The sequence below is a fragment of the Leucoraja erinacea genome, chromosome 8 (assembly GCF_028641065.1).
Source record: "Leucoraja erinacea ecotype New England chromosome 8, Leri_hhj_1, whole genome shotgun sequence".
Lineage (NCBI taxonomy): Eukaryota > Metazoa > Chordata > Chondrichthyes > Rajiformes > Rajidae > Leucoraja > Leucoraja erinaceus.
Genome location: NC_073384.1, coordinates 50,233,326 through 50,521,683, shown reverse-complemented (window position 1 = coordinate 50,521,683; position 288,358 = coordinate 50,233,326). Strand labels below are relative to the sequence as shown.

General features: G+C 39.8%; 1 protein-coding gene across 5 annotated transcripts; it reads left to right on the top strand.

The window, feature by feature from the left end:
• Positions 1-53,310: 53,310 nt before the first annotated feature.
• LOC129699681 (echinoderm microtubule-associated protein-like 4) lies at positions 53,311-248,454 on the top strand. 5 transcript variants are annotated; one of them, XM_055639672.1, is made up of 25 exons: positions 53,312-53,691; positions 147,684-147,866; positions 158,389-158,518; positions 163,586-163,609; positions 165,060-165,212; positions 170,271-170,399; positions 174,354-174,379; positions 177,425-177,457; positions 187,943-188,066; positions 188,208-188,357; positions 189,128-189,197; positions 191,271-191,381; positions 195,072-195,167; positions 196,402-196,536; positions 205,177-205,312; positions 206,602-206,753; positions 208,128-208,253; positions 209,146-209,277; positions 210,962-211,029; positions 220,392-220,480; positions 228,034-228,131; positions 240,537-240,624; positions 242,144-242,242; positions 245,160-245,290; positions 246,611-248,454. In XM_055639672.1, the coding sequence occupies exons 1-25, from the start codon at positions 53,667-53,669 to the stop codon at positions 246,836-246,838; spliced, it is 2,736 nt and encodes a 911-aa protein (XP_055495647.1). In that variant the 5' UTR covers positions 53,312-53,666; the 3' UTR covers positions 246,839-248,454. The 5 variants fall into 5 exon arrangements, with proteins under 5 accessions (XP_055495648.1, XP_055495647.1, XP_055495649.1 ...); XM_055639673.1 differs by lacking the exon at positions 177,425-177,457 and having other exon boundaries at positions 53,311-53,691; XM_055639674.1 differs by lacking the exon at positions 165,060-165,212 and having other exon boundaries at positions 53,313-53,691.
• Positions 248,455-288,358: the final 39,904 nt, after the last annotated feature.

Genomic DNA, 288,358 nt, shown 5'->3' with positions numbered 1-288,358 from the left:
TGTGTTTTGCTCATGACACCAGCATCTGCAGTTCCTTGTGTCTACCTATTATTTGTAATATCTCTACCAGAGGAAAATGATTCTGATCAACTACCCCATCAATGCCTCATATTTTCATATCCTTGTATCAACTCAGCACACCCCCCCCCCCCCCCCCCCCCCCCCCCCCCGAGATCTAAGTTTAGTAAAATTGCAATGTAACATCTCAACTTTTATATTCGATGTCCTGTCCAATTAAGGCAAACACACCATGTGGCTTTTTCGCCACCCTGAAACCTGCGTTGGATCTTTCTGTATTAAGAACTTCTCAGTAAATTGGTAAAATGTTTGTAAGAATTGGTTCACTTCAAAAGATTTGACTGCTTTTTATAAAGTAGTGGACATAGAACAGAGAATTGTACTGCACAGGAATAGACCTACTGGCCCACAGTGGCAAGTTAAACTAATCTCTTCTACACAGGATCCATATGCCTCCTTACATATCTATGTGCCTATCCAACAGCATCTTGAATGCCTCTATCATATCTGCCTCCACCAGCATCCCTGGCAGCGAGATGCAGACACCCAACACCCTCTGTGTAAAAAACATGCTCTGCATCTCCCTTGAACTTTGCCCCTCTCACCTTAAGCAATGCTCTCTAGCCTTTAACATTTCCACTCCTGGAAATTCTGATTGTCTACCCCATCTGTGCCTCTCATAATTTTACATCCTACAACCAGGTCTCCCCTTAGTTTCCCACGCTCCAGAGAAAACAATCCAAGTTTGTCCAACCTCTCCTTGCAGCTAATAATAGCTGCAAATTCTCCGACTGCATATTCCATCTAACCTTAGAACTCATTTAACACAACCTCAAATAAATTAAGAGAATAGATATTTTAGTGCTGAAGTAACATGGCAGGTCAGGCAGCATTTTTTGAGAACATGGTCGAGACTCTTCTTCAGACTCTGACACTCTCAGTCTGAGGATGGGTCTCGACACAAAACATACCGATCCATGTTCTCCAGAGATGCTGCCTGACCCACTGAGTTACTCCAGCATTCTGTGTCCTTTTGTATCTGCAGTTCTTTGTTTCTGCAGCATAGATATTTTCCCTTCCTTACAATGCTGTCATCCATAAAGACGGATGTTCCAAAATTGCTGGTGGTTTACACATATAAATCTCATTGAAATTAGCTTCAGAAAATTCAGATGTTTTCCAGAGTTTATCTCTGCTCCACCAGAAATAACAATGCCTGGCTTGAGAAGGAGGAAAGATGAACGGAGCATGTGCATATTTAAATGTAATGCTACGTGCCTGGCACATATGCAACAATGCCTATGCTGAAATAGAATTGTTATCAATGGTGGGCAGGCTGTGTTGGCATGCTGCCCCTACATGGAGTCTGGTTTCAGCAAAGTGATACTGCTTCAAATTGATCCGTGTGTGAAAGAAGTGCACTCTCTGACTGCAACATTTGACTGGCAGCCTGCTATGACCCTGATCACCCCTTAGTCCCACTGGGCTATCAATGGCAAGTGGCATAATAGCAAAACATTTATATCCACTGGTGGCAGATTAATATTCACTACCTTTCGCCTACTCTTCTAAGCTTGCTATTCACAATATAGTCTTGAGATTAGGGAAGCAGGGTAGGAGATAGAGAGGGATTGGTAAATATTGTTACCGAGCACTGACTCCTAGAGAGTTTAGTAACATGGTTTTGAGACAACCATGCTAGTTATGAGTTCAGGAAATGGGCGGTGTGTATATATCAGTCAGCGTCAATGGTGGAGAAAGTTGAAAGCTTTAAGTTTCTAGACTTAAATATTATCAACAATCTGTTCCAGTCAAACCAACAAAATTTGGCATGTCCCAATGACTCTCACCAATTTCTACAGATGGACTGTAGAAGGCATCCTATCTGTAGCGTCTCAACTTATTTTGGCAACTGGTCTGCTCAAAAACATAATAAATCAATCACAGCCTAGTCCAGTACACAAAACATCCTCTTCCCCCCACCCCCCATTGACTCCATCTACACTTCACGGTGCCTCGGGGAAGCAACCAATAAAGGACTACTCACGCCCCAGTCATTTCCTCCTCTCCCATTGGACAGAAGATTGAAAGCACTTACCTCTTGATTCAGTAACTACAGATGCTGGTTTATACCGAAGATAGACACAAAATGCTGGAATAACTCAGTGGGACAGGCAGCATCTCTGGAGAGAAGGAATGGGAGACTTTTCAGGTCGAGACCTTTCTTCAGACTCTTGTCCGACCGACTCTTGTCAGTAATAGTTTGTTTCCCACTGTTATCAGACCACTAAACTAAGTTATGGGTGTGGTCCTAACCTCCCAACCCACCCTCTTGCAGCGTTCCCATTTTTATTTTTCACTGCATCTCATTACACCTGCCAATAACAAACCAATACAAATGCCAATCTCTTTGAATCTTTGAGTGGATCTTGCAATAGCAGAATCTGTTTAATCTGACCAAACACAAAATATTGCAGATGATTGAAAGCTGAAAAAAACGAAACCTGCTGGGAGTATCAGCAGGCCATGCGGCATCAATAGAGAGAAACAGCTCATTCTGATGAAAGGTCACTGCCCTAAAATGTAAACTATTTTTCTTTCCAGTCACTTCCTGACCTGCTCAGCAATTCAAACATTGACTTAATCTTGCATGACCAATTCTGTGACAATTTTTTCAGATAATATATCTAATTTTCCCTTTCTGTAGATTTTAAGCAGTTAGTTTGATAGCAGTTGTCAAAAATAAATAGTTATTTTTTATCTGTAGCAGATTCCTGATTAGCAAGGGTGTTAAAGTGTGGGGTGGTGGAGGGGAATAGGGGGAAACCATTTTCAGGCACCTACCTCGACGGGGAGGCGACTTTCTTCCTTGTCGCTTCTTCGCCCCCCCTCCTCGCAGCCTTGCAGCTGGTTTAGTGCGGCCTTTCCCGGAGTCGGGGACCAGAGCTTCAGTGGCGGAGAAGCGGGGACTTTAACATCGCGGGCCTCCTTGCTGGGTGTCGCTGGAGAAGCGCTCCGACCGCTGGCCTGCAGCCTACAACATCCTGGAGCCTCGGCCTGTGGAGTTTCTGGCGGCAGGCGTGGTGCGGATCTTCCATCATGGAGCGGGTGATCCCTCGCCAGTGGGTCACTGGAGAAGAGCTCCGACTGCCGGCCTGCGGCCTACAACATCTGGAAGCCAACGTCTCCGGTAAGAAGGTGGCCGATTTGGGAGCTCCGGGCCGTGGGATGTGCTCGACTTATCCCAACGCCGGCGTTCTGTCCATCCTGACCAGAGGGCCTGAACATCGGGCCGTCACTAGCGGTGACTACTGAGGGTCAAGGCCCCGACCATGGGCGAACAAGGGAGGAGGAGGAGGACGGTCTGAACTGTATTGCCTTCCATCACAGTGAAGAATGCTGTGGTGGGTGTCTGTGTTGAATTATGTTGTATATTATGTCCTTTTTTAATTGTAATGCTGCATGGTAAATTCATTTGCTGCACCTTATGGTGCATGTGACAAATAAATTTGAATTTTAACTTGAATCATCTCACCGATCCCTAAATTAGCCTTCAGTTTAAGTTGTACATTGGTGAAAGAACATAGTAGCATGAAAAGAAGATTTGAAGAAAATGTTCTTATTGGCTATATTTAAAAGGAAATTAGATGTGGCCCTTGTGGCTAAAGGGATCAGGGGGTATAGATAGAAGGCAGGTACAGGATACTGAGTTGGATGATCAGCCATGATCATATTGAATGGCGGTGCAGTCTCAGAGGGCCGAATGGCCTACTCCTGCACCTATTTTCTATGTTTCTATGTTTCTATGTTTCTTTGTGAATTAAGCAAATTGATGTTCATGGAGTTCTTATGTATACATTTTAGCTTTTGGAAATTGTATTACTTTGTGGGGGTGGGGTTGGGAGAGGGAGGTGATGGTGGGGGATAGCCAAAGTCTTTGATAAGGGCTTTATAGAAGAACAGTAAAATATGAAATATACTATTTGTTGAGTCATTCTTTCTTTACTGGAATCAATTGTCTACCCGTGCCATTACTGGTCCTCTTTGTTAGTGAATGTTTTATTGGATGCATCTGTCTAACTGTTGTGGATAAACCACTGAGTCATGGGACTGTATGGGGGAATTGTTTTATTCTCTAAGCATTATGAAAGCTTCTTGGGTATCTGCCAAAGACAGGGTGAAGTGATTGACATCATACACTAACTGCACTTTAGCAGAATGAATGCTTTTCCTATTCATAAGATTAAGGGGGATTTTCAATTGAGACTTTAAATGCCATGTCCATTCTGTCAACTAGTCTTTACATCTGTAAGGGGCCTGAAGCAATAACTCACTCTTTGTTTGGTGAGATTGATTTGCTCAGTTCTCCTTGTTAGGGCTACTTGTCCTATTAGGTTTGTCTGCAGCCTTTGACTTGGTCGATTGTGCCACCCTCCTCCAGCACCTTTCCACACCTCTCCACACCTCTCCCACCATCCAGACTCAGCTCAGCTCTACTCCCATTCAACTACCGGCAACTCAATGCATTACATTTATTAATGTTGCCGACATGCCTCTTTCCTCAAGTATGTTCCAGATTTTCAATAGTGCCCTCATATATAAAAATAGTAAATCTGCCCACAGAAGGCAGGGCACAGCAATGGAGTTGGTGTCTTACAGCACCAGAGACCTGGTTTCCATCGTGTCTACGGGTGCTGTAGTTTGTACGTTCTCCCTGTGACTGCATGGGTGTTCCCCGGGTGCTCCGGTTTCCTCCCATACTACAAAGACTAATGGTTTGTAAGTTTAATTGGCTTCTGTAAATTGTAAGTTGTCCCTAGTGTGTAGGATAATGCTAGTGTATGAGGTGATCGCTGGTCGACATGCTTGGTATGCAGTGGCGGACTGGCCAGGGTGTCAGCTTGCCCGATGGCAAGTGGGCCCCTGATGAAGTGGGCCCCCTATACCGTGGGCCCCTGATGAAGTGGGGCCCCTTTGTCTCCTGGCAACCAATATTTTTAGACCCAGTCCGCCACTGTTGATGGGCCGAAACGCCTGTTTCCATGTTGTATCACTAAAGTCTAAAGTCCTTCTTTGAAACTTGGCCTTGTTTAGCTCCCCCTTCCCCCATCCTCTCCTTTAAGCGCTGTTGTGCTATTGTGCCAGGGTTAGTTCAGTTTAGATTATTGTCAGGTGAAAAGCTTTTTGTTGCTTGTTAACCATGATTACAATCAGACCATTTACAGTGTATAGATACATGATAAGGGAATAACGTTTAGTGCAAGGTAAAGCCAGCAAAGTCCGGTCAAGGATAGTCCGAGGGACATCAAAGAGGTAGATAGTAGTTCAGCACTGCTCTCTGGTTGTGATAGGATGATGCAGTTGCCTGATAACAGCTGTTTCCCCACTGTTTTAATGCACTGTTTATCTGGTCATTTAATATTCTGCTGTTTGTGTAGCCAGGATACCATCCTTCAATACTGTAACAAAAGAGGCATATTTTGAGTGTCTGAGTTCTGGCGTCAGAAGCTTCTTTGACCATCAGTAGGAATTAACTTGTCGCAGCAAAGGTGTTTTACTGCCAGCTAATATGTAGTTCTGTAAAGTCAATTGTCTACACTTTTTATAAATGTTAAAACTAGGTATTCACTGAAACTGTACTTAATCATTCATTGTTGTTTTTGTGTATCAAGAATGTAAATATGTGATGTACTTTGTGTTTGGGGAATCCTACCGAGAGGGTTTCCAAGAGAATATCTGTTTCTCTTGATCAATGAAGAATTTTATATCGGGCTTCAGCCTCCGAGTGGCTTAGTTCAAAAGTCACGACAAATGACATTCTTCCTGTAGTAGTGTGACTGGAACTGTACACAGTACTCCAAACGTGGTCTTACCGAAGTATTGACTGAATGTAATGTGACATCCCAATTCCTGTACTCAGCTGCCTGAACAATGAATGCAAGTGTGCCAAATGCCTTCTTCACTGCCTTTTCAATGAATTATGTACCTGTGCTCCTGCACCTCTGGGTCTCCCTTTCAACCCAGCACAGCCTTTGACGGTCTGAGGAAAAGATCAAGTGCTCAAATTCAGCATCAGTTCCATGGTGCACGGAACAGCAGTGATTCACCATCTCCTTTATTCAGCAGAATCACAAACAACCTATCGTGCAAAGCCCTGGAAAAATACTTCCAATCCTGATTCTCAAAGATGATCTAAATCATGGCAGGATAGGTTTAGGCTTATTATTATCACATGAACCGCAGTACAGAGAAAAGTTTTGTTTTGCATGCTATCCAATCGTTAAATAATACTATATATAACTACAATCAAGCAAACTCAAGGTCAATAGGTAGAGAGAAGAGAAAGATACAAAGTGCAGCATACAGTTCTCAGCATTATAGCACAACAGTATCAGAGGCAGGGCCCAACATCCATAATGAGGTACAGGAGAACTGAACTGTACCCGAGCTTATGGATAAGGGAACAAATGTTGATGCCCTCTCCCTGACCAACAGCCCCAGCATCCACACTCAATAGGCTCTGGTTAGTGGGCTACCTCGTCTGCACGTGTGGCACCAGATTCATGAAGCGAGCATCCCACCCAAAGCTCCACCAGGGTAAAAGATTTTCGGGAGGACAAAGAAATGGTTTCAAGTGTGTTCTCAGAATTTCCTTGAATAAATATATCATCATCAGCCATTCTTGGGAATACCTGACCTCTGAGCAATCTAAGTAGGGAAGGACCATTCAGGAAGGAACTGGTCATTATGGCTCTCTGTGACTGATGCACATGGAGGCCACCAGCAATGAGTGGAAAGAACATACAACACTCCAATCAAGCCACCCATCAGGCCCCACATGGCCAGCCAGTCAGTGGATCCCATATGAGACTTCTTACTCACCTCAGAATGCACATAACTGGTGGAAGAAAGTTACCTTCAAGTCCAAGGTTTAGTTTAGAGATTACAGTATGGAAACCAACACACCGAGTCCAGTAACTAGCTCCAATTCCCACTCACCCAATACCTGTTTTCTTGCTTTGGTACTTGATAAAGTAATAAAAACTCTCAGCCTTAATTTAAAATTCTTCCCAGCAACTTGCCATACCCTCTCTCTGTAATTTCCCTCCAGCCTTACACCCTATGAGATTATGTGCTGTTTTATTTTTGAACTCCTCATCATCCTTGAGTTTAATGCCAAATGTGCACTCAGATCCCAGAGTTCCTAACTTCTCCAACTTCTACCACTCTGTCTACAGATCAGGTGCTGTGTAAAGCCAACCTGATTGATGAAGCTCTTGGTCATCTCCCCTCAAATCTCCTTCTTGACCTTTGTTTGATAAGGAAAGACACAAAATGTTGGAGTAACGCGGTGGGTCAGGCATCATCTCTAGAGAACATGGACAGGTGACGTTTCGGGTTGGGACCCTTCTTCAGACTCTAGGTCAGAACATGGTCATAGAACCAGAGAAAAGCAGGTATCACAGAGGGGGGACAATAAGAGAGGGTCTCTCAGAACTCCCGTTGGAATGAGGAGGAGAACTTCTTCAAAGTACGAATACCTTGAGGAGATTTCACAGAGGAGCAGTCAAACTGTAAAAAGGAGGAACTGCAAATGCTTGTTTACCAAAGAAAGACACAGACTGCTGGAGTAATTTAACAGGGCAGACAGCATCCCTGGAGAACATGGATAGGTGACATTTCAGGTCTGAAGAATGTCCCAACTCAAAACATCACCTATCCATGTTCTCCAGGGATGTTGTCTGCCACTGAATTACTCCAGCACTTTGTGTCTTTCCTTGGTAAGATAGCATTTGCAATTCCTCGTTTCTACATTTGTTTGATGAGATTCCCTTAAGGCCTACTCGAATATTTGACTTTATTAAAGTCCCTATATAAATACAACTTGTGTTCCTAACATCCAGAAAATAAAGACACCAGATTACATCAGCATGTTATATGCAAATGACAAAATTAGGAGCATAATATTCTTACCAGTGTAGGGACAAATCTTACTTTCCATGTCTCATTTTCAGAAACACAGTAAATAATTCATCATCCTTTTTCTTCCTCAGAAACTACCACCCCCACATTCAGAATTTCAGAGCACATAGTACTGAATTAGTTCATTATGGGATTAAGTGAATGTTTCGTCAGATCATTTTTCAACTATTGGCAGTTAATCAACTCCCCAATTAGAGTTTTCGGTCTGTTGGAAAATGAATGAGGCTTGTCCCTCCAGTTTTGGATCTTTGTAGCACTACTAACATTTGATAAAAGTTCAATGTCAGCAATCTGAAGGCAATGTGACAAACTTGCATTCTTAGCACTCAATTATCAGAACTGGCTCGTCCACTGCTCAGCAATTTGCTGCTGACACCAGCTTCATTAACTTCAGAAATTGGGAAAACGCCAATAAGCCGTAAAATATTTCATTCCGTACTTTCAAAAACTCTCTTGCATGTCTGATCATGGAGTCTCAATTGGATCCAGTGAGTTCTGTGAATAAGTTTGCGACAAATTTTTTCTTCTTATATAACAATTACATATTTACAAATTGCCTTTCTTTGCTGTATTAAAATCTTACACTTTTTCAGGACCTGATCAATAAAAAGGTTCAAGGTTTACACCTCCCATACAATTCTAAGGAAGTACAGGACGCACACAGCCGGTTTCATTTGAATGAAACATTATACCAACACTGGATCTGTCCTCTGAGTGTGCCATGTAAAGTCCCATGACTTATTTCAAAGAAGGGCAGTGGAAATATCCCAGTGGCCTGGCCAATATTTCCCCCTCATTCAACATTACTGCAACACATGATCGGGTCATTGTTACATTGTTGTTTGTGAAAGCCTGCTGTGTGCAATTTGGCTGCTCTATTTCCTACAACACAACAGTAATTATCTTTAAATAGACCCTAATGCTCTTTGGGATATCCTGAAATGGATGTCAAATGCACATTATAAATACATGCCATTCTTTTCTTTCCTTTGATAGTTAAATCTTACACCTCGAGACAGTTTAATATCAATTAACTTTTAGAAAATTGCTATTTTTGAAAACTATATATATATATATATATATGTGTGTACTGAACTTCTTTTCATTTATTAGATTGTTTACAGAATATTAAGTTTATATTTTCTGTTGTGCTGCTGCAAGTAAGAATTTCATTGTTCTGTTTGGGACATATGATGATAAAACACTCTTGATTCTTGAATTGTCAATAAAGCAAATATGACATTCATTAATATATTGGCATTACAGAACTGAAATTTGTAATGTACTTTACGTGATAAACATTAGGGCAGGATTAACTGTAGCCGGCAAATAAATGTCATCTATCACACATTGGCTTTAACTTGCCGAGTTATTTGCCATGGTCTTTTGTACTAGATTTTGCTGAACGATAGAGAACAAAATTGCATGACATCCACTACAGTAAAAAAAAACAAGACTTGCGTAGCCTGGGTGAGACTGTCTTCCTTCGAGCAGTCAAATTAAAGTATTAATTGCTAGTATAGTGTCACAACTGAGACTTCTTAGGTAGAATAGTGAATTAAATATTAAATCGGGGACATGAAGTGAATTAAAAAATATGAAACTGGACACGAATAAAACAGAGGTATAAATAGACTGAACAAAGAAGTCAAATAAATGCATAATTACTTTTTTTGATCTCCAACTGTAATTAAAATTTGACGGAATGCGACTACGCCCTTCTAATACAGGTAGTTAATTTTCAATGCCAGATAGTAAGCAGGATTTATCATGTCTGCTTTAAGTTGGTGGACTGGTTCATATTCAAGGACTCTGTGACTAATCTAAATGACTGTGCCATTGCCCTCAAACTTCATCAGAGGAATGCATGTCAAAGAAGACAATACAAGTATTGTCCATTTTCGAATAGGGAGATGAATATTTCCAGGTGCAGTCCAAGTCTGCAGCGTTCAAGTCAAACAATGCTGAGCAGCAGAAAAAATCTACTTGTGTCCTTCGCAAAGGTATCAAGGATGCCAAGAGCGAAATCCGGACTCCAGAGTCCTGAGTTGACCACACGGACACCCAGCAAATGTGGCAAGGCTTACACTCTATAATGGGCCACTAAGAGCAGCATCGTTGGCAACAAGGTGTATCTTCTGACAAGCTCAATGCATCCCCCATGCTCGCTTTGAGCAGAGTCAGTGGAATTACATCATCCACCCTAACAACCTCCCCATAGTCATTGTCATAGATATAAAACCAGCCTTCCTAAGAGGGAACCCACTGGAAGCAATTGTCCTCGATGGAGCCCATGGCTGCATCCTCAGGACCCACGCGAACCAGCTGGCAGGAATATTCAGCCATTATTAACCCTTCTCAATCCTTTTAGAAGTCACTAGCTTCAAGAGGCTGGTCATGGTTCATATTAACTCCCAGCCTCCCAGGCAGCTTTGACCTACTTACATTTCCAGCTACTGAAATTTACCTACTGTCACAACAGGTCGATGGAAGATACCATGTTCCTGGAAAAACCCTGCACTTTCAACAAGGACTTGAAAATGGTGCCAAACTGATGACTCTATATACTGTCTCAGTGTACTATACAGCAATACACGTGTACTGCATCTGAGATTAATACAAAAAACTGGAGTAACTCAGCGGGACAGGCAGCATCTCTGGAGAGATGAAATGGGTGACGTTTTGGGTCGAGACCCTTCTTCAATAGGGGAAAGTGAAATGAGAGATATAGACGATGATGTAGAGAGATATAGAAGAATTAATGAAAGATATGCAAAAACGTAACAATGATAAAGGAAACAGGCCATTGTTATGTTTGTAGGGTGAAAACGAGAAGCGGGTGCAACTTGGGTGGTGGAGGGATGGAGAGGAAATGCCGGGGTTACTTGGTTAGAGAAATCAATACTCATGCCACTGGGCTGGCAGCTGCCCAAGCTAAATATGGGATGCTGTTCCTCCAATTTGCATTTAGCTTAGTCTGACAATGGAGGAGACATAGGACAGAAAGGTCCATGTGGGAATGGGAAGGAGAATTAAAGTGTTTAGCTACCGGGAGTTCAGATAAGTCCAGGCGGACTGAGCGATGGTGTTCAGCGAAACAATCACCCAGTCTACATTTGGTCTCACTGATGTATATTGTCTCAGATGCTTACCTAAGATGAATCTCAATGCTTATGTACAGTAATATTTGTACTGAACTATATGCAAAAATGAATTCCATTGTACTTCAGTACGTGTAACAAACAAAGTGCATTGAATTGGACCATTGAACCATCTCTGGAACACGTAGATAAGAAGGATTTAGATAACAACCTGGACCCCTATTTATTGACAAAAGGACAGAACATTCTGGAGTAACTCAGCGGGTCAGTCAGAATTTCTGCAGAACGTGGATAGGTGATGCGTTGGGTTGGGACCCTGCTTCAGACTCATTGTGGTGGGGGGGAGGGGGGGGGGGGTGAAGAAAGCTGGAAGAGAGGAGGAGCAAGACATAGCCTGGCAAGTGATAGGTGGATATGGGTGAGGAGGGATTGGGATTGGCAGATGGTTGGACAAAGGCCAAAGATGAAAAGATTAAAGATAAGGATAGTCGAGTTGCAAATTGTGAATCCAGAAGAAGGATTGCAGGTGAAAGGGGAGGGGGTAGAGAGAAACGAGTGCAAGTCCAGGTGGGACAGGGTAAAGATGAAGATAACAAGGAGGGAAAAGAGGCATAAGAGGGGTTTGCAAAATTGGAGAATTCAATGTTCACACCGTCAGCTTGTAGGCTACCCAAACGGAATATGAGGTGCTGTTCTTCTCGTTTGCATGTGGCCTCACTCTGGCAATGAAGGAAGTTCAGGACAGAAAGGTCAGTATGACATTGGGAAGTGAAGTTAAAATGGTTAGCAACCGGGAGATCCAGTCGGCCTCGGCTCGGCAAAATGGTCACTGAGTCTACGCTTAGTGTCGCTGATGTAAAGGAGGCCACATCAGGAAGACTGGATGCAGTAGATAAAGTTAGAGGAGGTGCATGTGAACCTCTGTATCAACTTGATAGGCTGCTGGGGTCCCTGGATGGACGCGATGGAGAAAACTGAAGGGTCCCGACCTGAAACGTTGCCTGTCCATGGCTTCCAGGAGTTACTGAGTTACTCCAGCACTCTGTGTCTTTTCTTGTGCACCAGTATCTGCAGTTCCTTGTGTCGATCAATAAACGGGTATTTAACTTGATGTGGTAAGTTTGTATCAATCATCCAAGTACAGGCGTTTTACACCACTCAACACAATGGAGCCAAGCTATAGGTTAACATTTTTGTGCAGTTTTGGCATCAATTAGAGAAACATAGTAATGTAAGAAGTATGAAGTACACTGTTCAACCCCTTACGCATGCTCTGCATCTTAATATCATGACTGATCTTTTACCTCAGTACCACCTTCCTGCATTAAGCAAGTATTCCTTGTCAATCAATTGCCTTCATGAATACAATCCAGTTAAAAGAGAAGACGAGGAGAAATAGTAATAGGTTCACAAGTTATCAGGTAACTGAAATATCCTGATCTCCCATCTACCTCACTGGAGACCTTCGAACTATCATTAATTGGACTTTATTAGACTTTATCTAGTACTAAACATTATACCCTTTATACTGCATCTGTACACTGTAGGCAGCTTGATTGTAATCATGGATAGTCTTTCCGCTGACTGAATAGCAGGCAACAAAATGCTTTTTACTGTACCTTGGTACATGTGACAATAATAACCTGAACTAATTTTAAAAAGTGGAAAAGAGCTTTAAAAGAGTGGGACAATTGTATTGGGTGATCGTAGATTCTCCTCTGAGACCAGCATGCAAATAGACAGCATGTTCTGGCACCATCCTGTTTGGGGTATGTGCCTATTAGGCAGGATTGCACTTACCTCAGCAAACACCTCATAGAATCCACCATTGCTAGACCCACGACTGCACTAAAGATTTTGCTGGGTGCAGCTACCCAAGGTTTTCCTTCACTCATTCTGTGAAGTCCGCTTGGGTCAAGAGTGACAGCTCAGCTGCAAAATGGTGCAAGGTGTAGGTCTACCGACAGTCTGCCCGAGGACCCTCTGACATTCATGCCATCAACAGGCATATTAGGGTGCAACAGTGATGCAGTGGTAGAGTTGCTGCCTTGCAGCACCAGAGACCTGGATTTGATCCTGACTACAGGTGCTGTCTGTATAGAGTTAGTACATTTTCCCTGTGAACACGTGGGGTTTCTCTGGGTACTCCTGTTTCCTCCCACAGTCCAAAAATGTACAGGTTTGTAGTTTAATTGGCTTTGGTACAATTGTAAACTGTGTGTAGGATAGTGCTATTGTATGGGGTGATTGCTGGTCGGCGCGGACTTGGCGGGTCGAAGGGCCTGTTTCTGCACTGTATCTCATGTCTAATGTCTAAACAGGCCTTTTCCACTGTTTCCATGTATTTCTGATGATCAACATCATTCTTAAAACATTAGGAAAATTGCAATGAATATAAAAACGTTATTTACTGACATGAAGCTGCAGCTAATTAATTGAGACCATAAATATAATTTTACACAAAGAAAATTAAATGCAAACTTTATCTTTTTAAATGGATGCCAATGACCCTTTGAATGAATGGGGCCATGCTAATTGTATCAGTCGCCGTCGGCATTAAACTGGCACAATGCTCAGGTGCAAGTCTTGAAGTTGGGCAAGACGTCAGACATGTACAGTATGTACCAGACCACCAGTGTATTCCTAACTTTTGCATTGCGGTGTGCAATACAACTAGTCAGTGTTTCTCTACAAACCCCTAAAGTGAAATCACAGTTAATTTTCATTCATTTTTTCATAAATGGGTTTTATGACAGATTTGGGAGGGTAAGTGCTGTAATGTGGCTGTGGATGTCAGTAAAGTAGTACACTCAGATAAGATGTCAGTAAAGTAGTACACTCAGCAAACAGGAAAGAGCAGGCGTTTAAAAGAGGGTGTTTGTTGGATGAAGAATAATTATAGTGCTTGTGAGTAGTAAATGATAATGATTCATAATTGGATTCTCTGACAGCTGTTAGCTCTGAGCACTAATTCAGTTTGTCAATTTAATTAATCATAATTAGTAGTACACTTTCACATGCTGTATTTATAGTGAAAACATGATAACACTGGACATCCAAATGGACCACCATAATCATTATCTGTTTTCTAATTTGTCTGTGAAAATAGAAGAAATTAATCCAAATGTCCATCTTTTGGAATTATATCAGAATAAACGATAGCAAACATTTAACTCATGGGTGCCTAGTATGTCGAACAAATCAGTATTATGACATTCCCAATAAAACTGCCCCCTAGCATGTTAAATCATCCTCAAATCTGTATGTTCTTTTGAAGCAGAAACATTATAGTCTGCTCAGGATTAGATTACTCCTAAGTAATCTGATCATTTTGAGGAAATATCACTGAACAGCACTGCATTTCCTGCGATTGTTCCTCCAAATTGATTAATCCAAATAATGCTAAAAGATGCATTAAGCTTTTTACCTACTCCATTATCCTTCGACAAATAATTCCCTTTTTGATTTTGCTACATGTTTCAAAAGAGAAATCCAATATTATCAAGTTCAGTGCAAGGTGGTTGCTGCGGATTCTTGGTATGTAAGTGCTACATGTCTGCTCTTGTGCTGCATAGTGCAATGAACAGAAGAACAGACAAGCAAATATCGTGAGAGTGTGTCTTTCTTCAGATCAACCGCAAATCATTTCTGAGTCGTCTTCAGCCAATAATTTTATTGCACAATATCTGCAGTTTTCTTATACATTTTAGTGTTATGTTTCTGTCATGTTAACCCCCTGAAGTCCAAACCAGTCTATTCTCTCAGTCTCTCCAAGGGAAAACACTGCTAGTACCTGATTGCATGACCCAGCACTCGGCACATCATGATGATTATACAGGAGGGTATATAAATGTGTGAATGAGGCAATCTTGTCATTTGAAGCCCTATGCATGCAACGGCTGTGAATAAGTAGAGTCACTATCTCATTATTCTCCATTCCTGAACATCAAATGATAGTTCCATCGAAGGGAACATCAGAGACACCATGTGTTGGAAGGACCATCAGATGCTGGTTTACACTGAAGATAGATACAAAATGTTGAAGTAACACAGTCTGAAGAAGGCCCTTGACCCGAAACATCACCCACCCCATTCCTTCTCTCCAGAGACGCTGCCTATCCAGCTGAGTTACTCCAGCATTTTGTGTCTATCGTCAGAGATAACATGATCCTTTTTGCCCATTGTCTTTATATATTAATTTTCCAATAAGCGTCATTGGATAGTAAATAGAAATAGAAAATTTAGATATATGTTACATGCTATCTCTAATCCAGGAACAATTGGAGTTATTGTAAGTTTAGTTAATGTTGTCAAATGCATGATAGTGCATTGGTCTCTTGTTATGATTTTATGAGTGATTTTCTTTTGCCTTTCATAGATTAAAAAAAAGGGCAGCATGCATCGTTAATGGAAAACAAATATCATCCATTTAATTTAATTAATGACTTAAGTGGGGCTTCTCAAATTCTGCTGTCAGGAATTCTGGTGTCAGGGGTAATGGGGAGAAGACAGGAGAATGGTGTTGAGAGGGAAAGATAGATCAGCCGTGATTGATTAGACTTGATGGGTCGAATAGCCTAGTTCTGCTCCTATAACATATGTCCATATGAAATTAATTGGTCAAATGAATAAGTTGCGTTAATATTTACAAATACTAAAGCAATATAGTAATTTGTGAAAAATGGCATGAAAAATAAAAACAAATTCTTAATAACTGAAATGCCACAAATGGAAACAAAAATTCTACACTGGAATGTCAAAACAGAGTAAAAAATAGTTTTATTCACCTCAAAGTCAAGGTCAGTGGGTTCCCATAAAAAGGAATTCTGACCTGGAAAGGAGAATGACGATGAAAACTTTGTCAGACAATCCACTCATTTCCTGTCCCCTGTAGTGTGAGGCACTGGGGGATTAATCTTTGTTGGAAGAACAATGAACAATTCAAACCAAAGAATGCAGAGTATTAAAAAAAACTACTAATTAACTGCAAAAGAATGTCAAATTTTGTATTTAAAAAAATGTCACAACAGGAATGTGGGGTCAAAATTCCAGGTGTGGTGTTAAATTCCTTTGGACTAGTTGATAGCATGTCCTGAAAAGAAACAGGCCAATAAACATTTTAAGGGCTTTCACAATGAGACATGCAGTCAGACAGGAGAGCAGAAATCTGACGTAAGTGGGGATGGCCCTTGCTTGCACTGTATTTGTTTGTGGATTTCTAGAAAATATAACATGTAAAATTGTACACTATTAATTGGTTTCTATTATTCTCTGTGGCATATTAGTCCAAAGTCTGTTTTAGGGGGAAACTTTTACTTTTCTATGTGGGGGAGGGGGGCAGGGTAAGGGGGAAACCGTTTTCCAGTCTCTTCCTGGCGGGGACGTGACTATTTCTCCGAGTCGCGTCCTCGCCCCCCACCTCGCGGCCTACCAGCTGGATCGGAGCGGCCTTTCCTGCTGGGGACCGGGATCCGGACCAGGGCTGCTACAACGGCGGCGCAGCGCTGGAGTCAACGCGGAGCGGGCGATACCTACCTGGGTCGCCGTTTGGACCTCCGGAGCGCTGGGCCGTTGCTCCAACATCGAGGAGCTCTGGTGCGGAGAGCTTCCAACGCGGGCGGCGCTGAACAACACCGAGGAGTCCTGGGGCGCCTTGCAGAGGGCCTACAGCAGCAGTCTCCACCCGGCGCGGCCTGCGGACTTTGGAAGCCGCCGACTCCGGTAGGAGGGGGCCGACTCTGGTGTCCACGCCGCTGAGGACGTCCCGCAGCCCCGACGTCGGACTTGTATCATCCCGGCGAGCGGTCCTGGACATCAGGCCGCCTGTAGCTGCAACTGTGGAAGGCTTGGGGAGGCCCTGACCACGGGGAACAGTGGGAAGAGACTGACTTTGGTGCCTTCCCACACAGTGGGAAACTTTGGTTCTGCTGTGTGGGGATGTTTTGTGTGAATTCTATAGTGTGTTGAGTCCTGTTTATTTTTATTGTATGGCTGTATGGGAATTCATTTCACTGTGCCATCTGGCACACGTGACAATTAAATTCATCTTGTATCATCTTGTATCTTGTATCTTGTATATTAACCATTGAGGGATATATTTTAAATGCCAGCAGCAGGTTCATTAGCATGTTTGTTTAAAGATACAGTGTGGAAACAAGCCCTTTTGCCCACCGAGTCCATGCCAACACATCAATCACGCCAACCATAGATCATCCCTACAATAGTTCTGTGCTATCCCACTTTTGCATCCTACATATTAGAGGCAATTTACAGAAGCCAATTAACCTACAAACCTACACATCTTTGGAAGTAAAATTTTCAGGGACAAAAAAAATAAATGGCGATGTTGAAGATAGTCAGGAAGGATGTTCAAGAATCAGTTCGAAATGAGGGCAAAGAAATGGCTGGTGGAGTTTAATCCAGGCAAGTATGAGGTGTTGCATTTTGGTAGGTCAAATGTAAAAAGAAGATATAGAGTAAATGGCAGGAATCCTGGGAGCACTGATGTACAGAGGGAACTTTGGGTGAAAATCAGCAGCTCCCTGTAAGTGGCAACACCAGTAGATAGGGTGCTAAAGAAGGGGCACAACATATGCATAGATAGGTTAGATAGTGAAGGCTGCAAGGAATGAAAGAGTGAGAAGAGAGAAAGGGAAAGGGCTTGACCCATCATCCTGTCAATGGATGCAACTCCTCAGAATTGTTTCATGCCATTTTTTATTGCTCACTCGTGCAAGTGGGACTTAAACTTGGAATCTTCTAACTTAGAAGCAAGGCCACCATCCAGTGAGTTACAGTTGATACTAAATATGCCTTGTAAAGACATACGTGTGCAAAGCATCCCAATTAAGCATCAAATTTGTTTACAATGGGTTTTTTTGCCGAAGGGCAAATGGCTCATCAAGAACCAGGGACAATATAAACTCAGCAGCAAAGAATATTTCCATAATAGAACCTCCTGAATTTTTCAGCTCAATAATAGCTTTTTATATTTAACCTTTATGAGTCCAGTAGCTACATATGCAAGAGCATGGAGAGCTCATACATAATTTGTATCACTTTAAGAATAAATAGATTGCTTCTTATGCTAATGTGATTGATCATCTTAACTGGTGCTTTCTGTTGGAAAATATGGATCTATCATTTTGACAAGATGAGACTTTTTTTCCTACCTGTGTCTGCATTCAAAAAAGCACAAGGCGTGTTTAGAGGAGTAACGGCAAGAGATAAGTAAAGGGATATTCCTTAGGGTCGGAAATATAGCCACTGTTGTTTACATCCTGCATTAAGAACTCAATTTCAGAAATACATGTTTAAACTTACTAGCAAAATCAATCCAGTAAGGGCAAAAGAACTGAATGAACCAGTTCAGAAATGTGAATAGTAGAAACACTTTAGCTATATTTAACATTAGAGCAATTCTGGATTTGTAGTCAGCTGGTAATGGTGGTGAAAGCAATTTGAGGGATGGTAATTTTGCATTCATAACTTATTGCAGGAAGTATATCAGATTAAGAATGCAGTCTTCAAACATACAAGTAAAAATTATGAAATTATCAGGGAGAATGAATGGCAGAAATTATGATTTTAGTGCATATAGTATTTTTCCCAATATTGGGGAATCAAGAACTAAAAGACGGTTTAAGGTGAGAGAGAAAATAATTAAGATCCTGAGGGAAAACATTTTCATACAGAGGGTGGTGGGTATAAAGGAATAAATAGCCAGAGGAAGTAATTGAGGCAGGTACACCAACAATATTTAAAAGACATTTAGACAAGGACATGGATAGGAAATGTTTAAAGGGATATGGACCAAACATGAGCAAATGGGACTAGCTTAGATGGAGCATCTTGATTGGCATGGATGAATTCGGCCAAAGGACCTGTTTCTGTGCTGTTTGATTCAAAGACTAAGTATACTTTTTATTGGAACTGAGACATTAACTATGTTTTTGATTAAGGATGCTTAAGGATACAAAGGTAGTGCAGGAAGGAGATGGTGAGGGAAAATATCAGTTCTGATCATATTGTATCTGATCATATCTGTCCATATTGAATGTTAAAGCATAAACATGGCTGACGGCTGCTTCTGTTCACAGATACTGTCCTGATCTGCTGAGTATTTCCACGAATCTCTGGTTTATTTCAGATACCATCTCTTCCATGGGTCAATTTTGAACAGCTCCCTGGTGTCTCCCTCCAATCGCCCCCCTTTTCCAAAACACACCCATTTATCATCCATGAAGTAGCTTCAGAAATTCTGGATGTCATGATCTTTATTTACTTCCTTTGCAAATAGAAATTGAGAATAAGATCAGGTCAGAAACTCAGCACCTTCCGTAATTAAATGTTTGAAGTCTATTATGATTGTTTTCATACTAATTAAAACCAATCATCTTTTTTTCTTTTAACTTCTTTAAACTGTAGACAAATCAAATATATTTATACATTTTCCCCTCAGATTAGTTCACTTAACATGGTTTAAAAGAAATAACAGATATTAAAGTGCAGGAGATAAGGAAGGGAATTGAAATGTAGGCAACAAATGCTCTGAATGTAAAGTAATATTAAGAAGGAACACAGGTTACAAAGCAAAGGTTTCAGAGAACTTTAATTAGAAGTCTAAAATATTACTTCCAATTCATAACGATTTGGGGAATAGGTTTGTGTTCTAGCCAAAATCATTTTCAAAACCAGGGTATATTATCCAATCTGTAATATACAAATATCCATCTACAATCTCTTAGAAACGCACTGTCTTATAATCTCATCATTACCTCAAGTGATTAATCAGTGTGATTGTGGCAGAAAATTGTCAGAAAGGCCAACATAATTATGACTACTGCCAATGTTATGCCAATCACTCAAGAGAATGTTCAATTATCTTGTGAAATAAATACACCCTTTTACACAATGTCCTGGGAATTGCCTCAGCCGAGAAAAGAACAAAGGCCCGGAAATTGATTTTATATTGCTTTAATCATACAAAAAGAGGTGGGTGGCGGATGTAAATGTGTGCACTACTAGACATTTACCTCCCATTGTATTTATAATGGTAGAAAAAGAAAAGTCCAATGGGGAAAAAAAGGTCCAAGGCCAACATCTGAAAGAGGTGTTAAGAAATGAGGAGAAATTATCTAAGATAGTAAATAATTGCACTGTGCCATTATGCGTGTCAGAAGCTGATTCAGTTGCAGCTTTCGGCAGAGAATGGTGTGATACCTGAAAAGCAGGCATTGAGGGGCTAAAGGTAGGACTAATTGAGCAGGTTTGGCCAGGAAAGAGCAGAGTTACGATGTGCTGAACGGTATGTCTCAATGCTGCAAGATTCAAAGCCATGAACTGGTAGTTACAGGAGAAGTTGATTTCTAAGCTGCCGACAAAGCACTCTTTGAAGGAATCATTGGAGGTGGGCAGGTGGGACTAGTGTCAATGGGGCATCTTGGTCAGCATGGGCAAGTTGGGCCAAAGGGCCTATTTCCATGCTGCATGACTCTATAAGATATAAAGCAAGTAAGTTTACAAAATTTAATTGTTTCAATGTGGAATAAAAAACGAAAATGCTGAAAGCACACAGCTGTTTAGGTGGTATCTATAGAAAGAGAAATAGGGTCAATTTATCACATTGAAAACTCTTTGCTGTGAAACATTAATTCTATTTTTTTCCACATGTGCTGTCTGACTTGCTGAGTGTTTCCAGCATTTTTCTGTTTTTGCTTCAGATTTTTGGCATTGGCAGTTCTTTGCTTTTTGTGATCTGGTTGTGGAGTGGGGGATCAGTTGCTCTTTCCTGACCACCCACTTATGACGACCTATTCTAGCAAATTATCTTTCGCTATTTGGATAGCTCTGTGCACCTGACATGTCTTGACATATTTCTTTCAAGGGAATGATTTAGGAATGACATATTTAAATGGTTTGCGTTATTGTAAAGTAATTTTCCACAGGCCATGAGTGACAGGTGTTTATTGGAGCCAGGTGAACCAGTTTGTGGATGATTACAGTTCCCATCTACTTCAAATACAGAAAATGACTTGCTTTTTCATCATACACTTGTGATCCAAGTATCATCTTCTTTATTTGTTGAATAGCAGGAAATTACATAGAGCCATCAGGCTATTAAACACTACAATCTCGAACGAAGCTCTGAACTACATAGTCTTAGGTGGTACACAAAAAAGCTGGAGAAACTCAGCGGGTGCAGTAGTCTTAGGAGGCATTGTTTTTGGTTTGCACTATTACTGGGTTTTTTAATATACTGAATTTTTGATTGTTTATTATGGTGTTTACAGAGGACTATGTTTACATTTCTGTTGTGCTGCTGCTAGTAAGAATTTCATTGTTCATTTTGCAACATATTGTATGCCACAAAAACATTTCTTCTCTTGAGTTCCACAACTCAAGATAGGGGCACAGAGAGCAAGATATATTCACAACCCCATTGGTAATCCTAAAAAATATGCAGGATTTGTTAATCAACAAAATTATCTAGATTGAAGATAGACACAAAATGCTGGAGTAACTCAGCAGGTCAGGCAGCATTGCTGGAAAAAAGAATAGCTATTCTCTTTCTCCAGAGCTGCCAGACCCACTGAGTTACACCAGCATTTTGTGTCTATCTTCGGTATAAATCAGCATCTGCATTTCCTTCCTACACAAGAATGTCTAAGTGTTGGTCTTCACAGATGCACAGTCAGACATCTCTAATATTGTTCTCTGAAAATAAAGGCCATTCAGCCCCTCAGGTCCATGCCAGCTCCTACTGGAGGAATGCATTCTCTTACTCTTTTTATGCAGCTCTGCAGGTTAATTTTCTACTTGATTGCCTATCTGTTTACATTTAGATTGCCCTGTTTGATACTTTTTTCCTTAGAGGTGAATTTCATATCATAAACACATTCTGTGTGCAGGTATTTTTCCCTAACATGCCTCTCCCCTTTATCTTTTGTTCACATTCTGTAAAAAATGAGGCAAATAAATTTATGCTAGATTCTATTCTAGATTTCTTTAAGAAAGAGGTATGATGGACTAAATAATTTTTGACCATACAATAGTTCTAAGAGCATTCCGCCAATCCGAATGATAATCAAGGGATAACATTTAAATGTTTATCCTTTCCCAAATCTTCACTGTTAAACTTAATATTAAAGGAGGCATTTTTAGTTGTCTCCAGATGTTTAACTCATCAGTAGCTGTGTGGTTGATTTTTGAACAGCCAAATTCATTTCATAGAGTAACTATTCCAGTCCCACCTGATCTTAAGTACAGGAACTAAGTAATAAAGTTAGTGCTGCTGGAAGGTCAACTATCTGTCAATTTCCATTATCTTCTGGAGGGAGAAGTGGGAAGGAAATTTCCTTCATGATCGTGACTGAACCTGGGTTTCAATAAAACCAGCCTTTTATTCCCATTTTCTGAATAAACTAGAGAAATGGCATAATCTTATTCATCATCTCTGAAAATCAATTTATAGATCTACAAAGTTAATGATCGCCTCATGAATGTGGAGACATTTTGCGTTATATTTTCTGAAGTTATTCATCAACTTGACAAAGTGTGAACATTACATGGTGACAGATGAAAAATAGTTTATTGTGTGCCGAATCTCAACAGGAATGAATCAAAACACTCCATTGCTAATAATGCAACATGTTATTGGATGTTTTTTGTCAAACACAGTTTCAAGTGCAAGTGTGAAATCTGGCACTACGTGCAGATCTGGGTGTAGATTTCACCTATACTTGGCAGTACACAAATAAGATACTGAACTTGTTTATTTTACAGATTTCTTTCAAAATGTTACATTGAACAATCATAGGTATAAAAATGTTATGTCCTGTTTCATGTCACCAACCATCAGAGAGGTGATTGGTTATCAATGTTGTTTTCTGTTTCATTTCATTTCATGCGCAGTATTGATGCTGTGGCGTTGCTTCACAGCTTGGTTTGGGAGCAATTATGCCCAAGACCAGGACAATTACCGAGAGTTGATTGCAGATGCAGCCCAGTCAAACACACAGACCAGACTTTCCACCATTTACTCCATCTACGCTTCATGCTGCCATGGAAAAGCAGTCAACATAATCACAGACTTGAGATAGACACAAAGTGTAACTCAGCAGATCAGACAGCATCTTTGGATAAAAAAAGTCCTAACCGAAATGTCCCACATCCATTTTTCTCCAGAGATGCTGCCTAACCCGCTGGATTACTCCAGCACTTTGTGTCTATCTCTGGTATAAATCAGCGTCAGCAGTTCTTTGTTTCTCTATAATCATAGACTTGTCCCACCCCAGACATTCCTTCTTCTCCCCGTTCCCTTCAGGCAAGAGACATAGAAACTAGAAAGTACGCATTGCTAGACTTAGGGATAGCTCCTTTTCCTCTGTTATCAGGCTTATGAACGGCCCTTCCATATCCTGGGATGCTGTCTCATTTACCTCCATCCCATTGCGGACATTGGATCTTGTCTATGGAAGTAATGCTGAGAACAATATTTTGCACTCTGTATCTTCCCCCTTTGCTCTAGCTACTGCACTTGAGTTTGATTACAACATAATTGTATTCATATGTGATGTTATCGGATCTGTTTGGATAGCATGCAAAACAAACCTTTTCACTCTACTTCGATGGCGTGACAATAAAAACCATATACCTGATGAAAATAATGTGGTTATGGTTAAAACAGGTAATACTAGTTGTTCAGTAGTTGGTTTATTATTATCATGATTTACTTATTGTGACAGAGAAGAAAACCATTAGGCGCACAGAGCCCATGCCAGCAAAGCCCAGTCCCACCAGTTGCTTTCTCCCTTTTCATATTTCCCTGTGGCCCTGTAAATATGTCCTCGCTCAACTGCTCTTATTTTTATTCATTTGCCTCTTATTTAGGGATATTTACAGTAGTAATTAACATACCATCTTTGGGATGTACAGGCTGTTTCATTGATTCGCTGCAGGCAGCACCTGAAGCCAGAAATGAATCCGATCCTTGAAGCTGTTCCACTGTGCCCTCCACTGAAAGCACCAAAACATGTTAATTTGAAAATTCTAAATGACATAAACATCAGAATTTTCATCTTACTGGTTTTCATTTCTTATTCTCTCTTTCCTAGTGGCGCAGCGATAGAGTTACTGGCTTGCAGCGCAGGTGTCCCAGGATTCGATCCTTACTACGGATGCTATCCCTGTGGAGTTTCAACATTCTTTCTGTGACAGCGTGGGTTTCCTCCGAGTACTCCGGTTTCCTCCCACATTCCAAAGATGTGAGGGTTTGTAGGTTAATTGGTTTCTGTAAGTTTCCGGAGCGTGTAGGATGGAAAACTGGTGTAAAATCAAACTGGCGTACATGTGAACTTTGGTCGACTTGGACTCAGTGGGCCAAAGGGCCTGTTTCCATGCTGTATCTCTAAACTAAACTAAACTAAACTAAACTAAACATGCTCATCTATCCTGTGTTGTTGGCCTCCCAACTATGATCTGTTCATTCATTGGCTCTGAGGGCTGCTTCCTCAGCCAATTGCAAGCTGAGATTTTGAAATTTGGCAACTTGCAGGCTAATTGTTGTCGTGAATGATAGTAAACTAGGAAGAGGGTTGTCAAACCTATTTGATTTTCCTTCGGCAGCCCCTGGATCCTGATAGACCCAGGAAAACTGGAAAACAGGAAAGCTTATTGCATTCTAACCAGATTTTCAGGCAATACTATGCAAAGTAGGGCAACTGAGCCCCAGAGGCACAGCTTGAGAATTAGACTGAATAAGCAGAACAGGAAAATCTGAAATTCATTTTGAAGGTGTATAAAGTTGCCCACACGGGAATAAAAAATGAGCAAAATGTTGACCGCCAATTGTACTGAATTAGATGACATTGAAGATGAAAGGATTTTTAGAGATTTTAGTATTTGCAGTCAAATTTCTTTCCTTTTCCCTATGAGATTTAACCCGGCCTGAACCCATCTGTATTTCCAAGTTTACATCAAATCATGGCCACAATATCCCGTGGTACAGGAAGCCTTTTGTGTTTAGAAACAAGAGCAGCAGGGAAATTATCACTGTGGGTCTCTTAGTTCTGCAGTTTTGTTTTGATTGACAACTATATGAAACAGTTTGGTAAAATTTTATAGTCTATGATAAAGTTATTAGATATGTTGCCTGAGCTGCTTTAAATTAAGTACTCCATTTTACCAGATGTTGCCATTTCAGTATGGCTGGGAATATTCAGATACCTCCTCAAGAATTCAGTCAATATTCACCACTTTTGAGGAAACTAAAAATATTTTTTTTCTGTTACTCATCTCTGGTGATTACTTCCTTTTAGAATGTGACTCGAAGCATTTTCCATTTTAGTTGATAATAGTTGTAATGTTTCTGGATAACAAACCTCAATAACAAAAACTTCAGACTGTGAAACCAACAGCTCCGATGATTAATTTACTACTGAGCCAAGAATTGAAAGTTTTCATCCCTGTCCTGTGCTTGGTTAGCGATTCTCAGTGATACCAGGACTTCAATATCTTCAGGCTAGGGAGCGCCAAGAAATTATCCAGGACTGTAACTCCTGTTTACTGCGCTGTGACACAGGCGTAAAGTGTTTGAATATAGATGTTGTAAGTGGAAAGTATTTAACTGACTACAAAGCTGTGTCTGTAAATATTTGTAACTTGGTTTAAAAGTGAAAGAGAAGTACTGGATGGCCAGTGGTAGCTTATACCAAAGCAACACTAAAAGTATTAAGTTTAAAGTTTAAATTCATTAAACACGAAACCTTAGACGAGACGTTTGCAAATATTAAGCATTTAACACAGGTGTGACATACTGGAGCATCAGTCTTGACTCCATGACTTGGGTCATATTAAAATACTCTCCAACTGATCAACAATCAGATTTGGAACACGAACCCTTATCATTTGCAAGTTAAAGCTACCAGAGCTCAAGAGATATAAAAGCTTCTTTCTTCAAGGCCTTCCTCATGTTTCTGAGGCTTTAAAAAAAAAGTAGCTTCTGTACCTTCTGGCATTTTCGGTCTGCTTCTAATCTTTGCTGTGTTTAGTTTCACACTGACAGAGTTTCCTAGGCATGAAAAAAAAAATTCCATCTCCTTTTCCTTCCCCCATTGCGATTTGTGTTTTTTCCAGTTTGGCTGATGTAAATCGGGTAGGATCTGTTTCCTGTACCATTTGTTCAAGTCGTTCTTGCTCAGATTTACTGCTGTAGAATGGATTATAGTGCAGCGACTCTGGGAATATGAGAACACATGCAACTGCATATGAGCTGAAGCTTTAAAGACTCTTTCATTCCTATTGCAGCCATTGCTAAACATAAATTATATCGTTGAAATATATGTCATCAGTTTTAAAACTCATGATTTATTGCAGCTCAGGAACATTTATTGTGAATTAAAACTATAATGTTTGAAACTGAGATGAGATTGGATTTCAAACTAAAAGGTCAACATTATTGATATAAATCCCTTAAAAAATACTATGTGTTTTTGCGTTACTAAAATCCTCACTTTTATGGCTGAGCATATCAGTCATACAAACTTACAGTCTTCATTTGTGGTATGCCCAATTTTTCAATGTTATATTAAATTAATAAAGGTGCTGCGCTAAACTTTTCTCACTTCAATGAATTGGCTATTTTTAAATTGAGAACCAAATAAATGTCATAGAGGCTTCATATTTTGCAAGTTATATTTGTTGTTACAGCTGCTGTTTTCTTTCCTTTGTCGGCCTTGATTGCTATTCAACTTCTGTAATGCATATCTTGCACATTTTTATTTTCTTCGATATTTCTGTCATATTTTTAAAATCACATTTCAAAGCAGCAGGGTCTTCTCAGTCAGCAACGGGGTACATGCGCCAGTTAGGTCAGTGTGTTTTATTCATTTTATCTGTAGCAAACATATAAGCAGAATCATAGGAAATAATTCCTACGAATGAAATTATTACTTTGAAGCATAAAGAAGTAGACACGGTTGCCAAAACATCAAGTAATCTACTCAAAACCATCTTGAATACAGACAAAGAAAGTAGAAACATCGCACAAAATTTTCCAGTAATTTTTTACAACAGGAATCTGGTTCATAAATCAACTCACATTTCCTTTCGGCAGATGAAAAAAAAACCTATTAAAATGAAACACCCCACAGTTCCTCCATTATTTGAAGTCTTTAGAGAATAAATAATTAGATTATCAGGAGAACAAGATAACATTTTACAGCTGTGCTGATGAGACCAATGCCATTGCCTGAAGAAATATGTATCACAACATGGATTTAGATACATTGTTTGGGACACTCAAGTAATGCTTTCTTCTATTGACAAGGAAGAACATCCAAAAACATTTTTAGTTCCTCCAAAGAAGATTAGGCCATTAGAACAGTTTTTAGCCTATTTCCTTATTTATCACATGTCTTCAATCTGAGAAGAAAGAGATAAATGAAGTGAGAAGCATGTGGAACTGTATATGAACTTCCGAACCACATGACTGACAACCATGCCGAATTATAGAACACCTTCTGAAACATGGCTATCCCCAAAATTTGCTGCCATTCTACATCGGTAATGAGATGGCAAGCAAACCATGATCCGCAATAAACAGTTCACCACGTACCCAGTCCCAGTGCAGATTGGCAAAGCAAGTCTGTGCACCAGTCCTCTTCTCAATTCTTCCTCTCTGTAATGCTTCTTTTAGCCTCCAAGAAACTTTCTGCCAGACTGTCCAACCTATGGGATGAAAGGAAAACTGCCCAATCTTTGTCATCTCATTTCCGCACTAAAATTATACCAATCGTGGTCTTCAATTTACATTATGCAGATGATTTTTGCATGTCTGCACATGTGAAGGTCAGGATTACTTTTGATTCCTTCACTGAAGCATATGTGAGGATGGGTCTAGGACTAAGCCAACCAGGCCCACTACATGATGCAAAGCATAAATCATTTCACATACATTGGAGGTCTTCTCCAGTGGTGGTAGATACTGGCAGCACAACTCACCAGTGACTCCAGTGCACCAACTGGCTAACTAAGGAAAACTATTTTTGATGACTACAACAGAAAAGCCATGGCTTACCAACCTGCAATGGTTCCTTCCCCTCTTTGAGCTCTGAAGACAATCTACCAAACATACCACAAAGCATTGGAGGAGTACCCCCAGTATTACTTCAGAACAAGATTCTAAATTAGGATAGGGAAACCTCTGTCAATGTCATCTTCTAGGTCTACATTTCTAGTACTGCAGTCTGATCACTCCCAGCTGGCTCACAAATGTACTCATGCATGGCATGAGTTGCCGAGATAGCATGCAAAACATTGTTTTTCTCCATACCTTGGTACATGTAACAAAAGTAAAGCAATACCAATACCAAAACAAGAGTGAAATAAAATCACATATGTTCTCAAATTCTCCTTGAGAAATTGTGATATCCTCACTGGTCACGACACAATGGCTCACTCACTGCATGTTACTGCAGGTTATTGTGAAAGAAATTTTTACAGGTTTAAATCTGATTGGCATTGCTGTATCTAACATTCTCTCTTTTGAATCAGACAAGATAGAGGAACATCCTAAGAGATTCAACAGGTATAGTAGAAGCAAATGGGAAACTAAGGAAAGAATTGGCACCTTTAATGGTAAATGGTAGGGAACTGAAGAATACAGTTGAACAGAGGGATCTGGGTATAACCGTGCATAGTTCCCTGAAGGTGGAATCTCATATAGATAGGGTGGTAAAGGAAGCTTTAGGTATGCTAGCCTTTATAAATCAGAGCATTGAGTATAGAAGCTGGGATGTAATGTTAAAATTGTACAAGGCATTGGTGAGACCAAATCTGGAGTATGGTGTACAATTTTGGTCGCCCAATTATAGGAAGGATGTCAACAAAATAGAGAGAGTACAGAGGAGATTTAATAGAATGTTGCCTGGGTTTCAACAATTAAGTTACAGAGATAGGTTGAATAAGTTAGGTCTTTATTCTCTGGAGCGCAGAAGGTTGAGGGGGGACTTGATAGAGGTCTTTAAAATGATGAGAGGGATAGACAGAGTTGATGTGGACAAGCTTTTCCCTTTGAGAATAAGGAGGATTCAAACAAGAGGACATGACTTCAGAATTAAGGGACAGAAGTTTAGGGGTAATATGAGGGGGAACTTATTTACTCAGAGAGTGGTAGCGGTGTGGAATGAGCTTCCAGTGGAAGTGGTGGAGGCAGGTTCATTGGTATCATTTAAAAATAAATTGGATAGGCATATGGATGAGAAGGGAATGGAGGGTTATGGTATGAGTGCAGGCAGGTGGGACTAAGGGGAAAAAAAATTGTTCGGCACGGACTTGTAGGGCCGAGATGGCCTGTTTCCGTGCTGTAATTGTTATATGGTTATATGGTTATATGGTTAATGATCGACATGGTTGTCTGTGTCGAACCACAAGGGACGGGCCAAGAGTTAAAGGAACACTTCTCATCTGTATTTGTGAAGAGAGAGTGAAGAGAAGATTCTGGAAGCAAAGTATTTGGAAGAAGTTATGGATTTTTTTTGATCAAGGCAACCATCGGTCAACAATGATTGCCTGAAATAAAGCAGCAACTTTGAAAGTTTGAAATTAAAATGCTTTCATCTTGATTTAACATCTTTCATCGTACTCTGCTGCAACGGCAATTCCCTCACATTTGTAATTGATCCCAATCCCAAGGTACAGCCAAGGACAGGCACACAAACATTGGAAGTGCTCTTTTATGGAGACACATGGCACTATCGCTGATGAATAAAATTGGCTCTTGAATGCATTTTGAAGCTACTTAGTAATTTTGGCCCCAGTGGTATAAATTAAGGAAGCAAGCTTGGAAGAGTACTAACAAGTGGGAAGCAAATGCTCAGAGCAATCGTGTTCAGTCAGTTGGGAAATTAACCAAGTTATTGACTTTAATTATTGCAAATGTGCAGTTCCCTTGTGAGAAGAAGAATTTTTACCATTAAAAATAGAGTATGTAGGAAGTGAATCAATCCGGTTAGATTGTAGAAAATAATACAGTGGATTTTTACAAATTTGCAGTTCCACAATCTCCAAGGATACACTTGGTCAGGCCCTGGGGGTTTGCCCACCTTAACATTCTTTAAGACTTCCTTTTTAATAATTCAGATATGATCAAACACATTGTTACTCATTTCTCTCAACTCCTTCGCTTCCATGATCTTCTCTTCTGTAGATACAGATGAGAAGTGTTCACCTGGTCCTTCTCCTGTGGCTCAACACAGATGGCCATATTGATCCTTATCAGATTCAAACCAATAAAGCTTTAATCAGACTTTATCTTGTATTATCAATCAAATGTTATTGTACCCTTTATCCTTTACCTGTGTACGGTTTGTAAAATTGTAAAATTAACAGATCTCATCCCATAAGGAACATGGTAAAGTTATACAAGTTGATTAAAAGTTCAACTGAAGAAATAAAGAGTTCAGGGACATTTTTTACCAGCTGTTATCAGGCAACAGAATGGTCCTCTCATCAGCTTGAGTGTGGTCCTGACCTCCCATCTACTTCATGGGACAGCTTTGAACTATTTTTAATCAAATTTTATCTTGCACTCATTGTTGTACTCTTTATCCTTTATCTGTGCACTGTGGACGGCTTGATTGTAATCATGTATAGTCTTCTTGGACTGGATAGCACACAAACAAAAGCTTTTCACTGTACCTCGGTATATATGACAATAATAGACTAAACTAAATTACTTATGAAACTCCATCTAAAATGTGACTTTTCAGTCATGAAATGTTTGTAGAAAACTACTGCAAAGTAAGAACAAATGCCAACAGTGCATTTTAATAAGGATATTAGCATCTTGATGGCTTCAAAACAAATATCAATAAAAACCAGCATGATCACAACCTTAGCAGATCTCAAACTTGCTCAATTATTAACAGGAACACATTTCTAATTGACAACATTTATTGATGTTGCTTTCCAAAGCTCATGAATTTTGCTTGCAGTTTGAAATCACATTAAATGCCTCGACTAACTGCATCAGCAACATTAAGATTTGGATATGAGCCATTGAATAATGTTGATCTGAGAAAAAAAGAGGAAGAGAAAAGGGCAGACAATGGACTGAAAGGTGGAATTTGGTGTTGGTGTGAGATGGGGCGGCAGAGTGGTGTGTGAAGAAAGGAACTGCAGGCACTGTTAAATATCAAAGATAGGCACAAAATGCTGGAGTAACTCAATGGGTCAGACAGCATCTCTGGAGAAAAAGGGTGGGTGAAGGTCTGAAGAAGGATCCTGACCAGAAATGTCACCCATCATTTTTCTCCAGAGATGCTGCCTGACCCGCTGAGCTACTCCAGCACTTTGTGTCTCCATTAGCAGAATAGACTCCCTGTATCGGAGTTGTTAGCTAGTAGTTAGTACCAGCTACCAATGTTAGAGGTGAGAAAAACATGCATCTATACATATAGTATATTTCGGGTTGAAAGAGAAGAGAAATCAAGACGATTTCTTTCTATCGCAAGAAACCAGAAAAGTGTGACACAGAGCGGCACAGTGACACAACTGGTAGATCTGCAGTCTCACAGCACCAGAGACCAAGGTTCGATTCTGACCTCAGGTGCTGCTTTTCTGCAGTTGACACTTTCCTACTGTGACTACATGGGTTTCCTCTGGGTGCTCCGATTGCCTCCCATATCCCCAAAACGTGTGCGTTTTCTAAGTTAGTTGGCCTCTGCAAATGGGTCTTAGTGTGTAGGGAATGGATGTAATAGTGAGGTAACATAGAACTAGTATGAACAGGAGATATATGGGCGGTGTGGACTCAGTGGATCGAAAGGTCTGTTTCCATACTGCATCTCTAAAAATCTAAAAAAAGACGGTAGTAGAATGGAATGGACTGGTGGAAAGGAGAGTATTAGTGTATATGGGAGAAAGGAAAAAGAGAATGTTTCCATAAACTGGGAATAGAGAAAGATTCCATCACCGAGGTGCATCATTGGCCCAGGAAGGATTGCCAAAAAAAACGAGTATTTTTACACATCTTTCTTGTCTGACTCAGGATTTCCTTTCTATTCAGTGAAATGTAGTTACTGTTGTAAAGTAGAGAATAATTTGACGAATGCAGCCTCCAATGACCAAACAATGTGACCATATAATCTGATTTTCTTTCAGTTATATTAGTTCACTCCTGTGCTCTCTTCCAGAATAGCATCATGGGATTTTTCAACTTCACCTGAGAAAGCAGAGTGCTGGTCCAACATCACTTCATGAAGTTAACCAAATTGTTATTGTATATTTGTCAGCCATGTTCTTTAGGTTGCTCTCTAACCCTAATTCACAGTTTATAGATTTATAGAGAGTAGCTCTTCAAGCACTGGGGTACCAAATTAAAACCCAATCTGAATTGTGCCCCCATGACCTATCTTGAAATTGACTATTTCAAACACTTCCCAAATTGAAGCCAATCGTCACTTCAATATAACAACAATATTCTTATGGACTTTGCCAGGACCCTACAAGCTAATGATCGATCAACCTCCCCATGGTGCAACTCCTGACGAGCTGCAAATGTCCCCAACTGCTACTTGATAATGGATTGAATCAATCAAATTGCCAGGCTTATCATTTTAAGGAAAGGATGGAAAACCCTCAGTCATTTGCGGATAGGCCAGAAACGACGAGGCCCCCCTGCTCCACAAATGAAACATGAGGAAAAACTGAAAATTGTGTCTTTGGCCATTCATAACCAGACCATTGCCCATATACTGAAGTCTTGCCCTTAGAGATCCATTTCTGGTGGAATCACAATCATTCACTCTCCTTCACATGAAGCTGTTGAATAGGTTGTAAACCTTTGCAACAAACTTTAATATGTATACATCTCCAAATAGCTGCTTCCAGCCCACTTATGCTTAATTATATCAAAAGCTTAGTCCATCATAGGCTTGTCATTTATTTCCATCGTTCATCTGCATGGTCTGTTGCACCAGGAAGACTGGAAATATCATGACCAGAAGATCAAAGGTCAAAAGTGCGGAATTAGGCCACTTGGCCCATCGTCTGCTCCACCGTTCAATCATGGCTGATCTATTTTTCCCTCTCAACCCCATTGTCACTACGAGCACTTTGTCATATCATTTTGTTAACCAGTACCTATGGTTCCTTGTATTGCCTCTCTTTATCAATATTACCTCATGTTGAACATCTCAGAAGAAGCCCTGAAGGCAGCACTTCATGGAATTTACCCTGTGTGGAGGATTTCATGGCCATCATCAAATGTAACTTGACAGCCCCAAAGTCCCATTGCAGGAAAAAAAGGAAACCAAAAGATGAGAGAATCCTATTTTTTCATCAATCTGATAGATTATTTTGTTACAGATGCATTTGTCCATGTCATGATAGGTGGGACTAATTATCATATACTTATGGAAACAAAATATCATTGTGTTGTGAAGTATTGCCACAATAATAAATAAGATATAGAAAATAGAAGCTATGGAATATAGACCAGTACAGCACAATAACAAGCCCTTCAGCCCACAATGTCTGTGCTAGACATGTCAAGGCCAATTCTTATCTGACTGCATGTAATCCATATTCCTCTGTTCCTTGTATATTCATATGCCTATCCAATAGTCTCCTAAATACTACCATTATATCTGCCTCAATCACAAACCATGGCAACACATTGAAGCATCCACCATTGTGTGCAAAATAAAATTGCCCTGTACATCTCCTTTAAACTTTACCCCTCTCACCTTAAAATTATGCCCTCTAATATTTGATATTTTATATAATATTTGGAACTCTCTGCCACAGAAGGTAGTTGAGGCCAGTTCATTGGCTATATTTAAGAGGGAGTTAGATGTGGCCCTTGTGGCTAAAGGGATCAGGGGGTATGGAGAGAAGGCAGGTACAGGATACTGAGTTGGATGATCAGCCATGATCATATTGAATGGCGGTGCATGCTCGAAGGGCCGAATGGCCTACTCCTGCACCTATTTTCTATGTTTCTATGTTTTCTATATTTTCTATAAAGGGGGAAAAAAGGTTCTGACTGTTTTTCCTATCTATGCCTCGCTTCTTCGGAACAAATCTGGCAGATCAATAATGTTGTAGCACCTGTCAAAAAATAAAATAAAATTGAAGTCAATGGAAATTATAGGAAAACTCTCTATTGGCCTGAGTCAAACCTGGCACAAAGGAAGATATGTTTTTTTAAGGAATCATCCTATTCACAGGACACCTCTGCAGAAGAAAAATGTTCTTGATCTAACCATCTCCAGCCATTTCTTCAAAATATTCGCTTTGTCATGGTAAAAATAACTTCATTGTTCAATTCCTCAAGCATCATATCATTCTCTTGACCAGATTTGTTGCAAGTAATTTGATGTGGCAGAAGTTACAAGTCGATGACTATCACCAACAGAAGAGAGTGTAACCCTCTCCCCATCACACCCAGTGATATTACTGTCAGCAAATTCCCCTGCCATCAGCACCTCAAGACATACCTGGTCCAGCTACAATTGAATATGATTTGATATATTTTTGTTTAGTTTAGCTTATTACAAATATCATGTGTACCGGGGTACAGTGAAAAGCTTTTGTTTGCCTACTATCCAGTCAAAGAAAAGACTCAGTCTGAAGAAGGGTCTCAACCCAAACATCCACCTATTCCTTTACTCCAGAGTTGCTGCCTGACCCAATGATTTACTCCAGCTTTTTGTGCTATCTTCAAAGAAAAGACTGTACATGATTACAATTAAGCCATCCATGGTGCACAGATAAAGGATAAAGAGTCCAGCATTTAGTGCAAGATAAAGTCCGATTAAAGATGGTTCAAACAGGTAGCCTCAATGAGGTAGATGGGAGGTCAGATCCAGACGTTAGCTGTTGAGAGGACTATTCAGCTGCCCTGACCGATTTATTTCTTCAGTTGAACATTTCTACTTGTACAACTTTATCAGGTTCCTTTTGGGGTAAGTTTGTCAATTTGGCAAAAAAGAACATTCTGCCATAATTTACCTCTATTAAACATAAAACGGCAATCAACTGAAACATAATTTACTTCTATTGAACAAGTAATGCCAATCAACTGAAACATAAACTATTTATTGCAGAAATACATTTATCTAACAATCAACAATTTCACATGTCACCTCAATTGTCCTAGTAAGAGATGACTGAAAGAAAACAAAAATCACAAGGCAAAAAATGCTGCTGTTAGCCATCCAAACCACCTCAATCTCATTGAGTGAGTATTCCTTTTCTTTCAAGAGAAATAATTAAAATCTACAGATATTTACCTGTAAAGATCAGTTTATTTTCTGATTATTTATAACGTTTTATATTTGAAAGAAGGAGCAATAATGCCAATAGAATGATTTCCATGTAAAATATTCTCCCAGATGTTTTTTTTTCTTTTGGCAGGAGAATTATGAAATATTTTCCCTACCTGTTTGGAAAAATCTTTTCTCCCTCATCAGCAGCCTGCTGGAAACGGGCCACGGCAGATTTTTCCATGTTTTTGCCAAGTATTAGCTAATAGTCAGCAAAGAGTAGGAAAAAAATGCAAGGTTCATTCCCCATTGGTCTTTATCAGAAATCAAGCCCTCCTTTCTATGAAACAGGCATACTGAAGGGAATCCCCCGTATGATGTCATCTGAACAGAATTGCACCCGGAATACGGCCTGACACAAGTGTTTATGAGGCTCCAAAGATTACTACTAATTTGAAAAAATTAGGTCAATGGACGGGTCCTATAGTACAATACAATCTCAGTGTAGGAAGGAACTGCAGATGTGTATTTACACCAAAGATTGGCACAAAATTCTGGAGTAACTCAGAGGGTCAGGCAGCATTTCTGGAGAAAAGGAATAGTTGACATTTCGCGTTGAGACTCTTCTTCAGACGAAGAAGGGTCTCGACCCGAAACATCAACTATTCCTTTTCTCCAGAGATGCTGCCTGACCCCTTTGAGTTACTCCAGAATTATGTGTCTGGTTTCAATACAATATAATTGTTGGCGGCGCGACTCACCCGTTACAGCGGCCCCTACAGCCTGTCTGTCTTTTTTTATTTTTTGTCTAGTTAAATGTAGTGCTTGGTGTTTTTTACAGTGTAAATGTGGGGGGGGGGGGGGGGGAGATTTTAAATCTCTTCCCTGTAACTATTGAGTGCCTTCTCTAGCTGCTCAGCCTGAAGTCAGTCCACTGCGGACCGGAGCAGCTGCGGATCACCATCGTGGGGCTCAATTATGAGCGGCGGTGACTCGCTTCCCGACTCCCTCACCAGGTCAACGCAGCCGCAGCCGCATTTAGTTGTCTCCAATGGTCAGAGTTTGGATTACGGCTTTCAGGAGGCGGGGTTGGAACAACCATTAAGCAATCCCCCGGCACGGCTTCATGGCCGTGAACCGCCCGACCAACCTTGGACTTTCATAAATCGGCCGGCAGGAGGGCCTGGGGCTTGGACAGCCACCGTGCCCGCCTTCCAACAGACACTGTGAGGAGACTAGACAGAGGCTGTGGAAACAACATTTCGTTTGAGCCAAATGATAATAAATTTGTGTATTGTTGCAAGAACAATGGATGCGATGGTAGGAGAGTAATGTCAGAGGGAACTGGGATCTGGCTCATCTGACACCATGCCCCACCGAGCTCCAAAGACAAAGGTGGAGCCAGGGCAATGGATGCGATGGTAGGAGAGTAAAGGGAACTGGGATCTGGTCTACAACTCCCTGAGAACAAAGGTGGGCGGGCGAGGAGAGGGAAATGGCGTCCTAGGACGGAGATGTCTGGAGGCCCATAACAGCCTTGGTCTTGCCAGAAACAGGTACCGCTCATAAGAACTAGAGCATGCACTTTGAAAATAGCGCCAAGATATGGCGCCTCTTGCACGCGGGTTCATTTCTATATAGACTATTTCTGTACACTTGCTAATCAAGGATTTAGGTGATGGCAATACTCTACTGGACTGTTTATACGAAAAATAATTTCACTGCATTAGCACTTTGCACGTGTGACAATAAAGCCACCATTGAACCATTGTGTGAAGTACTTTTCCAATATAATTTCCTGCCTTGGTAAGCTATCTAAAACAGAAGATAGAAACAGTGGTGGAGCTGGTAGAACTGCTGCCTCGTAGCACAAGAGATTCGGGTTCAATCCTGATCTTGGGTGCTGTCTGAGTGGGATTGCATGTCTCCTCGTGCAAACGTCAGAGACGTTTCACCCCAGAGAATTCAAAAGTTCGATGACACTCGCTTCTCTCTCATAGGTGTTAGTAACAAATCGAGCTGTCTGTCTTTGGACATGTTCGATGGAAGAAACGTTTTTATTTGTGTATTGGGTCCCATGTTGCAACTGCGAAGTTCCAAATGAGGTCTAACGAGAGTGAAGTATAGCTTCTCCATGAAGTTGAACAATGATGAAAGTTGCGCCTCAGAAAATTTAGGACATCTGTTGCTTTCACCATTGCATGATGAGTCTGACCATTCCAACGCAGATCATTCTGCGATTTGATGCCAAGATACTTGGTTTGTTTGGATCATTGCTTTCAGAAAGGGATAGTTAGGAGACTATGGGCCAGTTTACATTGGTGGTTTGGGGGTGGAGAAAGTAAGCAGTTACAAATGTCTGGACTTTGACATCTCAGTTGGGCCCAGCACATAGATGCAATCACATAGAAACTTAAAGAGACTCAGCATGTCTCCGAATACTCTAACAAACTTCGACAGAACTTCTTCTTCTTCTTGCATTTGAGGCAGCAGAAGTTATGTAACGCCCTCCAGGCGCTGTAGCCAGTTAGGCCTTCCGCATTCAGCTGCAGCAGGGTGATGCCATCCGGTTCCACATCCATAGGTACTTGCCCTAAAAAGGGCACATGCTCCGGGTTGGCGCCAAGCCTCAGCGACTGAGGTTGCATTAGGGCTGCTAGCTGCGACGACTGAGGTTGCATTATTTCTGCTGCTGTCTCTGGTTGTTGTCGTTCGCCTGACTGAAGTCAGTTGACAGGGCTCACCACAGGGAGGTCGACAACATGAGCCCTCCAGATGAACTATAGAAAGTATCCTGACTGGTTGCATCATGGCTAAGGAGAACAAATCCAACACACAGGAGGCTGCAGACAATGGTGGACTCAGCCATCCATCATGGCCGCATGCCACTCTCTGGAATAGGGGATGTTAGCTACAAGGTTGGACAAATTTGGATTCTTTTCTCTGGAACGCCAGAGATTGAACGAAGGTGTGATATGTATAAAATAATGATAGGGTAGACAACCAGAACCTTTATCCCAGGGTGGAAATTTTAAAGACCAGGGGGCATAGCTTTAGGGTGAGAGGGATTTTTTTTTAATACAGTGTATGGTAGGTGCCTGCAATGTGCTGCCAAGGTGTGGTGACAGAGGTGGATACGAAAGTGGTGTTTAAGACGCTTTTAAATAGGCCCATTGATATGAAGGGAATGGAGGGATATGGATCGCATGCATGTAGGTGAGATTAGTTTATTTTGGCATCATGTTGGGCACAGACATTGTGGGCTGAAGACCCTGATCCTGTGGTGTACTGTAAAATGTTCTTCAAAACGCAGGTACTGTATATCCAATAAAATAGGTGTATTGACCTGGATATGTAGTGTATGTAGTTCCCAACATTAAGGCATGTTTTAATCATAATCCAGGCATTTAGTGTACTATTTAGCATATTACAAAGAGCAACAGAGTATTGCAGTAAACCTTTACGACAAGGCAGACTGTTCCTTTGGATGTGTAGCTGTTAATATCACTCCCCATTTCAAAAACATAATCGGTAGGTGTTGAAGATGCAAACGTGCTGGCAGGGAGGTTTACCAAGATTATTAAAATTCCAGAACCTATCCCTGTAAACACATACCTTCGCACCCATATCAGTGCACTGATCTCAAGATATTCCCCATGGCTTTTCAGAGACTCTGTAATTTCAAATTTCTTATCAGTCCTCTCCAGTATTCTTTTACTTTACTAATCTGCCAGCAATCAGCAATAGCGAGAGTTTGGACTTTGATCTTTCTCCAGTTTTACAGAATGCTGTCTGGATTGGAGCATATCAGCTATAAGGAAAGTTTAGAAAAGTGTTTCGTTTTCTCTGGAATGTCAGGTTGAGGAGAGACCAAATAGAAGTATATAAAATTATGAGAGGCATAGCTAGAGTGAACAGTCAGAACCTTTTCCCCCAGGGTGGAAATATCATAAACTAGAGGCCATAGCTTTAAGAAGAGAGGAGCAAAGTTTAAAGGAAATGTGCACAGCCAGTTTTTTAAACAGAGGGTGGTGGATGCCTGGGTGGTTGTCAGGGGTGGTTGTGGAGGCAGGTATGATATGGGCATTTAAGAGGCTTTTACATAAGCATATAGATATGTAGGAATAGAGGGATATGAACCATGTACAAGCAGAGAAGATTAGTTTAATTTGTCATCATGTTCGACATGAACATTGTGTTCCTGTACTTTATTGGTCTATGCTTTCTCATCTACCTGTTCCTAATATCCAAAGCCATCGCAGTTATCTCCAGCCATAGGTGATTATGGACAGTCCTACTTCACAATCACTATCCTGGATACTAACTACCCTGTCGCTACACTGCAAGTTTACACAAAGGACATTCAATATTGAGTAACCAGAAATTTCCTTCAGATACATTTTTGGAAAAACAAAGCTAATGCCTTTCTTTCTCTAAAAACTCCAACCCTTAGGTTTGAATTGTCGGAATCATTTTGGATCCTGGGCATAAAGCTTGTTTAAGAGGATCATGTCTTCTTTAGCCAAAGACTAGACACCAAGTGCTGGAGTATCTCCTCAGGTTAGGCAGCATCTCTGGAGAAAAAGGATGGGTGATGTTTCGGGTCAGGTCCCTTCTTCAGACTGAAAGTAGAGGGAAGGAATCTGGACGTAAAAAAATGCCAGAACAAAGCAGGGCCGGAAACAGAGGACCAAGGAACGGTGAAGTCCAGAATGACCCATTGTTGGCTGGGAAAGTGATTATAACAAAGGGATACAAGAATGCAAACAGTGGAACTAGTCGGATGACTAGGCTGGGGGAGGGGAAGAATGGGAATGCAGGGGTTGCTTGAAATTCAATAAATCAATGTTTATACCACAACATTCAAACTGTTGGGCTGTGAGCTGCCCAAGCAAAATATGAGGTGCTGTTCCTCCAATTGCTAGCCAAAACCTTGCTATTTCCACTGCAACAATACTTGATTTCTGAATTGTGCCTCAGATCAACAACATCCTGATTATCATTAGACTTTATTCAAATGTATTCTTGGGCAATCTCCCTCAACCTATATTCTACGAACATGAGACTATCTAAAGTTTTGTTGCCCATGTCTTAACTTCCACCCTGCTCCTATCAGTCATCATCCCTGTGCATACAGATTTGCATTGCCAACCTTTCAGCACCCATTTACACTAATTCTATGTTATCCCATTTTCTCATCCACTCCCTACACATTAGGGGCAATTTTCACCGAGGCTAATTAACCCACAAATCTGCATGTCTTTGGGATGTTGGAGGAAAGTGGTGCATCCAGAAAAGTCATTTTATTTTGTTACAATTTGATTACAGTTCATTGTTTCGCCTCCAATACATCTTCAGGCAGTTTGTTCTGGATATTCAACACTCTCTTCTTTAAATTTCTTCAGAGTGTTGAATATCCAGAACAAACTGCCTGAAGATGTATTGGAGGCAAAACAATGAACTGTAATAAAATTGTAACAAAATAAAATGACTTTTCTGGGTGCAGAAACCCTCAGCCTCCTAATTTGCAATAAGAATAAACCCGGTCTATCCAATCTAGTCTTAGAACTGCATCATTTCATTCCTGGTAACGTTCTGGCAAATCTCTTTTCCTTTAGTGTGTTTACAAGTGTTCACTATACTCTGAATTATTTGATTTTAGTTATGATATTACTGTTGCTGAAAATGAAATTTTCATTCATTTGTTTTCAAAACTCTTTCATTGAGCTCATCCCACCAATTTCCTCAAGTCCTGTAATTCCCTCCATTGCAACAACCTTCCCAGAATCTCCACAAACCTTCAGTTCTAGTCTTGATCATCTACAAAACAAATTACTCTATCATTTGCAGCTGTACTTTCCTTTGCCAAAGCCACTACTGAAATTTCTCCCAAACTGGTCTGTCTATCTTTTTTTCTTTTAAAACTCTCTTTAAATTACAACTATCTAGCCAGTTTTTGGTCCTATGAAAATAATGTTTGCTTACATGGCTCAGTGCCAAATATTGTTTGCCAATGGTCTCAAGAAATGCATTGGGACTTTTTGCGACGTTAGTTACCACATCAATTCGTCTGAAGAAGGGTTCCATCCCAAAATATCACCTATTTTTTCTCCAGAAATGCTGCCTTTGCCCGCTGAGTTACTCCAACATTTTGTGTCTATTTTCTGTATAAACCAGCAACTGCAGTTCCTTCATACTCAATTCAAGTTGTTCTTGCCACTATCATTTACACATGCCCAGATTACCTACTCACAGAGTTACAAATTGAACATGAATTATGAAATCTGTTGAAAAAAGTTTTATAATATAAATCCCCCACCCCCACCAGCAACACTGTCTACTTTTCCCGGCTCCTGCTCCTCAAGGCATCATTTGTTCTTCATTAAATATTGTCTAAAACCTGAGCTGCTGCCTGATAAGAAGCAAAGTGCCCTGCCAGATGACAACAATTACAAACGTCCATCAAGCATATATTGAGGCACTTGGGTGCCACTCCCAATACCTTTAGCAAGCTTTGACTCATTATCCTCTAGTGCCAATGCAGCAGGTCCCACTGGGCTATGCAAGTTTTCAATGTAGGGATTTCCATTTTGAGCTCTGATCCTACACATTAGAAATTAATTGTTGGGAAAAGGTATACATTTTGTTTCCACCAGGCCACATGGATCATTGGATCAGACATGTTAGATCAATGGGCTATCTTAGAGTCAAAACCTTGACCGAACTTGTCTATACTGACCAAGTTGCTTAAGCTAGTCCCACTCGCCTGTGCCTAGTCCATGCCCCTCCATATCTTTTTTTCAATGTACCTGACTAAGTCTCTTTAAAATGTTGTAATTGCATCCAACACTTCCTCTGGTAGCTAATTCCATATATGCACCATCCTCTGTATAAAAAAAGTTGTCCCTCAGGTTCCTATTAAACCTTTCCCCTCGCACCTTAAACCAAAGCAATCTAATTTTTTATAGAAACTAGGAACTATAGATGCTGGTTTGCTAACTCCTCTTCCTATTCCCCTATTGATCGTTCTGTCCTTGGCCTCCTCCATTGCAAGAATAAGGCCACATGCAAACTGGAGGAACAGCACTTCATATTCTACTTCGGTAGCATACTACCCAACGGTATGCTCATTGAATTTTCCAATTTTAGGAAACTACCCCCTACACACACACACACCACACACACACCTTCTTTGCCTACTACCCTGTGTCCCAATTTGACTTGGATGTACTTCTCACCAGTTTCAGAATTTGCAGCTCTTCAATCCCTTTGTCTCAAACCTGTCTTTTCAGCTCTAGGTTTTGTTCAACCTATAAAAATGCCTATAAAAATCCCCCCTCACTAGTGTCCACCTATTACCTGCCAGGTATTCTCCTGCTTTCTTCCCCCTGACAATCAGTCTGAAGAGTCCTGACCCAAAATGTCACAGATCCAAATGTTCCAGAGATGCTGACTGACCCATTGACTCAAGCACTTTATGTCTTTTTTTCCGCTCTAATTTTTGACTCCACTACCCTGATGAAAAGACTATGGCTGTTCACCTTATTTATGGTCCTCATGATTTGATATACTTCTGTAAAGTCACACCTCAGCCTCTTGTGCTCGAGGGAAAAAAGATGACCAGTCTCTCCTTATTGCTCAAATCATCCAAACCTAGTAAGATTCTTGTAAATCCTTCAGCACCTTTGCTAGTTTAATGACATTCTTCTTACAGCAGGGCAACCAGAATTGTTTAAAGTACATTTTGTGGCTTTACCAACTTCTTGTAGAGCTCTAACATGATGTACCCTCTCATGCACTCAGTACCTGAGCGTTGAGGGCAACTGTGCTAAACATCTTCATCACCTTTCTATCTGTGTTGCAACTTTCATGGAACTATGTGCCTGCACCCCTTGGTCTCTCTGTTTTACAACACTCTCCAATACCTTACTATTTACTGTGTAAAATCCACCCTGACGTGTCCTATAGAAATGCAACACCTCATATTTATCCGGATTAAACTTCATCTTCTATTCCTCAGCCCATTTGATCAAAATTTTGTAATAATCTTAGATTACCTTTTTCACTGCCCACCAGTTAATTTTAGTGTCATCTGCAAACTTACTAACCCCATGTAATCTACACTCAAAACCATATCTTATAAATAACAAACAACCGTGGACCCACCACCAATGCCTGTGGTACACTACTTGTTACAGACTTCCAGTCTGAAAACCCTCCACTCCCATCCTCTGTTTCCTCCCTTCAAACCAATTTTGTATCCAATTGGTTAGCTCACCCTGAATCCCATGTGATCTATTCTTCTAGATCAGCCGACCATGTGGTACTTTGTCAAAGGCCTTGTTAATCATGTAAAAAACTTCTATGGCATTGCTCTCATCAATCCTCTTGGTCACCTCTTCAAAAAACTTGAATAGGTGAGAATGTTTCCCATGCCATACTGACTCTCACTAAATAGTCTTTGCATTTCTAAATATAGGTAGATCCTATCTCACAGAATCCTCTCCAGTCTGACCCATCACATATAAAGCTCACAATCTGTGGTTCCCAGGGTTTTCCAAGCCCATTTCCTTGACCTCTCCCAATTCCTAACAGACAGTTTTATTGATCTTTAAGGGGCCCTTTTCTCTCTCAAGTTACTATTTTACCCATGATATACTTGGAGAATCTCCTTCAAAGAAGGCTTGCATCAAAAAGGCAGCCAGTTTCATCAAAGACCCATACTACCCTGGCCACACTCTCATTTCATTCCTACCATCGGGAAGAAGGTATAAGAGTTTGCAAACCATGATCACCAGGTTCAATAGCTTTTTCCCAACAACCATCAAGCTCTTCAACAACACACAACACTAACCTCAAATTTGAACTAGGGACTGCCTTTGATTGCACTAAGGACTTTAGGTTTTTTTGCATGTATTGGGGTTATTAATTTATTGTTTTTTTTTTGTTTATTATATATTATTTATGTGTATGGTGCTTACAGGTCTGTTATGCTGCAAAGTAAAAATTTCATTGTTCCATTTTTCAGTACATATGACAATCAAACACTCTTGACTACCTTATCTGTCAAAGCTATCTCACATCCCCTATTTACCCTCCTAATTTCCTTTTTAAGTTTACTCCCAACCCCTATACTCCTCAAAGGATTCATTTGATTCCAGCTCATGCCTCCTTCTTTATCTTAACTAGAACCTTGTCATCCAGGGTTCCTTATTTCTCAAAGTCGTGCCCTCCAATCTAACAGGAACATGCAGGTTCTGAACTGTCACTGATTCATATTAAAAGTCTGCCACTTACCAGATGTCCCATTACTTGCAAACAATCTCTTCGAATCAATTTCTGTTTGTCCCTGTCTAATACCATAAAAAAACATTGGCCTTGCCCATTCAAAATTTGGATCATTTTCCACGACTACTTAAAAATCAATAGAGTGGTCCCAAAGTGCTCCCCACTTACAGTTCAGTCACCAACTGGCCTTATTTCCTAAGAGGAATTCAGGTTTTGCCTCTTCTCTAGTAGGGACATCTGCATATTGATAGAAAAAAAATTATTGAATACACTTAACAAATTTCATCCCATCCAAGCTCTTAGCACTACAGTATGACCGTCCCAGTTGATATTTGGAATGTTAAAACTCCCACGATTACAAACTTATTAATCTTGCAGCTTTATGTGATCTCCCTACATATTTCCTCCTCTAACTCTGTTTGCGTCATTCCAAAAGTGACAACACTTTCCAAAGGAACTGGCCTTTTGAGAACTATTTAAAAAAATATTTGCTGTTTTTTTGAAGATCCAGTGAACAGTTCCAGTCCCAATTAATTTCTCAGCTGTTCCCTTATTCCTTTGAAGTTAGGCATTTTACCATACTGCACTAAATTGTATACCATGCTCTTAATTGGTAACAACGATACCCCTGTATTTAATAAGATATGGCACTCGTCATCTAGTCATCAGTTCAGAAGTTAAACCACGATCACAATTATTAGGTAGTGAATGAAGCGTACAGTAATACATGAAAAGTGAAAAGTGACAGAATAGGCAAATGTTATTTATTAATCAGGATTTTTTTGTAAGATGCAGATGTTAAGATATGAACTTGTTTACTTAAACCTTTAAAATGACAAAAAAAAAATTAGGTGGAAGTTTTCAAGACAGTTTAGACAAATCTTGCTTTTTATGTTTAGCACATAGTATAAACCTGTGATAATTTTACCCATGCAACAATTCCTTTTTGTATAAAACCCCCCACTTCCTCACTCAAAATCCATATTAATCTGTCTTGGATCCAATACCTTAGTACCTCAAATTAAATTGGTGATTCTTTATGTGTAAATTTCGTCAGAGCTTCAGTGATCTTGGACTCCATCTATTCCTACAATATATTAATTCCAAATAATAGTCTTTATCTCTGGTCTCTCCCCTTTCTTTCACCCCTCTCTTAACACCTGTGTTATGGCAGTTTGTATTTTTCCCCTTTGTCTGCCTGTCTCCTTCAGGCCCTCTTTGAAATTGGCCAGTTTATCCTTACTAAACGGAACTATTGAGCTCAGGAATCATTGTGCAACCCAGCTTTTGGTTGATTTTTCTTCTAAATATGCCACTGAGTTCTGGTGCATTCAATTCTTTCATTCTCCATGTCATTCTTAACCATCTCCACCATGCACAATAACAATAGAATTCCAAACAGCAAACAAAGTTCTTTTTAACTACGGACAGATCATAATGTTTCAACATTCATTCCTTTATTTGCTCCTCTCCTACAGCTTCTGAATATTGTAATTGATTTTTCAGGTTAATTATTGTGGCAGACACCTTCCTCTGTATCCCCTTTAACCTTAAAATCACTTCTTATTCGCAGCGCCTCATAGGTTCAGCATCATCACATTGAATGAATTTCAGCCCAGATGTTATTCCATTTCTGTCTCACTTTTCACCCTCTGTTTTGATTCCTGATTTTGGGTGCCAGACTGACTGGTCCCAGCACATTATAAGATCCAGGAGTGGATAAAAGCTCATGGAACACTTGTTTCTTTTTTATCTTCATTTAGTGGATGTCAGTGTCATAGCAAAATCACTGGAGGGAATCATAACAGTCACTTTAAGAGCAGAATTTCTATGAAAGGCAAGCCATTGTTTAACTAATTCTGAAGACACATTTAACCACAAAGGCTCTCATTTTGTTTTCATCCGCCACACCTTTAATGAAGGAAATCTGGGATTAAAAAACTAATACGTACAAAAATAAAAGTAAACAGTCTTATCAACATTAAGATAAGGAATGTTAAATATATCTGTTACAATAGTCTCCCTATGCTGTTTCTTTATACAAGAACTCTCAATAATAAAGATCATTTGTTCATTTGACATGCCTTTTATTAGCAGGAAATGCTAGGGAAAAGAAATGTTATAAAGTGCAGTGTAACCCTTACTTTATCTAGATTAAATATTTCATTAAGGTTTCTTTGGTTGCACACGCATTGTGTGGATTTTCCCTTTGTTGATGATTGATAAGTCTGCCAATAGGTGGGGCAGATGAACTGTGCTTTTATGCACCTATGGAAATATGCTAATTCTTTCAACACATGTTGAAACTGGAGTTATTGTATAACCAGTTGTCATCAAATTTCAGTTTCAGATTTTGAAAGAAAGAAGCACAGAATTCTCACTGAAGCATTTTCTGCCAGGTGTCAGCTTCCTTGTTGTTCAGAGGATGATGATTCAAAATAAGAAGCTTGGGTAATTAACCTCTCACTCAGCATATACACCAATAATGCCCACTGATCTAAAGGTTATTGTAGCCTATTTCTCTGCATTTTAAATACATTAGAATATAGAACAGTAGAGTCTAAAGGGTCTCGACCCAAAACATCACCAATCCCTTCTATCCAGAGATGTTGCCTATCCTGCTGAGTTTCTCCAGCATTTTGTGTATTCCCTGTAAACCTGCATCTGCAGTTCCCTCCTTCACATTTCAGCACCGAGGTACTTTGATCCACAATGTCAAATTGCATGCTTATTGCATGATCAGTTTCGTGAACTTAAGTAAAAGTAAAATCTGTTGGAAGTAATATTAGGACATCATGTCAGAAATCAGCAGAATTACAGTATATTGGACTTGTTGTGGTAAGTTCCAGCTCTTGAATTCTAATACATTCTTGGCAGGATTTGAGCCTTAAGGGCCTGTCCCATTGTACGAGGTAATTCAAGAGTTCTCCTGAGTTCTCCCCTGATTCGAGCTCGTGTAATGTACGTAGCGGATACGTAGGGGCTCGTATGAGTCAAAAGTAAAACATTTTTTTTCTCATGGACATTTTCAGTGTTGAAAAAACGTCACGAATTTACCGGATTTCCCGAGTACCTACCGTTACTCATACGAACCACTACGTGACATCCACGAGCTCCTACATACCTGCTACGTACATTACACGAGCTCGAATCAGGGGAAAACTCTTGAATTACCTCGTACAGTGGGACAGGCCCTTAAGCCAGGGAATAAGTGCAAAACTCTGAAGAATATCTCAATTGCATTGCTTCATAATAACTTTTTTGTCCAAATTAAAGTTTGTGTCTACTTCAATGTAAATATCCATGTAAGTTATCCACTTATAAAGTCTTGTAGCTTTTTCTGTAATCACAGAATACAAAACTAGATGAGGCTATTTTGTCTATCATGCCCCTGATACTTTAATCATTGCTCCACGAGCATTGAAGAACAGCAAATCCAATGCAGAGATAAGAAACTCGCCTGTGGCCAAGTATGGAGCAGTGCTGTTCAGTTTCGAAGATGCTCTGTAATGCACTTGCAAGATGGTTGCTCTGTCTAGAACCTCAAGGACTTTCCTTTGAGGATGTCTTGAAGCCATACCCAATTCAAAGCTAATACCATATCTCAATTTGGCATAGGACCAGCTCTCTATGGTAAACCACACCAACCTCATGTATAAATGGGGTCTGTGACAAAAGACATGGCTGACAAAATCTAAAGTAATGGTACAGAGAAAGAAAACCTGATTGTTCAGCCAGTTGTTGAAGCATTGGAGAATCACATGTCTTCTCTTTGGTGGCAGGAAAGAGGATATGCAGCACCTGATGTAGATTTGCAAAAGATTGTCCTGTTTGGCATTGTCCCAGGGAATTAAGAAATGCAATTAAACTGAGAGAAGTAGAAAGAAGATTGGACCGGTGCCTGAGAACACATGCAGAGGAAGACAGGAAGCAGACGTATCAAAGCCAGGTGACTAAGTAAAGTCTCTTCTACCCATATTTATCATTGCAGATAGAATTTAATTTAGAAAATGTATGGAAATATATTTTGGGAGGTAAAGATGAAAAATAATTCAAAGGAAACAGTAAATAAGTGGAGAGAGTGACACAAGGGTTTAAATATACAAACATAGAAAATGAAATTGCTTAGAAATAAAGGTATATAAAGTCAATAATATTTATAATAGTTTTGATTAGCATACAGTGTAATTCCCAGACCAAATCCTGGCATCACATCCCTATAGTCCTCAAACAACTTCACTGGCTTCCCATCTCCCACCAGGTCACCTACAAAATCCTGATCCTCACCTACAAAGCCCTCCACCATCTGCCCCCCCCCCCCATATCTCACTGACCTCCTCTCTCCCTACCAACCCTCACGGTCCCTCAGATCCACATCAGCTGGTCTCCTCTCCATCCACAAGTCCAACCTCCGCAGTTTTGGGGACAGAGCCTTCCCCAGGGCAGCTCCCAGGCTCTGAAATCCCTCCCCCAACTGATCCGCAATTCCGTGTCCCTCACCATCTTCCAGTCCCGCCTCAAGACCCATCTCTTCACCTCTGCCTATCCTTAGCCCCACGTCCCCCTCCCTTTTCATCTGTGCATTAATTGCCTCATATTGTGTTTTGAATTGAATTCTGTCTTTACTTTGTGTACTAGTCATGTCTCTACTATTTGTTTCATTCCCCTTACATGTTTTTCCTCTACCTGCTAATTTTTTGTAAGGTGTTCTTGAGAATTCTTGAAAGGCGCCATAAATAAAAAAAATTATTATTATTATTAATGAAAATCATAAAAGTGGCTCTGTGGCACTATGTGGAAGAGATATGTTGCAGAGAAAAGAAGTATTTTACTGCTCCATATTTTCTGAGCTCGTACCAACATGCATTTAAGATGTTATTGATAGTTATGAGTTGATTTTCAGAACATTCATGATCCCATTTCTAATACCACATTGCCTAATCTCATTCATGTAAAAAATAATTAAAATGAATGATTTATAATTGGAATTTGTTTATTAATTATCATTGTTTCATTGGATATATGTGATCATTTTTTTAAACAATGTAGTCAGAGAAGTACCCGCAGGTTATTATGCACTTTTGGGGTCTGTTCAGAGTGTGGGTATTCTGCAGTGGGCGACACAGCTCCTGATTTCTCAAGGACTTACCAACATCTTAGATTTAGGTTTATTGTCACGTGTTTCAAGGCAAAGTGAAAAGCTTTGTTTTCCATGCTATCCAAACAGATCAGATATGCCATACATAAATACAATCACATCAAACTCAGGTACAAACAAGCAAGAGTATTACAGATTACTCTCTACTTGCCTGGTAAGTCTAACATCAATGATCTCAATAAACTCATTAATACCCAGGATAAAGCAGCCCCTTGATTACCGCCCCATTCACCACGTGTACATTCATCCCACCACCACTGCATTGACATCTTTGTAGGTATCAGCCACAAAATGCATTGCATTCACTGAATCCAATTGCATTGCATTCACTGCAACTCCAACAGCGCCTCTCACAAATCTGCAACCTCTACCATCAACAAGTCAAGGGCTGCAAGCTCATGCATATTCCTATGAAATATACACAGGATCTTGACTTGGATATACTTGTTCATCCTTGATCGTCACTGGGTCGAATTCCTGGAGCTTCCTCCCTAACAGTTCAGTGTGGGTACCTAGATCAGAAGGACAATAGTGATTGAAGAAGATGGCTCCTTATCACGTTTTCAGGGGAAATTAGAGATGGGCAATAAATGCTGATCTTGCCAGTGATTATGCCCAGATCCCAAAAAAGATTAAAACAAACCAATCAGCTCCTCGTGTTTGCTCCACCATTCTAAAAGATCATGGTTACATGGCATTATCATAGCCATGCCTATCCAGGACATTCAGTGTCATCCATACATTGAACATTTCAAACAATAAATAAACGTGAGATTGCTTAGCTAACTTTGTGGTGCCGAGATAGCAATGGAGTAGAGGGGTTGGTGCGGACATTGCAGTTGAGTAGAGGGTTGGTGAGGAGATTGTAGTGGAGTAGGATATGTTGGTGCCGAGGTTACAGTGGAATTAGATTTCATCAACTCCAGCTCCCTGCCCTCCAAGCCTCCAAACTCATCGTTCCCCAGCCCCGCACGGTCTGATTTTACTTTCTCCCCAAAATCCACAAACCTGACTGTCCTGGCAGACCGATTGTTTCTGCCTGTTCGTGTCCTACCAAACTTATTTCCACATACCTCGACTCCATCCTATCTCCCCCCCCCTGAGTAATTCCCTCCCTACCTATGTTCAAGACACCTCACACGCTCTTCGTCGACTCCAGGAATTCCATTTTCTAGGCCCCCATTCTGTCATCTTCACCATGGATGTCCAGTCACTCTACACCTCCATCCCCCACCAGGAGGGTCTCAAAGCCCTCCGTTTCTTCCTCGACCGCGGAACCAACCAATCCCCGTCTACTGATACTTTCCTCCGCCTAGCGGAGCTGGTCCTTACCCTTAATAACTTTTCCTTTGACTCCTCCCATTTCCTCCAATACAAGGCGCAGCTATGAGCATGCGCATGGGCCCTAGCTATGCCTGCCTCTTTGTAGGGTACGTCGAACAATCCTCGTTTGAGACGTACCCTGGCCCTATCCCCAAACCCTACCTCCGCTACATCCACGACTGCATTGGTGCTACCGCCTGCACCCACACACAACTCACTGTCTTCATCCATTTCACCACTAACTTCCATCCGGCACTCAAATACACCTGGACCATTTCCGACATTTCCCTACCATTTCTTGACCTATCTCCATCGCAGGTGATAGACTCCTGACCGACATCCACCATAAACCCCCTGACTCCCATGGCTATCTGGACTACACTTCTTCCCACCCTGCTTCCTGTAAGGACTCCATCCTCTACTCCCAATTCCTCTGTCTATGCCGCATCTGCACCCAGGATGAGGTGTTCCACACCAGGGCATCAGAGATGTTCATCATTCTTCAGGGAACGGGGCTCTCCTCTTCTACCATAGATGAGGCTCTCACCAGGGTCTCTTCTACACCCCGTGACTCTACTCTCACTCCCCATCCCCCCCACTCATAACAAGGGCAGAGTCCCCCTTGTCCTCACCTTCCACCCTACCAGCCGTCACGTACAACAAATAATCCTCCGTCATTTTCGCCACCTCCAACGTGACCCCACCACTTGCCACATATTCCCATCTCCTCCCCTGTTGGCTTTCCGCAGAGACCGCTCCCTCCGTAACTCCCTGGTCAATTTGTCCCTTCCCACCCAAACCACCCCCTTTTTCCTTTGCAACCGCAGGAAATGCTACACTTGTCGCTTTACCTCCCATTCCGAATCCAATTTTTCGGTCCTGGGTCTCCTCCATGGCCAGAGTGAGGACCACCATAAATTGGAGGAGCAGCACCTCATATTTCTCTTGGGCAGTTTGCACCCAGCGGTATGAACATTTACCTCTAATTTTAGGTAGTCCTTACTTTCTCCTCCCCTTCTCAGCTCTCCCTCACCCCACTGGCTCTACCTCTTCCTTTCTCTTCCCCCCCCCCCCCCCCCCCCCCTCCCTCCTCCCTCCCACCCTCACATCAGTCTGAAGAAGGGTTTCGGCCCAAAACCTTGCCTATTTCCTTTGCTCCATAGATGCTGCCTCACCCGCTGAGTTTCTCCAGCATTTTTGTCTACAGTGGAATAGGGAGGATGTTGTAGAGATTGCAGTTTAGGGAGGTTGGTATGAAGATTGCAGTAGCGTAGGGGGGTTGGTGCTGAGTTTGCAGTGGAGGAGTGTCGACGCGGAAATTGTAGGGCAGTAGAAATATTGAACATAGAAAATAGGAGCAGGAGTAGGCCATTCGACATTTCGAACTAGCACCACCATTCAATATGATCATAGCTGATCATCCAAAATCAGTACCCCATTCCGGCTTTTCCCCCATATCCCTTGTTTCCCTCGGCCCTCAACTCTCTCGGGAGTAGTTGGGCTAGTGGCGAGACTGCAGTGGAGCAATAGAGTGGGTGCCGAGACTGCAGTGGAGCTGGCGTGCTGATGCCGAGACTGCAGTGGAGCTGGCGTGCTGATGCCGAGACTGCAGTGGAGCTGGCGTGCTGATGCCGAGACTGCAGTGGAGCTGGCGGGCTGATGCCGAGACTGCAGTGGAGCTGGCGGGCTGATGCCGAGACTGCAGTGGAGCTGGCGGGCTGATGCCGAGACTGCAGTGGAGTAAGAGGGTTAATGCCGAGACTGCAGTGGAGCTGGCGGGCTGATGCCGAGACCAAAGATCATAGAGCTCTACAATTTTTGGTCGAGACTGCAGGGGAGCTGGCGTGCTGATGCCGAGACTGCAGTGGAGTAAGAGGGTTAATGCCAAGACTGCAGTGGAGCTGGCGGGCTGATGCCGAGATTGCAGTGGAGCTGGCGGGCTGATGCCGAGACTGCAGTGGAGCTGGCGGGCTGATGCCGAGACCAAAGATCATAGAGCTCTACAATCTTTGGTCGAGACTGCAGGGGAGCTGGCGGGCTGATGCCGAGACCAAAGATCATAGAGCTCTACAATCTTTGGTCGAGACTGCAGGGGAGCTGGCGGGCGGTGAGAGTGATGTGAGACTACAATTCCCAGAAGGCACTGGGTTAAGCCGGCTTCCCCGCTGCGCCTGCGCAGTAGGGGCGGGGTGAACGGTGGCCGCCGGGGCGAAGGCGGAGCGCGAGCGTGATTTTCTTTCAGCTCGAGTTTCGAAAGGGGAGGGAGAGAAAAAAATAATCGTGCGGCTGATTGACGAAGCTCTCTCTCTCTGGCAGCAAAGGGAGCTGAGGCGGCGCGGGTTCCCCCGAGCGTGAAGCGGAGCGCCGTGTGTCCCATGGACAGGACAGCTGGAGGAATTTAAACTGAAAGAGACGGCAGCAGCAGAGGCAGCGGGCAGAGCGGCGGCAGGAGGCAGGCGGACTGGAGCCGGAGCCGGAGCCGGAGCCGGAGCGGACGCGGACCGACGGTTCCCTGCCACTCGCGCGATGGACGGTTTCGCCGGCAGTTTGGGTGAGTTGTTTGAAAAGCAGAGCGAGGCGCCGCTCGCGGAGGAATGGCCGAGAGCGGGGAGGCGGCGGCGCTGAGACAACCACCCGAACACCGCCTCCCGGGACCGGCTGGCTAACTTTGTGGGCTGTGTGTGTGTGTGTGTGGGAGAGAGAGAGATACGGTTAAATCCACGGTGTCTGCCACCGACCCGGCTCTGAGCAGGGCTGACAGCTGGCGCTCCGGGTGAAGGGATGTGGGTTGCATGTGCTCCGCGTCCCCCCCCCCCCCGGCCGCTGGTGTCCGGGCGGCCGCTCGACGTCCGCGGCAGCGAGCGACCCCAGGTCCTAGCGCCGGACAGGAGCTGCCGTCCGCCCCCAACCCGCCCTTGCTGCCAAAGATCACAGAGCGGAGCTAAGATCTTTGCTGCTGCTATCTCTGCTGCAGCTCCGCAGGTTCATACATTCGCAGGCACCTTCCTAAACCGCCTCCTCATTCCCTTGCACGGCGCAATGGTGGATTCAGATTCAGACTGATCCACCCCTGCCTGTCCGTGTGAAGTTGCACTCGCAATCAGAGTTGGGGAACGACCTGTAGCGAAGCACTAGCCGATGCCCCTCGCCAAATGCAAATGAAATGCCGCGGTTCCCAGTTGCACAGCCACCGCTGTCATCCCGGCTGATGGTTTAACGTGGATCCTAACGTGGATCTCTACGTGGCTGAAACGTTCGTTAGATAAACTACACGAGCTGTGGAGGGAAGTACAAAGTTAGATTAGATGATTCAATTGATGTTCTCTAGTATCTTTGAGTACAACAGCCGTGCCAGCCAGAGACATAATTCAGCTCTCTTCGTGGGTGGCAGAAGGTTTCCACACAAGGGGACGAGCAAACCTAGCGACCCGCCACCACCAGATTACATTAGTCACTAGGTAATATGGAGACTTGAAACTTCCGCACCCATTGAATGGATGGTGAAACTTGCTGCCGTAGAGAGTAGTTGAGGTAGAGAGCCTAAACATTTTAGGCGGAAAGGAACATCTGATTATTGTTATAATTGGATGAGGAACAACAGTAGCAGTATAGATTGGGTGGACCAAATGGGTTATTTCTGTGAAATGTTTTCTCATGTTTACAAATGGTGTGTAAGCGGACCATAATGAGTTTATTTAAGAGTAACACACCAGCATTACTTTAAAAATCCAATAACAATAATACATCTGGCAATCAATTAATATTGAGTGTAATATCGGGTATGAGAGGAAGGGATAAACTAACTTTAAAGTAAGGTAAATTTTGCTGATGTCAAATAAGTATTATGTATGAAACAAAACTGCCATATAGCCCTTAACGACAATATTTAATCTCAAGGTTCAGACAGTATTGAACAAAAAGGAAAGGCTTTCAAGTATGTAAATACTGGTATATCCAGCATATTGAAGTGAACAAAATAGGAAACAAAGTATGTGCATATTTTGTAATAAAAAAATCTTAAGGATATAAAAAACTAATAATATCAAAGACATTTAAAAGAAATAGAAGAAAAGAATTGTAATGAAAATATGGAATTATTGATGATAGATGGTCGTGAGATAGTAAATGGAAGAGTTGTTAAATGAGTACCATGTATTTTTGCATGAGGAAAGGACTAGGAAAAAAAGCTGCATAAGAGTTTTATAAAAATGATAATAGGGGAATTTAAGAAATAAATCTCTAGGACCAGTTGTAATCCATGCTGTAAGAAAATTATAGATGCGCTGATTGTAATTTTTGGAAATGCGCAACAGTCAGTTCAGAATGGAAAATTGCAAATATCCAAATCGGGGAGAGAGGCTACACATTGATATAGATGTGCTAACAGCAAGACTGAGTGAGCAGTCGGAACGTTGTCAGTTAGAGCAATATTTGTGAAAGGAAGTTTGTTTTTGACTTCTCTGGTATGCATTTGGATCTTGAAAGGCAAATAGGAATATTAATTGTGAGGTGCTAGGAGATGCTGAAGAGCAAGGAAACGTAGGTGTTCATCGACAGGAATTTTTTTATCATACGCACAACAAAAAATGCTAATTAAATGTTTTGCCTTTTATCGCAAGAGGACTGGATTGCAAAGGTGAGAAAGTAAATGTTCAGTCATATAGAATTTTTTTGTCAGAAAGTATAGAGGTACTCCATTCCATTATGAGAACTGAGACCTTTGAGATATGTACTGGTGTAGAAAGTGGAGCAATGTAGATTTGGTATGATGTTTTGAAAAGAGAATTTATGAGGAGTGGTTCCACAATTTGTTATCTCTGACTCGAGGTTGATGAGTGATCTAATTGAATTTTTTGATTAGGGTAAAAACAAAGAAACAATTCCTCTGCTATGGGAATCCAGAACAAGAGGAGGTGGCAGAAATAAGTAAATGAGATAATAACAGACAACATTGTTTTAAAGTAATTTCATTTGGAATTGACGTCTTCCTAATGTAGATTTTGCCTTTGTGCCTCCATTCTTCCAATTATTTATTTACGAGTAAAATATTATAGCAGCTTTAGTTTTAAAATCTTCAGTTTTTATCATGTCTCCATAGGTTTTAGTTACATTTTTAGTTCTGGTAATGTCTTATGTGTGTAGTGATAGTGGACAGAATGGAGTAATGCTTCTGAGTATTTGGGCAAATGTAAACAATATTTCTGATGAAGTAATTGTAATTGTTGAATACTTATGACCATAATTTAGTTGTAATTGAAATGTGCTCTTGCTCAAGTTATTGCTTGTCCTTGTCTTCTCCCAATATAAACCAATATTGGAACAGTGATAGCAATCAATCATACATTTTTTTTAGTTGTCATTAGGTTGCTGCCAATCCAGTCATTTGGTGCAATTTAATAGGATAATGCAGATATACTACCCACAGCTGTTTGTTTACCCACCTACCAACGTGCATTTCTAATTAAAGGAATATTATAATAGCCAATAGACAAGAGGTGCAGGAGTAGGCTATTCGGCCCTTCGAGCCAGCACTGCCGTTCAAAGTGATAATGGCTGATCATCCCCAATCAGTACCACATTCCTGCCTTCTCCCCATATCCCCTGACTGCTATTTTTAAGAACCCTATCTAGCTCTCTCTTGAAAGTATCCAAAAAACCAGCCTCCACTGCCCTCTGAGGCAGAGAATTCCACAAACTCACAACTCCCTGGTTCTGGACTCCCCCAACATTGGGAACATGTTTCTGCCTCTAGCATGTCCAAACCCTTAATAATCTTATGTGTTTCAATAAGATCCCCTCTCATTTTTCTAAACTCCAGAGTATACAAGCCCATCTGCTCCATTCTCTCAGCATATGACAGTCCTGCTATCCCGGGAATTAACCTTGTAAACCTACGCTGCACTCCCTCAATAGAAAGAATGTCCTTCCTCAAATTAGGGGACCAAAACTGCACACAATACTCCAGGTGTGGTCTCGCTAGGGCTATACAACTGCAGAAGGACCTATTTGCTCCTATACTCAACTCCTCTTGTTATAGAGGCCAACATGCCATTCACTTTCTTCACTGCCTGCTGCACCTGCATGCTTACTTTCATAGACTGATGAACAAGGACCCCCAGATCCCGTTGTACTTCCCCTTTTCCCAACTTGACAGTATTTAGATAGTAATTTGCCTTCCTGTTTTTGCTACCAAAGTGGATAACCTCACATCTATTCACATTAAACTGCATCTGCCATGCATCTGCCCATTCCGTCACCCTGCATTCTCATAGCATCTTCCTCACAGTTCGCACTGCCACCCAGCTTTATGTCATCTGCAAATTTGCTCATGTTACTTTGAATCCCTTCATCTAAATCATTGATGTATATTGTAAATAGCTGCGGTCCCAGCACCGAGCTTAGCCCACTGCCTGCCATTCTGAAAGGGACCCGTTAATCCCTACTCTTCGTTTCCTGTCTGCCAACCAATGTTCTATCCATGTCAGCACTCTCCCCAACACTTGCCCAAATTTTGCCCACTAATCTGCTATGTTGGACCTTATCAAATGCATTATGAAAGTCCAGGTGCACTACATCCACTGGCTCTCCCTTGTTCATTTTCCTAGTTACATCCTCAAAAAATTCCAGAAGATTAGTCGAGCATGATTTCCCCTTTGTAAATCCATGCTGACTCGGACCGATCCTGTTACTGCTATCCAAATGTGCCGCTATTTCATCTTTTATAATTAACTCCAGCATCTTCCCCACCACCAATGTCGGGCTAACTGATCTATAATTCTCTGTTTTCTCTCTCCTGCCTTTCTTAAAAAGTGGGATAACATTAGCTACCCTCCAATCCACTGGAACTGATCCTGAATCTATAGAATCTATGATAGCAACAGTAATATTTGTTTATAATCCTTGTTATTTAAAATATATTGTGCATTAATTTCAATGCGGAAATTGCTGCAATATTCTCCGAAATGGCATGTTGCCACATGGTTGGATGATCTTCTCGCTCAATAAACCATTGCCTTGTATTTTTAATGACATTGTAATAGTGCTGTGGACATTTAAATATACTTTCTTCAACTTCTATGTAACATTTTTAAATACTATGAATGGATTGTTTGACATTGTTGTATGCTTGCATATCCTTGCTGTGAGGAAAAGAGCTCCATGTATCAAATGCTCACTGGTCTCTTATTGGCAAAATTTTAAATCAAAGCTGATGGAAATGTCTCTGCAATTATTGAAAATCTTTCTTACTTTAGGGAAGGTCTGGCGTTACAAGTTTCAAACAAAATGGCCTTTCTTGAACTCGTACAGCAAGTTTCAAAACGCATACTTCCAGTTTCAAGGACAGTTTCTTCCCAGCTGTTATCAGGCAACTGAACTGCCCACTCACTAGCTATAATGCGGTCCTGACCTCTCATCTACACCTCTCATCTACCTCATTGGAGACCTGGGAACTGTCATTAATCGGACTTTATCTTGCAGTAAATGTTGTACAGTACCCTTTTTCATATTGATTGTAATTATGTATAGACTTTTCTTTGACTGGAGAGCATGCAACAAAAAGCTTTTCACTGTAGCTCTGTGCAAGTGACAATAATAAACTAAGCCTCTGATGTAAAATTTAAATTTGGCTGTGTTTTGATTTATGTTTTGCCACAGAATGACATCTGTGAAAAATTGTTAAATTGCGCACACTAATTGGTTCCCGAGTGGTAAGGCACGATATTGCAAAATACTTCCACGTTGAAACTATTGAAAACTTCATTCTCAATTATTATCCAGCACAATGTATAATTTATTTGAAAGTTAATGTTCAACAGTCATTGGAGGAAGTGGGTTTCTCAATGTAATAGCTGCGCTGGTTTTGACTGTCACTGGGGTTGTTTTAACTTTATTACGGGTGTGGTATGCATTATGGATGGTCGTAAGAAGCAATGATGTTACAAATTTTAATGTCAGAGTTCACATGACCTCGATGTTGCACTTGCAGAGTTTTGGTTGTTTGATTTATGATGTCACTTGAAACCAGGGAGTAAATTACCAAGCCGATAAATGGTGTCTAGGAGTATGCCACAAAGCAATAACCCAGCTTGCTTGCAGTAGTTGCATAAAAGTAATTCTACCATTTAAATGTTGGCAAAGCCTTTTAAGTCTGAAAATATTTTGAATTTCCTCTTTAAAGAAATCCTATGATTAAGTTTTTTGAGTTTTGGATCTGTTGCTTCAATTTTGTATGTCTCAACATTTATAGCTTTAATTTGACATGACTCCAGTTTTCATTTCTTTGTCTAATCTAAAGCTGCAGTCTCGTATATTTCTGATAACGATGTACTTAGTTATTTGTGTCGTTAAATTCTTGGCTTCAGCATAGGCCTATGCTCACATAAAACGTACATGGTTTCTTTTGCTAAATTTGCACCAAGAAAATACATGATACTGGAGTTTACAAATTACTCTAAACATAATGGACAGGAACTTATTCAGATTATCATCAATTAAAGAATGGATTTTGACCAAGCTGTAACAAGACACGACTCAAGGCTTTGTCTAAATCTAAGTTTAAAGTTACTTTGTGAAGGAGGGAAAGGTTGAGGGATTTGAACCTTGGATCCAAAATGCATGCATGGATGGAACTTAAAAGGAGAATAAGGATTTATAATTGTGATGCATAATCTTATGTAGAGTTGAATATGGGTGACAAGCTACGAATGAAATACTTTGGAATAGTTTAAAAGTACTAAAATCATGTTGTGAATAAATATTAAATAGCCAGTGAGACATGGGAAGGTGGGTAACGTATTGTAGGTGGGTAGTTATAAAAATGGAGCGGATATGTGGACAAATACTTTGCCCTTTTGTTGATCACATCTCTCAAAGTTGCAAATGGTCTGGCTTGTCTTCATGGGATAAACTATGATATGAATACTGAGCACAGATTTGAGTTTCTAACAGTGATGATATTTACTCTTATTTGTAGGACATCTTATATTAATCAAATATAAGATGTAATGTACAACATAAATACACAGTCTACAGAGTAGATCCTTATTCCGGCCAACTGTCAATATCTTGCTTTCATTAACCATGTCACCCTAAACCATTTTATTACAGTATGCCGTCTATCAAAATCTGTGTCATTTGTTGCTCCTTTGATATATCTATTTTTCTCTTATTTGTGATTTTTGTGGAGTCCGAGTTAATGTGACTTAGCCCTGCACCTTGACTTGTACGCGTGTCATCGGCTCCAATGAAGTAATGGTCCTTGTTAAAATATTTTACATTTTTTCCTTGAGGTTAAGTTTTTGCAGAAAAAATGTTTGTGTACATTAAAGTAAGACTTATCTATACTTTTTTGCTTCAAATACTGAAATCCACTGCTGGTGAGCATGGAGTGATGGGGGTTACAAATCTCAAGATCTTTAACAGGACATAGTTTGTGCTTAAGCTTGTCATAATTTCTGCCTTAATGTGAAATAGCATGTGGTTGCTCCACAAATGGTGTTGGGTATCAAGTTGGTCATATGGTGTTTTTAGTTGCAATTGCACAGCTTGAGCAGGAGACCAAAGTGCTTGTGAAACCTTGTTTTAAAAAAAAAAGTGTTTGTGTTAGAGGTTAATGTGTCAGACTTTAGAAGCTAAGCTTTAATCATAGGTAAAATCTGAAAAACAATGTTGTTGTTGAGTTTATTGTCGAGAATATACTCTGTAATCCATAACAAAAGATTATCAACTGAACCTTCAATAACCAGATTTCATCAGCCAAATGAAAACATGCTTAGATATGTTATTGTTATCTAAGAAAGGCAGCAGAGACAAGCCAGGCTGGTAAGGCTGACGTCAGCAGTAGGAACCTTGTTTAGTTTCTTTTCATGTGTACCGAGGTACAGTGAAAAGCCTTTTGTTGTGTGTTAGCCAGTTAAAAGAAAGATTATACGTGATTACAATCGAACCGTCCATAGTGTACAGATACATGATAAAGGATATGACGTTTAGCGCAAAATAGTCCGATTAAAGACTTTACCAGCATTTGATTAGGCATGGTCTGATTAGGGATAGCACATGGGAAATCGAGTTCTACAAATCAGATAGATTTTTATTTTTGAAGAGGTCATCAAGAGAATTAATGAGGGCAGGGATGTGGTCATTATCTTTGGACCTTTGACAGGGTCCTGCATGGTATACTCGACTGGAAGTTTAGATCACATGAAATCCAAGGAGAGCAAGCTAATGGGCCTGTAGGAAGGAGTCAAAGAGTAGTTGTAGAGGGGTAGTTTTTTTTAATTTGGAGGCCTGTGAAATGTCAAAGAGATTGGTATTGCATCCATTGCTGTTAAGTGCAATAATCATTTGCATGACATCATCGTTAGCTTTGTCGGTAAATTTGCAGATGACTTGATTGGTCGTATAGTGGTGAGTGAGGAAGAATATCTAAATTTACAACAAAATCGAGATCAGTTAAGAAGGTGGGGCAAGGAATGGCAAGTGGAATTTTGGTTTGGTAAGTGTGAGATGTTGCATTTTAGAATGTCAAACCAGGGCCGGACATATGTAGTGAATGATAGAGCACTGGAGAATGATCAGCCAGAGGAAGCTTTTGAAGCGGATTCAATAGATAGGAAAGCTTTAGAGGGCTCTGGACCGAATGTAGGCAAGTCGGACTAGCCCAATATGCCATATTGGTTAACATGCACAAGATGGGTCGAAGGGCCTGATTCTATACTGGATAACTCTGATTCAATGTTAATGCATTTATAAAGAAATGGGGAACCAGAGATAAGAGCAATGGCAACGTTTAAAAACATTGGGGAAATTAGTCTTCCTTTTTAAAATTTAAAACCGTATTTAAACACATTGGGAAATGAAACTTTAGAATTTGTGGTTTTATTACACATTTATAATTCAATATTTCTTACACAACCACAATACATTAAAATATCAATTAAAGAGAATAGCTATTGACCATTAAATGGGGGAGGAGAGATACAATCCTGGTATCTCGTGACTTCTGGTAACGCTCAGCTGTGGTTATACATAAACTGTCAACCATTATGTGTTCTATTTATAATAACATCCCATGCCCATATGAATACATTTTAACGTACATTCTGGCCAGTTTAAATCTTGCATGTAATTTGTGGATAGCTTGTTGATTATAGGAGCAGATTATGGAAATGCTTTGTGCCTAAATGGAATAAAAGTAGCTTGGAAATTGTTGCATCTTACTCCTATTGCAATGCAAATAATCTCGATAGACTATCTGACCGTGTCCTTTTAAATGTCTAATTATTATTGGTGAACACCACGGAAAAACAATTGGTCCTTTATGACAATACCTGTAATCCAGTGAAACTTGAATTATTTTGGGCTCTTTCTTTGTAACTGCGATATTATTGAAAATGTGTTTTTATTCTTGTATTGTTCCAAAATGCTGAGTAAAAATGTATTGCATTGTATGTTACCTTATCGATAACAACTGAAGTGTTGTTGGGATCAAATATTAAGACTTCATACATTGTTAGAGTTGAGAGATGTTTGCTGAGAAGAGTTTATGCTCTATTGTCTCATAGGTGAACTTGTGATAGTAAAAATCAAAATCAACAAAGAAAACATGAACCAGTAAATTAAACTTAACTTTGAGAATAAAAAAAAAAGATTAATATGATGAAATGTTAAATAAAAAGAGGAATTGGAATAGATTTTTGGATTAATGATACAGCGCATGAACAGGCCCTCTGGCCCACAGAGTGCGAGCCAACTAGAGATGCCCACGCACTAACACTATCCTACATGCACAAGGGACAATTTACAATTATACCAAGCCAATTAACCTACAGATGATAGACACAAAATGCTGGAGTAACTCAGCGGGACTGGCAGCATCTCTGAAGAGAAGGAATGGGTGACATTTCGGGTTGAGACCCATCCGAAGAAGAAGGGTCTCTAACACTATCCTACAAAAACGTCACCAATTCCTTCTCTGCAGAAATGCTGTCTACTCCGCTGAGTTACTCCAGCATCCTTCCCACAAAATTAACCTAAAAACCTGCATGTTATGGAGTATGTGAGGAAACTGGAGATCCCAGAGAAAAGCCCACAGAATTATGGGGAGAACGAACAAACTATGTACAGACGGCACCCATAGTTAGGATTGAACCTGGGTCTCTGGTGCTGTAAGGCAGCAACTCTACCGCTGTGCCACCAGGCTGCCCTTTACACAATTAATTATAAATGACCTTGGAGCTTAGCCATTAAAATCAGGCTGACTAGGCAAAGAGCATGGAAACAGGCCCTTCAAGCCAACGAGTCCACACAGACTAGATCTACAGTGCAATCAAGTATTCAGACCACTTTTTCCACATTTTGTTACATTACATCCTTATTCTAAAAAGGATTAAATTCATATTTTTATCATCAATACCCCATAATAAAAAAGAGAAAACGGGTTAGAAATTTTTGCAAAGTAATTAAAAAGAAATAACTGAAATATCACATTTGCATAAGTATTCAGACCCTTTACTCGGTACTTTGTTGAGGCAGCTTTGGCAGCAATTACATCCTCAATCTTCTTGGGTATGACGCTACAAGCTTGGCACACCTGTATTTGGGGAATTTCTCCCATTCTTCACTGCAGATCCTCTCAAGCTCTGTCAGGTTGGATGGGGAATGTTGATGCACAGCTATTTTCAGGTCCTCCCTATGATGTTTGATCCGGTTCAAGTCCGGGGTCTGCCTGGGACATTCACAGACTCGTCACAAAGCCTCTCCAGCATTGTCTTGGCTGTGTGCTTAGGGTCGTTGTCCTGTTGGCAGGCGAACCTCCGCCCTAGTCTGAGGTCCAAAATGCTCTGGAGCAGGTTTTCATCAAGGATCTCTCTGTACGTTGTTCTGTTCATCTTTCCCTCGGTCCTGACTTGACTCCAGTTCCTGCCTCTGAAACACATCCCCACAGTATGATGCTGCCACTACCATGCTTCACCATAGGTATGGTATTGGCCAGGTGATGAGCAATGCTTGGTTTCATCCAAGAGAGTCAAGAGTCAAGAGTCAATTTAATTGTCATTTGGACCCCCAGAGGTCCAAACGAAATGCCGTTTCTGCAGCCACACATCACACACAAATAGACCCAGACACAACATAATTACATCTCACATAAACATCCATCACATAGCCGTGATGGAAGGCCAAAAAAAACTTATCTCTCCACTGCACTCTCTCCCCCCCGATGTCAGAGTCAAAGTCAAAGCCCCCGGCTGGCGATGGCGATTGTCCCGCGGCCATTAAAGCCACGCCGGGTGGTGCGAGGTCGCACACCGGGTCTTGGTGTTGGAGCCTCCGGTGTGCGCTCGTAAAGTCCCGCGGCCGTTCCAGCCGCGCGGGGCAATGGTGTCAGGCCCCGCTCCAGGAGCTCTTCGACCCCGCAACTCGGGCGGGAGAATTCGCCGTTGCAGGAGCCCCGAAAAGCGGTCTCTCTCTAGGGATCCGCGGGCTCCCGGCATCGCCGTCCGCAGACCCGCAGCAGCAGCCTCCGACGCAGCAGCAGCCTCCGACTCAGCAGAAGCAGCAGCGGCAGCAGCAGCAGCAGCGCTCCTCCACCCGCTCCAACCGCTCCGGACTCGGCCAGCCCCGCGACGGTGAGATGAGTCGGCACCTGAGTCCCCGGCTTCCCCCTGTTGGAGGCCGCTCCTCGTTGCGGCCTCAACGACAAGGGAAACCCGACGAGAGAAGGTCGGGTCTCCAGTGCAGGGAGAGATTTAAAAAGTTTCCCCCCACCTCCCACCCTACCCCCACCCCCCCACACACACACCCCAACAAAAAAAAACAAAAACTACATTAAAACACAGACAGAAAATAATAAAAACGCGGACAGACTGCAGAGGCCGCTGCTGGGATGCTCCAGACGTGATGCTTGGGATTCAGGCCAAAGAGTTCAATCTTGCTTTCATCAGACCAGAGAATCTTGTTTCTCATGGTCTGAGAGTCCTTTGCGTGTCTTTTGGCAAACTCCAAGCGAGCTGTCATGTGCCTTTTACTGAGGAGTGGCTTCCGTCTGGCCACTCTTACCATAAAAGCGTGACGGGTGGAGTGCTGCAGATATAGTTGTCCTTCTGGAAGGTTCTCCCATCTCCACAGAGCAACTCTGGAGCTCTGTCAGGGTGACCATTGGGTTCTTGGTCATCTCCCTGGTCAAGGCCCTTCTCCCCTGGTTGCACAGTTTGGCCGGGCGGCCAGCTCTACGAAGAGTCCTGGTGGTTCCAAAGTTCTTCCATTTAAGAATGACGGAGGCCACTGTGCTCTTCGGGACCTGCAATGCTGCAGAAATTATTTTGTTCCCTTCCCCAGATCTGTGTCTCGACACAATAATGTCTCGGAGGTCTATGGACAAGTCCTTCGTTTTCATGGCTTGGTTTTTGCTCTGACATGCACTGTCAACTGTGGGACCTTATATAGACAGGTGTGTGTCTTTCCAAATCATGTCCAAACAATTTAACTTACCACTGGTGGACTCCAAGTTGTAGAAACATCTTATGGATAATCAATGGAAACGGGATGAACCGAAGCTCAATTTTGAGTGTCATAGCAAAGGGTCCGAGTACTTATGTAAATGTGATATTTCAGTTATTTCTTTTGAATTGCTTTGCAAAAATTTCACAACACCTGTTTTCGCTTCTTCATTCTGGGGTATTGTGTGTAGATTGATGAGTTAAACATTTTTTTAAATCAATTTTAGAATAAGGCTGTAACGTAACAAAATGTGGAAAAAGTGAAGGGGTCTGAATACTTTCTGAATGCACTTTATGTCCTTCACACGAGGGGCAATTTACATAAGCCAATTAACCTACAAGCCTGCATGTCTTTGGAATGTAGGAGGAAATTGGAGTTGCCTGAGAAATACCACACGGTCACAGGGAGTATGTACAGACAGCAGCCACAGTCGGGATCGAACCCGTGTCTGACGCTGTGAGACAGGCACACTATTGTGCCACCCTTATGGAATGGCTTCAGGATGCTCCAGGGAAAATCCTAACTTGGCTTCATATGGCTCTTTCTGGATGATTTGATAACTATTGTCACTGCCACTTTATGAAACATAGTAACTTAATTTCAATTAACATAATTTACAGATATTCAAAAATATTGTGAAACGATGCTGTCTTTTCTGTAAAATTCTGTTTCAGTTAAACCTAAAGCTGAATAAAAATAGCAAAAAGCTGGAAATAGATTAGGCAGCTTCTGTGCACAGTGAGATAATTAATGTTTTATTTTGCAGATGCTATGCAGAACTGGGAAAAGGGGAAGTGAAGTTGTCTAAGTTAACATTTTCTCTTTTGCCCAGTTCTGACAAAAGATCTTTGACTTGAAATGCCAATTCTGTCTCTCTTTTCACACATGCCACCAGACCTAGAATCATAGAAATGTATAGCATAGTTCTTTGCCCCACCACATCTAGGCCAACCTTTGTGCCCATCTACGCTAATCCCCTTTTCCTACATTTAAGTCAGTGTTCCCTTACTATCCATTTATGCATTGTCTGTCTAAATGGCTCTTGAACATACTGATTGCATCTGATAGCACCACTACCTCCTCTGGCAGTGAGTTCCAAATATCACCCACAAAGAATTTGTAAAGAAACAAATTTTTCCCAAATCCCTTTTAAAACTCCCTCTTCTTATCATAAACCAATGCCTCGTTGTTTTGATGTGCCTAACTTAGAATGCCTTTTGATTGTCATTAAATTTCATTCCTACGGTCATGACAATACAAAAAAAAACCAAGACGCACACTTAACACAATTTACACAAGTCCATCACAGTGAATCTCAAACACCTCCTCACTGTGATGGAAGGCAAAAGTCTTATCTCTTCCCTTTGTTCTTCTCTCGCGGTCCAGCAGTCCAGCAGTCGAGGTGACTGGGGCTCACGATGTTAAAGCCCCCGGCGGGCGCTGGTAAGTCCCGCGGCCGTTTAAGCCGTGCCGGGCGAGGTTAGGCCCCGCTCCGAGTCATTTAAACCCCGCGATTCCGGCGGGAGAAGTTGCCGTTGCGGGAGCTCTGAAAAGCGGTCTCCCACCAGGGACCTGCGAGCTCCAGATGTTCCTGTCCACCGGGCCTGCGGCCGGAGCCTCCGAAGCTCCGGTCGGGTTGCAGCAGGTCGCCACCACAGCTCTCCCTGCTCCTAAGTTGGCCAGCTCCGCAATGACGAGTCCGCAGGCTCTGCGACTTGATCACTACCTTGAGAGAATTTATTGTGATATTTTGAATCTCTTTGTTAAAGTGATGGAGACCGTCCCAGTAAGCCTCTCCCTTCTGCAAGGTTAATCTAATGACATTATTTATAGGAAGGAACTTAGAGCTTGACATTATAGCGATGCAACAGAATGATTGATATGTGACGTGCTTCTGAGCAGCCTGAGCCCCAAGACCGATTATAGACAGATTTAGAATATAGATGACCTTGCTTACTGCATTTCTACTCCTGCATAGTGTTTTGATTTGTAGTAGCATCTTATTACTCCATGTAGTAAAGCTGCTTTGGATTACATAGGACATTTCCTATTGCATTTGGAAAACTAACTGAGAGATTCTACTTGAGTTCCCATGGCAGCGATATTGCAAATTTATTTTTAAAAGCAGGGATTTTTGATCTGAATATTGTACTGTTACATCTTACACCGAGCCAAATGTATCATTTGATTTTTTATAATGTGATGCATAGGAATCGGGTTAGTCGACTCTACCCTCTATATCTAACCTTGCAACCAATGAGATCATGGCTGGGTTCACCTCTGCTGTTATGTTCTAGGCTTTTGGGAGATAAAGTTCAAGGCGTCTAAACTAAAGGGAAATTTAAATTAAGTTTAGAAGTTTCTGTCTTTAATTTTGTTCTGTGATGCAAACACATACCTTTTCAAAAATGGGAATAGCACAGGGAATAAATAGCACAGCATAGGTGTGCTTTGATCAAAGCATATTTAATTAAAGCATTGCTTCCTGACTTTCATATGCCAGTCTGCAGAAATAAATGTCAGAATTCTTCTTTTTTTTTTAACTGATTTTTATGCCTGTGAACTAGGTTTCCCAAATGCTTTTTATTAAATTCTGAAATGTTGTGGAATAATTATAAAGTGTTGATTTAAAACTTTTGAGTAAAAAAAAAAAATGAATTCACATTTCCCTCCCCCCCCCATTATGCTTAATTTTTCATACACTACTCATTTAACCAATATATAACTTCCAGCTCCCATTTACACAGAGTTATTGTCCCAGTTACAATATCTTGAAATCTCTTCTTTATTAATTAAATATTTGAAAGGTTTATGGCCAGAACATGACATCCCATCAAAGTATACTTTCATTTTCACACTAGAGCAACATCAATACTTTCCGGGTGCCCAGGTAAGTAATATTAAAGAACACTATCTCCCTTTCTTTTAAGTGTCTTCAGAAATGTAATGGGTTGGTCAGAGAAATGTTAATTTCAACCAAAGTATGTCATGGGTCTTTCTGATTGGGTTATTTGAGTCCTCTGGACTTCCTGTTCATTTTTCATTACAAAATCAGTTTTAATTAAATTCTAAATTTATCTAAATTTGAGGATATCAAATTTTACATGGGCAAATAGTATTAAATCATTTCATTCCTGGTAATAACATTTCCGATAGGCTTCCAGCAACTGGTCAAGAAAAAATAACTATGCTGGCATTACTTGCAATATTTGGAGCAGTCTGAGTACAGTAATGCTACTGATTAGACAGCTGCAGGAAGTGGAAGGTGGGAGCACATAAAATTTGCGGCATCCCTAGTCAGTTTGGTTTTAATGGCTAAAGGCCAATGGCTGGAAGGGGCCTTCAAAATAGCAGTTAAGCAGGCATGCAATGTTGGAATGAGGAATGAAACTTAATAAAAGATGTCCTTAAAATTATTCCTTTCTTTTCACCGTTGAACACCCATGGCAAGTATAAATAGATGGTGCCTCGGTCAATCATGTGATCTGATAAATCTGTCTGCAAGTTGACCAGTCAGCTTCACTTGTGGACATATTTATCATATCACGTGTGATCGGCGAAAGGCTATTTATACACCTGGTAGTGTTTTATCAATTTGGGTAGGTGGGAATGGGATGGGTAGGAAATTCAGTATATATTTTTTTTTTAAAGCAAAAATATGAGGTAAAATCTTTCTCTCTTTGTTCTTATGGAGCTAGGTTTTTTATTTCTGTTTTTTAGTGTAAGATTTTAAAGATGCAGCGTCTTTGTGGAGAAATAGTGATTGGTTGGATTCCGGCCGTTCATTCTTCATTTTGTAATTGATTTTAGTTGAATTATGTAATGCCTAAAATGTTGATATCCAATTTTGCAGAAGGGCAAGTTGTGTTTCATATTGAGAAGGATCCAGAGAAACTTGGCATTAAGGCAGCTGATTGACAAATGACCTTTAGTGCTGGTAAATACTAAGGTAATATACTTTGGCATGAAGCTCAACTAGCAGCAGGCAATTTGATTTGAGAGTACTGCAACATTAAATATGTCTACATGAGGAGATCACATCTCTATTAAACAAGGGGTTTAAGGGTACATTTACACTGTTGTGTTGACCATTAAATTGTCACTGATACCAAGGTTCCAGTTAGGAAATTTCAATCTAGTTAGGACTGAATATACTATTGTGCTTTGAGAAGAGTTAATCATCTTGTGTTACATGGTTCTGTATTCCCTGTCAATCTGGTATATTTTTATTATTGTATTGTAGACTAATAACCATTTCTAAAATCAGTTTTTCCCAACAAGCATTTTCTACAGGAAATCTTTAAAATATGTACTGAAATTCCACAAAAGCTATTTTTTCCTTTTGTAATAATTAAATGGAGAATATCAGTCCAGAAAATGTCATCGTTTTCTGCTTGGAATGGTGACAATATCTGGCATGAAATAAAGATGTGTTTTGATTTTTGTTGTATTCAGCAATGAAATGATAAACCAACCCATTTAGAACTTTTTCTAATGTAAAATAAAACAAGGAGGCACATCAACAGGTCAGGCAGCATCTGTGGAGAGGGAGGACAGTGTTAATGATTCAGGTTGATGACCTTTCATAAGAACTAGAAAAAAATCTCTGAGCATGTTTCAAGTTGCAGAGAAGAAAGACCAATTATATTGATAGTTGACTTTGTTTTCCCTGTAAATTCCCTTTCCATCGCATGTATTCTTCCAAAATCCTCTTGTGTCATATGAGACACAAAAAGCTGGAGTAACTCAGCGGGGCAGGCAGCATCGCTGGAGAAAAGGAGGAATGGGTGACGTTTCGGGTCCAGACCCATCTTCAGACTGGTTAGGGATAAGGGAAACGAGAGATATAGATGGTGATGTGGAGAGATAAAAAACAATGAATGAAAGTAACGATGATAAAGGGAACAGTTCATTATTAGCTGTTTGTATGGTGAAAACAAGAAGCTAGTGCGACTTGGGTGAGGGAGAGAGGGAATGCCGGGGTTATCTGAAGTGAGAGAAATCAATATTCATATGAGGTCTGGTCTCCAACCAAACCATCACATCTGTCACACTGACCACTGCCTATTACAAGCAAATCTTTAAATCCATTTCATCACATCTCCTCCAGACTTTGACACCTTTGAGTTGAGTCTTTGCATTTGGGGACATTGTCTAAAATTTCCATCTTAAAAAGATTTACACACATTTAACTGTGATCCTCTTGCCACTAACAACTATACAGTGCAATTGAGAATAAAATGTTTGTGTATAAAATCATGAAGGGAATATCCATTGCCCTCCATAATGTTTGGGACAAAGACCCATCATTTATTTTTTTCTCTCTGCAGTCCACAATTTTAGATTTGTAATAGAAAAAATCACATCTGGTTAAAGTGTACATTGTCAGATTTTATTAAAGGCCATTTTTATACATTTTGGTTTCACCATGTAGAAATTACAGCTGTGTTTATACATAGTCCCTCCATTTCAGGGTGTCGTAATGTTTGGGACACATGGCTTCACAGACGTTTGTAATTGCTCAGGTGTGTTTAATTGGCTCCTTGATGCAGGTATAAGAGAGCTCTCAGCACCTAGTTTTTCCTCCAGTCTTTCCATCACATTTGGAACATTTTATTGCTGTTTATCAACATGACGACCAAAGTTGTGCCAATGAAAGTCAAAGAAGCCAGAGACTGAGAAACGAGAATAAAACTGTTAGAGACACCAGCCAAACCTTAAGCTTACCAAAATCAACTGTTTGGAACATCATTAAGAAGAAAGAGAGCACTGGTGAGCTTACTAATTGCAAAGGGACTAGCAGGGCAAGGAAGACCTCCACAGCTGATGACAGAAGAATTCTCTCTATAATAAAGAAAAATCCCCAAACAGGAATCTGCGGATTTGTCAATGACCACTGTCCGCAGAAGACTTCATGAACAGAAATACAAGATGCAAACCACTGGTTAGCCGCAAAAATAGGATGGCCAGGTTATAGTTTGCCAAGAAGTATGTATAAGAGCAACCACAGTTCTGGAAAAAGGTCCTGTGGACAGATGAGACAAAGATTAACTTATATCAGAGTGATGGCAAGAGCAAAGTATGGAGGAGAGAAGGAACTGCCCAAGACCCAAAGCATACCACCTCATCTGTGAAACAGTGTTATGGCGTGGGCATGTATGGCTGCTGAAGGTACTGGCTCACTTATCTTCATTGATGATACAACTGCTGATGGTAGTAGCGTAATGAATTCTGAAGGGTACAGACACATCCTATCTGCTCAAGTTCAAACAAATAGCTCAACATTGGCTGGTTCATTCTACAGCAAGACAATGATCCCAAACATACTGCTAAAGCAACAAAGGAGTTTTTCAAAGCTAAAAAATGGTAATTTCTTCACCAGATCTGAACCCAATTGAGCATGCCTTTTATATGCTGAAGAGAAAACTGAAGGGGACTAGCCCCCCAAACAAGCGTAAGCTAAAGATGGCTGCAATACAGGCCTGGCAGAGCATCACCAGAGAAGACGCCCAGCAACTGGTGATGTCCATGAATCACAGACTTAAGCAGTCATTGCATGCAAAGGATATGCAACAAAATACTAAACATGACTACTTTCATTTACATGACCCATGTGTTTGTACAATTGGGTTATAAATCCATCAGTTCAAACAATATTTTTACCGAAAGCTATTTACTTGTCCTTCTTCAGAAAATGTATTTTTCAGTTTGTTAGTGTTTTTTTTCAAATGTAGGCATGTCCTCAAAAACACAGATATTAATCAAATAATAATCAGAATTTGCAGTATGGGATGAGCTGCCCACTATTACTGCTGACCTGCATGCCGAATCTCCATTTATATCGATTTCCATTGGGGATTTCCTACTTTAAGTCATCCAATATTCAAGATTCTGTACTGCGACAAGATTTTCAGCAAAATATCCAACGTCGGGAAAGTGGTAGAGAACAAGCCAAGCTGGAAAAGATTTTTGACCCTATGGTAAACCATGTCTTCGGCTTTATCGGTGTCAAAGCAGTCAACATTTTTGAATCTATTCAAGGATATTTTAAAACAGTTAAAAAAAAAAAAAAAAAGTTTTAAAAATTAAATAATTATATAAACAAACGAGTTAAAAGTAGTTGCAGCTGGGAAATGCAAGTGCGGGCATTTTCAATGGAATAGGTAGTAATTTTCTGCAAAATCAAAGCCATAATCTTGGTTAACACTAGGTGGCATTACCAAAACACATTTTTAGTTTTATGCTGTAATTTATAAACTCAAAAATGATATTTTGAAACAACTTATATTTTGCAAATCATAATGATGTTTAGATGCTGAACCAAAAAATACTTGCTGATCTGCTTTCATTGGGAAGATAGATCTAGTTAAATTGTTTTTTTAAAGTGGACGTGAAATTCTATTTACTGAATAATGCTAGCTAGTTCCGTATTAGTATATAATAGGATATAATATTATATAATATATAATGAATTAATTCATCATCTTATTTTGCTTCATAGATAGACACAGAGTGCTGGAGTAAGAGTTACTCTGGTTCAGTCGTCCCTTCTCACCCATGCTACGACCTGCCCAGATACTTTCCCCTGCAATGCAGGAGATGCAACACCTGTTATAGTAGCCATCATCCTACCCAAGGTCATTTGTGGCTGCTAATCATCAAAATCAAAGGAAAATGGTTCATTCTATAGTGATTACAGCCCAGAACCAAGGTCAACCTAACTTCAGTGGTCAAGTTTCAGCAACAAGCTTGCATACTTGACAATATTTGCCTACCAAGTGCATGATTGGCTCATTCACTGAAGGATATGTGAGAAGTGTAATCATCATCTGTAAGGCAAATGTCCTCTCCCAAACTTTTCCCACTTAAAATTGGCCGATAATAAGATATCCTAGAAATCGTAGACCACTCCTCATATCTCAATCATATAAGGCTAACGCATCTTACCATTAGAGGTATTAGATGTTATATTCAATGATCTTGTAGAGGTATGTAAAATCATGAGGGGTATAGATAGGATGAATGCACATAGTCTTTTTCCCAGGCTAGGGCATGGCCCTACATTCAAAAACCAGAAGGTGTGGGTTTAAGGTGAAGGTAGACAAAAGTGCTGGAGAAACTCAGCGGGTGTAGCAGCATCTATGGAGCGAAGGAAATAGGCAACGTTTCGGGCCGAAACCCTTCTTCAGATTGATGTAGGGTGGGGGACGGGGAGAAGAAAGGAAAAAGGATGAGGAAGAGCCCGAGAGCTGAGGGAGTACTGAGAAGGGGAGGAGATGGGTTTAAGATTTATTGTGAATCTGAGGGGCAACATTTTTAAACAGAGGGTGTTGGGGTTATGGAACAAGTTGCCAGAGGAAGTACTTGAGGTATTTAAAATGCATTTGGACAGGTACATGGATTGGAATGATTTAGAGGGACATGGGCCAAACTGGCCAAATGGGACCAACATAGATTGGGCATCTTAGTATGGGCGAGTTGGACCAAAGAGCCCGTTTCCATACTGTGTTGCAGTATAGTGTGGTGACTAGAACTGGTTGTCATTTAGGTCTTGATGTAGAGACATTCCAAATGCTTAGGAGCACACTCTGAATATTGCAAATAAATTACGCTCATAAATTTAATTAGGTCCACCACTTGATTGAAGGAATCCCATCCCTTCATATTTAATGACAGGAGTTGCTTGCTGTGAGAAAATATAAGCCATGGACTCAAATAGTCGCAATATATTTACAGCTGCCATTGTTTATTTTTTCAGCATGTAGGGCCATGACTGCATACATTTTATGGCATTTCAGAAATTCTGGTATTTTTAGAGTTGCTTAGCTGTCGTGCTTGGGCTTGTAATTTCATGAGTTGTTGAAAATGTACCTGTTAGTTGTAATGGAAGTGGAGTTTGATTGGGGTAGAGTCCCATTTAGTTGTTTTAAAATCTCTCAATTGTTGTGAAATTTTAACAGAGCCTCATTTCTCAAGCTGTGTACCTCATGGACTTGACCACATTTTGGTTGTATACCTTTTTGGTTGCATGTTCCAGACGAGGAAAGAAAACTAAAAGTTAACAACTCAATTCTTGCATATTTTTCAGTATGAAACTAGTTCATCATCATCGTTGAAAACAATAGCGACAAAGTGGTGCTGGTTTCCGATGGTGACAGACGCACCACGGACTTCCGCCGCTGGAACTATAGGATTTTGGTGTGTGTGCTTTATCATCATTCCTTACAATGCTATGTACGACAGTGATTGCAACTTCTACTGAAGTGTGGATGGCCGTTAGCTCGCTAGAAGCTCATCCGCCCTTTGACAGGTCTTGTTTTTGGTCCTGCTGGGGGTCCACAGCCCCCTCCTTACCTGGCAAATCAGGTGGGGGAGATGGATTAGTTGCCGACTATCCGACCATGGAGCAGGTAGCACGGGATTACATGGTACCCGTGGCGGGAGGGAACTCTTCCCCCCCCCCCCCGACCTGACCTGAGTTACTGACGTTTTGGGGAAAATTAGTGAAATGCCCTTAACTTGTTCAGTTCCATCCCTGAGTATACTCGGGTCAGGGCCAATAGTGGAAAAAGAAACTTGGCAATGAATTGGTTAATCTTGTATAGTCTGGCATAATTTGGTAAGAAGCTGAGTTACATTCAGAGCATTTATGTATGAGCAAAAAATGCTAGCACTTTATTTTAGCTACGTCCAGATCCTGGACGTGAATATTTAAAAAAGAATTGGGAAATTGCCATTGAAAAGAATGAGCCATGCATTAAGCTCTAAACATCACACAGTAGATATAGGAAGTTCATAGAAAATGCAAATTAAATCCTAGACAGTTCCTGATAAGCATCTATCATCCTTATCTTTTCTGGGGCCCTTTGTTCAGTACAACTAGACCATTCAATAAAACAAATATTCTATTTTATAGGGGAAATTTTGACTTGTTCTTTTTGAATTTACTGTGGGAGGCGCTTCGAACAAGAGAGAGGCTGATAAATATTTTTTTTAGCCAGCAGGAAGTTGGCTGGAGTCATCTCTGGAATAAAGAAAGGTGTTCATACTGATTAGCCAATCATCTCTTCCAAGGATATTTCTGGAGCAGTTCTTTGGTTCAGTGTCCTCTTATAACCTTATAATCCATATAATGCTTATAATGCTATTTAATAATAGCTTGTCATAAATAATGTTACTTCCATGATGAAGTCAGCTCTGAGGATGCCCATGCACAAATGTATTATTTTTCAATTCCATTTGCAACTCAGATAATGAAGTAGTGCAGGCCTCATGCTGTTCGAGATGGATGGCATTCACGCTTGAGATGGTAGGTGTCAATTAATGGTGCCACACTAGAAACATAATGCACCCATTGCCAGTAAGATGATGGCCTTTATCTTGATATAACATTCTATTACTGCAAAATCTACGAAAATTAGCATTGCTGTAGTCATTGCTGATCAGACACTGAACTAAACCAGTCACAAACATTATGGCTTCAAGAGCAGGGTGAGGGTATTTGTGGCAACTGTCCATCTTCCTGACTCTCAAAGCTTTTCCACCAATGTGACACTGCCTGCATGAATGCTGTGATGACAGCACTCAGCAGACTTGAAACCAACCAGGGCAAAGCAGCCAATCTGGATAGCACCCCATTGATCATCGTGCATTTATTTACTTTCTCTGCATAGGCATTATGTTATGTACTACTTCAAGATGAACATTAAATACAATCCTCCAAAAAATATAAAATGATGTCACATAGAATAATAAAGCCAGAAGGCAGCTGATATGCTACTGATTTAATGTTAAATATTTGTCATCTGGTCAAAACCACTGGCTGCCAGCTGAGCATAAATAGTGTTTTATGAAGGTTCAATGTATCTTCCCAGTTTTCTTTTTGTATTCTGTATCTCTATTTCTGAAGCTCAGACTCCCATATTTGTGTAGGAAGGAACTGCAAATGCTGGTATTAATCGAAGGTAGATACAACCTTCTATACACGTGTACTGCATCGGAGATAGATACAAAAAGCTGGGGTAACTCAGTGGGACAGGCAGCATCTCTGGAGAGAAGGAATGAGTGATGTTTTGGGTTGAGTCTGAAGAAGGATCTCGACCCGAAACATCACCCATTCCTTCTCCCCAGAGATGCTGTCTGTCCCGCTGAGTGCCTCCAGCATTTTGTGTCTAACTCCCATATACATTCCCTGTTTTTTCTAAATATGTCCCATTATTTTCAATGTTAAGCTTCAGTACGGTCATGTCCCTCTGTTATTGGTGTTGGTTTATTATTGTAACATGTACCAGGATACAGTGAAAAACTTTTGCTTGCTCGCTATCCAATCTAATTAGAAAATACTACACATGAATACTATCAAGCCGTGCACAAGAAAAACAGGTAATGCAAAGAGAAAAATACCAGTGTACATAATATAATTTCTCAGCTTGTAGCACACGAGTTCAAGAGAAAAATTCCAATGTTTGCAATGAGGTAGGTTGGAAACTCGGGACTGTAACTCATGAAGAAGTGGAAGTGTTGGTGTGCTGTTTTAGTCATAGCTTCAATGTGGTTGGCCCAGGACAGGTTGATGGTGATGTTTACACTTTGGAATTTGAAGCTCTCAACCATCTCTACCAATGATGTTGATACTCCACCACGCTTCCTGAAGTCAATAACTAGCCTTTCATCTTGCTGACATTGGGAGGAAGGTTGTTGTCCTGACACCCCCTAACTAAGCTATCTATCCCCTTCCCGTGTTTGAGATCTGGCCCACCACCTTGCTGTCTGCAAACTTGTAGATGTAGTTAGAGCATAATTTGGTTGCACAGTCATGAGTGTATGGGGAGTATAGTAGGGGGCGGCAAAGGCATCCTTACGGGACACCAATGTTATTCTATTGCTATTCTCTTGCAGTCCATTGCCATCGTACACAGCTGTTTACTTTGCATTCATGTTTTGTTATCTACGTATATTTATTTTTAATTTTCACCTAGCTGTAGGTCACTCATTCATATGACGAAAAAATAACTATTAATAGACCCATTAATGACTCATGGGAATAGTGCTGTCTATCATCCTGCAGTCGGAATGGTAGTCATTTATTTACCTTGAGTCTCTGTCATCTCTCTTTATGCCAGTGTTTATTCATGCAGTCACTAACTCTTTCATTCTATGGATCTCAACTGGAGCATAATTTCACCGTATCGCCAATATCGGCTTACTACACTTAACGTTTATTTCTTGCGTGGTATTTGCCCCAAATTGAATTATTCTTGGCTAACAGATTTGTTTCTCATGATATCTTCTGGAAGATATTGCAATTATGTTAAAAAAAAACTTGCTTGCATAATGCAGCATGTGATAATACATTAATTTGTGGTAAAAGCATTTGATGAAGATACATGTTTAAGAAGGAACTGCAGATGCTGGAAAATCGAAGGTAGACAAAAATGTTGGAGAAACTCAGTGGGTGAGGCAGCATCTATGGAGCGAAGGAAATAGGCAACGTTTCGGGTCTAGACGCACACCCCCATCCATATTAACGGGACGGAGGTGGAACGTGTTTCCAGCTTCAGGTTTCTGGGGGTCAACATCTCCAATGACCTCTCTTGGACCCACAATACCTCAACTCTGGTAAAGAAGGCTCACCAGCGTCTCTTCTTCCTGAGGAGACTAAAGAAGGTCCATCTGTCTCCTCAGATTCTGGTGAACTTCTACCGTTGCAACATCGAGAGCATCCTTACCAACTGTATCACAGTATGGTATGGCAACTGCTCTGTCTCCGACCGGAAAGCACTGCAGAGGGTGGTGAAAATTGCCCAACGCATCACTGGTTCTTCACTCCCCTCCATTGAGTGTGTCCAAAGCAAGCGTTGTCTGCGAAGGGGGCTCAGCATCGCCAAGGACTGCTCTCACCCCAGCCACCGTCCGGGAGGCGATACAGGTCTCTCCGTTGCCGGACCAGCAGGTCCAGGAACAGCTTATTCCCTGCTGCTGTTACATTACTTAACTCTGTACCTCGGTGATTGCCAGTCACCCCCCCCGGACACTCCTTCCCCCGGAATAAATTGCACTACGACGACTGTATGTACGTGTATATATATTTATTGCCCATATTCTATGTTCGCTCTTCTGGGGAGATGCTAACTGCATTTTGTTGTCTCTGTACTGTACACTGCACAATGACAATAAAGTTTGAATCTGAATCTGACCCGAAATGTTACCTATTTCCTTCGCACCATAGATGATGAAGATACATGTTTGTAACTGCCATTGTAGTCATTGCTTGGATAAGCCTTTCGTGCAGTCTTTGTTGTTTTGATGAAAAAGATGTGGGACAATGACAATTTGGTGCTTACTACTTTGATGTAGTAATTCTGCTGTAGTTAGAGGCTAGGAAAGTTTGAGTCCTGAATTGGCTAAGTTGTCTTCTAAGCAATTATAGTTGTAAGGAATCTGTCTGACTATTTGCAGATATCAAATAATGGTGATAATTATCCCCCCTTAAAGGACAGGAACTCTCTTTATATTGTTTTTATGCCCTGCCAAGTAGTGCTCTAGGGAGTGTTATAGAGGGATCTAGATGTGCAGGTAAATAGATCCTTGAAAATGGCGTCACAAGTTGGTGTCACAATTAGCAGCCCTGCCAACAATGTCTGTTTTTTCGTCTTTTAAAAAAAAAAAATTCTAGTGGTTGTTAAAAGTTTGTGTAAATATTCTCCGATTTGTTTTATGTGGGGGGATGGGGAACCTTTTTTTCAGTTTCTTACCTTGCCGGAGATGCGATTATTATCCGGATCACATCTCCAGTCACTCTATGGCCTAACATCGATGGTGCTGGAGGTCTCCTCGGACTGACTTTGAGCCCCACCGCGAGGCGTGGACTTAATATCGGAGCCGATCCCCTGCCTGGGATCTCTCCAACTTGCGGACTTCACCATCGAGAGCTCGCAGTCTCGGGAGAGGCCGAGTCGGGAAGCTCCAACGACGCAGAGGCTCGACCTGCCCCGACGCGGGGTCGGATCGCTGGCGCGGGGGAGCTGACATCCCCCCCCGATGCAGGAGCTGATCACCCCGACGTGGAGGGCCCAAACGCCGCCGTCTACGGGAGTCAAGATTGTCCGGAGTCAACGGAGGGCTCGAGGTCCCCGACTGCCGGAGAGTAAAGAAGGGAAGAGATTTGAACTTTTTTTCGCCTTCCATCACAGTGAGGAATGTGGAGGAGTCACTGTGGTGGATGGTTACCTGTTAAAATGTATTTTGTATGTTCCGTTGCTTTTTATTTTCTGTTGCTTTTTATTTATTTGACGGACTTGGCAGATGAAATACCTCGTATGTTGTTAAACATACTTGGCTAATAAAGTATTATTGTGATTGTGATATTGTGATTGTGATAGGGCAGTCAAAAAGGCTTTTGGCACATTGGCCTTCATCAGTCAGAGTATTGAGTATAGAAGTTCGGAGGTCATGTTGCAGTTATGTAACATGTTGGTGAGGCCACATTTAGAGCATTGTGTTCAGTTTTGGTCACCATGTTAAAGGAAAGATAATGTCAAGCTGGAAAGAGTGCAGAGAAGATTTACAAAGATGTTGCCAGGACTCCAGGGCCTGAGCTATATGGCGAAGTTGAGCAGGCTAGGACTATATTCAATAGACAATAGGTGAAGGAGTAGGCCATTCGGCCCTTCGAGCCAGCACTGCCATTCAATGTGATCATGGCTGATCATCCCCAATCAGTACCCCGTTCCTGCCTTCTACCCATATTCCCTGACTCTGCTATCTTTAAGAGTCCTTGGAGAACAGGAGGATGAGGGGTGATCTTATAGAGGTATACTAAATCTTGAGGGGAATAGATCGGGTAAACACATGCAGTCTTGCCAAGCGTACGCAAATTGAGAACCAAAAGACATAGGTTTAAGGTGAGGGGGGAAAGATTTAATATGAGCCTGAGGGGTAACTTTTTCTTACACAAAGGGTGTTGGGTGCGTGGAACGGGCTGCTAGAGGAGGTAGCTAAGGCAGGTACTATTGCAGCGTTTAAGAAATATTTAGACGGGTGCATGGATAAGATAGGTTTTGAGGGATATGGGCCAATTGCAGGCAGGTGGGACTCATCTAGGTGGGACATGTTGGTCGGCGTGGGCAAGCTGGACTAAACGTTTCCTCGCTGTATGACTACTACCACTTGTTAATACTGTTGTTATACTTGACCTATTTAAAGAGCTTGCAGGTATTAAACATGTTTGCAAATGTTGACATTATTGATTTTATGCAGTTAATAAGAAGTTACCCTTGAAGTAGAAATATTTACTGGATATCTCCAAGATGGACATCATTATTAACCTGCGTCTCAGCATCTCTGTGCGCACAAAATAAGTGAATACAAGGCTCGAAATTAATGGTTGCCTGGTTGCCAATGGCCACCTAAAGTCCCGCCGGGCAAGGTAATTTTGCCCGGCTTGGCAAGCATCCGGGACACCTGTCATTCAACTCTGAGTGGGCCCCCCTCTCTAGTTCTCTGTGTGTATGTATATATATCTATCTATCTATCTATCTATCTAGATAGATAGATAGATAGATAGATAGATATATATATATATCTATATCTATATCTATATCTATATATATATATATATATCTATATATATATCTATATCTCTAAAAGTCTCATCTTGACCACTTCCTGTTGCACTGTATATTAATTTTAGAAAAAACGCCACTTACGGCTGTGATTTTTGGCCATCTTATTCGGAGTCCCCCTCCGCTTCAGGACGAGGATTTTTCCCATTAATTAAAAATAAAAGACTTATTAATGCTTAAAAAATGTTGAGATTCTCTCCCCTGAAGGCCACGCCCCTTCCGGAGGGACTATAAAGCCGGGAAGTGCGGAGTTGCCTCAGTTCTCTGCAAAAAGGGGGAGCGAGAGGTCGCAATTCTCAGTCTGAGCTGTGAATAACACTGAACACATGTTTACTAAACTGTGAGTGGTTTTACTGACCTGTCAGTGCCCTTAATGTGGTTTGAAAATATAGTTAGAAAATGCAAAAGTGTTTTTTGGTTTGAAGATGGAAAAGTGTTTTTTGGTTGGAGAATGCAAAAGTTGCCTTGCCTATCTGAAAAGTTGGTTTGAGAACGCTAAAGTTGCCTTGCCTAATCGAAAAGTTGGTTTGAGAATGCAAAAATTGCCTTGCCAAATTGAAAAGTTGGTTTGAAAATGCAAAAGTTGCCTTGCCGTCTTTATAATTAAAAGTCTAATCTTGACCACTTCCTGTTTGTGCTGTACATTGATTTTAGGAAAAACGCTAGCACGTACGGCTGTGATTTTTGCCCATCTTACTCGGAGTGCCCCTCCGCTCATCAGGTGCCGGGGATTTTTCCCATCGATGAAAAATAAAAGAGTTATTAGTGTTTAAAATAATGTTGAGATTCTCTCTCCTGTCAATCACACCATGAACGCCACACCCCTTCTGGTGGGAGGAACAATAAAACATGGAAGTGTGGGTGTGGCTCAGTCTTTGTAAGAAGGGGGTGGGAGGGGTAACGGCGCTCTGTCTTCAGTGGCCTTGCACCCTGCTTGCTATGGTAGGAAACTGCACTCGAATTTGGTGGCCTTGCACCCTGCTTGAAGTGGTAGGGAACTGCATTCGAATTTGGTGGCCTTGCACCCAGCTTGAAGTGGCATTTCAAGGAATACCGCGAGTCAAGCCCACCAGCCTTGAGTGAGTGAGCTGCCAGCACACCAGGCTTGAGTGACTAAGCCGCCAGCCAAAGCCCTCTGGAATGTAGTCCCTTCAGCACACAAAGCCCATACTAGCGCTCCAGAAAGCCCCCCCCCCCCACTGGCCACCAATATTGGAATTGGGAGAGAGGTGGAATATTGCGTTGGGGGACCAGCCCTCCTGTGTGAAGCTGGGTCCCAATTAGTCTAGTATAATATATGTGTGTGTGAATGTTTATAATATATATATCCACACACACAATTTCCATCCTGGGATTAATAAAGTTATTTTGTATAGTATCGAGTGTGTAGGAAGGAAATGCAGGTGCTGGTTTAAACTGAAGATAAACACATAAAGCTGGAGTAACTCAACAGGCCAGACAGAATTTCTGGACAAAAGGAAAATATTAAGTTTTGGTTGGGTCTGAAAAATGTTCTTGCATACCTTTGAAATGTGGAAGGAAACAAGAGCACCCGGATAAAACCCATGTGATCAAAGGGAATAGGAGCAAACTCCATACAGACAGCACCCATATTCAGGATCAATCCCGGGTCTCTGGCACTTTTAGGCAGCAACTTTATGGCCAATGTACTGCCTCATTGTCTTGAACTGAATTAAAACATACAGTAGCTGTAAAGGGGAACATAGCGTGACTTAGAGATTTAAGAATGAAATGGATATTTTATTTTTTTAGTAACCAAAGTTACTAACCAAGTTTAGTAACCAAAGAAGCTAATGTTCATACTGCTGGGGTATAAACTACCCAAGCAAAATAGGAGGTGCTGTTCGTCCAATTTGCAATGGGTTTCACTCTGGCCATGGAGGAGGCCCAGGACAAAGGTCGGATTCGGAATGGAAGGTCGATCAGGTGGGTTATTGCAAACTGAGTGGAGGTGTTGTGCGAAGTGATCGCCAAGCCTGCGCTTGGTCTCACTGAGGTTGATCATACACTGAATAATCCAACCAGAATTTTGTTTGGAAGTGGAAAGAAATAATAGAAATTGCATTCATTGCAACTTGTAAAAAGAGTTGAGGTACTGTATAAATATTATTTTGCTTTTTGCTGCTTGTCATTTGTGGTATATATCATGTCTGAATTGGTATTTTTTTTGTGACTTTATTTGAAGCAGAAATAATATTGTGAATGCTTCATTGAGCATAATTCCGGACTGGTAAAGGATTTGACTACGTCCAAGCAAGGATTGCACGATGATGAGTAGATATTTTAATATGTTAATTGAGCACATTCAATATTTTATAATATTTTATAATTTTTATTATTGATTGTTATTATGGTAAATACGACTTACTAGTCCGAAATTAGAAATATTATGCTAAAAATGGTCGTGATCACATCCTAGTAATTAGTGTTTATTTTTGTGATGAAAATATTTTTAATTATATGGTCAGTGTATGTATTAATTTAATATTTGCTAATTTATTTATTTATGATTAAATTTTATTTTTTTTTTTTCATTTCCATAATTTATATATGAAAAGGGTTTTTTGGTTTTTTTTTGGTTATTAATTATTTTTATTATTTTATATTTTTTATTTTTATGTAATTTATTTTCTCTAAAGAAGTTTTTTTTTTTTATTATAGATATTGAATTATTTTATATATTCCATTTTGAAAGGTGCATTTTTTTTTTTATTACATCTTATTTTATTTTTTATTTTTCTTTATTACTGTATTATATTTATTTTTGTTAATATTAGAATAATTTTTATATTTTTATTATTAAATTATTTATTTTTATTTTATTTTATATTTTTATTTGCATTGAAAGCAATTAATTAATTTTATTTTTAGTTTTTTATTATTCTAAACCTTTTTTTTTTAATTGATCTTTAAAATTTAACTGGATTTTTTTTTGAGGATTGTATTAAGCTTTTCACTTATTTATGAATATTATTTAATTTTTTATTTATATTTTATTATATTTTTATATTTTTTTTATAATTTATATTTATTTAAAAATATTTAATTTTTTTTATTATTTTATTTTAAACTAATTTTTACTTTTAATATATATTTTAAAATAAGCAGTGATGAATTAATTATTTTTTTTTTACCTATTTTTTTAATATATTATTTATTTTTTATTAATTTACTATTATTTTTTTCTTTAGCTATTTTTTTTTATTTATAAAATATTTGATATATAATTATTTTTTTTACATTTTTTAATTTTCATTTGTTTTGCAAGTAATTATATTATAAATTATTAATTGATTATTTTAAATTAGTTAATTATAAATTTTTTAATTTTACTTTTATAATATTTTATTTTTATTTTTTAATTATTATATATTTTATATTTTTTTATTTAATCATTACTATGAATTTTATATTATATTTTTTTTTTTTTTTTTATTTTTAAAAAATGCATTTTATTTTGTGATTTATTTTGATTTTGAAAAAATAAGCTGCCCAAGGGGGGTTAGGGGGGGGGGGGTAGGGTTATTTTTATTTTTATTATTTTTTTTATTTTTATTATTATTTTTATTATTTTTTTATATTCTATATTTTATACCATTTATTATTTTATTTTTATATTATTTTTTGATATTAATTATATCTTTTTACATTTATATTTTGGTTTTTATTTATCTTCTTTTTTATGAAAATTTATATATTTTTTATTAACTTTATTTTAAGTTAATTAATATTTATTATAAATTTTTATTTTTAATAATTTTTTTATTTTTTTATTATATGTTTTTAATTTATGATTTTTTTTTAATTTTAATATAATTTTTATTTCTTATTATATTATTTTTATTTTTTTTTTATATTTTTTTTTTATATTAATTCTATAATTTTTATATATTAATTAATTTTATTATATATTATTTTAATATTTTTTAATATATTATCCCTTTTTTATTTATTATATATATTTATTTTTTTTTATTTTATTTTTTTTTTATATTTATTTATAAATTTTTTATATTTTTTTTTATTTGTACTTATATTATTATTTAATGGCCATTTAAATTTATTTTTAATAATTATTATTTTTTTTTATAATATTTTATTTTTAAATTTTTATTTTATTATTTATTATTTATTTTATTATTTTTTTTTTTTATTAATTTTTTTTATATTTTTTTTTTTATATTATATTTTTTATATATTATTTTGATTTTATTTTTATTTTTATTTTTTTTTTTAATTTTTTTTTTATTTTTATAATATATTTTATTTTTTATATTATTATAATTAATAATATTTTAAATTATTTAATTATAAACGATTTTTTATTATTTTTATTTTATTAATTTTTATTGCTCTATTATAATTTTTTATATTTTATTTATAATTGTATTATTTAGATTTTATTTATTAATTATAATTTATTTTATGGTTTTTAATATTTATTATTAAATTATAAATAACCTAGCATTTTATATTTTAAATGTATTTTTTTATTTTTATCTATTTTAATTTTTATATTATAATAATTTTTAATTTTTTGTTATTATTTTATATTATTTATTATTAATTATTTTAAACATTATTATATTAATTTTTTTTTATTATTTAATTCATTTATTAATTTTTTATTTTATATATAATTTTATATTTACTTTATTTAATTTCGTTTTATAATTTTATTATAATTTATTATTATGTAATTTAATGTAATTTAAGGTATTATTATTATTTTATTTTATAATTATTATTAAATTTTATTAATTTATCAATTTTTTATTTTAATTTTTATAGATTTTTATTTTTTTATTTATATTATATTATAGAAGTATTAAAAAATGAGGGGCTTTATATTATATTCTTTTATTTTTTATTTTAATTTATTTAAAATATATTTTTTGTATAAATTAAATTTGTTTTTATATTTTTTTTTTTTTTATTCATATTATTTTTATACATTTTATAATATGTTAGCGCGGTTATTTTTTAGCCTTTGAGCTTATAATTGAATAGGTTTTTTTTATATATTTCTTAATATTTATTATAATTTTTTTTTTTATTTTTATAATTTTATTTTTTTTATTTTTTTATTATTATTTATTGATTTGGAATTATTATATTTATAATATTTTTTTATTTATTATTATATTTTTTTTTATAATAATTAAGTTATTAAAGTTTTTTTTTTAATTTTTTATTATATTTTATATGGGATTTGGCCCATAATGTTGTATTATTTTTTATTTTATTTTTAATTTAATTATATTATTTATTTTAATATTCAGTTATTTTTATTAACCTTATTTTATACGGGTTATATTATCAATATTTTTATTTTATATTTTTTTAGTTTAATTTTTGGACCAAATTTTTTATTGATTTTATTGGGGTATATTATTTTATTTTTATTAAATTTTTTTATTTTTATGGATTTTATTTTATTATATTGATAAATATTTTAATTTTTTATTTATTTTAATTTTAATTTATTTTTTTATTTTTTTAATTATTTTATAATTATTTATTTTAATTTTATTTTTTATATTTTTCTTTTTTTAATTTTTTATTTGTATTTTTAATTTTTTTTTTTAATTTATATTATTTATTATTATATTATTTTAGATTAATTTTTTATTTATTTATTTGCATTATATTTTTTTTTATTTTTTTAATTTATCTATTAGATTTGATATTTATATTTTTTTTAAGGGTTTATTGTTTTTATTTTTATTTTATATAATTTTCGGGTAAATTATATTTTTTTTTTTTATTTTTAATTTTTTATTTGGTTTTTTTTTAATTATTATATTATTATTATTTTAATTCTTTTATTATTTTATATATAATATTTTTTAATTAATTTTAATAATAAATAAGATTTTAATTTATTTTTTTTAAATTAAATTTTATATTTTAATATTTATTTTTTTATATTATTTATTAATTTATATTTTTTTTTTGAGTAAGCTAGAATATTTTATTAATTTTATTTTTTAATTTTAAGGCCTTTATTTATTTATTTTTAATGTTATTTATGTAATTTTTTTTTATTAATATTTAAGTTTTTTTTATTATTTTTTATTATTAGATATTTTATTTATTTATTTTTTTTATTTTATATTATGGGTATATGATTTTTTTTTATTATAATATCTTTTTTATTTTATTATATTTATATTTTTATTATATTTTTTTAGATTCAATATTGTTATAATTTTTAATTTTTTTAATTAAATTATATATTATATATTATTTTTTTATATTATTTTGATTATTATATATTCTAATTTACATGATATTTTATTTTATTTTGATTATTTTTATTAATATTTTTTTTTATTATGAAACAATTTATTTTTGAGAATGGACTATATTATTTAAATTTATTTATTTTACTTTAAATATTTTTAATTTTATTTTTTTAATTTTTTTTAATTTATGGGTAATTTTTCTATTATTTACCAATTTTTTAGTGTTTTTTTTTTAATTTTATATTATTTTGAATTTATATTTTTATTTATATTATTTTTTTTTGTATTTTATATATTTTATTTTATTGTTTTAATATTGTGTTTTTTTCTTTATTTTTTTATACTATTATACATTGGATTATGATTTTAGAAATTTTAAATTGATTTTATTGTTTTTTTTATTTTTATTTAATGGGATTATTTTTTATTTTTTATTGTATTATATTTATTTATTTTTTTTTATTTTTATTGATTATTATTTTATTTGGTATTTTTTTTATTAATTATATGTTTATTTATGGATAATTAATACTTTTATATTTGACTTTAATATGATTTATTTTTATAATTATTTTAAAATTATATATTTATTTTTTATTTTATTATATATTACTATTTTATATTTTATTATTTTATATTATTTATAATATTTATTATATTATATTTTTTTATTATATATTTTTATTTTATGTTTTATTTTTTATCTTAGGATCAATTTTAAATTTTATAATTTTATATATATTTATATATTATGTTATTTATATAATTTTATATTTATTTTTTGTGTATTTTTTTTATTATGGGATTTTTATTATTTAATTTAAATTTATTAGCATTATATTATTTTTATATTTATTGTTTTTTATATATATAAATGATTTTTTATTTTATATTATTAAAATATGAATATATTTAATTTATATATTTATTATTTTTTATGTTTAATTTTATTTATATAATTTTTATATTTTATTATATTATTTTTATTTTATATTATTTTATTTTTATATGTTTTTTTATATTTATTATTTATTTTATTATATATTATTTTTATTATTATTTATTTTATTTATTTTTATGATTTTAGATTTTTTTTAATTTAGGATTTTCTCTATTATTATTTTTTATACGAATTTATTATTATATTATATTTAATATTATTAATTATTTTATTTTTTATATTTTAATTTTAATTATCAGGATTATTTATATTTTATATTTATTTATCCATTTATTATTTAAATTTAGTTTTATTTTACATTTAATTTATTTTTTTATATTTATATCTATATAATATATATATATAGCTATCATATATTATATATATATATATATTTAATATTATATTTTCTATATATATTTTATTTAAATATTAGTTGTTTTTAATATTATATATAGTACATTTATATATTTAAATTATTATTTTAATAATATGAGTTAGACAAAGAATTGCAATTTTTTATTCTTATTATAAAATTATTGCCATAGATTATTATATTTATTAAAATATTGTAATTATGTTTCTTATTTATTTTTTTTTTATTAACATTTTAAATTTATTTAATATAATAATTATATTTTATTTCAGAAATGCATTTTAGTTTATGATTTTTATATTATTTTATATTATGTTATAGTATATATTTTTTTTATATTAATTTTAATTTTTAATTATTTTAGTAGATTTATAATATGTATATTTTCCTTATTATCATTTGGTTGAGCCGAAACGTTAACATTAGTTCTCTAAGGATAGATGCCTTATACCGCTGTTATCTAAGCATTTGTGTCTATCGCGGAATCTTTGGTCAGCAAACTCTTATAGTTCAGGATCAGGGACCTGGCACTTTAGGCAGCAACTTTATGGCCAATGTACTGCCTCATTGTCTTGAACTGAATTAAAACATACAGTAGCTGTAAAGGGGAACATAGCGTGACTTAGAGATTTAAGAATGAAATGGATATTTTATTTTTTTAGTAACCAAAGTTACTAACCAAGTTTAGTAACCAAAGAAGCTAATGTTCATACTGCTGGGGTATAAACTACCCAAGCAAAATAGGAGGTGCTGTTCGTCCAATTTGCAATGGGTTTCACTCTGGCCATGGAGGAGGCCCAGGACAAAGGTCGGATTCGGAATGGGAGGGGGAGTTGAAGTGCTGAGCCACCGAGAGATCAGGTTGGTTATTGCAAACTGAGTGGAGGTGTTGTGCGAAGCGATCATCAAGCCTGCGCTTGGTCTCACCGAGGTTGATCATACACTGAATAATCCAACCACATTTTTGTTTGGAAATGGAAAGAAATAATAGAAATTGCATTCATTGCAACTTGTAAAAAGAGTTGAGGTACTGTATTATAATTTTGCTGCTTGTCATTGTGGTATATATCATGCCTTGATTGGTGAATATATTTTGTTTGTGACTTTATTTGAAGCAGAAATAATATGTGAATGCTTCATTGAGCATAATTCCGACTGGTAACTACGCACTACGTCCAAGCACATTATCGCAACCTAAAAAACTGCCTAGGTTGCCCGACTGTAAACAGAAAAAAAGTTAAGTGAGAGCCCTGGAATAGTGACTATTCTGGGTCACGAGTGACATTCCTAGCACATAGTCTCGTAAATTAGAAAATATATGCTAAAAATGGTCGTGATCACACCGTTAATGGTGCAGTCAGTATTGTCATTCTTGCTGGTACATATTTTGTGATGGTGAGAAACCTGATCGTCAGTGATGATCAATTTTAGAATAGGTGCCTAGGTTGTGTTTAAAACTTAATTCATTTCCATACAGATAACTGCTTCAGAAAATGTACCATTTAATTTGCAAGTGAAATTAATTAAATTAAAAGTCATACTCCATGAATTCTGAAAAAGGTCTTGGTTTTGTTGGTTTTGTGCATATCAGCTATATGTTTCCAATTTTCTCTAAAGAAGGCTTAAAAAGCCATTGAATATATTCCAAAATGCTAAGCATTTTTTTGGACACTCGGGAGCTCTTCTACTGTTACGTTATTGTGGGGCAATGTGACCTCTGACGAAGACTTATTCAGTTCTACTGTTCCAGAATTTAACTAATGGATTGGGTTTTGAGGAAAGTTCACTTGACTGAATATTTAAATGATTACAACTATGTCTGCTATTTTTTTCGTTTTGTGTAGCTTGTAGCTAGAGAAAATAAGCAGTGAGAAAATGTGGCGTTACCTATTGAAATTTCTGCTGATGGGTTACAACTTTTAGTTTCTTCAGCTATTGTGGATAAGTAAATCATCCCAATAATTTTCATTTGTTTTGCAAAGTCAGTTCCAATATGAAAGCAAAAGCTTGGAACAGACTTCTCCTTATGCACATTTAATTCACTTCTAATCTGATGAAGCATCTTGGATGGTTTTGAACATGTTACATAAATATAAGCTGCGATGCTTGATGGCATGAGACATCACAATCAAATCATCCTAATCTAAAGTGCTCTGGGCTTCCTAATTTTCATACCATGGACCAAAGTAATAACTAAATATCTTTCCCTGTATAATTGTGGTTTTATGTGGTTTCCCTGTATAATTGCGTCTAACTATGTAAAAGCAGTATAAATAATGAAAACGATAGACACATTCATAATGTATTAATTGTATTACATGTGTAGATTTTAATTCTATAAATTAATCAACTTTCCTTATTTTGAAGCAAATACACTTCTTTTAATGTGGATGTAAAATTAAACCTCAGTCTGATTTGACCTTGGCCATGAGTCTGGTTCAAGCCCATGAACCTAGCACTCACTTGCTTAAAGCAGCACTGGGCCTCCTAATCCATGTGTTTATTTGTCCAGCCTTTAAAACTTGCTCTCTGATTCCAACATGAGTTTAAGTCAAGTCAAGTCAAGTCAATTTCATTTCTATAGCACATTTAAAAACAACTCTCGTTGACCAAAGTGCTTTACATCAGTGCAAGTACTAACGTGCTACATACAGTGGTACATAGATCTAACAATACATACATAAATACAAACACACAGCACTCCCTCAGAGGACCTCAAGAAACACTTGTGAGTAGAAAGGAGTCGATGGAGGGGGCAGTTCAGATGAGAAGTGGGATGCTGTTCCACAGTCTAGGTTCTGCAACCACAAAAGCGCGGTCGCCTCTGAGCTTAAACCTGGACCGCGGGATAGTCAGTAGCCCCAAGTCGGTGGGTTAGGAGATTTTTGATATAGGTGGGGGCAAGCCCCGTTAAGGGCTTTGTATACATAAAGGAGGAGCTTGAAATTGACTCTGTACCTTACTGGGAGCCAGTGGAGAGAGGCCAGAATCGGGGTGAAGTGGTCACTTTTACGGGTACCCGTCAGAAGTCTCGCTGCGGCGTTTTGGACCAATTGCAGGCGGAACGGGGATGATTGGCTGATGCCAGTGCAAAGGGAGTTGCAGTAATCAAGGCGGGAGGAGATAAATGTGTGGATGATCTTTTCAAGGTCGTCGAATTGGAGGAATGGTTTGATTTTAGCTATCGTGCGAAGCTGGAAGAAGCTAGCTTTTACAACAGCATTGACTTGTTTGTCAAACTTCAATGCGGAGTCAAATATCACGCCAAGGTTTTTGATGTGTGGTTTGAGTAAGGAGGTTAGGCTTAATAAGAACCTGAGGGGTATCTTTTTCACACAAAGGGTGGTGGGTCTATGGAACAAGCAACAGGAGGTGGTAGTTGAGGCAGGCACTATTGCAATGTTTAAGAAACATTTAGACAAGTACATGGATGGGACAAGTTTAGAGGGTTATGGGCCAAACGCAGACAGGTGGGGCTAATTGAGATAGGACTAGTGGAGATGGGACATGTTGGGCTGAAGGGCCTGTATCCATGCTTTATGACTCTGAGCACATTTATTTATTGAGAAGGCTGCCAGTTCAGCCCGGGAATGTACAATTTTGTTTGAATGGCGTTTTAACTCAAATTCTATACATGTTTGCACTTGGGTAGGGTAGTCGGGCACAAGTTTAAAACACCCAAATTATTTTGAATTTCCTCCATTTTTGGATGTACCCTTGGATTTATTTTTTGTTAGGTTTGTTAGGTTTTTAAGGATGTACTTGGACAAGATAAGACTGAAGGGATGCCGACTTAATGTGGATAAATGGGATTAGCACGGATTGACATCACTCAGCATGGGTGAGATTGGCTATAAGGATCTGTTTATGTGCCATACTTGTTTTGACTATGATTTAAAAGTCCACACACTGACTGATTTCAGGATAGACTACGAAAATGGATGTGATATGGCAAATTGTTGGTTGAAAGTTGTCACATTGTTTTGTGAAAACATCCTTTGCAATGTCCTTAAGGGTTTCAAATTTATTTTCCTGTGGCAGCATTTCCGTTGTTGTTCCAGAAAATATGTTGTTGGAGTTGGCCGATCGAATTAAGGCGTGTGTAGGAAGGAATTGCAGTTGCTGATTTAAACCAGATAGACACAAAATGCTGGAGTAACTGAAGAAGGGTCTCAATCCGAAAATGCATTCCGAAGAAGAGTCTCTATCCGAAACGTCATCCATTCCTTCTCTCCGGAGATGCTGCCTGTACCGCTGACTTACCTCAGCATTTTGTGTCTATCTTCGAATTAGGGGGTGTTTGGTTCAGTCATTTGCACGTATCATGACACAAATAATATGAGTGCCATTGCAGAGTCTCTCTTTTGGTTGGTTTACCCAACAAACCAATGCCGTTGCTTTGATCAAGAGTTTTGCCATTAGGCATTGTAAATGTTTCTCACCTAGAAACATTCTAGCCATCAGACAAAATGTCCACAGTTTTTGAGTTCAATTAAGAAATTGCATGTGGGTTTACTAAGGCATTTGAGAAGGTGTTGAATTAAAGTAAAAGCTCATGGTGTAAGGAGTAACTTATTTTTTGATGTGAATAGATAGGAATAGATAGTGACAGGAAACATAAACTAAATATTAACAAATCTTTTTCTTATTGACAAGGTGCAACAGGTAGTGAGCCATAAGGATTGATGTTGGAATCTAATTTACTTTATATAAATGTCAGGTGAAGGCTACGAAGATCGGTTATGTATTTTGTCAGAAGGTGTTCACTTGGAGTTGACTTTTCTTACACCTTCCTTGGAATGATATTCATCTAAATGTATTGACTGTAAATAGTAATTAGGAAGTTTGATTAGTCAGGTTTAATTTGGTTCATGGTTGTCATGGGTCACAGCACAAAATGTATGATAGATTCTCAAAAATTCTCATATTTCTAAGATTCTCAGGAATAATTTCTTCCTGATTTCTGAACTATCCTTTCATAAGCTAGGGTATTGTCTGATTCACTTTTACCCCATTGCGGACATTGGACTTTGTCTCTAGATCCTGTGCGCTGCAATGCTGAGAACTATATTCTGCACTCTCTATCATGCCCTTTGCCCTCCTATAGTCCTTAAGTTTGGTTTGATTGTATTTAAATAGAGTATTGAGTAAGTATTATAGAGCATTATCTGATTTGATTGAATAGCATGCCAAAACAAATCTTTTCATTGTACCTGAATGTGAGGATTCGAGGTTTGCTTGGATATAAACTTTTTAATACCTGACCCAACCTTGGTGAATTCAATCCTAGCCCATGCTTGAATACTTATTGTTTTCCATACCTGATTTACCCTGACATGGAAACATTTGCAGGCAGGCTGAATAAAACGGCTTACGTTTTTGCACATCTGTTGCTGCAGATTAAGACTAGAGGATTTGCGTGCTAATACTAAACAAATCTGGATTATCGTGGCTGCAGTGGCAATGTGTAGCATGAGCCAATCTGAATACCAATGCTTTGTCTAAATATACTCCTTGGTCTATCCTGAAAAACATGGCTCATGCATTTAGCAATTATGCACTCACTCTGGTATCAACAGTGCCAGGTATCATCTTCAAGAACAGGAGGGCCTGTCAAATGCAGTATTTAATTGTAATTTGAAGTGTTTGACAACTACTTTATAAATACCTTACAGATGTCTGAAATCATTACTCAGAACTAACACATCTGTATGTTTGAATTTGAGAATGATAATCAGAAAAAGGAAGTGGGAATGCGTTTTTTTTCTTGTCTGTCCTACAGACTGAGGGGCGGGTGTAGAATTTACACTGATTTCCTGTTTGGGATCACTAATTCTTATTTGTGAAGTTTTCTATACATGGGTCTTCTGTTCAAGTCACATGGTCTGTGGAATATTTTACACTTTGCAGATCCAGAGGATCATCTGAGTTGTGATTTTCTATTTTTGAAGTTCAGTGTGAAAACCTCCCTCTTCACCAAATATCACATTGCAGACGCAGGCCAGAGATCTTAAATCTTCATGGAGGCGATCAAATTCCATAACCACGCCTTGAACACTGTGGTGTTGACCTCTACCCCATGCTGCTTGGTTTGTATTTTAATTAGAGCAAGAAGGTACCCGGACTGCAGTAAAATGCCACAACATATGTGGTACTCGCACATGTGCACGGATGTGGGTACGGGTTGGGGGTTTAAAATGCAATTCTTTGAATTGGGTAATGTGTTTTATTGGTTCATTACCAATAACTAATTTTCAATTTCTGGTATGTACTGATTTGAATTGTACTTAAACCAGAAGTGCTTGCTGACCAACTGCAAAATTAGTTATTCCAGTGCCAATTGACCTTACTCTTGTGGGACCACTCTTTGTTGGAATACAGACCACGTTGCTCTCCATCTTGCTGGCAACAACATACAAGATTTGCTGATGTTGCAGCAGATGGACTTTTACTATTTTAACCAGTTGATTATGTTCCTGGTGACAGCGTCGGGCCTTACTTTTACCCGATGGGCACCGGGCCTCGTTTCATGGCCTTTAAGGTGCTTCATGGTGTCTGGAAAAGAGCAACATCAAAAGCCACTAAAGAGGAATTCTATGAAAGCTACGTCCAGTATGTGGATCCTTCTGATGCTTTAAATAATATGGAAAAAACAGTTCCTTTTTATTTATCACCATGATGACTATGTTCTAAGCACGAGGCACCACGTTGTACTTAAATTGGCAGGTTTCAGTTAAAACTTGTCTGGAGGTGAAATAACACCCTTAACCTTTTTTTTGCAGAAGCCATTTAAGCAAAAAAAAACCCTGACCTTTTTATCTGAATGTAGAGCCAAACGTGGAATGCAAATATGTAACCACTGGTTAATGTGGCTTTAAAAATACAGTTTTCTCTGCCAGTAGAGATGGTGACTACTCGTCTCTGGGATGGGTGCCGCAGAAGTAATTTAAATGAAACCTTGAAAAGGATAATTTTAGGTTTGTGACCTGCAATTTGAACAAGGTAAAATTAACAATTTCAAGCTTTGCTTCATGTCTTAAACCTGAACTGTGATCATGTTTGCAGCTTATTTTAATGCATAGACAGTAATGATTAAAATATTGTTACAAACCTATGCCTAATGGGGAATAGAGCCGTTAAAACAATCTTTATTTAATAAGCAATTTGAGGCAAGTAAGTCTGGGTATGATATTTCAAAATCTAAATGATGATCTTCTGAGGATATCGCACACCAGTGTATTGTTAGTAGATTAACTGCACAAATCAGTGAACTTCTTGATTCACAAGCTGATTACAATGCCCCTACTATTTTCCCAGACAGTGCATTTTTCGTGAGACTGCGATCTGTGATGGATCTTGATATTTAGTTAGGAATCGGATCAACTGGCTCATTATTAGGAGAACTTTGAATTGGATTAGAATTAAAGTATCACAAACTTGTGGGAATCGGAACTCCCTTTTTAAATGAGTTAGTTTGCTAGACTTAGTACTACATTAAAATACTTTATCCTGTTACCCAGTTAATATTGGTAAATTGTGTTTATAATGAAAATAATCAGTAACAAGGACAATTCCAGCTCTGTGTTTTAAGGAATGGATCTTAGAAATCTGAAATTAAAGGGGATTGAAAAAGGAAGGACAATGATACGAATTTAAAACGAGGATGAACGTTTTAAGAGCAAATGCATTGTACGCCGACGAGAACAGTGGGCTTTGACTGCAGCTTTTTGATACAAACATCCAAGTTATCCTATATTAATGCATCTCTTCCATTTTCTATCTTAGAGAGATTGAAACACTTGCAATTTCCCTTTGCAGTGCAAGCAATGTTTGCAATTGAATCTAGCTTGCTTTGTTCAAAATGTAATTGTTTGCTACCACAGCCTTAAGGGCCTGTCCAACTTGCGCATCATTTGCGCGTCATGCAGGTGGCGCGCAAAGATTTTGTGAATCCCAAAATCCTGGGGTGCCGCACGCGACCGCGCGTCTCTGCCTACGCCACCACGCCTCGTCATGCTCGCGTAATGCATGCCATGCGCGCGCATGACGCATAAATGATGTTGTATTGTGCGTCGTGACGTGTAAATGATGTCACGTAAATGACACGCAAATAACGCCCAAATGGGACAGCCCTTTAGGCTATCTGCTGCTCCTATAGTGGGGGATTCAAGATCCCTGGGTGGTGGAATCAAGAACTGGAGGGAATAGGTTTTAAATGAGAGAGGAGACATTTAACAGGAATTTGAGGGGCAACTTTTTCCAGATAGACTGGAATGGGTATATGGATATATGGAACAAACTGCCAGAGGAAGTATGTGTAGGAAAGAACTGCAGATGCTGGTTTAAATTGAAGGTAAACACAAAATGCTGGAGTAACTCAGCAGGACAGGCAGTATCTTTGGAGAGAAGGAATGGGTGACGAATGGGCGACGCCATTCCCATTCCTTCTCTCCTGAGATGCTGCCTGTCCCGCTGAGTTACTCCAGCATTTTGTGTCTGCCAGAGGAAGTAGTTAAGGCAGATACAATAACAATATTTAAAATATTTGGACAGGTATATGGACAGGAACCGTTTGGAGGGATATGGATCAAACACTGGCAAATGGGACCACTTTACATGCAGGCACGTGCCGTCAGGGTAGGCGAGGTAGGCACTGCCTACCCAGACTAAAATTATAAAATGGAAATTATTAAATATAAATAGCAAAGGCATGGGAGGATAATGCCTACCTAAGAGATCGATCTCTAAGGTAGGCATAATTCTCCATGCCTTTCATCCACAGTACATGTAACACGTGAAGGTCTGTGCAGCCCACGTGCCGTCGACGATGCTTCAAGCCGTCAATTTCCAGGGGACTGAAGGCAGCTGGAATTCTGCATTTGCAGTACTGCACATGCGCAGCAGCATCCTGCGCAGCGCAGGTTTCTTGGTGGGTTTTTCAAACACGGATTGGCATTATCTTAAGAAACAAAGAGAGAAGAATGGAGTTCGTGTACAAATGATGTGGTAAGTAGATTTCTTGGTGCTATATGTTTTTAAATACCGTATTTCCCGGCAATGAAGACGCTATTTTTTACCCAAAAATAAAGCATGAAAATTTACATGCGTCTTGGAAGCTGAAGTTGGAAGGTTGTTAGCCAACAAAGATAGACTTGGCTATCCCTCAGTACAGCAACATCAAGAACGATATTGTTGTACTGAGGGATAGCCAAGTCTACCCCTCATTGCTGGCAGCTGATGGGAAGCGGCTGTAAACAGACAGCGCCGCTGGTGAGGGTAGAAGGAGGGTGTCGGGGATCATGCCAGCAACTCACTTGCCGCGAAGCTCCGGGTGCGGAGCCACCGCATTGTGGCCGGGGGGGGAGAAGTAGCTCAGGTGGCTGCGAGCGACTGCCAGGACCTGACAGCTCGGGTGGCTGCGAGCGGCCGCCACCTCGGCTCCTTCAGCGCGATCAAGGGACCAATTGCTTGAGGTTACTCGGCTGGCGGAATTTAAGGATTTGCGGGAAGCGGCTGACATGAGCAAAGCCGGCGAGGAGCAGGTGAGAGATGTTCAGATGGAGAGCACTGCCAGAGGTGAGCGGGCTGGCAGAAGGCGCTGGGGCAGCGGCAGCAGCGACCCGGCCTCGGAGCTGGGGCAGCGGCAGCGGCGACCCAGCCTTGGAGCTGGGGCAGTGGACGACATTGCCGGGAGTTTGCAGGTCACAGGTTGGTGACCTGTTCTCCAGAGCTCCCACAACAGCAGCTGCGTCCACTGGACTGGAGGGCCGCAACTTCGACCAGCCCGGGCCGCGGAGTTAAACCGGCCCGTTCTCGGAGCTCGGATTCAGCCGTGGGACTGACATTACTTACCATCGCCCGGCGGGGTCACAACATCTGAAGCCTGGATCGCCTCGGCGGAGAGGGAGAATAAAAGGGAAGAGACAAAGACTTAACACTTTTGCCTTCCATCACAGTGAGGAGGTACCTGGTGAACTCACTGTGGTGGATGTTAATTTGTGTTTATTGTGTGTTTTTGTCATTTTTACTATATTTAGGACTGCAAGGCAACAAAATTTTGTTCAGACCGCAAGGTCTGAATGACAAAAAAGGCTACTTTGACTTTGACTTTGAGGTGGCGTCTGCTGTGTGGTCCCAGCAGTCGCTCGCAGCCACCCGAGCTATTTCCCTCCCCGGCCATAATGCGGTGGCTCCGCGCCCGGAGCGCCGCGGCAGCGGTGAGTGAGTGAGTTACTGGCATGATCCCCGACCCCCTCCTTCTCAATGCTCCTGCCCTCCCCGCAACTTTACCACTGACCAGACTCCCCACACGCTGTGAAAGGAACTCTCCACCCCCCCCAATTGGTCCCTTGAACAAGTATTGTCATTCAATAAGATCCCAACTTATTCAACTTGTCCTGGTGTGCTCTTGTTTTTCCCACCATCTCTCCACCTGTCGTCACCCTCCCACCCCTCACCGATTCAGTAATTCAGAATGAAGGAGATTTGGAAGCCTTGGGCAAATTGCCTTCTTTATTATTATTTTTTTGACCGTGAGAAAATCTATCTCCCACCAGCCTTCTTTCAAAATTTAGCAACTCAAAATGGGGATGCGTTTTCATTGTCGGGAAATACGGTACTTTATTAAGAGATTTGGCTTTTGAAGACTTTATAAAAGTCGACTGACAGCTGACGGAGAGAACAATCTGCGCATGTGCGGTTTAAGATTATTTTGAAGCTGACTGACTGCCTACCCTGAATAATTACTCACGGCACGTGCCTGCTTAGATGGGATAACTTTGTCAGCATGGATGAGTAATGTTTGAAGGGCCTGTGATGTGTGATTCTATGACATTCCTATCAACACATTATTAAATTCAACAGTCATCATAGTAACAATCAAGTCATTCTAAATTCTGCTTCAATTCCTTGGCTGCAACTTTATAGAATTCCATTGTCATTTTTGTATTTACTGATCTATGTGGATGCTAGTTCCCAATGTAGCCAGCTTGAAATGTGCATCTTTGTTAAATCTTTCCAACGTGAGTCCTCCCCCTGACCTCCAGTGAGTTCCCCTTGACTTTGCACTCCTTCTGTTATTGTAGTTTAGCCATTCTCTGAAATTGCTTTCCTTTCCTCCTCTAAAATGTCGCTTAAAAAAAATTTGCTTAAGCATACTTTTCATTATTCCTTCCATACCACTTTTAACTTGTGCACGTCCAAATAAATATTTGAATATTTTTTGCATAAATGTAACTGCTTGAAAGAGGAGATATGAAGTAGTTTCTTTTTAAATTGCCAAAGCAGGGAAACATGCTTAGTTTGGAAATGTTGTGGCTACACAAACACTGAAAGCCCAGTGATGCTATTTTGGGCATATTTCCACGCCTGGGTGAACATTATTAATCACAGTAGTTTATTTTAATCTCAATGGTTCATAGCAAAACCAAATCTTTAAATCTTACAAGTGTCCAAAGAAAATTATTTTTCTCTTTTTAACTGAATTTGTGAAGGAATTAGTTTGTAAATTAAATTATTTAATAGGTTGCTTCTTCACCCCTATCTGCTACGAACTTTTTAACCACTAAATTATGGGACTAGAATTAGTAATTTACGGGACTTCAGGAGATAGTTTATCAGATAGTTGTGTAATCTGCTACAGCCTGGTTTTCTCATGGTAATGCTATCCTTTGCTTCTTATGCATGAAAAATGGGTTAGAGCCATAACTAATCCTTCAGCAACTTTGTTTCAAAATGCAGAAATAAACCATAATCAGTAAATTCTGTTTTCTCAGAGTTATCATAAATTATATGATAACCCTGTAAGAAGTGCAAATATCTGGGCATGTGTATGAATTGGAAATATTTATTTATGTGCAACATGTTTCTCTGAGGATCCTTCAGTGCTAGGGCTGTAGAAAGCATCTTGTCCGGCAACATCTCAATCTTGTTTGGGAACAGCTCTGCCCAGGACAGGAAGGCTCTGCAGGGAGTAGTGCATTTGGCCGAAAGCACTATGGGAATAACACTCACCCCCCTGCAGGACCTATGCACCAGGAGGTGCAGATCCAGAGCCAGCAACATAATGAGGGACCCCTACCACCCCAGCAACAGACTTTTCCAGCTGCTACGGTCAGGCAAACGCCTCTGCTGTCACGCTTTGAAAACAGAGAGGATGAGATGGAGTTTCTTCCCACAGCCCATCAGGACTGCAAACTCTTATCTGACCTGGGACTAATTGACTGTTGTGTTGTGTCTTTTTTTTCTAAAATGTAAATACTGGTTCTGTTCTATTTTGTTCTGTTTTTGCACAATCCGCAGGCATTGTCACTTTTATCTCACTGCACATCTTGTATGTATATGTGACAAATAGACTTGACTTGACAACACGTTTGTAGTGCATGTGAATGGCAATTCACTAGTAAAAAAGTTATTTAGTCAACTTACAATAAATTTCAGCTCGATGCTTTAGGCAGATATATGATACCAACACAAAAGGTTGTTCCTCCTGATTTTGTTTGGAGGATGTAAAATGAGGAAAACATTTGGTAGAATTTTTTTCTTTTAAAATGCACATGGTGACTCTGTATAGAGAACCACCTATTCTCGCGAAGCATGCAGAAATCCAAGTTTAAGGAGAAAGTAGTGGTGTTTTTAGGTAACATGAATGCATAGTTACGTAATTAATCTATTCCCGAGAATGAGTTTCTTCTGGGTGCTCCAGTTTCTTACCACATCCTAAAGATATGTGGATTTGTAAGTTAATTGGCCTCTATAAACAGTCCTTGGTGTGTAGGAAATGCTTGATAATGTGGGATAACATTGAACGTTCAAACGCGTGATCAATGGTTGATGTGGTTACGTCAACAATGGTAGAGAATCAGATAGTTCGATAAATAAATCGTCTTAAAACATCAATTGATGTTGCATTATTTGATAAAATAATTTACGTGTCATTAGAAGAAATTACCGAGTGATATATTTGATATATTTACAAAGATTTTCAAGTCAAGAATAGAACCCAAAACGGAATGGATTATATTTGGAATAAAGGAGAAGTTTTAAATAAAGATTTTCATTTGGGTTAATAATTAAAAAATTTAGTTATTTTGTCTTCCCCCAACTGTGTGGCTACAATGGAATAGAGGACATAGCAGATAGTTCGACAATATACATATGACGTTCTTAAAGAGTTGGTCTCCTTTCAACTTTTTGATCATGTGATGCATTATTGCTGATAAATATAATTTATACAGTGTTCTCTTTTAAGAAGAATTTTTTTATATACCTTGTCGGTTTCCAACTCTCAACCATCTAGTTTTCAGAGGCCCCTTTCTATTGTTTTCTTTTTCTGTGAAAATAACATAAAACAGAAAGAAATTACGTACATCGCCCTGTACTGTTTGGTGCGTATTAACTTCTAAAAAATCCAAAAAAAAAAAAAAAGGAAATTACCTTGTCGGTTTCCAAAGCAAATCTAGTCAGAGGCCTCCCACTGTGAAAAGTACAAAAGAAACCGTACATCGCCCGGCGCGGCCTAAAATGTCCGTGGGAATTACCATCGTCCGCCTGCGGCTTCAACATCGGACGTCATCATTGGGAGAAAAATGGAGAGCAGGGGAGAGAAAAGACTTTGCCTTCCATCACAGTGAGGTGGAGGTTCACTGTGATGGATGTTTGTGTGTCTAGTAAGAATCGTTTTTTGTTTGTGTGGCTGTAGAGTTTTGTTTGAGCCTCACTGAGGTTCAAATGACAATTAAATATTGTATTGTATTGTAAAAGGTAGTATGCACATTTGAGGATAATGGTGTCTGCTTGATTACGGGAAGTTCACATGTAAATAGTTTTCTTGTTTGAAGTGCATTTACATATAATATATACATTTTGTAAATATTTTCATAAGGCCATTTGAAAATTAAGAAATCTTTATATGCTGGAATCCTGAAATTAAAAATGGAAAATGCTGGCATTTGTGGAAAGAGAAACAATTAATCCTTCATCAGAACTGTAAAAATAAATGTTAGTTTTGAGTACAGAAAAGTTAGGGGAGGGATGGAAGGTCAAAGAGAATATCTCTAATAGGATGAGCCCAGTGTTATGTGGTAATTACGGGAAGAACAGAGCTGTTCTTCTATTTTGTTCTGGACATGGGCAGCACTTCATTCTGTGGGAATCTAACTTTACTCCAGTGAAGTTTCCCTTTTGCATTAGGTAAATATGTCTGATCACTCCGATTCAAGAAGTCAACAACTTGAGCATCTGCATGGCTTGTTTTTTTTTGGTGATAGGGACATGTCGTTGAGGGGGAAAATGACAGAATGCTGAATTACAATAGATAATCTTGTATACACGTCTACGTGTCTAACTTCACATTTTGGCTATTAAAAATGCTGAATGGAATGAGTGAATAGCAGTCTTTTGATTGACTGTTCTCCTTGACTGATGAGTTATTGCTTGCTTGTTGCGCGAATAAAGTTAATTGTCACTCATGTCTTGTATAAATTATTCTGGCAGTTATTGTGGAAATTAGCTGCAGGTGGAGTCGTTGATAGAGAAGTTGTTAAAAAGAGAACATTATCTAAGGAACATAAAAGCTATGAAATGTAGAGCTGTTTCAACTGCACGGCACTGGTGGCGTTACGGGGATGTGAGAAAAATTAGCCAACATTACAGTGGATGATCTACAGCAGAACTGCCCCGTTCCAATGTAAACAGATAAATTCAAAGAATCATCGAGATTTACTGCACAGCAATGGGCCCTTGCAACCATCTCGTCCATGCTAACAGTGACCAACTATGATGCCTAATTATCCCATGATACCATTTGCCTGCATCCTACCATTCATAACTAGGTTCTGCTCTAATGCCTTCTGAATGTAATAACATCTGCCTCCACTATCTCTGGCACTTTGTTCCAAATATTTACCACCGCTATGTGGGCAAAAAGATACCCCTCTGATTTCCTTTAAATTTCTCTCACTTTAAATCTGAGAGCTCTAGTGCCGGTCATCGCAGCTTGGGGAAAAAGATGCTGAATATCTGTCCTATCTATGCCCCTCGTAAATTTATCATCTTCAAACCTAACCTTGTAGGGCGGCACAGTGGCGCAACTAGTGGAATTACTGCCTTACAATGCAAGAGGCCTGGGTTTGATACAGCTGCTGTCTGTGCGGAGTTTGCGCGTTGTCCTTGTGGCAACAGGTTTTTTCAGGGTGCTCCAGTTTCCTCCCACATCCCAAAGACGTGCAGGTTTGTAGTTTAATTGGCCTCTGTAAATGGCCCTTAGTGTGTAGGGAGTGGATGCAAAAATGGGATAGCATAGAACTAGTGTGAATAGGTGATCGATGATCAACGTGGACTTGGTGGGCCGAACGGCCTATTCCCTTGCTGTATAATTCCATCATTCAAACCTCACCAAGTTGCAGAATTTGTTATTGAGTCCAAAAGACTCTAATTGGCCCTGACAAGAAGGGATGGTATTTTGCAAACTTCTATTGGGATTTATTAGAGCAGTGCAGGAAGCTTTGACAATGTAAGATTGGAAGTAGGGTGGAGAATTACAATGGTGAGTAACTTGAGGCTGTTCATGTGGAATGAGTACAAATGTTTCACAATCTTTGTTTGGTTGCTGCAACATAGGGTACACCACATTGTGAGCACTGAAGTGTACACTAGATCAGACAAAGTTCAAGTGAATGAATCACTGCTTCATTTGAAATAACTTTTTTTTGAGTCCTTAGAGTCTTTGCATGGAAAGTGTAGAGGTTCAAGGATAGATGTTGCATCTCCTGGGTTTGCATTGGAAACTGCTGAAAGATGTAAAACCATTGATGGCGACAGAAGAGCAGACCATGGAGTCACAAAGGTGGTGGAGGCAGGTTCGATTTTATTATTTAAAAATAAATTGGATAGTTATATGGACGCGAAAGGAATGGAGGGTTATAGTCTGAGTGCAGGTAGATGGGACTAGGGGAGAATAAGTGTTCGGCACGGACTAGAAGGGCCGAGATGGCCTGTTTCCGTGCTGTAATTGTTATATGGTTATATGGTTATAAAGGAAATAATCCCTTTGAAATGCTGAGAGGAATGGAGGCATAGGTATGTATGAATAAGTCTCTTTGATGACTGTATTGTTACTACTTTTTGCAATCAGACAAAAATGAAAAATGAAACGGTTTTCTGCCAATTTCCTACCGGCTCTCACTTTGATACAGTCTATCTCAAACTCTTCCCTTCCTTTTCTGCATCCTTGTTGCCTGCCACTTTAATTCCCCACCACATTTCCACTCTATTGGCTTATGGATTTCTTAACAATCGAATAAGGGCCATCATAAGCTTGAAGAGCAGTACCTCATCTTCCACCCAGCCACATTGCAGCCTTTTGGTCTCAACATTGAATTCTGTAATTTCTGGTAACACTTTTTCTGTATCAGAAATGTCCATATTTGATGTAGAATTATACATTTGTGATATGGGCTGTTTTTTCTCAATGAGCAGCTGGCATGCTGGGTGCTCCCTATAGTTCTGCATTTGCAGCCTTCACTTTTTCCACAAACTTCCCTCTTTAACCTATTAATTAGATGACTACATCCACCGCTTATCCCCACAGCAACACTTGCCTCATCCCATTAGAGAGATTCTATTGTCCTTTCGATCCATCCCATAGCTTTTCTACAGCATAACTGACTTGTTTTCTCTCTCCCATTCTGCAAAAGGCCTTTGGAAAAAAAAAGAAAACTTTGTTTTTCTATCCACAGATCCTGCTCAGTTTCCAGCATTTCTGGGTTTTTTTTTATTTCCTAGATCATTCAGTTCACTTAGTGATTTAAAAAAAAAGTTCATTTGGAGGTGGAAAGAGATGTAGAATTCAGTTAAAGAATTGATGACTGGTTTAGTTATAGTTTAGAGAGTTACAGTGTGGAAAAAGGCCCTTTGGCCCTCCCCCTCTGTGCCGACCAGCAATCCCCGTACACGAGTGCCATCCTACAAACAAGGGAGAACTTACAAATTTCAGGACAAAAACTGGGTCTCTGGTGCTGTAAGGCAGCAACTCTACTGCTGCAACTGTACCGCTGAAATATGAGAAGGAATATTCTGAAAGAGGACTTGCTTTCATTGTACTTTTTTGTACAGAGGCTGATACCATGCAGATGATCAGTCACTTGAAACTCTGGGGAAAATTCTTGCCATTTTCTAATTGGAGACATGAGACTGCAGTTGCTGGAAACTTGAACGAAAAAAACCCAAAACATTGTTGGAATTCAGCAGGTCAGGCAGTCACCGTGGGGGGGGAAATCAGACATTTTGGGTCAGTGTAAAGGATGGTCCCGACGTCTATATCCACCTGCTGCCGAACTCACTGAGTTCTTGCAAAATGTTTGTTATTTTGCTTTTTTCTAAAATATTTTCTATGTACAACCTAGATTAGCACATTTCACTTGAATATAGTGCACAACTAATGAACTGGCTCTGAAGTGCATAGTAGTTTATGAATGCAATATCTATTTTCCTTTTGTATATGTTATGCACGATAGCCAAGAACTAGTTACTTGCAATCAATTAGAATCTAAGTATTTTTTTGTGATTTAAAGGCCCCAGACAAGTCTATTTATTTTTCAGTTTTCAGTTTCACTAATGTATATTGTCATTCATTTTTCTGCAATTAAAATGATGGATCTTATCTCATACTAATAAAATTAAGCATAGAGGAAGTGAGAAGAAAATACAATGCATTTTATAAATCAACCATTTCCTATTCCAGACATGCATCATAAAATAAAACACTAATTGTATTTCAAAAATACATTTGGCTGTAAAAACTTTGGTTATCCTGATATCATGAAAAGCGATTTAGAAATGCATTTTATACATTTCATCAGTTCAAAATACGATGTCATATAGCTTGACAATACATTTTGTAATCTGCCATGTACATGAAATTATTTTTGGCTCTTGTAGAAAAACATTAGCTCAGGGATCCAGAATCGGTCTTTCTAGTGCACCAGTACAATGTTAAATCTTTAAGTGAAATTGACAAGGAATTTTGTGTTGGAGGTATTAAGTCATAGTCAAAGATATCATTGGATATTTAAGAATACCAAGTAGAATGCAGCCATGCAATTTTCAGGATTACGTTAGTCTTAAACTATTTAAAATAGCTGAACAAAATTTAATTGAAAATATAACTGAAGTAAAAAAGTGTAGTTGTAACATTTAATGGTCTCTTTATTTTAATAAATCAACAGTTTAATCAACATCTTTTCACAATCTTCAACTGTTTCCGGATGTCCACTTTAACTGTGTTTTATCCTTTCATATTAAAATGTAAGTAAATATACACTTTCTGCAGCCTGTCCTAATGAGCTTCACAATCTATATTTCTGCACGTCTGTTGATAAAATCTTCAATGGAAATGGGCAATAAATTACTATGTTCTTACTGGTATTTGAAAAATGAGGTTTGTTTAATCTGAATGAAATATGACTAATAGTTAACTGCTCATTGTTAATTCTTACAATCTCTTTTGCACACTTCTCGCATTACAGGGTGAGATCGTGCTGCAGCTGATGCAGCTGCTGCCTCACAGCGCTGGAGACCTGGGTTTAATCCTGATCTCGGGTGCTGTCTGTGTGGAGTATGCATATTCACCCTGTGATCACATGGGGTTCCTCTGGGTGCTCCAGTTTCCTCCCACATTTCAGACGTGTGGGTTTGTAGGTTAATCTTGTTCAATACTGAAGTTGTGTAAAATTACTGAAAAAGAAAATGAGCGCTTTGCAAAGATGTTAATTCTAAGGATTTCTTGCCAAGGGCTTTGTTATCAGGCAGAATTTGTTGTCATTCTCCTCCCAAGTGCATAACCAAACAGTTGCAATAATCACCCTTATTGCTAAGGTAGACACAAATGCTGGAGAAACTCAGGGTGTGAGGCAGCGTCTATGGAGCGAAGGAAATAGGCAACGTTTCGGGTCGAGACCCTTCTTCAGACGTGTCACCTATTACTAAACTCATTTTATGGCAGATTGCAAAGGTGGTTCACGTCAGCCTCTAGATTTGACAACGCAACAACAATGTCAAAATCTACTACCCATTAAAAGTATAGTTAAGGTCAGTCTTCAGCTTTGTCAGAAAGGCAGAATCCACTACATCTTTTAAAAGTTCTTAATGCAAGCGCATTGTATTTCTATCAATTCGAAGGGATCTTGTATGTGTAGTGCTGTAAAACCCGACCAAGTAGATTTCAAGTGTGTAAGAAGGAACTGCAGATGCTGGTTTAATGCAATGAGAGACTCAAAATGCTAGAGTAACTCAGCGGGACAAGCAGCATCTCTGTTGAGAAGGAATGGGGATCACCCATTCCATCTTTCCTGAAATGCTGCCTGTCCTGCTGAGTTACTCCAGCATTTTGTGCTTCTCTTAAGTAGATTTCAAGTAGCTTTACCTATATCAGTAATAACTTTATTATTTTGACATATTTTCATGTAAAGATTAAAAACCTAGGCATTCAATTAATTTGATTAAAATGAGTGCAGGTGACCCTTACTTTATGGAGAGGATGCAGTCCTAGCAAAACAGTCTGTTTCATGATTCCAGTCCTGATGCAGGACCTCTACCTGAAATATCAACAGTTCCTCACCCCCCCCGCCCAGAAGCAGCCTGACCCACTGAGTTCCTCCAGCGGTTGTTTTTATTTTGCTCCAGATCCCAGCACCTGCAGTCTCTTGTCTCTATAATCTCAGTTTTCCATAAAACGAGGCTGCATCGTCTGCACACATGTCCAGAAATGAGAGATGGAAATAAAAATTAATTTCATCGATTTTCCTTTTCCACAGATATTGACAGCGCAAATTTTTGGGTAGTTTTTTATGAATTCTGTTAGGACGAATTACCGTAACCAATAATACTAACACGAAGGCTGCCTGTGTAGATGTTTTTGTGCAATTTCCCCAGAACGTGGCTGCCATTATTGCACAAAATGGAGCATATTAATACACAATTAGCTACAATATTTTACATAAACCTAACTGATAGCCTTAAGCTGTTGCAGTAAAAAAAACTGTCAAATTTTGAGCACATGAAAACTTTGTTTGCCAAAGCTCTAATTACATGATGAGGGCGAGTCAGGTTTGAGTTGCCACACCTGTTGGCCTAGTTTTCACTTTAACCTTTCAGGGCTGCCAATATTCAGTGAGTTGAGAGTGAGAAATTGCGAGGAAGCACAGCGACCAAGCCCGAGGGAGCATAGCGACTGAGGGGGTATAGGGGTGTGGTAGGGGGAATGTCCCCCCCCCCTCCCCACGGTAGGGAGCTTTTGCATTTTTCAGCTTGAAATTGTGCAATTGATGCATACTGGAACAAGTCTTTTAACTTGTACTTGAATGCAACATTTATGCTTTAAATTGGATTAGGTACGAATAAGTTTAGGCTAAATTACATTACTAATTACATTCTACAGTAGAGCCAGGCTCTAATAGGTGCAGCACATGAATGATCTTTGGATATTCATGTATGGAAATTGAGGAAATATTATATAATAGAACCGTTCGGATAGTGACTTTTATATAAGCTAGGTAATTTGCAAAAGAAAAGCTTAAGGTTTTCAGAAGCACATGTGTCCTAGAGAAATAAAGTACAAAGAGACACATACAGTGAATGGATGAATCAAAGCATAGAGGCACTGATCTGAACCTGCATAGCTTGGTTTGTTGCTTTGGGGGAAATTATATCGCTGGAGGAAATTGTATTTGATATTATTGTGTTGAAGAATGGATTACTGAATGAGGCCTCTCCTTGGACAAGAGGTCATCTGCTCTTTCTCTATGGCACATTCTTGAGCTGTGAGGGTTATGCTGAGTTTGAGACAGAATTCAAGGCTGAGAGTTAATAGACTCTGTAATTTAGGTTTGGCTAAGTTAAATTATAATGAGGTTGTGATAAGGGGTGGATGCTTGGAGAGGAAAAGAATTAGATTGACAAACAAAACCTTGACAAATTCACCGATTGGGAAGATTTATAGTGTATTGGATTTACTTTCCCAGCAATTTATTTTTTCTGGCAAACCTTAAATTATTGAAAAGATGCTTTGTACACAGCTTGGCTAATCTTCTTTTAATCATCTTTGAAATCTCAGATATTTCACCAAAGGAAGTAAAAAGCTGGAATTCTCAGAAGTGGTCAGCAAATTCTGTAAATAATGAATAGATCAAGCTGCAGACTGGAAAGAGGTTTCATGGTTGCTGCCTGATCTGCTGAGTATTTCCAACATTTTATGTTTACAGTCCACTGACTTGCATGTTTCCAATTAAATATATTTGTCAAGCAGCATGGAGTTACCAATTCCACATTTTCCTTTGTTCTGAATATAGACGTAATAAAACCCAATTTTATTACTTTTTCCTCACATGCTCATTTAATAATTTGAACTACTGCAAAAGAGAAACTTGGTTATCGTGAAAAGCCCTCATTATTGAAATGGTGATCTGGTTATCAAAACATAACATGATAGCTGCGGAATGTTTAACTAACCAAAAGTAGTTGGCAAAAGTCAAGAGTTTTATTGCCATATGTCTTGAAACAGAACAATTAAATTCTGCATGCAACATGAACTGCTCTATTAAAATACCCAAAATGCTGGAGAACCTCAGAGGGTCAGGTAGCATCTCTGGAGAATATCTCCATGGATAGGCAACATTTCAGGTTGGGAAGATAGACACAAGGTGGTGTAACTCAGCGGGTCAGACAGCATCTCTGGAGAAAATCAATAGATGCCATTTTGGGTCAAGACCCTTCTTAAGTCTGAAGAACAGTCTTGACCCGAAACATATCCTATTCCTTTTCTCCAGAGTGTCTGATCTGCTGAGTTACTCTAGCTTTTTGTGTCTATCTTCGGTTTAAACCAGCATCTGCAGTACCTTCCCACATTTCATGTTGGGACCTTTCTTCAGACTATTAAGCCTACAGATGCTTCCCAAACGACATCAGGGTAACGCCTCACAGACCCTTGCGTAAGTTGGATGTCATGTAAGTAGGAAAATCATGTAGAGCTCCCACATGAAGGTCATAGGGAAGCAATCGTGAGAACAACTGCTGTCTTGACTACCGAGATGCGCCATTCAGAAAATAAAGCAGTGGGCTGAAGGAATTGCTTACGTATGGGCGAGCTTATGCTTAAGTCGAGGAGTGTCTGTATTTCTACATTTAGAAGCTATATTGTGTTGGGTATAGCTACTGTATTTCACAAATTATTATATTAAAAAAATTTGGACAGTTGTCTAAATTTCATGTTCATTAATACTTAAGAGTTTTTCATGTGCTTTTCACTAATGCCAAAGTTATGTCAGTTTGTAAATTTTATATTTTACTTTATTGTTGTTTTAGATTTGTGATAATTGGTTACAAAAATATTAGGACTTGCAGAATTAGTATGAAGAAGCTTCTTGATGAGTTGCCTAGTTGTAAAATATTTTGTTTCTAAAAGAAGAAAATTGAATGGATGTATTGAAAGCAATATTTTCCATTTGAGTCTGAGTACTTGTTGAAAAACGTTGTAAACTAAGTCGAATTATATAAAACAAAATGTACCAAGTGTTCTTTTAATAAATTGGGAAAAATAAAACAGAAGTTGTGATCTTTCACAAGACCTGGATTAAAGGATTGCTAGCTGGGACGTATTTAAAACAGTGAATTATTGAAGTGAAACTTAAAGTGTTGTTTCATTATTTGGCAAATTATATTTATTTTATCTGATGTAAAATTGTTCTTGTTATTTCTACTTTGGGGAGTTCTGTCAGGGAGCATGGTTGTATGAGATGCTTAATTTCATAATATCACCATGTAGGATTTTATCTGAGTACCCTGAGTACCCTTTCATTCTTGTTGACTTGCCTGGATAGAATGAACTAAAAACACAGCATGGTGGACCTATTAATTAACTATTTATTACACAGACAATTGAAACGCAGTAGTTACATTTTTTAAATGGTCCTACTGTAATTGCCTGTTGGATGAAAACATGAATCAAAGACAATAATCTTATCCTTCCTGCTTCATTTAACAATACAAAGCCCAAACCCACTGGTTAGCCCTTTAATGCTGGATGTAGGCACCGTTTGGTCTTCTTCCTCCTGTGACTTCCTTTGCCTTGGGATTATTTCATTAACATTCAGAACACTCTTGCGATCCCTAAAATTTGTGCTATTGACTAATAAATTTTGGCCTCTGGTTTATCAGGCTGTGATTTTTGCATTCCCTTTCAGTTCCTGTGCTCCATCTCGGTTTACTGGGTTTATTGAAAAATGTAATATAATACTGTATAATATATTTTTTTAAATCAATTGAAAGTGTTTTGAATTACTAATAGTAATGCAATCATAGTTCAAATCATATTGATTTCTTTAATTTCATGTAACTGTTGCATTCCCTCTCTCTCCTTCCCTCCCCCACCCCAGTCGTCCTGTTCATATCCTTTCATTATCACCACCTCCACAGCCAACCATGGACTATAGTGGGGTCCTTGGACATCAGTCTGCTGGGTCTGAATTATTCTGTACCTTTTTATACTAGTTTCCCTCTCCCCGACTCTCAGTTTGAAGATGACCCAAAATGTCATTTTTTGCTCCAGAGATGCTGCCTGACCTGCTGAGTTACTCCAGCGTTTTCTGTTTATCTTTGGTGTAAACTTCGATCATAAAGCTATTCTTAATGTTTCCTTATTCTTGTTGGTTCAAGGACTTAAACAGCCAACATACGTTTCAATTTTGGAACCTATCAGGTTGTTTAATACGTGAATTAATTATCGGATAAGCAAGCGCAGGTAGTACTGCTTTGAAGCAATATTTGCATTCCTAAGATACATCTGATTATAGACGGTCACATTATTAAAACAATTATAACAATGGGGAAACGGGGGAGACACGAGAGTTTCAGACGTGCGATGCCAAAGCTTTTTTTCCCTGCAGTATTTTCAAAACCGTAGGTCCATTTGTTACTGTAAGCTGAAAATACGTGAGACTGTTTGTTATATTGTTTAATAGGGTATAATTGCACAAGAGTCAATAGAGCAATTGCTTGTCAGTTTCTATGGCTGCCTATGAAACTGACAGACTGTGTTCTTTAAAGGGTCTGTCCCACTTGGGCGTCATATATGCAACATCATTGACGCGCACATGGTGTGCATTAAGCGCGCATGGTGCGTGGCGACGTAGGCAGTGATGCGCGCTCGCGCGAGGCTCCCCAGGATTTTGGGATGTACAAAATCTTTGCTCGCTATCTGCGTGACGTGCAAATGACGCCCAAGTGGGACATGCCCTTTAGAGATAATGGTGTCTGATTACTACGAGAAGGTTAAATGGAAATTACTTTGTTCCACCTAGACATTTTTTTGCATGACAGCTTTTTTTCTGCTTGTCAATTTCCAAAGTAACTAAAGTTCTCTAGTTCCAACTCAAAATATACCAAGGTTACAGTGAAGAGCTTTGTTGTGCTTGCTATCCAATCAAATTAGATAATACTATACATAAATACAATAATGCCAAACTCAAGTACAATAAGTAGTGCAGAATATAGTTTTCAGCATTGTAGTGCAGTTGTTCCAGAGACAAAGTGCATTGTCTGTAATTGAGTAGAGGTGAATCGGATAGTGCCATAGCTCATGAAAGGACCGTTTAGAAGCCTGACAACTAAGAGAAATAAACTGATCCTGTCTTGTGGTGCATACTTTCAAGCTTCTGCGGGGAGAAGGGATGACCTGTGGGGTTAGTCTTTGATTACGTTGGGAAGGGCAGCATGAAGTGTAGATGGAGTCGATGGTGAGGAGTCTAGTTTGCGTGATGGACTGGGCGGTATTGGTCAAAGTCTTCCCAAATCAGTGGGAAGGCTTTGACCAATCAGTATCCCGACAGTATGCTACAAATATTGTTCCCCAACTTGTCAATCGTGTTATATCCAATTTGCAGTGTGAAAGGGCACATTATAGCAGAACAAGCTGTAGTTTTTTTTTGTTTTGTTTATTTTATTAGAAGTTAATACAGCACAAAACAGTACAGTGGCACCTAATTTTAGGTGCCAACTATGTAATACCGTAATCCATTCTATGTACAACCTCTAGTTTTATGTTATAAGAAGGAAGTAAGCAGAACAAGAAAAAGAAAACAATAGAAAGGGGAAAAAGTGGAAAAATAGATGGTAGAGAGTAGAAAAACGTGAAGTGTGTATATAAAAAATAAAAAAAGGAAGAGAGAAAGTGGAAAGTAGAAATAGAAGAGAAGGCCCCTTAAAAGAGAATTTTTCAAATCTGTATTCGGAGATGTAACTCTATCCGCGTCATGAACTGAAATCAGCAATCCTTACGGCACCGCTGCATCACATGATTCCAAAAAGTCGATGAAAGGAGACCAACTCTTTAAGAATTGGTCATATTTATCTATTAGTCGGAGTCTCATTTCTTCAAGGCGTGCTATGTCCATCATATTCCTAATCCACATTTTAACAGTTGGTGTGGTTGTATTTTTTCCAAAATTTAAGTATCAATTTCTTTCCAATTATTAACCCATAATTAAAAAAAACATTTTGATCTTTATTTAAATTGGTATCTTCTCCTATTATTCCAAATATAATCCATTCCGTTTTGGGTTCTATTCTTGACTTGAAAATCTTTGTAAATATATCAAATATATCACTCCAAAATTTATTCAACTTTGTACATCCAACAAATGAGTGTGTTATATTAGCGTTTTGAAACAAACATTTATCGCATCTGGGAGAGACGTTTGGATAAAATTTATTCAACCTCGTTTTTGAATAATATAGTCTATGTAATAATTTGAATTGAATTAAATTATGTCTTGCATTAATAGAACAGTTATGTGTATTCATCAAATACTTTTCCCATCTATCCTTCGAGATCTTTATCATTAGCTCTTGTTCCCAATCTTCCCTTAATGCTTCTGTTGAGGGTGATTCTCTATTTAATATATTATTATAAAAGTATGATATTAATTTTTGTGAATCAGCCTTAATATTCATTGCTTCTTCTAAAGGATCTAAAAATATAGTTTGAAATCTATGTGTATATTTCTTCATAAAGTCACATACCTGTATATATTTAAAATATTGATTATCCTTCAATTTAAATTTTAATTTAATTGTTGAAATGATAACAGTTTGCCCACTTCATACATGTCCCCTACTTTCCTAATCCCCAGTCTATCCCATTGTTGATATGTGTTGTCGATGAGAGAAGGTTTGAATGCGGGGTTGTTCAATAGTGGGGTTAGTACTGATAAATTATTTAATTTCAAGGATACTTTTATTTGTTTCCAAATTCTTATTATATTGTGAATAATTGGGTTCTTCTTATATATTATACTATTCAATTTTATCGGTGAGAGCAGGATCGTTCCTATATCGTGCGGATAGCACTCCTCTTTCTCCATTCTTATCCACTCCAACTGCTGAGTGGAACTATCCAGCCAGTATATTATGTTCTTAATATGCACTGCCCAGTAGTAATATATAAAGTTAGGTAATGATAAACCCCCAACTTCTTTAGATTTGCACAAATGCTTTCGTTGAATTCTATGTGTTCTGTAGTCCCATATAAAATTAGTGATAGTGGAATCTAATTTTTTGAAAAAATATTTTGGAATATATATTGGGATCGCTTGAAACAAATATATTAATTGTGGTAAGAAAGTCATTTTTATAGCGTTAATTCTACCTATCAATGAGAGTGGAAGCGTTTTCCAAAATTTAATCGTATCATTCAGTTTATTTAATAGTGGTATAAAATTGGCACTAAATAATGATTTGTGTCTTCTCGTAATTTGAATACCCAGGTACTTGAATTTTTCTGTTGCAATTTTGAAGGGGAATTTTAGTAAGTGTCTCGAATCCTGTGGTTTTAAAGACATAATTTCGCTTTTATTCCAATTTATTCTATATCCTGAAAAAGAGCCGAATTCCTCAATTAGTGTTAATAAGGTGGGTATACTCGTTTGTGTATTAGTAATATATAAAAGGATATCATCAGCGTATAATGAAATTTTATTCTTTGAGTCCTTGCTGTTATATCCGTGAATATTCGGGTGATTTCTAATCCTTTCGGCCAGCGGTTCTATCATAAGGGCAAATAGCAATGGTGATAAGGCACACCCTTGCCTATTACCCCTTGATAAGTAAAATTTTGGAGATAGCGTATTGTTAGTTAATATTCTCTTGCCGTAGGTCTATCATAAAGTAGTTTAATCCATCTAATAAAATTCTCTCCCATATTAAATTTTTGGAGTACCTTGTATAAATACTGCCATTCTACTTGATCAAATGCCTTCTCTGCATCCAACGTGACCACTGAGATATCTTCATTGTCCTTCTTATGAGAGTACATTATATTAAAAAGCCTTCTCAAATTATTAAATGATTGTCTTTTGGGTATAAATCCCGTTTGATCCGTATTTATTAAATTGTTAATATAATTATTTAGCCTTCTAGCTAGAATCTTTGCTAAAATTTTCTGATCCGTATTTAGAAGTGATATAGCTCTATAAGAACCAGGCTCATCTAAATCTTTATCTTTTTTTGGTATAAGCGTTATTGTTGCTTCTGCTAGGGTTTCTGGTAGTTTATTTTCAGTATAAGCCTGCGTGTATAAATTAAATAATCTTGGTACAATTGACTCCTGAAATCTTTTATAAAATTCATTACTAAAGCCATCTGGTCCTGGGGTCTTCCCATTTTTCAATGAGTTTATTATTTGTTTTATTTCTTCACTAGTAATCCGTGCTCCTAATTGCTCTTGTTCTAAAAACTATCCAATTTTGGGAGCTTGCAATTATCTAAAAAATTTGTAATTTTACTTACATCTGTCTTTATTTTGGATGTGTATAAATTATGATAAAATTGGGCAAACCTCTTATTAATATCCTTAGGCAATGTTAGAAACTCACCATTGTCCGATTTAATTTTTGTAATAGTTTTTTTTTTTTTTTTTCTCGTTGCTTCAGTTGCCTCGCAAGCAGTTTATGTGGCTTATCCCCAAATTCGAAGTGTGCTTGTTTTGTAATTTGGAATAATCTTATTACTCTAGCCGATAATATTCTATTGACTTTATATTTCAGTAAAGTTATCTTATTATGTTTATTTATGGTTGGGTCAGTTGCATTGTCCAGTTCTAGTAATTTTATCTTCTGTTCTATCCGCTGAAGTTCTCTTTTATTTTCCTTATTTTGAAAACTTTGGTAAGAGATTATGACACCGCGAATATATGCCTTGAAGGTTTCCCATAATAGCGGTGCAGAAATACCCGGTGTGTCATTTATTTCGAAAAAAAGGTTTTATTTGTTCTTTTATATACTCATAACCCTGCGGGTTATTTAATATGTGTGCATTGAACCTCTAAAAAGGCTTTATACTCGGCATTCCCTCAATTTTAAGTATAAAAGTCAATGGTGAGTGATCAGAAATAATACTATTATGATATGATGGTTTATTCGTATACGGGATCAATTTTGTGTCCAGTAAGAAATAGTCAATTCGCGAATAAGTTTTGTGAACTGATGAATAAAATGAGTATTCCCTACCACTTGGATTTGCTATTCTCCAAACATCAGCTATGTTATTATTTTTTATATAAGTATTTAAAAATTCACAGGTCTTGGTTTTAACAAGACGCTTCCCTAGCTTTATTGATTTATCTAAATATGGATCTATAACACAATTGAAATCTCCCCCCATTATTATATTTTGAAAATTCTGCTCTGCGATTAAATCTATTATTTTCCTAAAAAATTGTGGGTTATCAAAATTAGGCGCGTAAATATTTATCATAGTTAATGGTGTATTGTAAATTTCTCCTGTGACTATAACATATCTTCCCTCTTTATCAGATATGGAATTCTTTAATTTAAAAGGTATGCCCTTCCGAATTATAATGGCCGTGCCTCTTGCTTTAGAGGTGAATGAGGAGTAATAGGTTTGACCTATCCAATTTGCCCTTAATCTGATCTGAGTTTGTTGTTTCAAATGTGTCTCTTGTAGGAACGCAATATCCATATTTAATGATTTTAATTGTGCCAGAATTTTACCTCTTTTAATTGGCTCATTCGCACCTCTGATGTTCCAACTACAGAAGGTGAGACCTCCGGTATTTATTCGACTATTATCTTGCATTGGCTATTATTATCAGACTGTATGCTTCCTGTGATGCAGCCAAGTACCTCAGAATCCCGAATCCAGAGTTGTCCTTCATAATTTCTACAGTAGTTCTACATCTCCTGACATTATTAAACATAATTGAGGGGAAGAGAAAAACATAAAATAAAGTGTACATAAAAATGATTAAGTCATGCAACACATAATTGTGAATAAACAAAAAAAGTGAATGTAATTTATCAAAAAAGCGATAAATTACAAAAAAGCCACCTAAGGTAGCTAGATTTGTTTTAAATTTGACCTCCGTCGATGAAATTATGCACTGGGCCCTATCCCCCTGTTAGAATTTGACCCAACGTTAGTCGGTTCCCTCTAATTGTTACCAAAATTATCATATCAGGTCATCGCTGAACAGTTTAAAATAGAATAAAATAAAAGGGAAGGTAGAAGATTTGGATTAAAATAAAAATAATTATGGGTTAAAATACCTCATCAAAAATTACACTTTTCATTTACCTGTATGTTAGTTAATTCATTATTAGTATTTAAAATATATGTCTAACCTCCCCCACCCTTCCTGCTATATAGTTAATCGTGTTAGTATAGGACATTACGCCTTTAACGTTGGTTGAGTATATTGTGCGTAATTGGTTAATTAGTTAGTTAGTTATATGTGTAAATAATAGGTCATATAGTGTGAAACAGATGCCTCTTATCATGGCCATTTCAAAAGGCGACAATCTCATAGTTCTCCGTGCTTCAGAGTTTGGTGACGTGCTTGCAACCTTGAGCTTTCATATGTGCTTTCAGTTCAGAAGATTAGTTCGGCCTATGTTATTAAATAGCACATTCTTGGCAGATAAGACTGTCTGGTAACTGTCTGAAGCGTTCAAGTGTTTTAATTTGAACAGAAAAAACAGTTTCCAGACAAAATGTCAATTAATCTGATCCTGGTTGAGTTTTGTTTAAAATCTCCTCGGCGTATTTGCAAGCAGCGTCCGGGTCGGTAAATGAGCGTTGCTTGCCCTTAAACGTAATTAGCATTTTTGCTGGATAGATCACGCCATAACGAACTTCAGAATGTCCATATAAAACACTGCTTGCCCTTTTAAACTCGCGTCTTTTTGCCAGAATTTCCCGAGGGTAATCCCTGTAGAATCTTACGATATTATCAGCGAATGTAAGATTTTCTCCATAGTTTATCTTCTTTAATAGAGTTTCCACAGTTGAAATATCTAGAAACTTTACAATAATTTGCCTTGGTTTAGCATTATCGTGTTTTTGGAGGCGACCCACTCGATGAGCCAGATCTATCTTTGGTTTTTCAGGAAGTTTGAAAACATCTTTAAGTAGATTAGTAATAAAATCACGCATTTGAAGGCCGTGTTCCGCACCCTCTTTAACTCCTACTAATCTCAGATTTTGTCTCCTAGACCTGGCCTCTAAATCTTGACATTTCTCATTCAGTTTATTCGTTAACTCCCAATTCGTATCGTGTTGTTTTTTCAGACCTGTTATCTCTTGGCTCATCTGTTCCATCTCACCCTCCATTTCTTCCATCAATTTTTCCGTGTCTGTTAATTGCTTCAGCAGGATGTCATGTTTGTTGTTATAATCTCTCCGCATACTTTCCATTTCCTTCGCTGTGCTGGACTCCAAATCTTTAAACTGCTGATTCAGGGCTACATAAAGCTCTTTTACTTCGCCACAGCTATTATCAATTTTCTTAGAAAGATTGCCCTCCATAGTGGAGAAGTTATTCTGAATTGTAGAATTCATTTTGGCAAGTTGCTTCTGAAGATCTTTACTAATGTCTTTAAGAATATTAGCTCTTACCGTTTCTTCCCAGCTTTTCATTTCTTTCTCCTTTGTATCACTTCTCGCAGCCATATCGCTTGTAGGTTGTTGAGGTTCCAGCTCCTCTTCCAAACTTTCAAACGTGAGTTCAGGGGTAGTTTCAAGCTCATCCAGAGCTTTTTGGAGCTGGAGACTGATTGTAGTTTTCTTGGGTCCTCTCTGACCTCTTCCCTTTCTCATCCAGTTTTTACGATAAGATCGTTTTAAATCCCAAAACCACCAGTACCGTTTGATGGAGTCAGTACCCTTGACGTTCAGCAAACCTGATAAGAATTTTTAACTCGATCCTGGCATGGGAGTCGACTTTAAACGCGATTTGTCTGGAGGAGAGCTCAGTGCAGCTGCCTTCACTGCTTCATAGCAGCCACTGGAAGTCAGAACAAGCTGTAGTTGAAAGCTAGTTGTCTTCATGTTAAGTGCTCAATATAGTTGCTGTTGGCCGTCTCTCAGTATATTCAGCTATAACCTTCATATAAATGTTTAAACAAGTAAATCTGAAGAGACACACCAATATTGTTTTTTGTACCAGAAAAATGGAAATGTGTGTAGAGTGTTTTATAAAGAAGTTAAAGGTGAATAATTTTAGGAATTTGAAAAATTGTTTGAGATAAGATATAAAACCAAAAGTTTAAACAACAATGCAGGGTATTGATGGCTCATCAGTTAGTATCTGTAAAACAGAGAAGTATTTGATAATTGGATAAGTAACTTCCCATTGACTTCAACAGAAATAGAAGGGACTGCCATTTTAACTTGGTGCGATGAGCTCCAAGGGCTGGGTTTCTCAACCATCCAGCAACATAAACATGAATGATTTGATCAAAGTTTCTTTAAAATACGAGAAGGCATTGTGGATATCTGGATTGGTTATAGATTAGAAGTTAGGCAGTTCTGTTTATAACATTGTACACTTGTATGACACATTGCCACTTTGTGTAATGGATTTTGATTTAGAGTATTCCTTTGAGAGAGTGGGGGACCTAAGGATTACTTTATGCAAAAGATAGATATCATTTAACATGGATCTTTGTAAAATATTGAGCTGGATTTGGTTATAAGTGTAGGACAATTATTTCATCATATGTCTGGAGTTGATATCTCCTGGAGTCTGGAGTTGTTTTCACCTCTCCTGCGAGATTATGGCACAAGATGGATATGTGATTATAGCATGATGGATGTGGCATCGCCACCAGATCAGGCAATCTGGGTGGCTCAGCGATTTGGACTTTTAACCAATTTGTTATTTTTATGCATAGACATTTTAATAATAGTCTTGCAGAACAAAAATAAAAATCTCTAAATCACTCATCTCAGATGCGTTTTAAATTATCCTTCTGAAGTGCCTTAGGACATTTCACTGTCTTAAATATACTTTGTACCATTCATTATTCTGCACCTTGGAAGAGAGCTGGCATTGGTCTGAGGCATGTGATTTTATCACTGTACTGATGTTTTATTGGAGGATTCCTGTAGATCCTGCTTGAGAAGTTTGTGGAATTGTTTAAATATTGTAAACATTCACAATGGATAAAATGTGCATTTTTTTGTATATTTTGAACACTTAAGTGCAGACAATCCTTCTCATCTCTGCTCCCTATTCTCAAAGTGGGGATGCCCCAATCTGTAAGTTCAAGAGGGAAGAATAATTTTCAAACTGCCATTTGATGCATATTAATTGTACAAAATGGAGCATATTCATGCACAATCAGCTACACTATTTTGCATAAATCTAACTGATAGCTTTAAACTGTTCGAGTAAAAAAACGGTCTAATTTTGAGCACAAGAAAACTTTGTTTGCCAAAGCTCTAATGACATGATGAGAGCGAGTCAGGTTCGAGTTGCCACACCTGTTGGAACTGCAGATGCTGGTTTGCCAAGGAAAGGCACAAAATGCTGGAGTAACTCAGTGGGTCAGGCAGCTGAACACCTTTGCTCAGTCCGCCTGGGCCTATGTGATCTCCCTGTTGCCAAACACTAAAGCCCCTGTCCCACTTACGTGTCCTTGGCACACTAATTACACGACCTCGTGGTCGAGTTGAGGCGCGATGGTCCCGCGCGACAGTCGTCTGGAGCGCGTAACATCATTTGAAGATGGACACAAAATGCAGGAGTAACTCAGCGGGACCGGCAGCATCTCTGGAGAGAAGCAATGGGTGATGTTTCGGGTCGAGACCCTTCAGTCTGAAAGAAGGGTCTCTACCCGAAAGGACACCCATTGCTTCTCTCCAGAGATGCTGCCTGTTCCGCTGAGTTACTCCAGCATTTTGTGTCTATCTTCAACTTTCTTGGCCCCGCTCTGGGAGTAGAAGTGGGGGCGGACTGGATCCGCAACGGCCGTGAGCCCCAGGCTGAGTTCGACGATCGTTTGCCTGCTTCTGCTGCTGTTGGAGGTGAGACGTTGCGTTGCGCCAGGGTCTTGGGCCTGTCCCACTTTGGCCGTCAGTTACGCGACAGGTCGGTGGCGCACTAAGATTTTGTTCACTACAAAATTTCGGAACGCCGCGTGATTCCGCGCACAACTCCATACCCCTCTGCGCTTCTCAGTGGGACCGGCCCCGCGCGGCCTCATGATGCCCGTGCGCCTCAACGCAATGACAAGGTCGCGTAATTTGCATGCCAATGACACACAAGTGGGACAGGCCCTTAACTCCCTCTCCCATTCCCATGCTGACCTTTCTGTCCTGGACCTCCTCCATTTTCAGAGTGAGGCTAAACACAGTGGGAGAGACTGCACCTCGTTGTTTGGGCATCTTACAACCCAACGGTATATTAATTTTTCTAACCTAGTAACCCTTGAAGCATCCCCTCTCTCTTCCTCCTTCCCCCACCCAAGTCATCGCGCTAGTTTCACTGGCTTCCTGCTGAGTTTCATGGTCTGTATAACTCGTTTTCACCTAGCTCACAGCTAACAGTGGATTGCTTCCTTGATCAACGTCACTATTTTGCATATCTTTCATTTCTTTGTTCTATATCTCTCTATATTGCTGTATATATCTCTAATTTCCCTTTCACCTGATTCAGACAGAAGAAGGGTTTCAACCTGAAGCATCACCCATTCCTTCTCTTCAGAGATGCTGCCCGTCCTGCTGAGTTACCCCAGCATTTTGTGTCTATCTATGGCGATTGGGTAGGTGACGTTTCAGGTTGGGACGCTCCTTTAGATTAATCACCCTTCTTTGCCCCGCAACCAGTCTGAAGAAGGGTCCAAAACGTTACTTATCCATGTTCGACAGGGATGCTGTCTGTTCCACTGAGTTACTCCAGCATTTTGTGCAAATAATTTTGTCCTCATTATATACAAGAGATAAATAGTTACGTTTTCATGCAAATAAGATTTTTTTAAATTAATCGGGTAAAGTACTAAATAAATCAACCAAACAAAATAAATCAGGCTGCTTAATCCGGCTGCTTTGCGAAACTGACCAGATCACCCTGATTGTGAGGTACATTTTCACTCTTCCCCAGTTCTTAACTGACGGTCTCTTGCACACGGCTCCTCCATTTAAGAATATATTTTGCTTTACAGCATTTGATCGATGTTCAGATGAGCATTTAAAATTCCTTGTTAATTAACTATTATAGTATGTAGAATTTCTTTTGGGAGATCTTGGAGTGAAAGTCCATAACTCCCTGAAAATGGCAACACAAGTACGAAGAGAGGTTTAAAAAAAAAAGGGCGTACTGTATTCTTAGCTTTATTAGTTGTGGTGTTGAGTATAACAGTCATGTTGTAGCTGTATGACGCTTTGGTTATAAGTTCATAAGTTATAGGAGCAGAATTAGCTGCATTAAGCATTGATAATTCTAGAGGTTTTACAATTTAAAAAAAGATTTAAGTGGCCAGATCTCTGCAGAGTGAAAGGAAAACAGCAGAGGGTGCTACAATATTTTAATGATGATTTAGCTGAGGGAAAATAAAAATGTATATCATTGATTTAAATTAGTGAAATAAATTCACATTTTTTGTGAGAATTCTTGGTTTGGAATAAATTATTGTTTAACTCGTGGAAGCATGTGAGCGCACACATTCTTTTTCAGCTGGCGTGCATACCAGTTGCAATGCAGTTGTATCAGGTTTTTTTCATTCTTATAGCCAACGCCAAGACTGTTTGATCTGTAAATTTGTCAAAAACTAAAGAAGCAACCCTGGTATATAATTAATTGACCACTAGTAAATGAGGGCAAGAATTAATACTTACCCTTACTATTCTGGATAGCACCCAATGCCCCCTTGTATGTTCCTTGTCAAGCTGTGTTTCTTCCTTTACAATGAGCTTTCATTTTTCATGAGTTAATACCCCACTGATGTGATTCCTAGCATCTATGCTGCACTTTATAGTGCAAACTTGTTTTATGTGCTTGGAAGCAAAGCTAAGGAGGCTGCAGACTTCTTTCTGGTCTCCTACAGAGCCAATTCAATGCTTATCTCATTTCCTGTGCCACGAACAGATAATGGACATCCTGTTTGGCAATTTATTTAATAAAATATTTATCTTCTGATACTATAAAGGAACATGGCAGGAAGTTAAAACAATCCTGTTTTGTTTGGTGCAGGTTTGGGTGCCTCTATAATATTTGGCAATCTAAGGATAACACCTTGTACAATATTGTTGCCCGTGTCTGCCTGCTCTGGATTCCACAAAAAAATTGGTCAAAAAATATAGATATTTTTTGCCCCACGTGCCCAATATTCTAAGTCATTTTATCAATTTCTCGAAGATAGACATAAAATGCCGCAGTAACTCAGCGGGTCAGGAAGCATCTCTGGAGAGAAGGAATGGGTGACGTTTTGGGTTGCCGTTCCTTCTCTCCAGAGCTGCTGCCTGTCCCGCTGAGTTACTCCAGCATTTTTTGTTCTTTCCTACACAATCAATTTCTTGTTATTTATATTGCCTATGACAACTTAACTGACTTGCAATCCTCCAAAAACAACATCCATGTGTTCATGTGCACATAGGATTTGACATGGTACTATGGAAAAAATGTGTGGCTGATGAATTGAGACAAAGGTGCTGAATAGGCCATCCCAGACAGAGGAAGGGTCTTGAGCCGAAACGTCACCCATTCCTTCTCTCCAGAGCTGCTGTCTCTCTCGCTGAGTTACTCCAGCATTTTGTGTCTACCTGGCGGGAATGATGTCTGTTAATTCCAATTGTCTGTTATAACTGAGTAAGCTATTATGGTATTTAGTTGAAACAAAGAACTGCAGATGGTTAACACACAAAAGGGGACACAAAGTGCTGGAGTAACTCAGCGAGTCAGGCAGTATCACTGAAGAACATGGATAGGTGATGTTGGGACCCTTCGGACTGATTCAGTCAGCTGAGTTCAGCACTTTGTGTCATTTCATCTTAAAGCGACGCCGATGCCACTCATCTGCACTAAGGAGCCCTTCTTCACGGCTGTTGTTGCGGCTCAGATTGTCGACCTTGGGACAGCGTTTTCTTCAGGCCGCCGCCTCGACAAGATGCATTTGGGAATCGTGGGGCTCCCTCCCCTCTTGCCTGCTGCCGCTTCCAAGGTGGAGTACGTCGCTGACTTCAGAGGAGGAGCTGGCGGTGGAGAGGAGGGGGGTGGAGACATCGGCGAGACCACGCGCAGTCTCGTTGACCATTTCGCGGAATACTTGCGCCTGGTCAGACATGGCCTGGGGATCTCCCGGTTGCTAATCATTATAACTCCCTTCTCATTCCCATAATGACCTTTCTGTCCTGGGTCTCCTCCATTTCCAGAGTGAAGCCACACACAAACTGGAGGAACAGGTCCTCTTATTCTGCTTGGGTAACTTACAACCTAACCGTATGCACATTGAATTCTCCAAAATGTTGGTAACGTTAAACAACCCCCCCCCCCCCTCCTCCTCCTCCTCCCCTTCCCTCTTCCCCCCCCCCCCCCCCCCCCCCCCCGTTCAGGACTCATACCTATTTCTCCCTTCCGCCTCCACCAACATTCCTTTCTCTAGCTTCACAATTCGCAACTCTTCAATCCTTTTATCTCACACCTGTTTTTTTTTCCATCTCTGGCCGTTGACCAAACATTTGCCTACAAAACCCTTGCCTCGTCTGTGTTTGTCTATTACCTGCCACGCTTTGCCCTAGTATTCCTCTTTTACAGCTATCTATTTCTGCCCCCTCCCCAGGCTTCCTGCACTCCCTTTAATCTTACCAGGACTGCAGTTCCTTTTCCTTTTCTTTGGAGATGCTGTCTGACCCGCTGAATTACTCCAGCTCTTTGTGTCTATCTCCAGTTGTTGTGTTCCCTTGAAACTCACCTTGTTCTGTATCCTGCTGTCCTTTATAAACCTCCTGAGCGTTGTTTTCTGAGCATCCTATTAAAAAGGTTTACTGAAAAAAAAAAATTCTATTGTACCATCTAAAATAAGTGAATTAAAAGTGGGCTGGAGTATTAATAAGGAATAACAATTGTTCAGAAGGTACATTGCTGCCTTTCGATTTCTGAAAAAGACAGGTCAATCTCAATTCAGCATGATCTCGTTCTTGCTAGAAGTTGCTGGGTGATTTACATATTAATAATAGCGTGCATTATATTTCATTCTGGCTGCTAAATGCACGCAAATGTTTGGATGAAGTGTTTGATCAAAATAGGTTACAGTTTGATAATATTTCTAGTAATGTTTTTTCAAAAATGATAAATATTTTACAATAGTTTAATGTGTTCCCCGATTCTCAACTTTGTTAGGGCCTGCAAGAGGAAAAGATTCAGTACACGGCCAGTTTATACTTGAATACTCCCATAGGATTATTGCTGTTATATTTTGTATTGGGCTTCAAATGCATTCAAAATTTATTTTGGTTAGGTTTCCTTGTTAAGGAACTGGAAGATCTAATATTGTATGAAAGTCAAGTCTCAACCACTACTTGTTTTCTTTTTAAAGTGTTTGAAAATGTTCCAAGAAAAAAAATTCTGACATGAAAGATGGATTTACTCAATACTCCCAAAATGACAAGGGGGCATCCCTCAAAGCCTGCAAAAAGTTGGATACAACTACTGTTAAGCAAGCCTGTGCCCCATTTGTGACTTCATTATTATCTATACATGACTAAAAGTCTCATCTTGTGTGGTGTGCAGTAGCGAGTTTTGTTCGATTTATAAAGCATTTCCCTTTATAAACTATCCGCGCGTGCGCAGTTGGGGGAGGGTTGCCGGGCCTGTCGCCATTTTCAGTTCGCCATTTTGACCTGCGTCATAACGGGGACCCAACGGGTCCACGGGTCGTCTAGTGTGTCATAAATCTTAAAGATGAAGTTTTTGTAACATGCAGAATTTGGGACTGCCAACATTTGGTGAGAGTTGAAAGTGAGAAATTGTGAGGGAGTGCAGCGACCGAGGAGGGTGGGGGGAGAGGTTGTGGGAGGGGTGGGTGTCCCACGGTATGGAGCTTTTGCATTTTTCAGCTTGAAATTGTGCAATCTGGTACATACTGTAGCGAGTCTTTTAACTTACATTTGAATGCAACATGTATGCTTCAAATGGGATTAGTTATGAATAAGATTAGGCTAAATTACATTTCTAATTACATTCTACAGTAGAGCCAGGCTCTGATCAACAGGTGCAGCACATGAATGACCTTAGTATATTCATGTATGGAAGTCAGATTATAATTCATGCTGTTATGCATATATATATATATATACAGAAACAAAAACTTAGAAGCAAGGCAAGAGGGGTAGACTTCCATTACTGTTCTGCACAAATAAACCAATCAACCTTACCCTTTGACTATAGAAACAAGACGAAAATAATACCACATATTTAACCCTATATGGTTCAATGAAATTAAGATATATATATATGTAAAACATATATATGGAAACAGCCCACTTCAAAATTTAATCACTACTATACTCACTCCGACCTGCGAGAGGTAACCACTGATGAGGTGTTTCCGCAGTAATTAACCAGCATCAAACAGATCCAAATTGCTCGTTCTTTACGGGAAACCCGCCGACAAACCTATTCTCAGTGTTGAGTGTGGAGGAGTGTGACTTTGTTTATTTATTTATATATTTCTAAAAAAAAAAAAAAATTGAGCGTGAGAACTTCTGTCATCAGCGTGAGAGCATGAGACTTTAGCCAAATTCGTGAGTCTCACACTCCATGCATGAGAGTTGGCAGCCCTGAGGTTTTTTAAGGTTAACCGGGTTTTTAACTTTAGTATGCATAAAGAACAGGTGATTGATTTTGTGAGGATAAGGCTTGGCTGTGATGTCTCTTGCAATCAAACAACATATAGGGTATAGCAAGTACATTTTACTGGGGAATAATAATTTTGATGAGATACTGAATATTACCGCAATTTTGGAATTTATTTGAAGGTTTGTTTTAAACAAAATTGGCTAACTGTTAGAACAGAAGATTGAGAACCACTGTTCGAAGTTTACTGTGGTCTATTAATGATCTTGTTGCAACTGCCATGTATAGATTGGGTATGATATTTCAGCTCGTATGCATGCTTTCAATATTTGACATAATGACTTTTATAGGAAGATTATGCATGGAATCATAACTCAGCAATATGATATAATTAAAATATACTGTCACAAAAATATATATGCCAGTCATGTCTTCTGAGATAGCTAAATTAGAAACAATTGATTTTAATTCATGATTTGTTTTTGCGAAAGGGTCAAAGTTTCATTGAATGGTACAGAAACAGTCAAGACGCAGCTTAGTACTGCTGTCAGCAGCTGTCTAGAGACTTTTAGTCTGTGCATCTGGGTTGAGCTTGACCTCTGGTTGCAGGGTTGAAATATGCATCAGGGCCCCAGGGTACTTGTTTCAAAATTACATTTTATCTGCATTATTGCAGGAGCTAATGTAAAAAAAAAGGTCTGTCAAAGTTTTTTTTTAATTGGCTGTTGAATTAATGCCTTAAAGAAGTGAAGTATATTTCCCTCCTTCCTGTTTGTTTCCAACTCATCCATGCTGGTTAAAGAGTGGTATTCCTTTAGTCTCTTTGCTATTTCTGCTTAAAATTGAAAGCAAGTGCTTCAAGTGCTGTCTTTCCATAGCACAGCAAATTCAGCAATTGACTTTCAAATTCAATGTTAACTTTGTCAGAAAGTTAGTCTTGAAATAAGTAATTACGCGTTTCCTGTATAAATTATAAAGGCAAAAGCAATTTAAAATAAAATAATGGATACTGTGAACTGATAATGATTACGTATTTCTGTACATCTCACTCTAGTTGTTGAAAATATAGAGATTTTACAGATATATTTTCAAAGTTTTGGAATCTAAGCATTTTCAGTGCTCTAATAATTAATCTTTCAATTTTATTTTTAAACTTAATTTGGTTAAGAAAGCAGTTCCTTTCGTGTATTTACCCCTGTAATGATTCCTAACAGCCTAAACACATTGAATAATTTTTTTCACAGATTGTTTTCTGTACCTTTTGGAATTGCCGTGACATTTCACTACCCAAAGTCACACTCATTTGCTTTGGGAGGCTGCTTCGAAAAGAATGAACACATGTTGCATTCATTAGATCTCCCTTGGCCCTTGCAGTGTATTATGAAGGCACTGAGAAAGTTTGCAATTCCAAGTGTATCCCAGGGGAATGCTGGCGCAGTAAAGGATTTGCATTTAGCCAGGATAGAAATCCTACAACGTATTTCGGAACTTGTGACTGAAGTTCACAGGTAGCAAAGGTTGTGGTGTGCTATGTTTAGGATTTTTTTTGCAATTGGATCCTTGCTATTCTAGTGTCCAATGTGCTGTTTGCTCCCCTCCCCTTGCTCTTTAGGTTTTGTTGTGCCTGAGAAGGAAGAGAAACTGGTGGGTGTTTTGTAGAGTTTCTTTTTGTACCAATACTGAAGTACTTTGTCATCAGTCATCTGAGCTGGGAGGATAGTACAGTGGAACAGTGCTGGTGAAATCACTGGAAAGGAGAGTGGACGGATCAGATTAGTGTATTCGTTATAGCAAGGCAAGCATGGGAGACGATCTGTCTGATGTCACCTCAGTGTTTGAAGCCTCAACTTTGCTCAACTTTTGCACTGGTAATTCATCAAACATTTAACAAAATCAAAGTTTTGTTTTACATTCTCAAACACATGTAATTGACTAATTACTGCTGATTATTTTTCAACATGAAATGACATTTTTAGTGCATTGATCCAAATTATGTCTAGCAAAGGAGTTTATGTGAAATATTAATTAAACTGCTTTGTGTAAAATAAAATAGGTAGAAATAGTAATCTGAATGAAATCTATAGGGCAAACTAAAAATTAGTTATCTAATATATCGTTCTTATTTCTAATATACGTCTGCCTTTATCTGGAGAGCTTATTCATTTTTATTCATCTTAAGTTTCTCTTATCCTCACTGCCCACTAAACATAGTAATGTTGAGGTACCTCTGGACCTTATTTTAACCTTAGTTTTCCTTATGTTTCGGCATGAATAATATTAAATTGGTTATGAATATTTCCCATTTAATCTTCCCCTTGGATATGGTTATGGTATTATTGCAATTAAGACCATATATTATGGTTTCTAGATTTGATTAGACATAGGGATCACATTGTTTTGAATAGAATTTAAGCAGTGGGGAATTTGAGTTGATGAAAGGAATATGATTTTTTTTTAATAATTATTAAATTCTGAAATGATTATATGAAAATGGCAAATGCCATTTGAGATTTTTTTTCACCCTACTTAAATACCACAATTTCAGAAACAAACTTAAGATTGAGCTTGGAAAAAGACAATTCAATATCAGAAAAATTGAAAGCAGTTATTTCCTCATTTGCTGCTTGGATACATTTGAATTTTATTTCTAACATTTGAATGTTTTACATAATTGCTTGTATATTTCTAGGAGTGTTGTTGCTATTCTAAGAGGATTTCTATCAGTTTGCTGATTCATATCTCTTGGAGTACTTGGCTCTTAAATGGCTGGCCAACTGTCAGATGTCCTCTACGTACGCTCATAAGATCATTTGTTCGCATATTCAAAGTTAAAACAATCGGAACAATTTGAATAGTAGGCCTAGGAATGTATTGCCCTTACATCTGATTTACAAATTTATAAAAACAAGTGCAAAAAATAGAGAATGCTGGGACTTTCTAAAAAAAAAATTGCATTTCATGTACATGTACTTCTATAGAATTGAAATGTAAGCAATTCCTTGTATTTTTCCTTCTGAAAGGTTTGCCTACTTTTTAACTTTTGGTCTTGAGGAAAGATCTACTGATGAATTTGTATTCAGTGTTTTAAAAACTCCACTATCAGCTTGTGCAAACATTTGGCCAAATACCAGGGGAGATTTGATATTTCTGAAGTTTTATTAATTATTCAGCACAGGACTATTTGGTCTACAACCCCCTCGCCTGGTAGAACAAGTGATTATAGTTGTACAGATGCCCACACAAGATGCTCATCCAAGTATTCAGTTATGAGCAATCCTGACTGCATGAACCTCTTTGGCTGTAAATTCCAGATAATCTTTGCTACATAAAAGTGCTTTTTTCAACACCCATCCTCCATCAAAGGGATCTCCAGGAATTGCTGCCTAAAAATGGTAGTACTTTGATAATATGTTATGAAATGTATATTCCACCCAGGGCAAGCTCTCATTGTGCTGCTACCATCGAGATGAAGATACTGGAGCCTGAGAACCTTGACCGCCAGGGTCAAGAAACGCTGCTTGCTGGCACTCATTAGGTTCTTCAGGGCTCTCACTTAACTTTTTTTCTCTGATGCCAGCCGGGCAACCTAGGCAGCTTTTTAGGTTGCCAAATGACAATTTAGGTGGTCATTTAAGACAGCTTGCATGATGCGTGCGATAATGTGCTCGGACGAAGTGCGTAGTTACCAGTCGGAATTATGCTCAATGAAGCATTCACATATTATTTCTGCTTCAAATAAAGTCACAAACTAAACATATTCACCAATCAAGACATCATATATATGCCACAATGACATGCAGCAAAATTACAATGCAGCATCTCAACTCTTTTTACACGTTGCAATGAATGCAATTTCTATTATTTCTTTCCACTTTCAAACAAAAATGTGGTTGGATTATGCAGCGTATGATCAACTTCGGTGAGACCAAGCGCAGACAGTGCCTGAGGACAGGTTCGAACACAGATCCCTGGCGTGTGAGGCGGCAAGTCTACCAGCTGTGCCACTATTTTGTTTTCCAACACGCAAAAAATTATACGTTGATAACTTTGGTTACTAAAAAAAAAACTATCCATTTTCAGTCTTAAATCTCTAAGTCATGCTATGTCCCCCTTTACAGCTACTGTATGTGTTAATTCAGTTCAGAACTATGGGGCAGTACATTGGCCATAAAGTTGCTGCCTAAAAGTGCCAGAGACCCGGAATTGATCCTGAATATGGGTGCTGTCTGTATGGAATTTGCTCCTTTTCCCTTTGATCGGATGGGTTTTCTCCAGGTCGTCATGTTTCCTTCCACATTCCAAAGGTGTGCAGGAACCTTTTTCTGACCCAACCCAAAATGTAATCTTTTCCTTTTGTCCAGAGATTCTGTCTGACCTGTTGAGTTACTCCAGCTTCTGTAGTTCATTCCTACACACACGCTACTATACGATAGAACTTGATTAATCCCAGGATGGAAATTGTGTGTGTGTGTGTGGGTATGTATATATATATATATATATATACTACACACACACACACACGCACACACACACGTATATGTGTGTGTGAATATATATATATGTGTGTGTGTGTGTATATATATATATGTGTGTGTGTGTGTGTGTGTGTGTGTGTATATACGTATCTAGTTATATATTCATATATAAATATACACTGTTTTGTTTTTCTCGTTTATAACATTGTTTACAGAGTACTATGTTTACATATTCCGTTGTGCTGCTGCAAGTAAGGATTTCATTGTTCTAATTGGGACGTGAGAGAATAAAACACTCTTGACTTACGCGCTAATGTGTGGGATAGAACTAGTGTACGGGTGATCGGTGGTCAGTGTGGGCCGAAGGGCCTGTTTCCGCGCTGTATCTTTAAATTAAACTAAAAACACTAAAACCAGTGGGAGTCTAAAGAAGGTTCTCTACCCGAAACTTCACCCAATTTCTTCTATCCAGAGATGCTGGCTGCTCCATGGAGTTCCCCCGCCCAATTAAAGCATGGAATTAAAATGTGGATTGTGGAAATGTCGGAGACCCTATATCTAGAAAGAATTAGACGTCTTAATGGACAAACAAGAACTTTTTGATAAAATATGGGCTCCATTCATTAATTATCTGACGGAATAGATTGGCCCGGCACGAAAACTCAACTGAAACTTGAACTCGGGATTAGATGAAAAATCATACTTTATAATCTACGAACCTATCTCCAATGACGTATTATAAGTAAACCTTTTTTGTTTTTTTTTGATATTTTGTAACTTTTCTCTCTCTTGCTCTCTTTTTCTATATAAAAAAAAACACTAGAAGTAGAAGTAATCGACAATTGAAAATTTTAATAATGTATGACTGATGTATATGAAAAGTTTTTTTACTATAATATGCAACTATACTTTATAATATGTCTACTTCTAATAAAAAATATTATTAAAAAATAAATAAAAAATAAAGCATGGAATAGTCTACACCCTGCCATAGTTACTCAACCAGATGCAACTAAATTTAAGGTGGACAAAAATGTTGTAGAAACTCAGCGGGTGAGGCAGCATCTATGGAGCGAAGGAAATAGGCGATGGGAGATCAGGTCGGGTATTGCGAACTGAGGGGAGGTGTTGGGCGAAGCGATCACCAAGCCTACTCTTGGTCTCACTGATGTAGAGCAGCTGACACCTAGAGCAGCGGATGCAATAGATCAGGATGGTGCAGGTGAACCTCTGCCGCACCTGGAAAGACTGCTTGGGTCCTTGGATGGAGTCAAGGGGAGAGGTAAAGCGACAAGTGTAGCATTTCCTGTGGTTGCAAGGGAAAGTGCCAGGAGAGGGGGTGGTTTGGGTGGGGAGGGATGAATTGACCAGGGAGTTACGGAGGGAGCGGTCTCTGTGGAAAGCCGAAAGGGGAGGAGATGGGAAGATGTGGCCAGTGGTGGGATCCCATTGGAGGTGGCGAAAATGTCGGAGGATTATCTGTTTTGGTAGACAAAAATGCTGGAAAACCTCAGCATGTGAGGCAGCATCTATGGAGCGAAGGGATAGGTGACGTTGCGGGTCGAGTCCTGTAGACAAGGATAAAAGTCAGAGATTGGATAAGTAAATGACCTCTACTGAGAAAAGTGAAAGAAGTAGTTTTCTGTGGTAATTAAAATCCACTGCTGCCATGTACTATATCCTTATTCTTCCATTATTTTCTCAGTTTAAATATTTGATTTTTAAATTCCACAACAACTGATACTGGACTACAGAGTCCAATTGCGGTTACACCCATCAATTAAAATCTACCCTGATTCAAGAACGGTAGAGAACTGTGCTCCAAGTTTGAGATTTATTCCGATCACAGAATGTTGGCATAATACCAGAATAACAGGTTAATATCCAGAAGGTAGGCACAAAAAGCTGGAGTAACTCAACGGGACAGGCAGCATCTCGAGAGAGAAGGAATGGGTGACGGTTCAGACTGGTCTGAGGAGCGGTCCTGACCTAAAACGTAACCCATTCCTTCTCTCCCGAGATGCTGCTTGTCCCGTTGAATTACTCCAGCTTTTTGTGTCTATCTTCGGTTCAAACCAGCATCTGCAGTTCCTCCCAACAGGTTAATAGCCAGTGCTTTATAAAGCGTTGAATTTAGCCAAAGACAAAACTAGTTAATTAATCCTGACCAATATTAAACCCACGATACGACCACAAATTAAAAAGATCACACTGCAAAAGCCCACCATGGCAGTATTTTTACCACCGATTTTAGTAAAGCAGTTTCATACACTGGACAATTTGAATAAATGGACTGCTGCAACAAATTGGTTGAATGTTAGAACTAAGGCACCAATGGATAACCTTGAGCATATACTCATTTATAAAGTATATAAAGCTGCTGATCATGGATATAAATGAATGTCAAACAGAGCCAGCTCCACCTGAATGCAGGAACAATGAACAATGCAATTGGTTCAACATATAAACCTTACAATGTGGTACCCGGACGTGGCGCCAACAGACAAGAAGCCGAAGCAAAGAAGTCGAAGCCAAAGAACCGAATGGAAACGAGACCGAAACGTCAATGAACCGAAAGAGTCCGAAGCCGAAATGCCTACTAATCGAAAGGATGGGATGCCTAAATGACTTTGACTTTGATATGAAACAGAAATGCTGGAAATCTGTATGTCAAAATGCCTGTTAAATATTGTTATTGTCCCTGCCTCAACTACATCCTCTAGCAGTTTGTTCCCTGTACCCGCTATGTGAAAATGTTGACCCTTTGGCTTCCATTAAATCTTTCATTTCTCAGCTTAAGCTTATGCACTCTAGTTCTTAATTCGCCTGCCCCGTGAAATATATTGTGTATTCACCCCATCTATGCCCCTCATAATTCTATGCCTCTATAAGATCACCCCTTGGTCTCTGTTGCTTCAAGGAATAAAGTCCTAGCCTGACTAACCTCTCCCTAATTCTCAGACAATTGATTCCAGGCAACGTTTTTGTAAATCTTCACGGCACTCTTTCCCGCTTCATGGCATTTTTCCTATAACAGGGTGACTAATACTGAACACAATACTCCAAGCACACCCTCACCAACATCTTGTACAACTATTATATTGTCTCAACTTTTATACTCAATTGCCTGACTGTTGAAGGCCAGTGTACCAAAAGCTGCCTTCATCACTCTACGTACCTGTGACTCCAGATTTGGGGAACTATGTACTGTTCTCCTAGATCCTCCTGCTCTACAATACTCTCCATGGCCTGACTATTCACCGTTGATGTCCTGCCATGGTTTGATGTCCCAAAATGCAAAACCTCACACTTATCTGAATTAAACTCTTTGCTATTCCTCGGCCCACTTACGCAGCTGATCAAGATCCCGCTGTATTCCTGATAACCATTTTCACTATCTATGATACCTTCAATTTTTGTGTAATTTTCAAACTTGCTTATCATACTTTGCTGTTTGTTATTTCCTTCAATGATTTGGATGAGAATGTACAAAGGGCCCAGCACCAACCCCCAAGGCACACCACAGGCCCAGTCTGAAAAATAACCTTCTACCACCATCCTCTGCTTTCTACCATGAAGTCAATGCTGTATCCAGTTAGCTAGCTCTTCCTGGATCATATTAGATCTAATCTTCCAGAGCAGCCTTCCATGCAGAACCTAATCAAAGGCCGTGTGTGGGAGGTAAAACCCAAGGCCCTTTAATATTAAAATTCTCCATTCTCAGAATGTTGGATGTCCTCAGAACCTGTGATAATAAGACTGATGTGACTGATTCTGTTACATTGTTTTTGTTTGTGGCTAGAACTTAATCTAGCACCCTTTGTGAAGTTTGGAAATATTTTACCATGGTATTTCTAAGATCCGTGTTTATAATCGTTTTAGATGAAAATTACAAGTTTTAACCTACAACCAGATAATTCTGTTCTCTGAAGCAGTTGGCATGAGTATTTTCTTGCAGGTATACCTTTGAAGGTTTTTATTGCCACTGGTATTATCAACCTCTAAGAAGCAAGACAGATTCAAGATGCAGGAGTGTTCAAACATGAAAAGTTAAGATAGAATTTTAGTGAAAATGCTGTTCAAGTCGGGATCAGTTTAAACATGAATTCTATTGGATTTTAAATAGATTTAGAAAAGGATTGTACAGGTACTCAAGTTAAGTCCTAAATTGGTGCAAAGCCAATTAGACAAGAACTTTCAGAAGTTGATTGGGGAGGCAGTTTGCAGCCAAATGGATGTCTGGTTATTGAGAGGTTTTTAAACACAAGAGGAAAGATTTGGTGTCAGCATATTCCTGTGAGAGTGAAGGGCAAGGCTGGCATTAGTAGGAAATCCTGGATGACAAGAGATATTGATGTTCCGGTCAGGAAAAAGGAGGCATGTATCGGGTAAAGGCAGCGGGGATCAAGTGGATTCCTTGAGGAGTATAAGGGTTGGGAAAAGGCAAAAAGGGGATACGAGATGTCTTCGGTGGTGAATTTTATGGAGAATTTGAAGATTAAATATAATTAAGGGAAAAGGAGAACTAGGGAGAGAATGGGGCAACTCAAAGACAAAATGGGCATTTATATTTGTAGGCAGGCGTCAGAGGGTCGCAAGGTCCTTGTTGAATATTTCCCTATTTTTAAATTCCCCAAAGCGTAGAATTTGAGGTAGCCCAAGCATTTTACCCCCTCAGTCCTATTGCAGAATCTTGACCAAGAAAGTCCAGTCTTCTTTTAGCTTCATAGATCATGCTTGACCCTCTGAGTTCTTCCAGTGTTCCGTTTATTGTTCACAACATTGCAGTCTCTCTTGTCCCTAATTACTTAGTTTTTTTCCATGTTATAAGATTCAGAAAAGTGGTCAGTGAATGCCATTGGAATTTTACTGAATTTATTAAAAGGTAAAGTGTTTTGGATGATTATAAATGTCAGAAGAACCTTGATTGATTCATCTTCTGAGGAGAACACTCCTTTGTGTTTTTCCTCATTATTAGTTCAAATACATCAGTGACAAAGACGGTAATAAAAATGCACAAAGGCCATAGCTTCTTTCCCTCTGTGAATGTAAAATTAGTTGATATACAAATAATTTAGCAAAAGGTTAATGTTGACCTCCAAGCTTCAAAACTGTATCAAATCATACAGTTAAGTTGGAAGCAAAGCTTCTGGATCTGTTTCATGCACAGTAGAAAATAATTAAATTTAAAAATTAATATCAATTTTGTATGGAACACAATCCTGCATCCTCTCAGGACTTGAACAGTGCCAGCAGTATAGTTGACAACGTTTTAATTGTGATATATTTTATGTTGGTGTACTGAATCATCATCTTAAATAATCTTTCTGGGCAATGAGACCTCCTACATTATAACTTGATTTAGAAAAAATGCCATGCACATGTGAGAATGTATGAATGGATGAGCTGTTACTTTAACTCAGCGTGCCAGGCAGTGAATAGTTGTGATCAACAGCTGAAAACCCTGTTCAGCAAACCATGACCATTTTGATGTTTTACAAGTGATGTTGGTTCTGGTGCTTAGGTTATCATCTCATAGGCTGAAAGATAAAAAGCGGCTCAAGTACTGTTAAAATCTTTGTCCGTAGCCAAGCGATTAAGTAGTTCTAAGCTTAAAGTGGCTTTTATTTAGTGTTTAAAAAAATGCTTCTGTGTATGCAGCGATTCTGAGAAAACCATTTCCATGTTTCTCAAGCACATTAATACCATCAATATTTTTGCCAAATGTTGACATAAGAAAAGTGCTCACTGAGTTGCGATTTGCAACTTTACTGACTCATAATGGAATCAAAATATTTCAGGAATCATGTCATTTAAATCACTTTTATCTTCAATTGTGCAAATGGCTCTGATGTTGTGCTCACTGGGGAGATATCTGCAAACCTCTGCCTTTGAAGGAGCTGAGATGCGTACCTCTCTTTTCCAATCCGGGTTGCTGTTTGGAATCGGTTCAAAACAAACTGCTGCCTGGCAATACAGGTGCACAACCTTAAATCCAAAGTTCGAAATAACGAAAAGCTCCGAATAGCGACATTTTTTTGGTCCTTGAAGAAAGGTCCTTGAAGACGTTCACCGAGGGCGGCCCGCAGAGGTGACAGCGGAACCTCCGGTCGGTCCTTGAAGAAAGGGGAACTAAATCCCCATTCATAAAAGAGAAGGTGAGGGTATATTGCGCGGGAGGGTTAATAATTGACAATCTGCTGCTGCCTGCCTGCTGAGTTAAAAAGTTCCCACGTTAGACTCACGATACACAGTGTATCGTGAGTCTTGCGTGGGAACTTTTTAAACTCAGCGGGCAGGCAGCAGCAGATTGTCGCTCCCTTCAGTTTCACCCCACCTACACCCCTCTGCTTCCCGGTCATGTGTGTGACCCCTTCCCTCCCCTCTCCAGCTCCCCGCCCATTGCACCGGCGCGGGGGCTTTGCACTGTCTTCATGTCGGCGATGCCAGCAGGTCAGTGCCAGTCACCGGGGACGTCAGGACCAACAGGACACCGACCCCCAGGCCCACTGCAAGCACGGAGATCCCAGAGACCCACAGCCAGCAGCAGCCCAGCCCCGTTCCAACTCCAGAGGAACACGAAGGTGTGCAAGGTACGTCTTGGTCTTGGGGTTGCGGATGAGGCGGCGCAGCTCGGGCTGTGACGTCTCCGGCCACCCCCCTGTACAGGAGCTGAGACTGGGAACTGTGGGGTTGTTTGCAGTTGCAGAGGGAGGGGGCAAGGGCGGTACAGTTCCCAGTCTCACTCCAGTCCAGGGGGGTGGCCGGAGACGTCAGGACCAACGGGACACCAACTGCAAGCACGGAGATCCCAGAGACTCACAGCCAGCAGCAACTCTAGCCCAGCCCCGCTCCAACTCCAGAGGAACCCGGGTTGCGGATGAGGGGGCGCAGCTCGGGCTGTGGGCGAACTGCCACTTGTCGCTGTAGCGGCCCATCGGGGAGCGGGTTCCTGTTGGTCCTGACGTCTCCGACCACCCCCCTGGACAGGAGCTGAGAGACGTCAGGACCACCAGAAGCCGCTCCCCGATGGGCCGCTACGGTGACTTGGCAGTTCGCCTACAGCCCAAGCTGCGCCCCCTCATCAGGACTCCGACCCCCAGGCCCACTGCAAGCACGGAGATCCCAGATCAGCAACTCCAGCCCAGCCCCGCTCCAACTCCAGAGGAACACGCAGAAGCTGATGATGTGCAAGGTTCGTCTTGTTCTTGGGGTGGCGTAGCTCGGGCTGTGGGCGAACTGCCACGTCGCCGTAGCGGCCCATCGGGGAGCGGATTCCTCTGGAGTTGGAGGGACAGGGAGACACAGCGGCTTTTGAGAATGGTGGGCAATCACTTCCAAAGTTCTGCCCACACAGTCAGTACACCTCTCCCACACTTGTCTCCTGCATTAAGATCATCTCGCAGAGAATGATCCCAGCCTAACCCTCCCTAAAAACTACATTGAAGACTCAAACTCGCGATCGAGTAACTGCCGGGATCTAGGCGCAAACTCGGGATCTTGCGGATATGAGCCGAGCACTCTACCACTGAGCCAGCCGTTAAAATCTACGCTAAAAATCTTCCATTCCGAAAGCCGAAAAATTCTGAATTACGAAAAGTGTCTGGTCCCAAGGCTTTCGGATGAAAGGTTGTGCACCTATAATAATGTTATTTATTTCACCAAGCAACCAGTCACATTGAAGGATTCCTGACCGGGATAGAAAAAGTAAAATAAATTAGCTATTATTTTTAAATATTACAGAGAATGGGATAAAAAACAATTTTAAGATTTGAATATTTAAAAAGAACAAATGCAATATCTAATCAAATACTAGAATCAAGAACCTTTTATACAGGCTGAAAATTGCTCCTCTGCTGCAGCAGCACTTTCAAAAGCCCCTCCATGCTACAAAGTCAAACCTCAACCCACCTCGTCGACTGGAAAATAATGAACGTCTATAGCGAAGCAGCACTATAACACGAGGTATACCTGTACTCTAAGGGGCATTGAGGATCTTTTGATACCATGGAAATATTGTATGCAAATATCCAGCTCTTGCGGAGCAGAAATGGTCAAACCAGTGTTTGCAAGGTAGCATTTCAATGTGTTTTTCTATCGTTTCTGAACTTTGGCACAAATTAATTCATAAGCATGGAAATGCCAGCACAGTGGGAAAGCTTTGACTTGACCCTGTAATACGTGATAGTGTCAAGGACATTCAACTGAACAAGATCTTTGAATTTCAATTTTATAATGTTTCAGCATCCTAATTCCTGTTTATGCGGGTTAAGGTTTCCATTAGTAATCCCAAGTAAGCTACCTTTAGTGGCAATGCTGAAGTGTCTTTAATTACAGCCAACATGCCAATCTCATTATTTTGTATCTCATTATTTTGAAATGTATGAAATAGTATGGCTTTAATGACATGGTTTATTAATATCATCTTGAATCCTCTTCAGCAGATTTTCAAAGAGTGCATACAAATCTAGTTGATTGCAGATTACCTGCATATAATATTTATATAATAATAATTCGATTCCATGTGACACTGCTGCTGAGAGTGAATTTTAAATTATGTAATTGAAGTTGTTAATAATTGTTCCAGAATTTAGTTTTGCTGAGATGAATTCAGTTAAGAAATAAATCCGTACCTACATCATGCAAAGTGGAAATTGACATTCTAATTCTAGATTAGCACCAATGGTCAGGAATGCTTTGCTTTTCAAAGCGAAATAATTTTGAATCGGAACACTGTAACATTTAATGTTTAGCTTTTGGTCAAAATTACTCCTGCACGTTTTGGTTTTGTATCTATATTGTAGGACTGTGGGTCACTGGGTACCTGGGCATGAACATATGGACATTTTTAAGTACTGTAATTTCTTAAAACATGGGAGCTTAAGTAATAAAGGCAGGAAAAGTCATAAACTCTATTTGTACCTGCCTAAAAAATGATTTGTGAAGTTCAGCAATCTTAAACTATAGTTATAATTGCATAAGATATCCTGAAAGAGTATATATCATAGCACTGATCTCTGAACCAGGACCAATACAAGTAGAGCTGCAAAGTTGATCTCAATGTGCCAAATTAGGCTGTGGTTTAGAACTTCTGTTTCTGCTACAGTTTTGATATTGGGTTATATAAATTTCCTATCGTATTTAAGAGTGGTAACCTTGAGCAGTTTCATTGGAATGCCTGTGAATAGATTTTATTATTAAAATACATTTTTTATCTGTGCCTTTCCTTACTGTTATTAGCCCAATATTAAATCCCTAGATTTAATGAAAATAATAATAAATAATTAACCGGCTTTATTAGTATACATCAGACAGTTTCTTAGTAAGTTTTTAAATATATCAACTTTTGAAAATGTACATATTAGTACATGTGCTTAATTTGCAGCTGGGAGCCAACATTGACTCAATGAGCCATACGGACTACTACTGTGTCTTGATTAGTAGGTTGTTCACTGTGTTAAAGAGTCAGTTCTACGGGCTGAAAAATTACATCAATTTGTTGTGCTCTATTTCCTGTAAAAATCAAGCAATCAAAAAATAGCCATTGGACTGGATCTTGCTCAGTCTGGCCTACAGCCAACTCAGTCAGCCTGTGTCACAGGAGTTTAAAGGGAAGAGATTTCATTGGGACATCGAAAGTTCTGAAAGATTGCTTGATAATGTAAAAAGTTAGACTTTTCCCCTTCTGGGGAACCTACTTCTTGCATGCATAATTTCAGAATAAGATCACCGAGGTGGATTTTCTTATGAGGGTAGTGCATCTTTGGTACCTGAATCTTTTGTGATAGGTAAGGGAGAGTAAGATTGTGAGGATCAAGTAGGAATTAAGAGCTGCGATCAGATCAGGTTGCCATGATCTTACAGAAGGTTTGAAAAGCTTTGAGGGTGATTTAGCCTTCTCCTGCTCTTATTTCTCAAAGTTCTATGACAGTCATGGATATCCGTTCATCAAGGCACAAATATGACACCAAGGTCACTAAGAGCAAGTCATTGATGATTGAATTTCAAAAATATTTTATGGCACATGGTAAAGATTTTGAGGTGGTTGATAAAAGCTGTGAAATCTACTGAATACAGAATTGATAGCACTATGATAAACATTTTTGGGAACAATACAACAGCAGCACCCTGTGAGATGTCTTATGCCGGAGGAGTTCCACTTGAAAAATCAAGATTCCTAACCTGATCTGCCTCTTTGTGAGCAAAAATAGATTTTGTCAGTCATCAAATAACTTCCTGCAAAAAAATAAGATGATATTCCATCTAGCTTTGGTTGGTGAATTTCAACACTTCACACTAGCTGTGTGCATGTGGGATCCCCAATCAACGCCAGTTTGCTTACGTCAATGGTGTAGACCAATCCTTTCTTTCCATTTTATGGTAATTGATGAATTTGGGTCTTTATACTATTTTCACTGTCACTAAAAAGGAATCTCAAGTCACCTTTGGGAGGAGAGATACATTTGCAACAATATAAATTCCTGCAGTGTCCACAATCAATTTGAATAGTACCAGGGCTATTATTAAAGAAAGGGTAGTCCACTATAGTTTATTTGCAACAACACTCGGGAAGAAATGGTTATTCACGGCAGAAATAGATTGTAAGGGAGAGAAACTGAAAAGTGGGATGAACTCATAGTTGTGAAAGAAAGAATACAGAAAGTACATTATAAGTAAACAGGTGCATAGAGAGTAGGGAAAGGTGAATGGAGGTGTGTGGGGAGAAGCAATGCTCATGGTAAATAAATATAGCGAAGACTGCTTAAAAAACCAAGAAGAAAACCAGGAGAGCAGAGAACCTGGTGAGCATAAGGAAAATAACTTTATTCCAAGCTTTTGTTGTGGAACAAAGACCATTCATAAATCAGTGGAGTTCAAGCACTGTAAAGTAAATTAACCTACAAACCTGTACGCCTTTGGTGTGTGGGAGGAAACCAGCACACCCGGAGAAAGCCCATGCAGTCACACGGAGAATATACAAACTCTGTACAAACAGCGCCCTTAGTCAGGATCAATATCTGGGTCTCTGGCACTGTACGGGAGCAACTCTACCTCTTCGCCATTGACCTGTCCCTAACTGTGGATCAAATTCTTGTAGATATAATGTTTCTTGCCTTTTTTTCATAACCTTAATACCTATTAATAATAACTAAAGGAGAAATAATTTGTTTCACAATATTTTTTAACATAAAATTCTCTTTTTTTAGGGCAATGTACCACCGGATATGGCCAATAGTGCATGCTTATGTTTTCACCTATAGCATTTATCTTCCAATTTGCAGTTAATTGTGCTTTTCTTCTTCTCTCATTGTGGTCATGGAATGTTGCCACATTTGCAGTTTGAATATCTCAACAAAAAGCAGCAGGGTGCAAATTGTAACACGGGCGAACAGATAAATGCTCAGCAGTACTGACCTATCTAGTCATGAATTGTGGTAGACAACTAAATAATAGAGAGATTATTTAGTTGATCAAAAAGCATCCTCCTAGATGATGAAGGGGTACAGTATACAAGAACGAGAGAATAAGCTAAAGTACCTACAGTCACCTTCAGCCAGAGTGGACTAGGGTTTGCTGCATGTGTTTTCTGTGCCTTTAATACTGTCTGTATTTCTACCAAGTGCTAGTGAGAAAGGGTTGGGGGAAACTTTTTTTCAGTCACTTAACTTGACGGAGATGCGACTTCTCAGTGTCTCATCTTCGCCCCCGCGGCCTAACAACTGGATTGGCGCGGCCTTTCTTGGAGACCTTGCCTGGAGCTTCAAGCCGTGGGCACGGCACGGACTTTAACATCGCGGAGTTGCGATCCTTTGCCGAGGATCGCCAGAAGAAGAGCTCCGACCATGGGGCCTGTGAACTTTTAACATCGTGAAGCCGCGGTCTCCGGTAAGAAGTGGCCGACTTGGGAACTCCATGCGAGGAGTGTTCCAATCCGTCCCAACGTCGGAGTTTCGATCATCTCGACGAGAGGGCCTGAACATCGAACCGTCTGTAGCGGCGAACTGCGGAGAGTTCAAAGGCCCCGACCACGGCTGAACAAAGGAGGAAGATTTTCCAATTGGAGGTTGCAGAAGAGATTGGTGGTGCAGAAAGATGGAGTGATTTGAACGTGGATATCAAATTTCATATCGAACTACTTAAAAATGAAAATACTGACATGGGAATAAAACAAAATGTTGCCAGTTATTATTGATATTTGACTGTAAGCATAAATTCAGTTAAAGCTTTGTAAAAAATAATATTTTGGACAAAATTCAGTGTGCAAAAAAAAACTTGTTTTATTTGGACAGGGTTCCAGTTGTGCCTTGTATACATGCTTCATTAAGGTGGTTGAAATGTTTAAATAGTTTGTTGAGAAATTGCTGTTTATGTAACCGTAGTGAAACTTGAGTGGTAGAGTGCAATTCTGTGCACACTATAACCTTTGGAATATTGGATGACAGTCATCTGTTGGCGCTTTGCCTTAATATACTCTAAATTGTCTAGAATTTCCATCCTGTATTTCTCATTCTCTGTTACCATTCTGAACTCTGATCAACAAAAATAGCTATTTAATCTATTTGGACCAAGAATAGTTTGTAAGGAGATTTTCTTAATGAAATAAATATGAAATTGGTATCAGTTCTGGCATATTCAATTAACAGGGACAAATAAATGTATTTTACATTTCTACTAAGGTGATTATAACTATTTACGACCAGAGTACATGGTTAATTTTTAGTGTTTTCAGGAAACTTGCTGCTAAATGTATGTTATTGAGTGGTTTAGATGTTGGGTAGTTTTCATTTATTCTGTGGGAGGGCACATTATATGAGTGTTTTCTATAAAACCATTTCCTTCCAAGAATCTCTTGAGTTTGAATTAATTGCTTGAAGGAAGAATGGTGATATCTAATGCCATACAGTTAGAAGTTTTGGATAAAATGTTGGGGATTTACTCATTCTTTAAACTGTCATATCAGATTATTGGTAATTTCCACGTCCATAAGGTTGCTGATCGATACTTTACACTTGAATTACTTAGTTTCTCATGTTTGTCATTAGCATTTTTATTGAATTGTAGGTGGTGATGCCATTGTCCATTATTTAAGTATCAATAAATAAATGTAACCCAGAGTAAAAGGAACATTGTTAGTGAGAAAGCTCTTCCAAAATGAAACTATTAAGAATTAAAATGATGAATTATAGAAATGGCCATGAAATAATAACTTTTAAATGATTGCATTTAAGTAGCAATTTAACTTTTTTCCTTTTTCTAGAGGGATAGGGTCAAATGCAAGCAATTGGGACTAGTATTGATGGGACATGTTGATTGGTGTTGGCAAGTTGGTCTGGAGGGGCCTGTTTCCACACAGTATGACTTTATAGCATGGTTTGTGTGTATGGAAATGAATTGTAAAAAGCGCATCTTGTGTCACAAACATGATTTGAACTTGGATGAAAGGCAATACATCTAGCTTTGCAGGCAGCACAAAAACTTTGCAGAAAATGGATGGGTTTTAAAGGACGTAGACATAAAGCTTGTAACGCGGGCGATTGGGTGTTGTAATATGGCTTTGCGCTTTTTTGGGAGGAATAAAATAAATGAAAGGAGATTTAGGTTTATTATTGTCACGTGCATAAACGTACAGTGAAAAGCTTTGTTTTGCATGCTATCCAAACAGATTGGATACACCCTATATAAATGCAATCAAGTCAAATTCAAGTACAATAGACTAATGGGGAAGATACAGAGTGCAGAATAAAGTTCACAGCATTGCAGCAAAATATAATCTAGTAGTTTGAGAACACCATCCTCTTAAAATGCAAGTGCACTTTTATAATTTCAAGTAATGCCTTTGCATTAGGATAATGCAAATTCTTTAAAGGATACTTCAAAGAGGCAATTCCAGACACAAGTAAAGCTGCTGCAACACAGCATCAGAGACCTGTGTTCAATCTTGACCTTGAGTGCTGTCTGTGTGGATTTTGCACATTCCGCCTGTGATCGCGTGGGTTTTCCTCTGGGTTCTCTGGTTTGCTCACACATCCAAAAGATGTGGGTGTATGTAGGTTAATTGACCTTTTTAAATGCCCCTAGTGTGTGAGAAGTAGATGAGAAAGTGGCATAACATGTAACTAGTGTGTAACAAGGGTGATCAGTGTTTTTTATTGTGGACTCGGTCAGTCGAAGGGCTTGTTTCCATGCTGTACCTCGAAACTAAACTATATCAAACTGATTTTATGGGCAAAAAGATCAGAAATGAAGAAACAGATTTCTGTATTATTTTCAAGCCAGAGGAATTTACAGAGTATGGCTGTGGACAGATATAGAAAAAAGGCCAAGAGTATTAAAATTGACATACTTGTGGAATGTTGGGTGAGGAAAAGATAAGGATGATAGATAAATGGTGACTCAGGTAGGTTTGAATCAGTTCAAGGGAAATTTGAAACTCGTGAGAAGAACACTAAAATAATTGTCTTCAGTGGAAAAACAGGGCTAATGTTTTCTGTAATAGATGACCAGAGGCATGAAGAGAGATTGGCTATGTTACGAAAGTGGAAGTAGGTGGGGATGCATCTGATGGCATTGTTATTTGTTCAGAAGCTTATCTTGGGGTCAAAAATGTATGACAAGGTTATGAATATCTGGTTCAATTTGTATAATAACCAGGAAGTTTGATGTTTTTATTGGCTTGGAACAGGTTTTGAGAGGACAAATATGATACTGTGGGGGAGTGGGGTTGAGATTCCAATATTTAACATATATTTGATGGGAATTTCTGCTTACCTGGTACTGGATGCCAGACAAACATCTTGACAAATTGGTGAGAGTGAAAAGATTGAGTAAGGTAGTGGAGACGCTGGTGTATATGTGGAATCTGACATGTTTTATGGTGTTGGCAGTGAGAATATGGTTGAGTGGGGAGGGAGTGCAGGAATATGGTTAGATATAATTTTCCTCAGTAAATTATTACATTTCTTTAAAAACCCTTTCCATATACTTTTTAAAGGTTTATATAACTTTAATGAACACAAACCCTATGCTTTTTACAAGTTTTAATATCTGTTGCACATTGCTATTTTTGTACTTTTCAAAACTTAATTTGTCTGATTTTGATGCGCTCAACTTTCTAAAGCTTACGAAATGAATGGACATTTATTTAAAACATTTTCTTGCAGTTTATATTTACTAGTCTATGTAAGATTTGTAGCCTAAAACAATGCATTTTGTATTTTTCTTTAGATGATAGCATCTCGGGTGCAAGTACATCTGATGTCCAAGACCGTCTTTCTTCCCTTGAGTTAAGAGTCCAACAGCAGGAGGATGAGATCACAGTTCTGAAAGCAGCCCTGGCAGATGTACTGAGGCGCTTAGCTCTCTCTGAAGATCAGACTGCTTCCCTGAGGAAAACATCACCGGGTAAAGGTGAGATACATACTTAAACCTCCTCGTATGTAATTAAGCCACATTATAGCAAAAGAAAAATCCTTACTTTGTGTTGATTTAATCTTTTTTTTTTAAAGTCAATCTGTTTTATAGTAGCATTTTATTCTTGGGAAGCTAAATAGGAAGATGGAATTGACACAATGTATGCCAATATTTTGGCTGCTTACAATTCTGTGGCAATGGAGCATTAATTTGCCTCTTGCATAATTGACTGCTCCATGTGCAATTAATTGAAATTAATTAATTTTGGTCAAAAATGTCTTAGGACTACAGATGTAGGTGGTATTTTGCACTTTTTTTTTTTGTGAATACCTTTATGGCCGTTTAAATTTAGTGATCTTTAGTCAATTCTGAATAACAACAAAGTATATAAATTGAGATCTGAATCAAAAACAGAAATTCCAGAGGCTTGCCTGCAGTAATAATAATAATAATAAATTTTATTTATAGGCGGCGTTCAAGAGTCTCAAGGACACCTTACAAAAATTTAGCAGGTAGAGGAAAAACATGTAAGGTGAATGAAATAAATAGTAGAGACATGACTAGTACACAAAGTAAAGACAGAATTCAATTCAAAACACAATATGAGGCAATTAATGCACAGATGAAAAGGGAGGGGGACGTGGGCCTAAGGATAGGCAGAGGTGAAGAGATGGGTCTTGAGGTGGGACTGGAAGATGGTGAGGGACACGGAATTGCGGATCAGTTGGGGGAGGGAGTTCCAGAGCCTGGGAGCTGCCCTGGAGAAGGCTCTGTCCACAAAACTGCAGAGGTTGGACTTCTGGATGGAGAGGAGACTGGCTGATGTGGATCTGAGGGACCGTGAGGGTTGGTAGGGGGAGAGGAGGTCAGTGAGATATGGGGGGGGGGGGCAGATGGTGGAGGGCTTTGTAGGTGAGGATCAGGATTTTGTAGGTGATCCGGTGGGAGATGGGAAGCCAGTGAAGTTGTTTGAGGACTGGAGTGATGTGATGCCAGGATTTGGTGTGGGTAATGAGTCGGGCGGCTGCGTTCTGAACCAGTTGGGAGTCGGTTGATGTAGGTGGAGCTCATGCTAAGGAGAAGTGAGTTGCAATAGTCCAGTCGGGAGGAGATGAAGGCATGGATGAGTCTTTCAGCAGCGGGAGGTGTGAGAGAGGGTCTGAGTTTGGCGATGTTGTGGAGATGAAAGAAGGAGGTTTTAATGACATGGCGGATGTGAGGCTCAAGGGAGAGGGTGGAATCAAAGATCACGCCAAGGTTGCGGGCCTGGGGAGATGGGGAGACAGTGGTGCCGTCGATGGTGAGAGTGGGGTTATTGATTTTGCTGAGTGTGGATTTGGAGCCTATGAGGAGGAATTCAGTCTTATCGCTGTTGAGCTTGAGGAAGTTATGTTGTATCCAGGTTTTTATAGCTGACAAACAGGAGTTGATATGGGAGGGGAGGGGGGGGGGGGGGGGGGGGGGGGGTTGTGGGGAGATTTGGTGCCGAGGTAGATCTGGATGTCATTGGCGTAACAGTGGAAGTCCAGGTTGAAGTGGCGGATTATCTGACCAAGGGGGAGGATGTGGGCACAATGTCTCTTAAATACTCTCTCATTACCATCTCCCCTTTCCACTTGCTCAGGATTGTTTGATAAAATTGTTCAATAATGATCCCTCTATCTTAAGTTTCTACTCTGCACTCATGAATTGCAAGGATTTTTTACATTCTGTATACTTTTTCAGCAACTTAATCATGCAATTCAGGTCTTTTTTCCTTAAAGTCTTTTTATTTTTGAATTTCAGAAACTTGCCAACATTAACATTTTTCATCCACCCTTGACTGTTTAGGGGCCCTTTGCACATTCCTGGTGCTGCATTTCTCTCTTTTTGGCTTTGTTCCATTCATAAGGCCTCGGTGGATTTTGTTTAGCAATTTATCTCTTCCAACATTTGGATTGTTTCCTTAACTCAGCTTTCCCAACCTTTTTCGTTCCGTTTACCCCTGGCAACTTTTCGAAAGTAAATTTACCCCCACCCTGTTTTGTTCAGTAATTTGTTTACATTTCTACCATAATAAAGCAACCGGCAAAGGGGAAATTTTAAAAATACTGAATCCAGAATCAACAAATCTACCACCTGGGTAGGTGAATTTTACCCCCTTGCCTTAACTAATATCGCAACATCTCTTTTTAACTTACTAGTTAGTTTGAAAACCCTATAACCAACAATGTGGAGCTGCCACTCCTGTTTACCTTTTAAACCCATCTTGTGTATGGAGTGCACAGCCTAACGTTGTAGGTAAACTTGTTCTATTTGATCTATTTGTTTGTGCACGCCAGGTTGATTGCATTAGTCGAAACATGGTGGACCACATGAAGGTTGCAATCTCCCACCGTGTATGGCTTCTCATCAGTATTGCAAATAATGACATTCTCAAACAAGGCCAATAAAGGTCTCCACAAGGATATTTGTCCCGGAACTGTTGAAATACAACCTACCTTCCTTACCCTAAAACTAGTCTCAATCTAAAACCATCTTCTCCCCTACACCATCAGTTCAGCTGTTCAAACATTTGCAGAACACCGATGTGCCTTCCTGAGCCCCCATTCGCTGTGATGGTATTTCAGTCTCAGTCACAGAGGCCGACGTCAGGAAATCCTTCAGAGGGGTGAACCCTCGAAAAGCGCCTGGACCTGATGGTATACCTGGTCATGTTCTAAAAACCTGTGTGGACCAACTGGCTGGAGTTTTTACGGACATTTTCAACCTTTCACTTCTGAGGTCTGAGGTTCCCAAAAGGGCATCAATTATACCGGTGCCCAAGAAGAGCAAGGTGACGTGCCTCAATGACTATCGACCAGTGGCACTAACGCTGGTGGTGATGAAGTGCTTTGAGAGGTTGACCATGGCGCAAATCAACTCCTACCTCAACAAAAACCTGGACCCACTGCAGTTCACTTATCGCCACAACAGATCAACGGTGGATGCGATCTTGCGGGCCCTCCACTCCGCTCTGGACCACTTGGACAACAAAAACTCATATGTCAGGCTGTTATTTATTGATTACAGCTCGGCATTTTATATAATCATCCCCTCCAAGCTGGTTACCAAACTCGCAGAACTGGGTCTCTGCGCATCCCTCTGCAATTGGATTCTTGACTTCCTCATTCACAGACCACTGTCTGTTCGTATTGGTGGAAATGTGTCAGACTCGATAACAATCAGCACGGGAGCACCTCAAGGCTGCGTGCTCAGCCCCCTGCTGTACTCACTCTATACTCATGACTGCGTAGCCAGTCATAGTGCAAACTCCATCATCAAGTTCGATAACGACACCACTGTTGTGGGCGGTATCACTGATGGGGATGAGTCAGAGTATAGAAGAGAGATTGAGCGACTGTCCATATGGTGTCAGCATAATAACCTGGCCCTCAACACCAGCAAAACCAAGGAACTGGTTGTGGACTTTGGAAGGAGTAGGATGGGGACCCACAGTCCCGTTTATATCAATGGGTCGATGGTTGAAAGGGTCAAGAGCTTCAAATTCCTGGGCGTGCACATCTCTGAAGATCTTTCCTGGTCCGAGAATACTGATGCAATTATTAAGAAAGTCAGCGCCTCTACTTTCTGAGAAGGTTACGGAGAGTTGGTTTGTCTAGGAGGACTGTCTCTAACTTCTACAGGTGCACAGTAGAGAGCATGCTGACCTGTTGCATCGTGGCTTGGTTCGGCAACTTAAGCGCCCTGGAAAGGAAAAGACTACAAAAAGTAGTAAACACTGCCCAGTCCATCATCGGCTCTGACCTCCCTTCCATCAAGGGGATTTATCGCAGTCGCTGCCTCAAAAAGGCTGGCAGTATCGTCAAGGACCCACACCATCCTGTCCACACACTCATCTCCCTGCTACCTTCAGGTTGAAGGTACAGGAGCCTGAAGACTGCAACGACCAGGTTCAGGAATAGCTACTTCCCCACAGCCATCAGGCTATTAAACTTGGCTCGGACAAAACTCTGAACATTAATAGCTCATTATCTGTTATTTGCGCTTGATCAGTTTATTTATTCATGTGTGTATATATTTATATAATGGTATATGGACACACTGATCTGTTTTGTAGTTAATGCCTACTATGTTCTGTTGTGCTGAAGCAAAGCAAGAATTTAATTGTCCTATCAGGGACACATGACAATAAACTCTCTTGAATCTTGAATCACTATATTTCTGTTTTTGTTTTTACACTGGCACATGGCACTGGTTCCATGTGTCTCTGCATTACGGCAGTTCAGGAAATGAAAATTTGCCCTTACAGAATTCACAAATTATTATCAAAAGGTTTGAAATGGAATAAAAATTCACTCTTATGGAATTTATATGGAAAAGCCACACCATTATTTTTTTACGGAGAATTGAACAAATTTACAAACAACAATGTTCACAGCAGGAGGACAATCAAAGAGATTTGCTTTGTAAACTGACAAACTATCAGTTCTATCAGTGGGGGCGCTGCAATGGCGGCAGCCCTGTCAGCAGCGCGTTAGTTGTTTCAACTTTTTTAATTTTTTTTTAGTATGTTTTAAAGTATGTTTTTAATGTTTCTTTGTGTGTTTTGTGTGGGGGGGTGAGGGGGAAACCGTTTCGGCCGCCTCCTCCATGGAGAGGCGACTTTTTCCAGGGCGCCTCCCCCATGGCCTAACAGCAAGGATCGGTGCGGCCTTTCCCGGAGACGCGCCCGGGGCTTCAGCGGCGGGCGCAGCGTGGACTCTCGGCATGGAGCGGGTGAGCCCTCGCTGGGGCTCGCTGGAGGGGACTCGTTGGACTTGTACCTAGTCCTTTTACCATCTGGACGCCCGCAGCAACGGTTGCGGAGGGTTGAGGTCCCGACCACGGGGGAAAATGGCCAAATTGTGTGCCTTCCACCACGGTGATGAATGCTGTGGTGGATGTTTATGTTAAATTTTTATTGTGTTTTTGTGTGTGTTCTTTATCATTGTACCGCTGCTGACATATTCATTTCACTTGCACTTTATGTGCAATGTGACAAATAAACCGTATTGTATTGTATATTGTATTCTATTGTATTATCTTGTATTACTAAAAAAAGACACAAAAGTGCTGCAGTAGCTCAGCGGGTCGGGCAGCATCTTGGAGAATATGGATGGTTGAAGTTTCAGAGCCTTCTTCAGACCTCTCCTCTCCATCTCCATCTCCTTTTGCTGCTCGTACAATGATACTTTATCAAACAATTTAACTTCCATTTTTAACTAATTAAAACAAATCTTCCCCTACAATACAATTAGAAACCATTTGCCTATTGACTATGGATCTGTGGGGTTATTGTTTTGTGATTGCATCGAGGCATGCTTGACATTGTCACCAAAGAGACAACACAAAATCCTGAGGAGCTGTCAATGCCCCAGTTTACAAGAATAAAAACTAAAACATACAGCTTTCCTATATTGCTATTTAATACCTGGTTATGTTAAGAGTTTATTGGATTATTATCTCCTTGATTTAACCCTCTTAACTTATTTTTTTATCATTCACAAAATAGGCCGAATCATGTCTGAGCTAGCCCATTTAACATTTTTCCCTCTTATTTAAATTTCTATTACTAAAAGTCTATACCCTGCTATTCAAGCACTTTACAAGCATTTTAAGCTACATTTTGTGCGAAGATTCTATTTGAACTTTAACAACATTTTCGGAACTGCTTAATCTTCTTTCAATCTATACATTTGAATTTAATATTTATGATTGCACTGTAAAGATTCCCATTTAGCCAGTGCAATTGCTTTTCTTTCATGGTTGTCAGAATAATGAAGGAATCCAGAACGGAATTGTGTTTTTATTTCTTTGAACTTTGGCAACTTGTCCTAGTCACAATTACCAAAGTTTATTTTATTGATCTTTGAATACAGCTGCTTTCTTTTTATGAAAATTAAAGTTAAATGCCTAGTTTGCCTGACGTTCAGGTGATTTGTGATGTTAGTTGACATGATGTGGCTTGTTGGCTTGAATGATGAGAATAACCATTTGGAAGAAACGTTTTCAGTTGATCCGTGGCCTTTCGCCTATATAGAGTTAAGAAGATTATTTGTGACCATTTTAAGCTTTTAAAAAATGTATTTGTATGTTTGCTGGAAGGGCTAAGAGAGAATTATATTTTGTTGTTGTGATGACTGTTCACATTGAAGAATTGATGAGTCTAGAAAAAATATGTTCAATTTATTGTAGATTCTGCACAGGCATATAAGATATAAAGGGATTGAGGTGTTGGGATGGAAATGTAATGGACTGGGTCACATTTGATCTGGTCCACTGTTCCCACTGCTGCTTTTGTGGCCTTATAGATTGAAACATCCTCCAGGTCTCATTCCCACCACTTGTAACTGCAACTGAGGGAATAGATATGATCTACATCTGACCCTCAGCACAGAATGTCAGGGCTTTGCCCTCAGACTCACACTCAGACTCGCTTACATAATCTAGCCCAGAAGTATTGTGTCACGAAGACACAATTAACACGTATTTACTATTGGGAAGAAAAATACTGAGAATTGTTTTTCCTTTAGAAAAGTGTTTTAAACACTATGATGCTCAACCTAAAGTGTCTACAAGTGAATATTGCCTGCAAAATGTTGAGCCAATATCTTCTCAATATACCAAGAACATGAGCGGTCCAGTGGCACAGCAGTAGAGTTGCTGCCTTACAGGGCCAGAGATCTAGGTTCAATCCTGACTACGGGTGCTGTCTGTATGGAGTTTGTACATTCTACCTTTGACCGCCTAGGGTTTTCTCCATTGGGTTGTGAAAAGGTTGTCCCTCAGGTATGTATTAAATTTTGCCCCTCTCACCTTTTTTTAAATTCCCTTACCGTGGGTAAAATACTGTAACTTTTACCCTGGGTAAAATGTCCTTCAATAAAAAGTCCAACATTATTCATTGAGCTCCAGATACGGTCACACCATACATTACTAGATCATACCTTTGTATTATTTTCCCTTGGAGAAAAATACAAGTTCTTCAAGTACAAGTACAAATACAAATAGGTTCTTCAAATCACTTGCTGTTCCCACATGCTAGTCTTTTGTGAATCATGATCCGGAACGTCTCCCATTCTCCTTCCTTTCTTTATCCCGTTTTCCATCTGCTTCTTTTCCCTTTGTCTTATTTTGATTCGGGGAACTCCATCACTGTTTAACCCTGATTCTGTGAAAAGCTACCTTGATTGTGATTTGCTCTGTAGTGCAAAGGATATTTTGGCAGAAAAACAAAATTAGAAAATACTGAAATACGTTCAAGTTTAGGCAGTTATCAGGAGTAAGAAAATAGATGTTGGAGTATTGCCACATTCTTAAACAAAAACTCATGACTTGGTTCAGGCTGGGATTAGTGGCCACAGTTTCCGCTTGATTCGCGATGTAGCTCAAGCTGCATGCCAGAGATGGAAGCAAATAACTTAATCCAACAGAAAATATGAATTAATGCTGCTTGATCACAGGTTTCAGTTGAAACTTTAAACCACTGCCAAAATGCCAACAGCGCCTTAAATATTTCTCTGAAACTATTCAATGTAGAGGAGGATAATTTTTTAAAATCTTGAGCATTTATTTGTACAACATCACTGAAGCAGATTATCTGGTGCCATTTTTGTTTCTGGTTAAGGGACTTGTTGCATTCAAACAATTTGTGTTTTTCCATGCATTATGGGTATAACTTAAAGTACTTGATTGGTTGTGACACCCTGCGGAATCCTGAAATCTTAAAAGGCATTATAAATAAAAAATATTTATTGCCAATGAAGGAGAGTTGGGGTTGTATGATCCAAATTGTCAACTCGGAAGAGAGAAAGAAATGGAAAAAACAGCACTTTCTCTTGAGAGAGGGAACTTTATTCAGAAACGAGCAGTGTGGGGGAAAGTAACATATGTGAATAACCAAGTGAAATGAAATCACTTACAGTGATGTGGTTAGCAATTTTATTTGAGAGGAATTAACAGATCTTCTTCTGCACGGCTGTTATATTATAATACAAATATTTTTAAATATTAGGATAACAAAGATTGTCCTGGTATTTATTTATTTATTTATTTGATTCTTTATTTCGAACAGAATAAAAAAATAAAAAACAAGTGTGAAACAGCATACAAAAAACAAAACAAGAATATTTATAGTGTCATAAACAATATCTATAAATAAATGAAATCGTATGTGTCCGAAAAGGAGCAGGATGCAGTACAAACTACTGTACAAACTACTGAAGTCGCATGCTAGTTTGTCAATGTATGCTTTTGGTAATTAGAAATTGTGTGATCTAATTCTTTGAATTGAGTGTAAATAGCTTTGTGTTTTGTTCTTAACCTCTATTATTTCATTTGCCACTTTGAATTAAGAACGGTGAACTGTCAGCTAAATTTCTACAAGATAATATAATAGAGGATGGGTAGGGCAGGGCAAAGCCTGGCAGGTAATAGGTTGTGTGGGGGTGGGGGGGGTGGGGTGATGCAGATGGTGGACAAAGGCCAGACATGGAAAGACAGAGATGTGAAACAAAAGGATTGAAGAGCTGTAAATTGTGAACCTGGTGGTAGAAGAAGGAGAAGAAAGAAACATATGCATTCAGTTGAGGCACAGGGTTGTCGTGGGGGGGTGGTACGGAAGAAGGGAGAGGGGGAGCAATTTGTAGTTTCCTGTAATTGGAGAATTCAATGTTCACACCATTAGTTGTAAGCTACTCAAGCAGTGTATGAGATGTTGTTCCTCCAGTTTGTGTGGGCCTCAGTCTGGCAAGGGTTGAGTCCCAGGACAGAAAGGTCCGAATGGGAAGTGGAGTTAAAATGCTCAGCAACCAGGAGGTCCCATAGGCTTTGACAGATCTAACTCAAGTATTAGGTTGAATGGTCTCAGAGTCTATTCTTGGTCTAGCTCATGTATAGGTGACCACATCAGGAACACTGAATGTAGCAGATTAGGTTAGACGTGAACCTGTGTCTCACCTGGAAGGATTACCAGGGTCCCTGGAGGGATGGGAGAGAGGAAGTGTAGGGACAGGTGTTACATCTCTTGTGGTTGCAGGAGAAAGTACCTGTAAAGGGGGGGTTACTTGGGTGGGTAGAGATGAGTGACCAAGAAGTTGCAATGGGAGTGGACTCTGCCAAAGGCAGAAAAGGGTGGGGAACGGAAGCTGTAACTAATGGTGGGATCACAGTGGAGTGATGGAAATATTGGGCGATGATGTGTTGGATGCGGGGACTGGTGGGGTGAGAGATGAGGATCAGGGGAACTCTATCTTTGTTGTGTCCTGGGGGGGATGCGAGAGCAGAACTATGGGACATGGGGGTTGCGGGTGACGGATTTGTCTTAAGACAGTGGGTGGAGGAACTGCATTTATTAAAGAACGAGGACCTAACGTCTGGACTTAAGAACTGTTCCCCACTGCTATCATTCTCCTCGCCTTTTCCCAGAGGTGCTGTCTCACACTCATTCAGTTATTTCATTATTGCATATTCATAAATATTTGGGTCAGCAAGCATTTGTGGATTCCAAGTGAATATTTTGTATTCATTTGGTTACCACAGATGGTTTCTCGCATTTTCTAGAATGCTCTAGCCTTGTCATAAAAATAAACAGCTTGAAAGCAGGCTCACTGCTCCATTGAGTCCATGTCAACAATCAATCAGCATTTTTTACACTCATCTAATGCTAACCCAATTTTTTCCCTGCACATTCCTTCTCCACATTGCACTTCATATCTACACTCGAAGGACTATTTAAACTAACTAGCACAGATTTAGGATGAGGAAGGAAACTGGAACACCCTGAAGAAACTCTCACAGTCTCTGGGAGAAGATGCAAACTTCAAACACATAACACCCGAGGTCAGGATTGAACCTGGGTCTCTGGAGCTGTGAGGCAGCAACTCTCCCACCTGTGCTACTATGCTGCCTACCATTTGTTGTGCACCATTACACTGTTTTGCCATATTCTTTGTTTTATAATACTGTTTAATTCATTATACCCATGTTATTTATGCTTTTATTTATACTTTTTCGGTGTCACCATTTTATTTTTACTACTTTGCCACTTGCTGTTTCTCCACCTTAATGCACTAAAGTCTCTTTACCGTTTTAATTGTGTTTTTTTTAAATTTTCTATCTGAGCGCCAGGCACACCAGTAGGATGGGCTGAACAATTTGTTCCCTTTTAAATATTGTTGATCTATAGCATCCTTTTGTTTGGATAAAGTTAGAAATGTGAAAATATTAACTGATCACTGTACTGCCTTATCTTAACTGCAGCAAGTTGATTCCTTTAATAAATAATGTAATAGTCTTTTGAACATGTGATTCAAAGACTGCCATTGAATTAATACTTCCAAAGATGAAATTCCCAGCAATCATTTTTTTTAACCATGTAAAATTTTGCACTAATAATTTATGCAAGATGAACACAAGAATCCTTAAATAACAAATCTAACAGGAAATCTTAACAGTTTGATTTTGTAGGTTGTAAAATGATGTCCTTTTCTTATTTCAGGACAGCCAGTCTTGCGCGAAGCCTATTCTCTGTCATGTATAACCAATGGGAGTTCAATGGCTAGAAAACCAATGCACAGTTCAGCTCTATCTGTTGCCAGGAAGGAGACACTTGCCTTTGCTGCAAAAAGGTACAGACATTTTCCTGTTGAAATGAAATTTGCAAATAAAAAAAGCATTTCTGAGGCATAAAATTGTAAAAGTTCTATCCCTTCACATTTATCTGCATTCTTTACACTTTGGATTCAGAGATACTACTGAAAATGTTGTTGGGCAAACCATATATTTGCAGACTTAGTTCCAAATCATGTACTGAGGGTAAATTTGCTTTTGGCCGATTGGAATGAAAGAATACTACCCCTCGTTCTTGTGAATAACCTTAGTCACAATTAAAATATATTTATCAAATCGACACTCTAAAACTGGCTCACCAATATTGCCCAACAGGAACTTCTCAGCAACCTGACTAAAATTAGTCCTAATGATGACATTATAAAATAATGTTGATATTTTGCACAATAATATAGCAAATATTGAAAGAATAGATTAACATTTTTTTCTAACTACAAAGAGTTCACTAGACACTAGAGATACCGTACCAAATTAATTTATTAAACTTTCTCTTGTTTCGTTCAGAGCTATTAAAGTAAGTGGCTACTATGACTTTCTGGAACTGATTAGGCTGGAATTAAACAGTTTTGCCTCCCTTCACCTTTACCTCCAGAGACAATAATGGTAACTCGTTAGCCTTTGATAAGGTTCCGTATAGTCGTCTCCTCCAGAATGTTGGATCATATGGAATCCACGTGGCTATCTGGATACAGAATTTGCTTCCTGGTCGGAAAGACTTTTTTTTTCCAGACTGTGTGACTAGTGGTATGCTTCAGGGTTCAGTGTTGGGCCCATAGCTGTTCATGGTTATATCAACGATTTAGAGGAGAATGTACAGGGCATGATTAGTAAGTTTGCAGATGAATTAAAATAGATGGTAATAGAGAAGTGAAGATGGTAATCAAGAATTGCAGCAAGATCTTGATCTGATGGTCAAGTGAGCTGAGGAATGGCTAATGGAGTTTGATGCAGATACGAATGAGGTGTAAAATTTTCTGTAGTCAAAGCAGGTCCGTATCTTCACAGTGAACGGTAAGGCCCGGGGGAATGTTATCAAGTAGAATGATCTAGTAGTACATGTTTATAGTTCCCTGAAAGAGACATTGCAAGTAGATAGGGTGATGAAGATGGCTTTTGGCACTTTGGCCTAAATCATTCCGAGAATTGAGTGCAGATTATGCTACAGTTGTACAAAATGTTGGCGAGGTCACACTTGGTGCATTGTGTTCTGTTTGATCACTGTGCAATAGGAAATATGCCAATAAGCTGGAAACAGTGCAGAGAAGAATTAAAAATATATTGCCAGGACTCGAGAGCTTAAGCTATAGGAAGAGGTTGGGCAGGCTATTACTTTTCTGTCGAGTGCAGGAAGCTGAAGGGTATGCATAGAGAGGCATATAAAACCATCAGGAGAATAAACTGTGTGAATGTAGTCCTTTTCCCCTCAGTAGGGAAATCAAAAACTAGAGGGCAGAGACTTCAAGTAAGAGGGGAAAGATTTAATAGGAACCTGAGGACCACCTTTTTAACTGAGGATTGTGGGTATATTGAATGAGCTGCTGAGGAATTAGTTGAGGTGGATACAATAACAAAATTAAGAAGATCATTTGGGCAGGTACATGGGCAGGAAAGACTTGGAGAGATATGGGCTAAACATAGGCAAATGGGATTAGTTTCGATGGAACATATTAGTCAGCATTGACGATTTAGGCCAAAGCCCCTGTTTTCATGCTATATGACTATGATGTGATCTTCTTCAAGGCCATGGTTATTTTAAGGAGCATCTTACCTTTTTGTAAAATACCCAAATAATGGGTAATTGGAGAGATTCACTGTGACCTAAATCAGCGGTGTTGAATCCTTTAAAATTTTGTAAAGTTGCTTACGTTTCTGATACATGGAAACTAAAATAATTTTGTTTTTATGATTTGATGTCAATTAAATGTGTTAACTATCTACTGTGTACATATTGTCCTGCATGTTTACATTCCCAAAGGTTTGGTTACCCTCCAGCATTAAGCTATTTATTTAATGTTAATGCATTGAATTCAAAACATTATTGAGTGTGTGTTGATTCTTGCCAATTATTGGTTACCTTTCCCAGAGAAGAATACCAAAATGCTGACAGTCCATAACTTTGCGTGGATAATTGCCAAAAATAATTTTAATCTAGTTCTTCTGATTAATATGCTTAAAGTCTCCTTAATTTGTTTAATCATACAATCATAAAAACAATTAATATATAGAAAGAGGCCAGTTGATCTACTGTCCATGCCAGTCTTAAAAGGAGCTTCACTCTTAATCCTTCCTTTCAGTTGATGACCCGTATTCTTGCAATTCATTGCCCTCAGAACATTTGATAGAGGGCCTGGTATCTGCCTCAACCAGCCTTTCAGGCAATGAGTTCCAGAACCCTATCACCACTCTTGGGTCAAAAGTCATCTGCCCTCTTAATCTTCCACTTATTGTCGACATGGACTTTAGTAAAGCAATCGACAAGGTTCCTCATGGTAGGCTGACCCAGAAAATTCAGGCACATGGGATCCATGGTGATTTAGTAGATTGGATATAAAATTGGCTTGGCCATTGAAGACAGAGGGTAGTGTTGGAGGGATATTATTGTGACTGGAAGTCTGTGGCCAGTGGCATTCTGCAAGGATCATTGCTGGAACCTTTATTCTTTATTATGTAAATGATTTGGATGAAACTGTGGATGGGCTGATTAGTAAGTTTACGGACAACACTAAAATTGGCTGTGTTGTGGATAGTGATAAAGGCTGCCAAAGGATATAACAGGATATAGATCATTTGGAAATATGGGTGGGGAAATGGCAGATGCTTGTTTAATCAGGACAAGTGTAAGGTGTTGCCCTTTGGGAGCTCAAATGCTAGAGGTAAATATACAGTAAATTGCAGAACCCTTAGGACCTGATGTCCACAACCAACACCACAGCACTGGTCAAGAGAGCCCAGCAGCGACTACACCCTCTCCGAAGACTACGTAAAGCAGGTCTCCCCACTACACATCTACGAACTTTTTATAGGGGGACAGTCGAGAGCACATTAACCAACGGCATCACTTCCTGGTTCGGGAGCTGCAAGGCGTACGAACGGCACCAACTTGACAGGATTGTGAAGACCGCCAGCAGGATTATTGGTGCTCCACTCCCTTTCTTGCTGGACATATACAGGAAGAGATGTATCAACAGAGCCATCTCCATCATCAAAGACCCCTACCACCCATCGCATCACATATTCTCCATCCTGCCATCTGGGAAGAGGTACAGGAGCATTAGCTGCAAAACCAGCAGGATGCTCCTCAGCTTCTTCCCGCAGGCTATAAGACTGATAAACGGACTTAGCCCCCTGCCAAAGTATCGCGCACCAACCACCAACCTGGACACACTGCAGCAGCTGTCGATCGGAACGCCTGTTGATGTTTAGTAGAGAGTAGAGTGTTTAATTTAATTTGTTCATGATATATGTATTTTTATTTCTATTTACTTGTTGTTATTTGCACTGCACACTGAATGGACACTGGTTGAGCAACGTTTTTTTGTTTCCTTTGGGTATGTGAGTACTCAGGAAATAACAATAAAGATATACTGATACTGATACTGATTGATGTACAGAAGGGTGCAAATGTATTTCTCCCTCAAAGTGGCAACACTGGATAAGTTGGTAAAGAAAGCAACACCGTGCTGTGATTGGTCGGTGTATTGAGGGTAAAAGTCAGTCATTCATGTTGCAGCTATACAATACTTTGATTAGGCCACATCTGAAGTATTGTATCCAGTTATGGTTAGTGCATTACAAAAAAGGATGTGAAGGCTTTGGAGAATTCACCACGATGTTGCCAGGATTAGAGGATATTAGTTATAAGGAAAGATTGGACAAACTTGTCAACACCTTTGGAGGCTGAAGTTTGATCTGACATAGAATTATGAGTGGCACAAATAGGGTAGATAAACAGAGACTCATTCCCAAGTGGGATTGTCAGATACTTGTGGGTTTAGCTTTAAATTGAGACCGGGAAAGGTTTTAATGGAGATTTACAAGCAAGTGATTTTACATAAATTGGCAGGTACCCAGAACACTCTGCCAGAGAAGGTGGTGGGAGCATGTATGATAGCAATTTCTGAGATATTAAGATAGGCACGTGAACAGGCACAAGGAGGGGTGGGTGTGTGTGTGTGTGTGAAGGGGGGGGCTAAAGGTTTTTGTTTAAAATGTCACAATGGTCAGCATATATATGATGGGCTTGAAGGCCTGTTTCTGTGCTGTGCTGTTCTACATTCTCTATTACTTTAAATCTATGCCCCTGGGTTTTTATCCTTTGGCTTAGTCCTTAATCTTTACTATATTTATGCCCATCATAATATTATACACCTCAATTAAGTCTCTCCTCAAACTCCCTCCTGTTCGAAAAAAAGCAAGAATACCATTCATCTAATCTTTGCTTGCAGCTAAAGATTTTCTGGTGAAGCAACCTTCTTTGTAAATCTTCTCGACATCCCATGCAATGCAGTGATATCTTTCTTGGAATGTGGTGATCAGAAATGTTCAAATGTGGATCTGCAGCAATTCTGTATTATTCTTTTGTAACTGCCCTGCCTTTATGTTCTATGTCTCAGCTAATAATGTATAACATCCAGTTTGCCATTTTGCTAGTAGCCGTTTGCTTGTTGTCAGGATCTGAGGGTACACACTTAAAAGTACTTTTATTCCAGGCATTTTGATACCATTTAATTTACTGCATACTCACTTGCATTGTTGCACCTCATGTTTTTATTTCCTTTCATTGATTGTGTTCAATTGAATGAAGGGGGTTGAAATCTGGAAAAAGTTTTGACAAAGAAAAAATATAATATCCTTTTATATTTGTTGTAGCTGTAGAGTTTGCGTAATCATGATTGTACACTTGGGATTTCATACACATGCAAAGATTCCCTATGGTTTAATACCCTTTAGAGTTTTGTCCTTTTAAAGGTTCTAATAATGGGCACTTTCCTCAGTTTTTATTTGCTTGAGTGTTTGGTGATGCAAATATATGTACAATCATAAAATAACTTTTTTTTAATTCACAGTTATGGGCTGAAAGAGCAAAAAAAGTAAGTTGTTTTGTGTATTATACATTTTAGAATATTACCTAGCATAGTTATGAAACAATGCTAATGCTACCTTGTAGTAAATCTATGCCGGATAAAAATTAAAACTAAATTTATTTTCAGAAGAATATACTTAACCATTTGTATAATGAAAATTATCTGAAGTATCATCTTCAATGTTAATGTTGTTTTAAATTGTAAAGTTGTAAATAATATCTTGTATTATAGGTATTACTTGAAAATTAGTACATGAATGTGGGTAATTATCATGAGTAACTTAAACCATTGTAGTAATAATAATACACCTAACAAAATAAAATTCTGTACCCAAATGGTTAAAACGGCCCATGTATGTGTGGTCTAGGCTGCATGCCATGCATGTTATTTGCTTTTTTGAACCAACAATGACTTGGCATATAGCCAAACTGAAAGCTAGAATTTATGTTTGATAATGTACTTCTTAATTCATATTACCTCTTAATACTGTTCATCTTAATTGGAGTCTGCGCTCAGGCTCACTGAAGAGCATCTACATAGTCAGCAATTAATACATGTACTATACAAAGAGAAAATAAACCATTGTTCTTAGAATGTGTTTTATTAATAAGCCAAATTAAACAGTTATACTTTCTGCAGCAAGAATACAGTCAAGGATTATGCTGTGGTGTTTTTGTAAATGTGGATCTCCAATCACTTTTACATTTGATTTTTTAGGCTTCTGACAACAGATTTTATTTTCATTTTAGGTTCATAAACTTTCTAAATTCTTGCTGTGAAGCTATTTTGACACAACTTTGTTTTTCCTTGCCTACAATATACCTCCCTTGAGTGTGATTCAGTTTCCCCCATGCCTCCCCCTTCCCTCAGATTTCTCAGACCATTGGCCAATATTTCAGTTTGAAATGGTGTCCAAACCAGCTGAAGCTTTGAAGTCTTTTTCAGTCAGTTTTTGTTGGAACTCCCACATCCTTCCTTTGCCATTTGATTAGTAACAGTTTCTCAGCATGAGGCTGAAGATTTAACATTTATGTAACATTAGTTGGAAAACAAAAACACAAAATCATCTTAAAAATATAAAGCACTTTTAATGCAGTAATGACTTTTATAGTAATGCATCTCCAAAAATATGTGCGTGTATGTTTGCGTGTAATAATTCAAAACGTTACGATACACAATTTTAAATATTTACTGCTGAAAACAAATTTGAGTTTATAGGGATTCAGATTTTATGTTTGTGAAAAGTTTCTTTTGTATATCTTCTTGCTTTATTTCTGGTAAAACATCATTAGAAGACATTTATAAAACATAAAATAAAATATTAATTTTGTCTATACCCATCGTGTTTTAATCTAACCGCTACGACAATTTTATCAGATTTTGCATTTAGTGTAATTTTGCTAACTAACCAATATGATTTTTCTTCGTACTTTTGTTATTTGATGCATCTTTCCAGCACTCCGGAGAAAAATGAAAAACACGAGGAAAAAGAAACAAATGGCGAGACTCGGCCTAATCATCAAAATCAAGCACAAATTTGTCAATCCTCTCAATCTCCCCAATCGCAAAGCCACACCCAAGAGAACAAGAACCCTGCTTCAGCCAAAAGGTTTTCAGGATACAGTAATAAAAATGCAATAGGGTTGTAACGATATGAGAATTGTCATCACCATTAGTAATTAAACAGCCATAAATTAAAATTATGGTTATGGTCACGTGTTACTTTTGAGGAAAATCTTAAGTGTGGTGTAAAGTTGTAGTGGATTCCTTTTGTGCATTAGTTGTCTTTTCCCTTACTGCATTAGTTTCTCAGCCATCTGTTACAGTTGTGGTTAGAACATGTGGTCAGAGCATCTGAGTTTCAATATTCTTTTTTTTTTTCTGCAATACATTTTGGCTTTTGTAATTGAAAACATTATTTTGTTTTGCTTTTCTTTCGCTAAAATTATAAGAAAGTAACATGCATGAGCAAGAAGATGTAAGTGAGGTGTTAAATGAATACTTTTTAATGGGATTCGCAAAGGAAATGGTTGGAGAACTCAATGAAATTCTAGAATAAATCTCCATAAGTTAAGCGGAGATGCGTGATGTCTTAGAAGTTTTGGTGGATAAATCCCTAGGGCCAAATGAAATGTATTCCAGGCTGCTGTAGAAACTAAGGCAAGAGTTTGCTGCAGCTCTAGCTGAGTTTTTATTTTTCTAGCCACGTGTGGTACCAGGTGGACAGCAAAAATGGTCCTCCTTTAAAGAAGCCAGGAAATTACACACTTGTGGGCCCAACATCAGGAGTAAGGAAGTTATTGGGGAGGAAACGAGTTACAAAATTAACGATCAGTTGGAAAAGCAGGAATTAATCAGAAATGGCTAGCATTGTTTGTCAAGGGCAGATCCTGCCTGACCAATTTAATTGAAATTTTGAAGAAATAACAATGTGTATTGATAGGGCAGTGCAGTAGATGTGGTTTACATGGACTTCCATAAGGCCTGTGACAATGTCTCACATAGGAAGCTGATTCAAAAGGTTAGGATCCCTGAGATGCAGGGCAGGTTGGTTAATTGGATCCATCATTGACTTAGATATAGGAATCAGTGGGTGATGGTAGAGAATAGTTTGATTGGATGCATGTGACTAATGGTGTCTCACCAACATCTGCAATCAAATCCTTGCTGTTTGTAATATATATGTGAATGATTTGGATGTGGATATAGGAGGAATGATCAGGTTTGCAAATGGCATAGAAATTGGTTGAGTTGTTAATAGTGTGGAGAGTAGTCACCGCTGCAAGGTGATATTGATGTGTTGCTGAAATGGGCTGAAAAATGGCAGTTGGAATTTAATCTAGATAAATGTGAAATAATGCATTTTGGGAGCACTAATGTGGTGAGGATGTGCACCATGAATGGCAGTACAAATTCCCAAATCCTTGAGGGTGCCAGTGCAGATCGATTGCATGGTTAAGAAAGTGTGTGGGATACTGGCCTTCATAAGTATGAGCATTGAATATAAGAGCAGGGAGATTGTGCTTCAACCTTCTAAACCATTAATCAGATTTCAGCCGGAGTATTATATGCTGTTCTGATCTCCGCACCATAGGAAAGGTATGATAGCACTCACCGATGTGCAGAGGTGATTTGTCAGGATTTAGCCTGGGATGGAGTCTTTAATTTATGAGAGGAGAATGGAGAGTTTTGGTTGGCTTCCCTTGGAGCAGAGGAGGCTAATGAGGAACACCATGAGGTATATAAAACCATGAGGTATATTAAACCATGAGGAATATTGGACAAGTAGAATGCAGGAAATCTTTCCCCATACCAGAAGTAGATACAACTAGACATACATTTAGGATAAGGGTTAAGAGATTTACAGTATTTTACCCAATGAGTAGTGAATATCTGGAATTCACCATCAGAGAGAATGCTGGAAGCAGAGTCGGTGACGACTTTTAAATTCGGTCTAGAATTGCTCCGGCATGGAGGCAATGGACCAAGTGCTGGAAGATCGGATCAATACGGAGAAGTGACCTTTGGTTGGCATGGGCTGAATGGCCAGTTTTCATGCTGCCCAGCTCTTAAGCACATTTTAATTCATGATCACTCAGAATGCTTCTGACATTGGGTTCAAATTCCTGTTCCACATTTATGGTGAGGTGATTTAGGATAGAGGAAAACATAGTGTATAGTTCTTGTGAAATCCTACAGTGGAGGCGTTGGAGTCTGCTTGGGCTTATTTCCTGCTTGACCATATACTTCAGTGTAAGGAAAAATTAGAGTGCTATTTGCATTTGTGTATAGAAATGTCTTTTTTATGTATTAGTACAAAAAAAGAAGCGCATTCTTATTTAGTTGGAGGGATTGCTGTACATTAGGTTGATTAGCCTAGTATTATTGGATCGTTATCTTGGTACAACATAATTGTTCCTGATTATCGTTACAACCCTACATTCTTAATATTTTTACTGTACCAAATTACTAAAAGCTGACCAGTCTATTGGTCTGGATCAACTCCTAACAATACTATTTTGACAAATCATATTGTGCACTCTGCAGTTTTAGGTTACAATTTTAGATGTCAGGTTCTAGGTTTAAAATCAGTATTTGAAAAGTTTAAAATAAATTATTTAAAAACTAGGTCCATTTTGCCAGTAGGAAAATAGAACAAATTAACAATTGAACAAAATAATGGTCATAAATACGAAACACTTAGCTTGGAAATTGTAATTCCAAATGCTTAATGTGTTTCTATTGCAGGAAAGTAGACTTTGCATTAGAATAGCCGAGCAGAGATTGTATTTTACACATTTTCACAATGGGCTACAAAGTGGTGCAGCAGTAGAGCTGCTGCCTCTCCAGCGCCAGAGACCCGGGTTCGATCTTGGCCACATGTGCTGCCTATGCGGAGTTTGCACCTTCTCCCTGTGACCATGTGAGTTTTCTCGGGGTGCTCTGCTTTTCTCCCACTTTCTAAAGACATGCAGGTTTGTAGGTTATTTGCCCTCTGTAAATTGACCCTAGTTTGTAGGATCTAGAACTAGTATATGGGTGATAGATTGTCGGCATGGACTCAGTGGGCCTGTTTTCATGCTGTATCTCTAAACTAAACTATCTCTAAACTAAAATACAATGCGGGAACATTTTCAGACTTCTATTTTGGACTATTTGCACTTTATTTTTGTGCAATGGGTTAATATGTGATGAACCTGGCCCACAGAAAGCCTTCCTTTCCCAGATAGAGCAGTCTGAACAAACTGACTCTCCACATTTAAGCGGCTTCTTGTGAGGTGGAGGTCCAATCATTAGACCCTGCCCTTAATGTCCCATTCATCGTTAACAAAAGGGTTTTTTTTTTTTGACCAAATAGATTTAATTAAAAAAAATAAACATAGTAAAAGTTACATAAAAATTACAAATATCAAAATGAAGTAAAAATAATTAAAACACGCATGCACTTTAGCTATAGTTCTGGTAATCCCACTCGCCATCTGTATGTCAAATAGCCACGTCCAGCCCTTCTCTTTAGCACCTCATTGCTTACATGAAAATAGATGTAGCCATCGATTGATAAACAATTGTTAAGACTTGATCCAAAATATTGGCTGTTTTTAAGTTCTTGTTGATTATTAACATACTACTCCGGGCCTGTTGGCATACAGCATGCATGCAAATCTGGATTCACCTTCTCTGAGCTTTTACTTAAAAGCAGACTGCATGTTACTACATTTTTCAAACTGGCAGTGTGTCACTGTGTTTGCTTATAAATGTGAAACACGTCAGGTTTTGCATATCTTGCTTCATTAATATATTTGATGTGTTTGACTTGCATGATTACCTTGTTACAATGTCTTTGTGACCTTAAAACTACTTGGGACAAGGGAAAGGTTTCTTTGGCATTACTGGACTATTCTGTTATTTTCAAAGTAATGCGATTAGAATGGGTTAAGTGGAGGGTAATGTCACGGCAGAAGTGCAGCAAATCCAAATCCATTAAATAGGTTGTGCTTACAGCCCTTTTATTAACCACTAGACAAACGCCACCTTTTATTTTATAAGAAAAACATGAATTAAAATCCAGTTTGGTCCAAACAAAAACAAATTTGAAATGTTTGTGCCACCATTACAAAACTGGTATAACGATAAAATCCTAATTCCAAAGGTTGTTCTACCTTAACAGATTTTTTAAAAGGCATCCTTCATAATCTATAAACAGACAACATCTTTAAAGGAAGAATTGAACAATTCATTGTTAGGGGGGGAAAACAAATCCATTTCCTTTACTTAATTTTGTTTTAAAGCAAATGTAAAATTTATTATGGACATCATTAGATTGTTTCTTACAGCCAATGGTGACTGGTAACGTAGCATACTTTTGTTCGGTCGAGTCAATTATCTTCAAGTTACAATGAAGAATTTGGCAATCAAAAGTAATTTCAACCATCGTATTATTCAGTTGCAGACTAAAATGTTCAAAAATGCATTTCATTACTCACAGTGACAGTCAAAGAGACTACCTCTACTATCGATAGCCAAAAATGGTTTTTAATCTTTATTGAGAATGATAACCACAAATTAAACATCTTGCAAATTAATCATTGACTATCCTTTAACAGCAGTTCATCAGATAGAAAGGTGTTACCTAACATTATAAAGAACAATATTTTCCATCAGACTTTAAAGTATTGGCAATTATTCTTTCTTTGCAGATTGCCCTCCATATGTGGTAAATAAACTAATATTAAATGTTATATTAATATATGTTGTATAACATTGGCTTTTACCACAGTATCAAAAGTGTTGTCATCAAAGAGCTTGTATATATTGAATTAATATAATCGTAACCATTCTCAGTCTCAGCTTTAGAGCAAGTTATTTTTTATCATTTGAACATGTAGCCCATTTTGTTTGAAATTATCTAACTTTAGACTCCAAATTAGTTATCATCCAATTCATGAACTTATAATTAACTATTTCCTGTCTTGGTTAATAGATGTTGCAGCATTACTGTTGTGGCTTATGCTCTTTTTTGGCAATTAACTTAAGATGTAATCTAACTTTTCATTTGTCTAGCTTTGAGGACCTTGCTTCTACTGCTTCCACTCTACTGCTTTACCTCTTTGCAGGATAGCATAACCTTCCATGTATTGTGGTAACAAACTTACTTCCATTTTTTCAGTGTAAAACGGAGTTCAACAATTGAACGGTCACAGAGCAGCAGCGGCTGGGAAGGTACCGATGAGAGTCGTAACAAAGTGTTGAGAGCACATTCAACGTCTAAATTATTAAAACACAAAAGTACAGATAAGTAAGCACCAAATTTTGTGTGATTTTAAAACAAAAATTTAATTTAAAAATATTAGAAATACAAAATCTTTGTTTTGGCAAATTTGATGCATGAAAATTTGAGATTAACCAATGCCAGTGCGTCCACAGAAATAGAAACATTGACATTCAGGGTCCTTTTAAAACGCAGTTGGAAAAAGAAACATTAAAAAAAATCTTTTACTCTTCACTCTAACTGTGTTCTTCTAAATTGTGTTAATTTGTAGTGGTGGTAGTAATTTTTAAACTAAACGGCTTTTTTTCAATAGTTTGATTCTAATGTTCACTTGCTATAATTTACCTGAACATTGAGTCTGTATCTTACAGCAGCACAAGCACTGGGTTGAGATTTAGAATTTGTCAAATGTGTTCTGAAAATATTTTATCCTACAGAAGTTTTGATTGTTTGCTTTAACCACATTTTTAATTGTCAGTGAGACCAGTTAGACAATAGATGCAGGAGTAGACCATTCGGCCCTTCGAGCCAGCACCACCATTCATTGTGATCATCATGGCTGATCATTCCCAATCAGTACCCCGTTCCTGCCTTCTCCCCATATCCCCCGACTACACTATCTTTAAGAGCCCTATCTACCTCTCTCTTGAAAGTGTCCAGAGAACCGGCCTCCACCACCCTATGAATTCCACAGACTCACAAGTCTACCTTGACTGTCATTGCATTTGGCTTATAATTTAGAGTTCAGAATATACTCACACTGTTCACTCAATGTAAAATAATTTACTAAATATATGATAGCTGCAGGCAGAAACAAGTATTGGAAAATTTAAATGAAATCCTGCAGTGGAAACAATTTTTTGCTGACGGAAGATTTTGGTGATGAAAGATTTTATTGTTTCACTTCGCAAACATTCTAGTGCATCTAATTCTTTACATAAATTGACACCAATGGCTGATGTGGTTGGATGGAATATTTCTTATTTTGGGAGTGGTTCTGAAATTGAGGCAATTCTTTGGATTGTTAATTGGAATTCTGTTTTATACATAATGATTTGTATATCAGCACTGATATCAAAGGAAAGAAAAACTATTAAAATTATTATTACTATGTTAATTTCAGTATGACAAGAACATAAGAACTGTCACAACAAAAACTGGAAATGCTGGGAATACTCAGCAGGTGTGTGTGTGAAATACTCCAAAGTTGAGTTTTACATTTCCAGCATTTCCATGTGGGTGCGAAATAGTCAAAGTTTCAGGTTGAAGACTCTTTGCCAAAGATGAAAGGGAGACACAAAAAGCTTGCAAAGATGCAGTCAAGGTAGAAGAGGGGGATGTCTCTGATAAAGTTAAATTGGCGCTAGGTTGTAAACAAGGTTATCTTGTCATTGAATGACAGAGTGATGGCACAGTGGTGCAGCTGGTGGAGCTGCTGGCTCACAGTGCCAGTAACCCGGGTTTGATCCTGACCTCGAGTGCTGTCTGTGAGGCATTTGCACGGTCTACCTGTGACTGCATGGATTTCCTCCAGGTGCTACAGTTTCTTCCACTACCCCAAAGACTTGTGGGTTTGTAGGTTAATTTGTTTCTGTAGGGAGTGGATGAGAAAGTGGGATAACATAGAACTAGTGTGAAAGCGTGATCAATAGTTATTGTGGGCTGAAGGGCCCAGTTCTATGCTGTTTCTGTAAACATAACTGAGTGTGAACCAGTTAGTGAGTGATAATACAGAGAAGTGGACCTAGACAAAAGAATCTTCTGAGTTAGCAATTCCTCTGTTTCTATTGTATTTGGTATGATGTTGATACATTACTTACTCTGCTGGGATAGAAAAGATATTGTGTTCTACTGGCCCTCGCCTTTCATCCCACCAGCCTCTTCATTAAACAAAACATTTTCTGCATTGAATAGATTAATTTCAATAATTTACCCCAGATTCCACCACCAGATACATCTTGCACTTCTTTGCACTTACTTCCATCTCTTCCCTACCCACCATTCAAGGATCCAAACGGTCTTTCCAAGTGATTTACACATTTTCCAACCTGGTGTACGGCATAACAATGTTCACAATGTGGTCACCTCCTACATTGGACAAATCAGACACATCGGACGATTGTTTTGCGGAATACCTGTATTCAGTCTGCAGGGGTGACTTCTGAGCTTCCTGTTGCCTGCTGCTTTCATTCCCCATCTCACTCCACTCTGGCCAATCTGTCTGTAGCCTCTTGTAACATCACTGTGAGGCCCAACACAATCTTTAGATCTAGGCACGTTGAAGATTTAATCACATTGGACAAGTGGAAACAGGCCCTAGAGCCCGTCATACATGCCGATCAAGATCGTCCCATTCACTTGCGCTTTGTCAAGATCCCTCTAAACTTCTCCTATCCATGTACCCATCCAAGTATATTTTAAATGCTGTTATAGTACCTTCCTCAACAACCTCCTCTAGCAGTCAAAATGTAGAAACAAAGATCTAAAACCACTGGTTAATACATAAAAGGATACAAACTGCTGGAATAACTCAGCGGAGCATCTATAGAGAAATATCTCTAGGAGCTCCTCCCTATGCCCATCGCACTGAGTGAAAAGGTTCCTATTAAATCTTACCCCTCTCATCTAAAATGTATGTCCTTTGGTTTTTGATTCCCTGATCCTGAGTAGCAGATTTGGTGCATTCACACTATCTCATGTATTTTATACACCTCCAATGTTCAATAGTCTGCCCAATCACTTCCTATAGCTCAGGCCCACAAGTCCTGGCAACATCCTTGTAAATCTCTGCACTCTACAACTTCAAATAATTTGATTTAACTTTCTGTATCAGTCATCCTTTTCCTCTCTGGTAATGGAAGGTAGGCAAATCTGACCTTCTGGGCATATCTTCTTGCAGTGCATTTTACAATACCCACATCTACCGAATACAGCTGATCAACCGACTGACTTTGGTGCCTTCCCACACAGTGGGAAACTTTGATCCTGCTGTGTGGGGATGTTTTGTGTTAAATTCTATAGTGTGTTGAGTCCTGGTTACTTTTATTGAATGGCTGTATGGGAATTCATTTCACTGTGCCATCTGGCACATGTGACAATTAAATCTATCTTGAATCTTGAATCTTTATTCTAGTTTATTTGTACCTGATAATCTTGTTTGCAGTCTAATCCCATGGTTACCCTGTTTTTATCCTATCAGCGACTTTCCCGTCCCCTACTATACCTGCATCTTCACGTTTATTTTGTGTTCTTTTCAACATGATGAAGGGTTTCCAAACAGAAATGTTGACTCTGTTTCTTCTCCCACAGATGCGGCCTGACCTGCTGAGTATTTCCAGCATTTTCTGTTTTTGTTTTAGATTTCCAACAAATGCAGTTATTTATTTTTGACAAAAGAATCATCTATTGTCCCTCATTTATATAGAGATCTATACACAAACTTCGGAACTAACAATTCAATGGAATTATTTATTCATTGAAATGCTTGTTCAGAAATTAATGTATAAATAAATATACATAAAAAATGTAATTCCCTCATTGCACAATCACTAACACTTCTGCATTTCATTTTTAGTTTAGGTTAGATTATTTCAGCTCAAATGCTAAGATTATTTTGTAATTTTGCAGGTCTCTAAAAATAAGAGTGGAATTCAACCTACAAGAGGGAATGGGGGCAACCTGTTTAACTTATCTTTGTTTCCATACTCTTTTACAACACTTAACAACCTATTAAACCATTGCAAAGTTTTTGTTTCTTTATACCAAAGTCTATTTCCGACATTTATAATTGCTTTGAAGTGAGGTTGATCATAGTGTTTGTTAATTTATTTCATCTGACTATTTCTGATAGTTTTCTAATCTTTCCAAATAATTTGCACTGATTCTCATTGTGAAAGAATAATCATATATATAACATCTATGGTTAATAAAAAATGAGCATTTAATTTAAATTCTCACCTGACAATTTGTCTTTTTTGACAGATCTAAGGAACCAGCTATCAGTCAAGGTAAAATAAATCCTTTGAACTTGGATAATATTTGCATCTTTCCTGTGTTTTGTACACAGTTTTCCTGATTTTCTTTTGCTCAAGCTGTTAATTAGTGTTTTAAAGTGCATTTTCCACGTAAATATATATCTGTAGCTTAAATTCATGGAGAAGATTAAAATATTCTGACCGCAAACAAAAAAAGTGCTGTTGAAAAGATATTTTAGGTTTAGCACAGCTCTTGAATTCATTTCTATCAAATATGTAAATTTCCATATTTTGCACATGATCTTGCTTTGATAAATTTCTAAAATAACTTTACATATATTTTATCCTGCATTGCCCATTTAAATTACAGGATTATTTGTTTTAAAGCCTATATCACAAAAATACTTCATAAATTGGGAAAAGCTTAAAATTGATATGCTTTGGGGAATGTTTATATACCAAGATGAGAAATATCAATAGACATGGATGATTTTGCTTAATCTTGGATGCAGCCAATTTAAGAGTATCAAAATTAACTTAACCTTGTGGCCATAGTGGCATTGTACCAATAGCAAGGAAAAAATACCCCTGTAGTCGCATATCAATGTCTTAATTTATAATAAAGATAGTGTTTGGAACAGAGGATCCAGCCTGAAAAGTATATTTTGTAGCTGTTGATTAAAAATAGTAAGTTGTGTAAAATAAATGATTTTGTAATACTTAAACTCTGTGAAAGTACCAGGTCAAGAGTATTGCTTAAATTCGAATAATAAGCGAGTTCAGTATTGCTACAGCGCATGTCCAGGTCATAGGTTGCTCGCGATAAACATTCTCGGCATCTGTGCTGCTGTGAGCATGCAGGTCTGCATTTCGTTCGTGGTCGGGGTCGGGCCCAGGGTCTATGGCGCTGCGGGCGCTGTTGGCTTGCTGCTGGGCCATCCCCGTCCCCTCCCAGGTATCCCGTCCCAGTCAGGGGGCGGCCGGAGGTGTCCGGGGTGGCCCTGGACTGCCGGGGTGTGGGGGGGAGGTGCTGGCTCCAGCTTGGCTCTGCCTGTCCTGCCGGGTTGGCCGGCAGCCCTGGACTGGCGGGGTGCTGGCCCGGAGCGGTGACGTCCTCGGGCTTGCAGCCGGCGCGGAGGGGGACATCGGCGCCTCTCGCCTTGTCCAGTGGCTGTCGGTTGGCCCCCTCGGTGCCGGCGGGGGCCGATCAACCGTCATTGGCGGGGATGCACACGGAGTGTTGCAGTGGCTCGACGGGTCAGGCAACATTTCTGTAGAAGGGTCTCGACCCGAAACATCACAATTCCTTTTCTCTGGGGATGCTGCCTGTCCCGCTGAGTTGCTGCAGCGTTTTGTCTGTGGACCCGTTGATGGTTGGGGCTTGGCTTTCGCCGGCGTCAGGGGTTGGCATGGGTGGGGCGGGGGTTACTGCGGGGAGTGGATTCCTCGAGAGTTGAGTGTTGCAGTGCGCTGGTTGTGGGCCTGGGTCAGCTGCAACCGGTTCCCGTAGAAGGGCTGTCGACCCGAAGCAGGCATCACAATTCGCTTTTCTCTGGGGCTGCTGCCGTGGCCCGCTGCTGCTCTAGACCGGTGCCCGCAGCGTTTTGTCCCCCCCCCCCGTTGATGGTTGGGGGAAACGGGGATAGTCTAGTGGCAGCTTAGCAGTGCTAGCGGTGCTGGGGACCCGGGGTCTTTCCTAGCTGCGGATGAGGTGCGGGTCAGCCACCGAGAATGTCTCTCCACCGATCCAGTCTCTTTCCCTGTTTCCCACTCGCATCCGCCCCCTCTCTCACTGTTACACACCACTCACCCGCTACCTGGCACCACCTGTTCCTCAGATTAAATGTATTTTTACACATAAATTATGAATAAAGATAAGAATTTATACACAGTTTATTCAGACAGCGCTTCATTCGCTTTTTCTTTATCGCGAATGACCTTTGACAAATCCCATGATTCCTTGCGTTTTTTAGAATACCGAACTCGCTTATTGGCTTCTGGAAAAGAATATAGGATAAAATAGAAAATGAATAATTGTGAAATGTGTAACATCAGGCTGGAAAGTAACTGAAAATAGTTTAATGCAGATCAATGCTCGAACTCTTTGTTACAGGATTTATATTAATATTTGACAACTTACAATTGAGTGAGAGTGGCAGGTATACAGAAAATGTTAGATCGTTAATGCATTAGGCAAATAGTAATTTCAATGTAGCTCTGATAAATTCCAATAAAAATGTGTCTCATAACTTTTGTAACAAGTAGGGAGAGCAAGATTTTCACCATGCCAACCTGGACATTGTGTTGAAATATTTTAAAAGTTACAATAATTGTAAGACTTTTTATCTCAGAGGTAAAATAGAATATGCTGAAGCCCAGCTGAAGCTTTGCTATCTAAGAGCTGATTCTAACTATGAATGTGGACTTGTTACCAAACAACACAAATATTTGTTCATTGAAAAACCTCTAGAAATGAAAAGAATATGTTTTTAAATGTCAGTTTGCTACATTATTAGAAACATATCAAATTTAACCTATAATTAATAAGGGAAAGATGGGCCTTATCAAGATATACAATGTTTCAGATTATTTAGGTATGGTACACTATTAGAAAAAATATCAGATTCATCGTCTATAATTAACAAGGGAATCAAAGACTGGCCTTATCAAGATGTACAAAGTTTCAGATAATTTAGGTATGGTAAATAAACCTGGGATATGATATTTCAGTAAGATATAGTGCATAAATTCATTGAAATGTCAGTTCAGAAGTTCAACCAGAACATATTTTGATAAATTCTGGAAAGATTTGCTAATCAGGCGATATTAGATATTTAAAAATGCAGCTTAATATATGGGGAGATAATGAGAAGATGTAGATTAATATGAAAGTCTTTTCTTATCTTTGGTTAATGTTAAGTTATGACCATTTATTAATTGATGTTTTTCATTCATTTTTCTTAAGTTAATTTTTTTTAATTAATTTGAGTTTTATATTTTTCATGTGTTGTGGCCGGTAGTGATTTTTGCTTATGTTACGATTTATTTTAAGTTGTTTTATCTCTGTCTTATGGTCAGCCCAAAGTTCACGCCGTGGAGCGTACAGCCAAGGTAAGTACTGGCCAAGCAGCATCCAATCCGCTTTTTTCTGACTTTGGCTTCTGCTGCCTGTTTGGGTGTTCTGACACGTGGGATCACACAAGTCGTTAGAGAGCATTCATTGCTTAGGAATTAGACATTTTACTGAAGAGTGGGATGTCCAATGCACATTGATGGACTTTTTACTTTTTTAAATTTGGACCGACTATTGCCCAAGTGGCCACATGTAATGTAACAGAACTAAAGATTACGCAATAATATATCAGGAATATATGTCTAACTAGTCCAAGTGGGACCCGTTGGGTCCCTGTCACATGGGAGGCCTGGTCCATTCAGCCTCCCTCATTTTTAAACTTAAAAAAAAATGCATTTGCACTTGCTAGGGCGAGCAGAACTCAGTGTACTTGGATAGTAACAATGTTGCGAGCAGGGTTAGCTGTAACAGGGAAAAGCAGGTATTTTTTCCAAGTTTCTGCACATTTGTGAACATTTTCATAAATAAGAAATAATGAATCAAATTTTCAGAGAAGGCAATTTTTGAAATCATGGAGTAAATCTCTATCGGAATATGTAAACATTTCACCATTAGCACGTCGTGATTTCGAGAGATGTGAAACACACGCACACGTACGTGCACGCACACACGCACGCACACACCCAAAATCAGAGTTTTATTAATATCTAGATAACCAACCTAAGCCTGTCATACAGCAGACATAAGATAGGCAATGAATTAATAGAATAGTTACAAACCCTGCCCTACTGACAGGGATCCCCTATGTCTATACAAAAATGTACTGTCTCATCTTATTTTGTCTTTTGCAGGGTAGTTTTTGATTTGAGCCTTCTTCAAAAAATAGTGTTTGTAACATTATTGATGGGTTTTCTTGACACGCATACAAACACGTATCTAGAATGATTTATCTTGAGTGGGTTATTACTGCTGGTGCTTTTTGATATGTACTTCTTGAAAATGCTGTAAATCTGTTTGCTAGATCATAATTATCTCCTAGCCATCGGTTGAACTGTGATGTGAATTGGAGATGCTTCAAATAACTTTCTTAATGTATAGAATGTAGCCATAATATTTTTACTCTTGGATTGTGTTCATCGACCACTCCTGCACAGACTGAGAGATCCTTTTAATAGCCATTCCTTTTGCTAGAAACTCTCTTGCTTTTGCCCCACAGCTCACGATATTCTGCAACTCCAATTGCGGCATAATTGTCCCATTCTTCTTTCCTACGGTTCTCTATACTCCTCCACAGTACAACAGAGCACAACTAACTGCACATGTTTTTGGTCCTTTACCTAAAAAAAAAAAAGCTCTTTTTGGAGACAATCCAAAGGAGATTCACCAGGCTTATTCCTGGAATGCAAGGGTTTTCCTATCGAGAGGCTAACAGGTTGGACTTGTATTTTTTTGTTTTGTTTAAATGAATGAGAGGTGACTTTATTAAAACGTATATCAAAACAAATAAGATTATAAGGGGGCATGACAGGATAGATGTCAAGATGTTTTTACAAATGGGTGAATATCAAACAAGGGGACATATTTGCAAGATAAGGCTGGTAATTTATTTAAAACGTAGATAGATGGAATTTATTTCTCAGAGGGTAATGAAGCTCTGGAATTCTCTGCTCCAGCGAGTTGTGGAGGCTAGCTCATGAGAAGTATTTGAAGTGGAGGTAGATTTATTTTTTGAAAGATTGGAGTAAAGGATTCTGCAATGTTGAACAGAAGCTGAGTTGTGATCTGGGTAGGTCAGCCATGATCATATAGGATAGCATGACAGGCGGCCACTCCTGGTCCTATTTTTTTTTTTTTGGCTCTAGTGCTCAGTATGAGTTATTGGTGACAAGCAAATTGGTGTACCACTTCTATAAGCATCATATTCTATCTAGCCTCTAATGCTGGCTGGCCCTTTCTGAGCTATTGCTGCAGTATTTCATGTAAAGGAATATGGTACCATACTAATTTTGTGATTACAATATTTTTTCATTGATAATTGGAGTTGGGTTATATCTTTTTAGTGAAGTAGTTACAAACACATGGTAAACCCGCATGTTCACACAGCAAAGGGAAATGTTGAGCAAAATACAGATGAAAAAGGGCAGACATGATATGAGCAAGGTAAAGGAGCAAACATAAAGGAACTGCGCATGCTGAAAGATAACATTGTTATAAGAGATTGAACGGATGGAAAAAAGAAAATCGAATACAGCGATATTTATTAAATAATTATTTAAAACACACTTTGCAAGAACGGTGCTTGTATCAAACTACAGAAGGAGATAATTAGGACTGAGATATTTTAAGAAAAGGATGAGCGAGGAAATTATGAAATTTAGGACAAAGGACATTGAAACGACCATCACAAAGAGCAATTTTAAAAATGGGGAAGTGTATATCGTCACAATTGAAGTAGATATCTTAAAAAGGGGAAGGATTTAAACTTTAAAGTTAGAATATTAACAGATCAGGAATCTATTTTTGCTTGTTTTCTGTGATTTGGCATAACTACCTTATTTAACTGCCTTCAAGAAGGTAATGAAAAGTATGTTGCTTGCGAAGATTCTTCCCTGGTGTTGTTGGGTAATGAGTTTTCGGATTGACATCTGGTAATAATTAATCAACAGACATATTTTTATAATGGGATTGAGTATGACGTGGAGTGGAACCTGCAGGTGGTAGTGGTAGGATTGCTGCCCATGCCCTCTTTGGTGGTAGAAGTCAGAGGTTTAGAATGTATTTTTAGGCGTCACCAAAGCAAGTAACTGCAGTTACATTTTGAAGATGGCACCCACTGCAGTCACTGTGTGCTAGTGATGGAAGAAAAGGCCTTCAGTATTTAGGATAGATACAAGTAAAGCAAGTTGTGCTGACCTGAATGATGTCAAATTCCTTGATTGGTTTTTGAGCTTTACTAATCCTGGCAAGTGAAGTTTATTCCTTGCGCTTCTAACCTGTGCTTTGTAGAAAGTAACAGGGCTTGTAGCAAGATAGCAATTCCCAATCTACTCATGTAGCCACCGCACATGCCTTGTGGAGCCTCAGTTTAATGGCAATCCACTGCAGGATGGTAAAGGTAAATCTTAGTAATCGTAATGCTGTAGAATATTAAGAGCAGGTGGTTGGCGTCTACCTTGTCAAGGATGGTAATTTCCCGACCATCTACATTAAAATTCAACAATCTGCTCTCCACCCATTCAGAAATCCTGATAGTTCAGCATTTGACTGGCCTCAGCTCCCAGTCCCTATGCTGCCAGAGCTTCATGGAAAATGTAGAATGCTGCCGCGTTGCATTTTTTAAAATGCGGATCTTATGTGTGTTTCGGTGTTAATAGGGATAATGCCCGGTAGTTTGCAAAATATGCTAGTCCAGGACCTTCAGAGCGTTCAGCCTGCCACATTAGCAAAATGTTACTAGAACAGCAAAACTGTTACATGCCTTTAACAACCTGAGCCTGAATGTTGCCCTGTGTTGCAGCTTGTTGGCACTGACAGGTTTACTTGCTGGCGAGTTGCAAATTTAACATGGCACGGTCATCAGTAAACATCCTCGCTTTCAGCCTCAAAATGGAAGGACGGCTTTTGATGATTTAGCTGAATATTGCATCCAGGACATGCACTGAGGAATGCCTGGGACTAGGATGATTGGCTTCAAAAAGCCATAACCAAGCGTTGGAGTATTTCTCCCTTGATGCCTTTAATTTTCACTTTTATCTAGGCTGCTTGGGCCATATTTAGTCAAGTGCTTGACGAAGTGAATGACAATCATTCTCACCCCACCTCTGTAATTCCATTCTGTGGTCCATGTCATGATGAGGTTTGGGGCTGAATGATCCTGGCAGGTTGTCGGGATTTAAGACTGATTTTGTGAACTGAACAGTTGATCAAATCTTTAAATTGGCATCTAGATGCTAATATTGTAACTAAGCTGACATACTTGCGCATAGGCATGTATAATTCAGGAAAATAAGTTTTCAGCTTGAGCCAGGTTGTCATTTAGGTCCCTATCCTTTGCTACATTCTTTGTTGTATGTTCTTAATAATTTCCTGATATCGTGGCTAGCACCCATGGATGTACTGATATCAGGAGGAAGTGGAGATGAATTATCTGTCATACAAATAGAAAATACTGGAAATTTGCTGCTGGTCAGACTGCTTCTGTGGGGAGAGAAACAGGAATAATGCTCCAAGTCAAAGACCCATTGTCTGAAGTAGGAAGGAGAGAAAATAAACAGGTTAAGACGCAGAGAGGGTGGGGATGTCACTGATAGGATAGAAACAGGGTAATTGTAGAGACAAATTGTAACCGATTATCTGGTCAATGAGGAAATAGGATCAGTTGGAGAGTGAACCTAGACAAAATAATGTAGGAGTTATACAATGCAGAGTAGGAAGACATGCTTGGCAGATCAGTTTGAGCATGTACTCCAATTCCAGAGAAAGAAAAGAGGGGAAAAAAACAACCAAGCTGAGTCAATATTACAGATGAATAACTGATAAACTGAGTAATCAAGTTAGCTGAAGTTGTAGAATTCAAAATAGAGTCCAGAAGGCTGTAACTTGCCGAAGCGAAAAGGTGCTGTACCTCAACTTGCGTTAGGCCTCATTGTAACAGTGCTGAAGGCCACAGACCAATAGCTTAGAGTGGGAGTGGGATAGAGAATTAAAGTGGCAGCCATCTGGAAGCTTGGGGTCAACCCTGTGGATTGAACAACGATGAGACAAAGTGTAGAAAGGAGACAGACGGCTCCGTAGCATGGCGACAAGACAGCAACCTCTCCCTTAATGTCAGTGAAACGATGAAGCAAGTCATCAACTTCAAAAATAGGGGTGGAGTACATGGCCCTGTCTGCATCAATGGTACTGATGTGATGATCAAGATCTTCAAGTTGCTAGGTGTAACCATCACCAACAATTTGTCCTTGTCCATCCATATTGAAGCCAGGAGCAAAAGAGCACAACAAATCCTTTGTTTTCTCAGAAGGCGAAGGAAATTCATTACATTTCCAACGATTCTACAGACACGCCATAGGGAGCATGCTATCAGGATGCCTCGCAGCTTGGCATGGATAAGTACTCTACCCAGAACTGCAAGAAATTGTAGAGAGTTGTGAATGCATCCCAGTCCATCATGTAACCCTCCCTCCCTCCCTTGTGCAAATCTTAATGCACAGTGTACTCTGTCATCCCAGTTTCTTCCTACATAGTCACTTCCTTGATGGAGTTAACATTTGTCAAATGGATGCAGAGAAACTGGTCTGAAGAAATGGAGATCTTAAACAGAAGAGAAAGATTTCTTGCACATGGGAGAACCAAAAGACATTGCAACTTGAAACATTTGATCTTTTGATACATATAATAAAGAGGAAATTAAGGTATAGAAAGATTGGAAAGATCACACCAAAGAATAAATGAGTTATGAATCTAACAAAGAACTATTTTTTTATTCTGACCGTTATCCTTTCTCACAAAGGTCTGATGCAAGCCTCATTTAACAAAGCGCCGATTCTAAAAATAATACATTGACCTTTCCCCGCATTTACGCACAGATTTGTGTGCTTTCTTACCCTATCAATTCTTATCATGGCAGTTGGTGCCATTGTTCTGTTCTGAATCTGCCTTGTTTATACTGCAATGTAAATTTGGTGACCATGAATCATTTTGATTGTGTGATTTCAAAGCAACTGTTTCACATGCACTCAGGGCAACTTTATATTTTGACTTTGCTGGCAACTTTCTCAATGCTGGGAATAATTTATACCAGTCAGTAATCTGCATTTTACTTGCATGTTATGGATGAGTGTGGCTGGCAAGTTCAGCCTTGAATCCCCATAACTATTTGTCTTTGGGCTAAGTCTGTTTCTAGGCCACTTCAGGGGCCAGTTCAGGAGTCAACCATGCATGATTGAAGTCACACAAAAGAAAGACGAAGCTGGACAGGGTGCAGTAAAGATTCACAAAGGTGTTGCCCGCTCTGCAAGCTTGAGTTAATAAGGACAGATTAGATATGCTGTTTTCCCTGGTGAAGGAGGCTGAGGGGTGACCTTATGGAGATTTATAAAATTATGAAGGGCATAAGGTGGATGGTCGTAGTCATTTTTTTCTCAGGGTAGAGGAAACTAAAACTAGAGAGCATAGGTTCAAGGTGAGAAGAGAAAGATTTAAAGACTGTGTATATGTGGTCAAAGTAAACACGGGAAGTTTGTGCTGGGACTTCACTATTATGTATCAGGTGGCCAGCCACCACTCTCTGCTTGCTTGCTACCTCTGTATCTTTTTGGAAAAATAAGAAAGTGCCAACCAGGCTGTCATCAAAGTTAATCCAATTTCTCCATGTTTGACCCATATTCCTATAAACCTTTTCTATCTGTATACATGTCCAAATGTTGTTATTGTACCTGCCTCAACCACTTAGTCTGGAATCTTGTTCCATTTATGCATTGCCCTCTGTATGAGCAAGTTCATCCAGGTTCCTATTAAATCTTTCCCATCTCTCTTTAAGTCTATGCTCTCTCGTTTGTTTCCATGCTATGTGACTCAATGACAACTCAGAAATGCACCATGTCAAAAGAACAGGCAGGTTTCAAAGGAAAAAAAAAGATTTTTTGTGGTTGAGTTGAGACTTGTTTTGTGCGAATGGTTAGAAGCAACCTGAAAAAAGTACTGAGGAAACAATGGCATTCGGAAGGTCTCAATTTTGTAAATCAAATGCTGACTGTTTTACAAGATCTGAAATGGTGGTACCTAAGATTGCATAAGTTAGTTTGTAAATGTTCATGTAAATTGTTTATTCACAATATATAACCCAAATAATAGTCATTGAATTATTCTTGTTATAATTCTGAAGACTAGGTGTTAAGCATTTGATGTAAGTCCAGACCATAACAATATTGTCATATTTTAGAGAGCTTTGTTTTGTAGATTGTGCTAAAGCTTGTGACAGATGTGGAACATTTGAGATACAAACATTCCTGAACACAAATCAAAAAGTAAAAGTAAAACAAATCATTTCCAATGATAAGGTGTTGCCAGATCCCAGGATATCATTTTTCAATAAGTTCTTTCCTGTTTCCTCTTGCAACCAGTCTGGTTTTGTTTAGACAATTCCAGCAGTGTATTTTGAACCAGTTAGTTGCCCTGAAAGTGGACCAACAGATTTATCGTGAATGAATTAACCCCCTAAGACTAAATTTGCACAGGACCATACATATGTGCGCACACACCCACATAAAATCCAATAAAAGATAAGAAGCTTGAATTGCAATGGAAGATTTTGACCCATAGCTGATCTTTTATTTTTTTTCTGTTTTTTTTAATTCACGTTGGTTCGTATAAAATGAATCTGCAAAATTGCTACAGTGTTATTGGGATTCAAGTTCTAATGATTACAGATCAGCTATATACTCAAGGAGTGAAATGTTCTGTTCATAAAGGAGCAGCTGTTAGAAGTGCACTAAACCACTATTAATGCCTATCTTTTTTGCGGTCCAAATAGTTGATAAAATAGCAGGGTTTTGTATTTATGTTCTCCTTTCATCATGCTGCTGATCCATAAATGGTGCGATGTATTTATGATTTGAAGGAGGTGTTCACTGCTTCAGGACAATCACCTCTGACCTTTTCTTGTTAAGATTATAAGATTAAAAATGTATTGTACTGCTTGAATGTTGTCCAGATGTTGCTGATTTTTTGGGTATGTTAAAGTTATTCTGGGTAACATATATCCATAATAAAATTCCATAATAAATTCTGACATTTTAATTAGTCATGTCCTGGTCGACATAATGGTATTGTTGATAATATTACAGTTGCACCAGCTAGTTCTTTTCTAACCAAAGTAAAGATTAAACACTTTACCTGTAATAGAACAATATTTTATCTTCTAATTTTATGCAAGTAGTAACTCATGGAAAATTTAAAGCTAGATGGCACTATGTTGATGCCCTGACTTTTAACATAATTTCAGTAAACCAGTCTAATTTGTAATTTGGTGAGCTTTGAAGGAACAGTGAAAGTAATAATTTAAGATGAGTACACATTTATATCAAGATTTCCACTGCAAAATAAAAAATGTTTTTATTGGAAGTTAATTATTCACCTGCAATTTCTATGTAATAAAAATATTTAACTATTCACCCCACACTACAGATTAAAATATGACTTCTTAAAGACAGATTTTACAATGAATCCAATTAGTTCAGAAATAAAAGTTATCTTCCTGTTCATAAGATTGCATTGCCCCCAAAATTATTATATTAATGCTGTTAATCTTCATGACATCCACAATTAAGCAAGATCATGCTTCTAACAGTTTGTATTAATTGACTGAAATTCATTTTGACAATATTTCAGTCCATTTTCTAATTATAATATGATGTGAAGTACCTTTTTATTGGTTTACCAAAATCATCCCCTTACATCGTACTAAACGCCATATCCTTCCAGTTTTTACTGGCTTATTCTTAGATGCTACTTTTAAGAAGCGTGCTATCAATGTAGCTGCTTGATCTTTGTATAGAAATAAAAATTAAATAGATGTAGGACAGGGCAGATGCATTTTCTTAATGTCAGTGATGCTTCCTTCATATCCCTTTCTAATTTGCATGATGCTTGGCTAATGTGACTTAAATAACCAGGTAGTCTACTTGATTACTTGGAGGAATGGGAGATAAAAGCCTCTTGGGTCATGACATGTTAAAGGGCAGATTTGTTTCATTCAAATTAAAACAGATAATGAGGGGAAAAAAATGGAAACCCCTATTTTAGTACAAAACAGTAGATTGTCTTTTTTAATTTTAAGTTTATCGAGATGAATTCTGTTTATCAAAAGAATCTGTGTTTGCGGATATATAGTTCTGTTACAGGGATTATTTATGCCGGCCTGATGTCCGTGCAGGAGGGGAAATATAATGGTTGGCACAGCCCCCGTGCATAAGCAGGGGAGGGGTTGAAAGGGTCTGTACCTGCCAATGTATTGGTCTAAATTTAAGAGAAAATAAATACTTAATTCCCATTTTATGCTTTTTCTTGTATTCCTAATTCCTGTCCTTTAAGTAATCTTCTGCAGTAACAACTCTTCTCTGGTGTCAGGAATCCCCAAAAGTTCCATCTTTAGTTCCTTACCTTTGTCTTACTTTACTCATGTTGTTCCTCAGTGATGTTATACTAAAATCATAAATGAAAACAAAATGCTGAAAATTCTCAGCAGATCAGGCAGTATCGATAGAAGTTGGTTGATTTATACATTTATGTGACCATGTGCAGCTCTGCTTTACTGTTATCCCACTGGACTGCACTAATACCCCTCTCACTCACATGGTCAATCTGCCATCCCATTCAAAATAAACCAAAGTTTCATCTATCCAAACATTTGCAGGATGGACACCATTTATTTCGATCAGATCAGTAAATCTGTTACCTGGTCATTGGTACAGTATCTTTTCCCAGCCAATATCTTGATTTAAATATTCCCATACATACAGTGACCTCCATAATGTTTAGGACAAAGACCCATCATTTATTTATTTGCCTCTGTACTCCGCAATTTGAGATTTGTAATATAAAAAAATCGTATGTGGTTAAAGTGCGCATTGTCAGATTTTAATAAAGGGTATCTGAAGGCAGAGACATCAGTCTGAAGGATGGTCTCAACCTGAAACGTCACCTATTCCTTCGTTCCATAGATGCTGCCTCACCCGCTGAGTTTCTCTAACGTTTCTGTCCACCTTCGATTTTTCCAGCATCTGCAGTTCTTTCTGAAACAAACCTTTCAGTGCTCAGTATTCTGCCAGCTGTGGTTTCTTGCTCCGTTCTTGGGGACCATGCCTTTAGTCAATCTAAACTAAGCTCTGAGGTTTATGCCTGTAAATGAAAAATGCACTAACCACTAATAATGTATAATTATAAAGTGCCATTTTGCAATCCCTAAACAGGTACCTCCTTTTCTCAAATAGCATTTTTGTATATTGACCCATTCCCCACATGTCAATTTAATGAATATTAAACATGACTTTGACATGTACGCAAACTTATACACATTTTCCAATCTTAATAGCAAAAAAAGTTCTGCATATGATTTTACCTATGTACTTTTAACTCATTCACTTGACGTTCTCTTGGCACCAATTTAAAAAGGTTGTTATCCAATTTCTTGTGCGTGCCTTTGCAAACTAAAGCTAGTTTTCCTGAAATAACGACAAGGGATTTTAGCCTTATGGAAATTAGTCCACAGCAGATAATCAGTTTTTTGTGCCTTCTCTGAGTAAAGTTCATTTAACATATTATAAATGGCCACTCTATCATTGTTAAGCCTTTTCAAACGTCATGATCCAAGAAAGCTTTGCTAAAAGGAAAAAAAAGCTATTTGGCTTAATGAGCAGCTATACCCTGTGCATTGCTTATGGCATGAAACAATGTTTTTCTTCGCCAATTTAAAAGTGATCAAACAGTTTGAAAGCTAACAGGGTTTTTTTGATTTTGAGCAGAGGGAGACATGATCAAGATGTTCATGCGTGGGCGTCCAATCACAATGTACATTCCTTCTGATGTAACGAATTATGATGAGATCAAATCAGAACTGCCATCTGAGAAGCTGAAGCTGGAATGGGTGTATCCTTGTCCTATGGGCTTATACAATGATTAAGAAGATATTGCATGAATGTAGTGGATATATTTTGGGTACCCAAATAATCATCTTATCGTGTGCAGACTATATTTTTGTTTTATATGGCCTTAATTGACTGAAAATAGATATGGCTATCGAGGAAGGGACTGTCGTTCTAACATCTATCTCCTCCCAACTGGAGAAGTGGTCTATTTTATTGCATCTATCGTGGTGCTGTACAACATTGAAGAAAGGACTCAAAGGCATTATCTGGGTCATACAGATTGCGTGAAATGGTAAGTTGGTTTACCTCTCAACCAAAATCGAAATACTGCAGATGATGGAAATTGGATCTGAAAATCCTGGGAAATACTCAGTGGTTCAGCCAGCATCTGTTATGAGAGAGCAGCAATGAAAGAAGGGTGGCAGAGTGGTGAAACTGCTGCCTCACAGCGCCAGAGTGCCGGGTTAGATCCTGACGTTGGGTGCTGTCTGAGTAGAATTTACACATTCTTACTATGACTGTGTGGGTTTCCTCCAGCTTCTCGGATTTGCTCCCATGTCTGAGTGACGTGAAGTTTGTAGATTAATTGACCTCCGTATATTGCCCTAGTATGCAGAGAGTGGATTTGAAATTGGGATAATGTAGAAATAGTGTGAATTTCAGGTCAAGGTCCTTTCATTAGAACAGGGTGTTGTGATCTGCTGTATTCAGCATTTTTAAAATATATTTTTTTTTAAATCAGTGGTTAAATGCCCATTGGATGAGAGTAAATTATTAAACATCTGTTTGTTTATGATTGAGGTTTGACAGATTTTACATAAAATTATTCAAAAGTTTGGCTGATTTTGCTTTTGTTATTTAAGAAGAAAATTAAAATTAATCTCTGAAATAAGCATTTTAGAGCATTTCAAATGTATTGGGTGTCATTTAGCAAGACTGTCTGTGGAGAGCATTATGGTTTTGGTTTAATTGGAGGTATTGTCTAATTATATATCCTAAAACGTGATCTGTAGTTAAAATTTGTTAAAATATTTTAATACTGTTTTGGTCATTTTGTTGCAGCCTTGCCGTTCATCCAGACAAAATCAAGATCGCAACAGGACAGATAGCTGGTGTAGACAAGGATGGAAGAGTAAGTTATCGAATACTTCAAAACTATTGTATCAAATGTAATACTGTAAAGCCTTGAGTACCGTAAGGATTTTGAAGTATAATGCAAATGATCCTGTTGGCCATTTAGTAAAGTCATGGCAAATGTAATGTAAATGCGTAGTACACCTGTAATGCAAATGTGATGTAACTGTGTAGTACACCTACATCTACATTTTACATGTTTGTTTTCTGCTGCAATCCAAATAACTGGGGGAAATCTTCTCACAACATCTACCCTATCAGGTCCTCACATATTATTTTAAGTTTTGATAAAATCAATCCTCAATCTTCTCATCTCCTCATTATTTAGTCCTAATGTTTTGGTCCTTTCTTCTTCTTCTGAGGCTGTGCTCTCTGGTCCTAGACTCTCCCCTAGTTATAACTGATGAACTAATCAGTTTTGTTACAGACGGAAGGCGCCAGTCTAAATTATGATTATTTATTATGCTGTTCTAGGGATTAAAGGAATTATATGATTATAGGACTAAATATTATGGGGATTCAAACTTTCCATTTACTCAACGTGTCATGCCTCTAATCTAATCATAGTTCCACTTATACTAAAACCGTTATTTATGAAGCCTGGCAAGTCTATTGCCCCTGTTTCTTAACTTACCTTTAATGCAATCTATTGGATTTGCAGCATGAAAATTGGTAAAACAGGATCTGCCATGTTGTATAGGTCACTGATGAGACAACATCTGGAGTATTGTGTACAGTTTTGGTCTCCTAATCTGAGGAAGGACATCCTTGTGATTGAGGCAGTGCAGCGTAGGTTCACAAGATTGATCCCTGGGATGGCGGGACTGTCATATGAAGAAAGATTGACAAGACTAGGCTTGTATTCACTGAAGTTTAGAAGGATGAGGGGGATCTTATAGAAACATATAAAATGATAAAAGGACTGGACAAGCTAGATGCTTGAAAAATGTTTCCAATGTTGGGCGAGTCCAGAACCAGGGCCACAGTCTTACAATAAAGGGGAGGCCATTTAAGACTGAGGTGAGAAAAAATGTTTTCACCCAGAGAATTGTGAATTTGTGGAATTCCCTGCCACAGAGGGCAGTGGAGGCCAAGTCACTGGATGGATTTAAGAGAGAGTTAGATGGAGCTCTATGGGCTAGTGGAATCGAGGGATATGGGGAGAAGGCAGGCACGGGTTATTGATAGGGGACAATCCGCCATGATCACAATGAATGGCGGTGCTGGCTCGAAGGGCCAATGGCCTCCTCCTACACCTATTTTCTATGTTTCTATGTCTTATTAATTTGGTTCTTAAATGTACCCTCATTGCGTGTACATTTCGCAGAAAAATAACTGCAACTCTCCTTTTCTAATAGCATCTCTAAATGTTTCCTTTTTTTTCACCAGGCCGATTAATTTTAGTTTTGGAAACATTAGAGAGCTACAGCACAGAAGTAGACACTTCAGTCCTTTGAGCCTAAGATGATCATCAAAGATCCAATTACACTAGACCTACAGCAGCCCATTTTATTCTCTTCATGTTCTAACTATCTATTCCCTCCACCACCCAACCAAATGTTACCACTCAAATAAACATAAGGACACGTTATAATGGACAAAAGGCCTACCAGTCAGGGGTGTGTTGGTAGAAACCAGAGGGCCTGGAGGAAACCCTAATGATCACACAGAGAAGAAGCCACACAACTGAGCAGCAAAAGCTCCATTATGCTAACGTGCCACCCTTTCTTGCATCCAATCTGTTACTTCTCCATCCAACGGTCAAGATCGCATGTCATAATTTAGTATTAAAAAATATCTCTGAAATTGTTTTTATTGCCCTTGAGCAATCTTGTCCAAGATCACCTAACTCACAGTCAGGGATTGAGTTTGTATATGATTCATCTACTCACAGGATAGACTTGCTGAGCTATTAGATGAGCAACATAATATTTTTAAGAGATTATTTCTGGGATTCACGCAACTTAAAGATATGGTGGGTTTGGAGTGTTTTCAAATATATATATTATCAAAGCAATTGTTTATGTAATGCTCTTCCTTTCAAAACACAAGCATAATTATTTAAATTCAGCCCTTACAGCCTCATGTACGTGTATGGGACTCAGTTAGCCTTGCAACACTACAGATAATTGGTCTAGGAACTTTTGAACGAGGAGTTGGTTCATTGGCCTTCTCAAAAGCTGTAAGTATGAAAGCAAAGTTACTCTTTTAATAAATTACTGCAGCATGTTACCATTGTCAATTGCTCTGAATTTAAATTGCTTTTGCTTTGAATATTTGCTGATTAGAATGTAAGAACATAAGAAAATAGGAGCAGGAATAGGTCACTTGGCCTCTTAAGCCTACTTGCATTAAATATGATCATGCCGGCACAGTGGTGCAGCAGTAGAGTTGCTGCCTTACAGCACCAGAGACCCGGGTTTGATCCTAACTATAGGTGCTGTCTGTCTGTTTGTATGTTCTCTCTGTGAGCTCGTGAGTTTTCTACGGGTGCCCCGGTTTCCTCTCACACTCCAAAGATGTACAAGTTTGTAGGTCAGTTGGCCTCTGCAAAGTTGTAAATCGCTGGTTGCTGCGGACTCAGTGGGCCGAAGGGCCTGTTTACGTGCTGTATCTTGAAAGTCTAAATGCCTTATCTGCCCAGGCCGCATCTCCTCTTCTATGCCGGTTCTCCACAGCCCTCAATTCCCTGAACTTTCCAAAAATGATCTGCTTCCTCTTTAACTAATCTAGCCTCTAGACCCCTCTGGAATAGAGAATTCCAGATTCACCACCTCTGAGAATTAACCATGTTGCTCCGTTATTTTTCTTAATATGCTTAATCTTGTCATGATTGTCATATCTCATAAAATGATAATCTTGTCAATCTTGTCATAATCTTGTCTCTCACTTGAGAATCTTATGCTAGTAGAAATATCTCGCCACTTAACCTGGGATAAAAAAATGTTTGAATCTATCCGAGATTAAAAACATTGAATCAATCAAAATGTCTTTGGTAGCTCACGACTGTATAACCTGGAGTTAGCTGAACGAATATCTTTTGAACTGCCACCATTTGATTTCAGTTTTATTTCAGAACGCCAATTCAAGCATTGTAACTTTTCTTGGCTGACGTTACAGAAGTTGTTACTTTATAAAATATGATGACTTGTATCTCATGATGAATGCACATTTTTGTTTCCCGTGATTTGAAATTTTGGTTACTTTGGCTTTGAACTAGGTTGTGGAAAATTTGAAACTGAGTTTTGCCAGTGATTTATACTTCATAAAGGTTGCTCTGCATTTTCAAAAAATGTAGACTAAGATTTGCAAAAAGTTTCAAAACTGATCCAGCTTTTTCTGCATCACTAATACTTATTTGTTTATGCTCGAGGGCCAGATTTGAAAATGCTTCAGTATGTTCGGAAACTGAAATTTTGTTGCTCTAATTCCTTTCCCTGCTTGAGATCACTTAATGTAGTCACGTGAGAGAGCACAAAATAAAGCCAATGGGTTCAATGGATGTTGAGCCCTACGGAGCAGTCTGATCCGGCGATTTGATTCTGGAACTATGCTGCCATAGCAGCTTCTGACTTTAGGAATGGAGATATCATATAACCATATAACAATTACAGCACGGAAACAGGCCATCTCGACTCTTCTAGTCCGTGCCGAGCACATAATCTCCCCTAGTCCCATATACCTGCGCTCAGACCATAACCCTCCATTCCCTTCCCATCCATATAACTATCCAATTATTTTTAAATGATAAAAACGAACCTGCCTCCACCACCTTCACTGGAAGCTCATTCCACACAGCCACCACTCTCTGAGTAAAGAAGTTCCCCCTCATCCCCCTAAACTTCAGTCCCTTAATTCTCATGTCATGTCCCCTTGTTTGAATCTTCCCTACTCTCAGTGGGAAAAGCTTTTCCACGTCAACTCTGTCTATCCCTCTCATCATTTTAAAAACCTCTATCAAGTCCCCCTAAATATCTAAATGAAATCTTCGGTTATTGAAGGAGAAAAACAGCCAAACTTCGGATGGTGATGCAGTGACCCTCCTCCCCACACCCAGCTGATAATTATGCATTTATTGTCAACCATCCTGATAAATTTAAATTTGAAAAAAGGGTTAATCTAAATCAGAATATTTTGGAATTGACAATAAGAATCCCCATCAGTGATTCGTCCCACAACAGTCGGTGAACTTGATGATGGAGTTTGCACCATGTCCGGCTACGCAGTCATGAGTATAGAGTGAGTAAAGCAGAGGACTGAGCATGCAGCTTGAGGTGCTCCCATGGTGATTGTTATCGAGGATGACACATTTGCATCAATACGGACAGACTGTGTTCTGTGGATGAGGAAGTCGAGAGTCCAATTGCAGAGGGATGCACAGAGACCCAGATCTGAGAGCTGGGTAACCAGCTTGGAGGGGATGATTGTATTAAATGCCGAGCTGTGGTCAGTGATTAACAGTCTGACATATGACATATGAGTTTTTGTTGTCCAAGTGGTCCAGAGTGGAGAGCCAGTGAGATCGCATCCACCGTTGATCTGTTCTGGCGGTAAGCGAACTGCAGTGGGTCGAGGTTCGTGTTGAGGTCGCAGTAGATATGCGCCATAATCAACCTCTCAAAGCACTTCATCACCACCGGCGTTAGTGCCACTGGTCGATAGTAATTGAGGCACATCACCTTGCTCTTCTTTGGGCATCGATATTATTGATGCCCTTTTAAAGCAGGTGGGAACCTCGGATCTCAGAAGTGAGAGGTTGAAAATGCCCGTAAAAACTCCAGCCAGTTGGTCCGCACAGGTTTTTAGAACACGACCGGGTATGCCATCAGGTCCAGGCGCTTTCCGAGGGTTCACCCCCCTGAAGGATCTTCTGACGTTGGCCTCTGTGACTGTGACTGTGACTGAAATACCATCACGGCGAATTGGGGCTCGGGAAGGCACATCAGTGTTCTCCCTATTAACGCTTGCATAAAACGCATTGAGCTCGTGGTCTGATTAGTGGTCTGATTAATGCCAATGGTCTGATTAGTAAGTTTGCAAACGATTGTCCAGGAATATAGTGGAGCATAGATCATCTGGAAAAATGGGTGGAGCAGAAGCAGTTGGAATTTAATCCAGACAAGTGTGACGTAATGCACTTTGGGAACACATATTCTGGTGGAACATGAAGAGTAACTGGCAGAAACTTTAGGATCATTAATGAATAGCAGTGCTGTAGGATGCAAGGACATAGCTCACTGAATATGGTGACACGTAGATAGGGTAGAAAAAAAGGCATTTGGAATGCTTGCCTTCACATGCTGGGGCATTGAATGTGAGAGCTAGGATACCATGATGCAGCTGGTTAAAACATATTTGAAGTATATGGTACCGTTTTGGTCATCGCACTCCAGACAGGATGTGATAACAATAAAGAACATGCAGAAGAAATGCACCAGAATGTTGCGTAAGAATAGGCTGCAGATATATCAGCAGATAATAGATAAACTGGGTTCATTCTCATTCTCATTGGAATGTAGGAGGCTGGGGGAAATGACCTTACAGAGGTTTATAAAATGATGAGGCATATAGATGGGATAGACAGTCAGTCTTTTTAGAATAGCAAGGATGTCTGGAACCTGAGGACCCAGGTTTAAGGTTAGAAGGGAGAAAGTTAAAATCACATTGAGCATGCATGAGGTGGCTGAAAATGACCCATTTCTGTACAGTACGATTCTCCGAATAAATATGTGACGAAGACAAAGATAAAATTCACCACAGCATTATTGTGCGTTGAGTTATTTAAAATAGTCTGCTCTAAATATACTTTAAAACTTTATTTAACATGGTTTTGAAGGGTGAAATTGATATTTCTTTTTGTTTACTACTTTAGGATTCAGGAACTTATTTGTGTGTAGTGGATGATTCCAATGAGCACATGCTAACTGTATGGGAGTGGCAGAAAAAATCCAAAATTGCTGAAATAAAGGTATTTTTTTAGCTGCACAAAGATGAACAATGTATTTATGTTTTCATATTAAAATTTACAAAGTTGTCAGAGTTACTATTCAGGTAGTATCAGTTTAATATCTATGTTAGTTGTAGAAATCAGTGCTACAGTATTGCATTGTCAGAGCGACATTTGAAGCTAAACTAAAAGCATAAACTTCTGTAAACCTCAACAAAAAGTCAGGCAGCACCTGTGGACTTTTCAAGCCTGAAGCCCATCATCAGAGCAGGGCAGGAGTTGCACAGGGAATGACAGGGCCCTGGGGTGTGTTGTAGAACAGAGGCCTAGGGTGAAAGGTGCTGACAAATAGAGGGAAGGCGGTAAAGAAAGAGTATGGCACACTTGCTTTCATTAAATGGGGTTTTAAGAGATGGTAACTCATAAAACAACTATATAGGACATTGGTGAGGCCGCACCTGGAATATTGTGTGTGGTTCTGATCACCATACTAAAGGAAGGATGTGATTAAGCTAGAGAGGATGTAGAAGAGATTCACAGGGATGTTGCCTTTGACAGGAGAGCTTAAATTAAAGAAAGACTCGATAGGTTGGTACTGTGTTCTCTGGAGTGAAAGAGGTTAAGAGTGACATGATTGAGGGTTATGATGTGGGTCTAAACCTAGAGGGCAAGGGTTTAAGGTGAAACGGGAAAGATTTAAAGGGGGGCATCTAACACAGAGACAGTCTGCTGGTGGAAGTGAGAGAAACAGGTAGATTTAAGGCATTTAAAAGACATTTGGACAGGTCCATGGATGGAAAAGGCACAGAGGCATGGTCAAATACATGCAGATTGACCTAACTCAGAAAGGCACGTTGGTCAGCATGGATGAGTACGATTGAAGGACCTATTTATGTGCTGAGATGCTGCCTGATCTACAGTGTTTCTCAATTTTTTTGCTATTATTTCCAGCATCTGCAGTTTTTTTTTAAGTTTGCATTGTTACCTTAATGGCTCATGCCACTTTTAAAGAAGATATTACTCAATTATCAATTCTCCAAAGCTGAGTCCTTTCCAGAATTATGCCGATTCCTCTACCCTGAAAAGTTAAAATAGTCGTCAAAGTTAGTTTGAAAGTTCTAAGTTGTTACGCAGCACAAACACATGCCTTCCCAGAGATAATAATTCTGCTTGGCGACTATGAGGAAAGGTATGCTTTATTTGTATTTGATAATTCATAGAATTAATGTAAAACTTGTTGTTTTGTTTTGGACAGAGTACCAATGAGTCAGTGCTTTCCGCTGATTTTCATCCAACAGACCCCAGCACAATAGTGACATGTGGCAAATCGCATGTCTTTTTCTGGACGTGGAATGGAAATTCTCTTGTAAGAAAGCAGGGGATTTTTGGGGTAAGTTTTCAGATGTCTGAACAGAGCACAAAGGCTGGGTGCCTTATTCCCTCTCCAAGTTTAGAAACAAGAGAACCATGGAAGGGAAAACAAACAAAGGTCACAGAATTTCCCCTCATCATCAAATATGACTTTCTTCCATGCCAGTTTTGTTATCTAATAATGTGGGAAATGTTGCCTCTTCCAAGTTTGGGCAGGAGGTTCTGAAGGGGTGGTGGGTGGGTGAACCTGTGAGGTGATGGTTCATTTGGTTGCTTATGAAAGGTTTTTAGGTGCATCTGATGCATGAATTTGAGCTCAATATCATCTCACATCCACCTTCACTGCTTTTCTTCAGGGATGCCTAGAATCTTTGTCTCTAACCTGCTCACATGTTAGAGCTTGAAACAGGCTGAAATGCATTGTTGATTACTATAGACTTCCAATTTGGTAGCAAAAACAGGAAGGCAGATTACTATCTAAATGGCGTCAAGTTGGGAAAAGGGGAAATACAATGGGATCTGGGGGTCCTTGTACATCAGTCTATGAAAGTAAGCATGCAGGTACAGCAGGCAGTGAAAAAAGCGAATGGCATGTTGGCCTTTATAACAAGAGGAATCGGATATAGGAGCAAAGAGGTCCTTCTGCAGTTGTACAAGCCCTAGTGAGACCACACCTGGAGTATTGTGTGCAGTTTTGGTCCCCTAATTTGAGGAAGGACATTCTTGCTATTGAGGGAGTGCAGCGTAGGTTTACAAGGTTAATTCCCGGGATGGCGAGACTGTCATGCTGAGAGAATGGAGCAGCTGGGCTTGTACACTCTGGAGATTAGAAGGATGAGAGGGGATCTCATTGAAACATATATGATTGTTAAGGCTTGAACACGCTAGAGGCAGGAAACATGTTCCTGATGTTGGGGGAGTCCAGAACAGGGGCCACATGAATAAGGAGTAAACCGTTTAGAACAGAGACAAGGAAACACTTTTTCTCACAGAGAGTGGTGAGTCTGTGGAATTCTCTGCCTCAGAGGGCGGTGGAGGCAGGTTCTCTGGATGCTTTCAAGAGAGAGCTAGATAGGGCTCTTAAAAATAGCGGAGTCAGGGGATATGGGGAGAAGGCTGGAACGGGGTACTGATTGGGGATGATCAGCCATGATCACATTGAATGGCGGTGTTGGCTCGAAGGGCCAAATGGCCTACTCCTGCACCTATTGTCTATTGTCAATCAGGGAAGCATCCTTCTCCCTCTGTCTCCTCTGAACCAAATTTGGATCCAGTTTGCCAGCTTGCCCAGTTTCATTTGCTAAGATACAGTTGAATACTTCCCTGTCTCTTGTAGGACTGCTACATATGGTCTCAATAAGTATCTTAGGCACACTTAACACATTACACCTGGTAATCAGCTCACATGATAGAGCTTGGAAGATGCTGGAATCCAACCCATCTAAGACACTTGGCAAAACCAGTCAGTTTTGGGAAAGTCTAAATCTTCGACAACTATTACACTAATGTTCTTCCACCTTTCTGCTCTTTGCTCACATATATCTTCCTTTAACTCCTGCTGACTATTGGGAGATCTGTAGTATAACCACGGCAAAAGGACCGCCTTATCCCTTATGCTTAAATTCTACCTTTATAAACTTGTTTGATATCCTAAATACTACCATTGCGTTAAAGTAAATACAGTTGCACCTACCAGCTCTTCCACTGTCCTTAATTGTCTGTGCTCTACCTGTTGCTTGATATATCCTCAAGTTTTTTTCTCTGCACTTGTTGCATCCTATAATGTTTCCCACCCGCATGCCCAAATTAATTTAAACCCTCCCGAGTAATCAGAGCAAACAGCCCTGCAAACATATTGGTTCTCTTCCAGTTTAGCTGCTACTTGAACAGGTTGCACTATCTAAAAGCAATCTCAGTGATCTAAGTACCTAATGCTGTCCCTCCTGTACCAACTGTTTAACTATGCGTTCATCCGTCCTATCCTCACTAGCACATGGCAATGGGTAGAACCACGAAGATCAGAACCGTAATGGTCCTGTTTTTTTAAAAACATCTGCACAACCCCAAAACTCGTTTTGCTTGTCTACATCCCTCTTTGTACCTAGGTTCTTGTACCAATATGTACTATGGCATCTGGCCGTTTTCCACTCCCCCTCTTCAAAACGTTTTATACCCAAATCCAGACATCCCAATTCCTGACCCTGGTACCAGCGAGGCCACACGCCATTTTGAAGTCTTGCTCTCAGCCAGAGAAACAAATGTTACCCTCACTCATGATTCACCTACCGCTAATGCTCGCCTAAATGTTTCCCTACCCTGTTACAGATAGTCCAGGTATCATAAGCATGTAATATAGAAGGATGTTTGAGATACTTATCTTCAAATGTTCCTTTTCTCAACCAATCAAAGCCTGTGTAGGTGCATTAAAGGCTGTGGTGAATTTTGTCATTGACTGTCTTTGGACAGTGGTTCCAAGATACAGGGAGTGAATCTCTTGGCATGAATCCTCATTGTTGGAGCAGGGACAGGTTTGTGGAAGACCTTGGCCATGTACATGTTGAGTCCAAGGCTGCTTCTCTTGCTCATGTGAACTCATCGACGGTAGCTTGAAGTTCAAAGTAAAATGCTGAGGGGATGCTGGTGGATGTTAAAGAGATTGTTTCTGTGCCTTTAGCTTGATTTTTGTAGTTCTTCATAATACATGGAAACAATGATTCAATTTCCAAGAAGTTGACATCCTCTGGTTTCACATCTACACTAAATCTGAACTTCCCCATGACTGAAACATTTATCGTGTTTCTCTCAGCTTTTGAAAATTCATAGGGGAAAGTTGGAATTGCTTAAATTCCTCAGTAGGGCATGCAAAAAATGGCTGAATATACTCTTACTTAAAATAATGGGAAGAATGATAGTAAGAGATGAATATGAGGACAATATCTAGCAAGCAGAGGTGGATAAAGTAATTTTAATTTTGTTTTCAATCTCCAAATCAGAAAGAGGATGGGCTTTCTTGTTTTGCCTATCCCTAACCAAATATTTTAAAGGAAAATGGGGAAAAAAGTGAAAGGAGTTTATGTACTTCAAGAATGATTTTCATAAACTTCTGTGATACAGAAATTTTGAGCAAATTTAACTGAGTTTAACCATCATACAGACGAGCACATTTTCTTTATATGTATCCTAAATACAGTGCCCTCCATAATGTTTGGGACAAAGACCCATCGTTTATTTATTTACCTCTGTACTCTGTACTCCACAATTTGAGATTTGTAATAGAAAAAAAATCACATGTAGTTAAAGCGCACATTGTAAGATTTTATTAAAGGCCATTTTTATTCATTTTGGTTTCACCATGTAGAAATTACAGCTGTGTTTATACATACCTGTTCTCCCCCCCCCCCCCCCCCCCCCAATGAACTGGCCTCAACTTTTCAGAGATTCACCACTCTCTGTGTGAACATGTGTGGGACACATGGCTTCACAGGCGTTTGTAATTGCTCAGGTGTGTTTAATTGGCTCCATAATGCAACTACAAAAGAGCTCTCAGCGCCTAGTCTTTCCTCCAGTCTTTTTATCACCCTTGGAAACTTTTATTGCTGTTTATCAATACAAGGACCAAAGTTGTGCCAATAAAAGTCAAATAAGCCATTATGAGACTGAGAAACAAGCATAAAAATGTTAGAGGCATCAGCCAAACCTTAGACTTACCAAAATCAACTGTTTGGAACATTATTAAGAAGAAAGAGAGCACTGGTGAGCTTACTATTCGCAAAGGGACTGGCAGGCCAAGGAAGACCTCCACAGCTGATGACAGAAGAATTCTCTCTATAATAAAGAAAAATCCCCAAACACCTGTCCAACAGATCAGAAACACTCTTCAGGAGTCAGGTGTGGATTTGTCAATGGCCACTGTCCGCAGAAGACTTCAAGAACAGAAATACAGAGGCTACACTGCAAGATGCAAACAACTGGTTAGCTGCAAAATTCACACACACACACACACACACACACACACGCACACACACACACGCGTGCGCGCGTGCACGCACACACACACACGCGTGGAAAGCGGGGGAGGGCTGTCTGAAATTCAAACCCGCGATGAAGAGGATGGTAAAAGACAACTGCCACAGTGTACGATAAGTCCTTTAGAGAGCGCGGGGAGGGAGGGGAGGGGAGAAGGAGTGAGACACTTTTAAGAAGTTTAATAAAGTTTAGTGGGCATTTTACCTACCGGTTGGTTTTCCTTGGTCTTGAAAACTCCAATGAGACAATCATAATGCCTGGTTAGTGAAGGAGATTGCCTACAGCTGCCCTCTACAGCCTGTAACTAAATATGTGGAAACTTCCCTCGAGCATGAAGAAGAGTTCTAGTGACCTCATAGGACCTCCTAGGACCTCGTGTTGACCATGCTGCGCGTTTAAGTCGAGGGCAAACTCGTCTAAACTCGCAGATTAGGTCGCCGCAGTGGGACAGCCCATTTACAGTTTGCCAAGAGTACTTAAAAGAACAACCAAGGTTCTGAAAAAATGTCTTGTGGACAGATGAGATGAAGATTAACTTATATCAGAGTGATGGCAAGAGCAAAGCATGAAGGAGAGAAGGAACTGCCCAAGATCCATAGCATACCACCTCATCTGAAACACGGTACCTGGACGTGACGTCGAAGGCCAAGAAGCCGAAGCGAAGAAGTGTAAGTCAAGATACTGAACGGAAATGAAGCCGAAAAGCCAAATAATGGAACGTATACAACGCCGAAAAGCCGAACGGACATGACGCCTAAAAGTCAAATAACCCAAAGGGCACGAAGCTGAAAGGATACGAACCCGAACGGACTCCACGCCGAAAGGACAATACGCAGAACGGACATGATGTTGAAAAGCCGCCGAACGGACATGACGTCTCCGGGGACGGGATTTGTCCGAGACCTTGTCAGTGATCGGTCCAGACCCTCATGTCCATCACATCACTGGCGTTAGAAACATAGAAATTAGGTGCAGGAGTAGGCCATTCGGCCCTTCGAGCCTGCACCGCCATTCAATATGAACCAACTCAGTATCCCGTACCTGCCTTCTCTCCATACCCCCTGATCCCCTTAGCCACAGGGCCACAAACTCCCTCTTAAATATAGCCAATGAACTGGCCTAACTACCCTCTGTGGCAGAACGAGATTCACCACTCTCTGTGCGAAAAAAGTTCTTCTCATCTCGGTTTTAAAGGATTTCCTCCTTATCCTTAAGCTGTGACCCCTTGTCCTGGACTTCCCTAACATCGGGAACAATCTTCCTGCATCTAGCCTGTCCAACTCCTTAAGAATTTTGTAAGTTTCTATAAGATCCCCTCTCAATCTCCTAAATTCTAGAGAGTATAAACCAAGTCTATCCAGTCTTTCTTCATAAGACACTCCTGACATCCCAGGAATCAGTCTGGTGAACCGTCTCTGCACTCCCTCTATGGCAATAATGTCCTTCCTCAGATTTGGAGACCAAAACTGTACACAATACTCTAGGTGTGGTCTCACCAAGACCCTGTACAACTGCAGTAGAACCTCCCTGCTCCTATACTCAAATCCTTTTGCAATGAAAGCTAACATACCATTCGCTTTCTTTACTGCCTGCTGCACCTGCATGCCTACCTTCAATGACTGGTGTACCATGACACCCAGGTCTCGCTGCATCTCCCCCTTTCTCAATCGGCCACCATTTAGATAATAGTCTGCCTTCCAGTTTTTGCCACCAAAATGGATAACCTCACATTTATCTACATTATACTGCATCTGCTAAACATTTGCCCACTCACCCAGCCTATCCAAGTCACCTTGCAGTCTCCTAGCATCCTCCTCACAGCTAACACTGCCCCCCAGCTTAGTGTCATCCGCAAACTTGGAGATATTGCCTTTAATTCCCTCATCCAGATCATTAATGTATATTGTAAATAGCTGGGGTCCCAGCACTGAGCTTTGCGGTACCCCACTAGTCACTGCCTGCCATTGTGAAAAGGACCCGTTTACCCCTACTCTTTGCTTCCTGTTTGCCAGCCAGTTCTCTATCCACATCAATACTGAACCCCCAATGCCGTGTGCTATAAAAGGCATGCTCAATTGGGTTCAGATCGGGTGATTGACTTGGCCACTCAAGAATTGACCATTTTTTATCTTTAGTGTTGGGGGTGTTATGGCCTGGGCATGTATGGCACCTGGGCTGAAGGTACTGGCTCACTTATCTTCAATGATGATACAACTGCCGATGATAGTAGCATAATGAATTCTGTATAGACGGTATGGGAGATTGCAACCTTCACGTGGTCTGCCATGTTTCAACCAATGCAATCAACCTGGCGAGAACAATCAAATAAGATCAAATAAAACAAGTTGTCGTACAACTTTAGGCTGTGCACGCCATACGCAAGAAGAAGAAGAAGGTGTACAGACACATCGTATCTGCTCAAGTTCAAACAAATGCCTCAAAACTCATTGGCCGGTTGTTCATTTTACAACAAGACAATGATCCCAAACATACTGCTAAAGCAACAAAGGAGTTTTTCAAAGCTAAAAAGTGGTCAATTCTTGAGTGGCCAAGTCAATCACTCGATCTGAACCCAATTGAGCATGCCTTTTATATGCTGAAGAGAAAACTGAAGGGGACTAGCCCCCAAAACATTATGGTGCCCTGAAATGTGGTGCGGGCTATGTATAAACACTACTGTAATTTCTACATGGTGAAACCAAATTGTATAAAAATGGCCTTTATTAAAATCTGACAATGTGCACTTTAACCACATGTGATTTTTTTTTCTATTACAAATCTCAAATTGTGGAGTACAGAGGCAAATAAATAAATGAATGATGGATCTTTATTCCAAATATTATGGAGGGCACTGTATACTCTCATAAATTCAGGAAGCATCATTTTAGACCAAAGCTTCCAGTATTCTTAAACTGAAGAAAGGTATAACTTTGTACACAGTAAGACAATACTGATAGAGGTAGTTCAAAACAAAATTAACATATCTTGCTGATAGCCTTGTATTCGCCATGAGGGTGATATATTGGCATAGGTGTAAGATTAACTCGCCAACAGGAAACAGCCTGGAAAAGACAGGCAGATGGAATGTAATGTGAGAAAATGTGAAGTTAACCCCTTCTGTAGAAAGCAAACTTTTTTAGTGGCGTGCACTACAAAAATTGTGGTACAATGAGTTCTGAGGATCCTTGTCAATGAACCACAAATTGTTAGCAAGCAAGTGAAGCGAGTATTTTAGAAAGGCAAGTAATTAGAAATTAAAATGGGATGTTGATATTTAATGCAGGGAGTGTGAAGTATAAAAGTAGGAATGCTTTGATGCAACTTTTACAGGGTGCCAATGAAACTTGGAGTACTACATGTAGTTTTGGTTTGTGGCACTGCAGGTGGTGTACTGGTTCAATCTAACTTTCCCCTCTTGCCTGCAGTGCCAGAGAGCATCAGTAAGCAGATGTTGAGGTGGTTGCACAGGATAATGGAGGAAAACCAGACACAAGTCATTTTTGAAACTTAAAACTAATAGGATTTAAGTAAGAAATTTGGAGAACTAAAAGGGGTCATAAAATATTTTGGGCAACTAGGATTAAGGAGAATTTGAAGGCATTTTTATATATAGGAGTAAGAGAGTAGATAGGGAAAAGAGGTCCATTTACAGCATAAATGAGGCAGGGAGCCAGAATAAGTCAGTGTTGATATTAAATGGATGCTGTTGAATGCCTTGAAAAGTGGATAAGTCCCCAGGGCATGATACGATATATCCTTAGGTACTGAGAAAGCTAGGAAGGAGTTTGTTGGGGGTCTTGACAGAGATCTTTGCATTCTCTTTAGCCATGGCAATGTGGCAGAAGAGTGGAGAAGGGCAACGTTAGTTCCTTTGTTTAAGTAGGGCAACAAGGGAAACCAGAAAATTATTGGCCAGTGAGCCATACATCTGCAGTAGGAAAATTACTGGAGAAGATTCTTAGCATGGGATGTATTCACATTTGGGAAAGCAAGACCTTATGAGGGATAGTCGGCCGTACTTTGTACAGGGGTGTTTGTCTCTCAAATTTGAGGAAGTGATGAAAGTGATTGATGATGGTAAGGTAGTAAATGTTAACTTCACGGATCTTAATAAAGAATAAGACAAGGTCTCTCTTGGTAGGCTATTCCAGAAGTTTAAGTCACATGGGGTCCATGGTGAGTTAGTAAATTGGATCCAAAATCTTTGTGGATAGTGGTAGAGGAGTTTTTTTCTAACTCAGTGCTCGGACCTGTTGATTGGAATATAGTAATGATTAATATATGTGAGGAAAGTAGGATACAGCTGTCTGGAACCCTCTGCCGCAGAGGATGATGTAAGTAGTTACGTTTGCAATGTTTAAGAACTTTCAACCAGACACATGAACAAGCATGGAATACAGGGATATACGGATCATGTGCAGGCAGATGGGATTAGTTTAGGTTGACATCATGGTCGATGTGTACATGGCTGGGGCAGGGACCTGTTCCTGTAGTGTTCTTTATAAGAGTATCTGCAGAATAAAATACAGCATCGGATGACCAATATACAACCTAATTTATGTTATAACTAAAACAGTGTAAGTTATGTTCAATATTCATATATTTAAAATCTCTCAATGCTTATATTTTTCAGAAATATGAAAAGCCAAAATTTGTACAGTGTTTAGCATTTTTGGAGAATGGAGATGTGCTAACTGGAGACTCTGGAGGAATTATGCTAATTTGGAATAGAACTACTGTGGAATCTACACAGGGGAAAGCACCCAAAGGTAATCGCAGTTTTTATTAAATCATAAAATGCAGTTTTTATGAAATCTCAAATTCAGATCAGTCCAAGTATAAGGCAAATTCCTTTCAAAGAAAGTCATGCATCATTAGCTTAATACTGAGAGTATGGCTGCTGTGGACGTTATCATTAAAAATGAAATTAATTGAAAGTTTTAAATACTACTAGACCAAGTGCAGACCCGTTGGGTCTGCTCCCCCAATTGGTGTGATTCCCCCAACCCAATATTCCACCATGCACCCGTCTCCTCCAATGGAACTGAAGCCGTTGCCAAATGTAAGTTTCCAGCACTCCCCTGCCTCCCTCAATTGCACCTCCCCTGCCTGCTGCAGCAGTGAAAAGTTCAGTGTTCCTGTCTTGCAACATTGTTTCGAAGTGTGTTGGAAACTGATAGGAAGGAGCAGCCGTCAACGAATCAAAAGGCAGGAAGGGATCCGTACTGCAGGCAGACAGACGGATTTGAGTTTTATATATATACTAGACCAAGTGCAGATCCGTTGGGTCTGCTCCCCCAATGGTGTGATCCCCCAACCCAATATTCCACCATGCACCCGTCTCCTCCAATGGAATTGAAGCCGTTCTCAAAAGTAAGATTCCAGCACTGCCCTGCCTCTTGAAAAAAAAATCCATTGACACCCCCCCCTGCCTGCTGCAGCAGTGAAAAGTTCAGTGTTCCTGTCTTGCAACATTGTTTCGAAGTGTGTTGGAAGCGATTAGGAAGGAGCAGCCGTCAACGAATCAAAAGGCAGGAAGGGATCCGTACTGCAGGCGGACAGATTTGAGTTTTATATATATATATATAGATATTTTAATTGCAAATTATGTGTACAAGATCCTGACATAGAGGTGGGTTTCACCATCAACACTTTGTGGTAACTGATGTTGTCTAAAAGCGCTTTATAAATAAAGTTATTATTTATTATTATTATTATTATCAAGATTTATTTCAATATATTTTGACAAGTTTTGAAATTATACAATTTTATCATCTTAGCGTGTTAAAAAACTGAGAGCTTGGAACATTTGTTCATAAACTCTTGGAAGTGACAGTGCAATTTTTAAAAAACTTGTTAATAAAACAAATGGACATATAGTAGTCACTGGACACAAGGAACAGATGATGGTTTACTCTGTTCTACTCTGGTGCATTTTTAAAATTTGTACATTAGACTGTTATTAAGATATGGATACTGAATCATTGAATTTAGCAGCCTTTACTATTCTGTGTGCTTATTATTGCATAACATAGCAAATAAAATTTTCATTGTTTAGGGGTGTATCAGATCAGCAAGCAAATTAAAGCACATGATGGAAGTGTATTTACTCTCTGCCAAATGAGAAATGGAATGCTGCTAACAGGGGGCGGGAAAGATCGCAAAGTCATTTTGTGGGATCACTCCCTCGTTGCCGAAAGGGAAATTGAGGTAAATTATTTCTGTGCCTTAATGGAATTATGCAAACTGTTTTCAATTATATGTTTTTTAACAATTGGTATTCTGCATGGATTTCTGTAAAAGATTTACAGGTTCTCCTTCAATTGGATGGGTAGTCAGATAAGATGTGTTGCCAAGTAGCTTATATAGTCATAAAATTGTACAGCATGAAAAGGGCCTTTTGGCCCAATATCCAGATTAGTGGGCACCCTTCCATATTAAGCCCATCTCCAAACATTTGGCCCATAGCCATCTACATCCAAGCGATTTAAATGCTCATCTAGCCATTGAAATGCTGTCAGTGAGCCAACTTCAACCACTTTCTCAGATATTACATTCCAGGTACTTAGCACTTTCTTGGTGAAGATCTCCCTCGTATCTCTAAATCTCTTTCCCCTTTTCCGAAAGGTATGCCCAAGTGAAAAGTTGGATCGCAAGCATTATTTTGGATTGTAAGCACTATGAAGTACCAAATCTAAAAAGTAAATCTAAAAGGAACATAAGTAAAAGATTTTAAGGGAATTTAAGTTTGCAGGGACCTGGAAGTGTTGGGCACAGGTAGACCCAAAATGCTGGAGAAACTGCTTCCTGTCCCGCTGAGTTACTCCAGCATTTTGTGTCTATGTTAGATTCAAACAAGCATCTGCAGTTCTTTCCTACACACAGTGTTGGGCACAAACCTTTTAAGGAATCTGTTCAGGTTAACTGATTTATTACTACCACATGTGGAACCATGGGATTTATAAAGAAATACAAGATACATTCATTGGAAGATAGTGATGAATACTTCAGGGATTATTGAGAAAGCCTTTGCTGAAAGACCTTTCAGCCAGTTTTCCACAGCCTAGTGACTGTGATAACCTACTTTAAATGTGCTTCCCAATTCTGCAACTTATTTTCAGAGACTGATGAGGGCTGAAAGCTTATGGGAGCATCATTGCCTGAGGTTGACACAAAATCTTGATATCCAAGAAATGTATATGGTCTCTCTCTGGGAGTAATGTCATCAGACATATTACACTGGATTATTAGAAATTCACAAGCACCAATACAAAGCAATAAATAGTAACAAATACCTCTTTAGCAATAAGAAGCTGTATTTTACATTTATTTTCCTCCGAGTCAGAGCGTTATATTTTATTTATGAGTGCACATAATTTTGGCCAATATCCCATGGAGAATTGGGGAGTACCAAATCTAAATCTATGGCACAGTATTCACTTTTTTTTATATTAGGAAGGCTGACATTGAATGTACATCAGTATTCTTCTATAATGTGAGAATTGATTTGTATCCGATTTAAAATGTTACTGTGTTTAATATTGAGTGTCAGTTGTAATTTTTTTTAAACTTGTGTTGGTTTAGGTTCCTGATCAGTTTGGAGCCATTCGAGCTGTAGCAGAAGGAAAAGGAGACCAGTTCCTAATTGGCACATCACGCAACTTCATTTTAAGGGGAACATTCAATGATGGTTTCCAGGTGGAAGTACAGGTGTGTGACTCTCTTGTTTTCAGATGATTCCATTTAAGCAACCAACTACTTGTTTCATGTGAAGAAAGTCAAACTTTCTGGAACAAATGTGCTGCCCAAATGTGATCTGCCATTAATGACATTCCCCAGTGAAAATATAAATTCGTCAAATTTTTGAACCAACCTTTTTTTTCAGTAGACTATAATTCTGTGTCATTTAATACACAGTTGGATAAAAAGCAGTAAAGTGAATAGATTGTGTTCTATTGAATTATTTTCCTATTGAATTTTGTTTAGAAATATCTAATGACACAAGATTCTCAAATTCTGCAACAGAACAGTTGTATATCAATATGTAATACCTTAAAATCTTATATCAGCATGTCAATATACCTGCAGGACGGTTCATGATGAAATAAATCATTCAAAAAGGTTTTTTTTTTACAATTTGAATTTCTAATCAAGGGCAGTGGAGGCCAAGTCACTGGATCAATTTAAGAGAGAGTTAGATAGTGGAGTCAAGGGATATGGGGAGAAGGCAGGCATGGATTATTGATAGGGAATGATCAACCATGATCACAATGAATGGCTCGAAGGGCCGAATGGCCTCCTCCTGCACCTATTTTCTATGTTTCTATGTAATCCTTGCCATGGCACTTAAAAGTAATTTAAGTAACTAAGATTGCACAATTGAATATATTAATTGCATTTTTAATTTCTGTTTTGCAAAATTCCTTAAAATTGTAATTTTAGTATCAATGATGCTTTATGAAGATGATTATTTAAATTGGAAATAGAACACATTTTCTGTCTTACATTCTCTGAACAGTAAAGAATTTTAGATACAGAATTCTGACTAGCTTATTTTAGTGCTTTAAAATATTACTGAAGCCAGTGTTTTTAATTGTTGCAGGGTCATACAGATGAACTCTGGGGTCTAGCCACACATCCTTTCAAGGATCTTTTCCTGACCTGTGCCCAGGATCGACAGGTTTGCTTGTGGAACTCTGTGGATCACACCCTTGAATGGAGTAAAATCTTGGATGTAAATACATATGTATTTTATTTGTTTTTGTTAAAAGATAAGATGATTACTTGTTCAGTGAGTTACAGATCCAGAGATGCATTGATTCCAAAACCAAGACCTTTAAAAATGTAATAATTTTACACCAATCAATAAATAGAGTATAGGTTATTACAGGTTAGGAGATAAAGTAGGAATTGTATATGGTGTGTGGAGGAACTGCAGATGCTGGTTTAAATACAAAATGCTGGAGTAACTCAGTGGAACAGGCAGCATCTCTGGATAGAAGGAATGAGTAACGTTTTGGGTCGAGACCCTTCTCAGGAGTCGGTCTGAAGAAGGGTCTCTACCCGAAATGTCACCCATTCCTTCTATCCTGAGATGCTACCTGGTTACTGAGTTACTCCAGCATTTTGTGTCTATTTTTGGTTTAAACCAGCATCTGCCGTTCCTTCCCGATCAGTCTGAAGAAGGGTCTCGACACGAAACGTCCCCAATTCCTTCTATCCAGAGATGCTGCCTGTCCCACTGAGTTACTCCAGCATTTTGTGTCTATCTTAAGTTTGAACCAGCAAATGCAGTTCCTTTTCACTCAGCCTGAAGAATGGTCTCGACCCGAAATATCACCCGTTCCTTCAAACCAGAGATGCTGCCTGTCCCGCTGAGTTACTCCAGCTTTTTGTGCCTATCTTAGGAATTGTATATGGTGATAGGTGTCTACATAGTTAGGAAGAAGCTGAAAGTGATCTGGAGATTGATAGTGAACTATTATACTCTTCTTATTCTTAGTCTGTTTTTAATATTACTTATACATATTTAATGATACAGAAGTTATAACATGGCTACCAATTCTTCACTGCTGCTAGTATCCCATGTACGAATTAACTTGCTATGCCTAAACCCATGAACCTTTCTCTAGTTCATACCTGTCTCTTACCCCATTTCATTTCTCCTGTCATTATTCCTGTTCATTTATTCACCCTCTATCCTACATATTGTGTTCTCCACAACTCATTTCTGTCATTTCCCTGCTCCAGGCTTGACCTGTTCTCCATCACAACCAGATGAACCATTGGGACCAGATTAGCTGCAGATAGTCAGTAAACAAAAAGATGTTGGCCTTAAGAACTTAAAAACGTAGAAGTAAATGGTAAAATGTAACATCTTAGTGGCTTCCAGGTATTCATAATTTTAATTCTCTTAGTCAAAAGGTGAGAAGAACTATTTTGCTACGCTGATGAAGGATCTGTTCAAACAATTCACCATGATTCATTTACATGGTCGCAAATGCCTGTCGAAGTTTCTTGACTTTAGTCATGGCAGTATTTATTGTTTTTTTCTTTTTGTTCTGATGAAGGTGATAGTAGAACGTCCTGAACAACAATGGGAACAGGAAAATGATGCTGCTGCCAAGACTTGATCAGCTTGCATTACAATGAGTGGCAGAGCAGGCTGAAGGAGCCAGTGGGCCTTTTCCTGCTCCTGTTCACATTCTGGTGCTGATGGTGTTAGGTTAAGAATTCTAGCATTTTATCCCAGTGATGATTGAGGAGTAGTCGTATAAGTTTTTAAGATTATACGATTTGAAGATAATGGCAATCCTTCGCCTTTAATGCACTTTCTCTTGACTGGAACAGCTAAAAAAACTTGATTGATAGGCAACATATTAAAATTTCCAAACATAAATGTCATTCCCTCTCTTTAGGAACCAGGTCATTGTGCAGAATTCCACCCGAGCGGTGTTGTGGTTGCTATCGGGACTCATTCGGGCAGGTAAGTCTGATGAGAAACATCTCATAAATCTCCTGGGTCTTCAACTATAAGAGTTTGAGGTAGTGTATAATGCTCTTTTACATTAAAGACTGACCTTTCTGTCCTGGGCCACCTCCATTGCTAGAGTGAGGCCACACACAAACTAGAGAAGCAGCTTCTCATATGGATAGCTTACAAACTAATGGTATGAAAATAAAATCCTCCATATTTGAGGCAAATAGCCTATAAAACCTCCACCCTCTGCCCTTTTGCCCTCCCCTTTTTGTACCCTAACTGCCCTCTTCTTTATGTCTCACTTGAACGTACACCCATTTCTCCCCTCCACCTTCCCTTCCATCTGTATGCCAGCCTTCACAACTCGCACATCTTCTAACCTTATCACACACCTTTTGCCTTTTCACCTCTGGCCTTTGTCGAACCATCTGCCTATCAAACCACCCACGGCCCTCTTCTATATCCATCAATTGCTTACCAGACTGTGTCATGTCCCTCCTCTCTTCCACTTTCCTCATCTTCCTCGCAACAACCACAATCACAGAAGAAGGTTCCCAACCCAAAACATCACTTATCCATGTATTTCCACAGATGCTGCCACATCCACTGACTTACTCCAGCACTTTGTGTCTTTTTTGTTGCAAATCAGCATCTGCAGTTCCTTGTGGTTGCACGTCCCCACTTATTGACACTGTGCACTTTCTGTTTCAATCAGTCCAATGTTGTCAGCTGTGTTTTCAACTATCTAGCGTCTAATGCCCTCTCCTTTAACCTTCATTTATAGTCGTATTTCTAATGACGCAGAAGGAGGCTGTTTGGCCCATAAATCTGTGTTACCTTTTGGGGCAATCATTTTTCCCTGCAACCCATGCCCTCTAACCAGCTGTTCTCCTCCATTCTGAACTCAACTTTCTGCCAACTCTGCCTTATGACATTCTGTGAAACTAACTCTTTTACGAGCTTTTGTTCACCAGTCAAAATTCTTCTTACATGGTTCAGTCAAATTTTGTTTGATAATTGTCCTATGAAGAGCCATGCAATTTTTTTTACATTATATGAAAGATACATTTCATTGAAGAGTACCCACTCCAAGTCTAAAGGGATCTGACTGTGCATAGCATTTAGATATGTCCGCTCAACCCTCCGTTTGACTGTCTGTTGATTCTGGCAGCGAATAAGAGGTATAGGTCACAGAGAGGGTGACAAAATGTGAGAGATGTTTGTGAAATGGAGAGAGTATATTTGAGGGGTCTGGCAGAAATGCAAGGAGATTATGATTAAGTGTTGGATGAAGAAGAGTAGAAGAAGTTAGACCTGTACGTAACTGGGTCTAGTCTCCCACGCTGCTCTACTTTTAAGCTACCCTTCATGATACACATGAACGAAAACGGTTAAGAAATGCAAAGCAGTGTTCTAATACACTAATTCACTTTCTGTTTTTTTTTCCTCAGCAAGTGGAATGGAGAATATTTAGAAAGTAGCAGCAAATATGTGATGTTATCTTAATATGAATTATATGCTTAAATTACTGGTCTGGTCCACTCATTTTCTTCCAAACAAATCTTTGCAGCATAGACAGGAATTCTGCAGGTGCGGGATGTGTACATGCCAGAAAGACCACACTCAACAGGGCTGGATTCAACGTCCTTGAGAGCAGTCTGAAGAAGGGTCTCAATCCGAAACATCACCTATTCCTTTTCTCCAGAGATGCTGCCTGACTTGCTGAGTTACTCCAGCATTTTGTGTCTATTCTTGAGAGCAGGTTTGCTAATGTCATTGGAGCTTGGCAAGAGGATGAGAGGCTGAGCATAGAGAGAAATGTGGAAATGGAAGGCAAAAGTGAGTTTGAAAGGCAGAGTAAATAAAGGTTAAAACATCGGCAACAAAATAGTCTGACTGTGCTCAATGGTGTGTATCTGAACACATGGAGTTTGGCGAAGAGAGTGCCAATGTGACAAAGACACAGATAGACATATGAAAGGATTTTAACTATAACTGAAACAAGACAAGAGTAGCAACTGACTGTTCCTCGTAATAGTGTTTACAGATGAGATAGTGAGGGGCATGAAAAAGGGATTGGGACGGGAGTAGCAATTTTGTTTCAAGAAATGATCAAAGCTGATCAAAGGTGATAATATGTTCAGAGATCATTAAACAAAGCTGTATGGTTGAATTGAAAGCAAATTAGTCGAGCGGCACACTAAACATTACACTATAGACTTCCAAACACTCCAAGGGAGCTGCAGATTTATAGTTGAATCTTTGACTTACAGATGCCCAAGGGCAGTAATAGAGGTGGATGGTAGGGGGGGTGGGGGGGACGGGTAATGCTCAGTCCCCCAAAAATTAGTTAGAATACATTGAATAATAACTTTTTAGAGGGCCTGGAATTTCTAAATTGCCTTCAGGAATTGCCTTTAATTGATGTAAATCACCAGTTCAGGTGAAATATTTCTCAGGCTATTTAACAAACAAGAGACTTAATTTTGGAGCTCTGAGAATCCTGCAACTGACCCTGATCATTAGAAAAGGTGCTTGAAGACTGGATGATTGCCAATGTGCTGATTATAAACTGGATAATCTGGGTGGGTTATGGAGAAATCAATTAATTGCAGATCATTTAATTTAGTTTCCGAGGTGGGCAAACAGTGGAATCAATTTTGAGGCTTCTTTCAGAAAAGATTAATCAGGACTATCAACGTGTATTTGTTAATGGAAGGCTATGTTTAACTGACTAGGTTGAATTATTTGAGGAGTTATCGTGTCAATTAATGAACATGGAACAGTACAGCACCAGAACAGCTCTTCCATGCTGAACATTATGCCAATTTAAACTAATATCCTCTGCCTGTTCGTGATCTATATCCCTCCATTCCCGGCATATCCCTGTGTCTATCTAATAAAAGTCTATTAAATATTGTTATAGTATTTGCCTCCACCACCACATTACGTTCCAGGTATCCACCACTGTGTAAATAAAAAATCTTCCCATGCACATCCCTTTAAACTTTGTCTGACATTTCCACCCTGAATGTCTATGTTATTTATTCCTGAAATGATACATGGGTTAGAGTATTCGCTATAAAGAGAGGTTGTACAAACTTTGATTGTTTTCCCTGAAGCTTTGGAGGTTGAGGGGAGACCTGCTGGAAGTTTATAAATTATGAGGGACATGGATAGGGTAGCTGGTCAGAACGTTTTTCCCAGCATGGAAATGTTAAAGATCAGGGGAAAGACAAAATTGCTAGAGAAACTCAGCGGGTGAGGCAGCATCTATGGAGCGAAGGAATAGGTGACGTTTCGGGTCGAGACCCTTCTTCAGACTAGTCTCGACCCGAAACGTCGCCTATTGCTTCACTCCATAGATGCTGCCTCACCCGCTAAGTTTCTCCAGCAATTTTGTCTACCTTTGATTTTTCCAGCATCTGCAGTTCTTTCTTAAACAAGATCAGGGGGGCATAGCTTTAAGGCCAAAGGGAGAACGTTTGAAGGAGATGTGTGGAGCAAGTTTATTTACACAGCGATGGGTGCCTGAAATACACTGCCAGGAGTGGTCGTAGAAGCAGATACAACAATGTTGTTTAAAAAGCTTTTAGATAGGCACATGGATATGCAGGGAATGGAGGCATAGGCATCATGTGCAGGCAGACAAGATTAGTTTAACTTGGCAGCATGTTCAACAGAGACATCATGGGCTGAAGGGCCTGTTCATGTGCTGTACTGTTCTCTGTTCCATGCCTAGGGCCTCTTGGTGCTCCCAGTTGTAAGCAATGTAGTTCCCCTTCCCATTCCTCTACTGAACTTTCTGTCCATGGTCTTCTCCATTGCCACATGCAAATAGGATGAACAGCACCTCAAATTCCACACAGGTAGCCTGCAACCTAACGCCATGAACAATCTCCAATTTCAGGTAACACCCTCCTCCTTCTCATCTACTCAATGTCTCCACCGTCCCATGCACATACCTTTCTTTCTACTCCCCCTACCCCTGTTACTGTTTTCCCTCCTCCATCGATTTATCTTCCACCCCACTCTACCTCATTGCTCTCGATTCATTGCAACAAGGATGCTGCACTCCCGCCTAATGTGTGACCCCCATAACTAGACATGATACTCCACTTCTGCAAAATCAGTGTTTAATTAATTAGCTTCCTTGCTCTTGTGCTTTGTGCCTTTATTTATGAAGAGCGTACTAATTGCGCTTTTTAATCAAATTTCCAATCTGCCCTGACAGATTAAACAAATAATGTAGATGTATCCTCAGATATAGTTTGAACCACAAGAGTTTTGGTTTTGAGTCCCATTAGATTCTTTGACAGCTGAAAAAACCTCTCTCACTTTGCCTCTTTTATCCATTTTGGTCCTTGGCTAAAACAAAACAAAGTGGCTCTGACAGAACATAATTGAGTAGCAGTGAGCAATTCATTGGTGAGTAAGAATCAATTAACAGCACTTGCTGGCGATTTAGAGTAGACTTGATGGAAGAGGTGATGTTGGTGGTTTCAGGAATCCACCTCACTGAGCCAGAGACGGGGTTTGATTTTGATCTCTGGTCCTGTCTGCATGGAATTTGTATGTTCTCCCTGTGTCCATGTAGGTTTCCCTTGTGTGCTACACCTAACTAGCCACTGTGAATTGTCCCTTGTGTGAAGGTGAGTGGTAGAATCTGGCAAAAATTGGTCGGTTCGAAAGCCTTTTGACATTTGAGCAATTTTTCACTTTATTAGTGTATGTTCCAGTCTGGTGGTGCTGGGAAAAACATTATCCATTCTTGGTTTTTTACTTAGTCATAGAGTGTGGAAACAGGCTCTTCGGCCCAACTCGCCCACACCAGCCAACAATGTCCCAGCTACACTAGTCCCACTTGCCAGCACTTGGTCCAAACCTGTCCTATCCATGTACCTATCTAACTGTTTCTTAAACAATGGGATAGTCCCAGTCTCAATCAACTACGTCCTGTGGCAACTTGTTCCATACACCCACCACTCATTGTGAACTTATTTGAACCTTTCCACTAGGACAGAGAAGAAAGGCCAGTCAGTGTTTTCACAGAGAAAACTATTTGGAATATATTGATGAGTAAAATAGACAAACCAGTAATTACTAAATCGCATTTTAAACAAAAATAGATTTGTGAACAGAGTTTTGTCTCAACAGTCAAGAAATCCCAGAGAATTTCAAGCACAAAAATTAGTGTGGTTATACTGTAGTAATTTTGTGGTTTGGCATTTGTGATTATGACAATATAGATTTAAAAATATCTGAATAATGATAAAACAGTGTGGTCTGGACAGAATACAAAAAATATTGAATAAAAGCTTGGCATTTTCTGAATTTGTGAAAAACTTAGTATAGATCAAAATAATAATTACATTTTTAAAAAGTGCTTATGATTATTGTACAATAATGGTTATTTTATTGATGGTCTAATCCATTGGACAAATGACCTTAATGAAAATCAGAGGACTCATTTTGAAATATTTAGCAATTAGCTTGAAATAAGTGAACTTATCATCTGAAGCAAGTCTTAGACTGATATGTTTAAGGTGCTAACGAGGTTATAAATAAATGGTAATGAAACACTGGCAATAATCAGCATCTGAAAGTCATAGTTCTGATGAAACATCCTTGGCCTTTCTCCTTCCACAGATACTGTCTGACATGCTCAGTATGAATAACTGGCTAGTTATTTCAGATTTCCAAGATCTGCAGGATCTTGCTTTTGGATTACAAATATATGCTAATAGTCTCATACCTACGCTGAGCATGTCATACCGCATTAACTATGATTTAGTACTTTATCTCACACAACTGAGCAAGGAAAATCGTTCACAGAATTTTTAATGCAGCTCTGATTTGGAATGTTTATAGTATAACGATCTATTGATCCAGATGTCATCTGTTTAGAATATATTTTGTCTTTGATCTTTCTAAAAGGAGTCTGAAGAATTGCATTCCTAACATGACTAATGCCCAGCCGGACATTTCTAGAATGTTTGCAATATCTGTGGACTCATTCACTCTTCATGCTGTATTTTGATTTGTTTTTGTAAATTTTTAAAAGCTTTCTCAGAAGGGAGCAGTTAAGAAGATAAAGTTGAAGTTAGAACAATTGAATGATTGTTGCACATTAATCTGGAGCAAAGGAAAATGTTTATTGTGCATCGATGAAGTAATTACTGTCTTGTCCTATCAACGCATCCCATGTACAGAGTTTAAAACCTATACTCTAGCTCAAGGAAGTTTCATGGGACATGCAGCAGCAGAACAAATAACTATGTGCAAATTTGTGTTGCACTAAGTCCAACTAAAAGGCCCAAAAAGACACAAAGTAATGGAGTAAGTCAGCAGGTTAGACAGTATCTCTGGCGAACATGGATAGGTGACGTTTCAGATCGAGACCCTTCTTCAGAAGCTATTCTTGAACCAGATGGTTAAAGTTTTCAGATTCTTATACCTTCTTCCCGATGGTAGGAGTGAAATGAGGGAATGGCCAGTGTGGTGTGAGTCTTTGGTGATGCTGGCTGCCTTTGTGACTGTGCCTCCAAAAGATCTCTTTGATGGTGGGGAGGTTAGTGCCTGTAATGGACTGGTGGTGTCCACCACTTTTTGTAATCTTCATTCCTGCGCGTTCAAATTGCCGAACCAGGCCACGATGCAACCAGTCAATCTGGTCTCTACCTGTAGAACTTCAAGAGCGTTTTCATCAATCTTCCAAGGAAGTAGAGGTGGTGATTTTTTTTTATGACTGCATGAATGTGCTGGACCCAGGACAGTTTTTCAGAGAAATGCATGCCCAGGAACTTGAAGTCGTTGACTGTCTTGAAGATAGGTTCATGGATCCTTGACTCTCCCCTAAAATCAACAATCAGCTTACTGACATTGAGAGCAAGGGGACACTTCATTACCCATTACACATCCAACTACTGCTGTCATCAGTGAATGACAGAGAGAGACAGCAGGAGAATGGGTTGTCTGAAAAGGGAGAATTCAGTGTTTATGGCAATCGGCTGCAGATTACCTAAATAACATGATATTCCTTGAGTTAATATTTAGCCTCACTTCAATTTGGATTGAAGTAGGTGCATGTGAATCTCTGACATGCTTGCAGGGTTGTAGAGGAAAGAGCCTGGGGATGGGAAGGGAGAGGTGAAAAGACATGAGAGAACCAGGGATTTGAGGAGAGGTTGGTCCGGAAAGCAGAAGGGGTCTGGAGGGGAGATGTGACTAGTCATGGGATAATGTGTCTGATGGAAATGTCAAGGAATGATGTGCTGGATTCAGAGGCTGATGGGCTGAAGGGTGACGACCAAGGGAAATATTTTTTTATTCTGTCTGGGGGGAGGATTGCCTGAGCTTTTTTTGTGCTTTTATTTCTTTATTATCTGTTCTCAGTAATATCTTGGAAACTTAGATCAAACCTCGGTTTAACAATTTAAATTCCTGAAAAAAAGCTATTTTAGTTTGTGTTAGCACTCCATGTAAGGTAACTCTGAAAGTTCATGTATCCGTCTGGTGAAACTGTGCCGCGTTCTCTCGAAATCTGTAATCAAATCAAGTTGAGTTTATTTTCAAGTACAGTGAGGTATAGGTACAGTGAAAAAGTTGTTTGCAGGAGCATCGCAGGCACATTGGCTCGGACAACAAACAAGAAAAAAATTACACCTCAATTATATTTAGAATTCTGCCAGACAGTGAAAAGAGAAATATTGCAAACAAAAACAAGTCATTAGTGCAAAAAACACAACAAGCAGTGCATGGTAGTGCATGAGGTAGTGCACGGAGTTCTGGTGCCAAGATAGGATTAGGATTTTGCAGGTCGGTTCAAGAACCTGATAGTTATAGTAATGTAGCTCTCCTGATCCTGGTGTTGCCCTGAGCAACTCTTTCAGGGATGTTCTGTGACTGAGATGATTACCTTTGTGCTACATATGATTCTAACCAGCAACGTTTCTATTGACTCCAGTTTAGCCAGGTCTTGTCTCTTAGTTCCTAATATTTCCCAAACAACATTTCTTACCTACTCTTTCTTTATTGTAAGTAGAGTTGTACAATGTGGAAATAGGGTCTTTAGCCCAACTTGTCCATACCAATCAGAATGCCTACCTGACCTAGTCCCATTAGCCTGCGTTTGACCCATATTCCTCAAAGCCTTTCCTATCCATGTACCTGTCTAATGTCTTTTAAATAATGGAATTTATCTCCTACCTTTAGAGGTTCCCCTGGCAGCTCGTTCCATATACACACCACCTTCTTTATAAAAAGTTTCACTATATCCCTTTTAAAATTTTCCTCTATTTTCTTAAACAAATGCCTTCTAGTTTTTGGTTCCCCTATCATGGCAAAAATACTTTGGTTATTTACCCCTGCCCCTCATGATTTCATATATCGGCGTAAGGTTACCCCTCAGTCTCCCCCAGGGAAAGAGGGGCAGGGGTCTATCCAGCCTCTCATTGCTCAAACTCTCCAGATTTGGTAACATCCTGTTCAAATCGTGGTCCCTATTATTTAGGTCATCTTTCCCCAATTGTTTTGGGCTGTCTTTCAGTGACAGTTTGGGGACAATATATTATTTCAGAGTCTTTGTCTCTCTTTGTCAAGAGATTCTTTTTGAATGTCCTAATTATTAAATCACTTACATTTAACACAGACTAACACATTCTTCCACCTCTACCTGCATTTACAACAAAATGTGTCCCCATTCTTCCACCTCTACCTCTGCACTCCTTCAGCTAATTAAAGATGTACCTCTCTAAGTGATCAAGGTGTGGGTAAGCTACCTAGTTACTCTTTCCCCTCCTTTGAGTTGTACTACCTCCAACTCTCACCTCAGTTCAATGCCTTTGAGGAAGAAACAGCTACCGCATAGATGTTTACTTGGGCAGTCTTACAAACCATTGGGAAATGTTTCCAGCCATCCAATTTTCAGACACTGCTTTTATTCTTTCCTTTTTCAAATAAAGATTGAGATTTACATAATCAGAGCCAAGAAAAGCACTGAAATCTGTTACACCAATGCAGACCTTCTCAATACAATCAGTGGGAAAGTAAGGAATGTCAAAATTATGCTTACATGCAACTGGCCAATGTAATGAATCACTCATTATAAAACATTTTTGGGCTTGTACCCAGTTGTGCGTAGGATACACAAGAAAATATTTTCTTTTAACAGCTAAAACTTTGCCATTTTTCTTCACCTTTAAACAATGCCTAAATGATTGCGAGTAAATCAAGGGGGGAAATGTAATTAACCAAGCAAAATATATTCAGTTAATGTATTGAAAAAGACTTGAGATAAATGTGATGAATGTAAATGATCTACACAGAGTATTTTTTTTTTTTAAATATCCATTTTATTGTGTGATTAGGTGGTTTGTTCTGGATGCCGAGACAAAAGACCTAGTTTCAATACACACGGATGGAAATGAACAACTATCGGTAATGCGGTATTCTCCAGGTAACTTGTTTTGCTTTTAAATCCGGTCATTGTAAAACACTGTTAAAGGCACAATGCTGCGAACAATTAGAAAGGTGGCTAGTATAATTGAAAGGAATACAGTCAAATCCTGATGTAGCATCTCAAACCAAGACCTCAATCATAGCTCTGCCTCCACAGATGCTGCCTAACCCACTAAGTTCTTCCAGCAGTTTGTTCATTCAATGTTCATTTTGGTTTAAAGGTATACTTACAGCCCTGTTTTTCCTAGGCATTGCTAATGATCAGCTCTGATTTGGCTTGGGTAAATTTACTTTTAAAAGAAACTCGAGTTGTGATCGAGACATTTAGCATGAACACAGGCCCTTCAGTCCAGCTCGTCCATTGCCCCACCTAAGCTATTACCATTTGCCTATATTTGACCCAGTCCATCTGACTCTTTCCTATCTATGTACCTGCCAAATGTCTTTTAAATTTTGTTATTGTAACTGCCTCAACTACTTCCTCTCGGGTTCGATCTCAGGTTCATGAAAAATCTTCCCATCTTACCTTACACCTATGCCCTCTAATTCTTGAATCCCTTATCTTGGGGAAAAAGACTACAGTCTGCTCCCTTTGTGATTTTATATACCTCTATATAAGATCATCCCTCTGCCTCTTGCACCCCTGAAATCCTGGCCTATCCAACTTTTCCCAATAACTCAGGCTCTTTGTCCTGATAATATCCTTGTAGTTCTTCTCTGCACAGCTCATTGGCATCATTCCTATTGCAGGGAATAACTGAACACAATACTTCAAATGCAGCCTCTCTAATGTCTTGTATAACTGTAACACAATGTCCAATCTTCTATACTCAATTCCCTGACTGATGAAGGCCAGCATGCCAATTTTTTTTTTCCTCACTATCCTATAAGGGGAGTTTCAAGTAAGTATGATGTGTTGCATTTTGGGAAGTCAAACCAGGGCAGGATATTCACAATGAACGGTAGGGCCCCCTGGGGAATGTTGCAAAGCAGAGGAATCTAGAAGTACATTATTTACGTACATCCCCTTATAATTCTTGATTGTGTTATTTTTCTATTTTCCTATTTTAACGCCATCTGCAAACTCACTAATTGGGCCTTGTATATGCTCGTCCAAATCTTTGATAGATGACAAACACCAACGGGCCAACATGATCCCGAAGGTACATTACTGGACACAGGTCTCCAGTCCAAAAAGGACACCTATTATCAACACCTACTTCTTACCTTGAGTCAATTCTGTATCTAGATAGCTAATTTTTCCTGAATCTTATGCAATAGGAAGCAAGTCTGGCCTAACCATGGTCATTGGTCATCGGCAAGCCGCAGATGCTGACAATCTGAAATAAAACCTTCCATATCAGCCTCTCTTGCAGAATCTTATCATAGGCATTGCTAAAGTTCAAATAAACTATGTCCACGGCCCTGCCCTCATCAACCACCTTGCTTCTTTCCTCGCAAAACTCAATTAAATTCATGAGACATGATCTCCCATGCACAAAACCCATCCTAACTCTCCCATATCAACCTGTACCTCTCCAAATGCATGTATATCCTATCCCTCTCTAGTAACTTCTCCTACCACATATGTTAGGCTTGCTCATCTGTAGTTCCATGGATTGTCTCTGTGGCCCTTCCTAAAAAGAGGCACAATATTAGCCTACCCCTGCTCTTCCGGCTCCTCACCCATGCCTAATGATGCTATATCTCAGCCAGGGCTCCTGCAATATTTTATCCCGGTAGCTTCCCACAGTGTCCTTGGAAATATCTTATCTGGCTTCTCAGTTCTAATATAGATTGCCCTTAAGACATCGCCATTATCCTTCCAAGTTCCCTAGTCTTCGTATCTCTGCCGTAAAAAAGAAGACAACAACATAAGACATTATGACAGCCCCAGTCTATATTGGGAAAGTTAAAGTCTTCTACTATGACACCCTATTAGTCTTGCAGTTGTCTGTAATCTTCTGAACTATTTGTTCCTCTAATTCCTGTTCACATTGAGTGATTGTTGTACACTTGCAACAGGGTGATCTTTCCCTTTTTATTTCTCAACACCATGAAGCCTCAAAAAATGTAATCTCAGGCTACAGCCTTGATGTTCACCTAAATCTATAAAGCAACTTCCCCTCCTCTTTGAACCCCTCCTCTATCTCTCCTGTAGCACTCATACCCTAAAACATTAAGCTGTCAGCCCTGTCCCTCCTGTGGCCAAGTTTCCGTAGTGGCTTTGACATGCCAGTTACATGTACCGATCCACGCCCCGAGTTAATCTGCCATACCTGTCGGGCCTCTGGCATTGAAATAATTGCAATTTAATCCAACTATTTTTCCTCGCTCCCTGCCGTGCACCTGCCTATCCTTTCCGCTGAACTTGCAGTCATTGACTTCTGTACTGACGTCCAGCCTTCCACCTATCTCACTACTTCATTGGATCCTGTTCTCCTGCCACTCTAGTTTAAAGCCTAATTTGTAAACCTGCATGCCAGGATATTAGTCTCCCTCCAAGAGAAACCTGTCCCTCTTGTACTGGCCACCTCTGCTCCACAACTCCTGATCATCCAAAAAGCTGAATCCCTGCCCCATGCACCAACCCCTCAGGCATGCATTCATCCTCCTGCCATTCTCTTCTTCCCCTCACTAGCATGTGGCACCAGAAGCAATCTGGGGCTTAATACCTTTTAGGCCCGGTTTGGAGATCCTGGGACAGCACAGCTGGTAGAGCTGCTGCCTGACAGTGCCAGATACCCAGGTTCAATTCTCACCTTGAGTGCTGTCTGTGTGATGTTTGCATGTTCTCCCTGTGACCGTATACACGTTTCTAGGTTAATTGGCCTTTGTAAAAATTGCCCCTAATGTTTGTAGAGAATGGATGCAAAAGTGGGATAACATAGAACTAGTGTGAACGAGTGAGTGATCAATGGGCCAAAGGGCCTGTTTCCATGCTGTATCATTAAACTAAACCTAACTGCCTATATTCTCTCTGTGATTTGCAGTTGCAGTATTGCAAACTTCATTTTATAATGAGCAAAACAATGTAAACGCTTACAGCCATACTATATTAAGAAATCATTTTATTTATAATTGATATTTGGATGGCTAAGTATTGGTTAAATGTATTCAACTGTAAAACTGTGCTAAGTAGTAAGCTCTGTTTGCCAGCTTCTAGGGAGTAGCTAACTTTTTTTTGTTGGATCATGTCTAATCTCAGTTGTAGTTGCTTCAATAGAATTTCTTGAAAATTTAAATCATTACTGCTTCTCAACACTGCAAATGCGCCAATATTGGTGCTTAGCCCCATCTGTCTCTTTAAAAAAAATTGTATTGTGTTTTCAGTAGCAAACAACTAAATATGAAGGAAATGTCTACATACTTGTAACAAAGCATACCTATCAGAAATAATAATTCCAATGCACTAAGGATATTGTTTAGAAGGATGAAAGGGAAATTCATTGAAACTTAACAAATAGTGAAAGGCCTGGATATTGGATGCAGAGAGGATGTTTCCACGTGGGAGATTCTAGGACCAGAGGCCATAGCCTCAGAAGAAAAGGATGTACCTTTAGAAAGATGAGGAGGAATTTCTTTAGCCAGAGTGTGGCGAATATGTAGAATTAAATGCCATTGACGGCTGTGGAGGCCGTCAATGGATATTTTTAAGGTGGAGATTGACAGATTTGTGTTTAGTGAAGGTGTCAGTGGTTATGGGCGAAGGCAGCAGAATGGGATTGAGAGGGAAAAATAGATCAGCCATGATTGAATTGATGGGCCTAATTCTGCACCTAGAATTTATTACCTTGCTATAGTATTGCCCATTTAATTTTAAACAAAATAAGTTTAACAGTTCTGTCAAACACAAATTTAAAAACTCATGTTTTGTGGATAGAATGTCATTCAAGGGACCTGAGATATAATCAGAATATCTTTACCTATTTATTCTATTTTAGTTCTAAGATCACAAGAATTCTTAGAACAAATATTAATTAAAACCAAAGTCATCCGGTGATTGGATAAAATACAACATTGTGTTGAGGACGTTCCCTTCAGATATTGACTGAATGAAAAGCTCTACCCAATATTTTGTCAAAAAACAAAAGTGCATTTTACATTATGACTGTTAAAACTAGAACTGAAGTGAAAATATTTTTTTTTAATTCTGAATTTAAAAAATTTGAGAGTGTAAAATCAAGCAGTTCAGAATCAGTGCCAGGAATTATTCATTTTAAACTTGCATTGAAAAGGTTTCGAATTCTGGAGGGTCTGGAAAAGTGTGACATTCCAGCCTAATTTTCTTTCATTCCCAACTGTCAGTGCTGGCCTACATTGGGGCGGAAAATGAGAGTGGTTATGCTCTAATATCTGTTATGCTCCACTGTCATTTTAAATGTTTAGGGAAATATCTTTTTTGGATTGTTACTGTTCCTTGTGCAACGCAACCCCGAATGCTGCATTATAACATTCCTTATATCCCTTATAACATTCCCCACAACAGGCCAGACCAAGTGTATTCTGTCTGTAAGCTTGATTATGGCTGCTGGGAGGCGATGTGGGAACAGCAACATACACTCAGTGGGTCCAGTCGCATTTGTGGAGCGAATGGACAGGCAATATTTAGGGTTGGAACATTCTTTTGTTTAGAGATACAGCATGAAAGCAGGCCCTTCAGCCCACTGAGTCCATGCCAGCCGATGATCACCCATTCGCACTAATTCTATGTTGTCCCACTTTCTCGTCCACTCCCTACACACTTGGGGAAATTTACAGCGGGGAAAATTAACCTAGAAACCCGCACGTCTTTGGGATGTGGGAGAAAACTGGAACACCCGAAGAAAACCCACGCAGTCACAGGGAGAACATGCAAACTCCCCATAGACAACACCTGAGGTCAGGATTGAACCCGGGTCTCTGCTGCTTTGAGGCAGCGGCTCTACCAGCTGTGCCGCCTGTGCACTTCTTCAGACTAACATAAATGTGAGAGCCTGCTTCGTGGTGACTACGGAACACATATTCCATGTGCCACTAATTTGTGGAGAAAGAAAAGACTAATACCAGCAATCGGAGGATCGTTTGCATTCTGGATTATGTGACTATTCATCTGGTTTCTCAAATTTTGCAAAATGTGTGAATACCAAGTGGGGGGAGGGGAGAAGGATAAAAGCGAACTGTGGGACAGAAGGGCATACAAAGGAGGTGAAAGGATTAAAGGAGCAGGGTGGCTGGGGGTGGTAGGAGATGGTGCTCCACAGGGTAGGGTGGGGAAGCAAGGGAAACAGCGAAAAGAAGGGGAGAATTATTACTTGAAATTTGAGTTTTCAATGTTCATACATGTTATCTGACATTACTTTGCCTCCTATTCACCTCCACAACCCCCTTACCTGTAACTACCTATCACTTGCCAGGCTTTGTCCCATCCTCTCTTTGCCAGCTTTCATATCTCTACTCCAATGTCTGAAGTAGAGTCTGAACCCAAAACGTCAGCTGTCCATGCCCTCCACAGATGCTGCCTGACCTGCTGAGTTCCTCCAGCTCTTTGCTTCTTCTTCTTCAAATCTCCACACAAATGTGTGCAGTTGGAAACAGCTGGATTATTACTGCTTAGTACAATTTCATTGGAAGTATTAGAATTTCCAAGAAATACAAATTGAGGCATCCTTACAGGAATTATAGGCTACCATTTGGGGCCCATTAGGCTAATCTTCCTGGAGCTCTCACCCATTGCATCATGGATTGTAGTGCTCTAACACATTCTCCAATCTACAATTAATGCTGTTTGTAGATTCTTCTACACGGGTTCCATCTGTGGAACAATCTGATTTAATCTCCAGCTACAACTTCAGCTCCAGTTACAACTTCACAAATGGAACACAGGGCTCTCGATCTCCAAGCTGTGTACCCACGATGCAACACATCTTGGTATTTCAATTAGTAATATCTTTCAAATGATGTGCTATTTGTTCCTGCACTTGTTTGTCTATATATCCTCAAGTGCACGCACACTGGCTGTTTTTCCAACTGTTCCTGGCTGGGCATGATAGATGGTTAACAACTGTGAATGGTGTGAATATTTGCCAGAGATGCGGAGCTTGCCTTTAGTTGGACTGAACTGAGAGAAGTAAGAAGGGTTGAAAACGATTTTCTAAAGAGATTAGTACACATGTTGCTGTATAAAGTGATCTGTATGATGAAAGGTAGGAATTTGCTGGCATTGCTTATCATTAGAAGGATACATCAGTTATTGGATAGTCATGCTGTTGCAGTTCCCTCAATTACTTTGTGCTTTGTTTAAAAGTGCAAAAGATGAACTTTCTCTCGTTCTTGTAGTGTGCAATATTCAGTTCATAGTCGGAAATGAGCATAGCAGGTGAATCCATCCAGTAATTACACTCCCTGCATTGTATTTCTGAACGATTGCAGAAATCTTTTCATGTGATAACTGGGATAGTAAATATAGCTTCCCAAATTTCAGACATCCAACTTCCTTATGAAGTTGAGTATATTCCAGCACAAAGGCCACGTTTGTTCAAACCCTGCAAGAAATGCAAGGAAAATCAACCTTTTGCTTATTGGGTGAGCAATTCACATTGTGGAAAGGATGAAAATGGAAATGACAGGAGTGCATGGATCGATCTAATTTGCCCATTCTGATGTGGTAATCGTTTGTTTTAAGAAGGGTACATTTTAAATATTGGTTACTGAACAGCCACAAAAAATGTCTTTGGGGTCTTTCACTTCTCTATCCTAGAGATGTCTTGCTCATCTACTAACCCTGTTACAGCTTCATGGATTAAAATCCCATTATTGTCCGAATCTCTACCCTTTCCCTCTCTCTATGGAGATCCGCACCTCATCTCGCAGTCATCTGACTGATGAAGCTCATTGAATATCTTCAAGTGAAGCTGACTTTGGAAATGATGGCTGGGTCAACTCTTAACATAGGCAAGGCATGATTTGCCCCAAATCTGTTGTGCTTGACCCTGATTAGCTAAATCAGTTTTCTGCTGTACATTTAGGATCAATTATATCTCCTACAAGCTAAACAGAACAATATTGATTTAGTTTAGTTTAGAGCTACAGTGTGGAAACAGACTCTTCAGCCCACCGAGTCCGTGCTGCCCAACGATCACCCTAGTCTATGTTATCCCAGTTTCACATCTTATGCACTAAGGGGAATTTACAGAAGTCAATTAACCCACAAACCTATACGTCTTTGGAATATGGGAGGAAACCGGAGCGCCCAGAGAAAACCCACATAGTCACAGGGAGAAAGTATAAACTTAGTACAGAGAGCACCGTAGTCAGAATCGAACCCAGGTCCCTGGCGCTATAAAGCAGCAACTCTACCACTGCACCACCGTGTCGCCCTAATGTATATGATGTATAATTGGAAACAATCCGTCATGTCTTGCAACATATTTTGGCAAGCTAGAAAAGTGGGTAAAAACTCTTCAATACTCCTCTGGAATGCTGTTTTGAATTTCCCAGAAAATTTGATACATTGAAAATGCATATTTATCATTTGTTAATGGATATATAATTCATTATTTTCCTTTACAGATGGCAATTACTTGGCAGTTGGATCCCATGACAATTTTGTTTACATTTACACAGTAGCAGAAAATGGCAGAAAATACAGCAGACAAGGAAAATGTACTGTAAGTAACTAACAATTATTTAATCTGGTGCAAGATTAATGATGAATGTACTCCATGACTTCCAATTGATTTGTACACATTCAAAGGTGTGCTCTTTAAATGCATCTTTAGAACTTAATTAAACTGTTTCAGGTTAATTTTTAAAGAAAGGTCTAGAAATTTCACTTTAACTTTTCAGAATGTCGGTCCAGAATATCCACATACGCCGAGATGATTGCATGGATATGTTATCAAATGTAACCTTAGTTTTAAGAAGTCAGAAAATGAATGCTCGTCTTCCTGGCCTGTGTACTATTTCACTCAGCTGCTACTAATATATAAACCTGGGCCACGTCATGCTGTTGTTCAGCTGGTAGATCCAAGAGAACCGACGGCTAACAGTGTTGTGCAGGTCAGCGCAATGGTCACTCCAACAGCTGCACATTACAGTGAGGAAGTGCAGAATATGCTGGAGGTCAGGCGTTGGTACAGCTGAACTGCCGCTCCACCTCACGTCTGTAACGCAGTCCAGGGGCAGAGCTCGGCTGTGCTGAATGAAAGGATTCACAAGTCTGGATGAAAAAGTGGTTTATATTTTGGATAAATGCAATAAGTAAATGTTTTTAATCATTTTACTTCTTTTCAACTATTTTTCAATCCTCCCTCATGATCAAGACCCTTAGGGACTTACTGGTGGCACTGGTTTTCCTTGCAAACTCCTCTTGTGGTGCTGCTTAACTTCAGTTTGCAGTGCTGTCCTCATACCTCTGGGTATGGGACACACCTGTGCTTCGCCACTTCATCTTTCATGATACAGGCATCTGGATATCGATTAATCTGAGTTGGGAACAAACAGGAATAGGGCATTTATCAGGGCAGCACAGTGGATCAGCTTTGGAATTACTGCCTTACTGCGCCAGAGTCTTGGGTTCAATCCTGACTATGGGCTCTGTCTGTACAGAGTTTGCAAGTTCTCCTTGTGACCGCATGAGTTTTCTCTGGGTGCTCCGATTTCCTCCCACACTCCAAAAGTGTGTAGTTTTATGGGTTGATTGATTTTAGTTAATTGTGTGGACTCAGTGGGCCTATTTCCATGCTGTATTTCTTTAAACTAAACTAAAAAAAAACAATGATGTCTGTGCCAAACATTATGGCAAATTAAACTAATTCCTTCTACTTGCACATGATTTATCCCTCCATTCCATGCATATTCACTTCATAACCAAAACAAACTGTTAAATGTCACGATCATATTTGCTTCCACTGCCATCCCTGGCAGAACATTCCAGGAAGCTACCACATTCTGTGTAAACAGAACACCAACTTGCCCTGTTCATCTATAAACTTAATGGTTTGTTTTTTAAGGACTTCTGAGAAAGTAAAAGCTTTCAAATCAAAGTCAAAACTGAAGCTGTGCCAAAAGCATGAAAGTTACAAACATTAGTCCTACATATAGGAATCAACAGTCATATGTGACCTGTAATATTTCTACACTGTACAATGTATTTATGAATATTTTCCAAATTGCATAACTATTTATACTGAAAGGTAAAATAGAACATAGAACAGTGCAGCACAGACCCTTCGCCCACAATATCCATGCAGAACATGATGCCAAGATAAACTAATCTCATCTGGCTGCACATGATCTCTATTTGCGTATTTCTTGCATATGGCATGCACAGCCTAAAGTTGTAGGGCAACTTGTTCTATTTGATTTTATTTGATTGTGCACACCGACTGGGTTGATTGAATTTGTCGAAACAGGGCGGACGACGTGAAGGTTGCATTCTTCCACCCCAAAAAAAAGGATCTGACTCACCAACGTATCTATGCATCTCATAATTTTATATACTTATATCAGCTCTGGCATTCTAGAGAAGACAATCCAAGTTTGTCCAACCGGATATATTGACTGTAATAATATTGTAGAATGCATTGGATTAAGGTATCATTCATTGTGTGGTTATTGTGATAAAATGAAATATGTTGTAGTAATAATTGGAAATTGATTTCCATAGATATTTTTGTTAGTGAGGAGAATACAGCTAAATTATAACCTACAGGAAAGTACATACAGACACGCAAAGTTGCACAACTATCCATCCAAAGCCAGGTTGCATATTTTGGATAGCGATCAGCAGGGAGCACATGCGGTGAACCGTGAAACTGGGCAGTGTATGGACGAAAGGTATAGCTGAGATTGCATAGTTGGTGCAAGTGTTGTAAGCAGCTGAGAGAGAAATATATTGTACATGGTGAATGTGTTTGTGATTCATTTCAACATAAAGTGTACATTGAAGAGGACATCAATAATATATGGAATAGACAAGATGAGCTGTGCAGGGATAGAGATCTGTTAATCATTGTCTTACACTTCTTAAAGTGGATCCAACCAATATCATTATGTTACTGCAGTCTCTAGTGGTTTCTTGAAAGACAGCTGGTTAGGTTCTTACTGCCTGATACAATTGGGAATGATATCCACAACATATGTTTTACCAATTTGTACAATGAAATTGTATCCAGCTTGCTGCAGCCAGCATATGCTGTTGATTTATAGATTTTTGGGGAGCATGCTGGGATGCCATTTACAGTCTTGCCTGAAAATTAAATGGGACATGTAATTGGCCATTTTAAGTTGTCCACTAGACACTCTTTAGATGGCTTCCTGGTTTGGTTGCACAAAAGCATGTGATCTGCAGTTGAAAATTGCCCCATACAGGTGAGGATTCCCATATAATGCGTCCTGGTTCATCCGAACTGTCCCAACTTTATAACTGATTATGGAATTTGGCTGTATTGGTTAGTTTTTCAGTTTTAAAAAGCCTGTCATAAATTTCACTCATGTAGAATTATAATCCCTCAACTCCCAGTAATATTCAATTTGCAGTAGTGTTCCAGCTTCACCTTTCCATGATGATAGAACATGGGGCAGTACAGGCCTTTCTACCCACAATGTTTGTGCCCAACATGATGCCAAGCTAAGCTTATCTCCCCAGGTGATCTATACCCCTTAATTCCCTGCATATTAATGTACCTATACAATCGCCTCTTAACAGCCATTATTATATCTGCTTCTGCCATCCACCCATGGCAGTGCATTCCAGGCACCTACCACTCTCTGTAAAAAAATAACTTGGCCCGTACATATTCGTTAAACATTTCCCTTAAAGCTATACTCTAGTCTTTGACATTTCCACTCTGGGGAAAAAGGTTCTGAATATCTACCCTTCCTGTGCCACTCATAATTTTACATACTTCTATCAGGTTTCTCCAAAGCATCCGACACACCAAAGAAAACAATCTGACTTTGTCCAACCTCACCTTACAGCTATGATGTTGCAAACTTCAGTATGCCCACATAGCTTAGTAAAGTAACACTGTCTTAAGTCTTCAGTCTTAAGTATTTTTGGAGTAAGTCAGTGGGCCAGGCAGCATCCCTTTCCGCAGAAAAGGAATAGATGACATAGAAACATAGAAACATAGAAATTAGGTGCAGGAGTAGGCCATTCGGCCCTTCGAGCCTGCACCGCCATTCAATATGATCATGGCTGATCATCCAACTCAGTATCCCGTACCTGCCTTCTCTCCATACCCTCTGATCCCCTTAGCCACAAGGGCCACATCTAACTCCCTCTTAAATATAGCCAATGAACTGGCCTCAACTACCCTCTGTGGCAGAGAGTTCCAGAGATTCACCACTCTCTGTGTGAAAAAAGTTCTTCTCATCTCGGTTTTAAAGGATTTCCCCTTTATCCTTAAGCTGTGACCCCTTGTCCTGGACTTCCCTAACATCGGGAACAATCTTCCTGCATCTAGCCTGTCCAACCCCTTAAGAATTTTGTAAGTTTCTATAAGATCCCCTCTCAATCTTCTAAATTCTAGAGAGTATAAACCAAGTCTATCCAGTCTTTCTTCATAAGACAGTCCTGACATCCCAGGAATCAGTCTGGTGAACCGTCTCTGCACTCCCTCTATGTCAATAATGTCCTTCCTCAGATTTGGAGACAAAAACTGTACGCAATACTCCAGGTGTGGTCTCACCAAGACCCTGTACAACTGCAGTAGAACCTCCCTGCTCCTATACTCAAATCCTTTTGCAATGAAAGCTAACATACCATTCGCTTTATTTTACTGCCTGCTGCACCTGCATGCCTACCTTCAATGACTGGTGTACCATGACACCCAGGTCTCGCTGCATCTCCCCCTTTCCCAATCGGCCACCATTTAGATAATAGTCTGCTTTCCTGTTTTTGCCACCAAAATGGATAACCTCACATTTATCCACATTATACTGCATCTGCCAAACATTTGCCCACTCACCCAGCCTATCCAAGTCACCCTGCAGTCTCCTAGCATCCTCCTCACAGCTAACACTGCCCCCCAGCTTAGTGTCATCCGCAAACTTGGAGATATTGCCTTCAATTCCCTCATCCAGATCATTAATATATATTGTAAATAGCTGGGGTCCCAGTACTGAGCCTTGGGGGTACCCCACTAGTCACTGCCTGCCATTGTGAAAAGGACCCGTTTGCTTCCTGTTTGCCAGCCAGTTCTCTATCCACATCAATACTGAACCCCCAATGCCGTGTGCTTTAAGTTTGTATACTAATCTCTTATGTGGGACTTTGTCGAAAGCCTTCTGGAAGTCCAGATACACCACATCCACTGGCTCTCCCCTATCCACGCTACTAGTTACATCCTCGAAAAATTCTATAAGATTCGTCAGACATGATTTACCTTTCGTAAATCCATGCTGACTTTGTCCAATGATTTCACCACTTTCCAAATGTGCTGCTATCCCATCTTTAATAACTGACTCTAGCAGTTTCCCCACTACCGATGTTAGACTAACTGGTCTGTAATTCCCCATTTTGACGTTTCAGAATGGCAGGCAGTGACTAGTGGGGTACCGCAGTGTCACACACACTACTACCCCCCCCCCCCCCCCCCGCACTCACGCTAATTACCCCCCCTTGATATAATATTAGTATTATTAATTTGCTCCTTTTACTCCATAAACACCCTATCTACTGACGCATAGCCCCCAACTTGCAGTCACACTTGGGGGGGGGGGGGGGGGGGTAGAGAGAGAAGGGGCAGAGACAGAGAAACAAAGAGAGGGGCAAGAGGGAGAGGGGGGTGGAGAGGAGGAGAAGAGGGAGGGTGGATGAGGGGGGGAAAGGTGGGGGACGAGAGGAGGAGAGAGAGAGGGTGTGCTGAGGGGGAGAGGTGGGGAGGTAGGGTGGAGGGAAGAGGGTAGGGGATTTAGGGGAGGGGGAGAGAGAGAGAGGGAGGGGAGAGGGGGGAGGGGAGAGGGGGAGAGAGAGGGTGTGCTGAGAGGGGAGGGGAGATGGGGGGGGGGGGAGGGAGGGTGGAGGGATGGGGTGTGGAGTGGAGAGGAGGGGGGGTTTAGGGAAGGAATGGTGGGGGAGGGAGGGGGGAGGTGAGATAAATAGGGTGGGAGAAGAGGAGAGGGGGGGGGAGAGGAGAGGAGAGGGGGGGGAGATCCTAAGAAACATTTTAGAACCAAAAAAAGACACATTCTGCAAGCATTGTAGAACCAAAAGAGACACTTTTTGCAAACATTTTAGAACCAATAACCACTTTTTGCAAACATTTTAGAACCAATAGACACATTCTACAAGCGTTTTAGAACCACTAAGGACACTTACATTTGAGTAGCCGGGTTTAGTGTTAGTCACAGCTCAGAGAAACATGACCCTCCCGCTTGCAGACACTGATTGAGGCACACCACTTCCTGGTTTTATAGTCCCTCCCCCCTGCCGCCAGCAGGGGCAGCAGAGAGAATGGAGAATTTTGTAAAATCATTAATATCTCGTCATTTTTCATCGACGGGAAAAATCCTCGGCGCACATACGGCGGAGGGGGGCTCTGATCAAGGTGGCCAAAAATGACGGCCGTTGGTGGCGGCGTTCTCTCGGAAATCGCAGCACAGATGGCCAAAACCGGTCAAGAACAGACTTTTAGTAATATAGATTAATGATTTGGACAAGGGAATTGAATGCAACATCTCTAAGTTTGCGGATGACACTAAGATGGGGGGCAGTGTTAGCTGTGAAGAGGATGCTAGGAGGCTGCAAGGTGACTTGGATAGGCTGGGTGAGTGGGCAAATGCATGGCAGATGCAGTATAATGTGGATAAATGTGAGGTTATCCACTTTGGTGGCAAAAAAAGGAAAGCAGACTATTATCTAAATGATGGCCGATTAAGAAAAGGGGAGATGCAACGAGACCTGGGTGTCATGGTACACCAGTCATTGAAAGTAGGCATGCAGGTGCAGCAGGCAGTGAAGAAAGCGAATGGTATGTTAGCATTCATAGCAAAAGGATTTGAGTATAGGAGCAGGGAGGTTCTACTGCAGTTGTACAGGTTCTTGGTGAGACCACACCTGGAGTATTGCGTACAGTTTTGGTCTCCAAATCTGAGGAAGGACATTATTGCCATAGAGGGAGTACAGAGAAGGTTCACCAGACTGATTCCTGGGATGTCAGGATTTTCATATGAAGAAAGACTGGATAGACTTGGCTTGTACTCGCTAGAATTTAGGAGATCGAGGGGGGATCTTATAGAAACTTACAAAATTCTTAAGGGGTTGGACAGGCTAGATGCAGGAAGATTGTTCCCGATGTTGGGGAAGTCCAGGACAAGGGGTCACAGCTTAAGGATAGAGGGGAAATCCTTTAGGACCGAGATGAGAAAAACCTTTTTTCAGACAGAGAGTGGTGAATCTCTGGAACTCCCACAGAAGGCAGTTGAGGCCAGTTCATTGGCTATATTTAAGAGGGAGTTAGATGTGGCCCTTGTGGCTAAAGGGATCAGGGGGCACGGAGAGAAGGCAGGTATGGGATACTGAGTTGGATGATCAGCCATGATCATATTGAATAGCGGTGCAGGCTCGAAGGGCCGAATGGCCTACTCCTGCACCTATTTTCTATGTTTCAGGTTGGAACCCTTCATCAGACAGTCTGAAGAGGGGTTATGACCCGAACGTCATCTATTCCTTTTCTCCAGAGATGTTGCATGACCCACAGAGTTACTCCAGCATTGTGTGTCTATCTTCGACTGTAAAGAAGCATCTGCAGTTCATTCCTACACATTCTAAGTATTATTGTCAGCATTCAAAGTGTATTATAATGAGAGAACTCAAGAACTTTAAACATGACTTCCTCAGACTTGCAATCTACAAGTTTGTGTTGGAAAGAACTGCAGATGCTGGTTTAAATTGAAGGTAGACAGAAATTACGCAATTACCCAGGGTCATTACAGGTTCTTTTTTAGGAAAATATGATTTTGGTGTTTATATGTGTAACAAAAATCTGGATTTCTCATCAGTAAATCTCAATAATTATGAATTATTTTATTGGATTGATGATTTGGTTTTTCTATTCCAATGTGTGATTAATTGCACAAAACCCCATCTTTATTTAAACAAGAATCCACCCTTATGTCACAGCTCTACTTTCATTCAAAGCAATTTTCTACAGTTGTGGGATATCTGGCAAAATGGTAATAAGATATTTATGTTAGTATAAGAATTTATAATCTGCAGAATTTAATTTTCTCAAGAATGTTAAACAGATCTTAAAACTATCTGAAAAATCTGATTAGTTTTGGTATCTGTGCTCTAGCTTGATATCTGTGAATACTAACCACAGGAAAACTTTTAACATGCTGATTTTTTTTTAACCTGCGTTAAGCCTGTCAATGAATCACAGTTAAGTTTCACAAGGAATATGTTGACCTTTCACAATTGCTGTTGAATATGGCAATCGCATAAGCCATCTCACAGAGCCTATAATTGATGCTGAAGTCCAGAGAAAAGTGCTGATGTGCAAGTTAAACTTGTTTCTGGCAATAATGGCAGGCGGAGAATAATCCCCATCGCTCGCGGAAGGGTTGGTTATTTGTCCAGATGTATCTACCATTTATAAGCTTGCCTGAAGCTGGCTTTGCTCTGCTGAATTCGGGTACACTATCCCAACATTTAAGAAACATTTAGACAGGAACATGAATTGGACAGGTTTAGAGGGATATGGGCTAAATGCAGGCAGCTGGGACTAGTGTAGGTGGGACATGTTGGTCGGTGTGGGCAAGTTGGACCAAAGGGCCTGATTCCATAATCTCTGACTCCGTGACTTTATGACTATTGACAGAAGGAAGATATTGGTACATTAAACCACAGGTAACCTTCACGAGTAGACTAAACGGTAGGAAATTTATGTCCTTTTCAGATATATTTCCTGGTTTTGTTAGGTAACACAATTCATCAAATGCCTTTTGTTTTCTGTATGTCTTCTCATTATTGCTGATGTCCAGTCAGGTACACGCTACCTTCTGATGGCAGTGTGGTGCTGTTTTGCCAGAGTGTCAAAATTTGTGAGCTGAGCTTAAAGGAAGATTTCTATGAATGTTGCTGTTGCTGTTAGCAAATTCATTTTGTTAAATCTTTGAACTGCATTTTCCATTTTTCACATGGCAATATACTGAATACAGGTGTCGTGTTATATTTGTATAGGACGTTGGTGAAGGCACATTTAGAGAATTGTGTGCAGTGCAGGATCGCTACGTCATCATGTCCTTAATACAATAACAGATCATTAAACTGGAGATGGTGGAGAGTAGTTTTGCGAACATTTAATTGTCATGTGAATGGGAACCAAAACAAGTAAATCCCTAATTGGAGGAGCAGCACCTCATATTTCGCTTGGGTAGTTTACACCCCAGCGGTATGAATATTGACTTCCCCAATTTCAGGTAGTCCCTGCTTTCTCCTTCCTTCCCAGCTCTCCCACCCCGCTCTCCCACAGCCTGCTGTCTCTGTCTTTTTCTTTCTTTTTCCCTCCCCCCCCCCCCCCACATCAGTCTGAAGAAGGGTCTCGACCCGAAACGTCGCCTATTTCCTTCGCTCCATAGATGCCGCCTCACCCGCTGAGTTTCTCCAGCATTTTTATCTACCTTCGATTTTCCAGCATCTGCAGTTCCTTCTTAAACAAATCCCTACTTATGCAGCTTTACAGGCACATTAAATGCTACAACACAACAAATAATCAAACGATAAATTATCTTTAATTCTAGATAAACCAGATCAAGATATTACAACCCAAATTACATAATTCATCGTCAGAAGTGCAAAGTCCATATTCGTTTGGTGCTGAGATTGGGTTGTGGTTAGGGGTGGGCAGGGTGGTTTAAGTGATTGATAGTTTGTGAGAAGAAGCTGTTCTTGAACCTGGAGGTAATAGTTCCCTGGTTCCTGGACCTTCATTCCGATGATAGCAGCAAGGTGAGAGTGTAGCCAAGGTGGTGTTTGTCTTTGATATTAGCTGCCTTCTTGAGGCTGAGCTTCCTGTAAGATCCCTTTGATGGTGGAGAAGTTAATACTCATGATGGACTGGGTCCAGCATTTTCTCTGGTTTGAATTAGAAACGTAGAAACATAGAATTTAGGTGCAGGAGTAGGCCATTCGGCCCTTCGAGCCTGCACCGCCATTCAATATGATCATGGCTGATCATCCAACTCGGTATCCCGTACCTGCCTTCTCTCCATACCCTCTGATCCCCTTAGCCACAAGGGCCACATCTAACTCCCTCTTAAGTATAGCCAATGAACTGGCCTCAACTACCCTCTGTGGCAGAGAGTTCCAGAGATTCACCACTCTCTGTGTGAAAAAAGGTTTTCTCATCTCGGTTTTAAAGGATTTCCCCCCTTATCCTTCAGCTGTGACCCCTTGTCCTGGACTTCCCCAACATCGGGAACAATCTTCCTGCATCTAGCCTGTCCAACCCCTTAAGAATTTTGTAAGTTTCTATAAGATCCCCTCTCAATCTCCTAAATTCTAGAGAGTATAAACCAAGTCTATCCAGTCTTTCTTCATAAGACAGTCCTGACATCCCAGGAATCAGTCTGGTGAACCTTCTCTGCACTCCCTCTATGGCAATAATGTCCTTCCTCAGATTTGGAGACCAAAACTGTATGCAATACTCCAGGTGTGGTCTCACCAAGACCCTGTACAACTGCAGTAGAATCTCCCTGCTCCTATACTCAAATCCTTTTGCTATGAAAGCTAACATACCATTAGCTTTCATAGCAAAAGGATTTGAGTATAGGAGCAGGGATTATAAGGGAAGACTTGACAAGCTGGGTCTTTTTCATAGGAGGATGAAGGGTGATCTTATTGAGGTGTATAAAATCATGAGAGGAATAGATCGGGTTGATGCGCAGTCTCTTGCTCATAGTAGGTGAATCGAAGACCATAGAAACATAGAAAATGGGTGTAGGAGTAGGCCATTTGGCCCTTCGAGCTAGCACCGCCATTCAATATGATCATGGCTGATCGTCCAAAATCAGTACCCTGTTCCTGCTTTCTCCCCATATCCCTTGATTCCATTTGCCCTAAGAGCTATATCTAACTCTCTCTTGAATACATCCGTGAATTGGCCTCTACTGCCTTCTGTGGCAGAGAATTCCACAGATTCTCAACTCTGGGTGAAAAAGTTTTTCCTCGTCTAAGTCATAAATGACCTACCCCTTATTCTTAAACTGTGACCCCTGGTTCTGGATCCCCCCCAACATCAGGGACATTTTTTGTGCATTCAGCCTGTCCAATCCTTTAAGAATTTTATATGTTTCAATATGATCTCCTCTCATCCTTCTAAGTTCCAGTGAATCCAAGCCCAGTCGATCCATTGTTTCATCATATAACAGTCCTCCCACCCTGGGAGTTAACCTGGTGAAGCTACGCTGCACCCCCTCAATATCAAGAATAGGTTTAAGGTGAAGGGGAAAAGATTTAATAGGAATCTGAGGGGTAACTTTTTCACACAGACTGGTGGGAACAAGCTGCCAGAGGAAGTAGTTGTGGCAGAGACTATCCCAACATTTAAGAAACAGACAGGAACATGGATAGGCCAGTTTTGGAGGGATATGGACCAAACACGGGCAGGTAGGACAAGTGTAGCTGGGACATGTTGGACGATGTGGACAAGTTGGGCCGAAGGTCCTGTTTCGATAATGTATCACTCTACGATACCTGTAGTCAGGATCAAACCCGGGTCCCCGGCTACTCTTCTGCTGTGCCACTATTACCCGCTAAGTTACTTCAGCACTTTGTGTTATTTTGTGTATTAGCCAGCATCTGCAATTGTTTGTTTCTACGTGGGACACATCAATTCTGTGCACAGATAATTGTCTCTGTCTGAAATTTAAAACAAATTGATATGGGAAATGTTAAGTTGTTGAAAAAATTCAAAAGGCACATTCGCGTTATTAGTTTTCTTTGCCAAAAACGACAAAAGGAGAACTAAAATGACTGTCAGAAAACTAATTTAATGAGCCCAGGCAAATAATGTAGCTGCTTTGCATACAATGTGCAATTTAATAGCTGTTTATTAGGATGTAGTTTGCGGGAAATGCTTGTTAGATCAGTGACCTCACGGTGCTCTCCTGAATACAACATTGCCATTATCAGCATCGCAACATGTCTGTGATCAGGTAGAGTATAAGCTTCAGGATATAGCTTCCTGTCACTGTCACACTGGGTGTACCTGAGTTTTTCATGTACTCTGCACATATCACATTACTGCAATGTGATTCAATGACAGCATTTCCCATGGCCATTACCGGATTTTGTCAAATTTTTAAATCTGATTGATGGCATCTTGGCAAAGGGACGTAATCTGATCAACCTGATGTGTTACTCGCATCATGTTACTGGCCACATGATATACCACATTGTGGTTTGTTAGGCAATTGTACTATCGTTGCAACATCTTGTTTTCCTTTCCAAAGAGCTCCCTGAATGTTTCCACCAAAAACAATGCTGGCCCAGAGTTTGTCTCGTAAGGGAACACCAAATACGCCTCCACATCTCGATCTGCATGCCCTCTTTCTGAAAAGCAACAACTTCTTCTTTCAGAAATCTTGGTTGAAACCCATAGCTGGCATTGGGGGAAATAAAAAGGAAATTTAAATAATTAACAAAATGCTCATGGCAACCCAAGTGCCAGAGAGAAAATAACGACACATTTGGATTTAATTTGCTTTTCCGTTTCCCTTAAATCATACACATTATGACTCTCCAGCAAACAACAGTACCTGTTTTCTATGGGCACCTTTGATGAATGTATCTGACATTCTGAATGTTCATGTTTAGCTGGGTGCGTCCCATTCTGCTGTCCCCCACCCTGAGAAGTAATGCTACCACGCACCGTGTCTGTCTGGGCTCTTATAATTTTCTTATGCCAGATATATGAACTGCTCCACAGCAGATGACAAACGTATTATGCAAGAGCACTTTGGGTTTGTGTTGAATGTTGGTATTTATTTAATTTTATTAATATTAGAAACTGCATTAACATATCGGCTACAAATTGGTTTTGTTATCTTCCCCCTCTCTTTAGGGACATTCCAGTTATATTACACACCTCGACTGGTCACCAGATACCAATTTCATAATGTCTAACTCAGGAGACTATGAAATCCTATATTGTGAGTATTCTAATAATACTTCCAAAAAATGAGAAGAATATTATTAAAGCGATTTATAATGTTTTGGTTTATTTTTTGTTTTGGTAATCTTTTCAGCCAACAGTAAAACTTTAATGCAAATGTGGCACTTAATGATTGTCTTTCCACCTCGGGTTTATGAATCACCTATTGTTTTTTTCACAATATTTTGTTAGCTTTGCAAATAACCATTTACATAACAGATTATCACTGTATTGACATTAGTCCGTGACAACCACTTGGAGAGTTTGTCTATTTTGGCCCATTCTTTCATATTTAAAAATACTATAATTGTTATTGCATCAATATTTTTAAAGAAAAAAGCCGCATGTGTGAATTGCAGATGCATTGTTTGGACTGTACGTAACATTATGCTTCTATAAGCTTGAGTTTCAGTTTAGTTTATTATCGTCACATGAAGGTACAGTGAAAAGCTCTGTTTTACATGCGATTCAATTAAATCAGATAATACTATACATAAATATATTCTAGTTGATCTCAAGTACAATAGGTAGAGCAAAGCGAAAGATACAGAGTGCAGAACATAGTTCTCAGCATCATAGCGCACCTGCTCTAGAGGCGACAGCGTTCAAATTTAACAACTATATTATGAGTCACACTAACCAACAAACTGCAAAGAGTACCAGATTGGATGATGATGCACTCAAAAGTTAAAGCAAACACAAAATCAACATTCTATTCCAAAAATAGCGTTGTGTAACCCTGTCTGTTGTGTTCATTTCACTTTGCTCAGGCTGTTTGTGCCAGTCATTATGGATGTAAGCAATAGTCCTTCCATCATTGCAACATGGCAGGTGAAGCTACAGCTTGCCCTCTGTGACAACCTTGAGGTACTCTGGGTTTAGAAGTTCCATCTTTGGACTGCATGTTCTCAGAACGATCAATTGTGTTGTGGGTTGACTGAACGACAATATTGCATTTTCCTGCTGAGAGGAAACAGCAGATTCAGGCTCAGTAAAGTGTCAATCGGCAGCTCAGCAAGTCTAGTAGTTTCCACCAGGTGCTCTGGTTTCTCCCCATATCCCAGAGATTGCTGGTAGTACAATTGGACACTACAAATTATTCCTTAATGTAGGTAAGTGATGAAAGAGCCAGAGCTAAGATTCATGCGCATGTGAGAAGGAGAAAAGACTAGAGGATAAAGGAAGTGTAATGGAATTTCACTACTGGGACTCAACATTGAATCAATGGCATGAATTGTATCTTCCTGCACTGTAAAAAATAAGTTAAAACATTGTTCTATGTTGTCTTAGTGAAGAGAGAAAAATAATCAGATTTTTTTTAAGTTTAGAACATTGGCTCAAATTTCAAAAGCATTTTGTAGTGAATAGAAGGAGAGGAAATGATTTGCCGCTACATGAAAGTGTACATTTGAAGGTGGAATCTAAAAATGGCATTTAAAAAAATACCCACTGCTAAGTTTGATAAGTTTGTCAGTAAAATATATTTTGTCTAATCTCAAATAATTTGTGTTTTTAAGGGGATATTCAAAATGGCTGCAAGCTGATCAGAAATCGTTCTGAATGCAGGGATATGGAATGGTATACATATACATGTGTTCTGGGCTTTCATGTATTTGGTAGGTTATTATAACAGATATTATTGCTATACACTTTCATCATGTAAGTTTTGTTGCATGTTGTATATATGTAAATAACAGTGCAAAATATGTAAATTAAAAGCTGCAAATTACATTTTTATCTGAGCAAAATTGTTTTCAAAGGTAATTAATGCACTAATTCCAAATAAAGGAAGTGGCTGACAGGGCCTGGTTGTGTATAACAGACAATCAGCTGAACAAGTAAAGTGGGGGATAGTTAATTTGTGCTTCTACTGATCCATGTAGGTCTTCAATGACTTGCCAGTTAACAGTTCACACTTATCATAACGTTAATGCTTCGACCATTATGAGTGGAACAATGATATCATACTCGTTCTATAAACAGTTTGTTCTTTTTAATTCAATTCTATATTGTAAAATCATTACTCCCCTCGCCTTGAGTAATGACAAGATCTCTGCTTTGTTAATTGCTGAGAAGAATTAGATCAGATAAATGCTACCAGTTGCATGTTGCCATTAAAGATTACACACTTGTGGTAAACTTCACTAGTACTCGACAGGCAGCATCAATTTTGTCACTGTTATAACTGTACTTTAAAATCTTATTTAAAGTAGCTCAAATATATCTCAACGTTTAAGTACGTAAACATCAAACAAAATAAATTGAAATTATTAAATGTTGATAAATTAATATGTTAAATTCTTAGTTTTTAATATAGCTATGTAGTAGTCAACGATGAAGCTTGACAGAGAAACAACAGCAGACAGCAAGAATTGTAATGTCTAAATATTTGCAGACACTATGGTCTTCACACATACCAGAGACCGTGGTCACTGCTATAAAGCAGCAACTCTACTGCTGTGCCCCTGTTGCACCCTATGTACTAATAAACTCGAAGAACAATCTCTGAGCATTGTTGTTCTAAAGTAATATAAAATATATTCAATTAATTCTTGGTGGCATTTATTTCTAAATTACGTGTGTTTGACACATCAGATAAGAAAAATAAATAGTGCAAAATCATTTGCAAAGATGGGTACCCCTTTTTATGAACAGTGCGCTGCCAAAATATAATAACGTGATAGCTCTAGTACAATATTTTATATTTATATCAACTTATTTTCAAATTTTAGAGTAACAACATTCGAAATTAAGAGCAGGAGCAGCTGCAATGAAATTTAAATCAGTTTTATAATTTGAGATTAATGGCAGTTCTATCACGCAGGTTCAATGCAGCTGGCAGTAGTCTGAAATGAGGACGTGATGGCTTGGTGTGGATGCCCATATCAGCCCGCATTTTTTAATCTCATTGGTCTCTCGTCATATGAATACCATTGGGTGATTGTGCAGAACATCTTAGCTGTGCCTAATATCGTTTGACATTTACGTGCATGTATACTTTTCAACAAGGATAACAATGAATAGGAAGGAGTTCTAAATGCATTCTCCCTTGCTCCCTGAGGTTCAGGCCACTTGACCAATAATGTATTTGCTCAGTGCCTAAATGAATGAGCAGGGATTAAAAATCCTTACACATTTAATAAAATAAAGTTCAGTGAGTGAATTTTCACCACACTCTTGTTTGCTTGTTGCCATAGTTTTACTATGGGTGTTAAATCCAGGAAAATAGCAGAAAAGCCATTTTCTGATTTTCTTGTGACATTTTTTCCTCATTAATATATTTACCTTGAATTAATATTCCAATAATTCACTGTTTGCCAACAATGCCCAGAACCACAATAGAACATTGTGTAAATGTCAAGTTGTATATATTCTAAATACTTGATTCAGTGATAAGGCTTTAACTTATAGCATGCTCTCAAGGTTTTGGATATAGATACAAATATATAGAACTAGACTAAACTTCTTCCCACCCTGCTTCCTGTACAGACTCTATCAGCTACTCCCTATTCCTCCGTCTACGCTGCATCTGTGCCCAGGATGAGGTTTTCCATACTAGATCATCAGAGATGGCCTCGTTCTTTAGGAAATGGGGGTTTCCCTCTTCCATTATAGATGAGGTCCTCACTAGGGTCTCCTCGACATTCCGCAGCTCTGCTTTTGCTCCCCCTCCCCCCATTCGCAACAAGGACAGAGTCCCCCTTGTTCTCACCTTCCACCCCATCAGCCGTCGCATACAGCATATAATCCTCCAACACTTTCGACACCTCCAACGGTATCCCACTACTCGCCACATCTTCCCATCTCCATTCCTCCTCCAACATTTTGTGTCTACCTTCCAAATATATAGAATACAGGTCTGAACAAGCTGAATGCATTATTTCTGTAGCTTTATTTTTGATCATTATCAACTTTAGTTATTCTGCTTTGTAGCTCAATTCCCTTGCCCTTTACTATTTTACTTGTTCAGTCAAGTGTCTTAATTATTTTTTTTAAATAATGTTTTTATGGATTCTGCATTAATTACAGTTTTTGGCAGAAAATTACTAATGCCAGCCACCCTCTAATTGGTGCACGAGATAGATAGCAAAGGAAACGAGAATTAAACTAGTCAATCCCCAGTTGGCCATCAAGGAAGGAATTAGCAGCACTTATTGATTTAGTTGAACATTACTGTATATGTCTGATAAATCAAGCTGTTCAGTTCTGTTCACATCGCTCCTTAAAATTTACAAGGCTCATCTTGGCTTGCAGCATTGAATTTGTAAACAATGTTTATCACTGCTCATAAAAAAAAAATACCCAAAAGTGATTTGGTTCTATTTTCATGCCTTATTGACTTCTGCAATGTGAACATCTTACAATTAAGAACATTTGATCATTCATGCAAAAAAATGTTTATTCTTTATCGTGTTTACTTTCAGTGCCAGGTAACAAGTTAAATGTATTTTTACTTCTTTCTAAAACTACAGCCATTTGTCAAATGGAAACAGCTTGAAAAGTCATGATTTTTTTAAATTTAATTTCTTGCAGGAGTATGGCCTGAAGGCTCGGATGGCACCGATATCAATGCACTTTGCAGATCGCACAACAAAAAAGTGGTGGCTGTTGCTGATGATTTCTGCAAAGTTCATATCTTTCTTTACCCCATCTCTAAGCCTAAGGTGAATGAGGTTATAGTTGCTATGAATCTTTACAAGCTAAAAGTTACATATACCATTGCAGAATCAGAATCAGAATCCAAATCCAATGACCAAGTATCACAAAGCCATCACCTAAACTGCAGTCTGAACAAGGGTCCTGACCTGAAATGTCACCTCTTCATGTTCTCCAGTGGTGCTGCATTGGGTTTGTCCAGCACTTTGCATCTTTTTTTTGTTAGCCAGCTTCTGCAGTTTCTAATATCTACCTAAACCTTATTGCCGCACTGATTTTTTAAACAGGTAGATTCATAGTCATAGCCCACATATCTGTACGTGTCCAAATGTGTTTTAAATGTCATTATTATGCCTGCCTCAACCGTTTCCATATACCCACCACCTTCTGTGTGAAATGTTGCTCCTCAGGTTGCTATCAAATCTTGCCTCTCTCATCTTAAAACTATGCCTTGTAGTTCTTGATTCCCCTACCTTAGGAAAAAGAGTCTGTTCATTTATCCCATCTACTCCCCTCCTGATTTTATACACTTCTATACAATACAATCAGCGCTCCAAAGAATTAAATCCTAGCCTACCCAACATCTCTCAAGAACGCAGGCCTTTGATCCAAGGCAACATCCTAAATAAGAAAGTACATCATTTTTTTAAGATCTACATGGGAGACAGCTGTGTTCCCCAGGTGTCAGTATAGAGACCACTTGTTTGCATTTTCATAAATTATTTGCATACTGCAATTGAGAGTAAAACATCTAAATGTTCCAATGAAAACACATTTGGAGATATAACTAATGGTGAGGATGATACCACGTCAGATCTGACAGATTCTGGGAATCCATACATTTGAATATCGTGGTTAGGAAGGAAAAGATCAAACGTTTTAAATTATTTAGTTGATTTGTGTGTTAATTTTATAACATGTACTCATCTTTAATTATTTGCAGATAATTTTCATAGTTATCAGAAATCCCAAGATGTAAAAAGCCACATCTTTTGACATTAGTTGCAGCCCCAAACCTAATATCACCTCCTTCCCAAGCAGCCCAGGACAGTCCCAGTTCAGGACCAATGTAGTTAACCACCTGTTTACACATTGCTGGCTGCCTCTTTGGTGACACATCAAATGTCCCTGCACATCTGACCCAGGCTAATTGCAAGTAGGCTGGCACTGTGAATGGCGGGCTACATGCACCACAATTTGACACAATCATAAATTATCAATGTGTTGTCCTATATTTCCTAATCCCTTATTTAGAATTTAGCTGTGCCTCAGTAGGATCCAAGTATAAACCTTACACTTACCGGGACTTTATTGTGTTGTATCTCCAGGCTCCAAGTCATGTTTACAGTGCACACAGTAGTCATGTGACCAACGTTAGCTTCACCTACAACGATGGCCATTTGATTTCGACGGGAGGAAAAGATACTAGCATCATACAATGGAGAGTGTGGAGAGCAGCCGAAAAAGTACCTCTTCCATCAAACGAAAGCAACCCGGAGCAAAGTTGCTCACCACCTCCAGCTGCAAGTCCAACAGAAAATTTGCCAGTGTCTTAAAACCTCAAACCTGTAGGAGATTCTTGGCTTATTTTCGGAGGAATAGTAGCTGGGCATTGTGAATAGGGATGCTGGATTTGTTTAATTCTGGTCTAATCATCTGTGGAAAGGATGGAATGATTCCCAAGGGCTTCATTTGAAAGTGTCAAGTGAATTTAATGACTGGCCAAAGTTCTTCTTGGGAAGAAATTCCAACAGTTATAATACATTTTAGACACCAGTTAATTATATAAAATCAGAAGTTACTGTAAATACTGGAAAAAAAAACACTTCTGCGGTTGGGATATGCTGAGTTTGCTTTGTATTATGAAGCATTTTTTTCAAGTTGAATTTAAATGATTGCATAACAAATAACACTAATTGTTAAATTCAGTCAGAATTAACTCATTTTACCAGGTCTGCATGTGGTCAAGAATTATGAATGAGGTTGACTCACACAGAGTATTCTGGTAAACTATGACTGCCAAGATTATGGCACTGCCTTCTTGAATACTGAATATACAATGTCTCTGCATCACTTATGTCTGATGATCATGTGGACATTTTTGTGATCTCTGATTTGAAGTAGGCTTATTTGCATTTGTTGTTCAGATGAATTAAACTATACCTCGTGAAGTGGTCTCAAGTCTACACATATCTTCTAATTCTATTTTTTTAATTTAACATTAATTTCCAGTAGCAGACCTGTGTTAGGAGCAGTCACATAATCTAAACTAAACTCAACCCTTTGAAGTATCTTTTAGATTTTTGTTGAAGTACAAACTGCCTGATTGTTTCCTCCTTTCTAGACTGGTTATGTTTGCGAAATTTGTACTTTTTGCTACTTCTTCATGAACTAAATGATCCACCAATTACCCGCCAGTCATTGTGTATTAATTCTGACCATGGCCATTCATTGAACAACATGGCATTTAGCGTATCCTATCAGGATATCTAAGTATAGATTAGTTTTGTGTTTTCTGGGGATTTTTCTTTGTTTTCAGGCCTGCAAAATTGCATTTGAAACATGAGGGGGAGAGCAATCACTGACAATATGCAAGGGAAAGTGTCCAATTAGATTATTTATAATTTGATTTGCATAGTGTAAACTAAATCTTTTATTACATATGTTGATTCAATGCTTTAGATTTATGGAAAAGTCATAGCTAGTAATTCTAGGTGTTGTTAAATGTGCTTAAGTCTTAAGTGTGAAATCAAGTGTTTACCAGATCGTGCCATTCCAAAGTGGATCAGAACTGTCATTCCCTTTTAATCTGTACTCAGGATAATCTAATTACCAGGCATTTAGCAATTGCTGATCCAGGGCAAGTGCCTAGATGGACTCGAAAATATGCAAAGTCCTTTATTTCATAATAGGTGCTATCTGGGGATGCTTTTGACATGCAAAAAGCCTTACAGCTACCAACTGAAAGTATAACAACAAATTGATACATCGGTCTGCAATAACTTAGGGAATTTAATATGGAAAATGTGTTGCTGTATTAAAACAAAATTGATTGTAAGGGAAATATAAATGACCAAGGATTTACCAATGTGTTGATATTAGAATTGTTTTCATGCATTCCTGAAAATGGCATAAGAATTGATGAAAAATAAATAAGTGATCAGAGTGAAAATTCACCTGTGTTTGACTTTTCAATGCTATACTATTAAATCAGCTTGTTTTTATTAATATACTACATCAGTGAGGGAACAATTGCCAGTCATCCAAATTTAAACATATATGCCAGCTGACAATCATATTTTCCAACCAGGGATGTCCATTTCTTATGTATATTATTATGTAATTTATACCTAGTCTCCCCCCCCCATTTCAGGGCATCACAATGTTTGGGACACAGCAATGTCATGTAAATGAAAGTAGTCATGTTTAGTATTTTGTTGCATATCCTTTGCCTGCAATGACTGCTTGAAGTCTGCGATTCATGGGCATCACCAGTTGCTGGGTGTCTTCTCTGGCGATGCTCTGCCAGGCCTGTATTGCAGCCATCTTTAATTTACACATATTTTGGGGGCTAGTCCCCTTCAGTTTTCTCTTCAGTATATACAAGGCATGCTCAATTGGGTTCAGATCGGGTGATTGACTTGGCCACTCAAGAATTGACCATGTTTTAGCTTTAAAAGTATGTTTGGGATCATTGTCTTGCTGTAGAATGAACCGCCGGCCAATGAGTTTTGAGGCATTTGTTTGAACTTGAGCAGAGGGGATATGTCTACACACCTCAGAATTCATTATGCTACTACCATCAGCAGTTGTATCATCAATGAAGATAAGTGAGCCAGTACCTTCAGCAGCCATACATGCCCAGGCCATAACACCCACCACCACCGTGTTTCACAGATGAGGTGATATGCTTTGGATCTTGGGCACTCCCTTCTCTCCTCCATACTTTGCTCTTGCCATCACTCTGATATAAGTTAATCTTTGTCTCATCTATCCACAATACCTCACCATGTCTCTTGGTTTGGTGGATTTCACCACTTTGGAGGATGGTGTTAGTTATGGAGCCCCACCCTCTGCTACCAGGTTGGTCACCATCATTCTCAACTGGATGGCCTGAGGTTACAACACTTTGTACCAAAACATTGGTTGAACAACTAATAGTCATATAGCTTGGAAACAGGCCCTTTGGCCCAACTTGCCCACACCGACCAACATGTCCCATCTACACTCGTCATAGACACAAAATGCTGGATTAACTCAGTGGGATGGCAGCATCTCCGGAGAGACAGAATGCGTGATGTTTCGGGTCGAGACCCTTCTTCAGACTGAAGACATCTACAGTAGTGCCACCTGCCTGCATTTGGCCCATATCCCTCTAAACCCATCCTATCCATGTACCTGTCTAATTATTTCTTAAATGCTGCAATAGTACCTGCCTCAACTACCTCCTCCGGCAGCTCGTTCCATAAACCCACCACCCTTTCTTTAAAAAAAAGTTACCCCTCATGTTATAACCATATAACATAAACCATATAACAATTACAGCACGGAAACAGGCCATCTCGACCCTTCTAGTCCGTGCCGAACACATAATCTCCCCTAGTCCCATATACCTGCGCTCAGACCATAACCCTCCATTTAATGTTCCTATTAAATCTTTCGCCCACGCACCTTAAACCTATGTCCTCTGGTTCTTGATCCCCCAACTCTGGCCAAGAGACTCCTTGCGTTTACCTGATCTATTCCTCATGATTTTGTACACCTCTATAAGATCACCCAGGTGCAATATTTGCAGATAGTAACAAAAGTTAATGCAGTTTTTGTAATCCACCCACTGGGCTACAACTGAAGTAATACATCCATTTTCAAGCATGGTATTTTCATAGGTATTTTCAAAAGCCTGACCGCCATGTCATGGGATTCCAACTCAGTATCCCGTACCTGCCTTCTCTCCAACCCCCTGATCCCCTCCACAAGGGGAGAAACTCCCTCTTAAATACCAATAAATAATACCCTCTGTGGCAGAGTGTTCCAGAGATTCACCAGGGTTTAAAAAACAGACTAGAATAATAGTGATAATCAGAGGAGTGTGATACCTCTGGAGGAATAATAGTGATTGTTTGCCTCTGGAGGTATTTTGATCAGAGGAATTCCAATAGCTTAAATAACAAAATGACATGGATTTAAAGGCGAGAGAGCTTCATGTGCACCTCTTCCAACCTCGTCTATTACATTTGGTGCTCTCAATGTGGCCTTGTCTACATCAATATGACCAAGCGCAATGACCTTGCTGTCTGACATGGCATCCTGGCACTTCCAGTAACCAGCCTTTTTAATTCCCACACCTACCTTCCTTATCTTGGCTTCCTCCACTGCCATGTTGTGGCCAAACGCCAATCTGTCTGGGTAGTTGACTATACAATGATGTGAGGATTGAATTTTCCAATTTATAGTCATAGTCAAACTGCAAGGAAGCAGGCCCATTAGCTACCTTGCCCATGACAAACAAGATTCTCCATCTAAGCTAGGCCCATTTGACCATGTTTTGCCCATAATCACAAACATTTCCTATCTGGGTACCTGTCCAAATGTGTTTTAAATAGTGTTATTGTACCTGCCTCAACTGCTACTTCTGGCAGCTTTTCCATATACTCATCATCCTCTGAGTGAAAAAGTTGCCCATTAGGTTTGTATTAAATCTCCCCTGTCACTCCATCTGTTGCGCATAGGTTAAATTATGTTCTCTAGTTCTTGATTCTCATACCCTAGGAAATATAATCTGTGCTTAGTTTAGAGATACTGTGTGGAAACAGACCCTTTGGCCCACCGAGTCTGTACCAACCAGTGATCACCTGTACACCTGCACCAATACTACACACTAGGGACAATTTACAGAAGCCAAATAACCTACAAACCTGTACGTCTTTGGAATGTAGCTCCCAGAGAAAACCCATGCGGTCACGTGCAGAACGTATAAACTCTATACAGACGGCACCCGTAGTCAGGATCGAACTCGGGTCTCTGGTAATGTAGCGCAGCAACTCTACCACTGTGCCACCAGGCCTTCTCCACCTTAGGAAAAAGACGCTGTGCATTCACCCTATTTATTCTTGTGATTTTATAGTCCACTATCAGATCACCATCCTGTATTCTAAGGAATAAAGTCCTAGTCTCGTTACTTTACCCTCCCTTGTAAAACTGATCACCGCCGTGAAACCTACTACCTGCCCCCTCTGCCCTCCAAAAGGATGTCATTACAACAGCAGGTCCGAGCATCCTCGCCATCTTCAACAGCTCTCTGGCCACTGGCACTGTACCTACCTGCTTCAAGCATGCGGTGGTCCAGCCATTCCTGAAAAAACCTACCCTCGACCCCACCTTGCCAAGCAACTACAGACCCATTTCTAAACTGCCTTTCCTCTCAAAAGCCCTTGAAAAGGTAATTTTAAGTCAACTTATGCCTTACCTTCACCAAAACACTATCCTGGAAACATTTCAATCAGGTTTCAGGGCTCACCACAGCACAGAGTCTGCCTTGTTGAAGGTACACAATGACCTACTGCTCACCGTTGACTCCAGCGACTGTGCAATCCTGCTCCTTCTTGACCTCAGCGCAGCATTTGACACTGTCGACCACACCATCCTAATTGACCGTCTCCGGTACGGGGTTGGTATTGATGGCACTGCCCTGAGCTGGTTCATCTCTTACCTCAAAGGTAGGAGTTTCTCGACTAACATAGGCAACTCTTTCTCCTCCCCAGCTAATCTCTGCTGTGGGGTTCCACAAGGTTCCATCCTTGGCCCCATTCTCTTCTCCCTGTATATGCTCCTCTTAGGCCAAGTCATTGAAAGGCACGGCATTTCCTTCCATTGCTAAGCATACGATACACAACTCTATCTCCCCTGAAGCCCAAAAAACAATCAAATCTACTTAACCTTATCCACTGCCTCGAGGATATAAAGTACTGGATGACCCAGAACTTCCTCCAACTAAATGAGAGTAAGTCTGAGGTCATCCTTCTCGGCCCCTCGGACTCAATCAAAATGATAGCAGGCAGCCTTGGAAGCCTTACCCCACTACTCAAACCTCACGTCAAAAACCTCGGCGTGATATTTGACTCGGCACTGAAATTTGACAAGTCAATGTGTGGTAAAAGCTAGCTTCTTCCAGCTTCGGATGATAACTAAAATAAAACAATTCCTCCACTTTGATGACCTCGAAAAGATCACCCACACATTCATCTCCTCCCGCCTCGACTACTGCAACTCTCTTTACACTGGCATCAGCCAATCTTCCCTGTCCCGCCTGCAACTGGTTCAAAACGCCGCAGCGAGACTCCTGACGGGCACCCGAAAAAGGGACCACATCACCCCAATCCTGGCCTCTCTCCACTGGCTCCCTGTGCAGTTCCATATACATTTCAAGACCCTCCTCTATGTCTATAAAGCCCTCAATGGGCTTTCCCCCTCCTACATTAAACGTCTTCTCACCCACCACTCCACCTCCAGGTCCCTCAGATCGGCAGACTTGGGGTTGCTGAATATCCCACGGTCTAGGCATAAGCTTAGGGGCGACCGCGCCTTTGCGGTTGCAGCTCCTAGACTGTGGAACAGCATCCCCCTTCCCATCAGAACTGCCCCCTCCATCAACTCCTTTAAGTCAAGACTAAAATCTTATCTATACTCCCAAGCCTTTCCTGACGTCCACTGAGCGAGGGTTATGTGTATATATGTATGTTAGTTTGTTTGTTTATACTATTCTTATAACAAATGTAAAGCACTTTGGCCAACGAGAGTTGTTTTTTTAAATGTGCTATATAAATAAATGTGACTTGACTTGACTAGTCTGACCTATCTCTTCCTATCTCAGGCCCTCAAGTCCTGGCAACATCCTCGTAAATCTACTCAACACCCTTTCTAACTTAACAGCTGTGTTTTTGTTTTTACCCCTTCCTTAGCAACCCCATTTACCCATCTCTGACATACTCCTCCCATTAGGTTCCCTATTCTCACCTCCCATCAACCCTCCCTTATTTGGTTCCATTCATTATTTTTTATTACATTCCATAATATGAGACCTATGCCCATCTCCACTTATCGCCTCCCAGCCTCTGTTATTATCTCCATCCTTCCTGTTCCATCTAATTCCATTTGCCAATTAACCCTATTCATCTGGTTCCAGCAATTGCTTACCAGTTTTTTCACCCTACCCCTCCCCGTCACCTCTTTCGAATACCTATCTTCCCTCTAATCTCAGTTCAAATGAAGTGCCTCAATTTGAAACATATGCTCTCTGAGTCTGTGGACATATGCTGTCCACAGACTCTGCCTAACCTGTTGAGTTCCTCTAGCAGTTAATATTTATTTTAATTCCAGATTCCAACATCTGTAGTCTCGTGTCCCTAGATTTAAAGGAATTAGGCCCAGATATAAGGAGAATATATTGTGTATGTTATGATCAGGAATACAGCCCCTAAAAATATAGCAGAAACAGATTTAAGAGTGATTTTGTTATTCTTATTCTTTATTACTGTTATTTCAATGGCCAAGAAGAATTAGATGCACATTTAGCAAGGAACATTTACGAGAAATGGGGGAAAAGCAAGCACTGGGATTTGTTATTCTGATGTTATGATGATTCAATGAAAGCTCCACTTCTTCATTGTAAGCAAGTATTCTGTGTCAGACAGAGCACTGCTGTGATGACAAAGACTTGCTAAGATCTTGCTTAGGGCGACACGGTGCTGCAACGATAGAATTGTTTCCTTACAGCGCCAGAGACCCGGGTTCAATCCTGACTATGGATGCTTGTCTGTACGGAGTTTAAACGTTCTCCCCGTGACCTGCGTGGGTTTTCTCCGGGATCTCCAGTTTCCTTGCACACTCCAAAGACGTACAGGTTTGTAGGTTAATTGGCTCAGTATAATTCTAAATTGACCCATGTGTCTGTGGGATAGTATAAGTGTGTGGGAATCGCTGGTCAGCACGGACTTGGTGGGCCGAAGGAGACTGTTTACGTGCTGTATTTCTAAAACAAAAAAATGAAATCTAACACTTTCATGTCAATTAGAGCCTATTGAAAATCCCCAGGCCCATTGCTCGGATACACTGGGAATCTTGCAGTTTGCAGATGCCCATTGAAAAGTAATTAACAAACACTTTGAACCAAGAGTTTAATAAGTTGTTGTGGTCATTATCGTGTTCCAGCTTTCCTGAAGTCAAAAGTTTTGAGATACAATATGGAAACAGGCCCTTGGGTCCACTGAGTCCATGGGTCCACTGAGTCCATGGGTCAACTGAGTCTATGGGTCAACTGAGTCCATGGGTCAACTGAGTCCATGGGTCAACTGAGTCCATGGGTCAACTGAGTCCACGGGTCAACTGAGTCCACGGGTCCACTGAGTCCATGGGTCCACTGAGTCCATGGGTCAACTGAGTCCATGGGTCAACTGAGTCCATGGGTCAACTGAGTCCATGGGTCAACTGAGTCCATGGGTCAACTGAGTCCATGGGTCCATTGAGTCCATGGGTCCACTGAGTCCATGGGTCCACTGAGTCCATGGGTCAACTGACTGAACTGAGTCCATGGCGACCAGCGATTCCCACTCACTCGCACTATCCTACACAAAAGGAACAATTTACGATTTTTGCTGAAACCAAATTAACCTACAAACCTGTACGTCTTTGGAGAGTGGGGGGAAACTGGAGCACTTGGAGAATACCTACGCGGTCACGGAGAGAATGTACAAACTCCGTACAGACAGCACCCATAGTCGGGAACAAACCTGGGTCTCTGACACTGTGCGGCAGCAACTCTGCCATTGCATCACTGTGCCGCTCCCAGCAAGATCCACACCCGGGTCTCCGGTGCTGTAAGGCAGCAACTCTTCCCTGTCGCCCTTCATTGTTATATACACTAGCATGATGAGGTACAGGTCTGATGAAAATCTTGCTCGCAGAAGCACTGAAGGCACATGGACTCAGACCACACAGAAAAACATAAATGATACATAAAAAAACACAAATTCTGCAATACAATGAAGAGAAAAAGACCACAAAAAAACAAGACAATAGCGCAAAACACAATTAGAAAACAAGTCTGGTAATGGAAGATGTTTTCCGTATTGTTTAATTGCTGAGGTAGATGAGAGTTGTGCAGTTCGGTTCAAGAACCAGGATAACAGCTGTTCCTGCACATGGTGGTGTGGGACTTCAGGCTTCTGTACCTTTTGCCCAATGTAGTTAGTAGTGAGAAGAGGATATGGCCAAGATGATGGGTATCCATGATGATACATATCACCTTCTTATAAATATCAAGCAGTTCATGTATTCAAGAAGGAACTGCTGATGCTGGAAAATCAAAGGTACACAAAAAAGCTGGAGAAACTCAGCAGGTGCAGCAGCATCTATGGAGCGAAGGAAATAGGCAACGTTTCGGGCAGAAACGTTGCCTATTTCCTTCGCTCCATAGATGCTGCTGCACGCGCTGAGTTTCTCAAGCAGTTCATGTAGATGCTTTCAAAGGTGGTGAGACTGTTCCCTTTGATGGACTGGGCTGAGCCCACCACTCTCTGCAGTCTCTTGTGTTCCTGGGCACTGGAATTGCCATACCAGGTCATGATGTAACCAGGCAGAATACATTCTATAGTACATCTGCAGAAGCTTGTTGGAATATTCGGAGAGATGCCAAATGTATTTAAACCTGTGGGAAAGAAGACGCGCTGGCTGCCTTCTGTGTGATTACATCTATGTGTCGAGTTCAGGACAAATCAACCTAGATGTTAATGCCCAAGATTTTGAAGCTGCAACCTCTCTCCACTGCTGACTCACCAATGAAAACTGGAATGTGGTCTCCTGACTTCCCCTTTCTGAAGTCAATGGTTAGTTCATTGGTTTTGTTGATGTTGAGCGAAAGATTGGTGTGGTGGCGCCAGATGTTCTATCTCTGTCCTGTACGTGATTCATCGCCACCTTAGATTAGGCCAATGTCCGTACCGGGCCATGATGCAACAAGTCTGGATACTCATAAGGGCAACATTGCTGAGTTGACGTTTTCTATCCTGGATGTCATTCAATGTGTTGAACAACAGATTGCCCCATTAGATTATCTGCAAAATCTCAAAACCTACCATTCCACATTTCCTAGGACAGGATGACATGTGATGTCTTTACTGTCTGTTGCTACTTATCTACGTGGCTCTCCAACACTTGGATTCATCTATATCTGTCAAATTAAATGCTATGTTGCAATGCTCTCTTCCTCCTCCTCCATCTGCCATTTCTACCCATTGAAATAATTGACATTTGAAGGTATAAGTTCAAGCTTGTTTAATTTCTTAATTTTTTGAGTGCAGACATGTTGATTTTAGCTAGAAAAACAAATAATTTACTTGCGGCATTTAATTTATGAGTTGGGTGTTCCAAGACAACGCCTTTATGATTAGAATTGAATATTATTTTTCATGCTATGATCTTGCATTACCATGAAATGCTGCAGGCTGGTATTTACATATCCAAATGCCTGCACCATTTGGAAAGGACTAAACATTAGGACATAATTTCTACATTTATGTGTGTACAGTATGTTGAAAGCTGAAGTTAATTTTTCTTTTCACAAAGGTTGTGCAGATCCAGAATATAGCATTAAACATGGCTCCTCCTGGTAGGCTAATTAAAAGCTAATAGGCACATGGGATCCGCAGTTATTGGGTAAATTAAATTCAAAATTGTTTTGACCATGGATAGACGGTAGCTGTGGAGACATGCTTTCCTGACCTGAGATTTTGTGGCCAGTGGTGTGCCATTGGGATCAGTGCTGGGATATCTGTTGTTTGTGATATACATAAATGATTTGGACATAAATGTGGATAGGCTGATGAATAAGCTTGCAGTGGGCACAAACGTTGGTGAAGTTGTGGATAGTGCATAAGATTGCCAAAGGATGCAGCAAGATATAGATCAGAAATGGCATATGGATCCAGGCAAACGTGTAAGGGATGTCAATGTGACTGGGAAGTATCCTGTAAATGCAAGACCCTAAGAAACATTGATGTTCTTGGGAACTTGGGATGCAAGTTCATAATATCCTAATAGTGCAAGAAATGCAGACAGATTGACAATGGAGTATGGCGTGCTTGCCATCATTGGTCAGGGCATTGAGCATAAAAGTAATTTGCAGCTGTATAAAACTTTTGTTTGGCCACAGTTGGAATATTGTGTGAATTTCTCTTCACCTCATTAGAGGAAGGATGTTGAGGCTTTGGAGAGGGAGCAGAGGAGGTTCACCAGAGTGCTGCCTGCATTTGAGGGTATGGGCTATGAGGAGGGATTGGACAAACTTGGATTGATGATTAGCCCGAGAATGGTGTCGAGCACAGTTTGCTTCATCTGATATACAGTAAATCCTCGTTATAATGGACCATGGGAAGGGGGGTGGGGATGGTGTCTGTTATTGCCGATTGACCACAATAATTGACTAAGGTATTGCCAATGTATAAGTAGTAGAAACAAACAAACAACTGCAGTTGCTGATTCATGACATGAACTTGAAATCCATGCTAACCATCAACCACCCACTAATCCCACATGAATTCCAGTTTGTACTCTTCACATTTCTTTCAACTTCCCCACTACCGTTCACCTGCAGCTGAGGTGCCACTTACCAGTGGCCTACGAACCTCCCAACTCTCACATCCTTACAGTGTGGAAGGAAACTGGAGACCCCAGGGGCAACCAGCGGGGTAATAGAGAGAACATGCAAACTCCACACAGGCAGGAGCTGAGGTCAGCAATAAACCTGGATCTCTGTTGCTGCGAAGCAGTAGCTTTACTCGGGGCACCTGCGCTGTGCAAATCACCCAGCACATAAAAAAGATAATCATATTGTGTAAGCGTATCCTCCTCACTTTGGCATCTACACAATATATAGCACAATGAAATTACAAAAGAAAGCAATTCTAGTGTAACCAATGGAACAGCACATGTTAACAATCTCATTATCAACATGACAATAAAACCTGAAGCAACAGATGTGTGCCTAATGTGCATAACTGTAGAGAATCGGTTAATTTGATTTCAAGTTGTAATTGGTTGCATTTATGAAATGAAAACAGCAGCAAAAAGTCGATACTCAAATTATTTCCTCCTTGTCTGAATCGCAGCCCGATTCTTGGTCTGTCTTCATTATTTGTGTACCTGAGTTCACATTTTCTCTGGCGAGAACATCATTTCCCAATCTAAGTTGTCCAGATGAAGAGCTGGAGATCAGAAAAGCCAGATAATCATAAATTATGTGGAAAAAAAATTAAAGGTTGATTACAGACTATGCCCCTTCATATTTTAGTCAACTGTCAGTTCTGTTAGCAGAAACTTGCAAGGTTTATTGGGCAAGAATAATGTATGGGCAGGCCTTTCAGTCCAACATGATGGTGTGATCACAGTTTGTGTAGTTGGAGCAAAGATCTTTCACGTAACTGTGCTGTGTATGTACACGTGAAGTTCCAAGAGTTTTGAATCAGGCCCAAGTTTTGCCTGCTTCAACGTACCAGAAAGAAAGGCGGGCGCTCAGAACTGGACAAAGAATTTACAGCATTGAAACCGACCCTTCTGACCAATGAAATATGGACAGGGTTTTCTTAGTATAAATGAGCCTGCAGTGGTGTGATGTGGTGAGATGAATTTTCCTTCATCAAACCCGACCAAAATTCCCTTCAATTTTCTTTTCTCCCTCACTTGCTTATCCAGTTTCCCCTGAAATGCAACAATGGTATTTCCTCCAGCCACTTAACACATTTCACATTCTAACCCTTTCTGTAAAAAAAAAAATTCTCCTGCATTCTTTTTTGCATTTATTACTTGAGGCTGAATTCAAGATCGCTACCTTTGGACACTTCGTCAAGTTTACTTAGACAAGTCCTTTCATGATGTGTCTATCCAATCACACATTGCCAGAGCAAAGATTATTAAACTTGCCTATTAGTCATAAGCTTACAGGTCAGATATCATTCACGTAAATCTTCTGTACACATTCTCCAACGCCTCGATAATATTTATTTTTCAATATGGAGATCAGAATTATGCATAATCTGTGAACTATAGTCTAATAACTAATATTAGTTTATTTCCTTTGGAATTCCATTTCTCAAGAAATGATCCTCATTGCTTCAAAGTGAATGCCAGAAATATATTGCATTACTCAATACTTTAGTACACCCTGGGAAGGAAGTTAACTTAAAACTCGGTTGATGAAAGTGGGTAAGTTCTTTTTGTGTGGGTCGTATATGGTGCTGAATTTGTTCATAGTCTTCAGTGTGTATGATGTGTTAATGCACTAAAGTCACTAAGGCACTGAGGACATCAGGTTTAGATGTTTTTTGCATATCTGTGCCACCAAACAGTCATTGAAGCAAGATTTCAATGGACTGTTAAGGCCTGCCTCCATATTGTTGTGTCCAAAGCACATATTTTCTTCCAGGTGGGTCTTCCCATCACTGAATCCCAGCTTTGATCAATCCTCCTGGACCTCTGCATTTTCCTCAACCTTACCTCCTTCTGCTTTCGGCCACAACTGCCCACCTAGTCCCAACCTGTCCCCTAACATCCAATAGATCCTTCTTCATCAATTCACGTCTGACATTCATGCTCCCATCCCTGGCATCTCTCAAACATCTCCACTTCCACCATGGGCCTTGTGTAATGGAAAGCTGTGGTGAGGAGATGTGGAGAAACAGTGCACAGGCTGGGCACGTGCACTTGGGCTGGGCTAACATCCCTTTTGACTTTTAAAGTGTGGAAGAATGCATTGGGATGCCAAGCTAATGCAAGTTCCTTTCTCTAATAGGTATAACATATGCCCCTTCTTATATTCTTCTTGTTTTCTATGTCTAATTATTCAAAGGCATTGATTTAACTTTGCAGTTGTGACCGAATTTGCTTTTTGTCCAAACTGTGCTGGCTCTAACTTTCATACTTAAAATATGTAAAACCTTTCCAGGAAAATTGATTTTTAGCCTGAAAGACAGCAGGTTCCAAGATGCCATCAAAACGCACCAAATAAATGTCAAAAATCTACATTTTCACGTCAGGGGAGACAGACTCAGCTAGAACATAAATCTGATGCTTGTAATAAAAATGCTTGAATGTTGGGGTCGAACCACAAAAGTTATGGCAGGCTCATGTCCAGCTGCACTTTCAATACTGTGTGCTGGCCTCAGGCCCAAATTCCAGGCTGGTTTTAAGTTCAGCCCCATTGGAGCCTCATCAGTTTAGTTGGTTGTTCTTGGTTGGCACACATGTGCAAGTGTCCCATGGCTCTATTTAAAAAATAGAGTAGTTAATTCCCAACATCCTGGCCAAAGTTGCTGCCTGTACCAGTGCCACCGTAATCAGATTAACTGGTCATTCATCTCAGAGTTAATTCCATACCCCTACCATGTACAAACTATTTGCTGTACAAATGAATTTACTGCAAGTGGCTTGGATCGAGGAGTGACAAGATCAAAACTTATTATTTTCCACTATTCATCTAGTTCAGGTCAAAACCTGCTTATAACCAGAACCATTTTTTTTAAAAACCTAACAAACGAAGGTGACATCAGAGCAGGTGATTTTTTTTGAAATTTTAGCCTATATCTCCCTTGATTTCTTGCAAAAGATGAGCACTAGCAAGGATTTTTCAAAGATAGCAAACCACCAACATCGATGTTAGTCAGCCAAGTGGAAATGTGCAGTTCACACATTCTGCATGGGATAGAGATGGTGCTCGTTCCAAAACCTTATTGCAGAGGCAACTCCCTGCAATGTCTGCATCATACTTTTGTGTAAGCTACTTCCTGAACTGCAGGAACCGTAGCCTTGCAAGAAAGGCAGGTGCGTGCTTGGTCTTTTTCACTTGTGTTAGTACCGCAACATGGTGGGGTGGGAGGGGGTTGGGGGGGTGGGGGGAGATGCACTCTGCATTCTGTCAGTGAGTACTGCTAAACGTTCCAACAAAATGCCAAATATTCTTCTGGACAGGAGCGTTTCATTTATCTGAACATAGTGTGCTCAAAAATCCAGGGAGCGTCAGAAATATGAAAGAAAATATTTCCATATTTTGAACCCAGTGTGGATATCAATCAGTGTGCAGAAGAGACTGCATACTTTCTATCTAATCCCCACTGTGGGGTATAACAGCCCTGATTTCTGAAGTCCACATTTCTATTTCACCACAATGATATTTTGATTTCCACCAGATGTCATTCTTTAATATTAGGTTCTGGGCAAGTTCATATTGTAGTTTTCTATTTTACTGGGAAACAGGTTAAATCTGCTCAAGCGTTTTTGACCCCCAGGGAAGGGAGAGCGAGTTTTTCATCTTGTGAAGCAGTTCTGGATACAAATCCCCAGATGCGAAAGGACAACAAGTACTTCCCGTCAATATCCATCCTCCAACATTTTTGAACATTTCAAGTCAAATTTACATTGATCTACAAACACTTGGGCCACCATTCACTCTTTTTTATAATACTTTATATAGCACATTAAAGGCTTTCGTGAGTCAGATGCCTGTGGCTACATTTACGATTTGCAACACACCATTATAACATACGGATATGAGAATGGCCAGTCCCTTGTTTAATTTATCAGCGCATCTACAACTTTATATTGGAGCATAAAACTGTGTCACACTCGACTGGAGCACAGGTTTGCATTGCAATCGCTTGTACTTGGAGTTCCCATTAAAAAGAATATGAAGCTAAAGGTTTGGAATGTAATAAACAGTGAATGCAAAATATACCCATTAGGTCAAAGACATGTAGAAGGTTATGTACACAGAATGATTACTATGTTGGATTGTGACCGACCGATTGCAGTTCAAGGACTCTCTGATCTTAGACATCCACCTCAGGCTGTTCCTGTGTATCTCCTAATGTAAAGTTGTGGAGCAGAAATCCAGAGGCCTTGAATCAAGTTATCTGAGGTCACAAAGCATGTGCTAATAAATTGCAGAGAGTTGTGGATGTTTTCCAGGCAATCACACAAGCCAGACCCCCCACAATTGACTCCATCTGCACCTCATACTGCTTTGCAAAAACAGCCAACAAAATCAAAGAATAGAGTCAGGAACAGTTTCTTCCCCTCTGTTACCAGGCTTTTGAATGGTCCTTCGATAAACTAGGGTATTGTCCGCTTCAACACAACCCCTTTGCGGACATTGGACTTTGACTATGGAATTAGTGCGCAACGATGCTGAGAACTATATTCTGCGCTCTGTATCTTCCCCTTTGCTCTACCTCTTGTACTTGAGTTTGTCTTGATTGTATTTATGTATAGTAATATCCAATTTGATTGGATATCATGCAAAACAAAGCTTTTCATTATACCTCGGTACACATGTCAATGATAAACTTAAACCCAATAAAGAGGGAAAAAAATAATCAGCTGTTGGCAAAATCAAAGCTTTTGCTAGAACACCCATTCAGGAAATGTCGTGCAATCTTTATACATCAACAAAAGTAATATTATGATGAAAATTAATAGTCCATAAAGTCGTGGGAATGTTTCACTTGATTAGATTTTAGAGCATTTTTGTTTCCATCCAATTTAATGATATTTTTGCAATGAAAGCCTGTTCTCAGGGGAATATTCTAATAAATCTAGTTGCCAAGCTAGAAAACTCAGAGGTTGAATAGGTTCAAAAAAGCTCTCATTAGCACCACAAGACTAAGAGTACTCTGAGAGAAAATTAAGTCATAGTCATCATCTTATAGCTGGGAAATAAGTCTTCTAGACCGTCCATCAACCATCTTCAAAGTCATGGACTGCGTCATCACGGAAATGGTAAAAGGGGACTTCGAAATTCAGAGTCACCCAGGGCATTGCCTGCAGCCCGTGTGCTGTTGATAAATTACTCTACTTGATGAAGTGGAATCTCCATCCTGCTAGATCTAGTCCACTCCTATCAGTGGCGTTTGCATGTTCTCCCTGTGACTGTGTGGGTCTCCTCCGGGTTATTTTCACATCTCAAAGTCATGCCGGATTGTAGGTTAATTGGCCTCTGTGACTTGGCCCAGGTGTAGGAGTTGATGAGAAAGTGGGAACGTAGAATTAGTAAGAATGGGTGAACAATTGTTAGCGTGGACATTGTGCGCTAAAAGGTCTGTTTCCATGCTGTATCAGTAAACTCAACTCAACTCAACTCACTATAAACAGAACTCGTCAACTTAGCTAAACACTGTGATCCCTATGAAAACAGTCTGACTCCTGGGGGGAGCAGGAACTGCCTGAAATGAATGATGTGATGAGGGTGTCATTTTGTTCATTAGAGCAGAAAATAATATTGTGAATCATAGAAAGAACAGTCAATGGTGTCGTAGGGAAAATTTATGTCAATTTTTCATAAACAGAGGAATTATGGTGTAACTACAATGCACTTAGAGCCCCCTACCTATGTAGAAGGGGGACCATCATCAAATACCATTCCACTGTGGATCTCCTGCCTATTTCCACAGTGTCTCATTGGTAAAGCTACACAAGTTAATTAGCTTTGTTTATTGTCACATGTACCGAGGTACAGTGAAAAGCTTTTTGTTGCATGCTATCCAGTCGGGAAGGACTATACACGATTACAATCGAGCTGTCCATAGTGTAAATAACAATAATAATGGAGAAAGGGAACATCGTTTAGTGCAAGATAAAGCCCAGTGAAGACCAATTAAAGATAGTCCGAGGGTCTCCAATGAGGTAGATGGTAGCTCAGACAACTCTCTAGTTTTGGTAGGATGGTTCAGTTGCCTAATAGCAGCTGGTAAGAAACTGTCCCTGAATCTAGAGGTGTGCATTTTCACACTTCTGTAACTGTTGCCTAATGGGAGAGGGGAGCGAATGGGGCGAGACTCGTCCTTGATTATGCTGGTGGCCTTCCTGAGGCATTCACAATTCTCTGCATTTTCTTGCGGTCTTAGATGGAGCTGTTCAAAACCATGTTGTGCATCCTGATAAAATGGTTTCTACGGCACATCTGTAGATGTTGGTGAGAGCTGTTTGGGGCTGCCGCACTTCCAAAGACTTCCAAGGAAAAGGATGCATTGGTGTGCATTCTTGGTCATTGCTTCAATGTAGATGGTCCAGGATAAGTTGTTGGTGTGAAGCTGAGCATCCTCAGGGTTTACATGTAACTTGATGATGCTACTTCAGGTGACAGAGATGAGGGAGAAGCTAAAGGAGAAAATGCAAGTAAAATAGAACAACCTTTTTCCCCAGTATTAGAATCGCATAACTGGAGAGACATGGTTATGAGATGTCTTGCTTTTTCAGCTTTATGGAGAACATTTACAATAAAGTAAGAGTAAAGAAGTGCAAGAAATTATGAGTTGGAAGGAAATGCAGATGTTGGTTTAAACTGAAGATAGACACAAAAAGCTGGAATAACTCAGCGGGACAGGCAGCATCTCCGGAGAGAAGGAATGGGTGATGTTTCAGGTTGAGACCTTTCTTTAGAGTGAAGAAGGGTATCAACCCAAAATGGCACCCATTCCTTCTCTCCAGAGATGTTGCCTTTTCCACTGCATTACTCCAGCTTTTTGTGTCTATCTGCAAGTAATAATGATCTGGGGGAAACCGATCTTTCAATATGAGGTTGCTGGTAGGAAATCTTGACCGTCAAAGATTATTGACTTGTTTCATTCCAATGAAATGCAGGAAAATGATCCTTGAGAGCACTTGAATGATGTAGATTTGTTTTTAAATATTTCCACATTCATGCCACACACATATACATATGCATGTCAGTAAAACACATTTGGCATTGTACTTAGATCTGACTAAGAGAACACTTGTTAAGGAAACCAGTGAATGTATGCAGCTGTGACGAATTAGGAGACTGTGTTGAAAGCATCACATTACCGTTTAAATCAGCAATGACCTTCAGTATGGCTTACAAAACTACAGCTCTATTGTGCAATGATGAGAAGGTGCAATTTTGTCCGAAGCAGCTAAAAATATATATTGCTCATAACAAAATTTCCCTTGCTCATACAACACACCCATCTCAAAACTTGTATCAATTATTGAGCCAGAAATATAAAAGACAGAATGAATCATTACCAGTTGTGACAGAGATGGATGTATTACTAAAACACAAAAAGGACACAAAGTGCTGGAGTAACTGAGCAGGTCAGGTACCATATTTGGAGAACATGGATAGGTGATATTTTGGGTTGAGACCCTTATTCAGACTGATTTTGGGAGAGGGGGTTGGTGGGGAGAAGAAAGGTAGAAAAGAGGAGAGGCAGGACAAAGCTTGACAGGTGATAGGTCGACATAGTTGACGGGAGTTCTTTGGATAGGCAAATGGTTGGAACAAAGACGGTAGATAAGAACAGAAGGTGTGTGTCAGGTTTGAAGAGTTGTGGATTGTGAAGCCAGATGGAGGAATGTAGCAGGGCGGGGGATGGTCGGAGGGTGTGGCCTCACTCTCGCAAGGAAGGAGGCTCAGGGCAGAAAGGTCAGTGTGGGAATGGGAAGGGGAGTTAAAATGGTTAGCTACCGAGAGATCAAGTAAGCCTTGTCATACCAAGCACAAGTGTTCAGCGAAATGGTTGCTGACTACCCTTGGTCTCGCCAACGTATTATTAATCCCTTTCACTGTCCCACCATCCATTTACCATCAAAAGTCAATACAACTAAAGCCAACTAGTTACGTGAAATGTATTTGTCCTGTGAGCCCCTAAACCGATTCAGTGAGATGTACCTTTCCTTTGAAAGTTCAGTGAGATGTACCTTTCCTTTGAAAGTTCCAAAGAAAATGTATCTTTAGCAGTATCATACCATGGCATTTTATCAGGTATCCAGTCAATGAAAGCAATCAAGTACTTTGCCTTAACTTTTACAGTCTGAAGAATGGTCCTGACCCAAAACATCACCGATCCATGTTCTCCAGAAATGCTGCCTGACCGGCTAAGTTACTCCAGTACTTTGTATCTTTTGTTTTTGCAAACCAGCATCTGCAGTTCCTTGTGTTTAAAGTTTGCAAAATTACTTCTGCATTCAAATGATGATTTAATACCTTGATCTGGCCTATGGAATGGGAATTGGGTGTAACAGGCAAATGGTAATAAATCAAATATTTCATCATATGATTAAAGCATGTTATAGAATATATTTTATGTATGTCAGGAGAATGGTAGTTTAATGTAACCCTGTGGACCAGGTGGGATTAATAATTTAACAATATGTCTGGATCCCATCCCATTGTGGCTGTTCGAGAATTTGAATTCCGTTTCTGGTACAATACAGGATGGCAGAGTGACATAGCAGTAAAGTTGCTGCCTTACACCACCATAGACCCTGGTTCAATCCTGATGATGGGTGCTGCCTGTACGGAGTTTGTACCTTCTCCTTGCGACCTTCGTGGGTTTCTCCATGTACTCCGATTTCCTCCCAAGGACATTCACAGACTTGTCACAAAGCCACTCCTGCATTGTCTTGGCTGTGTGCTTAGGGTCATTGTCCTGTTGGAAGGTGAACCTCCGCCCCAGTCTGAGGTCCAGAATGCTCTAGAGCAGGTTTTCATTAAGGATCTCTCGGTACTTTGCTCCATTCATCTTTCCCTCGATCCTGACTAGTCTCCCAGTTCCTGCCGCTGAACAACATCCCCACAGCATGATGTTGCCATCACCATGCTTCACCGCAGGTATGGTATTGGCCAGGTGATGAGCAGTGTCTGGTTTCCTCCAGACGTGACACTTGGTATTCAGGCCAAAGAGTTCAATCTTGATTTCATTAGACCAGAGAATCTTGTTTAGGTGCCTTTTGGCAAACTCCAAGCGAGCTGTCATGTGCCTTTTACTGAGTAGTGGCTTCCGTCTGGCCACTCTACCATAAAGGCCTGATTGGTGGAGTGCTGGAGATATAGTTGTCCTTCTGGAAAGTTCTCCCATCTCCACAGAGGAACTCTGAAGCTCTGTCAGAATGACCATCAGGTTCTTGGTCACCTCCCTGACCAAGGCCCTTCTCCCCCGATTGCTCAGTTTGGCCGGGCGGCCAGCTCTATGAAGAGTCCTGGTGGTTCCAAAGTTCTTCCATTTAAGAACGACTGAGGCCACTGTACTCTTCGGGACCTGCAATGCTGCAGAAATTGTTTTATACCCTTCCCCAGATCTGTATCTCGACACAATTCTGGCTCGGAGATCGACGGACAATTCCTTCATCTTCATGGCTTGGTTTTTGCTCTGACATGCACTGTCAACTGTGGGACTATATATAGACAGGTGCGTGCCTTTCCAAATCATATCCAATCAATTTAATTTACCATTGGTGGACTCCAATCAAATTGTAGAAACATCTAAAGGATAATCAATGGAAACAGGATAAACCTGAGATCAATTTTGCGTGTCATAGCAAAGGGTCTGAATACTTATGTAAATGTGATATTTCAGTTATTTATTTTTGATTACTTTGCAAAAATTTCTAAACACCTGTTTTCGCTTCTTCATTCTGGGGTATTGTGTGTTGATTGATGATTAAAACAAAATAATTTAATCCATTTCAAAAAAAGGCTGTAACGTAACAAAATGTGGAAAAAGTGAAAAGGTCTGAATACTTTCTGAATGCACTGTGAAGGAGATGTCCAAATGGACCAAAAAAGATAATTGATATCGGCCAATTTTGTAAATGGACCAAAAAAGATGTGGTTCTCTTTACTAGATCTCACTCCAAGCACCTGAAAATTTGAAAATGGATTTTGTGTGTCAGTGTGTGTGTGTTGCTGATGGTTCGACTTCATTCGAAAGCTCACAGTAAAGTCTTTGCGCTCGTTAAAAAAGGACTCAATTTAATTATTGGTAAAACAGACCAATAACTCTTCATAATTTTAAGAGATGCCAGTAAATTACCTATCAGCATATAATTTAACTTTCCACAGGTGCAATTAGATTTTGATTTACTGCAATTACATTTTGTAGCCCTCATTATATTGATAAGGGCTTTGGGGAGAATTAGACATTACAGAGTTATGATCAGATTTGGATTGATTATCGTAATATTGATGATTTGTCTCATATCTCAGGATATGACAACACCTCAGGACACTAGATTCTTGAATGGGTTCCAGTTTTGGCATCTGGCACCATGCCGTGTTTCATTCAGTGCAAGTTCAGATTGTTGTTGAATTTGTACTTCCTGTATTCATCTTCATGATCTTTCTTGAGCTGAGTGCTCTCAGCCCCTTGCCTGTGGTACCACACTTACCTTCCCTGTCTTTTCCAGCTCCAGATGATTTTGGGTGTGTTGAGCAACTCTCGCAGGTTTAAATGCCCACACCCACACTGTTCAGTATATTTTATGCAAGTTCATCTATACAAATACATTTGTAATACTGCATAATGTAAGGCAGATTATTGTTTATGTGAGCAGATTATGACAAACATTGCATGCCGTAGATAGCTCAGCAAAAGCAAATTTAATTTTGAAAAAGGGAGTGATTGCGTTTTTTCCATACGATAATTTCCTCATTTTCAATTTGTTGCTATTTTTTGCTGCTACGTGCAGGACTATTGCAGATTCCTGCGTTCACCACCACAGGGGAAGAGCTATAAGACAAGTCATCCCTGAGCCATACACTCTACTGGCTGTAAACCCTTTCATACCTCTAGACCATTGATTCTTTTGAGGTGTTATAAACTTGAAAAAATGAAATGATTCAATTTATTGTCATTGTCAGTGTATTGCGTTTTTCCACACAGGGCGTCGCGGTGTGCCCGCGCCTGCCGCCGTACATTCCATTACAGGCAAAGGTGGGTGAAGTGTCTTGCCCAAGGACACAACGACAGTATGCACTCCAAGCGGGATTTGAACCGGCTACCTTCCGGTCGCCAGCCGAACTCTTAGCCCATTGTGCTATCTGTCGCCCTTTTCACCAGACATGCTCCTGACCCGCTGAGTTACTCCAGCACTTTTTTTTCTATCTTCACTATCACCTGTTTTGTATCACGGCACAATCTCAAAAATGCAGATATTTTGGTAAACTGCACATCCACACCATTGATGGAGACAGGGGACAGTGGCGTTCCTCTCCATTAACTTCTCCTACCCTGCTACCCTATCACTTCTACCCTTCCTCATCGAAACCCATCAGTAAATCTTTGGAACATATCTTTCTTATTAATTTCCTCAAATAATCTTTGAGCAATACTGTAGTGTTGTGGTTAAGTTACTGGACTAGCAGCCAGAGTTCAGAACTATTGATCCAGGGACGAGTTCAAATCCAACCAAAGCAACTCAGTAATTAAATAAACCTTAAAATAGAAAGCTGGTCTCAGTAATCACGACCATGCAACCCAGTTGGTTCACTAATGTCTTTCAGGGTAGGTAAACTGCCATCCTAACTTGGTCTGGCCACTGGGTAACTCCAGATCCACCTCAGTTCAGGAAGAATAGGCACCAACCTCACCAATGACAGCCACATAGCATAGAGTTATATTCATAGACTTGGACATACAGTGTGGAAACAGGCCCTTCGGTCCAACTTGCCCACACCGACCAACACCCGCACTAGACCCACCTGCCTGCATTGACCCATATCCTTCTAAATCTATCCTGTCTAAATGTCTCTGGCAGCTCATTGCATACACCCACCATTCTTGATGTAAAAAAGTTATCCCTCAGATTCCTATTAAATCTTTTCCCCCTCACCTTAAACCTATGTTGGCTGGTTCTCAATTCCCCAACTATGGGCAAGAGATTCTGTGTGTTTACCTGATCTAATCCTCTCATGATTTTGTACATCTCCATTAAATCACCCCTCATCCTCCTACACTCCAAGGAATAGAGTCCCAGCCTGCTCAACCTCTCCCTATAGCTCAGGGCCTCGAGGCCTGGCAAAATGCTCGTAAATCTTATCTGCACCCTTTCCAACTTTTCAGTTCTGTTCTTGCACAAATGAATGTCACGGCTTTGTTTCTTTAATATTCTTATTTGCCTCATCTTGTTTAGTGCCATGCATCCAAGCTCTCAATCTCTCAGCTGCACAACCCCGTGTCAATGCTTATTTCCCAAGCAGCATGTGGCCTCTTTAATCTTCCCTACCAAAATGTGTCACTTCACACATTTATAATGAAGTTCATTTGCCAATGCACATGCATGTCTGGCTATACTTATTCACGTTTTCTTGTATTTAGTTATACCTTCTCACTGCATTAACTTCACTCCCAGTCAGGTGATGCCTTCAAATTTTACAGTTATGCACCTGATTTCTATGTCAAAATTTAAGGGGTAAAATATATGGTCCCAGCAGCATTTTTTCATGAAGCGCTGTTCTCGGTCCTGAGACCCTGCTGACACAATACTTTAAAGCAGTGACAAATCTCAGGATTCAGGATATATTGATGAAACGTCAAGCTGAGAATATTAACTGAACTGCTCATTCTATGCCACATCCAACACAAATTAATGAAGACATGTTAAGGATCCATTTTTAACCTGATGCTTGCCACTGGGTACATTTTGGCACGTTGGGGATATCACTTTCCAACCACGATGTTAACTAATGTTCTAAAAGTGATGCATTGCGCATGTTTTAATGGCCGCTTCTCCCAGAAGATGAGCATAACTGGAAGGGGAACAAGATCAGCAAAATTACCTTTTTAATGTTTTCACTGTGAAATTCCGAGGTCCCAGCCCTCCCATTAACTAGAGAGATATTGAGCAAAATGTCTGTACCAATTTATGAAGCACTAAATTACTTTATGATCCCATTAGTTTTTTTACTAGGTTGTCTGTTCTGTAGGCAATGGACTGGCACTTGTTCACACCATTCATGGGTCTGCCTGGTAAATTAAATACTTTTAACAGAGACCACAAGACTGGTGGGATGGTGCCCACTGGCACAATGTGGATGAGCAACATAGCAAAAGCTTCCACCTGCCAACTCACCGCTCCAATTGTGCAGCTGGTCTTTTAGATTGCCGTAATATGCCCTCACGCACAAGGTTCAGAAACTGCAGCTTTGTAGTCAATTTAATGCAAATAGGTCGCTGCTTCACTTCCTGAATTGTAAATGTGGATCGCTCTGCATGTTTATCCTGTAACAAAGGCAGTGAGGGCCAGCTGTGCTCTCCACATTCAGCAAGTAGCTCCTGAAAACTGAACTCTTTGAATTTTAATGGCAACCAAAAACAAGGATGTAGTCATAGTCAGAGTCTTATAGCATGCAAACAGGCCCTTCGGCCCAACATGCTCACACTGGTCAACATCCCACCTGCCTGCATTTGGCCCCTATCCCTCTAAAATGGGGAATTATAGACCAGTTAGCCGTACATCGGTAGTGGGGAAGATGCTTCAGTTGCTTGTTAAAGACGTTATAGCTGTGCATTTGGAAAGAGTGACAGGATCGGTCAAAGTCAGCATGGATTTATCAAGGGGAAATCATGCTTGAGTAATCTTCTGGAATCTTTTGAGGATGTAACAAGTAGAATGGATAAGGGAGAGTCAGTGGATGTGGTGTAGTTTGGACTTTCCAAAAGCCTTTGACAAGGTCCCACAGAAGAGATTAGTGTGCAAAATTAGAGCACATGGTATTGGGGGTAGGGTATTGACATGGATAGAGAACTGATTGGCAGACAGGACGCAAAGATTAGGAATTAACGGGTCCTTTTCAGAATGTCAGGCAGTGACTAGTGGGGTGCCACAAGACTTGGTGCTGGGACCCCAGTTATTTACAATATACATTAAAATTTAGACCAGGAAATTAAAAGTGCCATCTCCAAGTTTGCAGATGACACAAAGTTGGGTGGCAGTGTGAGCTGTGATGAGGATGCTATGAGGCTGCAGGGTAACTTGGATAGGTTGGGTGAGTGGGCAGGTACATGGCAGATGCAGTATAATGTGGATAAATGTGAGGTTATCCACTTTGGTGGCAAGTACAGGAAGGCAGATTATTATCTGAATGGTGTCAGATTAGGAAAAGGGGAGGTGCAACGAGACCTGGATGTGCTTGTACATCAGTCACTGAAAGTAAGCATGCAGGTACAGCAGGCAGTGAAGAAAGCTAATGGCATGTCAGCCTTCATTGCGAGAGGATTTGAGTTTAGGTGCAAGGAGGTCCTACTGCACTTGTACAGGGCCTTTGTGAGACTGCACCTGGAGTATTATGTTCAATTTTGGTCTCCTAATTTGAGGAAGGACATTATTACTATAGAGGGAGTGCAGCGTAGGTTCACCAGGTTAATTCCCGGGGTGGTGGGACTGACATATGATGAAAGAATGGGTCGACTGGACATAGTCACTGGAATTTAGGATGAGAGGGGATCTTGTAGAAACATAAAATTCTTGAAGGATTAGATAGGCTAGATGCATGAAAAATATTCCCGATGTTGGGGGAGTCTAGAACCAGAGGTCACAGTTTAAAAGTAAGAGGTAGGCCATTCAGGACTGAGATGAGGATAAACTTCTTCATCCAGAGAGTTGTGTATCTGTGGAATTAACTGTCACAGAAGGCAGTGGAGGCCATTTCGCTGGATGTTTTCAAGAGAGAGTTAGATTTAGCTCTTAGGGCTAAAGGAATCAAGGGATATGACCTACAATCACTCTTTGACATAGAGAGACCCATAGACTCATGACCTGAAAAAAACTGCCACATTTCTGCCTACTCTTCATATCCTTTCATCATGTGACAACTGATCTAATCCAGGCATGAGTGTAGTACCGCTTCCAAAGCATTAGCAACATTCTTTAAATAATTGGGAAATACTGCTCCTAATATTCGAGATGAGAACCCACCAGTGCCTTGTAAGGAGATTGAGGTCATGTTCCAATGCTTCTTATTGAGATTGAGTGAAAGATACAGCATGCAAAACAGACTGAGTCCGTGCTAACCATTAGTCGCCCATTCACACTAATTCTATGTTATCCCAGGTTTGCATCCTCTTCCTACTCACAAGGGGCAATTTACAGAGGCCAATTAGTCGGGTCTTTGGGATGTGGGAGGAAACCAGAGCACCTGTAGGAAACCCACGTGGTCACGAGGTGAACACATAAACCCAACACAGCCAGACAGCACCCAAGGTCGGGATTGAACCAAGGTCTCAGACACTGATGCAGCAGCTTAACCAACTATGCCACTGTTGCCCACACATATATCCTAAAGGGGATAAATCACATTAAGGATTTTTGAAGGCAAAAATATCTAACTTTTAAATGTTTTCGATGACATCCAATAAAACCTTACAAACACTATTTAATGCAGGAAAAAAGGGTGGTCCATTTTGTCGTCACTTACAGATGATCATATATACATAATATACTACCTTGAGAAACTATAATTATAGATATTCCTCATTTACTTACAATAATTAGTTTCTTAATGCTCTGTGAAACAATGGTGAGATTGATTTGTCTGTATTTGACTGGATTGGTTTTCAATCCCTTCTTGAATGTGGACATTATTACGGTCGTTTAATCGAAGAAAGAAGGGAATAAAACTTTACAAAAACTCTGCCTGGCCTGAAGATTTACAGCCAGTGGAGCAATTTGAAGTGCAGCTGCTGTTGTAAGGTGGAGAAATGTATTGGTGCATCTCCAGTATATAGTGGCTCCTTCATGATAGTTGTCAGCAGCTCACAAATCTTCACTCCTACCTTCCCCAGCACTGAAGTATACAATACTCACACCCCACAATTTATGCACTGGAGTCCTTTTCCCTGTCTAGCAGTTATATCAAAGCTATTAATTTTATTTTGATGAAAGTTTTTAAATTCAGGGAGGGCATATTAATCACATGTCTCCGTGAATAATTTGATCAGAATATTTAACATTTTGTGTTCAACTTCAGTTTTGATTTTGTTTGAATTTGTCAAGGGTCAAGAGGGTCAAGAGAGTTTAATTGTCATATGCACCGAAAACAGCACAATTAAATTCTAACTTGCAGCAGCATAACAGGGCAGCACAGTGTCACAGTGGTAGAGTTGCTGCCTTACAGCGCCACAGACCGGGTTCGTTCCTGACAAATTCTGTCTGCACGGCTTTTGTACATTCTGTTTGTGATTGCGTGGGTTTTCTCTGCATGCTCCGGTATGCTCCCATACTCCTAAGTCGTACAGTCTTGTAGGCAATTGTCCTTGGTAAGTTGTAAAAAAACTGTTCCTAGTGTGCAGGATAGTGTTAGTGTATGGGGTGATCGCTGGTCAGCGCGGACTTGGTGGGCAAAGGTCTTCTTTCCACGCTGTAACTCTAAAGTCTAGAAACAAAAGTCTAAATGTCTGTAAACACAATGAAGAAAATTCATTTCAATTAATTTAAAAAAAGACAATATTAGTGTAAAGCAAAAGCCTGAAGTGCCTAGTGCAACCCAGACATTGTCGTTTGTAGTTAAATTGGTATTTGTTGTGTCCAAGAGCCTGATAAATGTTGGGAAGAAACTGACCCACAACCTGAAAGTCACCATCTTCAGGGATTTTCACTTATCTGACTTTCCTCGTCCTGATTTAAATATTTAAGGAATCTGCCCTGAATAAGTAGAGGATTCTCAGATTAGTGTATGACTAGATAGTTAATGTACAGATCACATATGTGCAGGTAAAGTAACAGATCACATAGTCTATATACAATAAATTTACATTCAAAAACTTAGATTCAGCCACAAACATTGCGCTGAATGTTGGAAGTTGCACAAAACTGGAAAGGATTTAAGAGCTATGAGTTGATAGTGTTGGAAGCTTTCCACATTATATGTAAGTTGCTTCCATTGCTTTAGGTTTAAGTCCTGGTAAAGAGGCACAGAGAATATCCAGCCTTGGTGAAGTGAGATAAGGGAGGCCCCAAGCATTCCAAAGTCATGAGCGAGGTAAGATTAGAGACAAGCAGCTGTGAACATGAGTCCATGCAAACATGACTGGCAGGGTATGTGCATTTGAGTTCACACAGCTTTAAAATCCCGAGCATAAGGCAGATGCCCAGAATCTAGTCTTAATGTTACAGTCCTATTTCACCATAGAAAACAAATTATATTCCTTACTTCTTTATGAATCTTCACGTTGAGGTTGCGGAGATTTGAGATGAAATTCAGTAGAAGATTAGTTGCAACCATTTGGTATAAAAACCTAACCAATCTTGCAGGTTAATTTGTCACTGCACTTCCTACTCCCCTTAGATCTGTGTCATTGTTTTCTTTACACACTGCAGCTATTTTGGGCTGCCAAATGCGAAGCAATGTTTAATCATTTGCTTTCTGAAGAGAAGATATCTAAATACAAAATAAAAGTTCCTAACTGCCAATCACCAAGTTACACAATGTTTCAGGACTTGCACTTTCACAATAGACAGTATGGGAACAATCTAACTCCAAAGCACTAAACAAATGATGATACTTTAGTACGGCACTGCAGGAATTGTTACATATGTGAGTTCTGGTGAGTTCTGGATGTGGTTTAAACCAATGCCTTCTCAGGTAGTTTAAAACAAATCTCCTGGCAGTATTTTGAAGAATAGTTAGGATGTTCTCCCCAGTGTCTTGGTGAATATATCCTCTTAATATAACCAGGCAACAGATTATCTGGCCATTGACCCACTGCTACCCATGGGATATTGTTCAGCACGATAAATGGCTACTCCATTTCCCACACCGTATCAGCGTACTCCCATGTAAAATTAATACACAAGCTGACTTTGCTTGTCATGGAGACATACAGCGTGGAATCAGGCCCTTTTGCCCAACTTATCCGTGCCGAACAATATGCCCCATCTACGCTTGTCCCACCTGCCTGTGTTTGGCCCATTTCTCTCTAAACCTTTCCTATACGAATACCTGTCCAAATGTCTTTTAAATTCCTGTAACAGGCATAAAACAATGTTTGGGCTGCTCTGTATGTTTACGCTGTATTTTTGATTCAGTCGACCATTGTTTGCATAATTTTCATTTTATCTTTTAGATTGATGGACCCTCTACTCTGCACAGTTAGAAACATAGAAACATAGAAATTAGGTGCAGGAGTAGGCCATCCGGCCCTTCGAGCCTGCACCGCCATTCAATATGATCATGGCTGATCATCCAACTCAGTATCCCGTACCTGCCTTCTCTCCATACCCCCTGATCCCCTTAGCCACAAGGGCCACATCTAACTCCCTCTTAAATATAGCCAATGAAGTGGCCTCAACTACCCTCTGTGGCAGAGAGTTCCAGAGATTCACCACTCTCTGCGTGAAAAAAGTTCTTCTCATCTCGGTTTTAAAGGATTTCCCCTTTATCCTTAAGCTGTGACCCCTTGTCCTGGACTTCCCTAACATCGGGAACAATCTTCCTGCATCTAGCCTGTCCAACCGCTTAAGAATTTTGTAAGTTTCTATAAATATCCCCTCTCAATCTTCTAAATTCTAGAGAGTATAAACCAAGTCTATCCAGTCTTTCTTCATAAGACCAGTCCTGACATCCCAGGAATCAGTATGGTGAAGAAAAGATCTGTCTGTCTCTGCACTCCCTCTATGGCAATAATGTCCTTCCTCAGATTTGGAGACCAAAACTGTACGCAATACTCCAGGTGTGGTCTCACCAAGACCCTGTACAACTGCAGTTACTGCAGTTAGCACTAGCTGCTCAGGTATACAGTGTGGTAACCACATCCGGACCTCCATGTGTAATATCACCGTTACATATGTCAATAAAAAAAACACAAGATACCACAATACCAGCTCAAATGGATAGGAAAAGTTTAGAGAGATCTGGGCCTAATGCAGGCAGGTGGGACTAGTGCAGATGGGGCACTGAGTCAGCTTGTGTAATAATTTTGCATGGGAAAGCTGGGCCGAAGGGCCTGTTTCTGTGGTGTATGACTATGACTATGACTCAAAGTTACAAATAAAGAGTGAAGAAGATTAGACTTTATCACAGTGAGGAATGTGGGGAATACGCTGTGGTGGATGTTCATGTTAACTTTTATGTCGTTGTGTGTCTTGTTGCTATTTATAGTATGACTGTATGGTAAATTGAGTATCACTGTACTTTAATTAGTAAATGTGACAACAAAATACCCTTTGCACCCTTTGAAAACTGAATCATTCTACTCAAGGTTTGTGTAAAAATGCAGAATAAGTGGTCAAAATAGAATTGAAATATTTATTTAAACAATAATATTTACATAATCTTTCATTAGGAAACAAATGGGATCCAATTCTGTCAATTCCTGAAATAAAACCAGAAAATGTTGGAAGCATTCAAGCAGTATTTGTGAGAGAAAAAGATAGTATCGTAGCCAATGAAGATGGTTATCAAGAATTAAAGTGGAATCTTGAGCAGTTGGGAAAGTGGGCTGAGGAATGGCAAACAGAATTTAATTCAGATAAGAGTGATGGGTTGCATTTCTGGAAGTCAAATAAGGCAAATAATTTCTCTTGCTTATCAAGATGTAAGATGTAGGTGCTCAGAAAGAAAATATGAACAGGTAATTTGACCATAACTGCTGTAGGATCTTCAGCAGTTGTGAGAGTCTTTTGCAGAGCAGAGAGATCTAGGAGTACCAGTACATACCTGAAAGTGGGGTAGCAAGTAGATAAGGTTGTGAAGAAGGCCTTTGGCATTCTGGCCTTCATCAGTCAGAGAAGTTGGAACGATAAGTTGTACAATAAGTTGGTGAGGTCGCACTTAGAATATTATATTCAGTTTTGGTCACCCTGCTATAGGAATGATGCCAATCTGCTGGAAAGAGTGCAGAGAAGATTTATAATGGTGGTGCAAAGACTCAAGGGCCTCTGTTGTAGGGAGAAGTTGGGCAGGCTAGGACTTTACCTCTTGAAATGCAGGAAGCTGAGGGATGATCATATAGAAATGTATAAAATCATGAGGCGAATAGATAGAGTGAATGCACAGATACTTTTCCCCCAAAAATCAAGGATTGGAGGGTATAGGTTTAAATTGAGAAGAGAACGATTTAATAGGAACCTATTTTTCATTCAGACGATGGTGGGTATATGGAACAATTTGCCAAAGGAAGTAGTTGAGGCAAGTACAAAAAACACATTTAAAATATATTGGAACAGATGCAGTACATGTATAGGAAAGGGATATGGACCGAATACAGGCAAATAGCCTGGGTTTAGATTGAGTATCTTGACTGCCGGAAAGGATTGTTTCGGTGCAGTAAGACTCTCTGCTTCTAGGAACACCTCAGACATGAAAATTCTGCAGCAGTTATGCTGAAATGAGCTGTTCATGTTTTATTTCCATGGCATCTTACATTTTGATAAGCAAGAGAAAAAAAAATCAATATTCCATGTTGAAAATTGTCTAAAACAGATAGATAGGTAAATCCTGGGAATCATTGAAATTTCCGTCTGTATATTTGTTCCACAGTAACACCATTTGACATTTTGATTTCTCACACGTTTTTTTTTTTCTCACAAACTAGATGAAATAAATTGTCTAATTTGTACTGATTCAAGAACAATTTTGCCCCTCGATTTAGTTCTGACAGAGAAATGCATTGAGACTGTCTGGACAATCTAACTTGCTTTTAAACACGAATCAGTGTGAGATTGAAGGCTTTCATTATAGAAACATAGAAACATAGAAAATAGATGCAGGAGTAGGCCATTCGGCCCTTCGAGCCAGCACCGCCATCCAACACAATCATGGCTTATAATCCCGAATCAGTCGCCCGTTCCAGCATTCTCCCCATATTCCTTGATCCATTAGCCTGAAGAGTTATTCCAACTCTCTCTTGAATACATACAGTGAATTGGCCTCTACCGCCTTCTGTGGCAGAGAATTCCACAGATTCTCTGCCACAGACTGCTGTCTGGGTTATGCTTACTAAGGAAGACATAAGTAATCTGCCGGAAATAGCAGGGGACCGGGGGTCAAATGAGATGGAGGAACTGAGTGAAATCCAGGTTAGTTGGGAAGTGGTGTTAGGTAAATTGAATGGATTAAAGGCCAATAAATCCCCAAGGCCATATGGGCTGCATCCCAGAGTACTTAAGGAAGTAGCCCCAGAAATAGTGGATGCATTAGTAATAATTTTTCAAAACTCTTTAGATTCTGGAGTAGTTCCTGAGGATTGGAGGGTAGCTAAAGTCACCCCACTTTTTAAAAAGGGAGGGAGAGAGAAAACGGGGAATTACAGACCAGTTAGTCTAACATCAGTAGTGAGGAAACTGCTAGAGTCAGTTATTAAAGATGGGATAGCAGCACATTTGAAAGTGGTGAAATCATTGGACAAAGTCAGCATGGATTTATGAAAGGTAAATCATGTCTGACGAATTTTATAGAATTTTTCGAGGATGTAACTAGTAGAGTGGATAAGGGAGAACCAGTGGATGTGTTATATCTGGACTTTCAGAAGGCTTTCGACAAGGTCCCACATAAGAGATTAGTATGCAAACTTAAAGCACACGGTATTGGGGGTTCAGTATTGATGTGGATAGAGAATTGGCTGGCAGACAGGAAGCAAAGAGTAGGAGTAAAAGGGTCCTTTTTACAATGGCAGGCAGTGACTAGTGGGGTACTACAAGGCTCAGTGCTGGGACCCCAGCTATTTACAATATATATTAATGATTTGGACGAGGGAAGTGAATGCAACATCTCCAAGTTTGCAGATGACACGAAGCTGGGGGGCAGTGTTAGCTGTGAGGGGGATGCTAGGAGGCTGCAAGGTGACATGGATAGGTTGGATGAGTGGGCAAATGCATGGCAGATGCAGTATAATGTGGATAAATGTGAGGTTATCCACTTTGGTGGCAAGAACAGGAAAGTAGACTATTATCTGAATGGTGGCCGATTAGGAAAGGGGGAGATGCAACGAGACCTGGGTGTCATGGTACACCAGTCATTGAAAGTAGGCATGCAGGCGCAGCAGGCAGTGAAGAAAGCAAATGGTATGTTAGCATTCATAGCAAAAGGATTTGAGTATAGGAGCAAGGAGGTTCTACTGCAGTTGTACAGGGCCTTGGTGAGACCACACCTGGAGTATTGTGTACAGTTTTGGTCTCCTAATCTGAGGAAAGACATGCTTGGAGAGGGAGTACAGATAAGGTTCACCAGGCTGATTCCCGGGATGGCAGGACTTTCATATGAAGAAAGACTGGATAGACTCGGCTTGTACTTGCTAGAATTTAGAAGATTGAGGGGGGATCTTATGGAAACTTCCAAAATTCCTAAGGGGTTGGACAGGCTAGATGCAGGAAGATTGTTCCCGATGTTGAGGAAGTCCAGAACAAGGGGTCACAGTTTAAGGATAAGGGGGAAATCTTTTAGGACTGAGATGTGAAAAACATTTTTTCACTCAGAGAGTGGTGAATCTATGGAATTCTCTGCCACAGAAAGTAGTTGAGGCCAGTTCATTGGCTATATTTAAGAGGGAGTTAGATATGGCCCTTGTGGCTAAAGGGATCAGGGGGTATGGAGAGAAGGCAAGTTGGATGATCAGCCATGATCATATTGAATGGCGGTGCAGGCTCGAAGGGCCGAATGGCCTACTCCTGCTTTATTTTCTATGTTTCAATGTTTACCTAGACTACATTCAGAAATGAAAGGGCAGAATTCTGAGACAAGAGCTGCCAAATCTTGTCATCACTGTTTTATTTAAAATATTCTTTTGTATTAAATTAGCTAGTTCAAATGTGTTTCATTAAATACATTTTGTGACATTGACAACCAGGAGCTGTCATGTAATGAATGAATTGGTAATTCTTCCCAGTTTTGTGAACATGAAAGAGAGTTGTGTAGCACAGTAAGTAACAGGGTGATGAGTCAAATGCAATCAGTAAATCTACACCTTGCATCTTGCTGAAGAACTGATTTTAAAAGTGGCAAGGGGCTATCAATGATTAGGAATGAACTGCACATGCTGGTTTAAACTGAAGATAGACACAAAAAGCTGGAGTAACGCAGCGGGTTAGGGAGCATCTCTGGAGAAAATGAATAGGTGACGTTTCGTGTTGAGACCCTTCTTCAGTTACACCAGCTTTTTGTGGCTATCAATGATTGGCAGCTATGGGATTCAAAGTCATCAGTTTGAAAGGTGTTGTTGCGAAAGGAATAGTGAGGACTAATAACCACTAAATAAGGATATGGATTGTGCTAATGTGGTGATAGGGAACCGCTGACAAAACCAAAAAGCAGAGACATGGAATTCAGCAGTGATAACACCCCTGTTTCAGGAACTTCATTGACGATGTTATAGTGTGCACCCATTGCTGTAGCAATGGATATGCAGATGATCTGGCCCTACTGCATTCGGACAGGAGTTGCGCAAACATGGAGGTTGTGCTCTCGGCGATATGGAACTTGTCGCGGGCTACCTTAAAACCTGGAGATTAAAACTGAGTGCGGCAAAAACCACCACAACGGCATTTCACCTGTGCAACAAGGAAGCTCAACACCAGCTATCCGTCACCCTCAATGGGTCAGCCCTACCCTATAACCCATTTCCTCGGGGTGAAAGTAGAGCGGCAACTGACCTCCAAGCAACACCTTGAAGCTCTCCGTGCTAAAGTCTCGGTGCGGAACAACCTCCTGCGTTGCTTGGCTGGATCGTCACGGGGCACCAGGACATCTACTGTCTGAACCAGTGCTCTTGCACTCGTGTACATCACCGCTGAGTACGCCGCCCCAGCACGGTGCCACAGCGCTCATACTAGCCAGCTAGACACCATCCTCAACGACAACATGTGGATCATCACCGGCTGCCTACGTCCTACTCCGACGGATCTTCTGCCGGTGCTCGTAGGTATCGCACCCGCCAAGCTTCGCGGAGAGTACTTCACCCACAGGCTGGTGTGCAAGGCCCCATCGGACATCAAACATCCTTTGCACCACCTCGCCCAGGACTCACAGCAACTGGGACTTCAACGCCTGTCATTTTGTCGCCCCTTCTCCTGTCATGCAGCGACCCTCTGTGGTTCCGGTTTCAACACACTAAGAGCATGGAGAACCTGTTGGGAACAGACTTCGTGACCTCCTCAATTCACTGTTGCACCGAACACCACAGACCCACCTGGCTCGGACCTGCCCTGCAAAGAGTGGGTCGCCCTGAACCGGCTCCGTACAGGGGTAGGCAGGTGCAGGGCGGCAAACAGCGCAGCACGTCATTTTCGACTGTGCTGTCCTTCGCCCACCTGGTGGAGGGGTAAACCTCAGGACCCTCAACAACAGCAGATAGACCTGGCTACAGCACCTGGAGGGCATCACATAGCCTCTGCTGCCTCAAACGCAAGAAGAAGAAGAAGAAGCTGTAACAGAAGATGGAATCAACAAAATGTGTAGGAAGGAACTGCATATTCTGGTTTAAACCAAAGAGTGACACAAAAAGCTGGAGTAACTCAGTGGGACAGGCAGCATCTATGGCGATAAGGGATGAGTGACATTTCGGGCCGAGTCCCAAAACTTCACCCATTCCTTATCTCGAGATGTTGCCTGTCCCGCTGAATTACTCCAGCTTTTTGTGTTCATCATGGGATCAACTAAGATAGACTTGTGGATAATCATTTTATTCTGTGATCAAGACTTAGTTTGTTAAGTCTTTCTGTAACCCCCATTCACTAATCAGAACTAGTTTGTGACCTAATTAAGTCTCTCCGTAACCTCCATACTGTAATCAAGACCTGGTTTTACTGTTAATCAATTTTCTGTGCAATCTTGTCAGCTGAGAATGTAAAAGATGTAACAAAATAGCGCTCAGGAGATCAGCTTTGACTGGCCTTTCCTCTTGCTCCTACCATTGGTAGCTATGGGATTCAAATTCATAACCATCTGTTACATCATCATCTGCTTTCATGGAGCAGCTGGGAAACGTACATTGCTATGCTGCTTATGTCGTAGGATTAACTTGGTAAGAGATTGACACATTGGAAGCAGTACGCTTGCCACGTGGAATGGTACAATTAGGACAAACATATCATTAACGTAACTAGTTACAGAGTTATACAGAATGCAAACAGGCCCTTCGGCTCAACTTGCCAATGCCGACCAACATGCCCCATCTACACTGGTCCCACTTAGGGTCATAAGGTCACAAGGAATAGGAGTAGAATTACGCCATTCGGCCCATAACATCTGCTCTATCATTCAACCATGGCTGATCTATCTCTCCTTCTGAATCCCATTCTCCTGCCTTCTCCCCATAACCTCTGACACCTGAACTACTTTTGGCCCATATCCCTCTAAACCTGGCCTGTATAAACTAGTTCTAACGAATTATAACTGAACCAATGTTATTTCAGTATTATGGCATTTTAACACCTGCTTAGTTTAGTTTAGTTTAGTTTAGTTTAGTTTAGCTTAGTTTACTTTAGTTTAGAGATTCAATGTGGAAATCGGCTCCTCGGCCCACCAAGTCTGCCCTGACCAATAATCATCTGTACACTAATTCTATCTTACACACAAGAGACAATTTACAGAAGCCATTAACCTATGCACTGGACAAGGAACACAACATCAAGGATACACACCATGTATAAAAGGCACAATTTACACCACAGGTATTACTTTGGCATCAATTTTGATATGATGTTTTAGTTGGCTAAAGGAAGGTTCTACAAGCATGGCACACATCTACACTATGCACTAGAAATAGAATGTTGTTTGTCATTTCATATTTCATATTGAATGTAGTAGGCTCACGACTCATTAACAATGCACCTAAAGGTGCAGCCACTGCAAAAGTAACTTATTATGTGGATGCATTTTTAAAGCATCAGCTTGTTTAGTTGGGCAGCCTAGTGTACACATTTTGTAACGAGCTATGGTGCGATATACTTGCACTCTGCAGATTCACTGGTTTTAATGTCATTATCAGAACACATTAAAAAATGAAGTTTGAATTAAGTTGCCATAATTCTACATCACTCTGTTGGAGTACTAATTACTTTAGATTAATGTGTTGCAATTATAATTGTGCTAACTGAAATCACCAATGTGGTCTTGGCACTAATAATTGTTCCTAGCTTGTAATGTGAATGTGGACGTGTCATCAATAGTAAGGCACATCTGCTGTATTTTATGTATATATTTTGGAAAGAGTACTTCATTGGCTGTGTCATTACTCGGAATTTATTCTAAGAACACCTTTAAAATGTAACATTAGGTTTTAGCATCTACAATAGTAAATTACTACCAGATATTTCCAGTTGGCTCTGGAAATGGTAGGCCTTGAATGGTTTCTCTGGGAACCAATTATCCAATGAATGGCGTCTAGTTGGAGATGCATTACTGTTCATATTTCATAGAATGAGCAGCTGCATCATGGAAGAACTCCTAACACATTGATGCCAGGCCATTTCAATCCTTTTGCCCTTGTGATTTTACATGTTCCCCTTGCAAGTACTGCTCCAATAGTTTCATCGTGAGCTATTCTTTGTGAAAATAATTTTAATTTCTTATTGGTACTAATTTGTCTAGTCATCTATTACTAATTTTGAGATTATTCATGCTGGAAATGTCTGTCACAATTAAATTAGATGTGCAATTGCAGTTCATTTTTAATCAGTATTGCAGTCCAATTTCTTTGAGGAACGATGCAATGATATAACATGTGTGTTGCCAATGATGCATAGTGCTTTGGAGTTCAGGGATAAGTGCTGCTTTGAGTTTCCATGTGCGGTGGTTGAGGCAGATAGGCATATATGGATGGGAATGGAGGGATATGGATTATGTGCAGGCAGATAAAAGTTGGTTTGGACACCACCTTCGGCATAGGCATTGTGGACCAAATGGGCTCTTCATGTGCTGTACTGTTCTATGTTTTGTGTTCATCTCTGCTACTCTAAAGAGATGATCAACAAAGTAGGTGTTTCCCTTGGCCAGTGAAATTCAGAGCAAAGGTTCATAGAGATTTTGTAAGAACATTCAGGGAAAAAGGGTAACTAGAGATAGAGAGTTGGGCCTGTCAGAAACTAAAGTGGTTATCTTTGTGTGGACCCCAATTAATATTTCTCCTCCGTTTTTACCGTGGAGGAAGATATGAAGACTAGGAAACTTGGTGAAGTTATGGGCCTGTCCCAGTTCGGCGATTTTTCAGCGGATTGCCAGCGACTGTCAAGTTGCCGGCAGTCGCCTGAAAACCGGTAACTGGAACAGCGACTGTCAGAGTGAAACACACACACACACAAACACATTGTTTCCTTCACCAGCCCATTATGCAGGTGGGGAACAGGGCAAGCGGGGGGAGGGCTGTCTAAACAATTCACACGGTGCAAAGCCAAAGGTGAAGCAGACACACACCACGATGAACAGGAAGGTTGGCGCTGTAAAAAGACGGCCAAAGCACAGTGAATGGTAAGTCCTTTTAAAGAAGGGGGAGGGGGGGAGATTGAGTGGAGACAACTTTTAAGAAGTCAGAGATACAAGGCTGTGAAGCTCGGCGGACATTTAACATTACCGGTCGGTTATCCTTGGTTCTGAAAACTACTGAAAAAACTTTTTTTTCCCAATGAGCCAATTAAATCCACTGGTCAGCACCGGCTACAACCTACGAGAACCTCGGAGAACCTTCGACCTCCTCGCAACCCATTAGGACCTCCTGGCGACCCACCTACGGCTTGAGAATTCTCGCTACGCTCCATGGCGGCTTCATTCTACTCGCCGCTAATTTTTCAACATTTTGAAAAATTCACCGCGACCATAATGAGGCCGCGACTACTTCCCAGAATGGGGGAACTCCTCACGACCATGAAGGCGGTTCCCCGGCAACCGCCCGCGAACATGTGGCGACCATGTGGCAACTGCATAGTTTCCTGCAGTCGCCTAAAAAGTCGCCTAAGTGGGACAGGCCCATTAATGGAAATGTCTTGAGGACAATCTGTATTGCAGTCAAGGAGATGCTGGAAGTCCATGATGTGTGAAGGTCAATATATCTCCTGAGCGTGATTAGATAGATCCATGGTCACCGTGGGAAGCTAGGGAAGAAATTACAGGAGTCCTGGCTGAGATATATGAATCATCTATAGACATGCGTGAGGTGTCGGAAGACCAGAAGGTGGCTAATGTTGTGCCTCTATTTAATTCATCATCGTTGAAAACATTAGCGACAGTGGTGCCGGTTTCTGACGGGAACGGTGACGGACGCACCACACATCTCTATCCTCCAGTTCCGGGGGATTTCCGCCACTGGAAATATAGGATTTTGGTGTGCGTGCTTTATCATCATTCCTTACAATGCTATGCAGGACAGTGATCACAACTTCTACTGAAGTGTGGATGGCCGTTGGATTGCTAGAAGCTCATCCGCCCTTTGACAGGTCTTGTTTTTGGTCCTGCTGGGGGTCCACAGCCCCCTCCTCACCTGACAAACCAGGTGGGGAGACGGTTTAGTCGCCGACTATCCGACCATGGAGCAGGTAGCACGGGATTACATGGTACCTGTGGCAAGTCAGGTCAGGGGGAAGTTCTTCTATTTAAGAAAGGCTGCAAAGATGATCCAAAGGATTGTTGGGTATTTGGGTCATCAAAACAACTAGTGTAAGAGCAGCACACACACCCATCTGATTCCCTCACAACCTTTCTCTCAGTATATGGGAAGATCAGAAAGGAAAACAAAACAAGGTTTAATGAAGCAGGAAAACTGCTAATTGAAATTCTAACATATCCTGTACATATTATTGTATTGAAAAATTAATCTTGGTTTGATACTAAAGAAAACAAAAAAACATCTTGAGCCATTTAATCAAAACACTTTCCATGTTGATTATTCAATAAATCTTGCATATATATGATCTGATAACAGGCAGCTGGAAGCTGGCCCTGCCATCCTCTTCAAAAATATTTGGCACTTTAACTGTAAAAGTAGTGCACCATTATGGGAATTAAATGTGGTATGCAAATAAAATAATGCAGGAAACCAGATGTTTGAAAGGCCTTGAGAGATATCATTCTCAATTGTTGGAATGCAGCAAGGAATAGCTCAGCTTGCTTTATTTTAACTTTCTAAGCCGCTGAACCATCTGTTTTGTATTAGCTTGTCCCATTCATAGAATCATAGAGTCACGGCATTCAACAGCATGGAATCAGGCCCTTGAGCCCAACCCGTCCATGTTGGCCAACATGCCCATCTGAGCATCGACTGTTCACATTCTTGTATTCCGGTAGTTGGCACATCTTCCCTGGCCATTATGGATTCCACCCTTCCTGAGGTCATCTGTTGCTGGCCCTGTTTTGTTCTGGCCTTTGCTATCTATCAGTCTGCAGAAGGGTTCCGACCAGAATCATCACCTATTCCTTATCTCCAGAGATGCTGTCTTACTCCCTGCTGAATTACTTCAGCATTTTGTGCCCATCTAACCAAGTCCTATTTGCCCACATTTGCCTTATATCACTCTAATTCTTCCGTATCCGTGTATCTGCCCATATGTCTTTTAAATGTTGTAATTGTACCTGCATCAAATACTTCCTCTAGCAACTCATTCCATGAATTCACCATCAGCTGTGAAAAACCTACCTGTCAGGTTCCTATTAAGTCTATCCACTTTCATCTTAAACATGTGCCCTTGAGTTTCAGTTCCCCTAACCTAGGAAGACCTATCAATTCCTCTCCCGATTTTATACACTTATCTAAGAATACTCCTCAGCCCCCTGAACTCCATGGAATAAAGTCCCAGCCTCCCCAACCTCTCCCTACAGTTCAGGCCTTTGAGTCCTGGCAACATCCTTGTAAATCTTCTCTGCTTAACCATTCCTGCAGCAGTGTGACCAAAAATGAATGCAATACTCCAAATGTGGTCTTACAAATGTATTGTGCTACTGTAACATAACATCCCATCTTCTGTACTCTTTCCCTCACTGATGAAGGGCAAAAAGTGGCAAAAGCCTTTTCTACCTCCATATCTACTGACAGGGAACTATGTACTTGTACTCCTAGGTCTCTCTGCCCTACAACAGTCCACAAGGCTCTACCATTCACTATGATGGACCTGCACTGGTTTGACTTCCCAAAAGGCCACTTTCCTACTGCAGATGTTAGGTTAATTGGACCATTGTTGCCAGGTTTTTATTTACAGTTCTTCATAATGGAGACACAATATTAGCCACCCTCCAGTCTTCCGGCACCACACCCATATCTAATGATGATTCACATATCTCAGCCAAGACTTTTTCTTTCCTAGCTTCCCACAGCATCTTT

What these genes read in the sequence shown, in the direction of transcription:
- LOC129699681 (XM_055639672.1), top strand. Translation starts at nt 53,667, where the DNA reads ATGGACGGTTTCGCCGGCAGTTTGG. An exon ending in GGTAATGCGGTATTCTCCAG is followed by an intron (nt 220,481 to 228,033) that starts GTAACTTGTTTT and finishes TTTCCTTTACAG; the next exon opens with ATGGCAATTACTTGGCAGTT. An exon ending in GCAGACAAGGAAAATGTACT is followed by an intron (nt 228,132 to 240,536) that starts GTAAGTAACTAA and finishes CCCTCTCTTTAG; the next exon opens with GGACATTCCAGTTATATTAC.